Source organism: Ambystoma mexicanum, chromosome 2p (genome assembly GCF_040938575.1).
Source record: "Ambystoma mexicanum isolate Mex_15411 chromosome 2p, UKY_AmexF1_1, whole genome shotgun sequence".
NCBI classification, from domain to species: domain Eukaryota; kingdom Metazoa; phylum Chordata; class Amphibia; order Caudata; family Ambystomatidae; genus Ambystoma; species Ambystoma mexicanum.
Window position 1 is genome coordinate 1,404,126,886 of NC_090923.1, and position 288,358 is coordinate 1,404,415,243.

Consider the following 288,358-nt stretch of genomic DNA (forward strand, 5'->3'; position numbering starts at 1 on the left):
CGGGTTCTCGTATTTCCTTTTCCCTGAACCAGAGCGTTGGCTCGTGGTTGATGGTGCCGGGGAAGGCGCGCCCTGCCTGGCAGCCGAAGAGCCCGACCGTTCGGCGCTCCCAGATCCCGCAGACTCGCGGTGCTTTGCCTTCTGTTGGGCCCCCGTCGCCGGGGCGCCCTCAGAGGACTTAGAAGACTGCTCGGACTTCTTCTCACCCGGCGGGCACTTTCCTTCCAGCCAGTTGGAGAGACGAAGGTGTCGGTCCCTGATGGTCCGTTCCGACATGTTCCTGCAAAATGCACAGTCCTTCTCCACGTGCGTTTTGTCCTCATGAAGGCAGTAGAGACATTTCGAGTGCTCGCCCTCCTTGAACACATTCTGCAGCTGGCATCCAGGGCAAACCCTGAACAGCTTTCCGGGCGTCGAGCTTCCTTTCTCCTGGGCCATGTTTGGGTAGGCCGCAGAAACTTCTAGAATCCTCCAAGAAGCGTAACTCCATGAAATCTTCACCCTTGAGGGGCGTAGAAAAATCCGACACGGATCCCCGTTAATCAGATGTAGAGACGGTGGAGCTGGAGGCTCTATTTGACCGAAAAATTAGAAATTCTCTTTGAAAAAGCGCGAAAACGCAGCAAAAGCTCGAGAGCTAAACACAAGGACTTCCAACACTTGAGCGTGCGGTAAAAATCTGAAGATGGCTGCCAGAGGCAGGGCTTAGGGAGAGGGCAGTCATTGGCTGGGGGCAGTACGACCCAGAGACCAGTGATTGGTTACTACTGAGAAAGACAGATCAGAAACGAAACTGATACTGATACTGATTTTTTTTCTTTACCGAGGATTCCCGGCCTGATGACGGGGAATGAGCATGTGAATCCATGCCAGACCCCATGCTGGAGAATGAGAGTTATCCCAGTGTACAGTCGACAATTCTACACGTTTTGCTTCTATGACCAAAACAAACATTGCATAGAAAACTTCTTGCTCACTCATTCATGTAAAACATTTTGTAACTATGAGTACTTTTTTTTTTTTTTTTACAGATTTTTCAAGAATGCCTGCTTGTATGGTTTTCGGTTGCCGTTCTAAGAGCGATGACAAACCTAAGGGCACAATAATGAATACATTCCCGAGGAAGATTAATTTAATAAGGGAATGGGTTTGATACTGTGGATTTCCACTGGATGAGCTTGAAAGTAGATCCCAGGATGTCTTGGGAGACTTCAGGTCCAATCGATTCCGCATCTGCAGCCTGCACTTTGCCCCAGATATGTACAACCAATCGCAGTACACAAAAGAGCATCGACTCTGAACGTCTCGTAAATTGCTTCCAAATGCAATTCCAACTCTATTGATGCGCACGCTGCCTCAGGTGAGTTCCGAATGATGAATTAGCTGTAGGCGGTATGGTACTAAACAGGCAACTACATGAACGGATTGGTGCTTTTGGTGTAAATGTGTCTTACCAAAATTGCCATATTTACCAGATAGCGTTACTTTTTAACTATACCACATTTTACTACACATCTGTCCCTGGTTTATGGAGCATCATAGAAAGTAATTAAGACCATATAAAACAATGCCATAGTGCCCTTTAAAAGAAGCATAATCTTTTCGTAATCGGTAGCTTGACATGTCCATTGTTTAAGAGAGCATACTGATGGAAGCACAGACCCTTGCAAGTGACGACACCATCAACAGGTCCAGTATACCAATGGTGAGCCCTACAGACTTGGCAGAAGATCATATTATCGAGAGTTGCATCTTCCCACATATCTAATGCAAATCTAAATTTCCCTTTTATCACTTTGTGACAATGCACTTAAAATGAAGGAGCAAGGTCTGCATCCATTTCTTTTCCGGATTCAACAACAACTTCGAGTGCCTATCATGCAATTTTATTTCACTTTTCAATTACCAGAATTTATTATGCTTGGAATTAAAAATATGAAATTGTTTCTGTATCCTGTTGGTTGTTTACACTATGTGATATTCTTTTGGATTCTCTTTATATGTACCCTTTTATGCATTCTCTTGTCTGTTCCATTTTGCTGTTTCATTCATACTAAAACAAGTACTGTGTTACAGGGGGATGCTGGTACTTCGACTACAATTACATCGTCCTTTGGAGCTGGTCCAGAGTATGAGGTATGCATACTGACAGTTCCCTTGAATGAAAGAAAGTAAATCCTACATAGGATACTATTAGACAGTGACATTGATATAAATGTGCAGTGTTTTAAACGTTTATCATCAGTTCTAACGTTACAATTTTTACCCAAATGCAGAATACATTGCAAAATGTTTGAGGGCAACATTACAATCAGTATGTTTTGCACGGTCAACTCTGATCGAGTACACATGCGTCATTCAGGTGAAATTCAAAATGTATATTTTGGCTAAATGACGTGCACGGTTTACGAGGGATATGTATGTGAGCGATGTGGGTCATGAAAGATTTTGATTTCTAATACGTTTGACATTTGTTTTTTTTAAAAGAATTTTCTATTCAAGGAATGTATACAAGATATGGAATTAGAAGAGGAGGCACATGGATCAGAGGTGGTGGACCAGCTTGCTGGTGCGGTCGTTAAAGAGAAGACCCCGGTGTCACAGAAAAATCAAGAAAACAAGGGTAACAAACCATGTCATTGTCTAGAAGTGTTTTGGTCTGGTCTTTTGTTCATGACATGTTTCTGTATTTAAAGTGCTGTATGTGTGCTATACATTGAACATTTTATTACAACCCATTTCCTAGAGGCCCAGAAGGAAAAGAAGTATAAAGACCCAGACACCAAACAAAACCAAAGATGCTGCTTGCCAAACAGATTTCACCATGGAGCAACTACTATTTGAGTTGCAACGTGGTCCAGCCAATAAGCACACTAGAGATGCTTATGTCCAATGGCCAGAAAATGAATTGAATATGACCAGTGAAGCCAGCAAAGTGTTGTTGGACCATTGCTGCAATGTGAGAACTCGACAAGATGAAGGTGAAACTGAATATAACGAAGATGCCTTTGAATTGCTCGCTGACCACGTATCACAATCTACACCCGCAAAAAAAGGGCCACCCAATAAACTATCGACGTTGATGGTTTCTCCAATTCGAGTGCCATTAACACAAGCTGAAATAACAGACTGAAGCCGAAACGCAATTGACCAAGGAACTTGCCAAAGATCTCGACTACAGTATGTCTAGTTTGGACGATTTGTCCACCACCACAGCAGAGTCACAAACCACATTCATGCCAGACGATTGGCTAATTAAGGAGCAGAAATACATTGTATTCGACAGCTGCCTGGGAAAATAAGCAGGAGCCATTGGAGAATGTGACTCGTTTATTACAAGGGTAGAACGTCCTTTCATCGCAGGACATTTTTTCGCTGTTTTTGCTGCAAATTTTTTATCGGAAAAATCCCATCAAATTTTTTTGGGGGATTTAAAAATTTATTTATATGGGATGTGGGTTTTTGATAATAGATTTAAAGTAAAATGGAATAGAGGTTCGGGGGAACCCCCCGCCCCCAAAAGAATGGTGTTTTTTCGATAAAAAATTTGCAGTAAAAACCCAGCGAAAAAACATCCTGCAATGAAATGACATGGAACCATTACAAGGCACTAACCTGAAAATCCAAGTCACCTGTGCCCACCTCCAGGATACATTTTCATGGTCCGCTCAACAGATGCTGGGCAAAGTGCCAGATGGAAATCTACTGTGTTCAGCAGCTCTGTTTTTCAGTGGTTCGACTTTTAGTAAGTTGTCCAGTTTCTGTCAATTTGTGGGACTTCAGTTCCTTTGTAAAACGCAGTACTACAAATATCAAAAAATTTGTATTCCCTGTGTTTAATCAAACATTGGAAAATTGAACAAATGTCAATTGTAAGGACAATCTCTGACAAACTGTTTAAGCTAGCTGTCGATGGACAGTGTGCCAACCCAGGATTTTCAGCAAAGTGCTGCACATACCACTTTCAGGACATGGAAACTTAAAAAATGGTGAGTTCGGAGGTCATGCAGATGACCCAATGTAAATCCTCAGGGGCCATGGAGAAACGTGTTACATAAAATCCCTCGAACATCTTCAATCGAAGGGAATGCAAATCGACCTCAAAGCCACTGACAGACATGTTTCAATTGCCAAGGCCATGCGAGAGCAGTTTCCAAACATTTGCCATCAATTTGATGTCTGGCACATTTCCAAATCAATCAACAAAAAAAAATATCACAGCTGCTGGTAAAACAAAAAAAGGGTTCTGGACATATTTTACAGTGGTCCCAGTCTTTCAGCAACCATCTTTGGTGGAGCTCCAAAACCTGTGATGGGTCTATGGAAATTCTACTAGAAAAATGGCGCTTATTGATGCACCATTGTTCCAACGTCCACTCATGGACAGAGAACCAACATTTTCACCAATGTGCACATGGATCTTTATCGGAGGAACAGGAATGCAAGAAGAAGTGATTGGTTCCATCTTCACCTCCACACAAAGCACTGAAGATCGTGTTTGATCAAATTCTTTCAAGAGACCTGAAGGGACTCGGTTCTGTCACACCAGATATTTGGAGGTGTTCCACAATATGTGACTAACGTACAGGCCCCCAAGAGGTTGTATTTCAGCACAGACGCTATGCAATATCGAACATTACTAGTCTTATAAGCGAATAAGGAGAATCTAGGCAGAGAGCAATCGAGAACTGCAGGAAACTTGGGAATGCTTTGCTACACATTGGCCTTTTTAAAACGAAGCAAAAAAAGGATTGCCAAGCCGATATACCTGGAAATGCAATTCGATTTTGTGAAAGATCTCACTTTGACTGTGTTGGCCATGCATACTCACGGAATAGATCCTGATTTTGTTCCTAGGACACATACTTTGCCACAAAACATTGCAAACAAGCCCTGTCCACCAAAAGCGGAACTCGTTGAACAGTCGACTTCCCGGTTTAAATGATTAGCAGCGGTGTGTATGTTCCACAATGTTTGTACATTGTACATGACCAATGGAAATCTATTTAAGTTGAATTTCAAAGCGAATTAAAGTTTAGAGACGTATTAAGCCTCAAAATTGTATTTTCAAATGTACCCTCTTTGGCAATTTTTTTTTGCAAGAAGTGCCGGTTGGAGGATGCCATACAGTGTAACTCTGCGTTTTCCCCCTTCCCGCAAGCTCTTGTGGGTCCTTCACCGATCAGGCATGAATGCAACTGCTGGGTCTTCATGTGCCTTACCATCACGTGTCCAAATAGACACATGTCCAAATAGACCAAATAAATACGTGTCCCACTAGGGAATGAGACCTAAGCTAACTAACAAACTTGGCATGCAAGAACTAATGACTAAGCAACACAGCATGAAAGGGGGCTGTTGGTGTGAAATAGGTGCATTCAAACCTATATTTTTATGGGGGCATGTGTTAGGGGTCATTCCTTTCGGATGCCTCATCAGAAAGGAAGATCTTTGATTTGCGGCCTTTGTAGTCTTATGATTTCAAACAGTGGGGATAGGTGTTCGCGTTAGCGAAATCTATATTAGGTATATAGTCGGTGAATTGGAGGTGGTGCAGGTCTGGTGACCAGATGCGTTCAAAGGGAATAGGGGGCATGGGTGGGGACCACGGCCTGGCAGGTATGGGGTGGAGAGGCCATGAGTGTCAGCAGAGATTGATGGGGCACTAAGGTTCGAGCAGGACTTGCTCTCACATTCTTGGTTAGCACATTTTGTCAGGGCTCGATACTGGCTAAAATGAATAGCTACATCTCCGTGAGAACAGGAGACGCGCTGAGCTGACAGAGGCGTTTATTTTTCAAACATTTTTGAATGCCACGTTGGACGGCAGGGCTAATCGCTCCATTGGAGTGAAGGTCACTCACTGCATTTGATGTTGCTTGTGGGCTGTTGACACCAAGGCATCCTGTACAGTATGTTTTTGATTTGTGGCTTCCCTTCAACAAAAGGAAACTTAGCATGGGCGCTCCTAAGAAGGCTCAATTGTTGTTCGGCCTTGGAAGAAAGGGAGGATTCGCTGTGGATGGAAGGACAGGAGGTGTGCAATACCCGCAAAAACAATAATGTTCCCCATTTTAAAACTGGACAAAGGAACATGTAATTTAATTTCATGAAAACCGTTGATCGGAGCAGACACGCTATGCCAAGAGAATGGGTATACCAAATATAATGCAAGTTTTACTGAAGTTGTGGCATATTGTGATGACACAAACACAACCTGTATATATATTTGTCTTTGTCCCTGGCACATGGGCAGTCCTGCATTGAAATGCATGCAGTCCACGTATGGGTTCCCCCGGTTCCACCAACTCCAAGTTCGATGCTAACATTCCATTATAATGCCGGCTATGCGTTGTTCGAAATTTTCCGTTAGCTTCCGTTTGACCATCCCATTGCGAGCTAAACATACTCCACATCACTAAACCTCTCAAGCACATCGTAGAATCCAACTTTCCACAATGTCTATGTATTTCCATAGTTTCTGGTTTGTGTTCGTTATTAGGTTTTATCCAGTGTAGAATTAAACGGTAAATGGATAAATTAGAATAAAGAACGGCTACTAAAGGGAGTAGTTTCTTACCTGCAACTCCACTTCTCCAGCGTTGGTATCTCATGGATTCACATGCTGTGAATAGTCCCCGTCACACTGGGAACCTCGATCACTTCAACCTGGTGTTTTCTATGGAAAACTTCGACACTTCAGTGTCCTATCAATGTCCTTTTTGGGTGCTTTAGTCCCACCAATAGGACGTAGGGTATAAATATGCCAGCCCCCGCGGGTTCCCTTCAGATTTTAACCTCCAAAGTAGAGGGAACCCGAACCTGGTTTGCCTACAGGGGCGGCTGGCGGGTGCATGTGAATCCATGAAAGATACCAACGCTGGAGAAATGGAGTTACAGGTAAGAAACTACTCCCTTCTCCAGCATTGGATCTTTCTTGGATTAACATGCTCTGAATAGACTACATAGCAGTACCAATAATGCATGGCGAAGTGTAAAAGGCAAACCAATGAACAATACTTAATCACATATACGAGACAAAAAAGCCATCAAGTGACAAAGCTCAAAATAAACACCACAAAGCTGCGGGGCTTACCTTATTGGAACAGGCGCTGCATGACCACATGTCTCACCTGTACATCATCACCATGCTGCTGCCCCAGACAGTAATGCCGGGTAAAGGTATGCAGTACCGCCCAGGAGGCCGCCTGGCAAATGTCCACCAGTGGAATCCCCGACCATAACGCTGCCGACGAAGCCGTAGACCTCGTCGAGTGAGCCTTAAGAGCCATCCTCAAAGGCTTCCCAGCTTTAGAGTGGCACAATGAAATAGTAGAAGACACCCAACAGGAGAGTCCTTGTTTAGAGATAGCCTGTCCCTTGCTGGACGGACCATACACCACAAACAGCTGCCTCCACTTCCTGAAGTCCTGAGTTTGATTCAAATAAAACTTTAACGCCCTCTTAACATCCAGAGAGTGCAGGGCCCGTTCTGGCGGCATGGATGCCGAAGCAAAAAACAAGGGCAAAAACAATAGAAGAGAGTTTGTGGAATGCCGTAGGCACTTTGGCGATAAAGTGCGGGTTAGTGGCCAGAATAACCTTATCTTTCAGAAATCCTAAGTATGGAGGATCAACTACCAATGCCTGCAACTCTGGTATCCGCCTGGTCGATACAATAGCCACCAAAAAAGCCACCTTCCATGACAGAAACTTCAAAGAAGTCGTCGACATCGGCTCAAAAGGTGGTTTCATCAGAACCAAAAGTACCACATTAAGGCTCCATACCGGTGCAAACTTCTTCACAGGAGGAAAAGTTTGAAATAACCCCTTCAAAAAATGCTTTACTAACGGGTCACTAAACAGAGGAGCCGCATGCCGCCCCCCTGCCCCGAGTAAACCTCGATATCACAGCCAAATGCACCTTAATGAGGACAATGCCAGGCCCTCTTTGGCTAATTGCAACAGGTACAGGAGAATCTGCTCCAGGGAAATGTTCACAGGGTCCACCCCAGGCTGGGTCTTACACCACACGCAAAACCTTTTCCATTTCCGTCCTAAGAGATATTCATAGATGGTGCCCTTGCTGCCTCCAAAATTCGTCGACAGTTCTGGGAAATGCCGAACTCAGAGTAGTCAAGAGCCAAGCCGCCAGGCCGAGAGCCCGGACTGTGATGCCACACTCTGCCCTCAACCTGAGACAGGAGATCCAGAGATGCCCCCAACCGAATCGGCTCTTCGACAAATGAAGGAGATCAGAGAACCACGTCTGCCTGTGCCAGAACGGAGCCACCAGAATCACACGGCATTGGTATCTCCGAATCCACTGGAGGGTCAGCCCGAATGAGCGGGAACATGGGAAATGCATACGCGAACCGGCCCGTCCACGAGAACGCATCCCCCCAAAGACTCTGGATGAGCCCTTCTGATGGCGAACCCCTGACACCGCTTGTTTTCAACGGTTGCAAACAGATCCAACGGGGGATTGCCCCATCTCCGGAAGATCATTGAAACCTGCTGCTCCTTCAGCTTCCACTCGTGCAGCTGGCCAGCGTCCATGCTGAGCGCTTCTGCCTGAACATTCAACACTCCCAGCAGATGATAGGCCACAATGCTGACCTCGTGCACCAGTGCCCACTGCCAAACATCTTGCGCCTACTTCGACCGGACCCTGGAATGTGTACTCCCCTGTTTCCTTAGATAAAACATTGTGGTGGAATTGTCCCTCAACAACCTCCCCACCGAACCGCATATGCACGGTAGAAACGACTTGAGGGCCCAGTGTACCACTCTCAATTCGAGCACATTGATGTGGAACAGAGATTCCTCCCAAGACCACAGGCCTTGCACCTGTGAATCACCGAGATGAGGCCCCATCCCGTCAGAGGCATCTGTCACAATCGTACATTGGAACTCTGGCTCCAGCAACGGCATGCCCCGTACCAGGTTGGCCGTGCATGTCCACCAGCAAAGATCTTACACCAGACTTCTGTTGACCACCAATTTGTCGGACAAAGATCCGCGACTCTGTGCCCACCGGTGCGCTAGGAACTCTCGCATCAGCCTCATGAAGAGACAACAGTTTGGTAGCAGCGGAATACACAAAGCCATGGCAACATGTAGCTTCGGACCAACACCCTTGTGCCATGCTTCCATTCTCCTGCCCTTTGCAGCAACTTCTTGACACGGTCGCTGGACGGTTTCACCAGATTGTGATGGGTGAGAAACTCCGCCCCCAGAAACACCAATTCCTTGGACGGCATCAGAAACGAATTCCCGAAGTTAACAGCTACATGGTAGCTCTGAGACTGTCTTGCACCCTCCCTGGTGACAAACCTCTCACCAACCCGTCGTCCAGGTAGGGGTATACATGATGACCTTCTCATCGGAGAAACGCTGTCACTGCTGCCAGACACTTTGTGAACGTCCTGGGAGACGATTTCAAGCCAAACGGGAGGACCCGAAACTGGTAGTGTTTCTCGCCGACTTCAAACCACAGAAACTTTTCGGTGCCGTTAACGCATGGGAATGTGAAAATATGCGTCCTGTAGGTCCAATGACGACAAACTCATCTGGCTGCACCAACCGGATGACCTCCTGAAGAGCGAGCATCTTGAACTTCAGGCATTGCAGAGTCTTGTTCAACACCCGAAGATCCAGAATGGGTCGCCACTTGCCGTTGGCCTTTTTCACCACGAAGTAGCGGGAATAAACCCCTTTGCCACTCTCTGCCACCGGCACCGGTTCTATAGCCCCCTTCTCCAGCATAAGAACCACTTCCTGCTGCAGGATTTGAAGATGTGGTTGCACGACAAACACCAGTGGAATGGGAACCAAGGAACTCGAACTCCAATGAGTGGCCTAGACGTACTGTGTCCAACACCCAACGGTCCAATGTCATTTTCCTCCACTCGTGCATAGCCACCCTGCCCCCCAGTCGATTGCCCTGAAGGCAGTCATTGTTGCGGCTTAGTCTGCCTCCCTTTAGAAGCGGAGGACTGCGAGCCCTGCTTCCGCTGAGCATGGAAGTCCCGACTCTTCTGCGTCGACTGGGCCGACCGTCGATACCCTTGCAAAGAATAACTGGACCGGCTGCAACCACGGTCCCTGGTGGAAGCAAACCGGGCATTACCTGAAGCACCCCGGAACAGGCAAAAGGAGCAAAAGAGCTCCCACTCTGTAAGGCACCCAAGGACTCAGCTGTTTGTGTTCTCCTTCATCCCCTTCATGGACTCATCGATCTTTTCTCCAAACAAGTGCTCCCGTTCACAGGGCATGTCGATGACTTTGTATTGTACTTCCGGTCGAAAGTCAGTGGATTTGAGCCAGGCCTGTCGTCGAAGTACCACCCCATTGTAAATCTGTTTAAACCCAAACTCCGCCAGGTCCACTGCAATATTTATGCTGTGGTTGGAGGCCTCTTCCCCCCTCACGTACCAACAGCATGCCGTCCTTGCGGTGCTGCTCCGGCAGATGTTCCAGAATAGCTGCCAGCCTATGCCACATTTCACGACCATAACGGGCCATGATTGCTAATGAATTTGCTGCCTTAACAGTCATCGCCTCAACAGTCAAAACCTTCCCAAAAGGCAACAGGTCTCCTGGCCTCACTGTCCGAAGGAATAACACACTTGTGCTGACTTCTGGCCTTCCAGCTGGCTGCCACCGACTCAGGCATGGGCTGTGACATCAAGCATTTTGGGGGTAGACCTTGAACAACTTCTCAAGCCGACCTTTGACAGCCAGCTCCGAAATCGTGGCCCTCCTGCCACACATGGTCCAGAATAGGCACAGAGAAGACAGCCTTCCTTCTCTTGCCCATATGATCGAACAGGAAGCAATCCCTCCGCTCCTCTGGTGCCAATCCAAATTCCACACATGCCTTAGACATCATGGCATGGAACACCCCAATATCATCCGGTGGGGATGGTTGCGCCAGACTCCGAGGCTGTCCCACCTCCACGTCCGTATCCCATGCGTCCTTGTCGGCGAAGACAAAACCGTAGACACAGTGTCCCGTGGAACACTCTCAGGCTCAGGTATTTCGCCCTCTTCTGGATAGGACAGCGGACAACCTTCTCTCACTGGCAACGGCACTGGCAACCGTGCCGGAGGAGAATTCCTCAGAGGGTCCCCAGGAACCTCGACCACTGGCACCACCGGGTCCACATTCGGAGGAGGCAACCTCGCATCCAGCTGACCCAACAATGACTGTAGCGTGGACAGTACTTGGAGGGACAAAAGAGACTGGGTTAACCAGCGGATAACCTGCCGGACCAGCGCCCATTCCACTGGACGAAAGACCCACACTTTGAAGGCCCAAAGCAGACGGCCCCAGCACAGGATCCTGGTCATCGTCAACCTCCGAAGACACTGAAAAAGTCGCTGGATCTTGATGCAGAATGTTGTCAAGCAGAAGTGAATCAAAGGCGGACGACTACCATGCCCCACTCGTCGACAAACTGTCCGTTTCCACCCGCATGTCTGAGAACAGCATCGGCCCACTGGTAACCACTGTCGTCGCTGGAGCCGACGACACCACCGTCGACGGAAGAGTAACCTGCAGTCCAACCGTTGACGGGTCAACGTCGACGAGTTCGTTGTCAGCACCACCCCACTCGGCGTGGACTTCACCGGAGACCCGGCCATCTTGGCATCACTGCACCGGTGTTTGGAAGACTCCCGGCTGGAGGACGACCTGTGATGGTCCCTGGAAGATGAGCGCTTCAAAGACAATTCTTTCAGCTTGGACAAGCCCTTCTCCTGCGCCGCTGACTTCTTGGGCCTACTACCAGACCCCCGGGAATAGTTCGACCGACCATGCTTGGACGAAGACGTACCCTTTGACATCTGCTTACTCGAAGACGATCTACTGCTCTTCCCCACCTCCGACACCGGCACAGCAGGACGATGTTTATTGGCCGGAGGTTCAGCCGACGACGCATGGTGATGTTCCGCAGACTTCACAGTGCGCTCCGATGACAGGCTCCGGACCGACCCCACCTCCGAGGCCGGGTACGTGCCCTCATTGAGCCAACAGATAAGCCACCGATTGCGGTCTTTAAGAGTCTTCTGCGAGAACCCTCGACAAATCTCGCAAGTGACTGCTGAGTGATGGGGGTAATGGCAGTAGAGGCAATCCATATGGCCGTCACCTTCATACACCTTCAACGCACAAGTAGCACAGGGCCAGAAAAGCGACTTCTTCAGAGCCCCTGAAGTCATCTCAATTCTCGAGTATCAAGACGCACATGCAGAACACGAGGCAATCCCAACAGTTTGGAGACGGTTGAAATCTGAAGGGAAGCCGCAGGGGCGGGGCTATTTATACCCTACGTCCTATTGGTGGGGACTAAAGCACCCAAAAAGGACGTTGATAGGACACGAAAGTGTCGACGTTTTCCATAGGAAAACGCTAGGTTAAAGTGACTGAGGTTCCCAGCCTGACGGGGAATATTCACAGGATGTGAATCCATGAAAGATCCAATGCTGGAGAAATATATTTCTGTTCGGTTTTCTACACAGCTACATCCTTCCTTTCTGCGAATGTCATTGTTTCCAGATACCAATTGATGGCTTCTTCAACAGACAGTGGCAGATAAACCTAAATGGCTGGATCACAATTACGCTTTTGTGGGACGATCGCCTGGGACCTTTATGCCCTTTGGCAGTACCAGCGACAAGGAGCAACCTGACATCGTTTACAGTGCTTTAGCAAGAAGCCGATGCCGAAACCTTGCGATTCAAGGTGCGTACAATGCGCTTCTTCTACCGAAAGGAACACTGTGTCCCTCCCGAGAAAGATTTGATGTTCGAACATAAGAAATTAAAAATGTGGTTGAAATAGGAAATTGGCAGATGTTCTGAGCATGTATTGTGAAATAAAAGTACATTATAAATTGCAGAGTATTGGTGTTTCCTTTAAAAAATATTGTTTTCTATTCAGATTTGGGACACGCTGTGCTGCGAGAGGAGACGTGTTTTGATATTCTGGGTTCTGCATCAACTAACGTTAAGACATAGGTGCTAACGTCATGAAAATAGGTGGAGAATATCGCTAGGAATAGTGATGTCAGCTTCAGGGGCAGGGGATATGATTTAGTGCCGCAAGGGCAGTTCACTTTAGGGTGATGTGGCAACGGATAAGATTAGCACAAGATGGCCGCGCCCTGATGCTGGATTTCACATTTGTAAAAGTGAGGAAAACTAAGGTAAAGTGCATACCAAATGTTTTTACAATCGATCAACGTATGCTTAAAACCACATGCCCGAACGCTCGGGACAATAACATTTTTGAGCGCACTATTCTGTTAATTAGTGTTCCTGAAGCAAAGACTTACCATGTGGACTACGTTTGTCTATGTTGCTTCAATGATCAGGTGTTCTAATATACTCTGATCACCCTGCTGAGATGCATGAAAGTATATCCACTATGTGAGTAGGTCAATGGGCAGACAGAGCCTTAGTCTGTTCAGGGCTGAGGGGGTTTCGGCCGCAGCACCCTGATCTGGTATATCAAGATCACTTAGTTGCTTTATTATTGCTGGCACTATTTACGTTGTATACAGAGTTGTTGTGTTGGTGAGGTCTGCACGTATCTTTAGGCTAGTGGTGTGGGTTGTTTCTGGCTCTACCGGGGGTAGATACTTGGTTGATGGCCGCATCGGTGTTGCTATATCCAGTCTTGATCAGAGTCCCTCAACATGGGCTGCGAGCCTGCACTGTAGTGCTATTGTGTGCACACTATGTGCAGTCTAGGCTAGTCGGGTGGGACTGCGTAGTTGGGACAAGTCGCGCATTGGTTTGCTGACCTTATCCCTTGCCTGGTGTAGTGGCAATGCCAGTTATAGCTGATCTAGATTGGCGTGGGGCACCGTGTGTGTTTTGGGCCGTTGGCGTGGGTGCAGTTTTACCACGTGTAGGGTTTTATTTGTGCCTTACTGGATCACTCACCAAGTTGTGCACCGAGTGTTCTGTGTCTTGATCTCACACAGCTCACCAACTGCTCTGCTCAGAGCACGAGGTCCACATGTTGGATCCTCAATGCCATTCTGTCTATGGGGATCATGTAGGTGTGCACTGCGGGAGGGGGTATTGTGCCCGGAGGATTGTGGTCGTGGGTAGAAGTGTGGGGTCCGTGCCCACACACCACCGCCTCCTCCGAAGACTCAGTTCAACCAGATCACTTCAAGAGGATGATCCTGGCTCGGGTGGGGGGAGGGAGGACGGTACCACCCACTGCACCGGTCCGGCTAACAGATGAACGTGGGACCACTACCGTAGTGTCAGAATAGGGAGGGTCCGTTTGGCTGTGTGTGTTCGAGGCGTATTAGCCATCTTCCGGTCTGATCTGCAGTGGTTGCGGTCGGGCAGCATGCTCAGACCCAACTCAAACGGGGTTGGTCCCGTTTTATGCCGTTTTACCATAGATTGTTTACAAAGGCGATTCTGGTGCGACTCAGGTGTCGTTGCTAACAAAGTCACATTCCTTTGACCCCCTGCAAGGGCACCGTGTTTGGCGTGTGTCCTAGTGCCAGTTAATTGTTAGCAAACTATTGTGGAGTTTGTAGGGCACAGGTTATGTGTTAACAGAGGAATAAGGGCGATTCTGGTACTCAGAACATTGGGCCATGTTGCATTCATATCTTTTAACCCTCAGCGTCCCCTTCAGTACGGGGGATGGTGGCCCATTAGGAAGGTTCATTCTCGTAGTCGTTTATCTGCAGGGAGGCAGTAAGCGGCTTTATCACCGTAAGTTTCAAAGCTGCGCTTGTGTGGCGCCACTGGCTCTAGAACTCACTGGGGGCAAGGTAGAACGCTTGTCCTATCTTGCCTTTGTTGTTGGAGGATGGTAGATTGTGGGATTCACCGCGTAGGATGCAAGAGTCTCTGCAGTGCCTCCCCTATGTCAGATAGTTCCCAGTCCGACACATGGGTTGTGGTGTAGCTTCGCAGGGTTCGCCCACCCGTATCAGGTCCGTGCAGGACTTTGTTCTTGAGGCTAGCAGGCAGGGAGTTCTTCTCAGCTCCATCACACGTTATCTGCCTCATCCGCGTTCAGTCCATGCATGGGGGCTCCTCTACCTCTGCTTGTTGTCCATACTCAAGGGGCTCACTCTTCCGTGTCGCAGTGCTCTGCTTCGCACGATAAATGCGGAGTGTGGCAGGCCCAAGCCCCACTCCCAGTGACACAGCTCAAACGCCACCGGCGCTGTGAAGGCAACTTCAGATTAAAGTATTTTCGGTCACGTGCCCCGGTTTAGCCCCGTTTTCGGAGGCGGGATAGCATTCAGATGCACGCGCTCTGTCTAGTTTGTTTCAGGCTGGCATATTTGGCAACGGGTATAAATGAAAGGATTAATGGCTGGGTTACGCTCACCTGGTATCCACGGGGACACCACCCAGCCAGTTGGTCGTTGGTGCCCTTCCCAATGATTCCCTGGTGTGGTCTCTGTGTCGATGGGATTCCTCCTGAAAATGAAGACTATTAGGACTGGGTGACCAAGGTAAGTATTCCCCCACCTCCCTTGTGTTTCCAGCCCCTCCAGGTTCTCTTCTCACCTGGTTGTCGGAATTGGTGGGCTCTCCACACCCTTTCCAGTACAACTTGGCTCTAGAGTACTTAGAGTCCGGGATGCCCTGGACTTCGAATTCTGGTTATCCATCTATTAGTATAGGTTGAGGTGGCGTCTTGATTGGTGTACCGGGTTGCAGTGGTTTTAAGAGGGACACATGGAATACCTGATGGATTTGTAGATTAGGTGGCAAGTCCAATTTGACGGCTGCTGGGTTGATAATTGCCTTGATGGTATAGGGTCCCAAATATCGAGGATGGAGGGTCCGGGTCACTTTGATGGGTACGTATTTGGCGGCTAATCAAACCTGGTCTCCTACTTGATAGTCTGGGGCCTTTTTCCGATGCTGGTCGGCGAAGTGCTTTTGTTTTTCTTTAGCATGAATAAGATGTTCCTTCGCCTTTCTGAACACCTGAGTGATGGTTGTATGAAGAGTCTTTACTGCAGGCATTTCCAAGCTGGCAGGAAGGTCAAGTTCTAATGTACGTGGCTGTCTGCCATACAAGGTGTAAAAAGGTGTTTGGCCCGTGCTAGAATGTACAGAGTTTTTATATGCGTACTCAGCTATCCACAGTAAGTCCTTCCAATCTCTCAATTCATGGTGCAGCATGCACCGTAAATACTGCAAGGACCTCTCAGTTTGGCAGTCTGTCTGGGGGGTGGCGACTAGTGGATAGCCAGACGTCAATCTGTGCCATTGCACAACATTTTCTCCAAAAATCGGATACAAATTGGCTGCCTCGATCGGAGACCAGAACTGATGGAAAGCCATGCAGCTTGACAATGTTTTCCAGAAATACTTCTGCTAGGGTGGATGCATCCGGGAGGCCCTTGAGAGGAATAAAATGTGCCATCTTTGATAACAATTCCACGATTACAAGAATGTTGTTAAAGCCTTGACTCGGTGGCAGATCAGTGATAAAGTTGGGGGAAAGAGTGCCATTGAGCGGGAGGGATGTGCAGTGGTTTTAGGAGACCAATGGTCTGATTTATTTTGTGTACAGACGACGCAGGACTGAACATACTGCACAATGTCCTTAGGCCAGGTAGGCCACCAAAAGCTTTTTTACCTTGGCTAATGTTTTAGCGATTCCAGGGTGTCCTTCGATCAGAGAGTCATGATAACCTGAAATGATATGCTGTTGTAACTCCTTCTCGGGTACATATAGCCGGTCCCTAAAATAAGGTAACTGATCCTTGATGCAATATTGTTCTCCTTTAGTTTGCCATGCGAGGAAAGCATCCGGGTTCATTGACGGTCGAATTTTGTTTCCTAATTCGGCTTGTGATTACACTGTTGTGATACCCAAGAGTTTGTCTTCAGGTATGATGGGTACAGGGTCTGGAGTTGTATACACCGTTTCATCGATGCCCCCTCGAAATAAGGAGTCAGCTTTCCCATTCTTGACCCCTGGTCGAAAGGTGATCACGTAGTCATTCGGCAAAGAAGAGGGCCCACCATAACTGGCGTGAAGACTGGGCTTTGGCTGTTTTGAGATATTGCAGGTTCCGGTGGTCTGATCACTGTAATGTGTGTCTAGCTCCCAGAAGATAGCCATCAAGTCCGCTTTCAAGGCGTGGTGACACTAAGAGTTCTTTGTCCGTGATAGCGTAATTTCCGGGGGTGAGAATTATTTTGACCAGAAGGCCATAGGATGCAGCTGGCCAGTTTCTGGGTCCCTCTGTGAAAGGACCGCTCCCATTGCCATACTGGAAGCATCAGTTTCTACGACATAAGGGAGGTCTGGACGCGGGTGCCGCAGGATTAGAGCGGAGGTGAACCTTTATTTCAGTTCCTGAAAGGCTCTTTCTGCTTCCTCAGTCCAAGCAAACTTTTTATTGCTTTTTCGTAGCAGTACTGTGATCAGGTGCACAACCCGAGAGAAGTCTGGGATAAACCGGCAGTAAAGGTTCGCAAAGCCTAGCATGCTCTGTATCCCCTTCAGAGATGTTGGCGATGACCATTTTAGAATAGCGTCAACCTTATGTACGTCCATTCTGATGCCTTTCGGCGAAAGGATGAAACCAAGGAATTCTACTTCGGTGACGTGAAAAAAAAGTCTCCAGCTTTGCATATAAATGATGTTGGCGGAGCTTGGTGAGGACTGAACGAACATGCCTGATATGATCTTGTTTTGAGGCTGAGTAGACCAAGATGTCATCAATGTACACTAAGGCGCAAACGTCAATCAGTTATCTCAAGACATCATTCATGAAATATTGAAACGCTGCAGGAGCATTACATAAACCAAAAGGCATGACTTGATAAACAAGCCATATTTGGTACGGAAAGCGGTTTTCCACTCATCTCCGCATCTGACCCGGACCAGGTGGTATGCGCCCCAAAGGTTTACTTTGGTATAGATCTGGGCATCTTTGACTTGGTCTAGCATTTCTGGGATAAGCGGCAAGGGGGTAGCGGTTCTTCACGGTGATCTGGTTTATTGCGCGGTAATCAATACAGGTCCTCAAGTCCCCTTCCTTTTTCGGTACGAAGAACAAAGGACTGGCTGCTGGGGACTTAGATGGGCGGATAAATCAGTTTGCAAGGTACTGGTCCAAATAGGATTTCAGGTGAAGGTTTTCTGGTTCGGTAAGAGCGTAGATCCTGCCGCAAGGGATTTGTGCCCCAGGAATAAAGTCAATTTGACAATCATAAGGCCTATCCGGCAGAAATGTGTTAGCCTGGTCTTTTTGGAATACGTCCTGAAAGTCACGATATTCATCTGGCAAAGTATTAGTTACTCCCAGAGTAGAGGGTCTAGTACTGGAAGTCTTGGAGACACAGGAGTCGGGTTCCGGGTCAGGAGAGTAGCAAGTCAGGGAGCAGTTGCTGGAGAAGGTTACTTTCCGTGCCCAGGTTGTGAGCAACCAACCATGGCATCCCTAGTATCAATCGGAACTGAAGTGCCTTTATAGGATCAAATGAAATACACTCCCGATGTCCATCCTGGCACAGCAAGGTTACAACTGCTGTGCACTGGGTTACAGGTCCGGAGGCGATTTCTGTCCCATCCTTGGTAGTCTCCTTATCCCTGGTAGACTTAGAACACAAAGGGAGCCCCATCTCTGCTGCTAACTCTTGAGCTATATAGTTCCCAACGGCTCCGCTGTCGATGTACGCTTCATTGCATGCATCTTTGACTTTGTTGGTGATTTATGAAGATCACGGGTATCGCAAAGTGGGAGGTCAGTGGCTCTTTCTCATCACTCGCCAAACTGACCTCTACGGTTGCCGAGCTTGGTAGTTTTCCGATTCATTAACTTCATCCTTTTCTGTGGCCCCGACTGTCCTGCTTGGGGGTTTTATTGGGCAGTCTTTCAGAAAATGTCCTGGCTTTCCTCAATACAAACAAAGTTGCTGTTGCCTTCTTTTATCCCGCTCTCGTTTTGTTAATGGAGGTCGTATCCCTCCGATCTGCATGAGTTCTACAGCGTTGTCTGGCACCCGTGGGACATTGTCTTTAGGCCGAACATAAACTACCCAAGAGTCTGCTTTGGACCGGTCTACTTTTCGGTCCTGCAACCGATGGTCTAGCTGCATGACTAAATTTATGAATTCGGTACAGTCTCTGGGTGGCGGGGGGTGGGAGGGGGGGTAGGGGAGAGGGGGGAAATCAACTACCTGGGCCAAGACATTCTTTAATTCGCCTCGTAAGCCTTGATGGAATAACATGGTTCTTGTGCTTTCTGGCCACCTGGCTTCAGCAACCAGTCTATTGAAAGTCGCAGTGTATGTTAACAAGTCTTGGTTCCCCTGCCAGAGGGATAAAAGTTTGTTATCCACTGCTTGTTCCTGGGTATGGCGAGCAAACAGTTTTTCCATTCCTCTCTGGACCCCCCCCCCCAACCCCCATAGTCCTGTAACAATGGATCATTATGGGTCACCAACGGCACCGACCAATCCGCTGCACTTCCACTCAAGTATGATAGGATGAAAGCTACCCGAGATTGGACATTTGGAAATGCCCCATGGCGACAAAGGAAGTGAAGGCGACACTGATTTATGAATGCTGCATACTTTAGTGGGTCACCCGAAAACCTTTCTGGTGGTGCCAGGGGAACTGTTCCAGGCAGCGTGATCTGTACTGGTGTGGGGGTATAAGATAGTGAGATAGGATTTTGTATCGGTGGATTTCCTCCAGGCAGAGGAGTCTGCCATGCCTGTGATTGCAAGAATTGTCTGCTGATTTCGTCGGTGCGCTCCTTGGTCACTATTAGGTCTCTCCGGAGTGCATTAGTCTCTTGTCGGGCCGGATGAACCTCAGCACGAAGGTCCCCCAACAATTGGGCCAATTGGTTGATTTCTGATGTTTCCATGGCATCTAGGTAGATTATTTATGTGAGGCTTCGCATTCTGTTACGTTCACCTGGCAACCACAGGGACGCTACCCAGCCAGTTGGTCATTGGTGCCCTTCCCAATGATTTGCTGGTGTGGTCTCGGTGTCGATGGGATTCCGCCTGGAAATGAAGACTATATTAGGACTGGGTGACCAAGGTAAGTTTTCCCCCACCTCCCTTGTGTTTCCAGCCCCTCCAAGTTCTCTTCTCACCTGGTTTTTGGAATCAGTGGGCTCTCTGTCCTGCTCTCTGGGCAGGGGCGTGTTGTCTTTTGTGAGCGCGGGTGGTCCAGTTACTTCACTGACTGCTGCCCTTGTAGTGTCTTTCAGGTAGGTCTTATTGGGATTGATGGCATCGTAATTCTTGCATGCCTTTTCTCTGTTCTAAATGTCTATCTCCCTAGGAGTGCAGAGTGGCCGCTTGGAGAACTGGATATGCTGGTTCTCAACGGGAGATGATGGCGCACTATGATGCGGTAAGGAGGCGCTTTGCGTAGCGCAATGTGTTCTTGCCCTCTCGGACCTGTGCTTTTCTCTTTTCGTAGGTCGCGGTGAGTTCCCAGCGCAGATGGATTTCCGGAGCTATGCCGGCCAAAAAGCAACCAACCAGTTGAGTCTTAAAGCACTTTGTGGTTGTAATGTCTCCATTACCTCCTTTAATGAGGTCTTTCTCCTTTTCTCAGGTCCTTCGATCCGGGCGGTGAACTCCACCAACAGAGCTGCCCAGGAGCTGCGAGCAGTGAAGGATGATGAATGCAGGTAAGATTCTGCTGCTAACGAGGTTCTTGGTTTTTCTGCAGGTCCGGAATTCACCAGGCTCGTGAGAAAGCTGGACACGGTGAGCGTCACATTGCTAGAAGCAAAGTAACGCGAAGCGTGTTGTCTTGTTCGGGTGTGGTTTAAATAGCCACTGTAAAGTAGTCCAGGTAAAGTAGTCCCTAGGCCACCACACCCAAAACACTAGACCGCATAGCTTGGTTCTAGGAATCAAGCTATGTGGATGCCTCCATGTTGGCTGAAAGCCTAAATAAAGTAGTTCCTCAAGCAGATGTCTTTCCTTACTGATGAGCCTTGCGCCAACTTGCCAGTGGGGATCAGGGCGGAGGGTCGTGACAGGAACAGAGCTCCACATTCAAGCAGCCATCTTGTTTGGCTGCTCAACAGCACCCCCATTTGCCAGTCCGTTTAAAAAAAAAAAAAGCACTCTTTAAAAAGGGCAAAGAATAACTATAATAATATACTTCCTAACACGGTCTCAGAATCAAGATAAGCAAGTAGACCCCTTTATAGATGCGTCATACATACTTCTTACATCCTGGGGGGACTTCAACTACTAGGACAGTATTGGCATTTATATATCACTTTTGCACCTGGCAAAATTCTTAGACTGTGGAAAGGAAAGGTTTAGGGAAGGAAAAAGGTTAACAGGTTCTCAGAACATGTGAGCACTTTCCAATCTCGCAATGAAGTCCAGATAAAATCATTCCCACCAATAATAGTTTCAAACAAGTTACCACCTATGAGAGACATAAATGGGTCAGAAGAGTCTGCAGGAAGCCAGAACAGTCAGTCAATTTGAACAATGTCTATGGAAGTGAGGCATTTCCGAGATAGCACGCAAGTCTTGCACAAAGTTAGAGAGTTTGTAGAAAATCACTGTTGGGCCACAAGCTGGGAGGCTTGTGAAGGTAGAGGTGAGATCAACTGCAAAAAGCAGCTACTGCAAGTCTCAAGTGAGATAATGCAAGCTACAAAGAGGTAAGTACCCCTTAGTCAGAACAGTACCTTCGGTTAGAAAGTCCAGCTGGCTTCTGTTCTGGTTGCAGGGTTGCAGATCCTCAGTACCAGGGCCTCAGTCATGGGGACAAGAGGGAGGACATCTGGAGGAGCCCTGCACTGTAGTTCCAAGGTCAGCAGCAGCTACAGGCTCTTCATTTCAGCTACCAGCAAATTGCAACACCGCAGATCTTTGACACTTGCACTCCCTTCGCTTCTTGAGACCAGCACTCGGGTGAGGTGACTAGAGCCTGGGTTGTCCTTCTTCAGGAGGGTCCTCAGGCGCTTCCTGGAGCTCTGGTCCGGCTTAAAGACAATGCAGTAGACTACGGATTGCTCAACCCCTGGCACTCAGTTCCAGCAGCAGCAAAGACGTACAGCCAGTGGGGAAGGTCTTCCAGCAAAGTTTGTCTTGGGGCTAGTTGCTCCCACTAACCCAAAGAAAGAAGTTGTCCTCTCCAGAGCTCCTCTAGTCGATTCAGAAAAGCAGGTTCAGCACAGCAGCAGGGCTTCACGGGCAGTTGAACGGTCTAGGAGGATGCAGCAAGCTGCTGTACACAATTCCTTCGTTGATGTTTCGTCCAGTGGGCAACGGTCTTCTGTTGAAGAAGCTGCGCCTTATATGCAGGTTTCTCCCATTCACTCATAGCAGGGTGGCTGTCCTGCAAGGACAGCCAGCCAATCAGCAGTGGGTGCATTCAGGTTACCCAGGAGACTAAGGACAGGGAGTTTCCGGTACTTCACTTGCTTCCTGCCCTGCCAGATACACTGGAGCCAGAGGTGGGTTTCAGCACTAGAGACCACCAAAGGCAACACAAAAGGGTTAAACTTGGTTTGGTGTGCAGAGCAAAACCCAAGAGAGACTTACCTAAAAGGAAATGGTGAAAAGAAAGACCAGGGCCATTTTGACAGTGGTCACCCATGGGTGCTAGACTGCAGCTGAGGGTTCATCCTGCAGTAGAAAAGCACAATGGTAAGAAAATTAAACCACTGCGACCAGCCATTTTAAGTAGTGAAGAAAACATACAAGTTTGTACATGAGTAGGTAGACAAAGGGGCTACTAAGTAACCCCCAGCACTCCACATAGGATGGGTGTGTGCTGGATCTACAGAGAGAAAAGGTAAGAAAAGTCAATTTCCCTTTACTATTTCTTGGGAACAGCAGTCTGCACAACAAAAAGGTATTTAAACCTCAAGAGAAATCCAAGGAATTTCTCTGTGACACTGCACTGAAGGTACTGTGTGTCACCACACAAAAAGTAGATGCCTATGGAGTTTGTCAGACTCCAAATCAAAATAACATGAGTGAAAAAAGGTCACTCACTCCAGGATAAAAAGTAAAAGTCCAGCAAAAGAGCTGGGGGTCTCAGAAAATTAGCACAGAATTGAGAATTCTCCCCAACACTGATAACTTGTCAATGCCACCTAGGTGTCTCTAGATCAGGCTCCCAGATCCTGATGCTTCGGACCAACTATGAAGTCTGTCCATATGAATGTTAACATCTTTAATACATATAAAACCCTTAAACACACCATTACCTTCCTCTCTTAAGGCCGAGTCAATACCGATTCCGGAATATTCCATACATACAAATATTAGACCATCTTGATCTATTTTCCAGATCCTCACATTGCTGCTCAACATATGTAGTTCTCATTAACCGTTTAAGGAGCTCCTCAGACTTCATGGATTCCTGTGCCAGACCTTGTAGCGCCTGCTCATTCGTATCCGTCCTTTCGTCAAGAGGTGATATGTTTACATATATCTAAGAGCAGCTTTGACTTCTGTAGTAAAAATGCAGCTGTAGAGAAGCTGCAAGCTTATCCTGAAAAACTCAGAAGCATCACTCGATATCTTCTTTTGAGGCCTCTATTTTGGTAACCTCACTGTCCTGTTGCACTTAAATTCTCCTGAGTATACTGGATTCTTTTGAGGACCACCCGACCTAAGACAACAGTTACTTATTGGATTCACTTAAGGTGTGGAAGGGAGCAAGGAGGGGCACACTTTTCTTTTGCCCCTGGGTTCGGACAATGACTGGGCGGTCCCCCAAGATGATCTTCCTGATATCATCAGTTCTATATTGCCATTTGCTCCAGAATTATCAACTCTCATGGGTTTTCAGAAAGTGTGCAATATTACCAACATGGCACTTACATTCATCTTAAACCGATGAGCTTTACCTTACCAAGTAACCATGATCACCCACAGACCAAATCCCTCATCTCAGGTGTTACTATCCGCGGTTAATGCTCACAAAGTCCAACAGCCACAGACAGATGGTATAGCAGAGTTCTCCTGTTCACAATCCCTCTACCTACTAGGAGACCAGCAGAGTCTCATAAGTTATGGTATTTATGGTTAGCCCAAAAGAGGTATACAGTGTGTCACATGCCCAGTAAGTTGCTTCTCTGGAGCTGAAGGTCGCGAGAATATCTGCACCCCAAAAACATTCTGCTTTAAAAGATTTGAAGTTAGAAGCCAGGTATCAGGTGGGATAGGTTCTGGCAAGCTCAATGATCAGCCTGTGGGAGGGATTATGCGCTGCTCCGGACAATGCCGCTGATAAAACAGTCGTGCAGTGGTGTGAGGAAAGTGGCTCACTCACCGTGCTTCAAACTCAACGGCCAACATTAGGCCAACAGCTGGGCTCCCCGGATCGTCAACAGCCTGCCAGGTGGATTCTTGAGCTATGTCCCTCTGCGCCACAATCCAAATGCTACAAATCTTCCCCCTTCAGTTTAGGTGACCTCCTTGCCGTCATGGAGGCACAGGAGGAGCTCGATGTCAGTCTTCGCGGAAGAACCAGCGATTCCACATATCATCCCCATGGGTGTGGATCCTCCCACTAAAAGTCACGTTCCGCTAACCGCACAGCAACACAGTATACACTTTCAATCCAGGCTTCAAAATATGGCAGCACTTCTTGCCTGTCAGATGCACTAGGTTTTGAAGCTCTGTTAGCACTATTACAAGGCATTCCACAGAATTCCACTTCAGGTGGAGCACGGAGCTCAGTTAGCCATGGCAGTCATCTTGAAATACCACCCTACTTCCTTAACTGTATTGGAGGCCCATACAACACCACCCAGAGGTTTGCTCCTGAGCGAGTATTCGTCCCCATTTGTACTTGGTTTCCTATACAAATAGTACGTCCAAGTTTGGTTGTCTAAACTCAGTCCGGAGCATCGAGCATTTTTGGGGCGAGTTGTCATTTCACATTCAACAAGCCACACCCAATTACCTCCCCCATCTCTGGGCCAATTTTTACTTCTGGACGCTACAGGTCATCAAGAGTGTGCCATTCCATGTCAAGTGGTTAGTCGATGTTATACATCTTGGTTAGGGAGAATTCTCAGAAATGTGTCAATTCAATTCTACCTTAGAGACCCTGCACTTTTGCTGGACTTTAGGACTTTCTAACCTGGAAAGAGTGAGACCTCCTTCTAACCCCCCCCGCCCCCCCTCACCCCTCATGTGATATGGACTCTTTCTTTTGACTTTGGAGTCTGACAAACTCCATAAGCATCATCTTGACAGTGTGTCACAGAGCACCTCCAGTGCCGTGGACAGGGAATTCTTAGTAGTTTATCCAAGAGAAGGTATTTAAACCTTTGGGAAATCCGTTTCCAAGAAAAGTGAAGTAAAAATTAACTTTACTTACATTTGTAACTTTCTAGACCCAGCCTACACTATCTTACACAAGGGTGCTGGAGGGGTTACTTAGTATCCCTTTGTCGAGTTTCTCATGTAACAAGCAATTGCAGCTGCAGTAAGACACCCATGGGTGCCCATTTTGTCAAAATGGCCTTGGTCTTTTTTCGCCATTTCTTGTTGGAAAGGGCCCTCTTGAGATTTACTCTGCGCGCCAAACCAGGTTTGGGCCCTTTGTTAGTTTGGTCTTTGGCGGGATTCACTAGTGAAGCCCGCCTCTGGCTCCAGTGTGTCTGGCAGGAAGTGAGGGAGGTGCCCTTAACTCTGTGCTTAATCCCCTTGGTTACAGGAACACACCCAAAGGTGATTGACCAGCTGGCGGTTCTTGCAGGACAGCCACCCTGCTGTGTGAGTGACAGCTAGGCTGCAAATGAATGGAGAAACCTACATAAAAGGTGAGGCTTTTTGCTTGGAAGGCAGAGTTGACCACTGGACAAAGTAATCTGAAGAAAAACTTGGAAGAGCCGCTTGCTGCAACACTTGGACCGTTGGTTTGCCCGGGGAAGCCCTGCTGCATTGCTCAAGTATCGCGATGAACAGACCAGATCGCCCCAGCCCAGCAGCAGGAACATTGGGGCACATTAAGGGCCCCAACTGAATCAAGCCTCAAAGGAGGGCCACCTGGACCCAGTCCTGGCACCAGGCTCATGGAGCTAACCTCAAAGAAAACACAGGTATAGTTGGTCTGTGCTAATTGCAGTTAAGGGCGTGGCTCTAAGCCATTAGCTTGTGCATTAGTCTGCAAACATGGGTGTGGCAGAGAGCTCTAGAATTAATTGCGCAAAGGGAATAGCAGGCATGGTTGGCTATATAAGCCCCACCCAAGCCCTAAGGCATGCTTCGCGTTATTCTGCAGTTAGCAGCGCAACACTCTCCGAGGAACTCCTACCAGCAATCTTCTACAAACATGCAAAGAAAAGGCGGATACCATCAGGCCTCGCATACTCACCTGCTCTGACTTACCTGTGCCTCCAGCAACGACCCGGTTGTTCGTCGAGGACTCAGCCTTCATCGGTCGCTGGCACCTGCAGAAGCAAGAGAAGGAAAACAAGGTTAACCGGTGAGCTCATCCCTCGCGCCCTGTCACCGCTGCGCATTACTCACCACTTCTGTAACCATCGACCGGATTCATTCATCACGCCGGCTCACACGTACCTGGAAAAGAGAAAACACGTTAGATCACGCAAACTGCACCCAAGCTCACGCTGGGCCCTAGACACAAGGCAGGCCACCCTGACCCACTGGGTCAGCCGCTCACATGCATTGCACCAAACCAACGCACACCGAGGAGGGCTTCGTGCAACAACAGCAACACGAGTCAACAGTGAAACTAGCATGGACTGCGGCACACAGCAAAGGACAACACAGATAACTGGACACGGACAACATACAATACAATGGATTACACAAACAGAGCAACACGAGTTGCGACCACAGCAGTACTGGGTTGCCACTCTACTTCAAGGGTCAGTTAAGTAACTGGATCCTACAGGACATTGCGCCCCTGCTGACACTAAGCAGGAAGGAGAGCCCACCAATCAAATACCCAAGGCGAGAGCACCCAGAGTGGGGAACAAGTGTGGAAGGAGCAGGGTGGGGAAGGGTCACAGGTGGCAAGCAGTCTCACTCACCACCCTTTCCCCGTCGTAGGAGCTCCAAGGCCAGTCCAGGGAACAAAAGACATGCAACGCCTCTAACCAGGGAAGCAGACACTCCACACATCAGCACCCGACATCCCTGCAGAGACAAGGTGAGCGTAACATGAAGCTCCAAATTCACCTTGACTAGAGAAGCCCTGCTAAAGACAACTTCTTCCCTTGGGTTGGTGGGACCAATCAACCCCAAAGTAAACTTGTCAGGACATCCTCTTAGAGCTGGCTGTACTTCCATTGCTGCTGCAGGAACCAAAGTGCCAGGGAGAGGAACACCACACTGAGTGCATTGCTTTTAAGTCGGACCAGAGCGCCAGGAAGAACCTCCGGACTCCCTTGAAGCAGGACTGACCAAGCCTGAGCCACAACAGAGTGCTGGAGCCCAGATGCAAGTACAGGGTATCGGAGAGACCGCAGTGGTGCCCTTTGCTATAGATGCAAGGAGTTGAAACCGCAAAATGCAGCTGAATTGAAGTTTGCCCATTGCTGCCACCGACCTTCAAATTGTAGTGCAGCAGTCCCCAGGCGTCCTCCCTCTTGTCCCCACGAATGAGGCCCAGGAACAACAGGATCTGCAAAGCTAAACAGGAACAGAAGCCAGCTGGAACCATTTCTTCTAACCACAGGTACTGTAAAGTTAAGAGGACTTACCTCTTGTTATGTAGCCTTACTTGTTCTCAGTTGAGACTGGTCTTGGCTGCTCTTGCAGAGTCGCTTGCAGCTTTGCCCCTTACAAGCTTCCCTGCTTGTGGCCCTTCAGCGATTTCATTGCTACAAACTTTCCTAAAAACATTGTGCAATACTTTACCTGCAAGATGATCTTCAGTTCCCCTAGATCTGCTTAACTAACATTGGCTGTCCTGGCTCCCCGAGAGACTCTTCTGACCTCTGAATTTATGCTTTTGCCTTTCCCCCAGGAAAGAGTTAATTTACTTTGCATTGGAGGGTTAAAAAGTCCTTACCAGTTTGTGAATAATTTGTTATCCGGGGTTTTATTCCCCAATCTAACCTTTTCACCAAACTCCATATTGCTCTAAATGTAACAGTGATAAATCAATGTTCCCAGTGTCCTAGCTATTTAAGTCACCTGAGGGTGTATGATGCATCTGTGTGGCATTCCAAAGGGGCATCATCCGATTTAGAGAAAGTGCGTTTTAAAGTATATTTTAAGTGTTACATGTTTCGCTGCCTTCTGAAGAAGGCTTACATAAAAGACTTAAATTAATAAGTTTAAGCAAGAAACCTTCAGTGTAAGAGTTTAATTGAATATGTCACTGTGAATCTCTAAAAATCTTACTGCTCACATTGACCCCTCTTGAGACAAGCCTGGCTGCTCAGCCACACTATCAACCTGTGTAGTATAGACTTATACTAAAGGTTTGGTTACCTATTGCTAGGAGGACAAGGTTGGTGTAGTCTCCCAAAGGCTACTGCCCACAATTTCGCCTCACAATCATGTTTGCCCAAGTTTCCCATTCCAAAATGTAAGCCCGTTTTACAGTTTTGTGACATGTCCCAAATCCTTTGTACCCTGTTCAACCCATAAAAAGAAAATAATTCAACAGTAACAGATATAAGAACAAAGAAAGATCCGTATAGAAAAACTCGGGCCGATCTCAGGAGTTTCCTTGCCGTCCCAGAAGTATTGGTACCTTAATAGGTTGCAGTGTGTGGGCTTCCCTTAAGTCGATCTCTGGATCCTAACTGGGAAAGTCTGATAGAAAGTCTGTTCAGTGAATGCCTCTGGGTGCATGTCTGCATTAGAGAACATTGTTTTATCCTTAATTACGATTTTTAATGCAAGTGGATCACTGTTCAGTCCTGCGATATTTGAGCCAAGATATTTGTTTCACGGGGGTATTGAACCTATGGTACTTCCTTGGTCCGCTTGCTTTGCCCAGTCTGGTTAAGTGCTTGACAAATGGTCCTACGGGGTCAGTGGACCTTCTATTTTTCACCCCTGGAAGTGCTTCGGTCCTCCCCTGGGAGCCTCTGCAAGACTCCCGTCACTTCCTCGCTGCTCGTGACTCCAATCTTCTCCACTGCTTTCAAAATGCAATTAAAACAGGAACCCCCAACAATATATCTTACGCCTTGGTCTCTTAGCCATGTCAATTGAGCAGACTATGTTGTAGATTAAGGATAGATCTATGTAACTCAGCAGGTTTGATCCTTCAAATGAGATCTCAGCTCCTCACTTTGTCGACAATGTCCACTTTTTGTTTATAGTGATGGCATTTTGCAATTACCGATCTTACCCGTTTGGGGGCTACTACCCTGTGGATCCCGTCGCACTCCAAAGTTATGGTAGGGGGTGCATGGAAGAGGGAATGAACAAGCTTCTTGATCTGCTTTTCCAAGGATTGTGGGGTCTCCCCTGGGGTCTCTTAATCAATTATCCTTATGTTTGTGTCTCTCTCGGTTTTTGAGATAGAACAGAAGGTAGAGGATCTCGCAGTGAAGATCGACTAAGTCCAGGAAGCGGTTTTCAACTTTCATGTCTGCGGAGGCAGAGGATTGCTGGTAATTCTCAACTGCCTCAATCTTGTCTTCCAGGGTGCGGACCCTTGTTTGGACTGGTTATCGATGCAGAGATGCTGGTCTTCATTGATCTAATTTCTTCAAGGAGCAATCAAACATCTACCTTTGTTGACTCATCTTTGTCTTTACCTGCTATTACTACTTTGGCTGATTGGGGTGGCTCCTCCATGTTGTCAGTACTGCAACGGAATGCTTGCAGGGCAGACTTCGTGTTGGAGTCCAGCTTGCAGCTTTTCAGAGGGGTTGGCTGAGTTGGGTTGATGTCAATGTGCTACTGGTAGAGTTCGAGGGAAGCAGCTCTCCTTTGTGTGGTTTACCAATAATTTGTCAAGCGCCCAAAATGACGGTCACAAGGTGATTAATAATGCGTCGCTTGATCCAGCTCAACTTTCATTCAAATGGCAAACAAGGCTTTCTATGTCATCTCCCGGGTTAAGGTGTTGGATATTTGCCGCAAATGTGTTTCAACAAGGTGCAAATGCGTTTCAACAAGGTGCAAATGCAGCACAATGTGTGTGTCCAGGCACATGGTGCTTTCCACTTCCCCTGTGTTCGTGTCTCACAGCCAGCACTAAATTACAGCTCTTAATAGGGGAGCTCATAAATTCTGGTGTTAACATGATGGCCCATGGAGGGCATCGATATGTTGGCCCTGGTCTTAAGCGGTTAATTGCCTAGCAGGTCTACTGACTGGATTCCTGCCATGTCATGGAAGCCAGTGCAATGGTGGAAAGTCACAATCTTACCTTGATGTGTGTCTGGTGAGGCGCTGCCATGCCTTGAGCTCCCTGCGCTTTGTAAATGCTAGTTTGTCCGCTTTTACTTTCTCTCCCGTGCCCGCCAAGACTGCGTGGGCATACTGCTCCGATTTGCCCAGCGGTGCGGTTCCGTCTGAGATCTCAAGGCAGACTTTCTTGAGCACGAGCCCAGAGCAGTTGTGCCGTTGCCGTGGTGTGCTTCACACCACCTGCACTGCGGTTCCTGATGGTCTTACAAGCCCAAAGTTCTTAGACATATGCCCAGTGCTTTCACACATCCTCTGGTGCATCCATACTAGCTGGATGTTAGTGTAGCCGCAGCACACCATTATTTCACGGTCGGTAAGGGAGGTGCGCGTTTAGGTGCCCATGTCACCTGCGCCCCTAGCGGTCTCCTTGAGCGCACTTAGATCTGCGAAACCAGATACGGTGTCTACATTTAAAGTAGTACAGGGCTGCTGAACCTTCTGGACTTAGCAGCCTTTGATTTGCTAGATCATAAACGGCTACTAGACACTTGCTGATACTGGCAAGCATTCTTGAGTCATGCTTATGATTGCTTTGTAATTGAAGGACACCAAATTCCATTTGTAAATACGAAAAACTAGGTACAGAAGCATCCTTGAAAGCAGACGTCCACGTGAATTACGTGTTAAATGTTCTTTTTTTTTTTACTACTTGAAGGTCTTGAGGCAGGTTAGCTCACTGTTCACTCAGAAAAACTGAAACACTAGTTTAGCTATCATGCGGAGACTGATTTTGATTTGAACATTTGTAACGCACATACCCATCAAATAGGGTCCAAGCAGAACTGCATCTAGGCGCAGATGTTAATCAAACCAGTTGTTTGCATCATCATGCTATCCTAAGATTCAGGCAAATTACATATAAAGATATGTTTTTAGTTTCTTCCTGAACACTGATGGGGATTCGATCTGTCGAAGGGCCTTGGGTAAAGACTTCATTATTGTAACTCCCTTTTGGGAGGAACTAGTAAAGAATGTTTAGGGAGGCTGCAGAAAATTCAGAACAATGCTGTTAAAAGTCTGCAATATCTCCAAGAGAGAACCAGTATCTAAAGCTCAGAAAGATCCTAACTGGCTTCCCAGTAGCAGTGAGGGTCAGATTTAAAATCCTATAAAAGGCCTGTTTGGAGATGCTCCCTATTGCGTTCTAGTGATGTTCAACAGCTCACAAAGCCTCGATTCAAAAGAGCAAGAAGGAACGGCAGCTCATTCCCAGTATTGGTTGCACAAGCGTGGAAAGAAAGTCCAATTGAACTACGCATGGAAAAACAACACCTTACCTTGAGGACATGTTTAAAATCCATCCCGTTTGAGTAGAATTACTAGGCAGTTTCTGCTTGCGTTTGGTTCTCTTGTCCTTATGTTTATGTTAGCGCTGTGCTGCCCACGGTCTTTGGCGCTCTACAAATATAACATGACATGGACCAAACATGAGATGTAAGTAACTAAGTGCATTTGAGGACCTCGCATTTGTTTTGAGTTTGTAGTCAGAATGTATTAACTAATATGCGGCCGTTCTCGTTACAGAGACGACTGCTGATCAGATATTCTTTCCGCACGGGAGGACGTGCAGGTTTTTCTTTGAACTTTTACATTCTGAAGGTTAGTGATACCGTATTGGCAGCGTTGATATGCAAATGCTTCATTAATGCTGGTAAATTATGATATTTGTGTTTGATTGTTTAATGCAATGTTGATTTATTCGCAATATGGAACTATGTTAAGACAGTTGAGACCAAGTATTTTAAGAAAAAGTGTAATCACAGGCCCTGAAGAAGGGTTTTTGAACCCGAAATGCATAGGCCGCCGATGTGATGAATTCTGCCATTTGAATTTGTTTTGATCTGAAGCAAGCAAATGAAGTTTGATTTATTAAAAATGTTTTTGAACAAAGGAATCAATTCAAGAATTTCTTCTACGGTTATTTTCGAACTACGCCACTGAGTAGTGGAATAAGGGTGTGCAGCCCGCACCGCTGGCCACACGACTAAGGTCTTTTCTTCATGGACCAAACATGAAGTCAGCCATTTTGTTTATGCTTATTAAAAGGTCAGTCACAAACTTAATCCAATTCAGCTTACCCAAACTATGGTTCCAACTTCAACCTCAAAATGCAGACAAGATTATTCATGGTCTTACTCTTGCGTCCCCTCCACTTTCCTCCATACTGTATGGGCGTCCCTTCCAAGGGTCGGGAGGTGAAACCTTTTTACCAAATAAAACCTTCTTCCCCTTTAAATCTAGAGGCACGTGGGGGCACGGGCCAGGGAGCATGCGCTGCCCTGACTCCGCCCTTCGGCACCACACCTCAGTCCCCTTTTCCACATCAACGAGACCAGGCCGAATTCACCAGCGGGTATGGGAGCCCATGCGCAGCTCGTCATTCAGGTCTTCGGTCCTCACGAAACACGCTCCTCCCCGGCGCATGTCTACTTCTACATGGTTCAAGAGGTGTCCATCCTGCAACGGGCCATTCCCAACTTCAGACCCCTCTGCCTATGTTGCTTGGGCCCAGAACACGGTTGGCAGTCATGTTCAGCGCGTGACTCGCTGTCCTCTAAGAACAGACTCGCCAGGTGGATGGCGCTTTTCCAGAGGTCACCTCCAGAGGATCAAGAGCTTCGTCAAGCATTGAACCAGGCCCAAGGTAGGGGCAATATTTTCCAGGGCACCCCGCAAGGGAGACTCCTTCCCAGGGACGCTCCCACACAAGGGGAACGGCCAGGTCCTTCTACCGGCACGCACCCCGAGGCTGCCACAGCTACCGGCCTTTGGGTCGAGGCGTCCTCGGTTCCTCCCAGGGACAGTGTTGAGGGACCGGAAGGTTCTTGTACCGGTCTACACCCAAGCGGCTAAGCCCTTTTACCAGCACCATGGCCGAGGGGCTACACCTTAATACCGGCAATACGTCCGAGGGGCAGCTAAACGCAGCTCTACCAACCCCCAGGTCGAGGGTATTACACCTACCGGGCCGAGGCACGATGAGCAGGGTAGGCCTCGTGATCCACACACAAGAGTCTTGGACGAGGCCGGGCACAGTGTGCCGAGCAACACGTCGCAGGTACGTGGCAGGCAGCTCGGCAAAATGGCCACCGCGCCACAAAGGGGCACCTGTCCAATACCATTCCATGAATTTGGCGAACAAGTGTCAAGGTGGGACTGGCCTCAACCAGGTACGCGGCCTACAGTCTATCCTTCATTTGCGCAGGGCAACTTTCCTTTGCATCCATATGGACAGGGTATGCAGCGGATCCAGTAGCCCCTGCCTCCCAACCCCCCCCCCCCCCAACCACCCCCCCACTACCCTGTCGGTACCCCCTGCCACCTCTTTGGCCAGTGAGGAGGTGCTCTTCGAGAAGTTTCTCATCCTCATGAGGTCTCCTCAGATGGGGGTGATCATCAAAGACGCAGTCAGGGAAGTCCTCCCCGCCATGCTAGAGGCACCACAGACTCCTTCATCAGGCCCACAGGCAGTCGCCTCTTCGGGCTCCACAGCCGATTTCGGCTCAGCCTATGGCTGCGGTCCCAGTACCCCAGCCTTCGGCACCATCTGCCCCTCCGTAGTATCTACAGGGTACCACCTTCCCATCCCAGCCTCTCCTACCTCCCCCACTCCCATAGGTTGGGACAGCAACTCTTTTGGCAGAGATCCGGTCGCTCAGTGAGCTAACCTGCCTCAAGACCTTCAAGTAGTAAAATAAAAAGAACATTTAACACGCAATTCACGTGGACATCTGCTTTCAAGGATACTTCTGTACCTAGTTTTTCGTATTTACAAATGGAATTTGGTGTCCTTCAATTACAAAGCAATCATAAGCATGACTCAAGAATGCTTGCCAGTATCAGCAAGTGTCTAGTAGCCGTTTATGATCTAGCAAATCAAAGGCTGCTAAGTCCAGAAGGATCAGCAGCCCTGTACTACTTTCAATGTAGACACCGTATCTGGTTTCGCAGATCTAAGTGCGCTCAGGGAGACCGCTAGGGGCGCAGGTGACATGGGCACCTAAACGCGCACCTCCCTTACCGACCGAGAAATAATGGTGTGCTGCGGCTACACTAACATCCAGCTAGTATGGATGCACCAGAGGATGTGTGAAAGCACTGGGCATATGTCTAAGAACTTTGGAAGTTCCAGCCTTCCAGCAAGGCTTTGGCTTCTACTCCAGGATTTGCGCCATTCAGAAGAACCAGGCAAGCCTGAGAGTTGTGCTGGACCTTTCCACCCTCATCTTCTCCTTACCCCTGCAAAAATCCAAGATAGTTACACCAGATTTTATAGCGGAGAAATTGGACAAGGTAGACTGGATGTGCTCCCTAGACCTGAAGCACGCATACCTACACGTCACGATTTGGCAGCCCCATCGTTCTTACGGTTCAGGATCATGGGCTACCATCTCCAATACAAAGTCCTCCCATTTGGCCTCAACTCGGCCCCCAGGGTCTTTACCAGACTCATGAACGCTGTAGTGGCCCTCCTTGGAGCGCAGGGCCTCCACATCTACCCATGCCTTGACAACTGGCTCGTCAGGGCTACATCTTTGGAAGCGGTTCACAACTCTTCCCATGCCCTTATGAACACACTGCACAACCTGGGCTTCTAGCTCAATCTCAAGAAGTCACAGCTGCTCCCTATGCAGACTGACATTCCTGGGACTCATTTGGGACACGTGTGCCGAGAGGGTTTTCCCCATCAGAAGACAAGATCGCGGCCATCAAGAGGGCCACCACCCACTTCCTCAGCAGAGAGGTGACCTCGGCATGGTGGTAGCAACATCTCCTGGGTCTACTAGCAGCGGTTCTGTTAGCCATGCCGCACACAAGACTAAGGATGAGAAGGATTCAGGTGCACTTTGCGGCCTCATGGAGTCAGGAGCGGGCTCACAATCCGAGATGATCCACATTCCTCCATCGCTCAACCCGGACCCAACTTGGTGGTTCACGGACTGCAACCTACGGACAGGCAAGCCAATCCGGCAGCCCCCTCCGCAGGCCACCATCACCACAGATTCATCGCCCAGGGAGCCACCCTGGACGATCTCTGTCCATGGCACCTGGACTCAACAGGAGCAGGAATACCACATCAATTGGTTTCAGCTGAACACCATCTGGCTAGCGCTCAGAGCATTCCTACCATTTATCAAGGGCAAGGTTGTCCTCATCCAGACAGACAACTTGACCAGCATGTACTACGTCAACAAGTAGGGAGGCACCATATCCCCCCCCTCTGCAGACTGGCGATTAGCATGTGGGAATGGGCCTTTGAAAACTACATTTTCCTCGCTGCAGTCCACCTCCCGGGAGAAATCCAACCTGGAAGCGGACAGGCTTAGCAGGCTGGGAGCGGACAATTACGAGTGGCAGCTGAACAACCTTGTTATTCAGGCGATTTTCAACAAGTGGGGTCACCCCCAAGTGGATCACTTCGCCACCTGGCACAACATGTGCCCCCCAGTTCAGATCCTGGCAGGGTCAGGGCCCCAGCTCTCTGGGTGACGCATTTCAACTCCAGTGGACTGGCATGAAGGCCTACGTCTTTCCACCCACTCCCATGATCCACAGGGTAATTTGCAAAAACAAGGAGTCGCGCCAACTCATTCTGGTTGCTCCATGGTGGCTGGCCAGACCATGGTTTTCGGAGCTCCTCTGCCTCTCAGAAGTGGCTCCGATACACCTCCCAGCGGGCCCAGCACATCTTCTGGCACAGCAGGATCATCCATGCCAGGCAAACTAGCCCTCACAGCATGGTACCCGAGCAGGTAATGCTTCGGCAACTTAGCCTCTCACAGGCCAATCTGGAAATCATACAGGGCTCCAGGAGCAAATCCACCAGGGCCCAGTACAAGAGCAAATGGACCAGGTTCTGCCACTGGGAAGACTCCAAGGGAATTGACCCCTTGGCCTGCAATCAGGACGACGTGCTCTCCTTTTCAGTGCACCTCGCTCATTCGGGCATACAGGTCAACACCTGCCGTACAAACCTAGCAGCCATTGGGGCTTACAGGAACTCGGAGGAAGGCATCTTTTCCTCCTCCAACCCCATCGTCAAGAAACACTTGACTGGTCTTGCTAGGCTCTACCCGCCCGTCAAGAGACTGCACCCTGTGTGAGACCTTAATATAGTCTTGGGCACCCTGGTGCACAAGCCATTCAAGCCAATGGCATCCATGGATATTAGGCTGGTCACCATCAAGACGGCCTTACTAGTCTGTCTTACCTCAGCTTCCAGAGTCAGCAAGATTCAGACGCTGTCGCCCCTGAAGCACATACCACCTTTCACAGGGAACAAGTGGTCATAAGGACACTGGCATTTCTGCCCAAGGTTCCATCTGCATTTCACTTGAACGAAGAAATAGTCCTTCCTACGTTATTTCACAATCCCAAGGACGAAGCACAGAGTGCTGCACTGCCTGGATGTCAGGCGTGCCCTAAAATTTCTACTTGGACAGGAGCAAGGGCATCCGCAAGTCGGACGCCCTGTTTGTCACTTTAGGCGGCTCGAGTCCAGGCTATCGGTGTCATGAGCGCTACTCCCGAGGAGCCAAGACTGGCCCAGCGTCCCCGGAAGCAGGCTCATCATCCACACCCCCGGTTCCAGCAGACCCCTACAGGGGCCCTTTGGACCATGTCCTGGCGCCTCTGGCGCCAGGCTCATAAGGAACCACAGTCCCGGCGCAATGGGCGCCGGGGTCATATTCTTAAAGTGTGCAGTAGTGATTGGGTGGACTTACCTGTGGCAGACCATGCTGCATACTGACCTAGAACAATCCAAGCTGGGTGAAGTCCCAGCCACTGGCTGGGAGGGACCAATCCTCTTTTACAGGAACTCTTTTCTTACCTGGGTGAGGCTGGAGGAAGAATACGCACCAAAGCACTTCTTCACTATTTAAACCACGCCCGATAGAATTCACGTGCTTCGCGTTATTCTGCAACAGCAGCAGGACGCTCACCGAGTCGGCTTCTGCATTCCAGGTCCAGACACACCCTCAGCTTCTCGAGCAGCAACCTGTGGATGAAGAAAAGGCACAGGAACATCTACTCACCAGAATTCAGCCACAAGAGTCCAGTCTCCGACAACCTGCAAATAAAGACATAAGGTTAGAAAAACGGGCAACACGCTTGCAGCTGTGCTCGCTTACCTTATCCATCCGTGATCACACCGGAGTTCACCCCGGCCTTCGCTTCGGCAGCATCCCAGCACCTGGAAGACAAAAGACATTGTTAGTGGTGTCCGAGCCGAAGGGTTTGCAACTCAGTTATACTTACGCGCTTCTTCACGCGCAGCAGCGGCAGCATCGCCCTCAGCATTTCAGCACCTGAAAGGAAGGAAAAGACATCATCAGAGGCGCCCATTTGGAAACTGCCTCAATTCAGTTATACTTACGTTCCACCGCACGTGCAACAGCATCGCCCACAGCATCTCGGCACCTGAAAGACAGAAAAGGACATTATAAAAGGGTGCTCCTTCTGAAGCAGCCTCAGATCTTCTATACTCACAAGCCTCTTCTTGCACAGCAGTGGTGGTGTCGCCAACAGTTCCTCGGCACCTGAAGGACTATTACAAGCCACAAAAGGACACTGAGCCTAAACACTGAAATCATCCAATGACGTAACTGGATTCCACGCGCCCCTGCACCAGAAGCAGGATGGAGAGCTCGGCTTTACTAAACCAAAGGTGAGTTCGTGGAGACCAGTCGAGAACCAAGAAGTGGAAAAAGCAGAAGATTGGTGGGAGAACCTATCCAACCAGCTTGTAATTACCCCTTTTTCTTCCACCTGCAGAAAACTCGCCTTACAAGCCAGACAGTCAATATTCGGAGCTCCAGCCCAGAGCGTCTTCCGAGTTCTACGCCTCATCATAGTCATAGAAGCAACTGTAGCAGTCCAGTTTGGGTCAGCGCCTGCGTGGGAATCAGGTGAGCGTTACAATCGGGCCTCTAAGGTTTCCATATCCCGCTATATGTTATTTTGCATTATATAGCGCCTTATACACCATTGGTATGGTCTGAAGGCACTGGTAGGTTCAACGCCCTTGGGAACCGAAGTTCAGATCAGTAGAGAGTCAAAGGTGCATGTGAACACCAGCTATATGTGCAGCTGGTGCGGTATTCGTGTAATAGCTGCTTCTTAGCAGTAGGTGTGGTGGTTGAGAGATCAGGAGTATGTTCGTTCTGGCAGGATTTATCCAGACCGAGTGTGGCTGCGTTAGGCCCAAGGAGAACACCTGGCTGGGGGGGTGTAACCAGCAGTGTTTTACTTCGAATGCTGTGGAGTATGCAGCGGATGTTAGAATGGGAACAGTTATACCGAATGGTGTCATAGTATCTGTGTTCTAGTTGAGTGGTGGTGTAGAGGGGAGAGTAAGCGTGGTGTTGTGATACGATGTGTTATATGCCCTTTCAAAGCTTTCTCTGCATTCCATACTATATACACACACGTCACGCAGTTCTATGCACTCCAGTCCGTTCCTTGCACTCCTATCTACTCCATGTATCCCAATCTCTTCCACACTCCGGTTCACTCGATGCACTCATGTGTTCCAGTCCGCTCCGCGCGCTCCGGTCCGCCCAGCACGCTCTAGTCTGCCCCACACGCTCCATACAACTTGTCCGCTCTAGTAACAGGTCAGTGCCGCTCTAGGCACTCGTCCATTTTAGGCCCTCACACGCACCATGTATTCACCCGACTTGTTCACTCATCGGCTCTACACACTCGCCCCCCTCAATGCGCTCATCCCCACTATGCACTCAGCCTCTCTACGCACTCATCCCCTTCTATGCACCCCTTTTTTTATATGCCCTCTTTCGCTCATATGGACTCGTCTGCTCTATATACTTGTCGGCCCTACACACTAGTCTGTTCTATGCGGCTCTCCATTCAATACGTTCTTCTGCTCTGCCCATCCATCCCGCTCCGCTAATCCATCAGTTCCCCGCACTCATCTGTTCTACACCCTCATCAGCTCTGCATGCATTCTGCAATTATCCGTTCTGCGCACTCACCCGGTCTAAGTAACTCCTCTGCTCTTGGCATTTGTCCGCTTTATCCCTCGTATGCACCATACCTTCATCTGCTCTACGCATTCATCCACCCTGCACAATCATTTGCTCTCTGCACTTACCCGCTCCCGGAACTCACCAGCTCCCCATGCGCACCCGCCCTCCGCACTCACCCGGTCCCCACGCATTCAACAGCAATATGCACTCATCAGCCATATAAAGTCATTTGCTAATACGCAGTAATCCTGTTCCATCTATTCGTCTGATCTTTACACCCAGGCTACCTATACACCCAGGCGCTCTATACACTTATCCCCTCTTCATACCCAACCGCTCAGCCTGATCCATTCTATACACTCATCCAATTTACATATTCATTCGATTTATGCACTCATTCAAATTATATAGTCATCTGTTCTTCTACTCGTGAGTTCTTCCACTCAACGCATTCATCTGGTCCACATGCTTCATCTATTCTATTTCACTCACGCCGTTCTCTCCTCTTGCATTATGTCCATTTCAGGCGTTTAAGTCTATTTACTGTTTCCGTATGATTTGTTCTTATTAACCACTTCATTGTTTTGATCCATTTTAATCGGTTAATTCGGATTGTCATTTTAGTTTATATTAGGGGTTTACTGCTGTCAATTCCTCACATCAGGTAGTTTGTTGGATTGGTGACATTGAGAGGCCGTTAGTCTGTTTGGGTTAGTTTGGTATAGGTTGATTTTAGGGGAAGAACCAGGTTTTCAGCAGTTTGCGGAAAGACTAAATCCTCAGGCAGATGTGCGGTGGAAGTGAGTTCCATAGCGTGGCGGCCAAGGCTGAGAATGATGATCCGCCTAACCTTACTGAGTTTGTCTTAGGTATGACTAGGAGGCTGGCTGAGCTTGATCTTAGGGTGCATGGGGGGCGATAGGGTTTTATTTTGTCTTGAAGATATTGAGGTCTGGTTTTATGCAGTGCTCGATGGGAGATGCATAAGGTTTTGAAGGTCACCCTTTGCGCTACAGGAAGCCAGTGCAGCGTCTTAAGGGCTGGGGAGGTGTGGTCTCTTGGGCGGCCGAGCGCAAGTAGCATTTTGGTTGCCGTGTTTTGTGCCCTTTGGAGGTTATTCAGTTGGTAGGCGTGGATTCCGATGTATAGGGGTTTTGCGTAGTCCAGTCTTGATCTAACGATTGATTGGACCGCGGAGTGTCTGTTGGAAAGGAGAGATATGGAAAGATCCACCTTAAAACCCTTAGGCACTAGTGGCAGGACTTTGAGACGTTGACTTGGCGCGAGAGTGTTAGATCAGAGTCAAGAGTGCATTCAAGATTTTTCACTGAGTTGGTGGGGGGGGGGGGTTGGGGTCGGTGAGTTGCCCATGGCGGGTGGCCAGGGTAGTGGGTGTGGAAGAAGATCGAGTTGCCACAAATCACAATTTCAGTTTTGGAGGGGTTTAACAGGAGGTGGCTTTGGGTCATCCAGAGTTCTATGTCAAGGAGGCAGGAGGCCAGGTCGGGAGTTGGGTTCAGGAGTTTTATAATTAGTTAAGTGTCGTCGGCGTAGTTTTACACAGGATGTTGTGTGAACGAATTATTGGTGGGAGGGTGATCAAGTAGAGATTGAACAGGAGGGCGGATAGGCATGCTCCTTGAGGGACTCCCGTGTCGACAGGTCGGGCTTGGGAGGAATAGGTGAGTATCGTTATTTGGTACCTGTCTTTGAGGAATGAAGCTATCCATTTAAGAGCAGTTCCACAAATTCCTATGGAGTGGAGGCGTTCTAGGAGGATTGAGTGATTCAAAGGCGGCGGATAGGTCAAGAAGGATTAGGGCGGCACAGCCCGCTGTCATTTTAAGCTCATCCCAGATTGAGGTTAGGGTGGTTTCAGTTCCGGGATGGGCTCTAAAAGCTGATTGTGCGGGGTCTAGGAGATTGTTGGCTTCGACAAAGGCCTTTAGTTGGGAGTAGGCGGTTTGGTCAATGAGTTTGGCAAGGAACCTGGTGTTTGAGATGGGGCGGTAGTTTTTGGGCTCGAGGGAAGGTTTTTTAATCAGGGGTTTGACATGCACTGTTTTGAATGCATCGGGAAAGATACCAGAGGAAAGGGAGGCATTTATGATCTTGCGTGTTCTCCTGCGCGGGTGGAAGCGAAGATTTCTTTGAGGGTTGTTGCTGGGCAAGGGTCTAGCGGCAAGCCAGATGGTTTGCGGGCAGATAGAAGTTTGAGAAATTGCTCTGATATTGGACTAATGGATTTGAACATTGGTTGCATAGTGGTTGCAGCTGGTTGGCAGGTCAGTATGGGGGGGGGGGGGGGGGGGGAGGAGAGCAGTATTGCCTGGTGGATGTAAGAGCGTCAGTTTGGTGGCTAGAGTATTTGTTCTTTCGAGAGCTGTGGTGTAAAAGTGGATGGAGAGTGAGTCGCACAGTGATTGTGAGGGGGTCGGGACAGTCGTGGTACAAGCTGGTTTGGTGAATTCAGAGATGATTTTGCTGAGTTCTTTGCTTGGGTTTTTGCAGTTTAGGATTCGGGAGTTGTAGTGGGCTTTTTTTTGCTTTCCGGATTTCGGCCTTGTACTGATAAAGGTGTCGGGCCAGGGTGGCCCACCTCTCTCGGGTTTTGTCTTTCTGCCATTTGCGTTCTAGGTATTTATATAGTTGTTTAGTGGTCTTCAACTCAGGGGTGAGCCATTTGGGGAAGAGGCCACGGCAGGCTGATGGTTTTCAAGAGGGTGTGAGCCGCATCAGAGATGCGTTGAGCCATGAGTCAAAGGCGTCAGGGGTTAGTTGTTTACTGAGTTGGCAAGTAGGTGGCGGAGACTGGAGGAGCGCGTCGGCTAGGTCCGGGACGATAATTCGTTTTTTTCCAGCATTTGCGTAGATTCGGCGGTTCAGAGTCAAGTACGGGAAGGGGGACAGGTGAGTGAATGGCTAACGAGAGAATGAAGTGATCGGACCAGATGCTAGAGGGGGGGGGGGGGGGGGGGAGTGGTTTAGATTAATCCAGGAGTTGGAGCTAAAGATGGCCTCAAGTGTGTGTCCTTTATAGTGAGTCGGGCCATTTATGTGGGGTTGGAGGTTAATGGTGTCTAAACCGTCAGAGTGTCATAGGGTTGGTGGGGATGTCGAGCCATATGTTGAAGTCTCCAAGAAGGGTGAGGTTGGGATGGTTTAGTTGAATAGTGGCAATAGAGTCGCAGAGGTTGTTTACAAATTGTCTATCGTAGCCAAGGGGCCTGTAGATTATTAGGAAGCTGCGAGAGCGAGGCGGAGAGGGATAGTTTAACGAGGAGAGATTCGCAGGAAGGAATGGCAGAAAGACTTGAAGACTGCTACTCCCTTCCTCTGGAGGGACGGTTCAGTGGGATGAGGGAGTAGTCCGGGGGGAAGGCTTCATTAGCGATTGGGGTGAAGTCAGAGAACCAGGTTTCGGTGATGGAAACCAGGTCTGGTTTGTCAGAGGCGAGGAGGTCAAAGATGCAGTGTCTATTTTTTGCTACCGATCGGGCATTAAATAGGATGCAGTTCACATCGGCAGGCGAGGTTGGTCTCGGAGCTGGAGCGGAAGGGGGTGGTGGCGAGAGTGGAAGCTGGAGAGGGGGAGGGGTAGGGTGGGTGGTGATAGATGGGAATAGTGGGCGAGGCAGAAGTATTGCCGGGTTTCGGGCGGGATTGGGTGGCTGCGTGTGTTAGGATGATTCAGACTAGCTCGGGGGATTTCAAGGTGGGGTGTGGGCGGTTAGGAGTTGTAGTTAATGAGCAATCGAGGGATAGGGGTTTCAGGAAGGGTGAGGCCATGGGGGAAGGAGGAGATGGGGAATGAGGTGGTGGGCCAAGACAGGGGAGGCGAAGAGTGCTGAGAGATTGTGGGGGACCAGGTACGTTTCCTCTTTAGTGTCTTTGTTGCGAGTGTGAGGGAGGGTAGGGGGGGGGTCATAGGGGGGAGTGGGATGCGGCTTCGGTTCTTGCTAGGGCTAGGCGTGCAGTTTTTGGGGGAGGGGCAAGGGTGTGGTCAGGGGGTGGGGAAGGTGGCCGGGGTTTGAGAACAAGGCAGCGGGTGGATGCTTGCAGGGCAGGGCGTGCCAGGTATGATAGTGAGGGGAGCAGGCATGGTTAACGTTGGTCAGTGGTGGGGTTCAGGGGAGAAATGGTCTTAGGGTGGTTGGCTCGCCATCGTGCCCCTCTGGCTTGGTGTTTGGAGAGATGAATGGCAGGGTGTGTGAAGGAGGGAGGGGTGGTAAGGCAGATCGGGGAGCGGGGGCGGTCCACGGCAGTCGTTTCTGACAAACTGTAGGTTTGTGGGTGCACTCATGCTTGGTATAAGCTTTTAGGTGGATATAGGAGGGCTTTCTAATTGTAGTTTTAAGTTCAGGCACACTTCCAAGTTCAGTTTGCACAGAGCTGATTAGGCTATTGGGTACTATTAGGTACGCTTGTAGGTTCAACTGTACACAGAGATTTTAGGTCCATCTCTAAATTCACTTTTGTATAGAGGGGATGAGGTATTGTGGGTACAACGCACGTCACTACGTCACTATAGGGATAGTGTTACAGACACGCCTTGTCGACGTCCCCTTTTCGACTACGAAAAACAAAATGCAATACTCCGCAGTGACCACTGGATGTCGGACCTATGCACAGCATGTGATTCTAAGCAGATTAACAAACATCAGAAATTAGATTATTAGGCACACTTCTAGATTCTACGTGACATATACTATTAGGTATACTAATAGGATTAATTAGGATATTTAGGCACGCTTCTTAACCTCAATGCTGTCGTGTACACTTCTAATTTGAACTAGGCGCAGAGAGACTGTTCTGGACACTAGTCAGTTCAATTAGGGCACGCTAATAGGCACACCTCTCAATTCAGCTTTATACAGGGAGGGTATTAGGCATTAATCCAAGTCAACTTTGCACAGAGGTTATTGGGTAGATTAGTCGGTTCAACCCGGCACTGTATTAGACTATTATGCTATTGGGCACCCTTCTAAATTCACAGAGGCACCATTAGGCACCCTTCTAAATTCACAGAGGCTCTATTAGGCACCCTTTTAAATTCACAGAGAGGCTATTAGGCACCCATCTAAATTCACAGAGAGGCTATTAGGCACCCATCTAAATTCACAGAGGTTATTGGCCACACTTCTAAATTCACAGAGAGGCCATTGGGAACAATTCTAAATGCAACTTTTACAGAGAGGCTATTGGGCACACTTCTAAATTGAGCTTTCACACAGAGGCCATTAGGCACATTTTTAAATATAGCTTCTAAATGTACTTGTAAATTCAGCTTTCGGTGAGCGACTATTGGGCACACATCTAAATGCACTTTCAGAGAAGGGCTATTGGGTACAGTTCTAAATGCGCTTTCACAGAGGCCATTGGGAACAATTCTAAAGACAACTCTCACAGAGAGGCTATTGGGAACAATTCCAAATTCAGAGGGGCTATTGGGCACACTTCTAAATGCACTTTCAGAGAGGGGCTATTGGGTACACTTCTAAATGCGCTTTCACAGAGGTTATTGGGAACAATTCTAAATGCAACTCTTACATGTATATGACAGATTCCAAATGCAAATATGTTAGATATAACGAGTTTACAGTGGTGATGCTTTGTTAGGTGTGTGGTGCTTGCTTCTGGCCCTGCGCTTCCCACACTTACTTATTGTTGGCTTCTTGCTTCTCCTGCGGATACCTGCAGATACGACCTGGAGCGGTCTTTGTAGGAGCTGTGCTTTGCCTCAGGTCCTTAGCCGATGGGCTGCTAGGCAGGGGGCTGCCCCAAGGGAACTGGTAATGGAGGCGAATCCTCTCAGCGGACCAATCAAGGCGGGATGGTAGGCGGGCTGGGAGGAGAAGGCAACGAGGAAGTGGAAGGGTACGCAGAGGGTGCACAGAGGGCCTGGGGGCACACAAAAAGGGCCACAAAAGTGGTAAAGGCCTGAGAGGGTCTGGCCCACAGGATCTGACTCACCTGCTCAGCTCTGCTCGAAAGAAGCGAGCACAGTGCACTGCAGGTCATTAGGCTCAGACCAATCAGGGATGGGGCAGGCTGGGAGGCGGGGGGGGGCAACAAGAAAGTGGAAGGGGACGGAGAGGGTGCACAGAGGGCCTGGGGGCACACAAAAAGGTCCACAAAAGTAGTAAAGGCCTGAGAGGGTCTGGCCCACGGGATCTGACTCACCTGCTAAGCTCTGCTCGAAAGAAGCGAGCACAGTGCACTGCAGGTCGTTTGGTCTCTGTGCCGTAGCTGCTGGGCTTATCAGGGATGGGGGGCAGGCTGGGAGGCGGGAGAAGGCAATGAGGAAGTGGAAGGGGATGGAGAGGGTTACACAGAGGGCCTGGGGGCACACAAAAAGGGCCACAAAAGTAGTAAAGGCCTGAGAGGGTCTGGCCCACAGGATCTGACTCACCAGCTCAGCTCAGGTCTCTGTCATCAAAGCATATGAGGGCCAGCACAAGCCACTCCTGGCCAACATGCATGCCCACACAGTTGGGACCAAGGCAACGGCCATCGCATTCCAGCGCCATGTCCCTTGGCAAGTCATAAGCAGGGCGGCCACTTGGGCCTCTCCCTCGACTTTCTACAAGCATTACTGTTTGGATGCTGGCTCTAGATCTGATGCCGCTTTTGGACAGGCGGTTCTCAGGAACCTAATTGCTTACGGAGGGTCTCCTCTCCACCCTGGGGCTACAATCAGTTGTAATCGGCCATACAATATGGAGGAAAGGTGACAGTAAAAGTAATTCAAAGTTACTTTACTCATAGTCCCCTTTCCTCCATACGTCCCACCAACCTCCCCCCAATACTGGTGTCATTAGGCAATGTAAATCCACTGTCGACAAGTCAATCGGGACTGAGGTGTGGCGGCAGAGTCAAGGCAGTGCATGCTCCCTGGGCCGGGCCTCTAAATTTAAAGGCGAAGAAGTATTTCTGGTGAAAAAGGTTCCGTCTACAGTCCCTTGGAAGGGATACCCATACAGTGGAGGAACAGTGAGTAACTTCTAATTTCTTTTTATCAGTCTAAGCCATCCCTAGATGCTCCTTTGCAAAGGTACGACTTACTCCGTGGGCGAGTCCCTGTACTCTAACCTTCACTGCTGCTTCTTGTGGGAGCCAGCCCTTAGAGTTTTTCCGAGCGCAACTGCTCTGAGTAATATCTAGGAGACTGCAATCTCTTGAAAAAAAAAAGTTGCAAAAAGAACAAACAGATGGCATTGCATACAGGACCCAGTCTCATTAGGCTTTGGGACCTAAAGAGAATCAAAGGCTTTTTATACTGACAAGAATGAGACATGGCTGCTTGTCCACCGTCACTTCTCCCAGACCTACATGGATAGATTTCAGAAAATTGCATGCCCAGAGGAAGACTCACCAAGCACCTGAAAGGTATTAAGGGCCTTAGTCTAGAAGCCCCCAGGGATTGGAACGAAAAGTAAAAGGAACAGAAAGGAAAGTGGGAAGGACACTCAACATCACAGTTGGACATTCAATGGGCAGGCACCATTAGCCCCCCCCTTGCGGTGAGAAGACTAGGGGCTACAAAAAGGTGCCACTTCAAGGCATTAAAACCAGTTACAGGAAGACAATTTGGCAGACACTAATCCAAGTCTATTAAGTTCACACACATGAATGGAACAGGGGTACTATGTGTGCGCAGCGTGGTTTGAAAGCGTGAGACACAAGGTTAAACAAGTGCACCCCACCTATCATGGCAATAGCACCATCAAGAAGTAAAAACCTTAAGGTTAAATGTAACAGGTGAATGCGTGCACACAGGAATGTGAAGAGACATGCAATAGAGGGATAATATGAAGATGAGCGGCTGGGGAGGAAGTATCGAGGGGCCATACTCGGTTAATGCGCGATAGGCAATCAGGTTTGAGGTGGTAAGCGCTTCATTAGTGATCCTGTGCCGAACAGTTTGGAAGAATAACACTAACAAAACAGTAACAATTCAAGAGCTGCAGGATAGGCTAGAGCAACATTAAAATAAAATCGGGCAAACTGTTGAATTGAGAGATCATTGAACTGCAGCAAACTGGGGGTCAAAGGGGAAGTCAGCACTGAAAGCAACCCGGTTCAATTTAATGATGGCAGGACCAGTGTAGGAAAAGTACTGCGCAGAGATTATTATTTAGGGGGCACATACATGCTCCAGGTCTGTATGCAAATATTAACTTCAAGCACAGTCAAAAATAAACCAGGCAGAGGCTAAAGGATACGGGACCGACATTAACAAGGTACACATTTCACAGGGAACACTGATAACGACTTGCAACGGAATGTAACCAGCTAAATAAGTCAGCAAGGCAATTCATGATTATTCCTTCCATCTCAGGGAGTAAAAGGCAGAAGGTACAGTATTCAGGCGCTAACAGAAATGAGGTTTGAGGGGAAATTGAAGTGCACTGCCTGCATGCAAATATTTGCAAGGAAGAAATTAAAAGCATGAAGGATTCAATAGTGCTCAGAAGTGTGCACATAAGGGGTAGAGGTTTTAGCTGGGTTAGCAGGTGCTGGCCAAGGAAGATTAGTCAACACAAAAGACTAACAGGCACAGACGAGAGCGAGACACCATCAATGGGGCTAGTTGGCCAAGTAGTCAGGGAGGGGATGACAGTTGGGAGGGCCGCAAATGTGTCCCCTTACCATGTGCCAGTTTGTTCATTTGCAGTACCAAACTGCATCATCTAGGATGCCATGCTGGCAGCCTTGTTTAAGAACATGATTGTCAAAGGCAGGGACGCCCAAGAACCAGCAGTGCCCCCACGAGAACTTCTAAACAGAGCAGCAAAGGCAAGCTAATGGAGGGACATGCCTCGTTCTCCCCCCCCCCCCCCCCACACCCCCATTAGCAAGCCCATGCGAGTTGTATGCAAACAGTGCTGTAGGCAGGGAAACCAAAGCTGTAGGCTCCAAAGCTGTGCACCACATGCCAGTCACAGACATCCAGGAGGGCAGGTTGTAGAGCTCCTAGACTACCATGGACTAACGAGCAGCCAACGCTCCAACAGATAGCACTTATGAGAAAACTACACCTCAATCCATGAGCGCTACAGTGCAGGCCCGCCATTCCTGCAGCACTGATTGGGGAAACTGGTAAGGGCTCAACTTGCATTTTGAGACATTCAGTAACTGATCCTCATGGGTGGGGAAGACTGGGCCATTAGCCTTCTGACCCTGGCCAAATAGTTGGCAGGGGTTCATTGAGGTAGAAAACAGGAAGGGGTGGGTTGTTCGTGTTAAGTCAGAGGACGCAGGAGTACAAGTGGCATGGAGAGTCAAAAGTGGAGGTAGGGCTTAGGAGTGAAAGGAAGACATAGTAAGTAAGCAGTGCAAGAGCAGAGGGGTGGAGTTGAAGGGATGAGAGCAGTATAGTGGGAGTGCAGAAGGGCGAATAGGAGGGGGGGCCAGGGTGCAAACGGCACAGCCAGAGGGCCGGAAAAGCACAATCCAAGAAACTATTTAGTATACCAAGAGTCTAGGAAGTCCCTGGAGAGGATATACATTAAGAGTTTCCATTTAGGTTTTTACCCATAGTACAGGTTAGAACCTAGACAGTAGAGGCAAATTAACAAAATATTCTAGCCTGGGTTGGGGATGCATGGATTAGGCAGGAGGTGCTTTTTCTAGACTAGAGAATGTGACTGCTGTGCCCTGTGAAACCTTAAGAACCCTTGAACCATCTCTGGGACAGATTTGAGCCATCTACAAAATAAGTTGGGTGCAACCATTCCCCATTCATGGCCTTACATTACCTTCCCTGTGGCCAGAATCACCATCCCAGCCCCCACACACTCAGGGCGTCTTCTGAAAACCCAAGTATAGATCCTGAATCCTTCCTGAATTTTTCTCTGTTAATTTATCTTTGCACCCAACCCTCATTCATATTAAGAGTATGAACCTACCTACACTACCAAACAAAGTGGTCAATCAATCCCCCTCAATCCCACAGCCATCCCTTAATTAAAAAAAACAAAAATACTGTATATGCCCCATACACTTCTCTTTCTGCATTAACTCCCTCATTTGATAACAGGCCCTGCCGAGATTGGAGACCTGGTCAACGAACCAGTTAGGGAGAAATTGATTAGGTCATCTGAGCAGCCAGAGGTGGTTTTCTGGGCAATGGCAAGAACAGCAAAGACTAAAGGAATAGATGGGCCCCAAGGATGCGCAGCATGGAGGACAAACAAGTGGGGCCATTTGGGTTGCCTGTGCCTGTTTGAGGTGCAAGAAGAGGGCAACAACAAGGGAAAAGCTTTTGTACACAAAAGGGAATACATACACAAAGTAAGCAATAACAAGAATCTTAAGGAATTGGGGAACTAAGTGAAGACGCATTGACTTAACTGACAAGTAGCTATGAAGAGCATCAAAAGCCCAAGGGAAAATGCACCATAAATAGCTTTTTGAGTAAGGCACCACCACACTTAAACACTAGACATTGGCAGAAGTGTGGGGGAATCACCATATGAGAGGGAAAGGGTAATGAACAAGTTACTTACATGTAACTGTTCTCCAGCATGGATTCACATGCTCATGAATATTCCCAGTCAGGCTGGAAATCCTTGGTAAAGAAAAGCAACAAAAAAAACAGTATCCGTTTCGTTTCTGATCTGTCTTTCAGAGTAGTAACCAATCACTGATCTCTGGGTCATACTGCCCCCAGCCAATGACTGCCCTCTCCCTAAACCCCTCCCTTGGCAGCCATCCTCAGATTTGGTATCACGTAAAGTGGCAGTATGACCAAGTGAAGAGCCACGGAGGGAGGGTTCACATGTGAATCCATGCCAGACCCATGCTGGAGAACAGTTACAGGTAAGTAACCTGTTCCTTCTCCAGCATGGGGTCTGGCACGGATTCACATGCTCATGAATATAAGAATACATATCAGTACACACATGCACAACCACAGGAGGTGGCAAAAGGCTCAACATTAGCATTACATAAGCTCAACATTAAGCAACTCTTACCTCCTCACCAGGCCCACCTTCAGGCGAACAGGTTGCGAAGCACTGCTTGGCCGACCCTGGAATCCTGGTCGACGCAGTAGAATCTCGTGAAGCTGTGCGTCGACATCCAAGTAGCAGGTCCAAGGACCCCCCCCCCCCCAGAGCCTGGTCAGCACCATGTTGACCTCCCACGCTGGGGCTGGAGCCTTCACCAGCGGGAACGATCAGAACAGTCCCTTCATAAATTCCTTAACCAGTCAATGAGACCACAAGGCCGGCGTCCTGTAGTCCTGGTGTATTGGGAAATTGCTGCCAGATGTATCTTGATGGAAGCATGAGCTAGTCCAGCCTTGGCCAGCGACAGTAGGTATGGTAGCACTTGAGGTTCGGTAATCCGTAGAGGGTTGATCTGTGCGCAGCGCCAGACAGAGAACCTCTTCCACTTGTCCGTAGCACTGGAGGATGCCCTGGCCTTTGCAAGAACCTCTCTGCAGTCAGCCGGGATATCGTACCCTCCAAACTCTAGTGCTGCAGGAGCCAGGCATGCAAGTTCAGCGACTCCAGGTCGTGATGAAGAATGGCGCCTCCTTCTCGGGAGAGAAGATCTGCGTCCGTCGACAGCTTGACTGGTGGGGACGCCGAGAGATCCAGAAGGTCTGAGAACCAGATCTGTCTCAGCCACACTGGTGCAACGAGGATCATCCTACACCGGGACCTCTTGAGCTGGCGGATGAGTCGAAGCAGCAGCTGCAACGGAGGAAGCGCATACAGGAACAGGCCGTCCCAGGGGAACAAGAAAGTATCGCCCATGGCCCTCGGCTGGGGAAACCTGCTGGCGGACCTCTGGCACTTTGAGTTTGTCGCCGTCGCGAACAGGTCGATCTGGGGTTTGACCCATCATCGGAAGAGCCGATCTACTTGATCCTGGCGTAGTGCCCACTCGTGGCACGAGCATAGCTCCTTGCTGAGTCGGCGATGGTGTTTTTTTTATTCCTGCCAGATGGAAGGGAACCAGAAACATACTTTGGGTGACGTCCAGTGCCACAGATGCTGGGCCTCCTTGGATAGGGCTGGGGATCTGGTGCCTCCCTGCTTCCGGATGTAAAACATTGTGGTGGTGTTGTCGGTGAAGATCCTCACGACCTTGCCCTTGAGGGATGGGAGCAACGACTTGAGAGCCCAGATCACGGCTCGGAGCTCCAAGATGTTGATGTGGAGAGACCTCTCCTCCGGGAGCCAAAGGCATCTTGCGTGGAGATCGCCGGTGTGCGCACCCCACCCCTCCAGGGAGGCGTCCGTCGTCACCGTCTCCTGATGTGCCAGGGTCTGAAAGGCTGTGCCCGCTGTGAGGTGCGCACGGGTGCCCCACCATAAGATCGCCTGACGGAAAGCCTTGTTGAGCGGGATTTTGTCTTCGAAGCTGCCCGCCGCTTGCATCCAGCGGGAGTCGAGGAACTGCTGTAGAGGACGCGTCCGTAGTCTGCACAGGCGCACTAGGTAGATGCCCGAGGACATTATTCCGAGGAGGGTCTTGATGGATCTCACCCTGGCCACATCCGTGGCTAGCAGGCGCTGCACCTTGCCCAAGATGGCCTTCGTCCTTTCCTCTGGGGACGCCAATCGCTCCACTGTCGAACTTTGTTCCCAGAAACAGTGCCACCTGCGACGGAACCAAATGGGATTTCGGATAGATGGAGAATCCCAGCTCTGTGAGTAAGCGGACTGTCTCCACTGTGTGCTCAACAGCAAGTTCTCTTGTCCTTGCACGGATGAGCCAGTCCAGGTAGGGGTAGACGTGGATCCCCTGCATGTGCAGCCACGCCGGCACTGGTGCTAGGCACTTGGTGGTGAACACCCTGGGTGCCGACTTCAATCCGAATGGCAGAGCTCTGAATCGGTAGTGGCGTCCTTGAACTACAAATCTGAGGAACTTTCAGTGTCCTTTCAGGATAGTGATGTGGAGGTAAGCATCCTCCAAATCCAACGACAGAAAGTGGCCCTCCTCCAGCTGTCCCAGCACGTGCTGGAGGGTGACCATCCTGAACTTCTGTGCCTTGATGTATTTGTTCAACCGATGTAGGTCCAGGATGGGGCGACAACTGCCCGTCTTCTTTCTGACGAGGAAGTACCTAGAGTATACTGCGGAGCACTGGAGCCTCTTGGGGACGAGCTTGATGGCACCTTTCTTGAGCATCGCATTTACCTCCAACAGCAGTTGAGGGACGCGATTTTCCTTCCAGGCCGCGGGAGGAATGCAGGGACACTTCCTCTGGAATTAGAGATTGTGCCCGTGGGACAGAGCATCCAGCACCCAACCGTCGGTGGAGATTGACTCCCACATGCTGATTAACTTCGCCAGCCGGCCTCCCACCGGGGTGCATCGGTGGGGGACCGACGCTACAGCCAGTTCAATCTTGCTTGGAGGCGGCCTTGGCCTCCTGCAGAATCTCCACGGCCTCCACCCTCTTGTCGTCTGGTAGGAAGTCCAGTAGGGGAGCCATCTTGTACCATAGCTCCCCGTCGTAACTGGCCACAATCGTTGGCCGCCTTAATTGTCGTCGACGAGAAGACCCGTCACCCCATGGCATCCGATTTCTTTCCCTCGCCGTCAGGGGGGGAAGTAGAGGTTGAAGCTGTCGCCCCTGCCTTCTTGGCTGCCGCTGAGACGACCGAATCCGGCGTCGGCTGAGCCCTTGGGCACAACTGGGCGGTGTCGGGGACCCGGTACTTCTCGTACCGGTCCCTCTTTGCAGGCATCGTGGACGGGTTCTTCAGGACTGCAAGTACCTCGTCCCAAATATCGCCGAGTAACGGTACCGCGAGGACCGTCTTTCTCTTGGCCTCTCACCGTTGATAGAGGAAACCCTCCTTCTGTTCCTTGAGGCAGAGCTGGAAGAGCTCGGATGCCCTGGCGATCAGGGCGTGAACAGAGCCAATTTCATTGGGTGGGGAAGCCCGAGGGGGTGGCAATGGATGGTCCATCCCACCACCACCGTCATCTGTCCCAGTTGTCGTATCCGTCGCTGTGTCATCCCTGGGAGAGGGGGGGGGGGGATGAAGGCTCCACGGGCCCTGAGGGCATGAACCCTCCTCCGCTAGTTCGGAGGGCTTCCCGACGGGCCCGGTTCTGGATCGTCCGCCGGGGTTCGTGGTAATCGTCCTCATCTCCGTGCATAAGGTTTGGATTGCCACCAAAATGGCAGCCGAGTTGTCCTGAGGCTCGGGCAATGGCTGCGACGGGAGGGATGGCCGCTCCTCCGCTGGGGCCTCATCGGCGCCCCCGTTGCTTTCTTCGACCACCTCTTTCAAATCTCTCCCGTGGGATCGCACCTTCTCAAACCTCTCGTTGAGGTTCTTCACAGCTTCCACCAGCTCCTCCGAGGCTGAATCCGTGTGCGTAATGGCCACCGCCCCCCCTTTTTTCCCCACTGGTGTCTTCACGGGGGTCTTGTCGATGGGCTGGAAAGAGGATTCCCTCCGCAGTGGCAGGGAAACTCTGGGCCCCGAGGTCGCCTCCACTGGTGTAGCCTCAGTGCTTCGCCAGGGCCGCCGCGACTCCCTCGATAGAGGCCTTAGCCAGGTGAATCGAGGCCTTCACCACCTTGGGGGCGCTTTAGTCCTTCACCTGGGGGGGGGGGGGGGAGGGGATCACCACCTCACTCCCCCTCCGCTGAATCCTTCGAGACCGACTGGTGCCTCTGCAGAGGCTTACCCAGGCTCTTGAATTTCCTCTTCCCCGAACCAGAGCATTGGCTCATGGTTGATGGTGCTGGGGGAAGGCGCACCCTACCTGGCAGCCGAAGAGCCCGACTGTTCGGTGCTCCCGGTGCCCACAGACTCGCGGTGCTTAGCCTCCCGTTGGGCCCCTGTCGTGCCCTCACAGGACTTAGAAGACCGCTCGGACCTTTTCTTCTCACTTGCTGGGCCCTTCTCCAGCCAGCTGGCGAGGCGGGAACGATGATCCCTCTTGGTCCGTTCCAATAGGTTCTTGCAGAACGCAGTCTTTCTCCGTGCGTCTTCTCCTCATGAAGGCAGTAGACACATCTCAAATGCTCATCATCCATTCTGCAACCCACATCCAAGGCAGTTCCTGAACAGCTTGGATCCGGGCGTCGAGCTTCCCTTGTCCTGGGCCGTGTCCATGGTAGGCCTCAGATCTTCTGGAATCCTCCAAGAAGCGTAACTCGATGAAAACTTCACCCTTGAGGGGCGTAGAAAATTCCGAAACGGGTCCCTGTTGATCGGAAGTAGAAACTGTGGAGCTTGAGGCTCGAATTAACCGAAAAATGAGAACATCTCTGAAAAAAAGCGCGAAACGCAGTAAAAGCTCGAGAGCTATAGCACAAGGACTCCCAACACTTGAACATGCGGTAAAAATCTGAGGATGGCTGCCAGGGGAGGGGCTTAGGGAGAGGGCAGTCATTGGCTGGGGCAGTAGGACCCAAGAGATCAGTGATTGGTTACTAAGAAAGATCAGAAACGAACCTGATAGAGTTTTTTTTTTAACCGAGGATTCCCAGCCTGACGGGGAATATTCATGAGCATGTGAATCCATGCCAGACTCCATGCTGGAGAACAATGGTTTCAGAGAAGGGGGCCATGTGGACGATAGATTGGCAGACATATTGAATTTGGCTAAAGAGCGAGGACCTACTATGCGAGAAAATAAAGAATTTAGCCAAATGGTCCCACAAATAAACTGATATTAAGGATAGAGCCAGACACCAGGAACAGGGCATATGGGTGGCCAGAGCAGCCCTTTGGACAGAAATTAATGCTGTGAACTGAACACTGGGTAAATTGCATGGGGTAATGTTTCTGGCTGCAAAATTAAAGGCATTTGCAAGAAGACTGGCATAAGCAGTAGCTGACATGACAAAGCATCACTTCACCCAAGATCAGTTATCGACGAGGCCCAGTGGATGTGGCTAGGATTCCAATGGGACTGATGTGAACAACTCCAGACTGATGCAGTAGGGATGGGGGAGGTTTTAGGGGCAATTTTGGGTCTGCAGCCAAGATTGATTTAGCACATGGGCCCTAGGGTATCTGGCTTTAATGTCTGGGCAATTCAGAGACTGAATACATTGACAGCATCAGTGTACAGCCCAGTCGTATGGCTTTTCATTAATGGAATCATGAATGGCAGTCCCTCCTCACCTAAGGAACATTGCAGTGATTGTGCCAGTTCACTGAAATAAGGGTGCAGGAATTCTAGACCCATCTTACTTAAAAGATGCTAATAATTTCCTTACAATCCATCTGCTGATATTCCAGTCCAAATTTCACCCCGATGGATTTCCAATACTTCCACACCTTCACTTGCAGTTTTTAAATGCCCTTTCTAACCCGAGCTTGTGTTTCACCCTTTAACTCTGTTGTACTCACCCCTCGCACAGCAGGTCGCCCTGGAGGGCCTGTCCAGATCCGCTTGTCGGTAAATCACAGGGCATTCCTCCAACCACATTTAGCTACATCCTCTTATTTAACCAAATGGCATGCTGCACCAGACCCAATTAGGGCCAGGCATGTGCGAAACCTACTGTTGCATATTTAATGAATATATATTAAAGCGACAATGCAACGGTTTAAAACAAATCAGGTGGTATCTAGCATTTAAAAAGTGACATCTGCGCTGGTTCCCCCACTCTCCCAACCCCCCTTAGAACCTACCAGGAAGAGTTTTTTTTAGAGGGGCCCAGTAAATTAGCAAATTGTGGAGCACAGCAATTCAGTCCTGCAGAGTGCTTTTTTCCAGATTCACCAAAGGAGTCTAAAGTGCTATGAAGAGATGGATTTTTTAATGTTCCTGCCCGATTCCGACACCAGAAATGTATATCCAAGCAGCCTGCTGTAGATTTCAATTTAAAAACAATTAGTTGATGCCACATTCACTGCAGAAGATAATACAGCAGATATATTCACCCCTTAGAAAGTGGAATTCAACACCTTGCAAAGTAAGAGAAATGTTACGCGCATCACCATTTACAAAAGAAACAAAATGGGGGGTTTAAAGTTGTTTATTTTCCTGTGCCAGCAAAATGTTTTCACAAACATACCCAGGACTTGCAACATTAGAAAACCTTTCCACTCTGAATCCAGCTTGACACTTTCTGCCCCCAACCCCCTCAGAGTCCAGATATCTGCTGTGCAAGAAGTACACCAACCTAGGATTGGGTTGAATTCTGTGGCCCATGTTAATTTACCCAAATTAGAGCAAAAAGGGGGGACCCACTGTGGGGAACATACCAACCTTAAACCCTCCCCCTCCCTTGTCCAAAGCAGCAAAACATACAAGAACCCATATGTTTGAATCCAGTAACTACAATGTCAAAACACATTGCAACCAGTTTCAATATGTGTTGAGTTCCTGTACCATTTTGTTCCAGAAACCGTCAGATCTTTATGACTGCAGTGGTAGAGGGGACAGTTTCTGGCAAAACCGGGAAATCATTCCCAAGCGAAGGTTGCTAAATTAAAAAAAAGAAGCAATCCCTCAATATGATCATTTCTTAGCACTAGCTTTACAGGTGTGGGAACATGAGTTTCCAAACGCTGACACTAGACTACCATCATAACATGGTTTACAAAGCTGTCCCTTCATGGTTACAGAGTAACCTGCCAACCACCACGTCACGCCTTGCTATAATTACCAAAACGAATGACTAGACGTGAAATAAGTAGGGGTCCACTATGGCCGCTTCCAAAAAGCTCAATGTAAAACTTAACATACGCTTTCAAAAGTATTACATGAATCAATGATTCAAAACCAAAATCTCTCAGCGACGAGAAATTATAGAACATTTTGCTAGGGGTTGACAGCATAGTCAAAATAGCATGAGGGGGAACATGTGCAACACGACTTTAACATACGTAATTTCATAAAAGATGGTGTACAACTGAGCCATCACATAACAGGCAGTTAACCACCAAGGTTAAAAGTACAAGTTTAAGATTTACTTCGGAAATTGCGTAGAAGAGCTCTAATAGGTTTAGTGGATTGAGCAGTTTTAAAATCCTTAAAAAAAACAGTAAACGTTTGTAGCAGTATAAAAGAATAAAATAAAGTCAACGAGCCTTCTGTCATGTGCAGACAGCTAGAAACGTTATGTCAAGTGCTTTGCCAACTGGAATTCCAGGCCATATATGGAGACCATCTGCCCATTACATCCTGATATGGAGGGAAATTGTGCAACCTAGCCTTCAATAGACCCAGCTAAAGAGGACAAGTATTTAGAAACCGGAGTAGATGGGCAGTTTGAGGTGCAAAGTTGATTGGTCACGCCAATGAGCAATTCATTCCAAGCAAATTCACCATAGCAGGTAATTGAGAACAAATTATCTTGAAGTAAAAACAGCCAACAGAGGCCTTTAAGCAGAGACCCAAAACTGCTTTCTTCTGAATGACTAAGGCCACCTTCTACAGAAGGCAAACTGTCAATGCAGGTTATAAACGCTTCACAGCCAAGACTTGGCTTCAAGCATTTTGCGACTCTAGAACAAGCAGCTCACAAAAACTGCGATCAGAGCTGGCATCCAATGGGCAATTATTTCAAAAGTTCCATTAAAAACCAAACCTTCAGACACTGCAGGTATTCGATAAGATGCAAATCTTATCAAGTTGATGGAAAATACATTTGTGAATGCCTGAGACATCTGTACATCTAAAAAGGTTTAACATGGTTTCTCTTGCCGCTTAAATTCAAAGTTTCCATAAACTTGATCATTTCACTTGGCAAAAATGAAACTTCTCGCAGCAGTCACACTTATGTGCAATGTCCTCAGTTTGTCACGGGTTACAGTTTTTTGAGACGACTGTACAGTTCACGTTTGCTTTTCTCTCCTGCCCATGTTCTGCTCCTTGTGCGAAATCTTCGGAGGTCCTCTTTGAAATCCTCATGATGCATGGGCCGGTAACTTTGTGGCTCACAGGAGGTCTGGAGGATAGATTTAAAAATGGAAAAATTAAGTCAAAGGGCATTTTTAAATATCTTCTGTTTCCCAATTGCTTTTAATTAATTTTAAACAGGGCAAGGAGCAGGACAAATCTGGAAACATATCAGACCAATGCATCAGTATGGTACATTCTCAACACCCTGCATTGCATCACTGATTCAGAAGGCTGTGCCCACCCAAAATAAAAACGTTGCATGCCAGATTAAGCACCATGAACATTGCTCAAGTAAAGATGTTCAAGTTAATCGCATGATCCGACTACCCTCTTACCTACAGCGACCTCTTCACTGCAAAAACATTGTAATACAAGTGGCGGTCAAATTCTGGAGCTTTGGCTACTGCTTTACCATGCAAGGCCCACGTTAAGGCATGTGAATGGACAGGCCTAAAACCGTTTAATTTTGCATCGTAATAAATGGAAATTCGAACATCCATGGAAAGTGCCACCACAGTTTAGCGGGGCTGGAATTACTTTGCCAGGGGTAAGTTCTTCACTTATGTTCTTTGATACATGATCCTCCCATGGAGTCCTCATATTACATATATTTTTCTGCTTAGCAGCTCTCTTGTAAGACGTTTCCTCAGCATGGGGCACCGTGTCAGGGATCTTCAAGCTGTCTTTACTGACGGCAGTCACAAACGATGCAAATAGTGCACTCCGCGTCCCATGACCTCTGCTCTTTCCCCCAGCACAGCTGCATTAGAGATAAAAGAGTGGATGCACAAGTGTTCAAGGATTCATAGTAAAATGAGGAGGAAGTACCTGAACCGTGGGGTAGGCTAGGAAGGCATTGGGGAATCCGTGGGAGGAACAACCATCAGAAAGAAGATTACCAGGGGAAATTCATTTGTTCTTCTAATGGACTTTGTCCTCCCAGTTATCATGAAGGAGCACACTCAAAGGCAATCAGAACATCACCAGTTGAGGACAACGCTGCCAAAATTGCAAATCCTGTGTTCAGGCAATAGTGTTTAGCGAATGTATGTATAGACCATGTTGCAGCCCGATGGATCCTTTGAAGGTACTCCCCCCTCCGCCCCCCCCTCTGAAGAGCTGAAATAGTTGCCACACATCTGGTTGGGTGTGCACTGAAGCCCCCAGGAATCAGCTTACCCACCTTAGCTAAGCATTCACAAAGCACTATCCTATCAAGAAATGGTTTGCTTTATGCCCTTGCCAGTCTTCAAGCTGGTAGAACCAACAGTTGATCTTCCATCAAGGACCAACCCATTTAGAGCCCTTTTGGGGTCGCGTCTATGCAGCCTCTTCCTCAGATGGAAGAGGTGGATTTAAAGCTTGCACACATTTTCTGTGTTTAAAAAACTGGTTAGAAATCCAAAGTAAACAATCCATGATTAACAGTCAAACACTCATAGGTGGCACAAAAGGTCTTGTGATAGTTTCTGTAAATGCTTTTTTGATGGAGGGAACAGGAAGTTTCTTCAAGCAAAATGCTTAATATGGAACAAGTTACTTACCTGCTCATGAATATTCAGTCAGGCTGGGAATCCTCGGTAAAGAAAAAAAAAAAAATCAGTTTCACTTCCACTTCTGAACTGTCTTTCTCCTAACAACCAATCACTGGTCTCTGGGTCATACTGCCCCAGGCAATGACTGCCCTCTACCTAAGCCCCTCCTCTGGCCCCTCCTCTGGCAGCCATCTTCAGATTTGGTAGCACGTAAAGTGGCAGTAGGACCAAGAGAACAGCCGCAGAGGGGTAGGCGGGAGGGTTAACATGTGAATCTGTTAGGTAAGATTTCCACAGAGCTGGTAAATCTTCCTTTCCTGGTTCAACCCCAGAACTTTTTGCTTTTCTAGTGGGATATTTTTCAATACCTCAGTGAGTGGGAACCTTTAAAAAGATACTATGGAGAGTTTTAAAAATGACACCCATAAAGAGTTAAAGTTATGTTTAATAACTTATTGGCAATAAGTGCCTGTTGCTGGGTTGCCCCAGGAGCTCCCCATTTAACTTTCTTGTGCTAACCTTGAATTAACTACAGTTCAAGGGTAGAAAGGATCTTTGGCTCCTTTTACATTTTGTTAGGTGAAACCAGCACACCCCACCTTAAGTGGAGTGCTGGGGAGATAGTTTATGTGAAAGGCGATACATTGTAACAAGTCTGTTACAGTGACAAGCTTACCTTTAATGGCTGGTGCAGTGAAACCTTTTACTATGTTGGTGCACCTTTACCGTGGGCTGTGAACACAGCTGCAGAAAAGGCACCCAAGGGTGCTCATTTGACCAAAATGGCCAAGGTTATCTTTTTCTGCCATTTTAGTGTTTTTCATTTCTTTCCTTCCCCTGACATCCAGGGGGCAATTCCTTTGTGTGATTTTTGTCTTCGGCGGGAGTCCTCTGGACACCCGGCCCAGGCTCCAGTCAGTCTGTAAGCACAGAAAGTGGGGGAGGAGTCCAAAACTTCCCCATCCTTTGTCTTACACCCTGCTTCACCTGGGACAAATCCCAGTGGGGGTCTGGCTGTCCTGATTGGTTGTCCAGACGCCCCTTTTTGTAAAATGCGGGGAGAGAATGAAGAGGTTGTGCTGTAGTTCCTGATAAATACTGGAAACTGAAGTCATGTCGACCACTGGAACAGAAAACCGAAGAGGATGACTAAAGAAAAGCGGCAGAGATTTCCAGCAACCGGAGAGCCTGCTGTGTAACCGGAGCCTGCTGTAGCCCTTTCTTCCAATCAACCTGGGGTCTCCGAAAACGACGACCCGGAGCCTAGCGAGACCCACTGGACTGAAGACCTGCATTCCGAGCCATCCCACGGGTTGCTGCGACCTTGCAATACCCTGGCACCTCCAGCCACTGTGTGGTGCACGGTCTTCTGAATTCCGAATGTTGCTGAAACTTCGTGGGCATACTGGACCTTTGTAATGAGAATTCAACCGCAATATTCTGTCTTCTTCTGTGCTCCTTGAAAAGGGGCCAAATCCGCAGAAATGCATTCAGCCGCGAGGGAAATCTCACCTTAAGCCTTCTTCACCGATCCCTGCTGCAAAGTCCCTTATGAGGTCTTGTGTTCAGTCTCTAGGACAAGGAATTCACTGACCGGGTATTTGGCTGCTGTCCCTGAAGTTCTCCTGCCGAAATCTCTTCTTCATTGCCGAGGTACTGTGTTGGCTTGGGTATATACTTACCTTAAGCCTTTTGGGATTTGTGTAGTCCTGGGGTGTTTGTGATTGGGAGGTCCCGCATCCAGTGCGCCCAGCCCCACTGCTAGAATCCTGCTGGGGTGTCTTCTGTGAAGCCTCTGGACCCTCTTCTAACTCTAGAGGTAAAGTACTCACCCGTTTGTCCAGTTTTCCTAAGAAACTGACTTTTGCTACTAAAGAACTTGTTCCAACACTGCCTGTTGGCCACTAGTCCTAGTGGACCCCCCGCCCCCTTTCTGCCACTGTTAACACTCATGCTCCAAGAATAAGGGAAAGACTTTGAAGGTATTGGGAATTATTAAAAAATCAAGTGTTTCAGTTGTAAAGAGTTGGTTGGTAACTAATTCGAAGGGTGAACAGTTACAAAAGTTTACTGATCTTGGATGTGTGAAGCACTATTCAAAAGAATGGTTAACATTTTCTTCCTTAGCCACTGTTTTGCCAGTCTAATAGAAAGTAGATGTGAAGGTATTTTACTTCCTGTGATTAGGTTTACAAAAGTAATGTGTTGGTTTCACCAGATTATTCCTGTAGGGTAATTGTATGAGTGTCCAACTGTTGGTATATTCCTATTAAGATAACGCTACGAGTGTCCCCCAAAATGGGTCTTGCTTCCCCTGACTTGCTGCTAGCCTGTCCTTAATAAGTCTACATTAGGTTGTTGCCTAATGGGTCTTGCTTCCCTTGACTTGCTGCTAGCCTGTCCTTAAGTCTACGTTAGGTTGTTGCCTACCTAGAATAACTATTCAGTAAAGTGACATTGGGTTTTACTTTCCCCTTAACTGTGAAGTTAAAGTATGTGGGGTGTACTCAACTTATTGTGGATGGCACACAGCTAACACAAGCTAACAGTTACTGCGTACCTCAATCTGGGGTTCCAGATTTCAAGAGCATCTGTAATGGTACATTACATCCTTGGGTTTTACTCCCCTAGTATAACTTATGACAAAAGTAGTTCTAGGTTTTTACTGCACCTAGGATAAGTGTTTCACTATTCACCAAAAGTATTGTCCAGTTGACTATGTGATTTGTTCCAAGAGTCACTGTACAACTGGAAGTGCCTACCTCCCCTGTATTACTGAATGCAATCTGAAAATAACCATTGTCTTCTACTCCCCAAGAATAGGTTTGACCTATACTAAATGTATATGACAAGGTTTTGGCTTCCCTGGAACTACGGTTAGGTGTTCCAAATAAAGTCTATACTTGGGTCTGGATTTCAAGTATAGTGTTGTGTCTTTATACTGTGATTTCACATAATGTATTAGTACTTACCCCTAGATTTATCTGGGCCTACCTGTATTTAAATAAATCCTTTATTTTTTTACAATACATAGTGTTTGTTTTTTTGAATTTGTATTACAATTTCACTTGTACTGCGTCTACTGCCCTCTCTCCTTCCTAAGATAAGCCTGGCTGCTCTGTCTACGCTACCCTATACTCAGGTGGTACAGCCTTATACTAAGAGTGGAGTCTTGTACTGCCTCGGTTGAATGGTTTTACTAAGCCCTTAGTTGGACTTCAGAAAAACTGTCCTAACAGAATCCATGCCAGACCCATGCTGGAGAACAACAGTTACAAGTAACTTGCATGGATTCACACGCTCATGAATAAATACATACATAGCAGTACACATGCACAACCACAGGAGGTGGCAAGGCTCAACATTAAGCATCTCTTACCGCCTCACCTTCAAGCGAACAGGTTGCGCAGCACTGCTTGGCCGACTCTGGACTCCTCCCTGACATCCCGGTCACCACAGTAGAATCTTGTGAAGGTGTGCGTCTACCTCCACGTGGCAGCCCTGCATATGTTCAGCAGGGGCACATCAGACAGGAATGCCGTAGTTGCAGCGATCGCTCTGGTCGAATGGGCTCGCGGACGGCCAGGCAACAGTCGGTTTGCCAACCGACGACAATGGGTGATGTAGCAGGAGCGCCATCTGGAAATGGAAGCCTTGGAGAGGGCATTCCCTTGGTGCACAGGGCCAAAGTTCAAACAGCTGCGATGTCTTCCGAAACTTTGTGCGGTCTACATAGAACTTCAGCGCTCTAGCCACATCCAGCGAGTGCAAAGTCCTCTCAGCCAGCGACGGGAAGAAAACCGGCAACACCAAGGGGTCGTTGAGATGGAAGTCCAACAGCACCTTGGGCATGAAGGAGGGGTGCGTCCTCAGCACAACCCTCATTTCGTGGAATGTCAAGTACGGAGGCTTACAGGAGAGGGCCTGGATCTCTCCCACTCGTCGTGCGGAGGTGATGGCCACAAGAAACAGTCTTCCACGACAGGAACTTCAACTGTGCCGAATGCAGAGGCTCAAACGGAGGACCCATGAGCCTTGTCAGCACCACATTGAGCACCAGGGTCGGAGACTTCACCGGCGGGAACGAGCAGAAAAGTCCTTTCATGAACTCCTTAACCAGGCGATGAGACCACAGCGACGACCGCCCCGGAGATCTGGTATAGCGGGAGATGGCCGCCAGATGAATTTTGATGGAGGTGTGCGCCAGCCCCGCTTTGGCCAGCAACAGCAAGTACGGCAACACTTGAGGGGCTGTAATCCATAGAGGGTTTATCTTCTGTGCACAGCACCAGACGGTGAACCTCTTCCATTTAGGTCATTAGCACTTAAGTCGAAGCAGCCTTGGCAAGTACCTCCTTGCAGTCTGCTGGGATCTCATACCCTCCGAACTCTAGTGCTGCAGGAGCCAGGCATGCAGGTTCAGCGACCCTGGGTCGTGATGCAGAATCGCGCCTCTTTCCGTGGTTAGAAGAACTGCGTTCACCAGAAGCTTGACTGAAGGGGATGCTACCAAGTCCAGAAGGTCCGGGAACCACATCTGCCTCGGCCACTCTGGTGCAACGAGGATCATCCTGCACCGGGACCGTCTGAGTTGACTGATGAGTCGCAGAAGCAACGGCAGAAATGCATAGAGGAACAGCCCATCCCAGGTGAACGCATCCCCGCCATGCTCCCCGGCTGGGGAAACCTGCTGGTGAATCTCTGGCACTTGCCGCAGCTCCCACTCGTGGCAAGAGCACAGCTCCCTGCCGAGTGAGTCGGCAACAGTGTTCTTCACTCCTGCCAGATGAAAGGGTACCAGGAACATCGCCTGGGCGACAGCCCAGTGCCATGGATCCTCCGTTTCCTTGGAGGGCCGGGGATCTGGTGCCCCCTGCTTCTGAATGTAGAACATTGTGGTGGTGTTGTCGGTGAAGACCCGCACCACATTGCCCTTGAGGGACAGAAGGAATTATTTGACAGCCCAGAGTTACAAAACGCTGATGTACAACGACTTTTCCTGCGGTAGCCAAAGGCCTCTTGCGTGGAGATCTCCGGTGTGCGCGCCCAGCTTTCCAGTGAGGCGTATGTCATCACTGTCTCCTGATGTCCCGGGGTCTGAAAGTCTGGGCCCGCCGCTAGATGCGCCTCGACGCCCCACCACCGAATCGCTCGACGGAATGTCTCGAGTGCGATCTTGTCCTCGAAGCTTCCAGACACTGTATCCAACGGGCGTTGAGGAACTCCTGCAGCAGTCGCATCTGAAGCCTGCACTGCCGAACAAGTTAGATGCATGACAAGCCGAGCAGGTAAAGGCCATCCTGGGCAAGGTACAACGGCTGTTGACCATGGAAGTTGCCAGGGTGAGGTCCATCATGTCCTCATACGGTGAGGCCAGGCGCGCCACTGTTGAGCCTGGACCCCAGGACCCGTGTCCTGCAATGGCACCAAGCAGGACCATAGTTTATCGAGAACCCCAGTTCCGTGAGCAGGCGGTCAGCCCTCGCTGTGTGTTCAACAACAAGCTCCCTTGACTTCGCTCAGATGAGCCAATCATCCAGATAGAGGGTAGACGTGGACCCCTTGCAGGCGCAGCTGCGCCGCCACCGTGTTAGGCACTTGGTGAAGACCCTTGAATTGATAGTTTCTGCGCTTCGTGATACAAGGACAACACTTTCGATGCCCTTTGTGGATGGGGATGTGGAAATAAGCATCCTCCAAGTCCAGCAACGACAGGAAATCTTCCTCCAGCTGTCCCAGCACGTGCTGAAGGGCGACCATCCAGAACTAGATTTGTTGAGGCAGTGGCGATCTAGAATGGGTCGCCAACCGCTTGTCTTCTTTCGGACGAGAAAGTACTGCGAGTATACTTGGAGCCCCGGAGCCTCTATCGCGCCCTTTTTCAGGATCGCTCGGACCTCTATAAGCAGTTGCAGAACGTGGTTCTCTTTCCTGGCCACAGGTGGAAACCGGGGACACTTCCTTTGGAACTCCAGGGGGTGTACGTGGGCCAGGGCATCCAGCACACAGCGGTCAGTGGAGATGACCGCCACATGCTGATGAAGTTCGTCAGCCGACCTCCCACCTGGGTGCTCGTGTGGGGGTCCGAAGTCACGGCTAGTTCAGTCCTGTTTCGCTAAGGCCGTACCACCCAGGCCCCTTGGCAACTACGATTTCCTCCAACCTTGCTGCGGCACCTGTAAGGCTTCCTGGGATGAAGAACGGGCCGCTTGACGGTACGAAGAAAAGCTGGAGGCACCCTGTGATTTGCCTCCGGAAGCCCGAAAGGACTGGCATCGCTGATGGTGTGCCCAGGGCACGGCCCATCTTGGTGTCTGCCTTGATGGCCTGCAGCAACTTGTCCACGTTCTTGCCAAAAAAGTTGTCCCTGAAGGGCATATCCAATACCCTTGTCTGGACGTCCTGACGGAAGTTGGTGGCCTTGAGTGAACCACGCTGACGAAGACAAAAGCTGTTGCCCATCTGGCAGAACCCAGTGTCGGCGAGATCTGTGGCCACCATGGCATGTCCGATGCCACTGCCTTCTTGCAGGATTTCAAGGGCCTCCGCTCTCTTGTCTGGGAGGAAATCCATGAGAGCAGCGATTTTAAACCACAGCTCCCTGTCGTAGCGGACCACGATGGAGAGAGTGCTGGCTGCCTTAATGGTTGTCGTCGCTGACGAGAGGACTTGTCCCATGGAGTCTAGCTTCTTTCCCTCGCCGTCGGGGAAGTGGTCGATGCCACCAACCCTGCAGATTTTCTTCTGGCCGCTGCGACCACAGAGTCCAGGGACGGCTGCGCTCTGAGACTTTGGTGCAGTCTCTGGAACCCAGTATTTCTTCTTGGTACCGGTCTCTTTGCCGAGGACAGGTTCTTCAGGAGGGACAGCCCTTTGTCCCAAATGTCGTCCAACAGCGGGATCAAGAGCACAGTCTTCCTCTTGGCCTCTCGTTGCTAAAGGAATCCCACCTTCCCGTTTTCCTCAGGGTTGAGCTGCAACAGCTCCTTGGCCCTAGAGATCATGGCGTTGAAGGAGCCGATCTCGTCGGGGGGGGGGGGGGGTCGATTCGGGGGGGCGGGGGGAGAAGCCCTGGGTAGCAGCAACAGGAGATCTGTTCCATCATCACCGGCTCCGTCTCGTCATGCAGTGGAGGGGATGAAGTGAGGGATGGTACGGCAGAGGATGGACTAGTCTCACCTTAGCTGGTGGATCCTCTGAAGGTCCAGGCGCTGGATCGCTCGTCGGAGGCATGGGCAACCTTGGACGTATCTCAGTGTACAGAGCTTGTAGGAGGTCCTCCGACCAGTCGGTGGTGGGGCGGCTGCGACGGGAGCGTTGGAAGTGGCATGGTATCTGGTTCCTCACCGCCCTGCCGTTGCTAGTCTGTTCCCTAGTCGCTCTCCACATCTGGGTCCTTCCCGTAGGACCTGGCCTCGACAACCTTCTCAGGCACTGTTGTCAGGCTTGAAAGCTCCTCCTCGGAAGAGATCTGCAAGTCCAGCTGGACCACTGCACGCCCCGCCCACCCCCTCTTCTCAGCCAGGGGCAACTGTCTTGGGGAGATCGGCATCATGGGAGTCTTATCAATGGGCAGAAAGGACGATTCCCTCCGGGCAAGCAGGGAAACTCGTCTTGGTGGATGTCTCCTGGGAACCTGCATCCGCGGCTTCGCTAGGGATGCCACCACTCCCTCAGATGTTTTTGCCTGGTGAACCCGGGCCTTCACAACCTTGGGTGAGTCTGAGGCCTTCACCGTCGGGTCAGCACATCACCCCCCCGCACCCTCTGGCTTTCTCCGGAGTCGATCGGGCCTTGTCCAGAAGCTTACCTGGGTGCTCAGACTTCCATTTTCTTCGCTGAGCCAGAGCATTGGCTCGTGGTGGACGGCGTCAGCGATGCTGCGCCCAGCCTGGCTGCCTCAGAGCTCGTACCAACGGCACTCTAGGTGCCTGCAGACTTGCAGTGATTTGCCTTCTGTTGGGCCCTTGTCGCCGGAGCGCCCTTCAAGGTCTTAGAAAACTGCTAAGATTTCCTCTTGGGAGAAGTATGTTGCCGGGGCTCACCTGCCGCCGGGTTCTTAGTCTCCAGCCACTCGGCGAGCCACTTGCAACGGTCCTTCATGGTGCAGGAGGACGTCCTTGTAGAAAGCACAGACCTCCTCCACGTACAATTTGTCTGAGTGTAGGCAGTAAAGGCACCAGGAGTGCCCATCCTCCAGGAAAATGTTTAGTCCACTTCCTGGGCAGATCCTGAACAGAGGTGTCGAGTCTCCCTCATCTTTGGCCATGTCCATGCGGCCTCAGGAATCTTCCAAGAAGCAAAGTTTGATGAAGTCACCCTTGAGGGGCATAGAAGCTTCCAAAAACAGGTGCCCAAACGGATGATGGATCGGGGGAGCTTAACCAAAAATTGAGAGAATTTTGAAAATATGCAGTAAAAGCTCGAGAGCTATAGCACGAGGACTCCCAACACTTGAACATGTGGTAAAAATCTGAATATGGCTGCAGAGGGGCTTAGTTAGAGGGCAGTCATTGGATGGGGCAGTATGACCCAGAGACCAGTGATTGGTTGTTAGGAAAAAGACAGTTCAGAAATGAAAAACTGATTTTTCTCTTTACTGAGGATTCCCAGCCTGACGGGGAATATTCATGAGCATGTGAATCCATGCCAGACCCCATGCTGGAGAACCTGCAGGTCTCACTGTTCCTGTGCCTCAGTTGGTGGGACCAAAGTGAGGACGTCGGGGTTTCCTGCACTGGGACTGGTCAAAAAGCTCACAACTGGCAAGTCTTCGAGTACAGTAGCTGTAAGTCAAGCATACAAACTGGTGTCCCTCTCCCATGTTATTCGGTTTCCTGCAGCACTGAGGAAAATATAACCAGCTCCAAGATAAGGTGTCCAGGTGGCTTATGGTCTAGTTGATTGGTCCCACCAACTCAAAGGGAGAAGTCGCCTTTGCAGGGGCTTCTCCGTCAAGATTAACTTGGCAAACCGGAGTTTCAGGAGTCCTCTTCCAGCTAGTCTTCAGTTATTTTCGTTCCAGTGGTTGACTATGCCTTCCAAGCCAAGAGACTCCCTTTTATTCAGTTCTCCCCCATTCGTTCCAGCCTAGCTGTCACTCACCCAGCAGGGTGGCTGTCCTTGTCGGACTGTCAGCCAACCAATCACCACAGAGTGCATTTGGGTCTCCTAGGAGACCAAGCACAGGGCGTTTCGGGCACCTCTCTCACTTCCTGTCCACCCCAGACACTCGTGCGCCAGAGGCGGTCTTCACTCCTGAAACCCGGCAAAGGAATAAAGGGACCAAACCTGGTTTGGCACGCGAGAAACTCTAGGACCTTTCCAAAAAGAAATGGCGAAAAAAGACCAGGACCCGTTTGAACAAAGTGGGCTCAGACACCATCTTGAAAAACATGGCTCCCGCAATTTAACACTACCGGAGCTACAAATAGTTCGGGGTCAGGAAAATATGGTAGTTTGTTGTAAAACCACTGCCAGCAGCCATTCTGAGAGGAAAGGGTAGCATTTGACTGCAACATGAGTATCTAGACACAGGGGATACTAAGTAACCCCTCCAGCACTATTGTAAGAGGGTGTGCTGGGTTTAGGAATTTAAGAGACTAGTAAACTGTTTCCCAAAGTAAAGTGAAATTGACTTTATCTTAGAGAAGGTATTTAAACCTTGGGAAAGCCTGAAAGGCTTCCCTGTGCCACTGCACCGAGGGTGCTGTGTGACAAATGAAAATATGCCTATGTAATGGTTTAAACTCCATAACCAAAAAGGAACGAACAGAAAACAAACTGAATTAAAAGGTTCAAAGTACCAAAGTTTAGCAAAAGAGCTGGAGGGCTCCAAGGTGGGAGGAATTGGCACATGAGAATTCTTCCCAACAAGCCCCGCAAGACGTTCGTGGAAGGCCTTGGCTGATGATGGTCCTCCTGGCATGACAGACTGGTGACTGGCTATTTTGTTGTGCTGCCTGCCACGTGTTGCTCGGCTCGCTGGGCCTAGCCTCCTCCAAGACTGGATCGCGAGGCCTACCCTGCTCTTTGGGCATAGACCCAGTAGGTGCGACACCCACAGCCCAGGGGCTGGTGAAGCTAGGTTTAGGTGCCCCCCCTCGGACGTATTGCTGGTACTAAGAACCTTCCTGTCCAACACCACTGGGAGGATCCAGGGATCCCTCGGCCTGTAGCTGGAGCAGCCTCAGTGCACGTGCTGGTACAAGGACATGAGCGGTCCCCTCCCGTGCTGGCAGATCCTTGGGAAGGAGTCTCCCCTGCAGGGTGCAATGAAAATAGAACCTACCTTCGGCCTGGATCGATGTTTCTCAAAGTTCTTGAGGTCCCCTAGAGGAGACTCCAAGAGCTCACTCCACCTGGCTAGTCTGTTCTTCAGCGATCTTGCCAAACGTGGTCTGGACCAAGGCAACTTGGACAGAGGGCATGGGGGTCTGAAGTTGGGAAGAGCCCAACACAGGATGGACACCTGTTGAACCCTGTGGAAGTCGACATGCACTGGGGAGGAGCGTGATGCCCAAGAACAGTACCTGAATAATAAAGAAAAGTATCCGCGCGTGGAATTACATGGCTGAAGCCAAATCCAGGAGCGCTGGTGAATTCGGCCCGTTCCTGTTGACAAGGGGACAGAGGTGTGTTGCTGGAGGGCGGAGTCAGGGCAGTGCATGCTCCCAGGGCCGCACCCTGCGCACCTCTTAAAGGGGGAAGGTTTTTTCTGGTGAAAAAGGTTCTGTCTCCCGTCCCTTGGAAGGGACGCCCAAACACCAATATGGAGGAAAGGGGATGGGACATAAGAGTAGGGACAGTATGATGGGAATGTGTTTTTAAAATGTTTATAATATAGCAGAATGATAAACAGGAGCTACAGTGTAGTATACAAGGCTCCTGCTTGGCACCAGTCTGCAGGAGCTGGGAACAATGAGGGTCAGAATGCCGTTCAGCAGCAGAGTTCATTGGTCCCTCATTCTCTGTAAAGATTAAATTTTTTATCCTTGCAAGATAAAGACTTCTGGCCTTAATTCCCTAGAGAGGTGAACTTTAATCTAGTGTGAACGTGATTGGGGTACTTGTATAATAAAGGGTACCCCTTTAAATTGGGCTACCTTTCACCAGACTGTTGGCCCACGTTAGCCTCGGGTGCCTGCAGCAGTCATCACGGCCGGTTCATTCTAGCTTTGAGGTAGACGAGCCGCCTTGGTGTCCTTGGCAATGACGGCGCCCTCTGAAGGTCTTGGAGCAGCCCCCCTTTGGTACTCTGGACCGAGGATCAGGAGGGTTGGCAGTAATAAGGAGACCCTGCCGTAACCCTTCGAACAGGGATACTTTCCTCCTGACCAATAGGTCCGTTGCTGTTGGAACGTGCCCAGGGCCGATTGCCTGTAGAGACTCACCTACCTTCCCGAAAAGCTTGTCTGCGTCAAAGGGCATGTCCAAAGCCCTTGTCTGGGCCTCACGTCTAAAGTTTGTAGGCTTGAGCCAGCCACAGCGACAAAGGCAAGCACTGTTGCCAATCTGGCAGAAACCTGCGTCAGCGATGTCTGGTAAACGTGATGCATGGTCCAACGTCACTTTGCCCTCTTGCAAAATCTCCAACGCTTCTGACCTCTTGTCGCCAGGGAGGATGTTCAGCAGAGGTGTGAGCTTGAACCACAGCTCCCGGTCGTAGCGAACCACAATGGCAAGGGCGTTGGCAGCCTTGATGGTCGTCGCAGCAGAGTAGATAACTCGCCATCCCATTGCATCCAACTTCTTCCCCTCGTTGTCAGGAGTGGATGCTGCCGAAGTTGACGCGCCCAACTATTTCTTGGCCACTGCCGAGATCAGAGTCCAGTGAGAACTGGGCCCGCAAGCACTTGTGTGAAGAGTCCAGCACCCTGTATTTCTGCCAGGTCCAGCCTCTGAGTTCCTGCAGGAGTGACGACAGCCCACCAGAGCCCCTTAGCCTGCCAATCCAGCAGTCCTTGATTCAAAACTACCAACCTCGCAAACTCAAGAGGAAAGGGGAAGTGGAGAAAAAAACAAATGCAGGTTTCTACAAGGTCTAGAGTTCTGAACCTGATCACCTCTGGACTGGGTAGTGCAGAAGATACATAGCAAACTATTACACACATTGCTTTAGCCTCTTACTTCCCTCCAGTGACTAACTTCACCTCCAAATCCTCACTCCATAACTGCTGCCTATGCCGATAGGCCTCTTATGTTTTGAAGATTTGAAAGAATGTCAGCTTGTAAACCTTTAATATGTTCCTGCTTGGCTCGCAGAGTCTCTTCCAGCCACTGAAATGTCCACTTTTAAATATGCTCTATCCTTTTACTTCAGGAATATATATATTATGTTATGTTCCCAGGCTGGATTCAAACACGAGACACTAAGAGTTAAGTCCCGTCTCCTGATAACTTGTTAGTGGAGTCTTTGCTTCTCAGAACTGGGTCTCAAATTACAGCGCTGCACTAAGATGGAACGGAGAGTTGCCCTTTTATTATTACGGCTTGTTGAATAGTTCCTCCTATGCAGATAAAAGTTATAGCACAAGCCTAACTCGCCGCACTGAACGTGACACGGGTCACAGGATCGTGCGCCGCCTGAGTAACTGAAGCGGGTCACAGCGCTCTGCGCATGCGTGCATGGCAACTCAATGGGTCCTTTCCTCACTTGGCCCCCACGGGAACTCCTCGCATAAAACATGAAAAAACAAAACTTAATTACTTTTGACATGAGCGCTGCTGGATTCGAAGTTAATATTAGTTTATAGTTAGCAACACTTTCTAGTTACCCACATGCAAATGTTAGTATTTACATTGGTGAGCTGCCTTAAACAGTCTTTCCTTGTCAAAATGTCATTAAGTACAAGCATAGACGCTAAAAATGCAGCCTGAATTTACCGCTTCTAATTCAATAAGTTAAAATATTCATAATGTTTCTTCTGTACTAATAGAAAACTGGAGTTCACTTAGCCTTCTGATTGTTTCTCTTGGACCTCCACTACTCTCCAGTTATTTAAGGAATTACTCCCAAGACCCACTAGCTTCACAGGAGATTTGTCCTACAGTCTCTTCAGATGCAAGGTTTATCATAAATCTCTGGATTTATGTCTCTGGTTACTGGAGCTACTAAAGCTGCAACCTGCTCTGTTAACTAGGATGAAAGGCAGTCAAGAACTCCTTCAAGAATTCTAAACTACCTCACTCCCTGCCCCAGCCAATCAATGCTTCAGTTCTGAGCCCCCCCCCCCATCTTGCCCTGTGCAAACAAAGGCTTCCTGAGAATTGCATTAAGGAAAAATCTCAATCACTGCCTGAGCCATTTCCACCACCAATCACTCCCTTTAGTTAGCAGCCAAATATCTATACAAACCACCCCTCCAGGGAAGAGTGTCTGAAGCGTGAATGTCTTAAGCATGAATAGTATGGGACCCTGACAATTTCTTCGAGGCGGTCCTCTTTGTTGGGGTCGTGGAAGGATTCTTCATGAGAGACAGGCCTTCGTTCCAAATGTCATCCAGAGTTGGACTGAAAGGATGGTCTCTCTCTTCACCTCGCTGGTATAAGAAGCCCTCTGGTGCGAGCTGAAACTCTGAAGCCCTGGAGAACGCATGGAACAAGCCCATCTCATCTGGTGGGGAGGATCTGTGAGGCGGCGACTGGAGGTCTCCCATCCCCACTGTCGTCCGTGCCCGTCATCGCCGTGTCAGGATCCATATCATCCCTCAGCGGAGGAGAGGGCAGAGAAGGGTGGCAAGGAGGCAGTGGGTGACTTCCTCTTAGTCGGCGGTTCTCCTGTCACCAGACTGTCGGCCGGCATAGGAGCTGCAGGAGGGGCCGTCGGCGTAACCAGCATCCTCCTCTGTATCTCGGATACCAGTGTATGCAGAGTAGAGAGAATGTCCACTGAGGTCTTTCTGGGGCAGCTGGGGAGTCAGGCAAATAGGAAGCTGTGGGGCAGGAGGAGAGCCAAGGCCCAAGTCGTCCTGCTGTCCTCAGTCGCCTTCCTCGACAGTGTCATCATAGTGCACAGCTCCGACATTCCCTTGTCGCCATCGCCCTCATGGATGGTCAGATGGTAGCCGATCTCTTCCTTGGAGGAGTGCAACGCTCACCTGGTATCCACAGGGACGTCACTCAGCCTGTTCTGACCTCTTACAACCTCGAACCCTTCCCTGGAGTCTACTCGACTGGAGACTAGGCCTGAAGCACAGGATTGGTAGAGTTTAACTCCTATTGTCTGTGTGCTTGAACCCCTTCCCCGAGGTCCAACTCTTCCCTTTGATCCACAGCTCACCTTGTTTTCTTGGAAAGTGTGCTCTCCGTCCTGCTTTCAGCGCAGGGGGCGCGTTGATTGATGCAGGCTCGTTGCTGCCTAGTTACTTCACTGGCCAGAGTCCGACAGGTAAGTATAATGAGTCTTTTGAACAGTTCTCTAACTTTGTTCCTTTCCTTTCTTAGATGATGGCCAGCGTCCGGGGATGGCGACGTGCTGCTGAGATGAGTAGCGCTAAAGGTGAGTGAGCGTGATGTGCGATGCAACCCTTTCGTATTTGTATTGAACAGAGTTCTTTTTCCTCTGTCTTTTAGTTGCAGCAACGTTTTCAGCGTGGATGCCGGTTATGAAGAAGAAATGCGGTGAGCAAGCACGGTATGCGGCGCCTCTAGATGTTTCCACGCTAACCTGGAGTGTCTTTTCCCTCTTGCAGATGGATGAGAAGTTCCGGAGACCGAGTTCCCCCAGACCAGTTGTGATTCAGGTAAGCGTTTGAAGCTCGTACATTCTTTAAAAATAAGCGAAGATTTGCTGAATGCTTACGAATGCCTTTTTTTCTGTTCTTATCCCTTAGGAAGCGGCGTGCCAGGAATGACACCGCCGAAGAAGCCCGCAGAACAGAAGGAGCGATGAATGAAGAGCAGGAGCGCCGCAAGGTAAGGCTGTTCCCAACAGTGTTCTTGCAGGAGCTGAGCGCAGAAGAAAGATGCAGGCCTACTGGTGACCGATCAGAATATGGCGAGTGTCACGCTGCAGGTGCAGAAAACGCAAAGCATGTTTCTCAGCCTGGGCGTGGCTTAAATGGTCTCTGGGGATCCCAGGTGTCTCTGGGCCGAACCACACCCAAAAGACTAGACCGCACATGCAGTTCTGGGAATCAAAACATGTGGGGGCATCCATCTTGTCCCCATCAATTCACTACAAGTCAAATCCCCAATGTTATCCTACAGGAGTGAGTCTGGTGCCACAAGCGCCAAGTCTGACTCCAAGTGGGTCTTTGGAGGGATGGAGAGGCCCTCGAGGGCCATGTAGGTGACCGTGGCCTGGCTCCAGCCTGACATCTTGGAGGGCTAGGGACATGAGGGGCAGGAATCATGACAAGGAGATATCTGTGCCCTGGAGGACCTCACCTTTTTTTAAACTTTATTGGCAAGAGATAGCAACAGGCAGACAATTCAGCACGACAGCAGTTGGCATTACACAAGCTGATTAAGTAGCGCATTTGAGGGTTTTACGCTGGGAGAAAATGAAGTATAACAGTTCCACACAACCAATATCATAAATCAGGCCCTACATCCTATATTGGAGAAGAGAGCAATTCCAAATCATTATTTTTAAGGTAGCTACAAGAGTCCGTCCAAACATTTTCCGGGCACGAGTTAGTGGGAAGAGAGTTGTAATCTTGCTCGCATCTGAAAGAGCTTGAGTCACAGCTCCCCAGAACGGGGCCAGCACTCTGCAGGACCAGACCATAGGTGTGATCCGCCTCTGTCACTGCATCTTGGGCATGCGTGGGACCGGGCCCGTGCGAACCTCCCCACTCCGTTAGGTGTATAATGGAGATGGTTAAGTAGCTTGTATTGCATGCATCTGAATCTAGAGTTAAGGGAGACCCTGTGTGTGGCAAAATGTGTGGCAAAATGTGTGGCAAAATGTGTGGCAAAATGTGTTCAATCCCAGCTCAGAGCCCCAGGCGCCGCGCGGCTTCTGCGGTGCAAGTGTCGACTTTGACTGCGGGGTGAATAATTCACAATCGGGGTATAAATCTGACAACGGCAGGTATCCCAGAGCGACCCAGTGTCGCACAAGGAGCCCGTCGCGTGTGGGAGCAAGGCCCGGAAAGTACCTGATGAGTAACCACTTCTAGTATGGGTGGCGTTCAGACTGAGATGCAGTAATCGCCTCAATGCCATGACCGTAGTAGCCATGGGATACGCTGGGGCATCAGGGCGGTAGGTACGATAAAGGATTAAAAGCATGATATTCACTTCCTCACTTGCAAGTTTCTCAAGTTTCACGTGGGGGGGGGGGGGGGGGGGAAAATCAGAAGGTTTATACCAATGTGTGGCATCTTGGGCCTGTGTGGCATGTTGGGCCTGTGCAGCAGTCCAGTAGCGAGTGAGGTCAGGCACACCGAAGCGCCCCCCCCCTCCCAACCCCCCCTGTAAGGCAAGGTCATGTGTAGCTACTTCTTACAGACCGCTCCGGAATGCCATAGTAATTGGGCGCATGTAGAATGCAACTTGGTGAAGTAGTGTTTCCCCGGCCATATCGGGACATTTGCAAAGATGTAAAGAAGCTTGGGGACTATTATTTTGATAAGGGCCAGCCTGCCCGATAGAGCGGGAGATTGCGCCACTATGCCATTTTGGTCTCCACTAATTGCGCCGTGGAAGTATAATTGTCAGCGAGTAGTGAGAAACGAGACGGATACCTGAACCCCCGAGGAATCCGATGCCCTCCGGGGACCATCACAGCATGTCGGTTGGTGAGGGGGGAAATCTCAGATTTAGAATAGTTTATAATAAATCCTGAGAATGTGCCAATCTTAGTTATATTGAGGACGATCGGGTCTAGGTGTACAAAGGGATCTCCAACAGAGGAGGACGTCATCCACATATAGCGATATTATTTATGGTGCGTCGCGCAAACTAATACCCTTGCGGGTCAGCCATGGGCACAATAGCTAGCGCGAACAGAATCTGAGAAAACGGACATCCCTGGCGTGTCCCCCTGTGGAGCGAGAAGGGGGCTGATGTAGAGTTGACCAGAACTTTAGCCGTAGGGTTTGTATATAGCAGCTTAATGTAGGATATCATGCATGGGCCGATTCCACTCTTCATCAAAACAGCCCACATTTTGCCAGGACACCATGTCAAATGCCTTTTGGGCATCCAGGGTGACCACAACCGCATTAGCTGCAGGGTCAATTCTGGACAAGACATTGAAGAGCCGACGTATATTCAGGGCTGTGGATCGCCCGGGAACAAACCCGCTTTGGTCCGGGTGGACCAAGTATGACATTATGGGGAGGAACCTGTTTGCTATTACCGTGGCAAATATTTTGGTATCTGTATTTATTAGCGATAGGGGCCTATAGGATCCAGTCGTCCAGGGGCTTACCCTGCTTGGGGAGCACCGTAATAAGAGACTCTCGCAGGGATTGGGGAGAGAATCCAGATGAAGCGATTCAGACCAGACTTTTTCGGGGCCAGAAGCGCAACGTGCTCTTGATAAAATTCTGAGGTGAGCCCATCAGGGCCAGGAGCCATACCCTTCGGAAAGTTGGAAATAGCCTCCGTAATCTCCGAGGGAATAGGAGGAGGTCCAGATCTCGAGCACTATGTTATCGTTGGGGGCAGTAGAGGGCTGCATAGAATTTTGCAAATGTTTCAAGGATATGTTGGTCCGACCAGTGTCATACACCCTCCGGGTCTAGGATGCTATCAATACGGGATCTGTCCCCGCCCAATCGGACTAACCTGGCCAGGGTCCACCCTGGTCTGTCCCCCTCTCCGTACTTACGCACAGCTCGAGGTCGAGCATAGTACCTTTCGAAGGGCATGGGACTCAAAGGCCTCAAGCTCCGATCTAATCTGCGCTAGATTGGCTGGGGTAGGTGAAGAGATTTAGAGCTGCTCAAGTTCTTTGAGTTTAGTTTCGGAGTGCTGCAGGCTGTTTATATCCTTTAGGGCTCCGGATTCCTGGAGATGCACATACCTCTGATAAAACTTTGAATGCCTCCCAGCGGGTTCCATCAGTTGCGTCATGACGTTTGTTAGTCAAAAAAGGTGTTAATGTCAGAAAGGACCTCAGCATTGAAGACTATATCCCGCAAAGCCTCTGACTTGAAGCGCCAGGCAGAATGGGTCGGCATGTCCCGGCCCAGTCTGATGTGCAACGTCACCGGGGAGTGGTCTGAGAGTGTGCGTGCCAGCAGCTGTACACCTGTAATACCTCCCAAAATCCCAGTCGAAGCGAGGAATAGGTCGATCCTGGAAAAGCCATGGTGCACAGAAGAGTAGAAAGTATAGCCTCTCGTGTTCGTGTAGAGACCTCTCCACACATCACAAAGCCCCAGTGTGTCCATGTGCGTGCGCAATTGAGTAGCAGCCCGGGAAGCAGCCCAGCAAGCCACACCAGATCCGTCAAGGACATTGTCTAAGATTAGGTTCATGCCCCCAACCCCCCATATAATTGGGATGTCAATGTATTTCGTAAGCAGGGCAGCTATTTCATCAAAGAACTCAGGTGCATCAATGTTCACCAGTTAACATTCAGTATTGGCCACAAGACAATGTAGGATCACATATCTGCCCCCCACATCTATATAACTAGTGCGCAACGAAATTTCAAGCGACTTGTGGACTAGGGTGAGCACTCCCCTGGATTGGGTGGAGAATTTGGTGTAGAACCTATTGGAACCCCAGGAAGCCGCCAAACACGTTGCAAGACATACCAGAGTGTTTCTTGGAGGAGTATTTTGATACTGTGTCTTTGGGCATATGCGGTTATCCTCCAGGCTTTGGTAAAATTGCTCAGCCCCCAGACGTTCCATGTCATCAATGTAATAGACATGGCATACCATTATGGGACATACCAAACATGGAAATCAACACCCCTCAGCGCCACCCACACCGCCGTGCCATCTCGCAGCCAAAGCCGCCCCTCTCCTGCCATTTTCATAACCCTCAACTCTACCACCCCCACCCTCACTGCCCTCCCCCAATCAGCAGTGTAGTAACACCCACCCAAACTAAGGGCACCTGTGTGGCTGTTTCGACTAGGCCACAAAAGCCCTCCCGCCCAACAGGGGCAACACAAATACCAGAACGCCACTTTGGCCATTGCAGCTACAATGGAGGGGTGGGGGGTCACTGCTGCAGTGTATCCAGCCTAGCTTGTAACTTGGTGCAAGCAGCACCAGAATGTAGCGGTCAGTTCTATCCCAATTGCAGTAGTGACATTATCATGCATTTCAACCAAAGAGGAAAGTAACAATGAGTACAACATGAATAGCAATGGGAAGCCTGCGGCGAGGCGAGAACCCCGGTTATTCCATCCAGCAGTGCAGTGATGATAGTAGGGAGCAGGGCAGTAGCCGCCACAGCTAGGATGATCACAATCTATAGAGCTTTGGGCTTGATGAGAAAACATGCTAACGGACCAGGGGGTAGTGATGATCTGTAGGCAATGAGCATGGTTCCGGCCGGTTGGCTAGGTCATTGATTTGATTAATAAAGCGCAAAAAAACAGGCCCAGGGGCAACCGGGCGCATACTCTTAAACATGTTACAAAAGCAGTAGACAGTGAGTTACAAAAATATACAGCATATATACATGCACCGAAGGGTACCATCAACAGTGTATAATACAGGGACAGAGCAGAGAGAAAATGTATGTACAGTCCTGTACCCCACATGGAGTCTGGACTGTGTCAAGGTCTCATGAGTCTTGGGAGAGCAGCCATGTTTTATCATTGTTCTTGGAGTGGAATGATGGTTCAATTCTGATAGGTGTGGGCAGGGTGTTCCAGAGTTTGGAGGCCAGGACGGGGAAGCTCACCCCACCAGCTTTTTGGAGTTTGCATCTAGGCACGATGAGGCTGTGAGTTTGGGCTGCTCCGGTAGGTCGAGTGGAGGTGTGGCATGAGAAGCGAGCAGACAGGTAGGGTGGGGCGTTGTTGCTCAGACATTTGGGTCAAAGCTAGGGTTTTCAGGGCAATTCTTTGTTTTACCGGGAGCCAGCCTAAGTCCGATCTGACGGAGGATATGAGCGCGTCTCGGGATGGCCCGTATCAAACACTTAGTCGTTGTCCATTTGGTCATTCCCGCGGGCCACGAAGTGGGATCTGCGCTTCTATGAATTTCACAGCTTCATCTGGGACCGTAAAGAAGTAGAGTTTATTACAGAAGGTGAACTTCAAGCGTGCCGGGAAGAGCATTGCATATTCAATATTCCTTTCTTTTAGCAACTTTTTCACACCATTGAACTGCCTGCGCTCCATCTGGACCGCCACTGAAGTCCGGTTAGACCCTGATCTGCAAACCTAGTCTCGGCTCTTTCTCTCGAGCCAGCCGCAGTATGCGATATCTGTCCCTGTAGCCGAGGATCCTGGCAATTATCGGTCTGGGGAAATCGCCAGGCTTGGGGCGGGAAGCCAGGGCCCTGTGAGCATGCTCGACCACGAAGAATGGGGAGAAATGAGAGGTATCCAAGATGTCCTTGAGGCGATTTGATGGCCAGTTCCATTTTGCCCTGAAGGGCGGATGCCGGAACTCCCACGATGCAGATATTGTTCCTGCGAGACCTTTATTCCAAGTCGTCACATTTGGCCTTCACTTGTTTCATATCGCACTTTGGTTCCACAACAGTGGTCTGTAGGGCATGCACCTCGTCCCCATTGGTCCCAATCCTGGTCTCCACCTCAGTTATCCTGGCGCCGTGGTGATCCAACTTGGTACACAGAGAGGCCACATTGGCGTTTAGGTCAAGTTTCTCGTTAAATGAGGTGAAATTCTTTGCCATAGATTCCATCATCAGCACAAGGTCGGGCTGAGGGGGGCTGCAGTAGGATCCATGTCGTCCTGATTTAAGGATGAGCCCCCACCCTAATCTGACCTGGGCAGACCATGATGCAGGTTCATGGGGAGGGGGTGGGGGTGGGACGTTATGCTGCAGGCTATTAATTCAGGCGACGGGGGCCCAGACAAGTGGGGAGTGCCAGTTAGCTCAGGGGCTGGGATCATGGGGTGCATGTCCTGGGCAGTTGGTTGATTATGAACTGAGGCGGGTGAGACACAGGACCCCCTGGTGCAAGGTAAAAATATGCAGCCACACAAAGTACAGTATGTATGCAGAGGCAATCCTGGTAGAGGGCTTCAATGACTGGTGGTGACAGTCCGGCGCCGACCAGCCAGACAGTAAAAGCGTCCTAGCGACCTGGGGGCTGAGCCAGATGTAGGTGCAGATACGTCACAGGGGTCCAGGCAGTGCTTTTACAGAAGTTGGGGACCCAGAGATATAGCTAGTACATGAGGTTAATTGTCTTGGAAGGCAGCATCCTAACAATCTTGATACCGGCAAAAGTGTAAGGGAGCCGAGGCCAAGGCGCCCAGAGGGAGTGCCAACGATGGAAACGGCGCCCTCAGGGCAGGGGCTCCACAAAGCTCAGGCCAGCCTCCGAGGGGACATGGGCTCCCCAACGGCCAGGAAGGGTCCAGGGAGCAGGCAGGTTGAGCAACCAGCGCTCCCCAGGTGAGCAGCGAAGTCCAGGCAGCCGGAGGGGGCGAGGTGCGCCCGCACAGCGTATGAGGCCAGCACAGATCCACACTAGAGGACCGTAAGGTGAGATGATAGGGGGGAGGGAGGGCGAAGAGTCTCGGATGGGCGTTACCCCACCCCCACCAACTCCTTACTCGCAACAGGAACAGTCCATATTCTGATGCTAGATGCAGACAGAGCCGCGGGGGTGCCCCTGCCGGCAGCAGGCCAACCCTCCGCCTGGGTCGGGAGGATAGGCACAGGGGCCGCGGAGCCAGGAGTCGGCCCGCACCAGATGGCGCAGCCCCCAACGCTGCAACAGCACCCACAGAAAGATGAGCCTCACGGGGCTAAATCATGCAGCTCGGATGGTCCCCGCTCTGCGCCGTGATTGTCTCCAGCCGCAGATGACGGGCCCAGGAACCACCACACGGCTCGGCAGGAGGAAAACCTGTCACAGGGCAGCCAGAGGACTCAGATTTTCCTCGCAATTTCGCAGACGTAGCCCAGGGCATTAGCTGCAGAAGGAGTGTGAAGCAGGTAACAGACAATGCTGACCACCGCGGATGAAGGCGGATTAATGACAGCTGGGCACAGAGCTCAGGAACTAAGCCATTTTGCCGGCTGCTCCACAGCGCCCCAACCTCCCCCTTTCTTCACATCTGGGGGAACAGGACATCTCAGGTAGATGACCGGCATCTTCTCCATGGGCTGGAATGAAGACTGCCTCCTGCGCATTCGGAAGGGTGCCCTGTGGGACCGGCCCCCCCACTGCCTTCGAAAGGGATGCCACCACCTCGACAGAAGGCAGAACCTTAGTCTAGTGTACCTGGTCCTTCATGGTCAGGACCGGTCCCTTGTCCTGCCTTCGTGGAAGTCCTGGACGCCTTGTCCTGCTTGGCCTTCCAGGGGACGGAGAGGGGGGGTAGGGGGACTAGGGTCAGAGCCTCTATCCCCTCGAGACTTCTCCTTGGCTGTCTCTGGGCCACCTTGCGCTTGCCCGGATGGTCCAGCTTCCTCTTGGGTGAAGATCCTGAGCATTGACTGGCGACTGACCGTCGATGGAGATGTTGGACGCACCCTGGGCACAGATGAGCCCGCCACAATGGCGCTCCCGACGGTAGTGGACTCGTGGTGCTTGGCCTTTTGAGGGCACCCCTCCTACGGGGGTCCAACAAAGGATTTGCTTTCCCAGACCCGAGAGGCATGCCCTGGGACGCACCCGGGGCAAAGGCCTTGGCTTGCAGCCATTCTTCCAGTCGCTTACGCAGATCCTTCAACATGCGCTTAGAAAGCTTGTAACAAAACACAATCCTCTTGTGCATTGGGTGCAAGCAGTAGGCGCACTGGCAATGCTTATTGTCCATATAAACATTCTGCAAAATGCAGTTGGCACAAAGCTTGGAGAGGGGGGGAATCATCCTTCTCGTCCGCCATGATCCACGCAGTGTAGGCCTTGAAGAAAACGAAACTCTCCCTTGAGGGAGACTGAAGAATCTGAAAAACGGGTCCCCGTTAATCTGAAGGTTGATCGATGGAACACAGGGGCTCGATTGACCGAAAATAGAGTAAACTCTTCCAAAAAGCAAAAATGCAGTAAACGCTCGACAGCTAAGCACTAGAACTTCCAACACTTGAGCGTGCAGTAAAAATCTGAAGATGCCTGCCAGAGGAGGGGCTTTGGTAGAGGGCAGTCATTGGCTGCGGCAGTATGACCCAGAGCTCAGCAATTGGTTGTTAGGAGAAAGACAGTTCAGAAATTAAACCGATTTCCTCTTTTACTGAGGATTCCCAGCCTGACAGGGAATATTCATGAGCATGCAAATCTATGCCAGACCCCATGCTGGAGAACATAATGTAACATAACATTGTGCCTTTGTCGAGGATGTATGTGAGGTCACATTCTTTCATCTCCTTTTCTGGTGGGCTTGGTGAAATCTGTCTCAGGGGAGGCATCTGGTAGTTTCTGCTCTCCTCAGCCTGAAACTGCTCAGATTGTATAGGGACCCATTGGTTCGAACTTGAAGGGAACCGGGTCCTCAGATTATTTCAAGGAAGATATAAAATCCCTTGTTGACAGGTGCAGACTGAAGTCCAACATATTGTCGACCACTCGTTTGATATGGGTGCAGTCGGCTAGATGTCTTCCTGGAGGCGAGCGTTGGCGGGCCCACCTTCCAAAAGACCTGCATCATCTGCAATTGAAACTCTTCCCAATTGGCCACTGAAGCAGTTAGAGACAACGTACCCGTTCTGGTAAACCGTCAGGATGAGTGCATCCTTCTCTTCTTGGATGAAGATTAATGTTGAGTCCTTAGAGGGAGCAACATTTTTTTAAACCATTTTCTTAGCTGTGGAGATCAGGGCATCGCCAGGTCTCCACTTTGACGAGCCAAACTGAGACCGAGGTAGATGAGCCCAAAGGTAATTTGTAGGCTTGAGGGGTTGGCATCATGGTTTGACATGACCTGCATGCCACCAAAATGTGGTAGGTGGAGAGGCACCACAGTAATTCAGGGGGTGGGCGGCGGTTAGTCAACATTTTAGCATCACTGAAGGTTTAGGAGTCTACCTAATCAAGTATTTATGAAGCAATGCAAAGATTTGTTTTTAAGTGGGTTAGAATTTTTAGGCGCTTTCTCAAAGTAGCATGCTGGGCATGCAGAAGTTAACTGAGGGCACGGAGCATGCGATTTGTGCTGACCTAGAAGTCGCATCCAGCCCAGATGCAGACAAGGATCCGATGCCAAGACGCACAGAGCTCCCCGGGTGGGGAAAACTAATTTCCGAGAGTGCTGCAAAGGAGAATATAGCCAAGATGGAGTAAGTAGGAGGACAATACATTAGAAATTATATTTGTTTTATTTAGCGCCCATACAGAGGTGTTTTAAAGTGCTCAAGGGGAGGGTGGGGGGCAGTCATTCAGAGCTCTTGGCTTATGAATGAGACAGGCCTGCACAGAGAAGGGCAAGTGCAAGAATAAGTGCAAAAAAGTACATAGAAAAGTGAAGAACTCATGTCGGACGACAATCCTTAGTTTTTGAAAGTGCCTTACACAAACTGGGTAAAGGTGGGTCAGGGCAGGTAGCAACAGACAGGCTACTATACAATGCTAAATTGAGGTGGATCATACAGTTTTATAGCGGCACGAACAGAAAAACAATGGAGGGGTGGGAGGGTGAGAAAGGAAGAGGAGTGCGGGAATGGTAGACTACTGGGCATTACTACACTGAGTAGTTAAGCAGTTAAGGAAATTGGCAGGTGGAGGGGAAAGGAGGATGGGGTTGAGAACAGAAAGGGGACAATTCACAAATACGAGGAGGATAGAAGAGGCGAGTGCGCAAGGAAAGAATGTGGGGTAGGCAGGAGAACGAGGAGGAGAAACAGGGGCAGGAAGGAGGCTGCAGATGGCACAGCTAAATTTGATTTTAGGCTGGGCAAGATGAAAACAGCAAGTGGGCACAGCTGAAATTAGTGGGAGTCCAAATGAAATGGATTGAGTCCAGGTGTGAAGGAAGAGGAGCGATGAAGTTATTGAAAGACTGACCTTCAGAGAAATGTAGATGCTCCAATCAATTCGGTGTGTCCGGAACATGTGGTGTGCGCCACAGCCTCTGGGTGCACATTGAAGGGGAGAGGGGGTAGGAGAGGACCCACAGACCCAGCAAGGCAATGGACAGGGTCCTTAAGTCGGCATGGTGGCAGCCATGATGGAGGGTATCAGGGATCACAGCACCTTTGTGGATGGCATAAAAGGCCTCAATGCGGCCCAGCTCTGTTTGCAAAGGGAAGCACTGCATGTGTAAAGGTAACGCCCAGCAGGGCAGGTGGAATCTGAGCACTTAGTCGCACTCTGTGCACAAGATGGAAGAATTGTGCTGGGCCCAACAGGACTTAGCTTGGGAGTCCATGATGTAGTGCAGGTCACCAGCTCCACACGAGGGAGCCGACAGAGTGGCCTCTGATCTTCCGGAAGGGCGGTGGCTTAACGTGTATGTTCACTACATGATAGGTCGTATGAGATCAATGCAGAGCAAGTAGGGTGGATGGTTACCTAGCTTACGTGTGCTGCAGCACACTGCAATACTATAAATGGACACTGCCTACTGCAGTAACTTGCTCCACAAACAGAAAACCGTGCTCATGGCAGCTAAATTGTGGCAACCATTGCAATAACCAATTAACTAAACAACAAATTTGCCAACTCATACGTGCTCCCAAGTGAACAGCCCAATTTTAAAGTAAGGTCTCACCTGACATTTGAGGAAGAACTCCTTATAGCCGCCTTTCAAGATGTAGAGCTCTGGATAGCTTAGCGCCGGGTACTCATTGTTTTCTCTGTCTTTTTCCCTTACAAACCGACACCTTGAGGGGGGAAACAAGAATGGCTTGAACATTTGAGTTTAACGGTTGTTCCAAATAAATGATGTATGTAGAAAATAGTGTAAGTTTTACCCTCTCCATCAACAGGGTATTCTCCAAGGATAACCTGGAGAACAGATGATACAGAGTACGTGCACAATGGCACGACTCCTAGTATACATATAGCACCTACATACAGGGCCAAATGGGTGTGGGGCCAGGACAGGTTTCTGGAGGGTGAGGGTGTATAAAGCCCTTTCTCTGGCCAATACAAATGGAGCTCAAGTTGGGCCTTGAAATGTTTGACAGAATAGCTTGTGTGTCAGAGGGGAACGTTAGAAGCAGCGGCTGAACAGGGGGCAGGACAAAGTTTAGGAGGGAGGACTAACAGTTTGACAGGGTGATCAGCAGGAGCCAAGACCATAGATAGATTTGTAGACAAATGGAAATGGATTTCAGCATTGAGCGCCATCAGTATTGTTCTACTGTAGTAGTGGGGATTTAAAGTGGCCAGTTTAAGATGGAGTGCCAGAAAGAGGACTTTAAGGAGAGTGTAAATGGGAGACCACTAGGAGAATGCTACAACAATAAAACAAGTTTGCGGAAAAAGTAGATATTAGCATCTAGGACAATTCGTTGGGCAAGGGAGGGCATAGTTCACCAATATTGAGAAGGTTACCTTTTGCAACCATGCCCATAGCTATAACTGTTGGAAGTCTAAGGTCACTAAAAGGACTTCAAAGCCACGAGCATTAAGCAAATTATCATTGTTATGGAGAATGATATTTCTGTGTCGATTCCCTTCCATCGTAGAGACCCCCAGCTCTTGATGTACTTAAGTACATAATTTTTATCCTGAGCGAGTGAGACTCCCCCCCCCCTCCCTCCCCTCTCACGTATCTTTGATTTGAACCCTGCGTTTGTGGTTTTGGAGTCACAAACTCAATAGGCATCTTTTTTATTGGGACAGCACCTTCAGTACAGTGTTGGAAATCCTTTGGATTTCTGTTAAGGTGTAAATACCTCAGGAATTGGTCAAAGGAAAAAAGGTATTCGAACAAACAAGAGACGATAAATATTCTTAAGCAGGCAAATACTTTTCCATCTCCTAAGCAGTCATTCAGTATAACAGGTTAAGCCAAAGTCAATGGGCAAACGTCTATATGAGCTGAAGCACTTCTGGTAGTAAAGTAGAGAAATTCTTTGCACAATGTTTTAGAAGTCTTTGAAGAAAAGAATCAATGTAGGGCCACAAGCTGGTTAGTCTTGTGAATAGTAGAATATGCAAGCAACTTTACAATAAGAGGCAAGTTCAGACGTTTACAGTACCTTTGGATTTAAGAAAAAGTGCAGCAGATACTTCTGTTCCTGTGCAGCTCTGCAGATCTCACTGTTCCTGGGCCTCAGTCGTGGGGATAAGAGGAAGGACTTCTGTGGACTCCTGCACTACAATGGGATGTCATCATGCAACCGGCAATCTTCAAACAAGTGGCAATTCAGTGTTTCAGCTCCGAGACTACTGCAAATAGCAACACCGCGGTTTCTGGCTGTCGAGATGAGCTTTCCTTGCTTCTGGGGTCCCGCAACCCCATTGAGGCGGCTCAGGCTCGGTCAGTCTTGCTTCCTGGGAGTCTGGAGGATCTTCCTGGAGCTCTTGGCCAAATCTGGTGTTCCTCTCCCTGGCCTTTCGGTTTCCAGCAGCAACTCTGGAAATGCAACCAGCTCCGGGAGAATGTCCCACCAACTCAAGGGGAGAAGTCGTCCTTGTAGGGGCTTCTGTCAAAGCAAATTTGGAGGTTTAGCAGGGCTTCATCGGGCAAACCAACGGTCCAGGAGTTGCAGCAGGCATCCTCTTCAAGTTCTTCTTCGGTTCCTTCGTCCAGCGTTCGACTGCCTTCAAGCCAAAAGCCTTGCCTTTTATTCAGGTCTCATTCATTCCAGCCTAGCTGTCAGTCACCCAGCAGGGTGGCTGTCCTTGTCGGACAGCCAGGCGGCCAATCACAGAGTGCATTTGGGTCTCCTAGGAGACTATGCACAGGGAATCGGGCATCTCCTTCCCTTCCTGCCCCCACCAGACACCCTGGAGCCAAATGCAGCCTTCACTTGTGAATCCCGCCAAAGGCAAAGTGAACAAAGGGACCAAACCAGATTTGGCGTGCAGAGTAAATCTGAGGGCCCTTTCCAAAAAGAAATGGCGAAAAAAGAAAAACTGGCCCTTGACAAAAAAATGGCACCCATGGGTGCTTTATTGCAGCTGCAAACGCAGCCAGCGGTAATTACATCCCACAGAACTTAAACCACTGCCACCAGCCATTTGAGGAAATGGTAACATTGTTGTTACATGAGAAGCTAGACAAAGGGGATACTAAGTAACCCTTCCAGCACCCAATTATAAGATAGTGTGCTGGGTCCAAAAGTAAAGCCAATTTAACGTCACTGCTCATGGAAACAGTTTATCCAAGAGAAGGTATATAAACCTTTGGGAAATCTGAAAGACTTCCCTGTGCCACTGCACTGAAGGGGCTGTGTGACAATGTAAAAGATGCCTATGGAGTTTGTCAGACTCCACAACCAAACGTAAGTGTTCAAAATCACCTTGAAATACATGAGTGGGGAAAAAGGGTCTCTCCAGGTTAAAAAAAAAATAATCAAGTCCTCAAAATCTAGCAAAAGTTGCTGGGTGTCTCCAAGCAACTTTGAGAATTCTCCCTAATACCATCTCTTGGATAAACTACTGTTTCCAAAATTAGTAAAGTGGAATTGACTTAAATTACCATTTTCTCTTTGTAGACCCAACACACCATGTTACATAGAGTACTGGAGGGGTTACTTAGTATCCCCTTAGTCTACCTTCTCATGTAACATTTTTATGTTAACCCTTCCTACAATTAACGGCTGGTGGCAATGGTTTCTTTTTCCTACCACTGTGCATTTTCACTGCAGCTGTAGCATTGCACCCATGGGTGCCCATTTTGTCAAAATAGCCCCAGTCTTTTTGCCATTTCATGTTGGAAAGGTCCTTCTTGAGATTCGCTCTGCATGCCAAACCAGGTTTGGCCTCAGTTTTGTCTTTGGTGGGATTCACTGGTGAAGCCCGCCTCTGTCTCCAGCGTGTCTGGCAGGGCAGGAAAGTTACATGAATGCACCTCTAAGGAATTGGCTGGCTGCCCTCAGGACAGGTCAACAAATGTTGTGAGCACACAAGATTACTCAATTTTTTGTAAAGGGGGCTTTGGTATATGAGGAAGGATACATCAAACAAGCGAGTACATTAACCACTAGCTACCCACCTCTAACACACCCAAGTGGAAGGCTACTTAGAAATTATCCTCAGTGGAATTTCCATACAATTCTGTCTACCACCACGGTCAAAAGGTTCTTAAACATAATTTAATCCATTTACTCCAAACATAACAGTAACATAAAAAGCCATATACAGTGTTCATCATTTATGAAAGCCGTAATGGACAAGATTGAGAAAAACACTTCACACTTATGGCTATAGTTCACATCACAATGTTTACAATCTATCAACATTGGTTATTTAGCGTGATGTTAGTAATAGTGTGACTGATTCACATAACTATTATACACAAATATGGTATAATGGCGTCTACAATCTGATGTGTTTCTGGGGCAAAGGGCAGCACTGTTGCAGTCAAAGGCTCGTCAGTAGTGTCCCAGGACCAGTCTTCAGGACGCAGTGAGTTAAGAGGGCGGTTACACTGTCACCATGACGCATTTGTAGGGGTAGTCACCTATACAGTGAATAAAAAATTGAAGCAAATATAAGATTTACTCGATACCAGTAAAAACCTTTGTATTCGTGGTGTGAGTGTAATACACAGAAGTAGCCAATTCGCTAACCTTATGGCGATTTCTTTTGGTGTGATGAGTGAGGCGATTGCACTTATCAATCTTATAATGGCGGCCGACAAGTCCGTCCAAATAGTAACAGCTGTAGATCAATACATGTTTTTAGTCAATGAAACAATTTTCAAGGGATACTAATCAAGATACGGTGTATCAAAGTTGAACGAGTTACTTTCTCACCTGGTAACGTTCTTTCGATGGGATGGTCCGACGACGTATTCCATATCTATGACAGGTAATGTCCACAGCTGTGCTGCTTCGGAAAATCTTTGGCGTCTGCGTCGATGCGCCGTCCCCGAGGTCGTCCTCCGACGATGTGATAAGTAGGACGCATGACGCCCATAGCCTCAGTTATAGTTTTTTCCCCCAGAACGTGTGCCACCAGTTTTATGCCAGTCAGACACACAAGGCCTTGCGGAACGCAAGCTACAATCGCAAAAGAAATTCTTCAGCGGGGAAGGCACGGAGGGAGCGATATGGAATACGTCGTCGGACCATCCCATCAAAAGAACGTTACCAGGTAAGAAAGTAACTTGTTCTTCGAGGGGATTTTATATCTATGACAGACTCCCAAAGCAGTACCAAGCAAGGAGGTGGGAAAAAAATTTAGAATACAAATTTAGCATGCCCAATCAAATTGCGGAATAGAGAACTGCCTTGCCAAAGGCCAGATCTTGCCCTCTGATGGAATCGAGGGAGTAGTGACGTACAAAAGTATGTACTGAAGCCCAGGGGGCTGCATCACAGATGTGACTAATAGTAACTCCCCTCTGCAGGGCAGTAGACGCAACCACTCCCCTGGTAGAAGGGGCCCGCAAGCCAGCCGGAGGGTCCTTACCCGCCAAGCGGTAACACTCGGAGATAGCTAAAATAATCCAACGAGACAAAGTCTGTTTCGTCACAGCTTGTCCCAAACGCTTTCCAGCGTAACCAATGAAAAGTTGATCGTCCACTCTGACCCGGGACATGCACGAAATATAAAAGCTCAGCGCTCTCCTAGGATCAAGCCTATGGAGCCACTCCTCTTCCTTACCAGGATGTGGTGGATAGAACGCCGGAAGAACAACCTTCTGGCTCAAATGAAAGTCCGAAACCACCTTCGGAAGAAAAGAAGGATGAACTCTAAGGACAACCCTGTCCCTCTGAAACAGTGAAGGGTGGTTTAACTGAAAGTGCCTGTAACTCATTCACTCTGCGAGAGGATGTAACCGCAACCAAAAACAGTTTTCAGAGTCAACAGCCTCAAAGGGCAAGAATGCAAAGGCTCAAACGGAGCACCCATAAGAAACTTAACAAGGTTCAGATCCCAACCGGGCACCAGAAAAGGTGACAGAGGGAACACATTAGTGAACCCTTTCAGAAACTGAGAAATTAAAGGAATTTTAAAATAGGAACACTTCAGACGAGCGTTTAAATATGGACAGCGCCGCCAGATAACCTTTAATGGTCCCCACTTGCAAGCCCCTGTGGGCCAAAGAAAGCAAAAAAGACAGAACCATGGGAATGTCACATTCAAAAGGATCCACATTCTGAACTCTGCACCAGTCGCAGAACTTTCTCCAACGGCAACGGTACAGAAACTTAGTTGCCGGCCGCCTGGCCGAGAGCAACACCTCCATCACGTCTTCAGGGAGGTCCCAATCCTTATACCTCAACCTTTCAGAAACCAAGCGTGAAGATTGAGGGATCCGACCTCTTGATGGAGAACCTGACCCCGCCCCCCTCCTGTGAGAGCAGATCGTCTCGGGAGGGAAGACGACATGGAGGGCAGATGGACAAGTCTAGAAGATCCGGGTACCACGTCCTCCGGGCCCACGCCGGAGCAATGAGGATCATCCGGGAACCGAAACTCCGTAACATCCGCAGCACTTGCGGGATGACGGGGATTGGAGGAAACACGTACAGCAGTGGGAATGACCACTCCACCACGAACGCGTCTCCTAAGGCTCCTTTTAGAGGAAATTCCCACAAGCAAAACCTTCGCAGAGATCCACTTGAGGGGTCCCCCAAAGGGCGAAGATCTCCAGGAGAATCTCCTGAGCCAGCTCCCACTCGTGAGAGATCGCGCTCTGCCTGCTCAGAGCGTCTGCCGTCTCGTTGTAGTCTCCGGCCAGATGAACAGCCGAGATCGAAACTTCCTGCTGGATGGTCCAGAACTTGAGCTGCATCGCCTCCCTGCACAACGGAAGTGACCCTGCCCCCCCCCCCATTCCCCCTTTTTGTTGAGGTAGTGCATGGCCACTGTGTTGTCCGTTAGAATCAGGACACTTTCCGTGCACAGTCGACAGAAAAGCCTTCAGGGCTAGCCTGACGGCCCTCAGCTCCAACAGATTGATATGGAGGGACGCTCCAACGGAGACCAACGACCGCTGACTCAACTCGTTGGCATGAGCTCCCCATCCCGTGAGGGATGCGTCCGTTACGATAGTCACCTCCGGCCAGGGCAGCCAAAATGGGGCCCCCCCTTTATCAGATTGCCCTCGACAGCCCACCACAGAAGGTCCCGGGCTACCGAGGGGGGCACCTGAACAGGGTCCGACATCCTGCCGGAGGACTGAGACCACTGGAGCTTGAGTGCCCACTGCAAAGATCTCATCCGCAGACGAGCCTCTGGCACCAGAAGAATGCAGGATGCCATGAGGCCGAGCAGTCTCAAGAACTCGGACGTCGGGAGATTCTGGGCAAGCTGAAACTTGTGCACCATCTGCTGAATGTGAAGAGCCCTCACCTGGGGAGAAAAACACTGCCCCAGGGACGTGTCGAGCACTGCTCCGATGTACTGGAGCCGCTGCGTTGGTGTAAAATGGTACTTTAAATTGAGGGAGAAGCCCAGCCTGTGAAGGGCGTGGCAGGTGACAGATGATCCAGGACTTGCTCGGGAGAGCTCCCCCTGATCAACCAAATCGTCCAGGTAGGGGTAGACGTGAATCCCCTTTCCCGAGATGCGCTGCCACCACCATGAGCTTGGTGAAAACCCTCAGGCGGAGGTCAATCCGAACGGCAGGACCCGAAACTGAAAGTGCGAGTCGCCAACCGCAAACCTCAGGTACTTCTTGTGCTTGGGATGGATCGGCACATGGAAGTAAGCATCCTTGAGGTCGAGTGACACCAACCAGTCCTGAAGTTGAAGGGCCTGGAGGACTTGAGAAAGTCACCATCTTGAACTTGTCCTTCCTGGGGAGCTTGTTCAAACCGCGCAAGTCCATGATGGGTCTCAATCCTCCGTCTTTCTTCGAAATCAAAAAATAAGGGGAATACCATCCCTTGTTCCTCTCCGCTACAGGCACCAGTTCTATGGCGCCTTTCTCCAGCAGGGCTTGAATTTCCTGCGCAAGGAGCGGATCCAGACACTTCAAAGAGAGGTTCCCTGGTGGATTGTCGTGAGGCCTCTGCCGAAAAGGAAGACAGTAGCCATGGGTTATGATCTCCAGAACCCACACATCCGAAGTAATGGCTTGCCACTCTACAAGATGCTGCGCCAGCCTTCCCCCCCCAACCGGTGAACCATGAGACCTGGCCTCATGACCGAGTGGTAGCGGCTGCGGCGTTGCCCGAGAGCAACGAGGCAACTGCCCGAGCGGCCTTTGCACCTCGAGTACCTTTAGTTCCACCTCTGGCACTCTTACGATAGCCTCTGACTGCTAGCGCCCCTCGCTTTACAGAAGGACGAGTAATAGCGAAAGGAACCTCCCCTCCATTGCTGTCCGCTAGGACGAAAAGGCGGAGGTTGGCGAACTGCATCGCCCAACGACTTTTGCTGCAGCTTTGGAGGTCTGCAACCTCTCAAGGCTCTCGTCAGCCTTGCTGCCAAAAAGGTGTTCACCGTCAAAGGGCATGTTGAGGAGCCGGGACTGCACATCAGGAGCAAACCCAGACTTCTGCAACCACGCGAACCTGCGCATTACGGTGCTCGCCGCCATGGACCGGCTGACACAATCCGCCTAGTCCAAACCCAACTGAACGGCCTCACACACAGCATCCTTGCCATCCTGAACCATAGCAAGCAAGCCATCCCGTTCGTCCCCTTCGGGAATATGTTCAGTCGCCAATGCAACACAGTTTCACAGAGTGAGTGAAACAAGACAAGGCACATATGGAGTTGGCCGCCTGAAGCGCCATACCCCCTGAAGAAAACACTTTCTTCGCCCAGCCATCAAAACGTTGGTCGTCCCTATCCAGAGGGATGATAGGATACAACGCCTGCTTTCCCGGGGCCGTAGCCGCCTGCACCACCAAACTCTCCGGAGTGGGGTGCCTAGACAAGTAGCAGGGGTCGCTACTGGCTGGACGGTATTTTCGTGACAAAGACTTGCCCACTGCCGGGAGACTCCAGGGCAGTCCAAGCCGCCGCCACCCTTCTCTGCAGAGCCATATGAAAAGGCAAAACCGGGTCAGTGGGTGGACCGAGATCAAGGATGTCCGTGAGATCATCCTGAACGAACTCCCCTGGGGGAGCTGACCAACCCAAGTACTCGGTAACCCAAGACATAAGTCGCCGATATGAAGAATCGGCATAAGAGCCAGGCTCTGGCCTGCAAAATTACACCTCTGGAGAGGTATCCAGTCCACTGGCATGCAGCAACTGCCGCAGGTCATATTGGCTATGACCCGAGATAAGGTCATCTGGAACCGTAACTGCACCAGGCCATCAGAGCCTTCATCACCCTCTGAAATGTACTCCAGGCAGGGAGAGGAAGACCTCTGTGGACCAAAGCAGTGCCGGACCTTAGCCATAGCCTTTCTAGGAGCAAACCCCGTGCCACGGGGCCCCTCAGACACCACCGCCTCGAAAGGCGCTGACAGAAAAGGCGTCGACATCAGCGCCGCCAGCATCGGCGGCGACAGTCCTCGAAGCCGGAGCTCTGAGCGTGTCGACAACCTAGGCGTCGACGACCCCCTCGAGAGAAATCGGCGACGACCTCGGCGCCACAGGCGTCGTCTTCGAAGACGGCACAGGATCACACGGTCTCGAGCGCGTCGAGGACCGGGACCTGGCACGGCGAGAACAGCTACCCTTGTCCGAGCGGGACCTCTCCCACGAGGCGTGCCGACCACTCGAGCCCGAAGGCGTACGAGCGGTGTCTCGACCGGTGCCGACCGACCCCACTCGGAGGCGCGGACGGACCGGTGCCCTGCGATTCAAGAATCGCTATCATCTGCTTCCCGAAGGAAGCCCATTCCTCCCGTGTCGATTGCATGGAGGGGTAAGCGACCCGCCGACGGGCCGAGTCCTCGGAAGAGGACAGGGAAGGCAACATATGCCGCCGCTTCCGGGAATGCCTCGAAGAGGCGGAGGAGTGGCGAGACCGACTCCTGGAAGGAGACCCACCGGACTTCTGACGATGACGCGGAGAGTCGCCCCTCGAGACACCCGGCCTACAGACAGCTTCTCCTTGCGTTCCCGCAAGGCATTTACCGTGAGCGACTGGCAGTCGACACAGTCGTCCGTTTCATGGGCCTCCCCGAGGCACCAGAGGCAGGCGTCACAGTCCCCGCAGTTCTTGAAGCCCGGACGCAGAGTTGAAGATGAGCAAGACATCGCCACAAGCAGGTCTTCACAACAAACCGAACAGGTTCAACGAACTGAGAATTGAAAACAGCAAACTCCAAAGAGTCGAGGCATACCGAGATTCACGAAGCGAACATGTTCGCGGAAAAAAACGGAACTGAGGCTATGGGTGTTGTGCGTCCTACTTATCACATCGGATGACGTCGGCAGTCCTCGGGGACGGCGCAGACGCCAAAGATTTTACGAAGCAGCACAGCTGTGGACATTACCTGTCATAGATATGGAATACGTCGGAGGACCCAATCCCCTCGAAAAATATTTACCGTTTGGCGTGGACCTCAATTCAATTATAAGTTCCTGCACGGCGTGTTGATCGTGAGCATAGGCTATGTAATCATTTGGGCACTACATGTCCCATAATGCATCATGGAATCTATAAAGGATAAGGAATATATCAGTTCTGTGCTGGTTTAATTTAAAAAGTGTGGAGGTTACATACACTCAGCACTTACTTGACAAAGCATGTCCCAAACGCCAGCTTGCTTTTTTTCTCCTATTTGTTATTTTTAAGTGTCAGCTCGCATTGTCAACCAGACCAGTGAATCAAGTCCTGCATGGGGGCAGAAAGAGCCAAAGGAGACGGTCAGCCCTCTAGTTATTTGTCGGGTAGCCGTGTGTCATAAAATCAAAAGAAGCTTACCTTGTGTCAGTTCACGCGGTGAAAAACTACCGCTGCAGGGCACAGCTTCAACATCATGTACCTCAAGGAGGGACTGCCTGCACACTTCTATCAGAGCCCAGTGGTGTTGAAATAGAAAGTGCACTAACCCGATAGTCTGAGGTTATAAACCTTAAAGAAGGACTGCCAGTATAGTTCTATAGGCCCCTGTGGTCAAGAGGGGGGGAGGGGGGGGGCATCTTGGAGGGAATACATGTGTTGATTGCAAACACAAGGCTGCAATGTGATCCCTGTGAGTGCAAGAAAGCCCTCAAATGATTGCTTATACGGCTACCACTGTGTGGTGTCTGTATTGTAATTATCAAATGTCATTAATTGTTCTTAGTAACCTCGATTATAAAGAAACAACGCCCATATAAAAATTACGCAACCCGAAGTCTGTACAAAGCTTTTATATGGACGATGAGCATTACCAGTCCCTCTACCGCTTGCACCCAACGCACAAGGAGGATTGTGCGCTTTGCCACGAGACCTCCAAGCGCCCGTTGAAGGATAGTGGCTATAGGGCAAGGTCTCATCGTGGTAACCGTCTCCTGGTGCAGGTCTCTGGAAATCGTGCCCCAGGCGATGTTGAGTGCACACCCCACCACCTTATAGCTCGACGGAACTCCTTTGAGAACCATCTTGTCTGAAGCTTACGGAAGCCTTGATGCATCCAGCATCCAGGAATTACTGAATGGGTTGCATCCGCAAACTGCAGAGTCAGATCAGGTAAATGCAAGCTGACATGCCGAGCAGCGACTTGATGGTCTGCACCACGTCGGTCTTCAGTGCCAACAGCTGCTGCACCTAGCCCAGCATGGCTGCTATTCTCCCTATCCCAGGGGGCGGCCAGGCAGGAGATTGTTGAGCCTGGCTCCCAGGAATAGCGTGTTCTGCGATGGTATCCAGCAGGATTTTGGAAAGTTGACAGAATGCCAGACGGTCCTCCGTGTGCTCGACAGCTAATTCCCTTGACTTGGCACGGATGATCCAGTCGTTGTGGTACTGGTACACATGCATCTCTTGTAGATGGGCCGCCACTGGCACCAGGCACTTCATGAACACCCTGGGCACCGACTTCAGTCCTAAGGGAAGGGCCTTGAACTGGTAGTGCCTTCCATGTACTACGAAGCACAGGAACTGCCAATAAAGTAAGTGTCCACCAGATCCAGCAACGTCAAGACGTATCCTACCTCCAGTTGGCAGAGCATGTGCTCAAACGTGACCATCCTGATTTTTTGGGGACTTGGAAGTCTTTGTTGAGACGCTGCCATTCTAGAATGGGCCTCCAGACCCTAGTCTTCTTTACCAAGGAGTGTCTGCAGTAGACTCCAGAGCCCCAGTCTCGCTTTGGAACGAGCTCCATCACCCTTTTCTTATCATGGCCCTTACTTCCTGCAGCAGCTGAGGGACGTGCTGCTCCTGCTGGGCCACCAGTGGCATCTGCAGACACTTCTGCTGGAACTCTGGGTGAGAGCGTCCAGCACCCATAGGTCAGTGGAGACCTTCTCCCACTGACTAAGCCTGCTAGGCGGCCTCCGACCGGAGCCCCACATAATGGCCGGTTCAATCCCATTTAGGGGATTACGTGCCGCCTTGGGACAGATGACGGCCACCTCCACCGAAAGCCTTGAACTGCTTCTCTAGGCATCCTGGGACATGGATCGGGCAGGTTAACTGTATGAAGAGGACCCTCTGCCCGAAGCCTCGATCTGCCAGTTTTTCCGCTGGAGGCACACAAGGACAGGCGATGCTGCCAATGAGTGCCCAGGGGATCTTAATGGAATGCAGGGATTATCAATGGTTTTTCCAAAGGGGTGGTCCCCGAAGGGCAGGTCCAGCACCCTTGTCTGGACCTCCCGACGAAGTTGGTGGCCTTTAAACAGCCACGGAGGCAGACACCCCCGTTTCTGCGATGTCCAGGGCCACAGTGATGGCATGGTCCGATGCCACCTCGCCTTCGTGGAGTATGTTAATGTTTAAGGATATTTGTACTGTGCACCATCACCACGGAGTGGTCCCCTGGCGGCTCGGAAACAGGAAGGGGGTGAGTTAGTGGGAGTAAGCAGGAAAAGTGCAAGAGCAGTGATGTGCTGTTGGCAGCCACAACCCGGTTAACACACTGGGCTTGGGGTGTTTTCCGTTCGGTAGACGTGTGTTGTGCGAGTCTATGTGAGGTTTCTTTTGTTGTTGTAGCGAAGTGTGTGGTTTGTTGTGGTATAGGGTTGTGGCTGGTTAGAGTTTAGGTGTAGGCGGTGGGGTGAAATTGTTCGTAGATAGGTTAAAGGCACTGATAAGCAATGGGCTGAATTGCCAAGTTTTTCTAGGTGTGGCGCGCAAACATTACTGCATGTCAATCTAGCTCCGGCATCAGCTGCAGGTCAATCTCCTCGACCAGTTGTTGGGCCGAAATTCCAGCAGTGGGGCCATCTTATACCCCAGCTCCCCGTCGGATCTGGCCAGGATCGCAAGTGTGTTTGCAGCCTTGACTTGTTGCCACTGAGTAGATTACTTTCCTACCCATGTCCAGCTTCTTTCCCTCACTTTTCGGGGGAACGGAGGCTGAAGATGAGGGATTAGAAGACTTCTTCGCTCCCGTTGAGACCACAGAGTCCAGGAAGGGCTGTGACGGTAGGCACTTGTGGCAGACTCCAGCACCCAGTACTACTTCTGCCCATCCCTCTTTGTCAGGACTGAGGCTGGGTTTCTCATCAGCGCCAGGCCCTCATCCCAAAAGCCATCCAGGAGAGGCACCGCCAGAACGGTCTTTTTTTGGCCTCACACCTTTGGTAAAGAACCCTTCCTTCTTGGTCTCTTCTGGTGCCAGCTGAAGAGCTCAGAAGCACGGGTGACCGTGGCATGGCATGACCACACTTCGTCCGGGGAGAAGCCCTTGGCGGCGGAGAAAGGCCAGTCCTCCCGCATCCCTAGGGGGTAGAGGGCATGTGTAGTTTTCTCTTCGCCGGCGGTGCCGTGGGCTTCCTCTTCTGGATCTCCGACACAAGGGTGTGGAGAGTTGAAAGAATATCCAGCGATATGTCCCTGGGAGGAGTTTATTTGCATTTTTTCTTTTTAAAAGCGCTCACATAGCCTGGGAGCATCGATGCGCCGTTACATGAAAATGTCTTAGTTGCATATGTAACGCGCTTAATACCTGCCGGTTTCTAAGCGCAGACCCAGGGATCGAACCTGTGTTGCTTTGTGTGGTCTTGTTTCCAAGGCGAGCACGTTGCCGCCGAGCTATCCTCCCGGGTGTTGGCTGGACGGTAGGTTTGCTGGTCCCAGCGTCGGCAGCATTCCAGTAGTCACCCCCCCCCCCACAGCGTCTCATCATTCCCCATGTCCTGCGGGACCATGTATACTAGGTCCTCCTCCTCCGAGGAAGAAATATCCATGTCCTGGAGCACAGTTGAGGCCTCCCACTCCCCTTTCTGCATCCTGAGAGTTCGGTCTCAGGCTTAGGGATGGCATCCTCTTCTCTGGCCTCTCCATTGGCACTGTGTTCCCCTTGACAGGGTCAGCCCCTTTCACCTTCGAGAATGCGGCTGCAACCGGCTTGATCGGCAAGGATGACTGCCTGAACCACCTGGGCATTCAGGGGCAGGTTGACACCTTTCCCTGTGCCTTGGTCATATCCAGCTTCTCCTGCAGTTTCCTTGGGTTAGCCAATTTCCTCTTCGATGAGGAGCTGGAGCGATGACTGGAGATGGAGGCAGACAGCGAAGATGATGTGCCCTGCTCGTCGCAGGACCCCGCTTACGCAGCAACCCCAATGGAAACAATGCTTGGCCTGGTCTTGGGCCCCCACGGATGGAGCGCCCTCAAAGGACAAAGCCCGCTCCTCGTACCGGCTGCTCCTGGGCGAGTCATGCCCCCGCTAGCCATACAGGGTAGAGGCTTTGGCCTTCAGCCATGCTGCTAACCTACTGTGACGATCCTGGACGGTGAACTTTGAGAATCCAATAAAGATCTCACAATCTGCTTCCCTGTGGTCTGGATGGAGACAGTTCGCCCTCCACAAACATTTTCCACAATACGGAGCTGGAGCAGAGCTTCGAGAGGAAACCTCCCTCCCTCCTCCAACATGGTCCGGTGTGCAGTGTAGGCTCAATTGCCTTCTGGAGTCCGATAAAACGTACGATTCTTACCGTTGAGAAGGGGAGGCGGGTGGGTTTAAAGACACCGACAAACGGAATCCTCCTTGGGTCCTGCACTCCGGTGAGGGCACGAGCTCAGATCGTCTTGCTTCTGGATGGTTCTTAGGCGTCTCCTGGAGCTTCGGGACGGATTTCAGACATTGCACTAAACTACAGATTTCTCAACCCTTGGCACTCTGTTCCTGCAGCAGCAAAGTAGTACAGCTAGTCGGGAAAGATGGTCCAGTGGAGTTATGGGGTTAGTTGGTCCCACTAACCCAAGGGAAGTTGTCCCTTCCGGGCTTCAGCACAGCAGCAGGGCTTCACCGGGCAATTCAAAGGTCCAGGAGGATGCAGCAAGCATCGTTCTGGGTTTTGTCAGGCGTTTCTCCCAGTGGTCGACTGCCTCTAGTCCCAAAGCCCTTGCTTTTAAGCAGGTTTCTCCCATTCACGCACACAGCAGAGTGGCGTTCCTGAAAAACAGCCAGCCAATCAGGACTGGTTGCATTCAGGCATTCCTAGAGACAAAGGACAGGGGTGTTCAGGAACCTCCCTCACATCCTGCCTTTCCACACTGGAGGCAGAGGCGGGCTTCAGGGTTGAAGCCCGCCAAAGGCAAAACAAAAGGCTCAAACCTGGCTTAACATGCAGAGTAAAACCCAAGAAAGCCCTCACAAACAGAAAATGAAAAAAAGACTTGGGCATTGTGACAAAATGGTCATCCATGAGTGCTATACTGCAGCTGAGGATTCAGTCTGCGGTAGAAAAGCACACTGGTAGGAAAATTAAACCACTGTTACCAGCCATTTAAAGTAGTGAGGGTAACATTTTTTATATAAGCGTAGAAGGGTGTAACCTCCCCACCCCAGCACTCCACATAAGATGGTGTGTGCTGGCTACTAAGAGAAATGGTAAGTAAAGTCAATTTCACCATTCTTGGGAACAGTCGTTCACACAAGAAGTTATTTAAACCTTGAGAATCTAAAGGATTGGTCTGTGACACTGCACTAAAGGTGCAGTGAGTCACCATACAGAAAGTAGATGCCTATGGAGTTTGACTCCAAAAACAGTGGAAACGATGCAAATCCGGTTGAAACACGAGTGAGAAAAAGGTAACTCAGTCCAGGTTGAAAATTAAAGTCCTAAATTCCAGCAAGAGAGCTAGGGGTTGAAGGGAATTGGTACAGAAATGAGAATTCTCCTTAACATACACTAAAAGGCCTCACCTAGAATAACTTTTCCTGAATAATTACAGTTGTATTCCAGGTCAGTTGAACACAGACTATGGTAAGCAATGACTTTAGGATGGGCCAAGGCAGACCAAGATGAGTAAAAACCATATACCTTTGAAAGGAGCCATTAGTAAGGAACAAGTTACTTACCTGTAACTGTTGTTCTCCAGCATGGGTCTGGCATGGATTCACATGCTCATGAATATTCCCCGTCGTCAGGCTGGGAATCCTCGGTAAAGAAAAAACCAGTATCAGTTTCGTTTCTGATCTGTCTTTCGTAGTAATAACCAATCACTGGTCTCTGCGTCATACTGACCACAGCCAATGACTGCCCTCTACCTAAGCACCGCCTCTGGCAGCCATCTTCAGATTTGGAAGCACGTGAAGTGGCAGTATGACCAAGTGAAGAGCCGCAGAGGGGTAGGCGGGAGGGTTCGCATGTGAATCCATGCCAGACCCATGCTGGAGAACAACAGTTACAGGTAAGTAACTTGTTCCTTCTCCAGCATGGGGTCTGGCATGGATTCACATGCTCATGAATAAAGAATACATAGCAGTACACACATGCACAACCACGGGAGGTGGCAAAGGCTCAACATTAAGCATCACATCAACTCAACATTAAGCATCTTACCTCCTCACCAGGCTCACCTCAGGCGAACAGGTTGCGCAGCACTGCTTGGCCGACCCTGGACTCCTCCCTGGAATCCCGGTCGACGCAGTAGAATTTCGTGAAGGTGTGCGTCGACCTCCACGTAGCAGCCCTGCATATGTCCAGCAGGGGCACACCAGATAGGAACGCCGTGGTAGCTGCGATCGCTCTGGTGGAATGGGCTCTCGGACGGCCAGGCAGCGGTCGGTTTGCCAACCGGTGACAGTACATGATACAGCCGGAGAGCCATCTGGAGATGGAAGCCTTCGAGAGAGCCTTCCCCTGATTGACAGGTCCAAAGTTCACAAAGAGTTGTGACGTCTTCCGAAAACCTTTCGTGCGGTCCACGTAGAACTTCAGCGCTCTAGCTACATCCAGCGAGTGCAAAGTCCTCTCAGCCGGCGACGAAGGCGACGGGAAGAACACAGGTAACACCAAGGGTTCGTTGAGATGAAAGTCCGACGGTACCTTGGGCATGAAGGAGGGGTGCGTCCTGAGCACTACCCTCGTGTCGTGGAAAGTCAAGTACGGGGCCTTGCAGGAAAGGGCCTGGATCTCTCCCACTCGTCGTGCGGAGGTGATGGCCACGAGAAAAGCTGTTTTCCACGATAGAAACTTCAACGGGGCCGAGTGCAGAGGCTCGAACGGAGGTCCCATGAGTTTGGTCAGCACCACGTTGAGCTCCCACGCCGGGGCCGGAGCCTTCACCGGCGGGAACGATCTGAACAGTCCCTTCATGAACTCTTTCACCAGACGATGAGACCACAAGGACGTCCGGCCCGTGGTTCTGGTGTATCGGGAGATCGCAGCAAGATGAATCTTGATGGACGCGTGTGCCAGACCAGCTTTGGCCAGCGTCAGCAGGTACGGCAGCACTTGGGGAGCCGTAATCCGTAGAGGGTTAATCTTCTGTGCGTGGCACCAGACAGAGAACCTCTTCCATTTGTGTCCGTAGCATTTAAGAGTCGAGGACGCCCTGGCCTTTGCAAGAACCTCTCTGCAATCGGCCGGTATGTCGTATCCTCCAAACTCTAGCGCTGCAGGAGCCAGGCCTGCAAGTTCAGCGACTTCGGGTCGTGGTGGAGGATGGCGCCTCCTTCCCTGGAGAGTAGATCCGCGTCCGCCGGCAGCTTGATTGGCGGGGACGCCGACAAGTCCAGAAGGTCCGGGAACCATATCTGCCTCGGCCACGCAGGTGCGACGAGGATCATCCTGCACCGTGACCTCTTGAGCTGGTTGACGAGCCGGATTAGCAGAGGCAAGGGAGGGAACGCGTAGAGGAACAGGCCCTCCCAGGGGAACGAGAAAGCATCGCCCATGCTCCTCGTCTGGGGAAACCTGCTGGCGAACCTCCGGCACTTGGTGTTCGTCGCCGTCGCGAACAGGTCGATCTGGGGTGTGCCCCACCGTCGGAAGAGGCGATCCACCAGATCCTGCCGTAGTTCCCACTCGTGGCACGAGCGCAGCTCCCTGCTGAGTGAGTCGGCGATGGTGTTTTTTATCCCTGCCAGATGAAACGGCACCAGAAGAATCCCTTGGGCGACGGCCCAATGCCACAGGTCCTGCGCCTCCTTGGACAGCGCTGGGGACCTGGTTCCGCCCTGTTTCCTGATGTAAAACATGGTGGTGGTGTTGTCGGTGAAGATCCTCACCACCTTGCCCTTGAGGGACGGAAGGAAGGACCTGAGGGCCCAAAACACTGCACGGAGCTCCAGGACGTTGATATGCAGGGACTTCTCCGTCGGGAGCCAGAGTCCCCTTGCGTGCAGATTTTCGGTGTGCGCTCCCCACCCTTCTAGGGAGGCATCCGTGGTCACAGTCACCTGGTGGGCTGGGGTCTGGAAGTCCATGCCCGCCGTCAGATGCGCGCGGGTGCCCCACCACCGTATCGCTCGTCGGAAACTCTCGTCGAGCTTGATCCTTTCCTCGAAGCTGCCCGTCGTCTGGATCCAGCGCGCATCCAGGAACTCTTGCAACGGGCGCATCCGGAGCCTGCACATGGGAATGAGGTAGATGCAGGAAGACATCATCCCGAGGAGGGACTTGATGGACCTCACCTTGGCCGCGTCGGCCACCAACATCCGTTGCACCTTGCCCAAGATGGTCCTGGTCCTCTCCTCCGACGGGGAGGCCAGAAGGGACACTGTCGAGCCTCGCTCCCAGAAACAGTGCGACTTGCGCGGGCACCAGGTGGGATTTGGCGTAGTTCACGGAGAATCCCAGGTCCGTGAGGAGTTGGACGGTCCTTGCCGTGTGGACCACGGCGAGCTCCCTCGTCTTGGCGCGGATGAGCCAGTCGTCCAGGTAGGGGTAGACGTGAATCCCCTCGCGGCGCAGCTGCGCCGCCACCGGTGCGAGGCACTTGGTGAAAACCCTGGGTGCCGACCGCAGTCCGAAGGGAAGGGCTTTGAACTGGTAATGACGCCCTTGGACCACGAATCTGAGGAATTTTCGGTGCCCCTTTAGGATGGGAATGTGGAAGTAGGCATCCTCCAAATCCAACGACGATAGGAAGTCTCCTTCCTCCAGCTGACCCAGGACGTGCTGGAGGGTGACCATCCGGAACTTCTGCGCCTTGATGAACTTGTTCAGGCGTCGCAGGTCCAGGATGGGGCGCCATCCTCCCGTCTTCTTCTTCACGAGGAAGTAACGCGAGTAGACTCCGGAGCCCCGAAGCCTCTTTGGGACGAGTTCGATGGCGCCCTTTCTGAGCATCGCCTTTACCTCCAGGAGAAGTTGAGGGACGTGAAGTTCTTTCCTGGCCACGGGGGGGACGCGCGGGCACCTTCTTTGAAACTCGAGCGCGTGGCCCCGGGCCAGGGCGTCCAGCACCCAACGGTCGGTGGAGATGGACTCCCACACGCTGACGAAGTCCGCCAGCCGGCCTCCCACCGGGGTGCTTCGGTGGGGGCCCGACCCCACGGCCGGTTCAATCCTGCTTGGACGCGGCCTTGCCGTCTTGGCCTCCTTGGCGACGGCGGGGTCCGCCAGACTTGCCTCGTCCTCTGTAGGCCTCTTGCGACGACGAGCGGGCCGCTTGACGGTAGGAAGCGAAACCGCCGCCGGAACCTTTGGAGGCGCCCTTGCCTCCGCCGCTCCGAAAGGGCGTCCGCCGTTGCTGCAGTACTCCAAGGGCCCGGGCCGTCTCAGTATCCGCCTTGATGGCCTGAAGGGAATCGTCCACTGTCTTCCCAAACAGGTTGTTCCCGTCGAAGGGCATGTCCAGGACCCTGGTCTGGACGTCCTGCCGAAAGTCCGTAGCCTTGAGCCATCCGCGACGTCGAAGGCAAACGCCGTTGCCCATCTGGCGGAACCCAGTGTCGGCGATGTCCGTCGCCACGGTGATGGCGTGGTCCGAGGCCACCTCACCTTCCTGCAGGATCTCAAGGGCCTCCGCCCTCTTGTCGTCCGGCAGAAAATCCAGCAGGGGAGCTATCTTGTACCAGAGTTCCCCGTCGTAGCGGGCCACGATAGCCAAGGCGTTGGCCGCTTTAATCGTCGTCGCCGCCGACGAGATGACTCTGCGCCCCATGGCATCCAATTTCTTTCCCTCGCCGTCCGGCGGGGAAGTCGACGTGGAGGCCGCACCCCCCCCCGCTTTCTTCCTGGCTGCCGCGGAGACGACGGAGTCCGGGGTAGGCTGCGCCCGGAGGCATAGGGGGGCCGAGTCCGGGACCCGGTACTTTTTCTCGTACCGGTCTCTTTTCGCTGGCGTCGTGGAAGGGTTCTTGAGGAGGGAAAGGCCCTCATCCCAAATGTCGTCCAACAGAGGCACTGCGAGGACCGTCTTCCTCTTGGTCTCGCGCCGTTGGTAAAGGAAGCCTTCCTTTTTCTTCTCCTCAGGGCAGAGTTGGAAAAGCTCGGATGCCCTGGCGATCATTGAGTGGAACGATCCAATCTCGTCGGGCGGAGAAGCCCTGGTGGGAGGCGACGACGGAAAATCCTCGTCGTATGCCTCGTCGTCCGTACCCGTCGCTGCCGTGTCAGTCCCCGTATCATCCCCTCGGGTGGACGGGGAGGAGGGCTGGACGGGGCGCGACGGTTGAAAAGGAGGCGGTGGATGGATCCTTCTTTTCTTGGTAGGGGGAACACCAGAAGGTCCCGGTTCTGGATCCCCCGACGGGAGAGGTTCCTCCGTCGGTAACGGTAGTCTCGTCCTTATCTCGGAGCATAAGGACTGTATAGCCAACAAAATGGCCGCTGAGTTGTCTTGCGGCGCTGGCAGAGGGGAATCCGACGGGCGAGCAGGGGCCCCGTCGGTATCCTCGACGATGTCGTCGTCGTCACCTGCGTCGGGGCCCATTCCGACGGGCTGGTCTTGTTCCACGCCTAGGCCGTGGCTTAAGACCTCGATCAGTTCCTCTTCTGAGGTTGAGGCCGAATCTACGACGACGCCCTGCCCCCCCTTCTTCCCCACGGAGGGTTTCACGGGGGTCCCATCGATGGGCACGAAAGAAGACTCCCTCCGAGGAGGCAGGGAGATTCTGGGCCCCGAGGCCACCACCACTGGTGCAGCCTCCACAGGCTGGGCCAGGGCCGCCGCGACCGTTTCAATAGAGGGCTTGGTCGAATGGATCAAGGCCTTCACCACCTTAGGTGCGCTCACCGCCTTATCCTTGAGGGAGGGGGCACTGCCACGCTCCTCCTCTGCCTTGGAGCTCGACCGGGGTCTCTCCAGGAGCTTCGCCGGGTGCTCGGCCTTCCTCTTACCCGACCCAGAGCGTTGGCTCGTGGTTGATGGTGCCGGGGAGGGTGCGCCCTGCCTGGCGCCCGTAGAGCCCGACCGTTCGGCGCTCCCGGTGCCAGCGGACTCGCGGTGCTTGGCCTTATGTTGGGCCCCCGTCGCCGGGGCGCCCTCAAAGGTCTTAGAAGACCGCTCACATTTCTTCTTCTTCTCGCCAGACGGGCTCTTACCCTCCAGCCAGCTGGCGAGACGTTGATGGCGGTCCTTCATGGTCCGTTCCGACATGTTGCCGCAAAACGCACAGTCCTTCTCCACGTGCGTCTTGTCCCCATGAAGGCAGTAAAGGCAGAAAGAGTGTTCGTCCTCCTTGAAGACGTTCTGCAGCTGGCATCCAGGGCAGGCCCTGAACAGCTTTCCGGGCGTCGAGCTTCCCTTCTCCTGGGCCATCTCCGAGACCGGGCCTGAGAAGCTTCTGGAGTCCTCCGAAGTGTAGCTCGACGAAATCTTCACCCTTGAGGGGCACAGATGAATCCGACACGGGTCCCCGTTGATCGGATGTAGGATCGGTGGAGCTTGAGGCTCTTTTGACCGAAAGAATCGAAGTTTTTGTGAAAAAGCGCGAAAAAATAGCACTAACGCTCGAGAGCAATAGCACGAGGATCCCAACACATGAACGTGCGGTAAAAATCTGAAGATGGCTGCCAGAGGCGGTGCTTAGGTAGAGGGCAGTCATTGGCTGTGGTCAGTATGACGCAGAGACCAGTGATTGGTTATTACTACGAAAGACAGATCAGAAACGAAACTGATACTGGTTTTTTCTTTACCGAGGATTCCCAGCCGGACGACGGGGAATATTCATGAGCATGTGAATCCATGCCAGACCCCATGCTGGAGAACTTAAAGGTATACATCTGAGAGTTTTGGAATCTGTACATAACAGCAGGGAAAGCAAAAGCCAGTTGGTGAACTTAACCATTTCTTTCAGAATATTGTGTAAATGAAGCCAACATTACTTTTGTGAAGAGGACAACCAATTCCCAGGTGAGTAAAATAACCTTACATATACTTCAGAATTGCAGTACACATTCAAGGCAAGTAAGAACGTTTGTAACTGCTCACTCTACCAACTAATTTACAAGCAAGTACTTTAAATACTTGTTCTTCAAGACAGAACCCTTTACTCATCCAGTCCTAGTCTTGCATGAAGGCTCAGAGGAGGCAGAATACGGACACTAGTGGCAAAACCAAATGTTCCAATATAAACAACTCGGTATCTCGTCGTTGACAGTGCACACGCAGTGCCAAGGACGAGATAGCTCGTCCTTTTCAGCACCTTGTTTTGAGCGATCCCTGCAAAGCAGGGATCGCGATGCCAGTGGATCAATAAAGCAATGCCAGTGGATCAATGCAGATCCATTTGTGACGCAGGGGGGGGGGGGGGGGGGGGCTGCTTACTAGGTAAGCGGCCCCCCTCCCCCAGTGGCCCCAAGGCATGGGGCCACAGCGCCAGAGACCCCTGGGGGCAGATAATCACTGCCCCCAGGGGTGAAAAAAATAAATAAAAGCAAAAATAAAACCGAGGGGAGGTGGGAGGGGGTTTGGGGCCCTGGGGCCCACTGGACCACCAGGGATTGATCAAAAAGTGGTGTCCCTGGAAAGGGGACTTTCTCCCCTTTCCAAGGACACCACATGAGGCATTGCTGGTCACGGATCGGGCGCAGGCCGCGCGATCCTAGGAAGGGGCATCTGACCCCAGGGAGGGATCCAAGAGGTGGGGCCCCCCTATCTGCCGCCAGGAAGGGGGGGCCCCCAGGGAGGGTTGCATGAGGTGGGGCCCTCCATTTGGGGTGGGGGGCCGAGGGCCACCCTCCGTTGCAGTACATCATTCACTGCCAATTTAGGGTGCCCCTCAGCCCCCCCTATAAAGCAGGCTATGAATTTGTATTTTTTTTTGTTTACCCAACTTCGCTTGGTGCAGATGGCCACCCCAAAAGGTGGGGCAGGACCCCCCAATAGATGGGGCAGTAGGGTTTGGGCACCCTGGGGGCAGATAGCCACATTAATGTGGCCATCTGCACCAAGCGAAGTTGGGTAAACAAAACAAAAATATACAAAATCACAGGCTGCTTTTTAGGGGGGCTAATGGCCACCCTAAATTGGCAGCAAATGATGTTCCTCAAAGGGGGTGGCCCTCAACCCCCCCCACCCCAAATGGAGGGCCCCACCTCATGCAACCCTCCCTGGGGGCAGATATCAACAGAGGTCCAACGCTCAATCTGACTACTGCAGGACAGGTGCGACATCAAGGAATACAAGCACGAAGACCTCGAAAATAGGGCCCGACGCAACAACCTCCGCATTCGGGGGGGTTCCCACCGCGATCCCAGACAAGAGGTTAGCTGAATATGTGGGCCTCTTTTTCCAATCTCTTCTCCCAGACATCGAAGATTCACTGCTTCTCCTGGACCGCACTCACAGGCTGAACCCCCGACGGAGTGGAATCGGATCGCCCCCCCCCCCCCCAATCTCCCTCCCCAACGTCATTACTAGGGTGCACTTCTTTACTACGAAGGAAGCCATCTCGGCAATAAGCCGCTCCAAAGACGAAATTACATTTCAAGGGACTTCTCTCCAGATCTTCCAGGACCTTTCTCCGCTTACTCTTCAAAAGAGGCGAGCCCTTCCCCCTTTAACCGCCCTTCTTCAAGCTCAAAAAATCCGCTACAGATGGCTATTTCGCACAGCTTTGCAATTTTCCTACAAGGGCTCGCCCAGGAAAATTAGCCACCTCGAAGATGCCACCGACATCCAGATGCTTCCAACCCCTCATCTCTCCCGCCCTCCGAAGCAACGGCTGATTCAATCCTGGTGGCCTCCCCTAATCCCACACAACTCTCTTGGTCGAGTGTTCCCAGATTCCGGAAGAGGAAAAAGCCAGATGTGACTCCATGGTGGAGCTTCCACCTCGATCCCAGCTCACAATCCAGCACCATGATCCGATCTACACCCTCAGGAACACAGAAGCTTTATTGTTCAAGCAGCGGGCATTATTCCACGGCCCATGCCCGGTTCCAAGGCACAATCCATCTACGAGTCCTTGGAACAAACCACTACGATTACTCCTAAACTTAGCCATGTTGGCTACACTGTTCGAGGGCCCCGTTGGCCAAGGGAGGCATTAGACCCGCAAAATGTCAGCCACCCTCAGTTAAAACTCGGCCCCCCCGTTGGCGGCCCGAGGAAAAAACCCACAGGCAGGTTGGAGAATGGCTACACACTTTGCGACATGATGGCTGATTCCACTATATCTCCCCCAAGACTCGTCAACCTCCCCGGTCCTGTCCCCGGAACATAGTCTCCCTGAATGTCAAGGGATTAAATTCACCCGCCAAACGCAAGTCTATCCTACAGAAGCTTCAGAACGATGGTGCAGCTGTGGCTATGCTACAAGAAACCCACCTGCTGCCGGCAGACCACAGCCGCCTGCGCTCCTGAGACTTTCCGAAGCAACTTTTCGCATCTGGAAACTCCAAGAGGGGTGGCACAGCAATCCTATTCGGGAGGGGCCTGAACCTCAGATTCTGGACTCTATAAGCTGCCTGGAGGGGCGATACATGGCGGTGAAATACCTATTACTACGACAACTCTACCTCTGTATATGCACCCAACTCAGGCCAGGTGCCGTTCTATGAATCCCTGTGTACAACTCTCTCCCCGTTTTTGGAAGGCCAGATAGTGATCGGCGGGGACTTCAATGGGGTCCCGGACCCCTCGAAAGACAAGTCAGACCCACCCAGCGCTGGAGACCTCACCATAGCCCTGGCTCTCTTACAACTGTTTAGAACCTTGGGGTTGTGGATTCATGGAGAGTTCTCCACCCATCCGAAAGACTTTTCCTTTTATTCCCATGTCCACCGGACCTTCTCCAGGATAGATCTTCTCCTAGTGTCCCCACAAATCTTTACGTTTACAAACGATGTGACGATTGGCTCCAGAATCTTGTCTGATCATGCTCCGGTGACCCTGGAGATCCGAGTGCGGGAACCAGCTAACCCCAACAGCGCAGATGAATCCTATATGATCCGATTCTCAACGAGATGCCACTCAGGGACGCAATCGCAACCACGATCTCCAACTTCCTTAAGGAAAACCCCAGTGAGGACACCGCTACCGCCAACACTTGAGACACAATGAAGGCAGTAGTGCAGGGTGAACTGATTGCGCAAGGAGCAGCATACCATAAACACAACCGTCAAACTAGCCAGAACCTTGAGGAAGTTCTTAAAAATGCAGAAAGGACCCATAAGGAGAAGGGCTGGACCCCTAAAACCCAGCGAGCCATCCGGACAGCACAGAAAAAAAGATTGAGGCCCACTATGCTGAACACACTGCCCACCAAATGGCAAAAGCAAAACAGTTTTATTATGCTAAAAACAACAAAGCAAATAAGCTACTAGTGGCTAAACTTGCCAAAGCGAAGAGGAACAATACAATTGTGGGCCTGCGGGACCAACGAGGCAAGGTCCATTACGTTGATCAGGACAAACGGCGGCTCGCTGCGGCCCACCCAACTCAGGTGATGACCGCTTCAGCATGGGACATGGAGGAACATTAGGAATACTTGCGGGGTGCGGCACTTCCCCAGCTAAAAAGAACAGCCCGTGACTCTCTGGAGGCACCGATCACTGACGAAGTGGACAAGGCAATAAAAGCTCTCAAATCCCAAGCCCCTGGCCCCGATGGCTATACAACCAGGTTCTACAAGATTTTTAAACCCCAGCTATTAGCTCCTTTGGTACAGTTTAACTCGTTCAGGACCACGGGCACTGTAACACCGTCCATGCAGGAGTCAATTACAGTCTTATTACCTAAACCGGGGGGCAATCCGAAGAACCCTGCATCATATAGACCCATTGCCCTGCTCAATATAGATGCCAACATTTACTCTAAAATCCTGGCGCCTCGTCCGTCTCGATTCTTGCCGGAGATAATCAGTGCGGATCAGAGTGGCTTCCTCAGACACCGCTCCACGGCCGACAACATTCGCAGAGCCTTGGATCCGGTGGAACTCGCTTCCCGAGAGTTGGTGCTCCTGGCTCTGGACGCGACCAAGGCGTTTGACAAAGTGGATTGGACTTTCATGAGGCTTACCTCGGATTTGGCCCGAAGTTCTGCACCATGACGCTGGCAAATTACAAAGCCCCCAAAACCCTTAGAGTTAACGGCACCCTCTCCTCCCCCCATCAACCTAACTTGCGGAACCCGACAGGGATGCCCGCTGTCGCCACTTCTCTTTAATTATGGACCCGTTTGCCCAGCGGATCAGGTTGAATCTTGCAGTCGAAAGATTTCAATCAGGCTCGGCGCACCACAAGCTGGCCCTTTATGCAGATGTCCTATCACAAAACCCCACTCCTCCCTTCAAGCCCTGGCTGAGATAACGAGCTATGGCATGGTCACAGGCTTCACAGTTAACTACTGGAAATCAGTCACCACGGGAGTGGGCTTGACCCGACAAGCCATGGTTCCGCTGTGCCCAATACACTGGTCGACCAAAGAATTTAGCTACTTGGTAGTTCAGATTCCAGCCAGTCCAAGCGAAACTTACTGGGCTAATTTTCCCCCACGGTTTACGAACTTGGAGGCAGATTTGAGACGCTGGGCAACAGAGGAGATATCGCTGACGGGCCGTATTACAGCCTGTAAAATGAACTTACTGCCAGATTTCTGTATGCATGCTCCACGCTCCCGGTGCCAGTCCCGGCGCCAGTCAATGCTTACAGAAGAAAATGCTGCAGTTTATTTGGAGGGGGGAAAAAACCCAGGATCCCTAAATCCATGATGCTGGGCAAACTGGGTGGCCTCGGGGTCCCTGACTTGCAGAAATACCAAATGGCAGCTCACCTGTCTTGTATCTAATCATGGCAAGTCCTTACCAACCGCCCTAGATGGTTAGACCTCGAACAAGCGCAGCTGCCCCCCCCTCCCCCACTATGCTTTCTCCCACATGTCCCCCCCTCCGGAACGGCGACAGTGGCAGAATCTCCTGGCATCCACCAAACACCATTTCGATGTGGGACAAGGCGTTGAAACAGAAGACCCCGACGGGGCTCAGCCCCCTTTCCCCGTGTTCATGAACCCGACCTTCTCTCCTGGTCTGTCTCCCCAGAATTTTAAGGCCTGGATTGCAGGAGGCCTAGAGACCCTGGGTCAACTTTTTGAAGGGGGCCAACCCTGCACCTTTAAGCGATGCAAAGAATTTGGGATCCAGGAACGAGAGTTTCACATACCCAGCTACGCCACTGGTGCACCCAGCCTCAGACTCACCAGGCGGCTACTCGTCCCCCCCCAGCCATCGAATTGACCCTTAAGGAGCTTCCGCCCAGAGGACAAATCGCCACTCTACAGGCGCCTCCAAATGGACTTCCTAACCTCCAAGACCCGGTATATGGCCCTATGGGAGGCAGACTTGGGCCATCCGATTGAAGACCAACAGTGGGTCGACATCTGGTCCCGGGCTCACACCTCCTCAGCATGCATCACGAACAGAGTGCGCCTACAAGATCCTCCTCCGGGGGTACTACCCTCCCCTAAGACTCCACCACATGAACTCCACGATCAACCCTTTGGAAACAATGGTAGCGACGATAGCGGACATCACTCAGGTGCAACTGCCCTTGGCCCCCCAAGCCTATCCTCCTTGGAGCACCGGCCCCCGGGATCTACCCCACGTCTGGCCTCAAGGCCAAACTACTGTCACAATGCCTACCTGCAGGTAGGAACGAGATAGCCCGCACCTGAAAACGACGGAAGGCCCTCATGCATTTCTGGTGGATGAAGGTCTGGGACATCCTGATCGCCGAGAAGGTGACGGCTGCCGGAGCAGGCACCTTGCATCGCTTTCACAACATCTGGGGTCCGGTATTGGAGTTTGGCCAAATGTTCCCAGCCCTGACTTTCAAGCCCCATCTGGCCAGGAGAACTATTCGGGATGGAGACCCCCACAGGGAAGTGAGGAAGGAACTTGAGCCCAAGGAGTCGGGTGGGAGGAGCGTCAAATGGGGATTACTGTATGCTACATGTCGCAAGTGATTAAGCTTTGTATTGCCATAGCCTGCCTGTTTAAAATAAACATTTAAAAAAATATAAACAACTCCTTTAAAAACCTAGATTCTAAACAGGCTACATAGCAAGTTCTGGGACGCAAGGCGCAGTTGGGGGAACTTGTACACCCATTCTCTGAAAGAATAGATTAGTGAAGCCAACAGCATTACTTTTGGGTAAGGGGGCGCAACCAATTCACAAGTACTATATATATATATATATATATATATATATATATATATATATATATATATATATATATATATATATATATATATATATATATATATATATATATATATATATATATATATACATACATACATACACACACACACACTTTTCAGAATGACAACACTTTTGTAACTTCACTCAGTTACCAACCAACTCTTTCACAAGTACTTTTTAACACCTGTTATACAAGACAGAATCTTTACTTCTCAATTCCTTCCCTATTCTATGTCAGGAGTTCACTTAGGGGCAGAAGAGGAACCCCAGTGGTCTAGGAGCCAGCTGTAGGCAAGGTGACAAAGGGATCTGTGGGAGGCAAAAAAAAATCAGTTCCTGTGGAAGACTGTTCAAACAAGTAGTTCACTTTAAAGTTAGGGTCCAGGAACTTAAGAGAAGACACCCTAGGAGGATTCCAACAGTGAGCCTGGGTAAACGGGATGAGAGGACTCCCATAACAAGTACACCCCAAAGCTTTAGAGAAATCACAAAGGCTTAAGGTAAGTAATACCCCGGCCAACACAGTGCCCTAGCACAGAAGAGTTGCAGCAGGAAGACTTCAGGATCTGCAGCCAAAAACCATTGGATTCCTTTGTCGAGAAGACAGAAGATGGGACTTGGAAGGACTTTTGCAGCAAGGAATCACAGGAGAAAGCTCCAGGCAAGAAGGCAAGAGTTTCCGCACAGCTGGATGCAGCTCTGGTTTTGGCGCCCTTTTCAGGAGCCAGAAATAATAGACAGAATATCGCCAGTCGTATTCTCGTAGCTTTCAAGGTCCAGCACTCTGATGAGGGAACTTTTAGGACTCATATCGTGTCTCAGGTGTTCCAGCAGGATGCCAAAGTTACAGCTTGATACGGAACACACTGCACCGCACAATGGCTCAAGGTCTGAGGGTATTGGGATATTGCAGCCCCACCAGGTCACAGCACGACATGGCTCAAACTGCAGGTGTTCCGAGTCTAGTGGATCTCACCAGACTGGGTTATGGTTGCCAGTTTAGGGATTCCCAGGTCATTGGAAGGGTTACAGCAGTCAGTTTACACAGCAGGCTCTCCGGTCACTGGCCATCACTACGGCCTTAGTTTCTTCATCTTCGGTTCCAGTGGTCGACTTGCCAGCAGCATCCAGGTTCAGAGTTATCAGGATCTACAGCACAACCTCTGCATTGCTCTCCCTGCATTGCACAGTAAGGAGCAGTCTGACAACCAGCCACCCCCACCCCCAAAATGGGAGTTGCTCCCAAGCAAGGTGGTAGCCAAAGGGATGTGGCGTTATGACTCATCCCTCGCATCCTGCCTTTCTAGACAGTCTGAAGCCTGGGTGGGGAATCTAAAGGATTCCCACTGAAGACAAAAACAGCTACTGAGGTCGTTCCTGCCTACAATGGCAGGGCAAAACCTCAGAAAGCGCAAGCACAAATGGCTAAACAAGGAGCCTACAATTTTAGAAAAGTGGTGGCCTTTCTGTGCATTTCCCGAGGCTGAATTAAGAGCCTGCAAGTTATAAAGACCAAAAGTCATAAAGGTAAACACTGTCAGCAGCCCTTCATGTAAAACTTGCAATTGTAGCAAAAGTTTACAAGTGTTGGAAAGGAACCAGGGTCCTCCAAAACACCCCCCCACCGGACCCCCAAGTAATTAAGAGTTAGGCAAGACATCTTCAAGGCACTATAATGGACTAGGGGGGACGGGGAAAGCTCTCATGCAAGCATAATCACAGACATGGCTAAGGACTAAAGAAGGTAGTTATGGTCTACAGAAGGATACACAGGCACAATTAATTAGTTGGATGGATTTGTAATGTCAGATCCCAGGCATTGTAAAAGCTTAGTGCTGTAGGAGTCAAACCTCCTCCCCCCCTCCCCAAAAGGAAGACGTCCTTTAGCATCTAAATAGACCACAGGCCCTTAGTTTGCGGTGTCCTTCACTATGGCCGAAAACTGTCACCAGATGTCCACGGTCCGTCAAGGGTCCATGCGGGTTAATAGGACTTGCATGTGTTGTGCGGCAAAGTGCAGAATGGGATCAAATACAAGTCTAAATTGGGGAGGAAACTACGGACACAGATAACTTGAGCAGAGTGGAATATCAATTGATCATGTTTCCACATGGATAACCAGGTTTAGTTTTCCTTGTGCTAGGTTTGTAAACGTTTGCAGAGCTGCACTGTGTTTATGCATAGCTAGCAAAATGATGCGGACACAAAACCGCCGACAACGGAGAAAGGCGGCTTTGAAACATCCCCATTAAGGAAAAAGGACGGATTGGGTTGAAATTATGATCCAGCTCCAGTGACCTCACCATTGCAAGCTGGACCTCTAAACATGTGCTTGAAACCACAAGGAACAGGCAGGAAAAGGGGCAAACAGTCCTTTGCTTCCATCCACATTTGTAACATTAAACTGGTTCTTTACATGATCACCTTTGGCCCCATTTCCCTAGCAGGGTGTATTGATTCTGGTGAGTGTTTAGGGACACCCTTTCACCAGGTAAGTAAGAAAAGGGATGCATTGTATCTCCAGCATTCCACATAATGTGGGTGTGCTGCTCACGATATAACATTTAAATGGGGATGAAAATCCCCTTTCCTACTTGGAAACTGTAGTTCACCAAAGTACATGAAAGAGAAATGAACAGGGGAGCCTAAAGGGGCAACCCAGTCAAAGCCCAAAAATTGTAGGAAGCTATGGCGACATAACAAGGTCACTCAAAGAGTAAAAGACTAGGTGAGATGAAAGAGATTCCCTTTGGCTAGGGACAAGGTAAAATTGTTACCTAGTCAAAACAAAATGTTCTGGGTTGACAGGTCAGGCAGATTCATCATTGATATGAAAACCTTACCCAACAGGGTTGTATCCTTTAAGTAGGGAGTTTTTTTTAATGGTACTTATTTACCAAAGATTAATCTTGGCCTAATGTAAACATTTTACAATATTTGGACCATATGTGCTACAGTTTTTGTACCAAGATGCAGCCGAAGCCTGGCTGCTCAGTCCCAGCTACCTCATTCTCAGGTGGTGCATCTGAGGCAATACATAAGGCTGTATGATTTTATGAAGTCCTGGAGTTGAGAAAAACTGTCCCAACACTATGCCATGTGCAAGATTTGTATTGTCGCATTTCAAGTTCTCAACTTTCCACAAGCCAGGTTATGTTATGCCTCATTGAAACTGCCCACCTATGACAAGGTACCCAGAAATGTGAATGCTCTGCAGGTGTTCAACCCTTTAGTGTTAAAACACTTTCCCCCACTCAAATAGACGTAACATTTGTTTAACTTCTAGGTTTCTTAGAAAGCAAACTGCAAAAATGGAAGGCTAAAAATGGACGGCCATCGGCCAGGTTGTGTGAAACCCCCTCTAGCTATACCCTACCACTTAGGACAAGCAAGGTCAAAGAAAGTGCAATTGGCAGGTATCTGGCATCATATGTTGGTTATTGGCAAAGTGTAACCACTGCCCCCCAGTCTTTACTGGTGCAGCAAAGATTGGAAAACATAATAAAAGAGTGGGGAAAAAACTTACATTCTGGGTCCTCGCTCTGAAGAGAACTCACAGTGGAACACGATTATCACTCTCTTTCCTTCAAAGGGTATAATGGGCTTCTTTAGCAGCAAGGATTCCACATCTTGCTCCGTGTGAAGGTTGACTGCACCCTTAGAAAGAAAAAGTTTAAACATTACAACTTAAATGACTGGGTAAATTGTTATGCTTAAAGGAATTGCAAAGGGAGGGGCTTAGTCTACTGGATATAACAATTAGCTTTCACATGTTTCCATTACTGGCTACTCCCTGCACCATTTCCTAAAAGAATTGTGACAATGAAATTACACTTACTTGAAGGCAAACACAACCGTTTACAATCCTAAAACCTGCTGCATTCTGGTGTGTTAAGCAGATGGAACTTTCCACAAGTTGTCTGTGCCCCTAGCACCAGTCCTCAATCTTTGCAACTTCGAGAGCTTAACAATTGTGTATTGTACATTAAATGTCAGTATTTTTGCTAGTTTCACTACCTAAAAATATTAAACTGTTAGTATTTTGCACACATCCTCATTTTCTAACAGTTAATATTCAATCAAATCTTGGCTGGACTCCACATTCTCCTTAAATCCTAGAAATATTCCAGCACATCTTCAATATGGCTCTGAAAGCTCACTTGTGCCATCAACTGCCAATTCTTTACTTGGGGTGTAAAGCCAAGCTCACAGCATATGGTTGATTGTATGCCAATTTAGGATTTTCTTAGCCCAGCTATGTGCATGCCACGTAATCTGCTGTCCTCCCATACACTTCTATTGGACATCCGTCTGCTTTTTGACTTGCTGTTAAAGCCTTCTGCTTTGCTTGCTTTGTGCCGATTTGTATGGGGAGACTGCTCTTATGTACTGACCAGTCTAGCTCCTTATGGATCATTTGTATTTCTACAACCGACACCACCAATTTAAGGGTTACAAATGCAAAGTGTGAGGTATGGGCTGGTGGCAGCAGGTATTTTCCTACTGTTTAAACTTTTTACCAATGCACATGTGCAATTACCACAAATGGCTACTAAGAGTGGTTAGCACTCCAAGATGGCAGTGCCACAAGATTGAGAGTCATTTGGCCATATTGTTCTTTGCCCTTCTGCCCACTCGGGCCACTCGGGCCGGGAGTTGCCTTATATGGATGTTGGGGAAATTTTTATGCCTCATCCCTCTCCTAGCGAGACCCTCCCCCCCAGCACTTTACGCTGGATTTCTGGACCCTTCTCCAGATAGCTTGAAAGTGTGGAGCCCTTTCCCACTCATTCATTCTGATGGGCTCCGTCTTTTGGAACTTGCGTCGTACCAATCCTATGGTGTTTACTTTCCTGCATAGCTCTTTCAAGGCACCTGTATTTTACTTTTGCAGCACACAGCTCCTTGTGGGCAGTGTTGCTGGGACCCTTTGGGGTTCTTTGCAATTCTTTATCCTTATTCTCTACTGTTCTTAAGGATCAAGATACTTCGTATCACCTAAAAAACAATATTGCAAGAGATGGCACACCACCTTATGTTGAGTGCCAATGGGATACTTGACATGTTCTACCAATGCATATTTTTTACTGCAAACTTCAGTCTTGGTTGCAGACAATAGGGCTACCTAAGTTCTAACTTGGTGGGTCCTTTCTTTTTCTGACATTTCTAGTGTGGTTGTTCTTGGTTAGCCCTTTTACCATTCTGAGAAGGGGAATTGTGTGCATTTTGCCTTTGGCGGGAACCCTTAGGTGTTCAGTCCTAGGCAGGCTGTTAGGCAAGACTTGATGTAGTAACCCTGTGGGAGACTAGACAGCACTTGTCCTCTTGATAACCCACCTTTTGGTATACGCCTGTACAACCAAAGTTGATAGTGTGACTGAGCAGCCAGGCTTATCTCAAGGAGGGGTAAATGAGCTGTAGCAATGACATTAAAAGTAACCAAGTAACACTTCCACTCAAGGTTTGGTACAAATATTTATCCAACATCAGTTTTTAAGGAACAAGTTACTTATCTGTAACTATTTTTCTCCAGCATGGGCCTGGCATCGATTCACATGCTCATGAATATTCCCGTCGTCAGGCTGGGGAATCCTCGGTAAAGAATTAAAACGGTTTCACTTCTAAACTATCTTTCTCCTAACAACCAATCACTGGTCTCTGGGTCATACTCCCCCCCCCCCCCCCAAGCCAATGACTGCCCTCTACCTAAGCCCCTCTGGCAGCCATCTTCAGATTTGGTAGCACGTAAAGTGGCAGTAGGACCAAGAGAAGAGCCGCAGAGGGGTAGGCGGGAGGGTTTGCATGTAAATCTATGCTAGACCCATAGAACAGTTAATTGTTCCTTCTCCAGAATGGGTCTGGCATGGATTCACATGCTCATAAAGAATACATAGCAGTACACAAGTATCTCATACCTCCTCACCCGGCTTACCTTCAAACCAACAGGTTGCGCAGCACTGTATGGCAGACTCTGGACTCCTCCCTGGAATACCCGTCTATACAGTAGAACTTCGTGAAGGTGTTTTCCACATAGCAGCCCTGCAGCAGGGGCACACCCGGGGTCGGTCTGCCAACCGGAGACAGTGTGTGATACAGCCGGAGAGCCACCTGGAAATGGAAGCCTTGGACAGGGCCTTCCCATGGTTCCCAGGACCAAAGTTCACAAAGAGCTGAGAGGTTTTCCGAAAACTCTTCATGCAGGCTACATAAAACTTCAGCGCTCTAGCCACATCCAGCAAAAAGTCCTTTCAGCCGGCGGCAAAGGGCTTGTTTAGATTAAAGTCCGACAGCACCTTAGGCATGAATGAGGGGTGCGCCCGCAGCACCACTGTCATCTCGTGGAAAATCAGGTAGGGTGGTTTACAGGAAAGGGCCCGAATCACCCCCACTCATCAGGGAGAGGTGATGGCCACTAGAAAAGCTGTTTGACAAGAACTTGATACATAATGCATAGGCTCGAACAGAGGTCCCATGAGCCTAGTAAGCACCACATTGAGCTCCCACGGCAAGCCTTCACTGGCGGGAACGAGTGGAATAGTCCCTTGACTAATTCCTTGACCAATCGGTGGGACCCCAAAGATGGTCGTCCTGGGGATCTGGTGTAGAGGGAGATCGCGGCCAGATGAACCTGGAGGCGTGGCCCAGCCTGATATGGCCAACAGCAAATATGGAAGCACCCGAGGGGACTTCACCCGCAGTGGGTCGATCTTCCCATAATGGCACCAAATAGAAAATCTCTTCCACTTAATTCCGTAGCATTTTAATGTAGACGATGCTCTAGCCTTCGCAAGAACTTCCTTGCAGTCCGCCGGGAGATCGTAGCCCCCGTATTCTAGCGCTGCAGGAGCCAAGCCTTCAGGTTCAGAGACCCTAGATCGGGGTGAAGAATGGCAGGTGAAGAATGGCACCTCCTTCCCAGAAGATCGATGACCACTAGCAGCTTGACTGGTGGTGACGCGGACATACTGAGAAGGTCCGGGAACCAGATCTGCTTTGGCCATGCCAGTGCAAGGAGACCGTCTGAGTCGACAGCCTAAGTAACAACGGCACAGAGGGAAACTCATACAGCAAGGCCTTTCCAAGGGAATGAGAATGTGTCCATGTTACCCTGCTGGGGAAACCGGTTAGCAAACCTCTGGCACTTGGCACTCGTCGTCACAAACAAATCGATCTGGGAATTGCCCCATTTGAGGAACATGTTCACCAATAGGTCCTGCCGAATTTCCTACTCGTGGCAAGAGCAATGCTCCCGGCTCAGAAAGTTGGCAACCATGTTCTTTACTCCTGCCAGATTAAAATGGGATGAGGAACAACTCGTGGGCGATGGCCCAATGCCATAAATCCTGCGCCTTCCTGGAGAACGCCGGGGACCTGGTGCCAAACATTATGGTGGTATGGTCTGAAGACCTGCACCACCTTGCCCTTGAGGGATGGCAGGAACGATTTGAAGGCTCAAAACACTGCCCATAGCTCCAGAACGTTGATGTGCAATGTCTTCTCCGGCAGCCACAGGCCACTGGCGTGAAGACTTCTGGTATGGGCTCCCCACCCCTCCAGGGAAGCGCGGTCCTAACCGTCTCCTGGTGCAGTGGGGCCTAGAATTCAGTACCTCTGGTTAGATGAGTGCACGCCCCACCACTGTATTGCCCGACTGAACCCCTTGACAAGAGAATGTCCTGGAAGCTTGAATCCAACGGGCACCGAGTACCTCCTGCAGCAGGCACATCCAAAGCTTGCAGAGTCGGACAAGGTAAATACATGAGCAGAGACTTGAAGACCATCACCATGGCGATCTTCAGAGCGATCAGATGTTGCACTTTGCCCAGGATGGCTGCTACTTTCCGCTGAGTGATGCTAGGCAAGACTGTTGAGCCGGGAACCCAGGAATATTGTGTCCTGCGAGGGAGTCAAGCAGGACTTTGCATAGTTCACAGAGAACCCCCAGATCCGTCAGGAGGCGGACAGTCTTCACTGTGTGGTCGGCGGCGATGCTCTGCGAGCTGGCCCTTATAAGCCAGTCGTCCAAGTAAGGGTAGACGTGGATCCCTTGCAGTCGCAGATTAGCCGGCACCAGGCACTTGAAGACTCTTGGTGCTGACTTCAGTCCGAAGGCAAGGGCCTTGAATGGGTAGTGCTTTCCCTGGACAACTAAGCTCAGAAACGTGCAGTGTCCCTTGTGAATGGGGATGTGAAAGTATGCATCCTCCAGGTCAAAGGAAGACTGGAAGTCACCTTCTTCCAGCTGTCCCAGCACGTTTTGAAGCGTGACCATGCAGAACTTTTGAGACTTGATGAATTTGTTTAGCCATCGTAGGTCGAGAATGGGCCTCCAGCCCCCGGACTTTTGCACTAGAAAGCATCGTGAGTGAACTCTGGAGCCCCGGAGTAGTTTTGGAACCAGCTCCATCGCTCCTTTCTTTAGCATGGACCGGACCTCCAACAGCAGCTGAGGGACGTTTTCCTGCTGGGCCACTGGTGGTTGAGGACTCTTCTGTTGAAACTCTTGTGTGTCAGTGGGAGAGAGCATCCAGCACCCAACTGTCAGGGGAGATGGTCTTTCACACGCTGACAAAGTTCACCAGCAGGCCTCCCACCAGCGTGCAAGGGTGGTGCCCCGACATCACAGCCGGTTCATTTTTGCTTGGAGTTAAACGAGCCGCCTTGGGGTCCTTGGCGACGACAGCATCTTCCACACAAGTCTTGGAGCGCCCCCTGTTTCCTGAGGCGAGGATCAGGAGGGTTGGCCCTGCTGTAGCCCTTTAAAGAACAGTGACTTTCCTCATGACCAAAAGGACGGCTGTCGCTGCAGGAGCGTGCCAAGGGCATGTGCCGTGTCTGCCCGGATGGCCTGCAGAGACTAGTCTACAGACTTCCCGAAAAGGTGGTCTTTGTCGAAGGGCATGTCTAAGACCCTTGTCTGGCCTTACTGTTGAAAATTGGTGGCCTTGAGCCAGCCGCGACTAAGGCAAATGCTGTCATAAGGGAGAAGTCAAGCAGGTGTGATCTTGAACCACAGTTTCCGGTTGTAGCGTGCAGCGAGGGCAGCTTTGATGGTTGTCGCGCCCGAGTAGATAACTCGTCACCCCATCTCATCCAACTTCTTTCCCTCGTTGTCTGGAGGGGTGGACACTGCCAAAGTTTATGCGCCCGACTTCTTGGCCGCTGCCGATACAGCACTTGGGCGCAGAGTCCGGCACCCTGCATTTCTTAAAGCGGTTCCTCTTCACTGGGGCCATAGGATTCTTCATGAGACAAACCTGCGTCTGTTGGGCAGAATTGCATGCAGTACCCTCTGGGACCACCACATGCAATTGAGACTACAGGTGTAAGCAAAACCAACCTTTTGGATAAGTCTGTACTTCAGTTGTGTTAACGAGCTGAGCAGCCAGACTTCTCTCAAGAGGGAATATGAGCAGTAAAAGCAGTTACACAAAGGTCTTACAATCACAGTGGTTCAAGTAGACACTTAAATGTTTACCAAGAAACATTGAGTTTATTACAATCATTTAGAACATTCACTAGGAGGCAACTTAATATACACAAATCCACTTCAGTAGCAAACCAATAAGTTTAAGTTAATTGGGCTCCCCTGAAATGGGAGCAAAATGGCATTTCAGTCACAAGGCACAAGTTAAAATAGATCAAATACATTCTTAGGCAGTGCAAATAGTTTGTTCACGAGGACTCGATTCAGTTCAATAGGCCTAGGCCAAAGAGGCTCAGTACCTTAATATGAAGAACAAGATGCAGCAGAATACGTTGGTTCCTGGCAGTTCCTGCAGGTCTTGCTGTTCCCGTGCCTCAGTCGTGGGGAGAAGAGGGAGGACGGGATCTTCGTAAAAACAGACAAAATTGAGTCACTTCAGTTCCAGTAGCTGTAATTCAAGCACACAAGCTGGTGTCCCTCTCCCTGGTTAATCCTAACCAGCTTCGAGAATGGCATCCAGGTGGCTTACGAGGAGTCCTTGAAGGGGCTGCTCTGTCGAAATGAACTTGGCAATTCAGACCTGCAGCAGGGCTTTACTGGGCAAACCAACAGTCCAGGAGTTGCAGGAGCCGTCCTCTTCTAGCTAGTCTTCGGTTCTTTCGTTCCAGTGGTCCACTCTACTTTCCAGTCCACGAGACTCCTTTTAAAAACAGTTTTCTCCCTTTCATTCCAACCTAGCTGCCACTCACCCAGCAGGGTGGCTGTCCTTGCTGGACAGCCATCCAATCACGCCAGAGTGCATGTCAGTCTCATAGTAGACCAAGCACAGGGCGTTTCAGGCATCTCCCTCACTTCCTGCCCACCCCCAGACACTCAGACGCCAGAGGCGGTCTTCAGTCCTGAAGCCCGCCAAAAGGCATAGAAACAAAGGGACCAAACCTAGTTTGGTGTGCAGAGACAAACACTAGGACCTTCCCAAAAAGAAATGGTGAAAAGAGACCACCAGGACCCGTTTAAACAAAGGGGCTTAAGGTGCCATCTTGAAAAACATGGCTCCCGTGATTTTTCGCTACCGGGGTTCGCGAAAAATCAAGGTAGTTTTAAACCACTGCCACCAGCCATTTTGATAGGGAAGCACTTGACTGCTACATGAGTTTCTAGAGGGGGATACTAGGAAGCCCCTCCAGTGAGAGAGTGAGAGACTGTTTTTTCTAGGAATTTACAGACTAGCAAGTCAATTTAACCTTACATTCTTTGGGAAACAGTACTTTATCCCAAAGAAGGTAGTCTAAAAAGACAACCCTGTGTCACTGCACAGAGGGTGCAGTGAAACATGAAGATGCTATAGAATCATCTTAAACTCCATAAAGTTTAAATTAAAAATTTCAGGTCCCAAAGTTCAGCAAAAGAGTTGGGGGTCTCCAAGGTAGAAGGAATTAGCACATTTATGGGAATTCTCCCTAACAAGAGTCCCAAATGCCATCCTGAGTGGGACTGAAAGGATGGTCTCTTTGCCTTGCGGCGCTCGTATAAGACATCCTTCTCTGGAACAAGCTGGGAGAGCTCTGAAGCCCTGGAGATCGCATGGAACGGGCCCATCTCATCCAGTGGGGCGGTCGCCCATGCCACTGTCATCGTCCGTGCCCATCATGTCAGGATCTGTATCATCCTGCAGCAGAGGAGAGGGCAGGGTGCCTCTTCACCAGCAGTACACCCGTCGCAGGGGGTAAGGGGTGGTTGGCTAGCACAGGAACCGTGGTAGGGGCCCGTCAGGACAACCGGCATTCTCTTGGATACCAGCATATGTAGAGTAGAGAGAATGTCCACTGCGAGGCATCTCTGGGGCGGTAGAAGCGCTGGGTCTGTAGGAGGCAGCTGGGGAGCCGGTAGTGCCAAGGCCCCATTCGTCCAGCTGTCGTCTACTCCATCACCACCCTCGGTGTAGGGCGCTGCTCCGATGTTCCCCTAGTCACCATCACCCTCATGGATGGTCGGAAGGTAGCAGAGCTCCTCTTCGGAGGAGATATCTATGCCTTGAAGAACCTCCTCACCTCTACCCCCTTTCTGCGCGTCCAGTGGGGATGTTCTCAGTCAGTGAGATGACTGGCATCTTCTCCAGGGTCTTCTCAATGGGCTGGAATGAAGACTCCCTCTTGCCAGGGGGACGAGGGGGGTGGGAGAGGAGGGAAGCATCCTGCGGATCTGCCCCTGCATCCTTTGAAAGAAGGCAGAGCCTTCAACCGGTGTACCTGAGCCTTCAATCGGTGTACCTGAGCCTTCACGGTTAGAACCGGCCCATTGTCCTGCTTGGCCTTCGTGGAAGTCCTGGGTGCCTTCTCCCGATGGGCCTATTCCTTAAAAGGAGGGTCAGGGCCCCAGTCCACCTTGGACTTTCCTTTGGCCGTCTCTGGGGCTACCTTGAGCTTGCCTGGATGGTCCAACTTCCTCTTGGACGAAGATCTGGAGCATTGACTGGTGACTGAAGTAGCAGGAGATTGATGCGCCCTGGCTGCTGAGGAGCCTGCCGCAACAGCACTCCCAACGGATTTAGAAGCATGCTCCGCTTTCCCGGACCTGGGAGAGGCATGCTCCTGGGACAAACCCAAGGCGGAGGCCTTGGCCTGAAGCTATTCTTCCAGAAGAGAGCTTGTGGCAAAACGCACAATCCTCCTTGTGTCACCACCGTGTGAGGCACTGGAAATGCTAATCATCCATATAAACATTCTGCAAACTGCAGTCAATACAAAGATTGAATCCTTCTCGTACGCCATTATCCACGCAGCATAGGCCTTGAAGAATCTTCAAGAAGACTCCACGAAGAAACGACATTTGGCCTTGAGGAGCACTTAAGAAACCAAAAAACAGATTCCCATAATGATGGAGCACAAAGCTCGATTGACTTAAATAGATAAAACTCTTCCAAAAAGCAGGAAAAGCTTGAGAGCCAAGCACAAGGACTCCCAACACTTGAACGTACAGTAAAAACCTGAAGACTGCCAGAGGAGGGGTGGGGCACTTAGAGTGCAGTAATTGGCTGGGTGCAGTATGATCTAGAGCTCAATGATTGGTTTAGAGAAACCAAGTTTGTAAGTTAAACTATTCTTTTACAGAGGTTTCCTGGCCTTACAGGGAATATTCATGAGCATGTGAATCCATGCTGGAGTAAATCAAGACTCAAAGGAGAACCCAAAGGGTTCCAAGAAACACTGCCCCCAACGAGCAGTGTCCTGCAAAAGTAAAATACAGATGCCTTAAACGGAGGAACGTAGACTCCATAGGAAAGAGTTCCAAAAGACAGAGCCCATAAGAATGACTGGAAAAAGGCTCCACTCATTCAGGATACATATGAAAAGGTCCAGAAGTCCAGCAAAAAGTGCTGGGGGTTTCACTAAGAGGGGATGAAGCATAAAAATGACCACCCCCCCCCCCCCACACTGCCAGTGGTCAAACATTCTGTCCAGCAACAGACTGGCAAATATGGACTGGGAGCAGACAGGACCATCCTCCACATTAAGCACCGCACAGCCAGCCTGGGAAAGCAGATGCTTTGCATATATAGCAAGGACAGGCCAAAAGACAGGCAACAATCTTGCTGCACAGCCATTTTATATTATATAGTACTCTATGGCATTATGCACAAAATACATAATTGCAGGAGAAAAAAAAACAGGCAAAAATAGACTGCCACCAGCCCAAACTGGATGCATTGCGCATTTGTAACAAAGCCACAAAAGTCAATAAAGTATCCCAACACTGAGGTGCAGTGTGCAGCTTTAAAAAACAAGAAATCCACTAGGGGAGACATTCTTCTGGTTTGGATAGTCTTAGGCATGGTCAAGTTATCCATGAAACCAGAGCATAAAGCTAGTGAAGTAGAAGGCTCTACTGCTCCCAAAAAGTAATGCCACCAAGCAAAAATAAAATTGAAATCTATTTGAGGAAGGCCCCAAAAATAAAATCTTTGCCCCAACACTCCCCATTAGGTTAAATGTTACACTGCCCTCAGAAGGTTGGCCAAAAATCACCCCAACTCTGCCATGGTTGTAGTCTTTCCTTCGTACAGCAAAACCACAAGACAGGCTTAGAAGGGCAGTTGTCAGAACATGGTTTCCCTCCGAGCCTTTCTGCACCCTCAGGATTAGTGTGGGTATCTTTAGACTGGTGCCCACCATTAAACATTCTCCCTGTAAGTGAGAATCTGAATGTTAGGCAATTTTGGGGCCACCAGGACTGGCTGCCAAAACCAAGGTCCAACTGATAGTTTGGGTAGGTCTTGAGACCCTAGCCCTGGCAACACTGCTGATTTTCTGCCCGTTTACTTGCCTACAGAAGGCTTTTGCCACAAAACTGCTGCAATTTTAGGTCCAGGTCTGGGCGTACTGGCTGGGTCCAATGTCTTTTCCCTGAGCTCCAAGTTACTCTTGACGGATGGGCATCCTTGTCTGCTCTCTGGTTTTCCATATCAGTGTTGGCATTTTTTACCTCTGGTAGTACGCCTGTGGGTAGAAGGCTGCACTTATCAAGGTAGGTAATGGGACCCATATTGAGCCCCCCCGTTGCTTGGGAAGACCTTCATAAACATTTATACCGGTACTACGACTTTCCCGTTGGGCAGCTTCACTTGGTTCCTCAAACTTCGACTCCTCTTCACAGTTGGCGGCGGGATCATACTCCTGTGAAAGTAGTCCTAGTCATTATTGGTCCAACATTCAATACTGTAGGGGAGCAGATTATGTAAACCGTCCTGCAAGAGACTTACTCACTGGATGGGGACCCAGTGGGCAAAGGGGACATTGAACTGAAGAGGGCACACTCTTCACCCTAACATGTAGGAAGCAAGAGTTGCAAGAAGTCACTATACCAAATAAGACCTGCATAGTATTGAAGAGGACTTGCAAACAAACTTGAATGACTCAATTCACAGATCCACTCACCTTGATATGGCCTCCTTCATACTCGTATGGATATCTGCAGTCAATTATAAGACACCTGTCAATGGAAGCTTGAAACTTGCCATTCAGAACCGATTCCACCTAAAAAAAAAAAAAAGTTTAAATGGCATCAATACCTCAACATGAAACACTTGCATGATCACTTGAAGGTGGCATTACAGCTCTAGCAAAAGTGCCAACATTAAGGTCTCAGATGTAGTCTTTAGTACAGTGAGGAGCAGCTCAATGTTAATAATGGACAAATTGGGAACCACGTTAAAGTACACGTTTAATAACTGGGCTCTTCTACAGGTACTACACCGAAAAAAATGGCAAACCTGAATAACACTGATTGGAGGGTTTGACGGCCAACTGGCGAGTGGTTTAACATGACCCACCATTATTGAAGCAACAGGGTCTACCAAGTTGGTCCATTTCATTAGCTTTATTCCGACCACAAGTCATTAAAGTGCACGTACCTTCACATCATAAAATACATAAGACACATGGATCATAATGAAATAGTCAAATTTCAGCATTGGCTATTTATGCATTCCATGCAGTTCTCATGTGTATTCTCAAGACCCACTTCAAATATTGACTAATTGCAAACACTAGAGAAAATAAAGATGAGCAAGAAAGATTCCTCTTATATAGAGGGCTTTGTGGGTGAGGAAATCAAGTAAACCAAAAGGAATTCCTTACAAAGCTACCCTACTTTTGATTCCAAGATGGCCGCCACCCTGTGACGATGCACATCCCTGCTCCTCTGCCCAAACGGGGAAATATAAAGGAGAAACATCGCAGAAAACCACCACATACTCATGACAGCAGCAATAGCCAGATACCTCACTCGCCAAAACACACCAAAAGTACAAATCCGGATGCATCCGTCCTCCATAACTCACCAGACTATAAACGCTGTAAAACCCCAAGCAGAGCCGAGACCCCATTACAACAGACGGCATTGAAGGATCCGGCAGCGTACGCCAGTTTGGCATAACTGCTTCGAACAGTGGGGGGACACATATCAGGCCCACAACCCCCAACGGAGGGTACAAGCCCCCTCTGGAGAACCCCCCCCCATCCCCCCCCCCTCGCTGAACGTGGAAAAGTGCGGATAAGGAGAAGAACCGGACCGAGGTCTGGAAGCACTCCAGCAACGGGGAACTGGAGAAAGCCGCGGGGACAGCTGGACAGGGGAAACAGCGTGGTCCCCCTCTGCTACACCATATTGGAACCTGGCCCACACCCTCATGAAAGAGCTGACCGTTAGGGACTGCCGTCAGAGGCTGTCTTGCGGCGCCTGCACACAAGAGCGAAGAGAAAAGCGGAGATTCGCGTGGACAGACCCGGGGGGGAATCCAGCGCCCTGCAAAGGAGTTGGACACCAACACGGGCGGCACAGCCAAAGCCCATATCACACGGAAGGCAGACACACACTGTACCCGGAACACCCCGAGGCAGAAACTGAACTACCTAGCTGAACCTCCGCGCTGACCAATACACCTGGGGAGAGGAGATCGATCCCGGATTTCCAAATGGAGACCCACCCCCAGGGGAGGTGGATGAAACCCAGGCCCAGCAGAAGCAGAGGAACCCTTCTCGCCCCCCCCCCCGCCATCACTGAGACCCGAGCCTGGGAGGGGGAGAGGCCCCACCAACACGATTGGGACCACTGCGGGTGTGGGCGAAGGGAACAAAGACAAGAGCCCTGGAAAGGTCTGAAAGCAGGATCCGAACGTACCTGAGACCAAACTGATAACGTCCCATGGAAGGGATAACCTGTGAAGTGTGACTCCCTGGGACGCCATAAAGTCAAGACCACACACTGGCCACAGACACCAGGTGACAAGGAGCCATACTACCACCCACACAAGACGCACAACAGATGTCCGGCAACAAATCAGAAACACCCCAGCAAGAATCAGAACCACAGCGAAAGGGCGAAACGGACAGCTGGAACTATACTGGAAGCATCCCCAGGAGGGGAAACACATGAGTAAGACAGAAGACTCAAACACTGAAACTGACATAGCGGATACCGACACCATGGCGCTAAAAAAAGGCTACAATCTAAAATCAACGGGAAAAAAATGTATGCTACTCTCTGACCCTGACTACAAACAATATCCTAGCAAGACTCCTACCGTTAAGCCCACGTGCAAACCATCTAATTTCTCCCCCATGGCAATATGGGAAGTGGAGAATATCATTAGAAAACTCAAACCTTCTAACTGCCAAGGTGACGCTTGCCCTGCTCCGACCATCAAGTCAGCTGCACATGATCTAGCGCAGTTTATCACTAACCTTATCAATGCCTCCTTCAAAACTGGAGTAATGCCTGATAACAAAAGACGCCTGGGTCATTCCGCTAATCAAAAAACCGACCCTCGACCCTGCCAATCCATCAAACTATAGGCCCATTACTACGGTAGCCTTTTTATTAAAAATACTGGATAGAGCAGCTTACCTGCAAATACAGGCTTACTTAGAATCTAACTACCTGTTGAGACTGAGGCAATCTGGTTTCCGTCCAAGACACGGCACAGAAACTGCCTTGATAGATCTCACCACACAAATTCAAGTGCTAAAAGATAATGGTAAACTAGCACCACTCCTACTGCTTGATCTATTAGCAGCTTTTGATTTGGTCGATCACCAAACGCTCTGCCACCATTTGAAATCTGCAGCCCATTTTTCCGACTGCCACTTCCTGGATCAGCTCCTTCCTGGCGAACAGAACTATGAGGGTCTTCTCCCCTACTGATTCTGCTGAACCATCCCCAGTACCCTGTGGGGTTCCGCAAGGCTCTTGCGTGTCCCCTACGCTCTACAATGTCTTTACTACTAAGTCCCCGTTTGACATCCTTGACTCTCTGGGTGTTGACGACACCCAGATACTCATTCCCATCTATGGAGACTATGCAACTGACAGCAACTTAACGACATCTACTCAGTAATACAAGCATGGATGGTGCAACACAGTCTTTGTCTTGACGATAAAACTAATCCTCGGCACACATGCTAAATTGAAGAAACTAAACTCTGCCTTCAAATCATTCACTATAGATGGTAACGCTATCACAGTCTTGAACACAAACTCTTGGCATTTACCTTATGCCACATTATCCTTCTCCAGACAAACCAACGCGGTAGCAGCATCATCCGCATACACATGTAAACTAATCACCGCCTGCAGGCTGTTCATTACCACACCTAATAAAATCACACTTGCCAGAACTTTAGTGTCCAAAATGGATTACTGTAACGCTCTATTTAGATACTAGCCATAAAAATATTAACAAACTTCAAGTAATTCAGAATAATGCCATCAGGGCAGCCCTCAGCATCCCTAAAAAGTTGCATATTTGAGACTAGACGCGACCTGCGTTGGCTTCCGGTAGAGCACAGAATATCACTCAAATCTCTTCCTCTAACACAAAGCTAGGGCCAACCTTGCTCCTGCCTACCTTACGAATCAATTCACCTCACATACGTCCTCAAGACCACTCAGAGCGGCACAAGCACAAACAATGACCATACCGAGATTCAAACTCCAGAACTCGGGAGGTGCTAGCTTCCCCGTATTTGCTTCTAAGTTATGGAACACACTCTGCTTCTCTCAGATCAGAACCCTCCTTCCATGTATTCAAGCGCAATACTGAACACTGGCTCCAGGACATGGACACCATGACAGTCTACCCTCCTCCGCCCACTTGCCTATCTTCTGCCTTACTGTTTGGCGTACCTGTCTTATTTATTTATATCGCTATTATCTTTTGTAAAGATTGTGAATGCGATTTTCCTGCCTGCCCTACTGTACTTATACTGATCACTTGTATGTAACTGTGACGTAACGACTAACCTGTAAGTAAGTTGATGCGCCTGTATGCCCTGGGGCTGGTTGCGCTTTACAATTAAAACAAATACAAATAAATAAGGAGGACCTACAGGAATGTGAGGCATGGAGAACAGAATGATGGAATCCCTCCAGAGCCAACTGGGCACTATCCGAGAAGAACTAAAATCCTCCCTGCAGGTGGTGAGGAGACATCGTGGAGCTGGGGGACAGAGTGGACACCACGGAGAAGGGCCTCTCAGACAACAGAAGATGTAAGACAGAACAGCACCCTCCTAGAACAGATCTCCAGAGCCACACACAAAACTGCAAGCGGAGGACCTAGAGACCCGCTCACGAAGGTCCAACATACGAGTCAAAGGCCTGGACGAACGATTGGGGACAAAGACCTTAAAGAGACAATCCAGCTATGCTTCAGCAGCATGCTCAACGACACTCCACCAGAAAACGTATCCATTGAGAGAATACAGAGTGGGCCCAAGCGAAACGACCCAGCAACCGAGACATGCTCATGGCAATGACCTCATTTAATGGAGGAAATATTACGAGCAGCCCGCACGCAACTGACAGTCACCATCAACGGCAGCCAGATCCAACTCTTCAGGACTTCACCCTATCCATGCTGCATAGAAGACTGATGCACCCAGTCACGAGAGCACTGAAAGCCAAAAACATAGATGGGCATATCCCTTTGGACTACAATTTATGTGGGAAGGCAAACCATATCGGATCTCTACATGCGAAGGGATAACTTTTCTGCAGCTGGTAGAGGAACCACAGAAAAATATGGAAACACGCCAATTGAGAAAGGGAAGACCCAGACGATGGGAATGGTCCCCAGACACCAGGCGACACCAAGAAAGAACCCGTACCAAAGGGTTCCAAACCACGATAAACTTTAAGGGAACAGGTTCTGCATAACAATAAGCAAAGGACCCGGAGACGGAATGGAAGAGAGGCCGACGACCGCAAAAAGGACACAACGAAAGGTAAATCAGAGAGGAGATTGAATTAAGCCTGGGCAGCGGGGGTGGGGGGGGAATCTTGGAACCCACGACCAAGCCCAGATACGCCCTGGTGAATGGGATGCTGGGGAAATCAAGGGACCCAACGCGCCGGGGGGAAACCGGAAGAGGCGCAAAGACTCCTTGGTCCCACCACCATGAGGGTGAAACAAGTTTGAAGTTTATAATGGTTTGGTTATGTTGGGATTTGTTCGAGGATTGGTCCGCAACTACACAGTGTACACCACTTCTAGCTGAAAGAGGGCACCGAGATGAAGAATCCCCCACACAAGGCTCATGCCCGAGTTAACGGTCATGACCCTGAATGTACAGGGCCTAAACTCACCAATGAAACGACGCGGTATACGGAACTCCAAGCCGCAATAGTATTCCTACAAGAAACCCCTGCTCACGATAGACGAGAAACGGATGACCCATAAGGCCTTCCCCAAACAATACTTTGCCTCCAGAGAGCCGGGGGGGAACAGAAGTCGCAATCCTACTAAACGCCAACTTACCATTCAAGAAAAAGGCTGTATATAGAGGGTAGGTTCCTGTTACCTAAGGGCACCCTGCACGAACAAACATACCCTAATAGCACTATATGCCCCGAATGATAGACCAGACATCTTCCTGGGCGAAATCCTGCGGAACCTGGGTAGCCGCTGCGAGGGACAAATTATAATGGAGGCAGATTTTAACTGCATAATGGACCCCACTCTAGATAAGACCCTCCCCCACCGTGGCAGACAGCGGGAACAGACAAGCACTAAGCAAATTGTTCAGGGACCTAGGGGTAATAGACGTGGAGATTATTTCATGGTACAGAAAAGGAATTCACCCAATACTCGCCTGTACACGGGGGCTATTTGAGGATAGACATGCTCCTGACCTCATCCACCCTCATCCCACTAATCGAAGACATACAAATAGGAGTACAATACCTCAAAGACCATGCCCCAGTCATACTAAAATTGATCCCCATCAAAGACACCCCCCGCACAAACAGAACCTGGAAACTGAACGATATCATACTCAGATGTCACCCTTGGAGCCCACATGGAAACAGCGTTGAACAATTACTTTCAGGATAACGCCAACAGAGACACAAACTGGGGGTAATACGGGAAGCAGGGAAAGCAGTAATGCAGGGGGAATTTACATAAACCACAGCATACACACAGGAGAGAAAGCTACTCAAACAGAAACTTGAGCTGGAACTGAAGGAAGCAGAGACATAACATAAGGCTAAACAAACACCCAAAACAGTAAGAAACCTTCAAAAAGTGAGAGCCCAACTAGAAACCCACATTGCAGATCACACCGCACAATCCCTACTACACACTAAACAGTCCTACTAAGCACACAGAGGTAAAGCTAACACATTCCTAGCAGCTAAACAAACAAAAACCTGCAACTACATAGTGAGTCTTAAGAACCCAAAGGAGGGAGGGGGGGAATAAGTATATCGGAGGATGAAAAATTAGACATTATGGAAAAGTTCCACCTAGACCTCGAGAGGAACTATCCCCACAACTCTAGCTAGATTACATGGCCAAAATAGCTCTCCCCCAGATAACGGAAGACAACCTGAACCTTCAAGCCCCCATAACGACCCAAGAAATAAGCGATGCCATAACACCTCCCACATAAGACACCTGGGCCAGATGGGAACAGGTACTACAAAACCTTCAGGAACCAGCTACTGGGCCCACTAAGGAATCTTTTCAATCAGAGAAACCGGGGCAGTCACGCCAGACATGGGGAAATCGACCACAGTCCTAATCCTTAAACCAGGGAAAGACCCCACAGAGTGCGCAGGTTACAGGCCAATATTACTTAACAGCGGCGCCAAGTTATATGCAAAGATCCTGGCAAACAGATTGACGATGGTCTTACCCCAAATAATCCACTAAGGTAAAGCAGGATTTATCATAGGGAGACACAGGACAACATCAGGCGGGCAGTATACATAGATAGGGAACAAAACAAATTCTCCATAGTGGCCTTGGACGCACACAGCGCTTTCGATGCTTAGACTGGTCGTACCTGAAGCTAACCCTGAAGAAATACACCTGGGACCCCACCTTAAGGATGGTCTGGGGAATTACAAACTCCTCAACATTCATAGTTAATGGCAGACCCACTACAACAATACAAATTCGAAGAGGCACGCGGCAGGGCTGCCCGCTATCCCCACTTATATTTGCAATGGAACCAGTGGCACAAACCATAAGACAGAACCTAGAGATAAAAAGGGGTATTAGCAGAAGGGATAGAGCACAGAATCGCACTATAAGTGGACGACATCCTACTGTTCCTGAGACACTGCCAAATCACTACCCAAAACCCTAGAAAGATTACAGGAATTTGTTTGGGTATCAGGGTTCACCATTAACTATGCAAAATCAAAAGCCCTAAACATAACCGAAGAGAAGATTCCCTAAAAAAAAAAGGGCAGCACAATGTACACCTAGGTCGTCTATGGCCTGGGGTTCCCAGGTTGGTGTATAACTGACAGAGGAATATAGACACCTCTACCGGGAGAACAGTGCCGCTGTGGAAACAATTAAAGGAGGACCTCTTGAGATGGGATGCCCAGGAACTCATGGTTCGCATGTACAACCGCACTAAAGATGACCCTTTTACCCCGCCTCCTATTTGTAATTAGCTTCCCCCCCCCCCCCCCCCCCCCCGAGATCCCCCCAAAATGTGCAGAAAACTACAAAAAGGATTTGATATCCTTTGTATGGAATGGGAAGAAACCCAGAATCCAAAAAGGAATCTTAACCAGGCCACCCTTATTGGGGGACTGGGACTCCCCCGACATGGAAAGATACACACTGGCAGATAGTCCCCATGCCGAAACAGATGGGACGAAATCTACATAAGGGATGGCTGGGAATAGAACACGGAAAAACCAGAATTCCACTAGGGACTTTGCATGCCCTACCGGCAGGGGCCAGAGGGGTGGAGGGACAGCTACTAGAATCCACCCGCACTTCACTAAAAGCATGGGACACAGCACTTAGAAAACATCATAGCCCCTGGACCGGGCCCCTTTACACCAATGGCACACAAACAGGACTTCACCCTGGGTAACCGGGACAGATTTTGGGCAAACTGGGGGCGACCACACCAGATCCCCCTGAAAGAATTCTACCTCGAAGGAACCCCACTACAAAGCGAGGAATGCAAACAAATTCGGTATAGGGGGAAAGGAGAGGTACAAGTATATACAAATCTGGCACTGGATTTCCCAGGAAGGGGTTAAAAAAGGTGGTCACCAGGGTTCCCATAGGATTGGAACTCACCCTACAGGAAGACCAGACCCACAAAGCAATAAGAATATACAAGCTGCTAGACAACGCACAATTGAGGATCAAATCTCATAGAAACAATGATCTGGGAGCCCCCATCACGGAGGAGGAATGGGGACAAATTTTGAAGAGTGCCAAGGCATCCAAACACACCACAATTAAAGAGACCTCAAACTATACACAAGATGGTACCTAACCCCACACAGATGAAACAAAATGAACCTACCCACCCCCCACCCCCAAACTGCTGGAGACTGCTGGAGACAATGTGGCATCAGGGGACCTATACCACATGTGGTGGACCTGCCCTAAAGCTGAAATATACTGGAAAGAAATATATTGGGACATATAAGAAATCACAGGGAGACAACTCCCACACGACCCAAAGGTAATACTGTTGGGAACTGCAGTTGAAGGGGTCTACGCAGAGACGGGCAATAACGCAACCCTGATCACACAGCTACTAAACGCAGCAAAACACTCTGGCCCAAAGATGGAAAAACCCTGAAAGCACAGTGGTTGCATGCTGGTGGGTTAAAATAATGGCACATACTGGCAATGGAAAAGGTAGGGGCCATAAAAGACAAATACTTGAAGTTCAGGGAAGTGTGGGACCCATTCATAGACTTTGTTGCAGATGGGGAAACCTACTTCCACAGACCAAACTTGATGAGAACGATTCTGAACTAAAGCTCCCTGGAAAGACAGAAGCCCGAATGGGCCCACAACAATCGCTAACATAGGCGAACTGCATTTGCACTGGCTAATGGTGTAGCAAGAGGAACCATCCCAGTTGGGGGGCGGGAGAGATGAAAGGGGATAATTGTTACTTGCTCTACTGTAGACAAAGGAGGGGGGGGGGGGAGTTGAGTTATAAAAAACGAATGACTTATTGTAGACTTGAAGAGAACTGAAAAGAAGAATAAGATTTCTGTATACTGTTTCTCACATGTATGCTTGTAACGAGTCCATGAGCAGAAAATAAAGTTGGTAAAAAAGGAAAAAAACTACCCTACTGGTTTGCTGTGCTGAGTTCCCCAATTTCTTGGCTTTCAAGAACAGGTTGAGTGGAAACGAAAAAAAGATATTTTGATGTGGTTATCAAATGCGTTTGAGAGGTAGGCGATTTTGGCCATTTTTGCCAATTGGACATGCATGGACGGAAAGGAAGAAAAGGGTAGGAAAGCCGAATTGGAGGATAGAAAGGCATATTTCTGAAAAGTAGACAAAATTCCAAGTTAAGAAGGGGTGATTTGCGTAGGTCAGGCAACAACTAGGTAGGGGGTAAAAATGCCATAGATTGGGGGAAAAGCAGGAAAATGACCGAAAAAAAGGGTATGTGTTGGACATGGTTGGCTTGGTACAGCAATGGCTTCTATGAATTTTGAGAAAAGCAATGCTCCGCTACATCCGACTCTTGCAGTTAGGAAAGCACATTTTTTGTAGTGTTTTATAAAACAAGCAATACCACAAGCCAAACACTGAGCCATGGTACACAGGCGTTTCACGCTCATGGCCTGAGCAGACGCACTTGGCATGTGTAAATCGGGAAAACCAATGTGGTGAGGAACAGCAAGCATCAATTTTTTTGAAAGAACACAGGCAGACCTTTACAAGGGTAGGCGACTTTTGCAGGTTACAAAAGTGTATGGTGCCTAAAGCAGCGACTAAATGTAGGTCACATTTGGGAAATGAAAGGGTTGTGCGACAAAGGGCACCAGCAAATGGGTCAAAACGTTATAAAAACCACACAAACACAAATGTTATACCTTCCTGCGTTCCCACAGGTGTCCTGATGAACTCTACCTCACATGTGTGGGTGCACCTACCTGGGCGCCAAGGAGAAAGCCTAAAACACAGGTAACCCAAAGTCTGTTTCGACACCTGAATTTGACACTTTCTCCAGACAAGCACAACATACAGATATGGGCCTCGGGTGTCCAAGCCACCAAGGAAAACAGGGAACCCCATGCATTTCCAAAAAGAGGACACCCGTGGGAATCCACACATGGCCAAATTGGAGGGGCGGCCCACCTCATGGGGATCAACGTCCCATCCCATTAGAAATGTCTAGACCCTTTGGGATGCCCCACAGCCCCCCTAAAAAGCGTTGCACCATTTTCACTTTTTCCCTTTGGTAACCAAACTCCCCTTGGTGAAGAGAGGCACATTGATGTGCCAATCTGGCCCCGGGGTGTCCAAACCTTACTGCCCCACCCACTGGGGGGCCTGTCCCACAATCTTTGGTGGCCCTCGACCCACCCCAAATGGGTGGCGGGGTCACCTCATGCAGGGTTCCTGCAAAGGGCTGGATGAGGTACACCCCCCCCTCCATTTGGGGTGGGGAGAGGGCCCCAAAAGATTGTGGGGCAGTAAGGTTTGGGCACCCCGGGCCAGATTGGCACACCAATGTGCCCCTCTGCGCCACGGCAAGTTTAGTAAACAAAGAAAATAATTCAAAATGGCAGGCTGCCCTTTAGCAGGGGCAGAGGGGCCCCATACACCGCCAGGTAATTTTCTATTGTGAAGGGGTGTGCACCTCTCCACCTCCACCCCAATTGGAGGGGTGGTGCATCTCATGTAGCCCTACTCAGGGGCAGATAAGTGGGGGGGATGTCCTGCACTCCTCCCTGGGCTCCGGCGTCCCTTCCTGTGAGCAGATATCTTGTCCCAGGGAGGGCTGCATGACATGGCACCCACTCCATTGCGGGTGGAGACGGGGTCACCACCCCGTCCCATTAGAAAATTCCCCGTCCCTTTGGGGTGGACCCACAGACCCCCTAAAATGCGTTCCACCATTTTTTTTTGTTTACGAAACTTGGCTTGGCGCAGAGGGCAAATTGGTGTGCTAATCTGCACCCTGGGGTGCCCAACCCTTAATGCCCCACCCACTGGGGGGCCTGTCCCACCATTATGGGGGCCCTCTCCTCCTCACCCCAAATGGATGGCGAGGGCACCTCATGCAATGGGTGGCGTATGTGAATAGAATGGCCGAGTGCGCAGAACGGATGGAGCGGGCAAAGTATTTGGATGAATGGGGACATGTGGATTGAACGGATGAAGTGAAAGGTACTGATGTAACATGTGAAAGGTACGGGTGAAATCTGAAGGAGGTACAGATTAAAAATGTGGGCTGGTGCATAAAACTTAGAATTCACAGAAATGATCGGAGTGCGTGGATCGGACTACACACTTTCCAACTATACCCGCCTCGATCTCCGGCTTGAAATACAGCCGGAGATCGAGGCTGACAGAGGGCACTCACCTTTCTTCACTGCAGCCGAAAATGGCTGCTGCAGGGATTTTACTTTGTTTCACGCCGATGTGCTTTACGCACACCGACGTGAAACTGAAGGTAATCCAGCCCCCTGGCAGTGAGGGGGACCTCCCCCTTACATAGCCCGGGAGGGCGGGGGGTGAGGTGGGGTTCATAGTCATAAAATCGAATGACATTGTCGAAAGTCAGATCGTTAAAAAAAGTTGAATTTTTTAAAAATTTGTTCGAAATGGGGGTTACCCCCAAACCCTTTTATTGTGTTTTACCCTTTTTTTTACTCCCAGAACCCAAAATAAACATACAATTAAAAAAATAAAACATTCGAAAAGAATCGGGGATCGCTCAAAACAAAGTGCCAAAAAAGGACAAGCTATCTCGTCCTTGGCACTGCACATGCAATTACAATGACAAGCTATCTCGTCCTTGGCACTGCACATGCAATTCAAATGACGAGATCTCGTCCTTGACACTTAAGGGGTTAAGCAACAAGCAAATTAGTAGCATCAAATTAATATTGCTTCAAATACTTTAGTGAGGTTAGTAACAAGAGAGAAGAGTTTAGCATATATCTACAGATTGGTCTACTCTGTTGAACGTATAAGTGTTTCTGGAAATAAAGAAACGCCATCATAAACTGATCTGCTTTGTGTGTCTTCAAACCAGTTTTCAGGACCATTGTTAGAGGGCACATGGACTGAACAGGTTTTCATGCACATGGCCTTGTGCAGGAGATACATTTGTCTTTTCGTTGTGTGTTAATTATCACAGATTTCCCCTTTATCCGGAAAGTTTGTGTCATTCACAACTGCAAGTAGATTTTCTTTTTGTATGGAATCTTGATGTAGCGTCTATAGTAAACTTCTGCATTTGTGTTAACGTGATGGATCCCATTTAAAAGTGGAGGGTGTCTTTGCAACTATGTTCTTTTAACGTATTGGTCAGAAGGAAATGCCGTGCACGGCCACTTTTCAGAGTTTGGGTTTGTGCCGTCGCTTCAAATAATGTAGCCCACTCACTTTCGCGTGCGTTGTTCGTTCGACTGTCGCCATAATCCCTTACAAATTTCTGACTACCTATGTGTGTAAAAGCAGGGTAGCTTTGTGTGGCTTTCCTTTTGGTGTACTTAAGCGAACACTGCCAGTGTTAGAGGGGGTGATGGCCATTAAATTCAGCTGTCGATCTGCACCCACGCACCTGAAAAAATAGTTTTAAAAGCACCTCCACTGGGGCAATGTCACTGGGCAAAACATCAGATGCTTCAGGTCCTCCAAGCCATTCCACATAACATAAGTAGGCGAAGGAACGAGTTACTGTAACTATTGTTGTCTGGCATGGATTCACATGCTCATGAATAACAAATACATAGCAGTACAACATTACACAACAATGGGAGGTGGCAAGGTTCAACAGAAGCAATTACTCTTACCTCCGGAACAGGCGCACCTTCAAGCGAACAGGTTGTGTAGCACTGCTTGGCAGACTCTGGACTCCTCTCTGGAATTCCCGTTGACGCAGTAAAATCTTGTGAAGGAGTGCATGGACCTCAACGTAGCAACTCTGCATATGTCTAGCAGGGTTACACCAGGCAGGAATGCCTTCATCGCAGCGATTGCTCTGGTGGGCGGCCAGGCAGCGTTCGTTTGCCAACCGGTGAGTGATGCAGCAGGAGAGCCACCTGGAGATGGAAGCCTTGGACAAGGCCTTCCCATGTTTCACAGGAACCAAGTTCACGAATAGTTGGGACTTCTTCCAGAAACTTTGTGCGTGCCACGTATAAGTTCAGATCACAAGCTACATCCAGCGAGCGTAAAGAGAACAGCCGGTGACAAAGGTTTTGGAAAGAACACAACACCAAAGGCTTGTTGAGGTGGAATTCCAACAGAACCTTTGGCATGAAAGAGTGAGAATTCTCATAATTCCCTTCACCTTAGAGACCCACAGCAACTTTGCTGGGTTTTGAGGACTATGGTTTACCTGGAAAAAGTGAGCCTTTTTCCTTCACTCTTAATGTATTTTGATGTTTTACTCTTGTGTTCTTGGGTTATGGAGTTAAGATAACTCCATAGGCATCTTTTCATGTGTGTTACACAGCCCCTGCAGTGTAGTGGCACACGGATGTCGTTTTAGACTTCCCATAGGTTTAAATACCTTCTCAGGAATAAACTACCGTTTCCCAGAGAATTAATGACTTTACTAGTCTTTTTGAACTCCTAGACCCAGCACACACGAGTGCTGGAGGGGTTACCTAGTATCCCCTGTGTCTAGTAAAATGCTACCCCTTTCTCTCGAAATGGCTCATGGCAGTGGTTTTACAACACACTACCATGATTTTTACTGACCGAACACAGGTAGCCCTCACTGCGAAAGTGCGGCAACTTGCAGGCCTAGTCAGCTTGTGACCAGACATATTTACCTTTCTTCCGTGAACTACTTCCGAGAACCGTGGCAAAGACTTTTCAGTTTAAATACCAGAACCGTTTTTACCTGTACAAGACACTAGCCCATTGACTTTGGCCTACCTATTGCATTGAATCAACTCCTATGGTGAACTCAACTATCTGCACCGTTCAAGAGTAACTCTTGAGTTTTATTAACGTATGCCTTTTTGTTCCTTCAACTACTCTGAATGCCTTTTTGCTCTTCCTTCAAAGTAGTGTAAATGTTTCAGAACCGGTTAGTGTGAAGTACCTCTGTAACATCCTTACAAGTTCACATTCCCTCTTTAGATGAGGCTGGCTGCTCAGCTTGCTACCAAAAACTGGTACAGACATACCACAGGTTGGTTTTGCTTTCACCAGTTGTCCTAGTTGTGTGTAGTGGTCCCAAAGGGTACTGCATACAAACTTTGCCTAACAAGGGTATCGGGTAATAAAATCGCGGCAAAAATGCTGTGGTTTGACACGGTACAAGTGTACCGCATTATGCCATTTAAGGTGAGTGGGGGTGTCCCCTGCATCCTTTACATGATTGTGGTGGTAAAAACACAGCATTTCTGCCACAATATTTTGTATACACAGCAGTGATTTTAAGACATGTAACCCTTACAAAGCAGTGGTTGAGAATGGAGTCTTGAGCTTGGTTCTGGTTGCTAGCTTACTGTTTAAGGGCGAGTAGACAGGGTGACTGAGGCTAGGGGTAGTAGGTATGATTACTGTTTTACGTTTGTCGAACTAGTTGATCATCCTATTACTGGATTAGGGTGGCTTGTGAGGTGAAGTGAGGCGGCAAGATGGAGCTATGGTCAGAAGGGTGGAGAGGCGTGCATAGGGATCGCGTTAGTCTGATCCTAGTCAGAGTCACTGCGAAGCCTGCATGATTGTGGTTTAAGTAAAGGAGACGGACATGTTAGCCAATTTAACTGCCATGCTTCTTAGTGGGGGGCACTAATAGTCTGGCGTCAAAGGTTGCTTGGGACAGCCTTTAGCTAGATTATTCTTCTCTTGGGGCAGCGTTAACTTGCAGTGTTCTAGATGTCAGTCCTGTTTGGCATATACAGGTGTCTAAGAGTTGCTTTAGTTAAATGTCGCCTAGGTAGTGTACCATTAACAAAATATGATGCTGTGTAACCGTTTAAGCGTCTATGGGTCACATATGGCTTAGGCGGAAAGTAAGATACAACATTGGCAAGCTACTATAATTGGGGACGAGTGGGATCAAGCAGTATATCAATTGCACACAGGCAATGGTTTAAGTAACTAATGGTCACATTCAACATGCACAGGCTGCTAGATGCAGCACTGGAACCTACACAGTATTTCAGTTGCGAGATAAGGCCAGTGCAGACAGACCGTGATTTGAATACCTGCTGTTCACATTCAACATTCACAGAGGCTAGATTCAGGCATACAAAATGGCATTCTGAGCCATTGAGATGCAGTTTCATTTGGGCAATAGATGGTATACGATTAGGGAGCAGTGTGTGGATGGTAGAGGTTTTAGTCTCTAAAAAGCCTCTTACGTGGTGATGGTAAAGCACTCAGGGTTGAATGTGCAATAGTTCATACACGTGAAGATGTGTTAAGCAGTTCCAAATGGTTTACCCTATGTTACTAGCGTTTCTCCTGTTCCTCTGCACCGACAGGCTTCGGACAGGGGCCTTGTGTGGGCTGGCATTCACCTGCCGGCTCCCCAATTGGGCAGCTGGCCAATCAATGCAGCAGCATGCTGCATTGTTAACGAAGGCACTATGGTGCTGGATGGCGAGGTGGCCATTTTGAGAGGGACACTCGCTGACTACTTTGGCACAATGAATAAACGAATCCCTGGGTTGATCTTCTGCGACCAGCACCATGTAGTAAAAAGCTTCTTCATGTGCCCGTAGCACCTAAAGCTCTGGCCTTGGCAAGGACCTCCCTGCAGTATGCTGGCAACTCTTATCCTCGACCTCTAGGGCTGCAGGAGCCAAGCACTGTGGTTCATCGATCCTGGGTCGTGATGCAGGATTTGCCTACTTCTCTGGTGAGAAGATCCACGACCACTGGCAACCTGACCTGAGGCAACACCGATAGGCTGAGAAGGTCCAGGTACCAAATATTCCTCACCCACGCCAGGGTGAGTACCATCATCCTGCATCGGCAGTTTGAGTTGACTCGCAGCAGTGGAGGGAACGCGTATAGGAAGAGGCCTTCCCACAGGAAGGAGAACGCATCACCCATGCTCTTCGGATGGTGGAACCTGCTACGGAGTTTCTGCCATTTGGAGCTCGCCCCCATCGCAACAGATCGATTTGGGGTCTGCCACACTGAGGAAGACGCAGTTCACTTGATCCTGCTGGAGTCCCCACTCGTGGCAGGAGCGCAACTCTCTGCTGAGCGAGACAGCGATTGTGTTCTTGACTCCACTCCAGGTGAAAGGAAATGAGGAATATCTCTTGGTCGATGGCCCAGCGCAATCAAGTCCTGCGACTCTCTGGAGAGCGCTGGGGATCGTGTGCCCTCCTGATGTAGAACATTGTGGTGGTGTTGTCCATGAAGATCCTCACCACTTTGCACTTCAGGGACAGAAGGAATGACTTTAGGGCCCAGAACACAGCCCGTAGCTAGAGGACATTGATGTGGAGGTTATGTTACACTTATTTAGCGCCAAAGCCTCAAGGCATCCAGGCGCTAGCTTACAGACAGGAAGGAGACAGACTGGTGGGCAGATGCTTTACCTGAACAGTGTTGTTTTCAGGGACTTTCTAAAGACCAAGTGATTCTTTTCCTCCGAGTAGTTGGGGCAATTTGTTCCATGCATATGCCACCAAGACTGGTAAAGAAGGTCCATTTCCATGCACTCTTGACCCGAACCACACTTATTAGCAGTGGTGGATCGAAGATATGATAAGGCATTTGTAACGCGCCTATACACAAGCGTTTCAAGTGTTTCAAGGCGCGACGAGGCAGGGAGGGGGAAACGGGGGAAGACAGGCAACGATCCTACTAGGCCAGGTGTCATTCAGATCGCGCAAGTGCAGGGGTAGGGGGAAGGGACAAAGCGCAAGGGGAGGGGGCAGGGGCAAGTGCAGTACAAGGTAAGTATATATAATAAAATGAATAGGGCCAGCTGATGGCAAGTGCAAGGTAAGTGCAGACAAGTGCTGGGAACGGGGGCTGTAGGGATACAGAGACAGTCCCGCAGAGCAGGGGTTGCCAGCGAGGCAGTGCAAGTGCAGAGTGGCTGGGCCCAGGACCGAGGTCGGCAAGAGTGGCCCAGTTGCAGATTCGGCAAAGAATTAGCAGGGGAGAGGGAGAGAAAGCAGAAGCAAAGAGGAAGGTTTTGAGGTGCTTCTGGAACCGTAGATGGTTCTCAAGTTTCAGGGAGGCAGGAAGGCTGTTCCAGAGGGAGGCCTGAGCCGCGGAGAGAGATCTACCCCCAGCTCGTTGCTTCGAGAAGCGGCTGACCCAGAGGGAGTTGGAGACGATGAGCGAAGGGCTCGGGAAGGAAGATATTTAGGAAGAGAGAGTTGAAGGTATTTAGGCCCCAGGCAGCAGAAGGCCTTGTGGACAATGCAGAGGGTTGCCAAAAGACCTGTATATGGAGACCTTTTCCTTAAGATAACTAGGTGCAGATCCGTGGATGCACTTGTGACAGATCCTAGCAGATATAGGCAGCCAATGCAATTCCTTCCTGGCAGAGGTGGTAGGTTCATTTCGTTCATACCATAGACAATACAGACGGACGCATTCTGGATTTTGCTGCAGTTTGTCTCCTTTGCTGCCAAGGCATTGCAATCCATGTGTGGAAGAACAACGGCCCGGACCAACTTCGATTTGATTTTTAAAAAATTAAATCAAAACATTTTTTTAAAGAAATACACGTCTTAGTACTCATATAGTATCAAATAGTATTGGGTACTTATAGCATCTACTTGGGCACCTGCATTCAAGATGGCTTCCACATACATGCCTAAGGTTTTTACCTTATTGGCTACTGCTATCTGGCTGCCCTCAACCAGAAAACTGGAAAAGGTGGGGGCCATGTTCTCTAGACATCTTAGACCCGTATGTCATTAGTTCCATCTTTCCAGCATTAAGACAACCAATTTGAGGTCATCCAGTTTTTTTTATAACGATCGATCGCACTAAGCTTGTCCCGATTCTCCTGGTAGTTTCCCCGACAGCGCAAGGGACAACTGAAAGTAGTCCACATAATTTGTGAAAAAGAATCCCAGTAACTCCAACTCTACATAGGGGCAATATATAGCTGTTGAAAAATAGGGGGATAGACACACCCCCTGGGGACACCACACAATAGTATCCACCTCAGATGAGTCCCCCAGTTCATCCTTACCCAGTTTATCGCCTCATCAGCAAGCCCATCCGTATCTAGCAGCAGTTTCAGTTTGATCCATGGTATAGCAGATCAAAGGCTGCTGACAGATCCAGTAATATCAGCAGCCCCGATCTACTTTGCTCCACTATGGGTCTGGAGATCAACCAAGGCACTCCCCTTGCCGTGAAAGCAGCAGAAACCACCGACCAGAGTTCCCCCCCAAACCCCCCCCCATGTAGAGTTGCAGGTGGTTTGTAGCCACCTGCACAGTTTTAAGAAGAACTGTGTGTTCGTAAGAGGGAAGGACAGGAAATGTATAATGTGTTGATCTGACATCGATTATGTATGTCCAAAGTTGTAATGTTGGGTGTGATGTTTTTAAAAAATGAAAAATTATATTAAAAAAACAAGGTGTTCGTAATAGGTCGAAAATTTGTTGGATCTTGGGGTCCAGACCGACTTTCTTCAATAGAGGCGTCACTGCCAGCTTTAATAGCATGTGGGACAGTGCAATGAACGAACAATGTGTTAACAAATCTACATAGGAAAGGTGTGAAGATCCTGCTGACCCAAAATGATCTTATAGGGGATGAGATCCTGGGCAGCTTGTAGGGTTCATAGCTTTCATAATATTAATGGTTTCGGTGACTGATCTCTCAGGGAATATTCATGAGCATGTGAAATGCCAGAACCCATGCTGGAGAAATTGAATATTTCGTCTTTAATATCTGCTTTTGATACAAAACACAAAACTAGGTCTCAGAATAATCGATGGCGACTTGATTCACAATTCCCAAAAACGTTATAATACTGTTGACCAGTTTGCGTTAATTGGTGGTGTGTAAAACAAATATTTTAAAAGAAATGTAAATTACCATTTCTGGAGTGATGTATTTTAAGTCCTGATGTCTTCCATCTGTAGTAGGCAGCAGGTAAACCTAAGGAATAGAGGCAGTCACACTATAAATGTTGCAAATGGGACATTTGCAGATTTCGGGGACATAGGTTTGTAGCATGAAAACCGCATAGGATGTTCTGGCACTTAATTCCAACTACAGCAAAATGCTCTTCTCTGACATTAACTTCTCATCTGAACACGGGACAAGGTACATTTGGTTACTTGAAATCGCCAGGCACCAACTTAAGTGCATTATTTATATGTACACCATAGGTCAAGGAAATTCATGTGTGCCAAATCCCAAATTCAAAATATAATTCTAGGTATTCGGGAAAGACATGCATTACTTACCTTAATACCATTTGAAGATGCATTTGCTTAGATTCACATGCTGTGCACATAGTCTGACATCTAGTGGTAATCGCAGTCACATGGGCGTGCTTGTAAGACTATCCCTAATGTGTAGTGTACCCAAAATCCCTCACTTGAGGTCCCTCAGATTGTATATTTTCTGCTGTGAGGGAGCATTAGGACTATCGTGAGCGAGTACACAAGAGCGAGGTAGTAAGAGGTCTACGTTCCTTCCATCTGAGCGGGGTGGGAACATGTGAATCCAAGCAGATCCAATCAGAAATGCTATTACGGCAAGTAATGCAGGTCTTCTGACGCTTGTGAATCCGCTTAGAATCACATGCTCGGCATAGACTACCGAGCAGTACACTGAGTTGGTGGTGGGATGTGAGCAGGAACAGTAGTGAAAAGATGTCCTAGTACCGCTTGTCCCACCTGAGAATCAGACCTAGAATGAGTGTCTAGGCAATAGTGTTTCATAAAATGTGTGTACAGAACTCCAGGTTATCGCTTTGCAAATGGACTCGAGAACAACATTTGCAATGAATGCTATGTAAGCACCAGTCCCTCAAGGGGGGGTACTCTAGGATCTTGAAGGGCAGATCAGAGTGAGGCAATTGCCAAACAACCTAGAGATGGCCAATTTAGAGACAGGATCCCTTCTCTACCAACCGCCACTGAAACGAAAAACTGGTTAGGCTTCCTTAGTGGTTTAATTCTTTCCAGATAGTACATGACTGCCCTGTGCACATCTAGTGTTTAAGTTTCTCAGCAACGTGAGTGGGGTTATGGAAGAATGTTAGTAGTTCTGACTGGTTCACATGGAACTTGGGCACAAACCAAGGGGAGTGCGCAGAACTACCGTCTCTCAGAATTGTGACAAAAGGGTCTAGAATTGAAAGGGCCTGTAGGTAGACTGCTTATTGAAGTGAATGCCATGAGGAATGCAGTCGTGAGTGCTTTGAGACTTGCCTTGTGCATAGGTCCAAAGGGAGATCCATAAGTCTGGTCAATACCACATTTAGGTCCCATCCGGGAGCCGGGTTAAAAATGGGGGATGAATTCTTTTAACCCCTTCCATGAAAGCTTTAATAACTGGGATCTTCCACCACACCACCTTCTGTTGGGACATTGTATAGGCTGAGAGTGCAGCTAAATGAACCTTCAGGGAATTAAAAACTAGACCAGAGTCTAGTAGGCGAGTCAGGTACACTACGAGTAGGAGAGCAGTCAATGGGATCGATGCTCTTGGAATTGCACCAGATGAAGCATTTATTAGAGTATCAATGTCTGGTGTTACGCTTTCTTGCTTCTCTAATTATATCCATGCATCCGAGGAAGTTGAGATGCCCGAACTCTATGACCTCAGGAGCCAGGCAGCAAAGTTGAGTTTGCTGGCATGGATGCACCGTTTCTCAAATACACCACCCCTCAAAAGTCCCGAGATAGCATGTTTTACGGACAAGGTAATTTCACTGGAGGAGAGAGTGACCTCTCCATCAGCTGGGAGAAGCAGGGTTGGCAGGCCCACACCGGGGCCACCAACAGCATGGCGACTAGTTCCTGGTGCAACATCTTGTTGCATAGGGGAGTCGGGGGTAGCGAGCATAAACAAATTTCCCCGACCTTGTAATCCACAGACTGTTCCCCTTGGATCGGTTCCGAGGGTACCCTGGAGGCATAATCTGGGCACTGAGTTCCAGAGTTTCCAACAAGTCAATCTCTGGGAAGTCTGGGTCATAGGCGAAAGGCCATTTTGTCATTTTTTTTCCTCAAATGGTTTTTTAACATTTTATTTTTGAAATGGGGTCCCCCCACCCTGTTTTTTGATTGACACTTTTACTAATGAAATGAAAATAAAACAAATAAGAAAGTGAAAAAATAGCCATTTTTTTCGGCAAAATGGCATTTCGAAAATGTTTTCAAAAATCTAACTGATACTGGGAAGTCCCATTCTGCGAAAACATCGACGATGTCTTCGTGTAGTCGCCATTCGTACTCCAAGGGGAGTGGGAAGTCTCTGCTGAGCATGTCTGACAGAAGATTAAAGTTCCCCTGGAACGTGTTGAGACAATAACATCTTGTGTTGAGAGCCCATTTCCAAATGTTCTGAGAGAAGTTGAGACAGCCACAGCCCTGGAGAGCGAGTGCCTCCTTGCTTGTTCAACATGGCTGTGGTGCCGTCAGTGATGATAGTACTGCATTTCTCTACAACTGTCTGAAAGGGCTTCAGTGCTTTGAACACGGCTGACAGCGCCAACAAGATTATGTGGTTGGAAGCTGCTGGTCGGGGACCAAACGATGTGCGCCATCTGTTGGAGGTGAGCACCCCCCACCCTGTGAGATGCGTCTTGTCGTGAGAGTGGCTTCTACTGCTGGGGTGGTGAAGGATTTCCCCTTCAAGAGGTTTTCCCTCAACCACCAATGCAGAGAGAACGAGGGCTGCCGAGACAACTAAATCGTCCCATTGTCAGCTGGCCTGACACCACTGCTGTTGAGCCACTCTTGCATGGGGCAAACGCAAGTAAATGCAGGATGCCATCATCCCCAGTCGCATGGCCTTGCATAGTCACCTCTCAACTGGCTACATACTGAGGGATCTGAAACATGTTTTGAACCCTTTTGTTGGCGGGGAAGACGAGGCAGTCTTCTGTCTGAATTAGAGCCCCAAGAAACTGCTCTTCTTGGTTGGGATCAAGGCTGGATTTCTTTTTTTAATGGAGAATCCCAGACTGAAGGTCTATTTTGAGTGTCGACAGGCATGTTCTGTAGGAGTCCCCCGTTATGAGCCAGTCGTCGAGGTAAGGATAAACTGGGATGATTGCCTGAGCAGGTGTGCTGCTGCAACTGCCAGTACCTTTGTAAACACCCTTGGGGCTGAAGCAATGCCGAAGGGAAGGACCTTGAACTGATACAGCTTGTCCTCTATCATGGACCATAGGCATTTGTGTGCCGGCAACATTGAAATATAAAATTATGCATCTTTCATGTCCAAAGTTGCCATGTAATCCTTGCGTCAGTAGGGGAATTACCTCTTGACGTGTTGCCATACAAACCTTTTGGGGTTTGAAATGTGTTCGCTGGGCACAAGTCTAATACAGGACGCATGGTGAGATCCTTTTTTGGGTACAAGTACACTGAATAAAAACTCTCATTAACATGTAGAACAGGGACGACTTAGACTGCGTTAAGACGCCTGGACTTCGGAGGTCTGAATCCATGTGGCCAGCTGAACTGAAATAACTGCGGGTGACGTTCTTGAGCACCAACTGGTCTGTGGTAATCCCCTCCCTAACCAGGTGGAATATGCTGCCACAGTGATTATCTTGCCAAAAAAAAAACTTACATTCTTTGTCCGGCAGTGCCTGGTCTGTGGTCAACCGGACCCCCTGCCCTTTTCCTTGTGACCACAAGAGAATCTGGGGTGGCATGACCCCTAATATAGAGGGGGCCGGACGGGGGCAGGGCGAAAATTTAACCACCTGTGGATTCACAGCCTTGGTTTACGAAGGTGTTAAGGAAGGTCTGATGCGTCTTTTGACGGAATTAAGTAAAGTGATAGCCTGGCTGGCAGGAGGCTTCTCCTTTAAAATGTCCTCCACAAAATCTGAATCTAGCATCGCCTCTTGTGTGGCTATTTGCTTTTTTCAGAATGGCGTTAAGACGCCATCTGGTAATCTACAGGTGATGCCTGACGCAGAGGTGGGGGTCCATACATATGGCATCAGGGTCCAGGATATGGGTAGGGGGACAGTCGGCGGGTTATCCGCAGGCTGGTCTTCCCCACAGTCATGGGTCTGATCAGTGGGATCCTCAAAGGGATCATCCTGTAAACAAGTGTCAAAGGAATCTCATCTTGATCTGTAAGGTCAAAGACCTCATGAAGTCGGCAAGATTTCTTTTGGAATTTGGCCACTGCAGGAACAAGTTACTTACCTGTAAATGTTCTCCAGCATGGGTCTGGCATGGATTCACATGCTCATGAATATTCCCAGTCAGGCTGGGAATCCTTGGTAAAGAAAAAAATCAGTTTGACTTCTGAACTGTCTTTCTCCTAACAACCAATCACTGGTCTCTGGGTCATACTGCCCCCAGCCAATGACTGCCCTCTACCTAAGCCCCTCTGGCAACCATCTTCAGATTTTCTAGCACATGTGAATCCGTGCCAGACCCATGCTGGAGAACAGTTACAGGTAAGTAACTGGTTCCTTCTCCAGTATGGGGTCTGGCATGGATTCACATGCTCATGAAGAATACATAGCAGTACACATTCACAACCATGGGAGGTGGCAAGGCTCAACATTAAGCATAACCTTCAAGCGAACTTGTTGCACAGCACTGCTTGGCCAACTGTACTCCCTGGAATCACAGTCGACAATCTCATGAAGGTGCGAGTCGACCTCCACGTAGCCGCCTTGCAGATGTCCAGCAGGGGCACACCAGACAGGACCACTGTAGTTGCAGCGATCGCTCTGGTCGAAAGGGCTCCGAGGACCAGGCAACGGTCAGTTTGCCAACGGGTGACAATGGTGATGCAGCCGGAGAGACACCTGGAAATGGAAGCCTTTGAGAGGGCCTTACCTCGATTCACAGGGCCAAACAGCTGCAACGTCTTCTGAAAACTTTTCGTGCGGTCCACGTAGAACTTCAGTGCTCCAGCCACATCCAGCGAGTGCAAAGTCTTCTCGGCCGGCGACAGGAAGAAAACTGGTAACACCCATTCCGACGGCACCTTGGGCATGAAGGAGGGATGCGTCCGCAGCACTACCCTTGTCTCGTGAAATGTTAAGTACGGTGGGCCTGGATATCTCCCACTTGTTGTGCAGAGGCGATGGCCACAAGACACGCTGTCTTCCACAATAAGAATTTCAGTGCTGCCGAATGCACAGGTTCAAACAGTGGCCTCATGAGCCTAGTCAGTACCGAGCTCCCACACAGGGGCCGGAGCCTTCACAGGCGGGAACTACCGGAAAAGAAGTTTGATGAACTCGTTGACCAGGCGGTGACCACAGCGACAACCGTCCTGGAGTTCTGGTGTAGCGGGAGATAGCCGCCAGATAAACCTTGGACTCATGCACCAGCCCTGCTTTGGCCAGCGACAGCAAATACAGCAGAACGTGGAGCCTTAATCCGTAGAGGGCCGATCATCTGCACGGCACCAGACTGCAAACCTCTTCCACTTACCTAGCATTTCAGTGTAGAGGAAGCCCTGGCCTTGGTAAGCACCTCCTTGCAGTCCACCGGGATATCGTATCCTCCAAATTCTAGCGCTGCAGGAGCCAGGCCTGCAAATTCAACGACCCTGGGTCATAATACAGGAACCCACCTCCTTCTGGCGAGAAGATCTGCGACCACCGGAAACTTGACTGGAGGGGACCCTGACAAGGCCAGATGGTCCGAGTACCATATCTCTCGCCCATGCCAGTTCGACGAGGACCATCCTGCACCGGGACCGTCAGAGTTGATTGAGGAGTCGGTGTTCATCGCCAACAGATCAATGTGGGGGATCGCCCCATTGTCGGAACAGAAGATCCACTTGGTCCTGCCCAAGCTCCAACTCGTGGCACGAGTGCAGCTCCCTACTGAGTGAATTGGCGAGGACTCCTGCCAGATGAAACCCGACAAGGAACATCCCCTGAGCAAAGGCCCAGTGCCATAGGTCCTGCACATCTCTGGAGAGTGCTGGGATCTGGTGCCCTCTTGCTTCTGGATGTAAAACACCACAGTGGTGTTGTCTTTAAAGATCCAGATCACCTTGCCCTTGGACGGAAGGAAACATGAGAGCCCAAAACACTGCCAGTAGCTCCAGTATGTGGATATTCAATGACTTCTCTTGCATGGAAACTTCCGGTGTGCACGCCCCATCCTCCCAGGGAGGCATCCATAGTGACTGTCTCCTGATGAGGTGGGGTCTGGAAGTCCGAGCCCACCCACAGATGCGGACACCACACCACCATATTGCTCGACGGAAACTCTCATTGAGAGATCTTGTCCTCGAAGCTTCCCGATACCTGGATCCAACGGGCGTTGAGGAACTCTTGAAGTGGTCGCATGCGCAGCTTGCACATTCGAATGAGGTATATGCATGACGACATGCCGCGACGCGACTTGACAGACCTCACCCATGCGATCTTCAGGGTCAACGGCCATTCCACCTTGCCCAGGATAGCTGCTATCCTCTCCAGGAGACGCCAGGCATGACAGTGTCGAGTCGAGACCAAAGGCTCCAAGCAAGATTTCATAGTTCACCGAGAACCCCAGCTCCGTCAGCAGCTGGACGGTTTCGCCGTGTGTGACCGCGATTTCGCTTGGATGAGCTAGTCGTCCAGGTAAACGCATACCCCTTGTAGATGCAGCTGTGCCAGGCACTTGGTGAAAACCCTTGGCGCCAACTTCAAGCCGAAGGGAAAGGCTTTGAACTGATAAAGGTTGCCCTTGAACCATGAAGCGCAGAAACTTGCAGTGTCCCTTGTGAATGGGGATGTGAAAGTAGGCATCCTTAAAGTCCAGCAACAGGCAATCCTTCCAGCTATCCTAGCACGTGCTGAAGGGTGACCATCCGAAACTTCTGGTATCTCAGACGGCAGAGGTCCAGGATGGGCCTCCAACCGCCAGTCTTCTTGAAGAGGAAGTACCGAGAGTACACTCGAGCCCCGCACCTCCAGCAGGTGGTGAGGGATGTGGTTTTCCTGCCTGGCCACAGGCGGTATGGGAGGACACTGAATTCCAGGTTGTGTCCGTGGGCCAGAGCATCCAGCACCCAACGGTCAGTGGAGATGGACTTCCACATGCTGATGAAGTTCGCCAGCCGGCCTCCTACCAGGGGGTGCGGGTGTGGGGGCGTCACAGCCGGTTCAATCTTGCATCGCTGCCGCCTTGGGGACCTTGGCGACGACAAACCTCCTCCGGGCTTGCTGCGGCCCCTGTAGGCCTCCTGGGACGAAGAGCAGGACGGTAAGACGATGAGCTTCCAGCAAAGCCCTTGAAGGAACCATGGGAGGTCTGAAAGGACAGCCGTCGCAAGGTGCCCAAGGCATGAGCCATCTTGGTATCTGCCTTGATGCCCTGAAGGGACTTGTCCACGGTCTTTCTGAACAAATTGTCCCCATCAAAGGCCATGTCCAAATAACCTCAACTGCACCTCCTGGTTAAAGTTGGTGGCCTTCAACCATCCCTGCTGACAAAGGCAAATGACATTGCCCATTTGGTGGAATCCTGTATCGGCAATGTCCGAGGCCACTGAAATGGCATGGTCCGATGCCACTTCACCCTAATGCAGAATCTCCAAAGCTCCCGCTCTCTTGTCCTTGGGAAGTCCAGGAGGGGAGCGATCTTAAACTAACGCTCTGTCGTAGCGTGCCATGATGGCGAGGGCCACCTTGATGGTCGTCACTGCCGATGTGATGAATCTGCGTCAGATGGCGTCCAAATTCTTCCCCTCACTGTCTTGGGGAAAGGGGGGGGGGGGGGGAGAAGAGGTCATTGACAGTGTAGAGCAAGATTTCTTCCTTGCCGCCAAGACTACTGAATCCCTGTACTTTTCGTACCGGTCCCTCTTCGCCGGGGCAGAGGACTGGTTCTTCATAAGGGACAGCCCCTCGTCCCAAATGTCATCCAACAGAGGAATCAACAGCACGGTCTTCTTCTGCCTGGCGGCGTTGGTACAGGAAAAACTTTTCCTTGGGGGTCAGCTGAAAAAAGTGAGGCCCTAGAGATTATGGCATGGAACAAGCCTATCTTGTCGGGTGGGGAGGCTCTGGGCATCGAAGATGGGAGGTCTGCTAACCCGCCGTCGTAGTTTGTGCCTGTTCCTGTCATCACTGTCTATATCCTCCCTTTGTGGTGGCGGGGTGGGCAACAGGTGAAAAGGTGGCGGTGGGTGAACTCCTCTTGGTAGGGGGTGCACCCGATGGCCCTGGTGCCAAAGAATCTTCCGTCTGTGGAAGCGGCATCCTCGTCCGAATCTACCGAACACAAGGTGTTGAGTGCCTGGAGAATTTTGACCAAAATGTCAGCTGAGGGTTGAGATGGTCTGCAACTCCTCCACGGCCTGCTCCGCCTAGTCGGTCTCATCGCCATTTTGATGTCTCCCTCATCAGGGTCCCTCCCGTAGCCCTTGGCCTTAACGAAAGTCTCATCTAAAGTGGTCTGGACAGTAGAAAGCTCCTTAGAGGAGATGTCCGTGCCCTGCAGCCCTACCGTGCCCCCCACCCCTCAGAGTAGGTGAGATGGTTTTGGGGAGATAGGCATCACCTTTTCCAGCATCTTCTCTAGGGCAGAGACGATTCCCTCCTGGCAGGTGGGGAAACTCTCGCCTTGGGGACTGTACCCTGCAAACCCACATCCGCGCTAGGGACACCACCACGCCGTCAATGGAAGGCTTTGCCGGGTGAATCTGTCTGCACGCCCTTGGTCGAGCTAGGGGCCTTCACCTTGGGGGGGGGGATCCAAGAGGGGGATAGTCCATCCGGGGCTTCTCCAGAAGCTTACCTGGGTAGTCCAACTTCCTCTTTCCTGAACCGGAGCGTTGGCTTGTAGTCAAAGGTGCTGGGAACGCTGTGCCCACCCTGGCTGCCCGTCACTCCCGGTGCCCCTGGACTCGTGGTGCTTTGCCTTATGTTGGGCCCCTGTTGCCGGGGCACCCTTAAAGGTCTTAGAAGATCGCTCAGATTGCTTGTTGTGGCTGGGGGGGGGGGGGGGGTGGAGGCATGCTGCAGCGACTCACCTGCACCTAACCTTCATGATGCGGGGACCATCTCCTTGCAAAATGCAGTCATACTGCACGTGCGTTTGAACGGAATGCAAGCAGTAGAGGCACACGGAATGCTCATCGTCCAAGTAGATGTTCCGCAGGCTGCATCCTGGACAAATCCTGAACAGAGCGGTCGATCTATCCTTCTCTGCCAGCTCCACGCAGGCTAGGCAGAGAAGCAGCTTCTGGAATCCTCCAAGAAGCTTTGATTTTCTTTTTTTTATAAGCCTTTGAGGGGCGTTGAAGAATCTGAAATTGGAAGGAACTTGGGTTGGTCACCCCGAGTTACCTGGGGGCAACCAGATGTGGACTCCCTGCGCTCAGAGAGGCACAGCTTCACCTCACTGATGAGGCCCAACAAGGCTGAAACACGTGTATGGGGTTGCTGGTGGTACTGTTCAGAGAGGAATTGCCATAGCATTTCAGTGCTGGACTGCCCATGTGGGCGGGACAAAGACTGATATGCAAATGGATATTTCCCATCTGTGAAAGGTACAGTGAGCAAAAAGCGTGTGCTGCAAACTCATCTCAGAACAGGTTATCATGCCATTCTGGAGAGGAGCGTTTGCTACCTTTTTTAGAATCCGAAATTGAGTCACTGTTAATCAGAAGATGGATCAATGGAGATTGAGACTCGATTCAGAAAAACAGAACTCTTGAAAACTCAGTAATAGCTTGAGAGCTTTAGCACGAGGACTCCCAACACTTGGAACGTGTGGTAGAAATCTGAAGAGGGCTGCCAGAGGAGGTGCTTAGGTAGCAGGCAGTCAATTGCTGGGGGCAGTATGACCCCCAGAGACCAGCGATTGGTTAGGAGAAAGACAGTTCGGAAGTGAAACAGGTTTTCTTCTTTACCGAGGATTCCCAGCCCGACTAAATTCATGAGCATGTTAGTCCATGCCAGACCCCATGCTGGAGAAAGGTAGTCTTCACAAGGCCCTTTTGGAGTGAATCTCAGAAAAATCCACAAATTTAGCCAGCCTGTCCATACACCCTTCAAATGTGTCCCTGGTCAAAGGGGGGTGGGGGGGGGGGGGAAGGTTAGAGCCCCTCCTGTGGATTTTCCTGCTTAAGACTCGAGATTTGTCAAGGAGAGACCTAGAGAAGGACTGGGGCCCTCTCCGAATAACCCTTCCGGCATTTAGAGGCACCTCTCGACCGGTTCCTTTGTTTACATCTGCAGAAACGATCTTAGCAAGACTCTGCTGATGTTCGGCATCACCAGGAGGGGTTTAGGAAGCGCCATAGACTGCGACACAACCAGAGCTTTATGCGTCGGTGCGCTCTTAGGAGGCATCTCGACATCCTTGTGAAATTTGGTGCTGGCGCCCTTACTTGTAGAATGCCCAGACGCATGACGTCAAGGCAGTAGTGGGGAGGGCGGCCGATCAGCAGATGCCGAAGAACTCAACTGACCCTTTAGCGCCATGGACTGCTTCAACTGATGCACCAAGGCTGAACCGTGGGTTGAGTGCTTGTCCCTAAGGGAATAGTGTGCGTCCCCGTCGCCAGGGTGTACACTCCCCATAGCAGGACTATCATCTTGCCTGGTGGGGACGGGTATCGTTGAGTGCGAGCACTCAAATGAGGTCAATGGCATCCATTTTGGAACCATGGCCGTCGCTTAGATCCTCATCACATTCGGCAGTGAAGAGCTACCCTCAGGCTGCGACATTCTGTAGGCTGTCCACTGTTCCCCTTGATAGTCTTAGGACGCAGGAGCTGGCAGTTCCGACCGGACACCTCGTCGCGATTAAGAGAGACACTTATTGCACAGGCGGTGCTAGTCTTTCCAAGGGTATTTTCCCTTACAGGATGGCCAAAATTTTAATTGTCCTGTCCATAGCGCAGTTGTGCTAAAGCAACAGCAAAACCAAAAGGGTAAAGAGGGAAGAAGGAGGGCATTCTTGAACAATAGAAAACCCACTCGCCCTACTGTATAGGCCGGCAGCACCGACCAGAGCACCAGCTGTCACTGTACTTTCGCTGTCTTCGGTGGGGGTCAGAAAGTCAAAGAGGGAACGAATAATACAGAAATGAGCGGTTTTGAATTATAACAACTTCTTGCAAAAAAAGACCTCTGCATAAGGCGACCAATTAGCTGGGCAGGGGAAAAAACAATGAGGGACCTCGACGTGTGAGGGATTTTGGGTACAATACACGTCAAATTAAGGATAGTGCTACAGGTACGCCCATGTTGACGTCCTTTCAATCCTCAAAATACAAGATGCAATACTCTGCGGTTACCACTAGATGTCGGACTATATGCACAGCATGTGATTCTAAGCAATTTCACAAACATCAGAAGCTAGTTTAACCTATATGAACTGCAATAATTTAGTGATGCAAGCATTTATAGTACTGGATCATACATTTAAGTTGCACTCACATTTCAATTCACTAAAACTGATCAGGACATTTTTTAACAGCACCATTATATGACTAGGCAGGCTTCAACATGCTTGCTGAGCTATAATGGTCACTCAAACGCATACAACCAATGGTTTGATGTTCAACTAAATCAAGCCTCTTCATCCATGGCAAGGGTGCGATACAAATGGTCCATACCTGTGAGAAATCACCTACAAGATCCCTTTGATCACAGTCCAGAACATTCTCTATTTCGCTGTGAGAGAAAGATTTGGAGCAGAGCAGTCTTTGATTCTAAAAGGAACAAAAAGGGCTTTCAATACACTTGAAGAAACCCAGTAAACCTACACCCCCACCTAAAGGTGGTTTGCCACCCTCCCCAACTTGCCAGGACCAAGAAAGTTGAGAATTTATCAAACGTCCGACTACCCACAATTTAGAGGCATGGGAAGACATTGTTTCAAATAGTAGAGCCATGTCCAACAGCTTAAGTTCACCCCTCACCTTACAAGCAGTGGTGCCGTAAACTATTAAAATGGGGTGTAGCCAAGTTATACTGAAGGCTGATCACAAAGTTTGGAACAGTACAAACCTAAAATTAGACCTTCCATTAATTCAGACCATAGCCTGACGGAGGCTACCATCAGTAACTCATATGCTTACTCTGGTCAGAAAGACGATTGCTACTTAAAACCATAGCACTTTATGGTAGAAAAAAACTATGAATTTAAAAACTGGAACGTAGTCAAATTTAAGTGGTTGTTCTACACTAAAGCTCCACCGATTAGTCCCCTTCTACAAGCAGGCAGAGGTAAACCTTTGTGATGTATTGTAACTAAGTTGAGACTGGCGTCAAATACACAGCAGACTCCTCTGGACTCCTATACCAACCTTTTCTTCAGGCTCAGTTTCTTCTTGGAGTGTGAGCTCAAACATGCTTCTCCGCCTTTTACTTTTTGCAGGTGGGTCTTCTTGCGACCTTTCTGCTCGCTTTAGCACAGGCTTGTGACCCAAGGTCTTTGCAGACTGACTGCACAGCTCATTCTGGGGGGGAAAATACAATTAGGATAACCTTGCCCCTAGTCACAACCAAACAATTATTTGTAATTCATGTGGTCATAATGGGAACGAGAACAAGAAAGGGAATTTAAACACCAAAGACTCACCAGCCCCAAAGTTATTTTCGAAACATGTGTGCAGTCCATTTTCTGAGCAGCACAGATGCATACTAAAGTTTGGATTCTGCTAGTAGTCACATCAACTACGCCACTACTGTTAGTACAATTAATGCCAACATTACTACCATTATCAGTAGCACCAGGTAGGCTAGGCACCTTTTACTTGGGGGCTTCTGGCAACCAAGCATTTTGTGGAAACTGATTACAAAAGATTTTTCCGAGTCGTGTGAGGTAGGATTGCAGTCAAGCTAGGGTCATACACAATCCCAGCTGAGCAAAGAGTGTTTACAAAGCAGCAAACCTGAATTAAGGCAGCCGGGGGTAATGTGTAGTACAGTACATCCAGATGCAAGGGTGCACCACATCCTGGCGCTCTCTAGAGGCGCTCAGGAGTTGCGGCACTCGGCCGTTGCCCAGAGGATGTTCATTTCTTTCCACCTGGCAGGAGTCAAGAAACTGTTGCTGACTCCCTCAGCATGGAGCTGCGCTCTTGCCACAAGTGGTAGCTTCGGCAGGATCAAGTGGACAACCTCTTCCTCAAGTGGGGCAGTCCCCAGATCTGTTTGCGACGGCGACTAACACCAAGTGCTGCTGAAGGTTCGCCAACAGGTTCCCAACCTGTTATTTGGAGTAAAACCACTGTGGTTGATGGTAGTTATTTTTCAAAAGGGTGCGATACTACTGTAGGTTTTAACGCCTACAGTGACAAGGCTGTGTGAGAGGACAGAAAAGGATAGAAGTGAATTCTAAATATCCCTTCCTTTGAGCCTAATCTGTCCCTATGTAGCGCTAATGCATCGCCTACACAAAGGCAGGATAAGAAGGAACACTTTAACTTCTAGATGTTAAAAAACATTCAGCCTCATCTAAATGATGCCCTTCAACCACTCTTCCCCTATGTGTATGCATAGGAAGAGAAATAGCAGAATAAAAACAGTGCTTTTGGACTGAGGTGTACAGACTTCCACTGGGTTGTGTATAAGTTTTATTGACCCAGTGATTGTTTACACTATTCCTTCCTTTAAAAAAATGAGTGCATGGGGTTTTACAAAGTCAGGTACAAAGCACACTGAAATTGTGTTTTAGACACAAAGACAAGACACGCTCCACCTTGCATTCTTCTGGGTCTTACTTCTACTACAGCAAGTGGAGGGTGGTAAAAATTGCTCATGTATAGAAAAGTTATTTGATATCTATAGAATGTAGCAATTGCTGTCTACTGGTTTCAGCGGCTCATGTTCATAATGGCCGCTTTCGTCAGGACAGTCTTTTTGTATTGTCAACAAGAAGGTCGATATACTAATTTCTATACCAACATGTTGAATTTCTGGCAAGGAGAATGGGTGATTAACCTTCTTGGGATGGCAGGGCTGAAACAGATGGGTGACCTGGATATAGGTAGTTTGTTGGCCTCATTGTCTTCCCAAGGTACAGACATCTGATGTCCCCGTAGTGCAGGTTAAATGTCCTGCACAGGGAGTCGAACACCTCCCTCACTTCCTGCCACTGCCAGACAGGCTGGAGCCAAGGGCGGGCTTAACCAGTGAATCCCGCAAAAGACAAAACAAAGGGACCAGACCTGGTTTGGCACGCAGACTAAGTCTCAAGGACCTTTCCAACAAAATAAAAGGCCAAAAAAAAAAAAAAACACCTGGGGCCATTTTGACAAAATGGGCACCCATGGGTGCTTTACTGCAGCTACCGGTAGAAACACAAATGGTAGGAAAAAGTAAACTACTGCCACCAGCCACTCATTGTAGAAAGGGTAACATAAGAATGTTGATAAACAAAGTGGATACAAAGTAACCCCAACAGCACCCTATCGTAAGTGTGCTGGGTCTAGAAAGTTACAAATGTAACTAAAGTCAATTTAACTTCACTGCTTTTGGAAACAGTTTAACGAAGAAAGGATATTTAGACCTTTGGGAAATCTGGAATACCTCTGTGTCACTGCACTGAAGGTGCAGTGTGAATGTAAAAAGATGCTTATGGAGTTTGTCAGACTCCAAAGACAAGAAACACAAAACAGAATTAAAAGTACAAAGTCCAAACGTTCAGCAAAAAGAGCTGGGGAGTCTAAGGTGGGAGGAATTTAGTACTAAACTGAACCATCGAAGAGGCCTTCGGTGTGGTGTGCTTAAGTTCACGTAGTGCATGGGTGCCTTTGTCGTTGGGGTGCGACTTCCCTTAACTGTGCCAACAGCCTGCCTATCTGAGACTGCGTAGGCTTTGCAGAAAGGGTGATGGCTTCCAAAACTGAGCCATGTCTGCCAACAAATTGCTTGTCTGAAGAGACGGCAGGGGAAGGGTTTTCGGCCTTCATAGCATACGCCTCCCAATGCTTAGTCTGCCTGTCTTTCAGCATCTTAGACCGAAAGTTTACAGCCTTACACAAGCAGTCAAGCGGAAGACACATTGCATTGGCGAATGGTGCATTTCCAGGGAAATTAGTTAGACGTGCAGAATTTAAAGGGGGTCCTCTCCATAGCAGAGGTTAGCAGCAGCCAGACGAGAAAGAGGGGTGAAGGCAATGCATTCTCAGAAGAAAAACAGGGCCCCACTGTAAACGTCAGGCCTGACGGCTGAAAACACATGGTCAACAGTCGCTGAGCAGATGTAGATGGTGGCGGGAAACCCACGATACAGCTGTCAAGAAGGTTGGCTAAGTTCACTAAACGACAATAGGCCGTGGGAATAGATATAGCAACTCTTAACAAGCTCCACATAAGAGACCAACTAGGTTGGCAAAAAAAGCTAGTCTGGTGGGACCTCGACGCATGAGGGATTTTGGTAACACTACAGGTCACGTAAGGGAATAGTGTTAGTCACGCCCATGCCAACATCACTTGTGATCTGAGAATAAAGATGCAATACTCGGATTAGTTTATTTATAGAGCGCGACCGAACCCTCGGGTAGCTGGGCGCATAATCATATGGACAACATTGTTACATATCGTTGCGCACAGCGGGAAAAGTACATACATTCAATTGTGCAAATGGTGAAGTAAAAAATAAGCAAAGAATACAATAGAACATAGCGGATCGGGTTACATGGTGATCCGTTTCACGGTGTAGTTAAAACCTAGGGTGCGTGAGTAAGTAGAACCTTGTTTAGGCAGAGAGCCATGATTTCACCATGGCTCTGAATGGCCAAAAGGATGCTTCCGATCTGATTGCAAGAGGGAGGGTATACAGCGGACTATATGCACAGCATGTGATTCTAAGCAGATCCACAAGCATCAGAAACTAGGTATGCCCTTAGCACTCCACATAAGGTGGTGTGTGCTAATCAATTACAAGTTAAAATTTTAGGAAGCAGACAAAGTATACTTAACATTAGTTTAAGGCTATTCAAAGATCAAAAGGAGAACCAAAGAATATCAAAAGGAGAACCCAAAGGGTTCCAGCACACAGCACAGAGGGTGCTGTGTACTGCAAATATTTAACAGATGCCTTCAAGAGAAGAAGGAACTAAGGCTCCATAGAAGAAAGTAAACAGAACGAACAGTCAGAGCAAATAAAAATGAAGGGGTATCCCCTCATTCAGGATAGAAAGAAAAGATCCAGAAGTCCAGCAAAAAGTACTGGGGGGTCTCACTAGAAGGGGTATTAAGCATAAAAATGATACATCTCCCAACAGTGGGCACCCAGAGACCAATCGGTCTTCACAGGGGGCAGGGAGGGCAGAGGGGCAAGCCGAGGAGCAGTGGAAGGCTTGCAGGGGCACAGGAGCGCTCTGCTCCTCAATGAAAAGGCAAATTGGCCACATGGAGGGGCTTAGTTATGGCAATGCAGTCTTACTGGTGCAAATTCTGGACGATGCCTGCTCTCAGGATCTTGTGCGACAAGCGTTTCCAGGAGGGGCCTTGAGAAATGTAGTATATAATAGAGTAGTGACATGTAATCTACAAAAACATTTTCCACTGTGTGCTTGATCCATTAAAGTGCATAAAACAGTTCAGGAAACCAAGGCAAAACTATCATAGTATTGGATTCCTGCTTTGAAGGGAAGGTATTACTCCATTCTATGGTCCCTAGAACTGCTGACACCAATTGTACAGCAACCCTGCTAAGATATGCAATCATGGTCCAATCAAACAGGGTCTGCAGTGTCTGAAGAGATGTCACAGTATTAATGCGTTGTGCCAATAGGACATTTTACCCAGCAACACCAGTCCGTACAGTTTGCCAACTTACCATGTGGGTGGATGCTATGCTAACTTTGTACGTAATAAGTTAATGACTAAATGCACCACAACCCTGATTGTTATATAGTATCTGCCAACTAATTGTGCCTCAATACAAGACATCAATCAATTCTGATACATATCTGAACTGGATTGCCAACAAGCGTCCCATAGGTCTTCCTCAGGGCATTTTTCTAGAACGTGTTTGTTGATATTTGTTGGATATCAGCCAAATCACTTTCACTACTATTCAGACAACCTGCAAGGGTCCAAATTTACTTGAACCCCTCGAAGTTTCAAGGGATAATGCAGCTGTATCACTAGTGGCAGTCGAATTACAGGTGCTGCTGCCACACAGATGCCTCAAAGCTCCCATACGGTGGATAGGCCTAAGAAACATTAAAATGATTTCGGGAATTGCAGAGTGGGATTGGCTGGAAATGTATTGCGGGGACAGTGCCTCCCTGTCCTTGTTCTGTAGTCCTTTTTCATGTATGTTCTATATTGTTTTCTGTGCATTCCATGTGAGACTCCTGGCAGTACAGCTCTTCCTCTTTGTTTGGTGTACAGACCCATGCAATACCCTTAAGGCACCCATGGGTGGGGAGTTACAACCCTGTTCCCCTAGTGTATGTTTTTGGGCACCTGTGTGTGGCCCAGAGAGCAGGGTATGGTCTGGTGGCAGCTCCATGTTGAATTTGACAGATGCTCCGAGTAACCTCCATTTTGGGATACCCAGGCCCTGCCATTGGAATCAGTTGATTACCAATAGGAGATAAGATGGCCCCTGTGGCCTCTTGCTTTCGATTGCCAGTTACCTTGTTTCCAAAGGTCCTGGGAAGCTCCAACTCTATCCCTTCCACCCCTGAATGGTGGAAGTTCCATATATGGTATTGTGAGGAAGTCCAGGCCAGACTGGCTGGAGCCTTCCCAGTGACCATGTTGTGGGTACGCCCATGGGTGGGACCTGGGTGAATGGTGTGCGACACGAATACACATTTCATGTGATGGGTGTCTAGTATCAGGTTTGACAATGCCCGAGACAGCGGAGCCCGAAACTGGTATGAGTGGATTGCTAATGGCTGGGTGCTTGTCCGAAGCCAAATTCCGTGTGGAGTCTGGATGAAGAATAATAGCCTGCATGCACTGTGAGCCTGATTGGCTGCCTGCATGAATGCCCTTCTGAATGATTGGCAGAGTGACCCAGCAGAGTGAATGAGAGACCAAACAGTACATCTGGGGACCTGTGACTGATGGAAATCTTTCAGAAGCTGAAGTCAATACTTGCTCACTACCGAATCCAAGCCGGAAGACGAAGGCGAACCGCCGTTTCCTTCTGCATAATCTGAAAGCTGCTGTGTCTTCAAGAAACTAATCCAAGAGGACCTGGCTAGGAGAACTCTTCCCGAGCTACAAGGGACAATGGTGCACCAGCTGATCTTTGCCAAAGCTCCCTGGAAGCCAGACCCTCGAAAGGCTGTCGACTGGAGAAGGGGACAGCCGCAGAATCCGAAGTGAAGCAAACGGACATCCGTCCATTGTCGTTGACCAGGGTTCGCAGGTTTGCTATAACCGCTGGAAGCCCAAAGTGGGTTGCACAGAAGCAGGAACAACTTGACGTTGTGCTGCTCAACAACCAGAGCCGGTGCCATGTGCTTCTACTCTACCATATAGAGAGTAGGAGTACAGATACCCATGGAGAAGTGTTGAACAAACCTTTTAGAGGGGAATCTGAGTTGGGAACAAGGATAAATAAACTTGAAAAAAGCCCACAATCTACAGAAAAAGCAGGATCAACAAAACATTTTAAAAACCAACACCCAACACTCACTTCATTTTTGACATCTCTCATAACCAAGGGAGCAGTCCAGAGACTTGACATTCCAGACGATGCAGTGTCATTCTGAGGCAGAAAAAAAAAAATGTAAGTTACTAGCAGTTGCAAAGGTAGACTGATTTGAAGACAGGCTAGCAGACAATGCAATTTAGTGCATCAAGCCTTCATTCAGATATTCAGAGTATCCCCCACACCCCCAATCAGGAAGCCGGGCTCATGGGAAATTTCCCTTGGAACCCTGGAAAGGAGTAAACGTCCCCCATCACAGTAATTACCCTTTTCAACACATGGATTACCTAGTTCTAGTAAGCATAGGCCTCCCAGGAGGTGGAGGGAAAAAAAAATCTGTGCAATTGACGATACATAACAGGCAATCTAGCACCAGATTCAATGGTGTGATACCTCTGCACAAGTCTGCTTCAGTGCCTAGAGAGTGATTGCCACCAAAGGTTTTTGCAGCCTTCTAATAGTGTTCTAAATAGAAAAGGAGGTCACGGCCTAGGATATTAAAAACAGAGTTAGAGAAGCTGATGCACATCAAAAATCAGAAACGTGGCACTTCACGACATGCATCAGATTTCATTGCCATTTGTCAGATATAAATGTGAAGCAGATAGGTAAAACAATTTGGTGATCACACAATCCTGCATTATGGCACCATCTGGGTAGTGTCTCCCCCTCCCTCCACCCCAAGCAGCCTTAAAAACCTAAACTTAGTTTGTGAGCTCATATTTAAGTGGGAAATCCTGCACATAGGTCCCCAGTTTGTTTTAATTTGACAATGTTTTGCAGGGCTGCCTTCAGCATACACCCTAACTGCAAGCCGCAATGACTGTACTATAGCACCTACAATTCACTATCATTCAGGCACAAAGGACATTCTAAAAGTAAATCAAGGTGATGAGAGCCAAGATGTGCAAATGATCAACTGTGCGAGCAGGATTTAGCGGTTGGAGCTGGAAAAATATGCAATGTCATGAAACTTGGTGAATAGGTGTTTAGTGCTAATCTCCCCCTCTTGAGCCCACCCCAGAACTTTTTGGACTGGTGGATTTTCCTCCGAGTGCGAACCTTTTTCCACGCATTCTTCTAAACTTTATTTTGAAATATACATTTCTACTTTAAAAAACAGATACTATGTATTAAAATGGAGTGAAAGGCGTAAAAAAATACAAATAAACCGCCACCAACTTTAACAAATTGGAGCTCAAGAGCAAACTGAACAGGTGGCACAGTGCTTGAGCCAAGAACATATGCACGATTGGAAAATAAATGTACCTCAAAATCCCCGCAATCCAGGAGCTCTAAAAATCCATCATCCTCGTCATCATTCATTGCGGACATCAAAGAGGGCTTGGGCATGAGAACGCGACCACATTTCTCAATTTCAGCTTCATCTCTCTCCACACTAGGGAACTACAAAGAAACACAGATCACCATTTCACAATGCTCCACATTTGTAGAATACCGTCATAAAGAAACCAATGCATCTTAACTGTAAGCAAAACGGGTAGTTTTTGCTTGGATATTACATTTGGGACCTTAAAAGTTTTTTAAAAAACTGGTTAGAAATCCAAAGTAAACAATCCATGATTAACAGTCAGTTTCTGTAAATGCTTTTTTGATGGAGGGAACAGGAAGTTAGCAAAATGCTAAATATGCAACAAGTTACTTACCTGTAACTGTTCTCCAGCATGGGTCTGGCATGGATTCACATGCTCATGAATAAAGACTACATAGCAGTACACACATGCACAACCACGGGAGGTGGCAAGGCTCAACATTATGCATCTCTTACCTCCTCACCAGGCTCACCTTCAAGCGAACAGGTTGCGCAGCACTGCTTGGCCGACTCTGGACTCCTCCCTGGAATCCCCGTCAACGCAGTAGAATCTCATGAAGGTGAGAGTCGACCTCTACCTTGGGATTGAGCTGATACAGCGCCAAAGCCCTAGAGATCATGGCATGGAAGGATTTTGATCTCATCAGGGGAGAAGCCCTGGGTACCAGCGACGGGAGATCCGTTCCGTCGTCCGTACCAGTCACCACCCTATACAGCTCCGTCTCGCCCCTCGGCGGAAGGAATGGAGGGGAGGGACGGTACAGAGGAGGGTGGAGTTGTCTCCTCTTAGTTGGTGGATCCTCTGACGGCCGAGTCGCCGGTGGGCGTGGGCAGCCTTGTCCCTATCTGCATGCATTGGATGTGCAGAGCTTGTAGGATGTCATCCGATCTGTCTGTCGGAGGATGCCGTTACGACAGGAGTAACGAGGTTCCTCCCCGCCTTGCCGTTAGTCGGTTCCCCGTCACTCTTCCCCATCTGCCTCATCCGGGTCCTTCCCGTAGGGCCCGGCCTCAACGCTTCTCAGGCACTGCCAGGCCTGAAAGTTCCTCCTCGGAAGAGATCTCAAGAGTCTAGCTGGAACACTGTGACCCCCCCCCCTCTCCTCGGCCAGGGGCAATGGTCTCGGGGTGATCTGCATCATGCATCTTCACGGGATGGGCACGAATGACGATTTCCCTCTGGGCGGGCAGGGAAGCTCGTCTTGGTGGATGCCTCTTGGGAACCCACATCTGCGGCCTTCGCCAGGGACATCACTCCCTCAATAAATGCTTGGGTTTCACGACCTTGGGTGCACCTCGCTCTCCCTCGTCTTTCTCCGTCGGAGTCGACCGGGCCTTCTCCCGAAGCTTAGCCGGGTGCTCAGACTTCCTTTTCTTCGCTGAGCCGGAGCTTTGGCTCGTGGTTGACAGCGTCAGTGAAGCTGCACCCAGCCTGGCTGCCATGGAGCCTGTACCACCGGTGCTCCTGGTGCCTGCAGAGACTGCTCAGACTCTTTGGAGATGAACGTTGCCGGGACGGGGTGGGGGTCACCTGCCACCGGGTTCTTAGTCTCCAGCCACTCAGCAAGCCGCTTGCGACGGTCCTTCATAGTGCGGGCGGTCATGTCCTTGCAGGACGCACAGGCATCCTCCACGTGCAAGCTGTCCGAGTGCAGGCAATAAAGGCACAAGGAGTTCCGTAGTCCGCATCCTGGGTAGATCCAGAACAGAGGTAGAGTTTTTTTTATGTTCAGCTATGTCCACACGGTGTAGGCCTCAAAGAGTCTTCTGGAATCCTCCAAGAAGTGAACTTGTCGAAAAATCGCCCTTGAGGGATGCGATGCTGGAAATGCATTGGGGACTGGCCTCCCTGTCCTTGTCCTTTTCATTTGTGCTCTATCGTTTTCTGCCCAGGAGTCCATGTGTTACTCCTGGCAGTGCATCTCTTCCAGTTTTTGGTTTTGGCACCCATGGGTTAGGGGGTACAACCCTGTGCCCCTAGTGTATGTTTCTGGGCACCTGTGTGTGGCCCACAGAGCAGGGTATGGGCTGGTTGCAGCTCCATTTAACAGGTGCTCCGAGTATTCTCCATTTTGGGATACCCAGGCCCTGGCATTTGATTGGAAACAAGATGCCCCCGTGGCCTCTTGCTTTCTATTGCCCGTTACCTTGTTTTCCCAAAGTCCTGGGAAGCCCCGACTGTCCCTCCACCCCCCCCCCCCCCCGACTGGCTGTTGGGTGAAGTTCCAAATATGGTGTTGTGAAGTCCAGGCCAGACTGGCTGGAGCGTTCCCAGTGACTGTATGTTGTGGGTACAACCTGTGGGTGGGAACTGGGTGAATGGAGTGTGTGACCAATATGCACTTCTTGTTGTGGAGGTCTGGTATTTGACACAATGACTGAGACAGCCCTGCCCGAAACTGGTATGAATGCAGTGTGTAGTGTTGAATGGCTGAGTACTTGTCCCAATACACATTTCTTGTTGCGAGTGTCGGGAGGAAAATGGCCTGAATGCACTGTCTGCCTTATTGGCAGACTGCCCAAGTGAGTAATTGGTTGCCCGAGTGTGACCCAGCAGAATGAATGGGAGATCAACTAGTATATCTGGGGATCTCTCACTGCTAGAATTCGTTCAGAAGCTGGAGTTGATCCCCAACATTGAAACTGAAGCAGAGTCTCGAAGCGGAGCCTGAATAAGGTCGACTGCTGTCTCCCTTCCGAAATCCGCCAAGCCCGACTCGAGATAACCTGGTTAGGCGCCCTCTTCCCGTGCTCAGAGGGACCTTCGCCGAAGCTCCCCGAAGTCAGACCCTCAACAGGCTGCCGGCCCGAGCTGGGGACCACAGAGGAGAACGCAAATAAGCACCGGACATCAGTCCACCGCCATTGACCAAGGTTCACATAATCGCTGGAGGCCCGCCGAAGTAGTGTTGCCAGAAGAGGGGACCGCTTGACAACCCGGAGCCGCACGATCCTTTGCCTAAGACTTGATTCACGGATGCGCTCCTCTGCACCGGCGCATGCCTTATCCCGTCGAGAAGGACAGGCCGTTGACGTGCCGTGGAGTTCCCCTGCCACCCAAAGACCGCAGAGACGCCAGACAACGACGTCCTTGCTGGGCCACAGTTCTTCAAACTTTTTCCGGTCCTGAACTATCGACATCGAGGTGCCCCGCACGCCTCCTCGACGAGCACCACTGGGACTGAAGCCGCCGCCTCAATGCAGAGTTCACTTTCTGCAAGTGATAGACGATCCGTGGCTCCTGTTTAAAGGGAGCCGCTCAAGAAGGATCCGTCGACGACTCAAACTCTGCTATTCCAGGTACATTGGGGTGATAGAAACATTATAGAAGGAAATAAGACATAGAATATCTGGACTGGGCTTGTAGTATATCCTTATTTTACAGGTTGCCCAGGTGGGAAGGGGTTGGGGGGGGGGGGGGGGATCTCCACACAAAACTGTCCAACGGTAGGGGCCAGTGTCCTGCCAATTGTTCTATCCAACTGCTTTCCTCCTATGTCTATTGTTAACTTTATTAAATGACTCGTGACATTTGACCAGAGTACAGTTGATGCACTTTAAGGAAATCTTGTGGTACCACTTAGAACTGTATATATTTGCCATTGTAGATTTACTAAGCACAAAGGGAGTTATTGTGATTGTGTACATAACCTTGAACTTAAAGACTGTTTTAACTGCGTGGACATTCCTTTGTGGGTGCTTGGGGACAACACTACTTAAAAACCAGCTTGCATCACCTGAGAAGCTAGGCCTTGACTGCTCATCCATTGCTAGCGACAATAGAGAAACTTGTCTGGGGTCCTCTGTGCCTCTCCTCTGCCATATATATAGCAGAAGTTCAGACACCCCTCCAGTCTTTACAAGGGGCGTAGAAAGATCCAAATAACGGGTCCTCAGTCGCTTGGTGGATCAATGAGCTTGAGGCTAGATTGACCAAAAAATAAGAGCAAAACTCTTAAGGAAACAATACCATTGCAAAACGCAGTAAAAGCTAGAGAGCTATAGCACGAGGACTCCCTACACTTGAACGTGCGGTAAGAATCTGAAGATGGCTGGTAGAGGGCATTCATTGACTGGGGGCAGTATGACCCAGGGTCCAGTGATTGGTTGTTAGGAGAAAGACAGTTCAGAAATAAACTGATTCTTTACAGAGTATTCACAGCCCGATGCCGGGGAATATTCACAAGCCTGTCAATCCATGCCAGACCCCATGCTGGAGAAGCCATGTTTGTTCCATTAAAGGGATAGTCCAGTAACAAATTTTATTTTAAAAATAGATAGGCAACATTAAAAAAATGCTAGCACTTAAACTTCCTATGTAAAATTTTGAGCTATTCAAATGGAGGCCCTCCTGTGCTGGCTTTTGCGGCACTAATGAAGGAAAAGCCAGCCAGCTGTAGTAAACAAAAGCTACTGCTGGGTGGCTTTTCCTTCATTGGTGCTGTACGCGGAAGACAGGGACCGGAGACCAGAGTAGGAAAGCTGCAGCTGAATCTCAGTAAAAAAAAAAAAAAAAAAAAAAAAAAAAAAAAAAAAAAAAAAAAAATTTAAAAAAGCGCACTAGCTGCGTTTTTTTTCCCTAAGTTTTCCGGGCTGGAGGATCCCGGAAAACTTAGAAAACTGCAGCTTTAAAAACGTATTTATGTTTGCGGTCGCTTTTGAAGCGACCGCAAACATAAATACAACGTTTTGTTTGAAAACGCTGCGGTTTTTCTTTCCAAGTTTCTCAGGCTCCTCCGGCTCGGAGGAGCCTGAGAAACTCAGAAAGAAAAACCGCAGCATTTTCAAACACAACCGCGTTGTGTTTCTGCCTAAATCTGCTTTCCCATTTGGGGCTCTCATGCCCCCCCGTGGGGAGCCCGAGAGCCCCAAATGGGAAATCAGCTGTAGGCAGAAACACTGCGGAATGTAAACACAACCGTTTTGTGTTTCTGCCTGCCTTGGCTTTCACTTTGGGTCTCCGGTGCTCCCCAAAGTGATAGCCACAGCAGGCAGAAACAACGCGGTTGTGTTTGAAAACGCTGCGGTTTTTCTTTCCAAGTTTCTCAGGCTCCTCCGAGCCAGAGGAGCCTGAGAAACTTGGAAAGAAAAACCGCAGCGTTTTCAAACAACTTTGTATTTATGTTTGCGGTTGCTTCAAAAGCGACCGCAATCATAACTACGTTTTTAAAGCTGCGGTTTTATATCTAAGTTTTCCGGGCTCCTCCAGCCCGGAAAATGTAGAAAAAAACGCAGCTAGTGCTTATTTTTTACAAAAAATAAATAGCACTTACCGAGATTCAGCTGCAGCTTTCCTGCTCTGGTCTCCGGTCCCCATCCTGCGCGTACAGCACCAATGAAGGAAAAGCCACCCAGCGGTAGCTTTTGTTTACTACAGCTGGCTTTTCCTTCATTAGTGCCGCAAAAGCCAGCACAGGCGGGCATCCATTTCACAAAATGGATGCGCCCATGTGCTTGCTTTTGCGAATTTTGAGCTTGAATAGCTCAAAATTTTACATAGGAAGTTTTAAAAAAAGTGCTAGTATTTTTTTAATGTTGCCTATTTTTAAACTAAAAGTTTTTACTGGACTATCCCTTTAAGCTGTAAACTTTGACCAAAACTATATGAAGCTAAAATTATACAATTTCCCCAGTAATATGCATACTTTGGCAAACCAGAAGGAGGACAGACACAATCAACTGATCTTTAGGTAAAAGTATTCCTTCTTGCCCCATGATGGAAGTTCCTTACCTAGATGCAAACTAATGGTGCTCGTCAAAGTAAAGTCCCTATACAACTAATCTGGCTCTACCACTTGGAAACACAGAACTAATAAAGGTCAAGAGCAATGACCATTTTTGGCTTCTGCCAGGCTTAATCACTTGGATGGTCTGTCAATAGTTCAAAGTTCATGAGTTCAAAGTTCAAGTGGCAGAGATCCATGATGGGCCGCCAACCGCCAGTCTTCTTCCTGACGAGGAACCACCAAGAGTACTCTCCGAGCCTCTTCAGGACGCGCTCCATCATGCTCTTTCAGCATTGCCCGTACTTCCAGAAGCAGTTGAGGGATGTGTTTTTATTGCCTGGCTACTGGTGGAATGCAGGTACATATCCTCTGAACTCCAGGGTGTGCCCGTGGTCCAGGGCGTCCAGCACCCAACGGTCAGTGGAGATGGACTTCCACACAACGAAGTTCGCCAGCCAGCCTCCACCGGGGTGCTCGCGAGGGGTCCCGACATCACGGCAGGTTCAGTCCTGCTTCGTCGCGGGAGACCAACTTTGGGAGCCTTGACGACCATTTCCTCCGGCTTTGCTGCAGCCTCTGTAGGCTTCCTGGGCCGAGAGATGGTAGACGGTACGACGAGAATTTGCCACCGAATCCTCTGGAGGCACCATGGGACTTGTCTCCGGAGGCCCAGAAGGACAGCCGTCGCTGTTTTCCATCTTGCCGAACAAGTTGTCCCTGTCAAAGGAAATGTCAATACCCTTGTCTGGACGTCCCGACGGAAATTGGTGGCCTTCAGCCAACAGAGGCAAACGCTGTTACCGATCTGGCAAAAGCCGGCGAGGTCCGTGGCCACCGTGATGGCATGGTCAGATGCCACCTCGCCTACCTGTAGAACAGCCTAGCTGCCTCTCTGAAACTTGCAGTACCATCTCTGGTTCCAGAAGGACCTCAAGGCCTTCCTCTGCTTCTGCCTTCTCTTCTCTTCCGTTCCCCTGCTGATCTCCTGTCTTGATATATGCACTGGTCACCAGGCAACCCTCTGAATTCGGGCCCAGGTCCTGGCCTGTCCAGCACCACCTCTTGACACCTGCACTTGTGGTCTGTATCTGAAACATACAGTCCCCTCTCCTGACACTCGCTGGCTGAATTAGATGTTTCCCGATTCTGTGTCCTGCACTTGTCCATCCTCTCATCCCCACCACACTCCCCCGCAATCTGAATGCCACTAGGTCCAGTTAGATAATTTACCTTGCCGTGTCACACCTTGAAACATGTGTGTATAGCCGCATTAGCCATATCCGAGAAGTGTCTGACATGGAAACAGCCAATATCCTAAAAAAGCTCAAACCATCCAAATGCAAAGGTGGCATATGCCCCACCAACAATAAAAACTGTTCAGAAGACCTAGTCCCATTCATCACAAGTTTTATCAATGCCTCAAGTCCCAGCTAGCCTGAAATAATCTGGGGTTCTCCCCTTCTTTAGAAACCTTCACTTGTCCTGGCAGTTCAACAACTACTGCGCCATCACTACAATACCATTACTTTTAAAAATCCTTTACAGAGCACCCTATTCCCAAAACCAGTTATTCCTTGAAGCGAATGAATCCTGTGATTGCGCCAGTCAGGTTTCCGACCAGGTCACGGTACAGAATCAGCCTTACTAGACCTGAAAAACAAGCTTTATGCCTTCAAAGACAAAGGTAAACCAGCCCCCCTCCTCCTCCTGGCTCTCCCTGCCGCCTTCAATCTAGTAAATCACAACTCTTTGCAACCATCCAACCAAATGTCTTCACCCACTTCTCCCGGGTAGCATCCTCCTTGGTATGGAGTCTTCTCAGAGATAACCTCACCACCACCGCCCCCCCCCCCCACCCCCAATCCATATGGAGCTCTGCAAGTCTCCTGCATTTCCCTCTCCCTCTACAACATTTTCACTAAAGTCCTCGGCATAGCAAAACATGAACTATGCGGATGACACCCAAATCCTCTTACTGGCCCATAAGTCACTGACTCCATCATAAACTATCCAAGCTTGGATGGCCACAAACCACATGCCTCCACAAAGAAAAGAAATCGTGTTAGTTGGCTCTCCAGCCATGCTAATAAAAAACACAATACGTAGCCTTCAAAATAGATGGCACCCAAAGTCCGGTGTCAACCTTGGATATCTACTTGGATGCCTCTCAGCCTCTTCAGACAAAGTAATGGGATCGAGTCTTGCGCTGCATAGACTACAAAACTCATCAAGGCAGCCAGACAATTGCTCATGTTGTCCAGCTGTCTCACCATCATCGGAGCGAGACTAGCTATTGCAATGCGCTCTTTGCAGGCACTTAAAAGCAAGCCATAAACTTAAAGTAATTGCAAGGAACTTAAACAAAAAGAAAAAACATAGCAGCAAGAAAAGAGGTACAACACTGGCTGCCAATCCAAGAGAATCATCTTTGAAACACTTATCACACAAATATAGTGGCCCTTGAATACTTGTCTGAAATTCGTGTAATCCAAATCCTCCACACCCGTGAGATCACTCCACACTCACAAGTCAAAGGAGGCTCTAGCTTCCCGGCAATGGCAGTGCTCCCACTGGCCTTTACGCAAGACTTGCTGATTCACCTAAAACTGTTTGATCACGACTGTTACAGATCTGTCCATTAACGTGAGGTAAGCCTTCTGCACCTCTCACGGCAGCCGACTACGTCTCTGCATGTAACTTGTTTGTCAACAGCGCCTTCATGCCCTAGGTGCTTAAATGTAATGTGGTAGCTCACTGGATTAGCATGCGTTTTTAACAGTGACCTAACATAGCTGTTTTGAAGGCCTGCAGGAAGACGGTTGGTTCGGTTGGAGTTATTGAAAGAGGGGAGCCAGTGTAGATCATGGTGGTTTGTGCTTCTGGGGTGTACGCAAGGGTCTTCCATGTGATTGGATTGCAGGGTGTTCACCACACATGCTTTTCATCAATGCATCCTGAAAAGCCCCCCAGTTGCTCATGTTCATTTTGTGGAGTTTTATTTGGGGGCGCAGGGGGGTTATTTTTGTCCAGGAGATCTGGGATTGAAGAGATTGGTCACTAGAATGTGCAGCTATTGAGGTGACTTATGAGAAAGTTGTGGTCTCAGATGATTTTCTTCTGGTCACATTGTGCCGATGATGGTGGATGTGTAATGGGCCTCCTTTGGCCCTTTACATCCAGAGCCACTGAAGCAAGCAATAGTTACCACAAATGTTCTTAATCCAGATTTGCACCAGCATGCCATTTGTGATCAAACAAGGTGACAAAATAATTTAATCCACAGTTGATACTAGGTGGTTTTACGTAGTACAGACTTAAGCATCTTTTCCTGTCAATAGATACTACGGAAGTATACAACATCTGTAGACCCAAAAAACCTGCACACTGGAACATAAACAAGTTTGTAAAAGCAGCAACAAGCTCATCAATGCAAAAAATAAAAAAAAAAGACAAGTCATGTAGTCTCCGAAAAATATCAGAGCAGCCACTCACATACCATTCTTGCGGGTGCAGAGTTCTGCCTTATTACAAAGGGGTCCTTTACATCACCCAAGAGTCTGATGCGGAGGTTGCTCCGTGAAGCCGGTCTGCTTGGCATCTTAAATTGGAAGGACTCCTGCATAAAGATCAAAGAAATGTGAAATGGGAACCACCCCGGGGGCACATTCAGAAACCAGTGGTTTAACAGGCAATTGTACCAACCAAGAAATTGCACAGCTACAACTATGGCCTTTAAAGCAAGAAGTCTGCACACAGGCAAACTACCCCTCCCCCCACCAACTCCAAATGAAGGAATGCCTCACAAAACCACTGGCTACACAATGCAGTAAATGGACTGATCTACATCGGCTTACAGAATAGAGTACCACCTACATTTTCCTTGTTTTCATCGTCCTGATTAGAAAAGAAGACATCACAGTCCTCAGAATGGGTCCTCTTAAGAGCTGGACTGGAGCCTAGTAGTGTCTGCTGCAAAAACAACCTTGCATTAGTGGACCTAAAAGCAACTGGCCATAATCTCAAACATTATTCAGGCACCACAGTTTAGTATGCGAGCCGCAATGACGTTACTCATTTAATAAGTTTGCAACAACATAGTGAGTCCCCGAGCATCATTCAATTGCAGAACACCCAGATATGACAGCACTTCGATCCTAGAAGAATGCAGCCGAAAAGGCTCTAGAAGAACCCACAGCACACTATAAACCTTTCCCACGCCAGCAAGGCCGGGATCGGAGTTCTTGGGAACATTACATGTACACTATTGCATACACACTTCAAAAAAAAAAATAATAAATCACAAAGACTGTTTTGTTACTTACTGGCAGAGAGTTTATTCTTCTCATTGGCAATTTCATGCTGAAAAAACAACGTATGCACTCATTGGCCAAAGTCAGATCATCGAGTTTCCCCCCCCAAAATCTAGATTGCCAAAAACATTCTTGTGCACAAACTTTTCATATTTGCCTCCATGTGTGCCTTCAAGAAAATTCAGGTCATCTTATCTGTAGGGCTGTTTAGACATCAGCCACTTTTACACGATATATAGGCAAGTACTCCCTCCCCAACCCGCCCCCCAAAACTACCAATAAAACTACCAATAAAAAAAATAAAAGGGGGAAGTGGACACAGCAGCTTGTGCCGCTTTCACCCACACAGATCATTGGATGTGTTTGCACTAGTAGTTCATGTAGTCAAGGGTGTTCGGTCTGGAATAAGATCAGGTGCTACGCTAATGTCAGGACTGCTAGCCAGCCTTTTGGTTGTAGCCCCTCATCTTATATCCGGGGCTACAACCAAGACAAGGGGCTATAGCCTCCCTCAGCACCCCCCGACCCTCCCACATAAACGCCTCTGACTTAGTACCACAGGAGGGAAGAAAGGTCAAATGCATCTGTGCATGAATAACTTGGCGCAAAGTAGTTCTCACAAAATAATTTCATTTTTGCAGTTGAACACATGTTTATTAGTTTAGAAAATGCTCCTTTGGTGACAGGACTTTTACTCCCAACTTTCAAAAATAGGGCGTAAACTACTCCCACTTCAAACACGTATCTGAAGCACTGTCTAGGAATGGAAACCCGACTAGATGAGCATTCGCGAGACCCGTGAAAGAGGCTTGTCCTGCGAGTAGAATGGCTGCTTTGAGTGGTACCTCTGAAGATATTTGGATCAGTGTTGAAACAGTATTGACAACAGGCCCGAAACCAGAGTGTCAAGAACCAATGACTTCTAGCCCTCATACACAGGTCGGGATTAGCTAGGTTAAAGATGCTCACTGCAGGGGCGGTTTTGAAAAGTGGGTAGATAACACGTAACTCTTTAGCCCGTAACTCTTTAGCCCTTTTCACATGTTACCCGTTACAAATAACCGAGACTGGCCCTCACTTGGATGTGCCTAAGGTCACTGGTGAAAACCACCTCTCCAAGCTCTTTAGATGCCATGCAGCAGGGATGATTGATTGTACATAAAACTGCCACCAACCCCCCTTCGCCCCCCCCCATAAACACAAAACTCACTTCAGAACTTTTCCTGACTCCTGTAGTGCTTTTTCAAACCTACAAAAGAAAAGCAGGTGCAAGTCAACACTGAATAGTTAACATTCAATGAAGGAATGTTGCATGCAAGGTGAAAATACTCCATACTTTTCCTCCATGTCCTTCATGTCAAGCGGACTATCAAGGCCAAGACCTACAAAAGAGATGTTAAAAAAACAAAATGTTGAACAGGTTACAAAAAAGTGGGGTGGTGAGGCGGCGGTTGATGTGTAATATGCACAGCTGTAAACCACTATTCTAGTCTTCTAAACAATCTCAGACAACAGCTGCTAAAATGAGGCTGAAATGCTGAGACACAAAAGTATGCAAGCAAAGTCCCAGGTTAATATGGTGTGTCCAACATGACCTACCAAGCACGATTGGACATCTGTGCAGCTCGCTAATAAAGTATAACAGAAAAAAAACTGGATACATTCATAATATACAACCACACATCCATAGAGCCCATGTGCTTTGTGAGCGGCGACAGATGTTGCCATTTCAGAGACAACTGTGGCCAAAAGGTAAGTCCACATTAACAGATAACCACGGCAACAGTCACTAGACCGGAGGTGCCATCCAAATGCAAACTACAACCAAAACACCAACCAAAACTGAGTGTTTTGAATGAATGATCTAAATTGGCAATTCTCTGGGCAACCTTCCACACCACCGTTTTTAGCCTGTTTGCGCCATAACAAAAGGGGACCAGCGATATGCAAATCAGTCAGGTACTGCCACCAATGGTAGCAGCCCAGCCAAAACTGCCAAGTCCCCTGTGCACAGAAACACAAGCCACCCCAGACATGTTTCAGCCTTGTTGGGCCTCTGAGGTGCAGCGTGGTTCCTAGGGCGCAGCGAGCAAGGGACCCATGTCTGGGCCTACCCCCTCACATCGGGAAAGTAACCAAAAAAAGAGATTGAAGGTTTTGAATACATCTGAACCACTGGCAATGCTCTGGGCAACCTTCCACAGTTTCTTTGCCCTTCTGCGCCACTTCAAAAGGGGTCCAGCCGGTAGAGACTCCCAGGACCCCCACCCTTGTTTGTGCATATTAAGTAGCTTGGGGAGGCCCAACCAGGCCGAAACACGTGTCTGGGGTTGCTGTTCAGAAGAGAACATTTTGGTGCCGACTGCCCTTGGACAGGACAAATTATACTATTTAGTGGAATTTCCTCTGTAAAGGATGGTGAGCTAAAGACTCTGATCGAGACTCTAACCCGGTATATAGGCCGGTAGAGACAATCCCAGACCCCCCCCATCCACCTTGTTTGTGCATCCTTGTAAGCAAACCACAACTGAAACGCATACCGTCTCATTTCACAACAAAAATCACCTTATCATAAGCAAAGGCTTTGTGCTGTAAATCTCATAAGTACAGAGACAGCTACTTTATTTAAAAAAATAAAAAACAGTCTACGGGAAGATTAGCTAGAATGATTAGTTGAAAAGCAGCATAATTCATGCAGGGTTAAGATGAAGACAATCCCGGTAGAACACTTTCTGCCAAGTCTCTAATTTTGTAACAGGTGTTCTTGTATTGATGGAAAGATAATCTGACCCAGACTATAGGCATGGCAAAAACATTAATAGCAAATAATGCTACCACATAAAACAGATACATGTAACACCAGTCACATTCTCTTTTCAGATTCAACGCTGGCTACAAGCCTTAAAGATGTTCCAACTTACCCCCATCAGAAGAATCGGAAGATACAGTCCTCTGCCAACCACCAATCTGCACAGACAGCCTCTTCTTAGGAGTGTCACACGGGCTAAGAGTAAAACTGTAGGTTATCCTCAGTGGATGAATGTTCAAGTGTGCATGTGTTGCAATACCACATTTAGCCATCCCAATATATTTTTACCCTCCTAGAGTCAGGTATGTAATCAACTAACACCTCCTTTTAGCTTTTGCGATGGGTCAGTGCACAGGACAGCTTGCCCAATGAGAAATTAAGAATGCTAGTTGCCATTAGTGTGCCCTGATCAGTATGAACGCCAGTATCCCATTGGGCTTACTGATGGTAGTTCACTAAGACAAAGGTACCAACACATACTCGATCCAGGGGGTTCCCACAATTGGTCTGCGCAGTACACATTTTTATGAAACCAAAAAAAACAGTTAATACACCAATTCTAACACGATCTTGATGGTACTTTTTATTTATAATTTTTTTGTGGGGGGGAAGAGTGCCGACCCTGAACCAGTGAGGTAGGGCTATGGTAGCCAGTCAACAAAAAATGCTTTCAAATAAAGCAGCTTTCACACTATAGGTTTAGACCTTCTGAAAAGGGGTTCTCTTTGTGGAGTGGGATGCCTTGGGTCACCCTTAAGGTGCCCAGTACCAGGGGTATCGCAAGCTCCCCATTTCACCCTTGCGATTCCATCACCATACACAGGTTTTGGTTGACAGCTATATTTGACTTTGCAAGGGGTACATGCAATTTGACCAAATAGTCCACATTTTGTATGCCATTGAATGCCAATGGATTTTTTTTAATCCTGCCCTCAGCCATTTTGCGTTTAAGGGTTTTACTTTAGCTAGACCAATAGTTAGGCTTAAAATACCTCTGAGCATGTGGGCTCAGATCCCATCATGGGTGCCAGTATAGATTGGTCCCAACTGGTTTAGGCCTGTATAGGTCCCTGGGATACCCTTCCTATGGGGGTGGTGAAGGCAAAGTGGCAATCCTACAGACCAACCAGTATGATCATTGGACCCTCAGCCTCTTATTGATGGCTGGATGGCCATGGGCTAGGCACTGTGTGGAAGGGTAGTTCAGATTTGTCCTGCCCGCTGGTGTGTACTCGTGGTTTCTTTTTCTGTAATGTGGTGGAAGTAGATCAGTTAAGTTTTCAGCCAATGGGTAATGTTTATTTTTTTCCACAAACATTGCACATTCTTAGGGGCCTGTAAAATGTTGTGAATATCAAATACAGTCTTTGCGCCGTACTAAAGTCCCGACCCCCCCCACACCCCATTACTCAGACTAATGGAAACAGGGGTTTTGGGGGGCACCCCCCCTGCTCCAGTTAGGGAAGTAATTGGGGTTGTGGGTGCCATGAATGCAGGAGTGCCAGTTCAGACCCACGTTCGTGGACTGAACGTTGCAGGGATATAGTTGTGACTGAAGAAGGGGGATGGGGGGGTGGGTAGGTGGTGTGGGGCACAGTGATGCATGTGATCACTGCGCCACGCCATACTGAAGTCAGCTTTATAGGAAGCTGAGTGATCATAGATCCATAAAATTAAAGTTGTATGATGGAAAGCTAGCCTTAAAGCGATGGTCACTTTATCCATAAAGCGCGTGCGCCTCATAGCAATGCATGGTTATTACGGATCACCACTTTTTTTCCATGCCAGAACACAGCAACCAAGCCTTGTTTGGCAGTCTTCACAGGCGGGCACATTACATCTACCCTGGAGGCAAAGATCGGAAATGCTCCCTACTGTTGATGTGCACGGCTGCCGGAAGAAGTTGGCATAGAGCAAACAGTTTGGTCACCTGGTGAAGCCACCCAGATCTGGCTCACCAGCCTTGACACGCCACGGCTGAACCAGGATTGCCCCAAGACTTGAGTGGGAAATTTGTGTTAGTTGGAAATTGTGATTTGGGTCAACCCCAGAAGTTTCCGCTTCAACTGGGGATTATTTCTCATTGTCCCTATGTGAGTGGGAATCTTTTCTGGTCTTTTACTCTTTATGGGTGACTATGTCTCTCCAGTGTATGGTTAGTTTCCTATAAACTTTTGGGTTTAGGCTGGGTTGCCCCTTTGGGCTTCCCTGGTAATTTCTCTTTACATTTTATAGTGAGCCAGCACACCCCCACCGTCTGTGGAGTGCTGGGGGAAATACCATGTATCCGCTTGCTTAATTACCTGTAGCATTGTTACAATGGCAAGTTTACTTGAATGGCTGGCGGTGGTGATTTCTTAGTGACTGTCTTCTTACTAGCACCCTGTTAAATCAGCCCCCGTAATGCACAATATTACTGTAAAGCGCTGTTAGAATGATGGTTTCTTTTTCGCCAATTTAAATATTTGTTATTGAGGTCTTCCCCTGGATTCTAGGCGGGATCGAAAAGTTGTCTTGGCGGGAATCCATTGTATTCCTGCCAAGGCTCCAGGTTCTGAGAAGGCAGGAATCACGGCAGTACAAAAATCTGCAGCCCTGTCTTTTACCTTGCCTGAAAAGGAATCAACTCCCAGTAGTGGGGGGGGCTGGCTGTCCCACTTGGACAGCCAGCCCACTGTTGGGAAGGAGCTAGTGTCTTCCCACCCACCCAGGCGCCTTAGAATTAGGCAAGACTTCTTTTAGGCACTTCAAGGAACCAGAGAGAAGGAGGCACTTAGAAAACTCCCATGGGCAGGCACTAAAAGAAGGCAATTTAAAAATAAGGTGCAATTAATTAATAGCTGAATTAATTTGTAAATGTCAAATCATATGCATTTCTAAAATCTTAAAGCATGTTAGAATCAAGCTCTCTGCTGGAAATAATGCAGCCTGTGCTAAAATCGACTACAGGCGCCCGTCGTTCGTGCTAGCACTGCCAACACAAAGGGACCCACCAGCTGTTTGCTGTCCGTCAAAAGCCCACGCAGGTTAAGGCTCGATGAACATGCAGAATTATGAAAACAAGGTTTCAAGGAAATAGGACCACATAAAAACTTGAGTAGAATGAATGAAATATGGCGAGAGACAAAAATGTTTATATACACACAATGTTCATAGGGAACAAAATTAAGGAAAGCATGAGCTACAGCATATTCTTGCATCAGATACTACTTTACATATTGCTATGTCCTGACAGAAATCGCTGATAATGAAGAAAGGAAGACTGGAGCATCCCTCATCCAATGACAACTGCAGCAAGCCACAAGTATATTAACCCTTGCCTGGCTCCAGTTTGGGAGGAGAAAGGAACAAGTCAGGGACAGAAGACTGTTTTGGGAGCAGAGTTATTTGCCCTCATCCTATTTCTGTAAAGGTTATCCTAGCAAGATAGTCTCTTAGCCTTACTTCCCTAGAGGGGTGTCATTTACTCGGGTGTGAGCATAATTAAGGGCCACCCTTACACTGCCCCCTTCTGTAAACTGCAGAGAGAGATGGCAGACGTTGTGCTGTAGTTCCTGATGAATACTCTGAACCTAGCAACTCACAAGTTGAAACCAAAGAGGAAGATGACGTCTGTAGCTTTTTCCAGCGACCGAGAGCCTGCTACGCAAACAGAGCCTGATGCAATCCTTCCTTCCAATTGACCTGGTGGTCCTGAATGAGACTACTACCCAGAGGCTGATTCACTAATGTCAAGACGACCTGCATTTTGAGCCATTCCGCTGCGTGCTGCGACAACCCAATACCCTAGGACCTTAAGCCATTGTGCGGTGCATGGTCTTCCAGAAACTGAATCCAGCAGAAACTTGGACTCCTCCTGGACATCCAGAGACACGATTCGAATCCCTGAAGTTGAGTGCAAGCCCGAGAGAGTGAAGAGAATCTAGCGATACTAGCTCTTCATCTGGCTGCTGTATAAAAAATAAAAAGCCAAATCAGAGCCACGAGACTGAAGAAACATTTGCTCGATTCCTCCTCCGACTACTTCTGCTGTAAATTCCCATGCAGTGTCCAGTTCTTTCCTTTCCAGACCAAGGAACCAGGGATTGGGTCCTGTGCTGCTGCATCCACTCAGATGCTCTTTTATCCTAAATTACTGCGTGGCCGAATCTCCTTTGGAACTTTTGACTTTCCTGCAACTCATCTCAACCTGCCCACAGCTGGCACATAGACTAGAGAAGGACTAGACGAGAAGTATTCTGCCTTGAAACTATAACAAGTGTAAATGTACTTGCTAGAAACACTTGTGTACAGGCGTGTTATAAATCATAAAACAAGTTAGTGTTGTAGTATCTGTGAAAGAAGAAAGTTAAACTTGGATGAACAGGGTTTACACCTCTTTGGATCAGTCTAAACTACCCACGATTTGGAAATGTGGTTGAGCAGGCATACTTCGTCTGAGGTAGGAGGGCTGTAGACAGGAAGGCCTCACAAGAAGTTATCTAAGAAATAGGCAATTATATACACTAAGGTACACTAAATTCAACGATTGGGTAGACCAAGGTCCATGTTTTAATTTTAAAAAAGTACCATGAAACAAACCGTATAAGAACACTTGCAATACCACATGTGTACAGTACAATAGCTTTTTCAGTAACAAATCAGTTGATAAACTGGAAACATATGCAAACTTTTCCAAACTTAGCAACGTTAACCCAATTCGGTCTTCACAGTCCAACCCTCCCTAGTGAGTCGTTCAGAGGTGCTAGCAGTAGCTGTAGGCCGACAGGAAAAAGTGGGAATAGCCAAATACAGTGCTCAGAGTACATGGGTCCAGCAGGGATACCTCAAAATTTGAGGTGAGCAAAAACGGTTATAAGTACTGTCTGACAGCACACATGAAAACCCATCTTGGGTAAACAAGGTTACACTACTCCGGTTTTCCCGAATGATGAGCAGCCAGGTATAGTCTAAAGAGGGAAGGCTGTAGTGAGGTACAAGAACCGGTCATACGCCTAGCCCAAGAAACTGACTTAGTTACATAATTTAATGTACACAAAAAGGCACACTGTTGCAACTTCCAAGTCAATGAGTACCATTACAGTAAACCAACAAAAACGTGCAATATTCTTTGGAGAATAAACCACACGTAGTCAAATCAACACAGAAACTTTACCGTTCCAGCCAAGTCCAAGTCCAAGTCCATTTTATGAGAGTCTCACAAAGTTGGGGGGCCGCTGGGTCAGAAAAGGTAGGAAGCCGGAGCTGGTCAGAAAAGGTAGTAAAACAGTACCAGGTTCAGAGTGGCAGAGTCCAATAGGATCTCTACTTGGTTTTGAAGCCAAGTAAAGAGTTAGGGTTCACAAGTCGAGAAAGTGAATGTTTCCTTGAAAGATTGATCCAAGGACCAATGCCATAAGGAAGGATTAGAGTATAATGGGTTGCCCACCCAAATGTAACTATAGCGACCTGGAGGTTTTAAAGATGCAAGCTATCTGCAGCCCCCAGGATCAAACAAGCAGACTTCAAGTACGTTTAACCAGGAATAGCACAGCACCATGCTGCAGAACAGTTCCAGCGATGAGAACAGCAGACGTGGTCACTGGTTGCTCAGTCTTGGCGACAGAAGGGGCTGGATCTGGTGACAACTCTCGTGCAGACGGACATCCAGCAAAGGATGTTAGCTGTTCTGGCTTGTTGGTGCCTTTTTAAAGCTTGAATGAAGGACTGGTGTTGTGGCAGTCTTCACTGTCCACATCTCTGGTGAGATGACTGGGGAGCGGGCTTGAGTCATGGCAGGCTTAGAAGGATGCCCACAAAGTTCCAGGCAAAACTGTGCTTCAGGTGACTATGCACAGCGATGCAGTACATGTCCATGGGTATTAGTGACTTGCAGGACGTGGAGGGCGCAGCTCTAGCAGGGATGGTGCAAATTGTAGTTAGTCATGAGACTGGTTAGGCCCACCAGTCTTCGGATCTGTTATGTCATTTAGAGACAGAAGCAGTTGCTCAGCATGCCCTGGTAGTTGCTGAAGTTGCTGGCAGCGTGCTTCAGAATCCTCTGTTCCAGTGGTCAGCTGAGTTACAGCTCAAGGGGCTCAAAGTATCTGAAACAGTACACCAATCACGACCCATGCACCTTTGTTCAATGATGGCCAGCAGCCAGCCTTCCAGTTTTCAGCCATCCACCCTGAAGGACAGGGGAGTTTTGGTCACCTTCCCCATTTCCTGTCCTGCCAGTCACCCAGACGCTGTGCAGGCTTTTCATCGTTGGTGGTCAGGTCCCAGCTCTTATTCCTGCTGGAGTGCACATTGCCTACCAGACACCCCGCCCCCATCACCCCGCAAGCTTGAGCGCCAAACAATTCTGAACACAATTTGTTAGGGCTGGGCTGTACAGAACCTTCAAACCGAACCCTTGCCTCATTACCCCAGGCAACCCTGGCTGTTTTGAACCCAGAGGGCTCCTTCCCACAATTCACACCCTGATCCAAGCATAGAGGATTTCACCATAGGCAACCATCTCTGTAAAAGCGCACAGCATGGTAGCAGCTATCCCTCCTGTGAAAAAGCCCTTACCAGCGACCAGCTTAGAACCACTGTACAGTACTGGTTGTACCCCTCAGAAAGTTTACCCGTTTACCAGCCTTCCCACCTTGGTACTCATAAAGGACCTCACCCAGGTGCACATGGCAAAAAATTATTAAAAAACCACAGACTGAAATGGCCCCCTGCAGTGACCTTAAAAGCTGGTGTATCATAAACAAGTCTGCCTGCATGCACAGACATTATCTGGCAAGCACTTGGCAGTATGGGCTAAGCCTTCCCTTTTGTTGTGAGGCCGCTCAGCTTCTTGTCGTGGGGCGACAGTGGCAGAGTCTTTGAAAGTGCAGGGGCTCTGTACTGTCACAGGTATGTCACATACCACCCGCTCCTTGAATGCTCTGGCAGCGCCGATAGGCACCTGGGAGGAAGCTCATCTTGTGTCTCTGGTGGCCTCACGTATCAGAGGGGTGGACAATGTTCAAGCAGATCTTCTCAGATGGCGTTTTTCACTCTTCTGCGGGACTGGTCCTGTTGGCCCAGGTCTTTGCAGTGACCTGCGTCAGATTAGGGTCCCTGGTTCTAGACCCGTTTGCATCCCCAGCAGAAGTTCCCCTCTTCTGCTCTCGGTTTCAGGCGCAGGGGATTGGGGGTGGACGCCCTCTCTGTACAGTGGCCTTGGGGTTTTCCTTTATGCCTTTCCGCCGCTTCTGCCCCAGGTGGTTTGGCGCATCAGTGTCCAGGGTGACTGTTAGCTCAGTTCTGGTCCCGCCGGAGTTGGCTCCCCTCTCTGTTGGAGCTTCGGTCCTAACCTTGGCTGGTTCCGAGGTGGCCGTGTCCCCTTCAAGGGGATCTGCGGTTGGAAGTCCACCGGATGCAATGGGCAGTGTGGTTATTGCTCAATCTAGGTCGATATCTCAGGGGTTCTCAGATCCTGTAGTCTAGTCCATAATGAATGCTCTTAGACCCTCCACTCTGAAGGTGTTCGGAAAGGGCCCCAATGTCTGCCGAGACTGGTATGGGCGGTCTGGGATCCCTCCTCTGCGTTCTGGCCTCTCTCTCTATCCTTCGATTCCTCCAGGAGGGGTTTGACAAGGGCCTGGCAGTTTTTTTTCCAGGCTTCTTTGTCAGTAGGCCTCCATGAAATTCCTTTTGGGGGACTCCGGTTGTCACTTGGATGGGGAGGTGTTGGTGAGGAAGTTGCTCCAGGGTTTTTCTTCTTCCCGTCCTTGTGCTGATAAAGGGCTTCCCCCTTGGGATCTCCCTCTTGTATTACGGTTCCTTCAAGGGCCTCCTTTTGAGCCCTTTCCTGAGATTGATATCAAACATCTTACACTGAAATCTGCTTTTCTTATTGCCCTCGCTTCTGCCCGTAGGCTTGGGGAGACTGGGGCTCTCCGTCACTCTCCTTTCCTGAGGGTGCTGCCAGACTTGGTGGTGCTGAGGTGTGGTCCGAAGTTCCTCACTTAAGTTGTTTCTCGGTTTTCACACCTCTCAGGATCTGGTTCTCCCCGACTTCTTTCATGATGCGAGAATGCCTGAGGAGGTAGCTTGGCTTAACATTATGTCCGGCGGGACGTGTTGGAGCATTTGGCTAGGTTTGCTGGTCTTCTGATTGCTTGTGGTCCGGTTGGGGTGGGCATAACGCATCTGTGGTTTCCATTTTCCGGTGGTTCCGGGTTATGATCTCCAGGGCCTATGTGGCTTCTGGCCCGCCTGTGCACGATCAGGGGCGGTCCGCCAGGGGTTTGGCGGCTTCCTGGGCCGATGCAAGGAGGGTTTCCTCTGCAAGAGATTTGTATGGCTGCCGCCTTGGCTGGTCTAGGCATTTTCATCAACTGCTATGGGTTGAGTTTCTCCCACTCGAGGGTTGGTTCCTTCGTGGGGATGTGAATTAAGAGTTATTGTGGGTGTGCTTTGCGGCACTGTTTTGGCTCTGTCTCGTTGGGGCCTTTTCCCTGTTGCTGCTTTGGTATACCTCATGAGGCAAGTACTGGGACGAGGAAGAGTGGACTTGAAGGTAATGCTCTGATTACTTACCAGTAATCTTCATTACTCCTATTCCTACTCTTCCTCATCACCGTTTTGACGAGGGTCACCCTCCCTGCGGGGAAGGACCCAAGCCCCAGCTTGGTAATATGAAAATGAGTGACGTGGATGTGGGGGAGGAGTTATAGGGATTTAAAGAAATAGAAGGTCCTGTGTCGGAGGCAAGGGCCTCATGAGGTAAGTACTGTGACGAGGAAGGGTAGGACTATGAGTAATGAAGATTACCGTTGAGTAATCAGAGCATTAAACGCAAGCCTTGAAAATACAAAACTTCCCCTGGATCAAGCCGTCCCATTTTCCATACAGTGTTCTACTCCATACAACCCATCCCTCCCCGCCCAACTTTAAATGTTTAGTCCCCAAGAGTACAGCAGTAATAAATGTCAATGACTTCAACTGTGCAATCATGCTGACGTATAGTGCTCGGTTACCCTCTGATGAGAGCAAGACATATACATTTGGCATCTTTCTGCTAAGAGGTTAGTTGATCAATGACATTGAAAAATATATATCAATAGCAACAATCTGCAAACGTGCATACATTTGATGAAACTGGTCTTACTGGACAAACCTTCATGAGGACAGCAAAACATGCAGTGTGGAAGAAGGGGTAGGAGTTTGATTGCAATTCACATTAATTGCATTAGGAATCTTAGTTTGCTGACATTTAAATTAAATGTCGGGTTTCATTTGCAGCTCTATACTTCTGTGGCAATTAGTAAGATTTTTGTTTTAGGTCATCCAAACAGTAGTTCATTCTGCCAACGTAGCTTTACAATAGTCTAGAGTAAACGTAGCAAAGAATTTGGTTGCTAGTGGACCACTAAAACTAAACAGTTACTCAGGGGTGTAGATCTGCCAATAAAACATGGCACTTTAATCACAAATCAATATTCTCAAATCAATGTGAAATTCAATGCAACTACAAAGTGAAGCCTTGGGAAAGTGGGCGAGCAATGAACAACAAGGACAAAAACAAACTGTTGGGTCGTTTCCTAGTGCTGTGTGACAGCGCAATACTTTATCTCATAGTGGCAGGATAGAAAGTTTACATACCCATTGCAAGTCAGCATTCTCTATATGAATTCACTCATAGCACGAACACAGCTTTGGGTTAAGCAAAAGGAAAATAGTTTTGGGACCAAGGAAAAATACTAGCTGACTTTAGTTCCTTATGATAATAAGAAATTAATTTTTGCACAGATACCATGAAATTGCAACAGGATTACTTTAGCTGGGAAGACTATATATGGATGACAGGGCTGCTGCATTAGTGGGTTGAGTGGCCCAATGCAGAGCGTATGCTCGTTACATGTGTTTACTGGCAACTTATTTTTAGTTATCACAGAAGTTATTGATATCCAATGTTTGCCTTCGATGGGATATGATATGGCATTTATAACGCACCTATACAAAAGTGTTTCAAGGCGCGACGAGGCAAGGGAGGGTGGACAGAGGGAAGACAGACCACGATCTTACTAGGCCAGGTGTCATTCAGATTGCGCATGGGAAGGGGGAGGGAGGAGAAGTGCATGGGGGAAGGGGGAGAGGACAGTGCAGTACTAACAATAAGTAAAAGTACGGCCAGCCGGTGGCAAGTGCAGGTTAAGTGCAGACATCAGGTGTCGAGAGCTGGTAGTGGTACTGTAGGGATACAGAAACAGCCCCCACGTGCTGGGGTTGCCAGGAAGGCAGTGCAGGAGTGCTACTGAAGCGGGATTGGAGGGGGGGGGGGGGAGGGGGTTACCTGGGCCCGAGATCAGAGGGTGGCCAGGTAACCAGTGCAATTTCAATGTCAGTCAGGAAGTCAGTAAGGGAGAGGAGAAAAATCAGAAGCAAAGAAAGGTTTTGAGGTGCTTCCGGAACCGAAGATTATTCTCAAGTTTGAGGGGGGCAGGGAGGCTGTTCCAGAGGGAGGCCACAGCCGAAGAAAGATCTACCACCAACTCGTTGCTTGGAGAAGCAACTAACCCCGAGGGAGTTTGAGGCAGATGAGCGAAGAGCTTGAGAAGGAATGTATTTAGGAAGAGAGAGATGAAGGTATTGAGGCCCCAGAAGGCCTTGTGGACGATGCAGAGTGTTTCGAACTTAATCCTCGCAGCCACTAAGAGCCAGTGCAGAGATTTCAGTCCTGGAGAGATATGATCCCTGGGCTCGCAGTCCTGTTCTGGATAAGTTGCAGGGGGGCAGAGGGTAGAAGCAGGATAAGTTGCAGGGGGGGTGGAGGGTATAAGCAGGGAGATTTAGAAAGAGGCTGTTGCAGTAGTCCAGCATAGAGAGGACTAGAGCTCTGGAGACAGTGAGCTTCTGGTGGAAGGAGAGGAAAAATACCTGAGGTGCAGCTGGGAGTGTGACTTCTTAGAGACGTCAGAGATGTGAGGAGAGAAGGAGTGTAGAGTCGAAGAAAACCCTGAGGTTTTTTAGCCTTGCAGGTGGGAACATGGAGAGCGAAGGGAGGCCAGCCAGAGAGCTGCAGGGAGCCTACCTATTTTGTAGAAGTCTTGGTTTTACACTCCCACCTCATACCAGGCGACATGACCAAGCAAGGAGGCACATTAATCAGTGCCCATGCATGTAAGCCTGCAGAGCATCATTCATTTTGACAGTCACTGGTTAAGGAACATGACGTAAAGGATCGGTAAAGAAGATGAACCGGATACATAAACTACAGGGATTATGAGACATACAACCCACTAACCAAAACCTCAAATTTCTGCATACTTTCACGCAAACCCACACAACCACCTCTCACAGCAAACCGCAACAATGAACAAACGCAGATCACAACAAGCGAGAACCCGCTTCGATCCTACATGCACACCCAAGTTCAGCGGACATTGAAAACCGAACTGAAGCTGCCAACAGTACACCACCTCACTTACCTACGCCCTCTTCACCCACTAACCCAACCCCAACTTTTCTTTGCAGATCCACCTGAGCGCCTGGAGACCAACTCCACTGGTGACTGTGCGCAATATAAATACCTTTAACATTACCATTACATTTAGATCCCAAAGAGTGTAGAACGGAGATCTGCAAGTAGTGGTTTAAGCTAATTGGGCAGAGAAGCTAGTGCCAATATCAGAAAGGGAATGAAATACGTGGGCACTTGAAATGTTACTATAGTTATTCCCCATTTCTATACACATTAGAATATCACAGAACGGGGAAAACATTAAAATATTTTCAAGGCTGTGTTTTTGTTACAAATCTACTCAATTGCTTCACTTAAAACACCATTTCACACGATTCAAGGGTACAAATATTGCAAAATAAAAGTATGCCAGTAACTCTCGAGGAGAAAGGGTTAATGTTCAAAGTGAAGGCAATGAAACTGCATTTATTCTGGAGTGGAGTCTTGAAAGAGAAAAAGTAGTTAGTAAACCTGCATTTCACATTGTAAACTTGCACGTTTCAACTGTTTGAAACGTGCTGCAAGTTTAGAGCCAGTATCAAAAATAATGCACCGTGAAGAGCGAAAAACAGAGCTACAAGCAGTACTCCCATTGGTCAGAACCCTAGCTGACTGAAAGCCTAGTTTTCCCCATTCCTCATATGCTGCATGAATAACCACTCATATCTTCCCATTGGATAGTGCCTGGGAACGCATGGACACCAGTCTGCTGGGAAGCAGTAGCAATAATCGTCCGCTTACCTGCCTAGCCCCTGTAGCTGGTCCATGGTCAGGGCCAAGTTAGTCACCGGGGACAACACAGACGGAGCAGCCTCAGAGTTGAAGAGGGCCTTTGCCACTGGTAAAGACAGGCCCGGGGAACAGGAAGCGGGCAGCGAGAGGCGGCGGGGCGCCCAGGCCGGGGCAGCCTGGTGGGAGTCCATGATGTTACGAGAGCCGCGTGGTCGGGCTCGGTATCCCTAAAACAAAGTAATTACACATCAAGTCGATTCCCTGGTTCAGGGTTGCATGGGAGGGTGTCAAAAAAAAAAACACACCAATACGCGGAAGAAACGCATAAGACAATTCTGCAGTTCACGTGGAAATGTTTCGTGGTGACACAAGCAGGTAAGGTACAATACAGCAGGTATCCAGAACATGCGAGAAGACAACGTGAGGCAAATTTATCACAAGAACAACCGTATCATCAGTGCAACACCAATTTTTATAACGGATACGTGACACTGCGAGGACATACAGCCTAAACTAATGCAAGTAAGCGCCCCACGTGGTGGTAGCGGTACTTTTAGAAAACGCATCATTGAAGTAAAGCCAGAGCAAGTTGGGAAGGAACCACGAGAATAAAAGTAGTTCACAGGCAACGGGTAATGAAAGAAGCCTCAAGCGGGCGGGTATTAATCAAAAGAGCGCCACCCCTTTAAAAATCGCCTTTCCGCGAAAGGGGTGAAGATGCACGTGTGGGAAGGCTTCAGGGGGACGTGGGTCAGGAGAACGAGTAATACATTTGGCGCGAGCTCTGCCCGCGTACCTAGAAAGCAGGAAAAGCTAAAAACGAAGATTAAAAACAAACAATGCACTGCGACCGATAACAAAAAAAGGCAAACACGCTTTCAGACTAACACAGTGAACACTTAACAGTACCTAGGCCTGAGCAGCCCGCCCCTACTTCCGGCTACTCGGCTGCCAGGTCCCTTAGCCTGACGGCTTGGCGCCTTATTCCTCCCCCAAACAACTAAAACTGGCGCCAACCTTGTTAGCCAATCGGCGCGTGAGTTGGAATGACTTGTTGGGTGGATGACCAATCGGCGAGCAGCATCCAACCCCTTTTCTTAGATGTATTCCAAGCCCTTGCGTCGGGGAATACGAAGTAATTGACAGCTTTGCTAGCCAACCTTTACAGGTTTCTTTTTTCTTGGTCTCTGAAATGACCAATAAAAACGGTAGTGGAAGAACTCCCTGAAACCGGGATCAATATCTTTAAAAAAAACCGCGAAAAGAGCTCGAGGGAGTATCCGATTTCTTAGCTGTCAATGCCGAGTGTCTATTTATAATGACGACACATTTATGTGTCGCTCAATTTTGAGCTCAGAATTAAACAAATTTTGGTAAACATTTCGAAAACGATGGTAAAAAATATACTAAAATATGCCCGTGTTCATGTTGTATAATGTGAACATATACAATAGATAGGTCAAGTTATGAACACGTTGCATATGTTTAATATTATTTATTATTTTTTATTTTAGTGTTTAGTTAATTGTTTTAATTATTAAAATGTTTTATTGGTTTATCAAAACCTTTAATATTATTAAATCATTAAAAGAGAAACATAAAAAGAAAAGAAGGAAATATCAACATACAATTACACACGTATTATTTAATTCAATTCCTTCTTTGTCATTAACACCCTATCAGCACATTTCAACACTGCAATTTTTAAACCTAGCTTTTCTCCAATTATCACCCATTTCCACCACTCGCTTGGACTCAATGTACTTTCACCCATAAGACATAGCTCCCAACCATTTGTATTGCAAAGGCGGGTGAAAACACCCGATTTTATTTTTGGCGGGTGAGAGGCCCATTGAAACGAATGGGCGTGCAGGAGTCTTGGTGGGTGAGTCAGCTGTTTATAAGGCTGGTGACACCCGCCAAAAGCGTGTGAGTTGAGAGCTATCCCATAAGATATTCTCCTAAATAAGTTTGTCTCATTTCTTTTAGTGAGTCGCAAACTGTTACTCAATGGCTTAATGTCTCTATCATATCTTTCTTCTAACAAAACGTACATGCCTCATCTTCAATCCCTGGCATCATCCATGCCCATAAAGCTTCTCTCGTTGGCAAGCAATTGAGCCTACACCTAAGCAGCATATTGCAATAATACCGTGATGGGAATTTCTGCAGGTAACTTGGGAGGGAGTTCATGTCCTTTCTTTCTAGTGAACTTGAACAGCTCAATTCCACTCCCTCACTATTCTCCAATGTATTTATCCAGTCCCTGTCTTGCAACTTTTGCTTAACTTTGATCAAATTGGCTTTTAACGCTTCTGGACTGGTATCATTATGTTGCAGAATCTTTTCAATCTTTGCATATCACGGGATCAAATATTTGTCTGATTTATTTTCGGTAGAATTAAAGATTGCAAAGGGGCAATATCCTTTTCATACCTGCACTTCCTATAGAAGGCCACTGATTTCCATAGGACTAAAGATTCCAGTGATTGTAACTTTAATTCTTGTCTAATGACACATACTGGTACTGCATTCGGGAGTCGCAACAATGCACGCCAAAACTGGCCCTCTAATTTCTCACATACATCCCGGGGTAGATGAAATAAGGCTTCCGAGCAATAGGTTAATACTTGGCAATCTTTTGTTTAAAGAAAGACAGGATCGGAATCATCGTAAATGGACCATATTTCCTATGGAAGATTCTTCCCTGGTTTATTAGAGTGGCCAGTTTAAGTTTCAATTGAATATATTGTCTCTGGTCTCTAATACTTCTATTTATCACTACTCCTAAATAGGTTATTGTTTCCAACACTTCCATTGGCTAATTTGCACTCTCCAAGTGAACTTTTCAACCTTCTTTTTATAAGCAGATTTCATTACCAGTATCTTTGACTTTATCACATTCATCTTCATGCCATTTTCCCTTAGATATATATCAAATGCATTAATTCTATGCTGCAGATCTATGGGTGTAAGGTCCAAAAGGACCATATCATCTGCAAAAAGTATCCATGGCACTATTGTGCCATTCATCTTTGGAGGGAAAGCAATTACCTCTCTCTGTGCTGCCGCCAGATCAGCGATATACAGACAGAATAAAAAGGAGCCAAGGCGCATCCTTGCTTCAACCCTCAGAAGCCAGGTATTTTTTGTGTCATATGGCCTTTACCCGAGAGTCTAATCTGCACTGAAGTGTTTGTATACAGCACCTCTGTAGCCTCTACCAAATCTTCTAGGCAATTCCATGCTCTTAGCTTAGCCGAAAGCTTCTCCCTTAAGACTCCGTCAAACGCTTGTTCGCGATCAAGAAATGCCATGTACAGGCAAGAATTTGTTTCCAGGGCTTTCTCTTTTAAGATATTAATCATAATGAGATGTAAAGGGGTACCCATACCCCTTACAAAGCCAGTTTGTCTTGGATCCAAAATGCTGCTTTTTTTGGCCCAACTTCTTAACTCTCTCAGCAAGACCATTGCAAACAATTTTCCAAAAAAATCAACAAGGGCGATAGGACGGTAGGTTTTCGGAACCGCCCTATCACCCTTCTTGAAAATTGACACAATGTTCGCTTCCCTCCATGTTGATGGTACCCTCTTATGTGACATCATCTGGGAAAAGAGAACTGGCAGGAATCTACTCCATCGGTTTAGATTTATCTTTAGTTCCTGGTTGGACATACCATCTGGCCCCTCCGCTCTAGATGAGCTCAGATTTTTTATCATTATTTCTGCATCTAGATTATCAAATGCAAATCTCCAATTTTGAAGATATTGCTTTTCTAATTTCCCTTCACTCCAACCGGGATCTGCAAATAAGTTTGTATAATGAGCTACCCACTCAGACTCTGAGATCACGCCACTAGTCAGGCTCGATCTAAGAGCACCATCGTTATTAAGTCCCATAGATTTCTGGTGTTCTTCGTACAGACCACCCTTAGCATGCTCTCAGAGTCATTCTGGGCCCTCATACTCCTCGTCCCAATGCACCAGTTCCTATATTTTTGTTTGGCCATCCTTATTCCCTCTTCTCTATGGGTCCCATCAGCCTCTTTATTTATTCTTCGGACGGACGCCCTCAACAATGTCCTCCTCTACACCAGGTATTGGTCGTACCAATGTTTCAAACTGCCTCTTCTATAGCCCTTTCCATCTCCCTGTATACCCACTTCTTGGAGAAACCCTTGATATTCCACCAGGGAGGGATCAGCTAGAGCAGAGTCCCTGTAACGACTTAGCAACCGAGTTACATCATGTTGTTTTAATTTAAGGTGGTTACAACCCATTTCTAATTCCACTTCTCCCATTTTTACCCTTTCCACCTCTCCCTCATTATTTCTAATGGAAATCGCCAACTTGTCATGGTCGCTCCATTGTTGTGGTATGATCTTAAGCGTCTCCAATTTGTCTCTAAGATTTCCGGAGACAAAACAAAAGTCGATACATGAGCTCTGCTCACCACGTTTCCAAGTACACTTCCCTGGTATGTCCCCCTCCATTTGCCCATTTAACATAAACATATTCCTAACTTCCATTGCACTCATCCATTCGTTTTCCTTTACATTCCATTCATTCTTATGCAGGGGACGGCCCTTTTTACTTAGTAATTTGATATTTAAGTCTCCACAAATGAGAAATTTAACATCTTCCCTCTCACACATAATTTTTTATGTATTTCCTTTCCAATACTTTCCACAAGCTTAATTTCCTAACTCATATTCGCCTGCCAATATACATTAACCAAAATCATCGGGCTAAGCCAAGACCTTTGTTTTTGTTCTAGTAGCATAATTTGCACATATGGATTAGGATATTTAACATTCGTAACAGTCCAACCTGAATCGACTTTCACTAAGGTCAGAAGGCCTGAAAAAGATCACAGGTTTTCCCCTTTAGTGCTGGATTAAAAAATACGGCATAAACATCGTACACAGGCGTTATCCTCAACCAGGTTTCCTGAAAACATAGTATGTTAAAGTCTTCTAGTTCTGGGATTCTTTCTATGAACAGAGACCGAAAGCCCAGTGTATTCCATGAAGCGATCTTCATTAAATGCCCCACCCCACTTTGGGGGATCTAATTTCCCTGATCACCAGACAATGCACTAGATGACTGTAAAGTAGTGAGCCAGAGACAAGAAGGTAAGTTACTCAATAGTATTTATTTCTTACAGCTCACCAGAGGTTAAACGGTTGTGCACCCGGACTTCTCTTTATCCAATTAACTTCACTTAGCGTTCATAGCATCAAAAACCAAAATAAAGGGGGCTTCCAGGTTGCCCAAAAGACAAAACTCAAAGATTGCGTTGGGACTCAGGCCTCTTCATCTGCTGTGCAGTCGGATTTGACTACAGGTCCGGGACGGTACACTCCGGTGAGTTTTCCTTTTCTGTCTAATACGCCCACCGATATGGGGTACTGTCCTCGGACCATTCTGAGTCCACTCTGTCAGCCTCCTTCCACTCCTGCAAAACGAGAGACAAGTTGAGCTGTTTTCTGATGCTTTTAACCCCGGTGAGTCTCCTCCCCAGTAATTGGCGTTAGGCGTTCCCAGCCCTGGGCTCCTTACACCTGAGGCTAATTCACTTCTTCCCAGCTTCAACTTCACGGAGTTAGCTTTGCATTTAACCCCCGCCTGCCCGGAGCCCCCATTATATGGAAACGTGGTTTTTCGTCTTCCTTGTCTGATTTCTATTCCCATTTTCTGGCTTTTGTTTTGTTTATGTATCCATTGGGGCATTCTGGGATATGTAGTTTGTGTCTTTTCTCTTGTGTCTCTTATATTTGTATTGTCCAGTGTGATAGTTGATTGGTGGGGCATTCTGGGACATGTAGTCTGGGCTTTTACTTGTTCCCGCGTGTCTCTTAAACTTGTCATTATATGGTCTGGTGTGATCATAGACTCATCCCCCTCCCTCTTGTTTTGTTCCGTATTGGCCGCTATTGGTTCCTCATTACATACTCCCCCCAAAGACTTATGCCATTCGGGCATGTCAATGGCTCTGGATAGATAGTCTGCCACCAATTGATATCTTCCAGGTTTGTGAACTGTTATGAAGTGGTATGGTTGTAAAGTCAAAAACCAGTGTAGGACTCTATGGTTGGAGTCTTTCTGTGTGGCCAACCACTTCAGTGGAGCATGATCAGTAAAGAGGGTGAACCGCCTTCCCAGTAGGTAATACCTTAGCGTCTCTACTGCCCACTTTATTGCTAGGCATTCCTTTTCCAGAGTAGAGTACGAGATCTCATGTGGAAGTAGTTTCCTGCTGATGAAAGCTATAGGACATAGGTCTTGTTGGGTACCCTGTGAGAGTACTGCTCCCAATCCACATCCTGAGGCATCTGTTTGCAAATAGAACTCTTTGGCAAAGTTAGGACAATGTAGAACGGGTTTGGAGGAAATAATTTGTATTACTGTTTGAAAAGCCTGTTTTGCCTCAATTGAAATTTGTAGAGGACGGTTTGTTTTCAGAGCGTCCGTAAGGGGGGCTGCTATGGTTGAGAAATGAGGCAGGAACCTCCTGTAGTACCCCACGAACCCTAGAAAGGCTCGAATTTCTTTTCTTGTTTCTGGCATTCTCAACTTTTGGATGGCTTGAATTTTGTCTATCAATGGGGTTACGATACCACCTCCAACCTCATACCCCAGATATTTCGTGGTTTGGGCAGCCAGTTTTGATTTTTTTGGGTTAATATGTAAACCTGCCTCTTTTAACGCCTGTATTACTTGGGTTAAATGTAATAAATGTTCATTCCACGTTTTACTGAAAATTATAATGTCGTCTAGATATGCAGCTGCATATCGTTCATGTGGTCTCAGTATTTTATCCATTAGTGCCTGGAAAGTAGCTGGAGCCCCATGTAGCCCAAAGGGCAAAACCGTGAATTGGAACAGGCCCTGGGGTGTGGCAAACACTGTTTTCTCCTGGTCAGCCGGTTCGAGGGGAATCTGCCAATAACCTTTTGTCAAGTCTAGGGTACTCAGGTATGTGGCTGAACCCAGTCTTTCTATGAGCTCATCAATTCTGGGCATTGGATACGCTTCATTCCTCGAAATGGCATTTAGCTGCCTAAAGTCCATACAGAACCTGGTGGAGCCGTCTGGTTTTGACACTAAGACGACTGGAGAACACCAGGTGCTTTTTGAGGGTACAATGGTTCCTAGAGCCAGCATCTCTTCTATTTCTTTGGCGATCTCTCCTCGTTTTGCCTCCGGAATTCTGTACGGTCTAAGGCGTACCGTTTTTCCTTCCTCCGTTGGTATGGCATGGGTTGCCAAATGGGTCCGCCCTGGTATACCCAAAAAGGTTTCGGCTACTGGGTTCAATGTATCAAACAACTCTGTTCTTTGGTTCTCATTCAATTGTTCCCCCAATTGCACATCCTGTATGCTATTAGTTTGGTTTGGAACCAATTGTTCTGGGACGGACATACCTGATAAGGTTGAACACAGCACACTTTGGGTTCCTTCTTTCCACAGCTTGAGTAGGTTGATGTGGTAATTTTGATATTTGTTTTTCCGTTCGGGTTGTTTCACCTCATAGTTTACTGGTCCCAGGATTTTGGTTACCTGATAAGGCCCGTGCCATTGGGCCAGCATTTTGTTAGTGTGGGTAGGCAGTAGTACCAGTACCTTGTCACCTATCTTCAAGGACCTGGGTCTGCTTCCTTGGTCATAATACTTTTCTTGCCTTTCTTGGGCTCTACCCAGGTTTTCTTGAGCGTAGTCCCTCAGTTTCCCCAATTGCTCTCTCAGATCGTGAACATAGTCCGTGAGGGATGTTTCTTCTTGTTGTTCCCAATTGTTCTTCAGTAATCCCAGCACCGACTTGGGTTGTCTTCCGAATAACAGCTCAAAGGGGGAATACCCTCTGGACGATTGGGGTGTATCCCTTAGAACCATTAGCACCCATGGTAAAACCTGTTCCCACCCCAGTCCGTTAGGGCTGGTGGCTCTCCTTATCATCTGTTTAATGGTCTTATTATATCTTTCCACCAAACCATCTGTCTGTGGGTGGTACACTGAGGATTTTAGGTGATGTATACCTAGGGTTTTGCACACTTCCTTCATTACAACTGACATGAAATTGCTCCCTTGGTCTGTCACGATCTCAAGGGGTATTCCCACCCTAGCAAAAAAGGGTAATAGTACATCGCACACCTGTTTAGCTGAGGTTCCTCTTAAGGGGAACGCCTCAGGGTATCTAGTGGCGTAATCCACTATTACTAGGAGGAACCTAAATCCTCGACTAGAGGGTTCTAATGGCCCTACTATGTCCATTCCTATCCTCTGGAATGGCTCCTTGATCAGGGGCATTCGTTGCATGGGTACTCGGGCTGGTGTGTGGTTGTTCGTTTTCTGACATATGACACACTCCTGGCAATATTTTGCTATATCTGCGTATATCCCAGGCCAGTAGAAGTTCTGTAACACCCGCTTCCGTGTCATGTTTTCTGCTAAGTGACCTCCTGTGGAATGATCATGTGCTAGCTGAATCAGCATCTTCCTATATGACTGGGGAACCAACAGTTGTTCCTTTTCTTCGTTATTTGTTCCTCGTGTCACCCTATAATATAATCCTTGTTTCTCCTTGAAGTATGGAGTGGTAGCTGGGTTTTCCTCTTTCCTTAAGGCTTGTTCCCGGGCTCGTTTGAGGGTTTCGTCTAGACCTGATTCCGTCCAGAAGGATGGCAGATGATCCCCCACTCGCCAGTCTATGAGGGCAATATCCTCTTCTTTTTCCCCACTCTGTTTATTCTTCGTTTTCTGGTTCTTTGTGAGTTTTCCCCTTATATCCCTTCCTCTTATCTCTGTTTGGGAAAAAGGGGCTTCCTTTAACCATTGATCAAACTCAGGAATGTCTGTTCCTATTAGGACGGGAGCGGGTAGGGTAGGGATAATGGCCACTTTAACCGGTAGTTCCTTCCCCTGTAACCCTAATACCACTTCTTTTGTTGGGTACCCTTTAATATCCCCATGTACACATTTAATGTCAATAGATCTCACCTGTCTTGGATCAGGTTCGCTCACATGTGGTTGTATGGCAGTCTGTCGACTTCCGCTATCCATCGTAGCTTGTTGTAGATGTCCATCCACTGTTACCTCTATCACAAAGGGCAGCTTCTTCCGACTTCCATACTGTTGGAAGGTCCCTATTTCCATGGGTTCAGTGTTGTTTCTCTTGGCACAAAACCGGGCAATGTGCCTCCATTCCCCACATTCAAAGCATTGGGGCGTCTGTCCTTTCATTAGGTTGGAGCCGTTATTAGTTTTCTGTTCAGGTCTTGTTCTCGGCTCCGGGGCGCCTCCTCGGTTTTTACCGCGCAAGGAAGGTATATCATGGTGGTGTCTTACTGGTATCGTTGTAACACTGCAAGGGATTCCAGCTTTTTGGTAGGCCGTGGCTACATTAATAGCTTCCGACAGGGTCAAGTGGTGATGTTGCTTAACCCACCTCTGGATGGGCCCTGGTAAGGCTTCAATAAACTGCTCAAGCATTATCTTCTCTTTTATTTGCCCCATTGTGGCTGTATTGGTCTGTAACCATTTCTCCGTTAGGTCTTGTACTCGATAAAACAGCTGCCTTGGGCTTTCGCCGGTTTTTAGTCGGGTTTCACAGAATTGGAGCCTATATGATTCATCGTCCATTCCTAGCCTCTCCAGTACGGACTTCTTGATGTCGGCATATGGGGTGTACCCATTAGGATTGGCCGCCTGATAGGCTCCTTGCATCACTCCCGTAAGAAGGGGCGCCAGAAAGAAAGACCATCGGTCCTGGGGCCATTGTGCTGCTCGAGCTATTCTTTCAAAATGTACAAAGAAGAAACTGGGATCGTCTCCCGCCTGGTATTTTTGAAGCACAGTCGGCAGAATGGCTGGATGTGACCTCTGTGCCGCTACCGATTCCCCCAGGATCCTCAGGGCTTCCCTGCCCTGCTCTTGGGCTGAAGTTTGTACCTGTAGAACCTGTTGCAGGGCTTGTCGGTCTGCTTGGGCCTGATGACCTTGCACTTGCACTAGTTGTTGTAACTGTTGTTGCCCCTCAGCCAATGCCTTTATGACTGCCTCCATGGTAGACGTGTCTCTGTGAATCTCACCGCTGCCACCACTGTAAAGTAGTGAGCCAGAGACAAGAAGGTAAGTTACTCAATAGTATTTATTTCTTACAGCTCACCAGAGGTTAAACGGTTGTGCACCCGGACTCCTTTATACAATTAACTTCACTTAGCGTTCATAGCATCAAAAACCAAAATAAAGGGGGCTTCCAGGTTGCCCAAAAGACAAAACTCAAGGATTGCAATATTGCTTGTCCACAAATGAATGCAGTTCAAATTACGGAGAACCCAGGAATGGCAGCCTTTCTTTGTTCAAAGCAGCAATATTCAGCCCCGAGCGTTTACTCAACACTTCCGAATGGTTCAGAGCCTTTCTGTTCAAGCTCTGCGGCCGGTGCTCAGAGCCAGACGTTCCACACTGGCCTTGGCTGTACTTCAGTAAATAACCAAACTTTCCTTTTTCCGCCGTTGGGACTCAGGCCTTTTCATCTGCTGTGCAGTCGGATTTGACTACAGGTCCGGTACGGTACACTCCGGTGAGTTTTCCTTTTCTCTGTAATACGCCCACCGATATGGGGTACTGTCCTCGTACCATTCCGAGTCCACTCTGTCAGCCTCCTTATACTCCTGAAAAACGAGAGACAAGTTGAGCTGTTTTCTGATGCTTTTAACCCCAGTGAGTCTCCTCCCCAGTAATTAGCGTTAGGCGTTCCCAGCCCTGGGCTCCTTACACCTGAGGCTAATTCACTTCTTCCCAGCTTCAACTTCACGGAGTTAGCTTTGCATTTAACCCTCGCCTGCCCGGAGCCCCCATTATATGGAAACGTGGTTTTTCGTCTTCCTTGTCTGATTTCTATTCCCATTTTCTGGCTTTTGTTTTGTTTATGTATCCGCTGGGGCATTCTGGGATATGTAGTATGTGTCTTTTCTCTTGTGTCTCTTATATTTGTATTGTCCGGTGTGATAGTTGATTGGTGGGGCATTCTGGGACATGGAGTCTGGGCTTTTACTTGTTCCCGCGTGTCTCTTAAACTTGTCATTATATGGTCTGGTGTGATCATAGACTCATCCCCCTCCCTCTTGTTTTGTTCCGTATTGGCCGCTATTGGTTCCTCATTACAATGCCCAACACCAAGAATCATTTACCCCCATTTCCCCCTTTTTTCCTGCTCTTTTAACATCATCTTTGCTATTCTGATTATCTATTGTGAATTTCAAGGATTTCAGATCTTCCCTCCTGGGTATAACAGTTAATATCTCAACAGTATTTTGATTATTTTGTGGGATTTTCTCTTTGGATTTCTGACTGGCTTCCTGGTTTTCTCTCCTGGGCAGAGCAGTTGTTATCTTGGCAACACTGTAATTATTTTGGGGCGTTTTCTCTTTGGGTTTCTGATTGACTTCCCTCTGCGTCGTTATTTCCCTCCAATTCTCTCATATCCGCTCCTGGAAGTCACTCACTTCATAGCCCAATGGGAGAATTTTATCTTTCAAGGATAAGATTAAGTTCCTCTTGGCTTGTTCCCACAAGAGCCTTGTGGTACACCGCAGGTGACCGGGCTGGGCTGCGCTGCTGCAGTAGGGGAGAAAACTCTCATCGTTCTGTCCGTCAGGAATGATTGCATCCATTGAATGGCCTTCAGTGAGAAGTGTGCTGCTGAGGTTAGATCTTTACAAAGTATGTTATGACCGACCAGATCAAAAGCTGTAGAAAGGTCAAGTAAGAGGAGCACGCCTAATTTGCCTTTATCCTTAAACTCATCCATTTGAATGTTCAAGTCCAGTAGTGCTGTTTCCATCCCATGTCTGAGGTGGAAGTCAAATTGTCATAGGCCTAGGAGGTTGTTTGCTTCCAGATAATTTTGGATCTGGACATAAGCTGCTCTATCTAGTATTTTGAGTAAAAACTGCACTGTCGTGATGGTGCAATAGTTTGTGGGGATGTTTGGGTCTAGCATAGGCTTTTTTAGAAGAGGGAGTACCCATGCATTTTTCAAATTGGTTGGGACAGAACTATTTTTGAAAAAGGCGTTGATGAGACTCGTGATGAAGGGAGTAAGGTCTGTCGTGCAGTCTTTGATGACTGCTGCCGAGCAAGGTTCACCTTAGCAACGCAAGGGTCTAAGACTAGTGATAATCTGTAGGAACTCCAAGTGGTGACTTTAATTTAAATTGAGGGCCCGGGCTATAGTCCGGGGTGGTCTGAGTCTGTTGAGAAGTTGATGTAGGTTGTATCAAGACTTTTTTAAGTTCGATTTTGGATTGTAGGAGCGATATTTTGTTAGATAGCGCTAGTTGGATACTAGTGCACCAGTTGGCATCTTTGTTACAGATTTCAGAAGGAGGTACTGGGGATTCCAATTCTTTCAGGATGGCGAAAGTTCCTTCGTTCCTGATTTCGCATTTGTAATTCTCTTGTTGTAAGTCGAGCGTTTCGTCTGGATGACCGCCTGTTTGTAGTTTTTGGACGTCTCTGCGAATTTTACTTTGTTTAAATCATTAGGTGATTTTTTTCCATATGGTCTCAGCAGTTCTCTTTGGGTTGCTCAGAGTTTTTAGTGTCGCGTGAACAGTGAAATTGTGTGGGCTACTGGCTTCGCTTTGCGCATGGAGAGTCGATGGCTGCAGGGGCTGTCTGGTCTGGTTGTAAAGCTCTAGCATGGTGGAAGGATTGTTAGTTTCTAAGTCGGTGTGTGCCAGGATAGGGTGTAGTTGTGGTAGGATATTTGTTGCTGTGATGTTACATTTGTTTCTAGATAAGGTGGCTGGTGTAACTGATGGGGGATTGATGGGCCTTGAATTTTGGATGATACTGAAGGTGATGATATGGTGGTCGGAGTACAGACATTGGGCGTTAGAAGTTATGGCAATGTTACAGTTGAGGTCAGCTATCCAGTCAATGATCCGAACTTTGTTGTGTGTAGGGTTCTTGATTCAGTGCATGAAGCCTAGTGCAGAGATGGAATTGGACAGGGCTGTGGCATTGTTATCTTTGGGGGTCATTGAAACCTACGTTACGGTCACCCAAAAGGAGGGTTTGGGAGTTAGGTTTAGTGTTTATCAACAGCAGTTGCGCTACGTCATCCTCAAAAGAGTGCATAGGGCCTGGCGGTCTGTAGATCACGTGAATGTTAAGAGTGGCTGTGGGTGATAGGGCCATTTTCACTGAGTGGAGTTCTCCAGAAGAGAACGAGAAATTTGAACTTTCTCTAATATTAATTGTATTTTTGGCGATGATGGCAACCCCCCCTCCTTTGGCGGTAGGTCTATCTGTTCTGAAGATTGAGTAATTATCTGGGATAGCTAGCGCAAGGGCAGGGTCTGACGCAGCGTGGAGCCATGATTCGTGATTGCAATGAAGTCAATATTAGTTGTTTTGATGAGATCCGCAATGTCAAGGGCATGTACCCTGAGAGACCTGTCATTAATAAGTGCCCCCTGAATTCCAAGCCTATTTTTGCTATTATTGTTATTAGGCTATTGGGCGCCGGCCGATGGGCTGTGTGGCAATGGGCTGGAGTCAGATAGCATGGGTTTCGAATGGGAGTCATTTCCTGAGGAGGTAAGTATGTCCCTGACTACCCCTTAAGTAGTTTGGCCATCCTGGCTTTGAGGTTAGTAGTACTGTAGGTAAGAAGGGTGTTCCTTCTATGTAAGGAAGGGGGTGGGTTGTGGCTGAGACCCTACTGGTCCTCGTGCACCTGGCCAGACTGGTGTTTCTGTAGCTATGTTGGTCAGTCTGACTGGGGAGCGAGTGGAGCCTTGCCATCAGGTTGGGAGAGAGGTCTGTCTTTATGGGGTAGAGGTTGGTTGGCGTGCTCTTTAGCAGTGGAGATTTTGTGAGAGATAAGTAAACTGGAGGAAGGAAATGAGTGGGAGGGATAGAGATAGAGTCAAGGAGTGTGGTCGGCATGGATGGTAGGGTTACGCTGATGTTGCAGGAGTGATGATCGGTAGGCAAATCTATAGGGTGGGGTGGAGGTCAGTGAATGTGCATGTTGCCATCCCAGAAGGCGCTAGGCATTCTAGCTGGTGGTCTAGTAGGTAAGTCGGTGGGGTGGCTGTGGTTAGAAATATCAGGGTTGTGATGATGGGCGGGTGACTGTATCATAGGCAGAGTAGCTATGATGGGCAAAAGTGGGTCAATGAAGTGATGCAATTTGCTGGTAGTGATGGACAGTATAATCATACGTTATAAGTCATAGATTAGCAATTAGGCTAAGTCAAATTAGCATTAGGCTAAGCTAAAAATGTGAGATACCTCACCCAATAAGTACTTTTAGATAAAGTGAGTCAATGATATGATGCCGTTGCTAGGTTTAAACAGTGTAAACATGCAGCATAAATCGCAAATTAGGTTAGTTTTGGTAGGCTCTGCTACAACAGTAAGGTACATCACACATTGGAAACTTCTAGCAATAGGCCGCCAAGGCTAGTACCCTGGCAGCAAGGATGGACGTGCGCATAAGGCAAAAGGCTAAAATGGCATTGTTGAACAGTGGTGGCAGCTAGGTAGGCATTAGAGTATGAGAGCAGTCGCTATACTCTGTCCATAATTGTAATAGCCATACGCAGGTGACAGAGACACCGGCAAGGCGACAAGTTAGCAGATTCGTATGGTTGTGGGTGGACGGATCAACAGGTGGAAGGGCACTGCAAACACATGGTCGACAGTAAACTAGCACATAAGTGATGATACACTCAATGCGATACTGCATAAGGCTAGAGGTACAAACACAATGCAGTGTCACGCATAGACGGTAATCATAGTTACAAAGCAATTAGGCAAATGTTAGTGTAAAAAGTTCAGTGCAATGGGGCTAGCCCGTCAGAATCGGACCGTTGGTGTTATACTTGGGGGTGGGATGAGATAGTTAGCCAGGTGTCTCACCTTGGTGAGTCGGTGAAGATGGCACGCGCACACTCGCTCGGGCCTCCTAGATGCAGCGTGCGAGAGCCGCATTGGTGCAGTCAAGCAGGCCTGACACAGTTTGCTTGAGGGCAGAGCTGCAAGCTGAGGTAAAGGGTCGGGCACAGACCGTCTCAGAGATAAAAAAAAGGTACTTAGAGCACGGCTACTATGTTTCTAGAAATCTAGGGGGACAATGAGGAATATTATTGTGCAGTCATGGGTATAATTGGGAAGAAATGCTAAAATAATGCGATACACATGCAGAGGCAGATGTGAGCCAGAATGGTAGGCAAACGATGTTGGGTAATGCACTAAGGATGCAGGCCCACAATTTCAGTTGAGGGTTGAAGTGTTTGGTGTTCTGACGGGAGTCGAAGGACCAGAGGATAGTTGAAGGAATTGAATGAAATTGTTCGCTTGTTGTCGATGTAGATAGCTGAGTGGAAGGGGGAACCACAGGTGTGGAGGGTTTGCAGGCTGGGGTATGGTACTTAAGTCGGCGAAGCTGGAAACGCTCGAACAGGCAAACGACGTGACCGGAGGGAAGTGGTCTGGCTCCTCTGCGCTCCGACAGGCTCAGACAGGAGTCTCAGTGTATGGGCCTTAGGTGGGAGGGCCGGCTTGCATGTCTTGTTAAGTCATTTTTGTTTGTTGTTTTCCCCCGACAAGATGTTAGGGAGACGCCATTGGACGGGTGTGGGCTAGCTGGCAAGGGGGCATTATGGGGCTCAATAGTGGGTTTTGCCAGAGGCAGACGTTCCGCCCAGGGCAATATAGCATTGTCACTCTCTTCTGTAACCGAGTGACAATATCAGATCTTCATATTGAGTATATTATTTTGCTTTGAACTGTACTTTAATTGTCTGTGATGTAAAACTGCAATAATAACTGAGATGCAAAATAAAAGTCCCTACATAATTGCCTCCTAAGTGGGTCTTATATTACCTCATCAGACGTTTGACGTTATTTCAGTGTCATGTCTCCTGTTGGTTATCCTATTTGATCAAAATGTCTCTACATTAATTGGAACCATGTCCTACCCTTACCTATCTAGATCCTCATCAAATGCTCCATCTTGCTTGGCATCATTGGTCCATGAGATCAGAGAAGGGGCTTGTCCAAACTTGGTATTTCCTGACTGTGCACCCACAAAATTACGAAATAACCTTTTGGGCTTTTCAATTACTGAAAGTAAAGAAAATGGCTTTTATTTGCTTGTTAGATAGAAAGCACTACAGAACACCTTAACTAGAAGACTAATGATATATGTATCTAACTAATACTCTCACTAAGCAACCTTTGTCTATACATGTGTACATTGAATGCATAGCTTCTTGAGGCCTTGTGTTGGCACTATAGCAATGATATATGTATCTAGTGAATGCATAAGCTATTTGAGGGTTAGTTGGTGCTGTAGTAAAGATACATGAATCTATAGTGAATGGATGAGCTTAGTACATTACTATGTATATAAACTCTATTTTCTAAACTGGCTCTTGCCAACGTACACGTGAGAGTGTCCATACCAGGTGTCACATGTATGCTGTGCACACCTGTAATCACCCAATTGCCCTTATACACTCCTGCTTCTGGTCAAAATGATGAATGTTGAGGTTTCAATGTTTATGTCTACCCCAGATAAAGCTGAATTCCATACACTTGGTTACAGTGGAATTGCCTATCCATAGCTAAGAGATAGAAAGGGACAGTCCTTAGAGCCCATTCCCATCAATGTAAAAAGTTAAAACCCTGCAATTATCTCTGCCAGTTGGTGTGTTCTTGAGGCCATCTGTGACATGTGGTGTCATTGTGAGATCCATCAAGCCCTGACACAGAGGCTACCCACATGAGACAATGACAAGAAAACAGAGGCATAATATTCCTGGGTAACTGCGAGTACTGAGCTACTCGTCCGAGAACTCTGAGAAATAGGGTTTGAACTGGAATGTCTTAAGCTTAACCCCCTAGCAAAGGAATCAGAAGACTCCCTGGAGTCAGCTTGGTCGGACAGTCCTCCAGCCAGAACCAGCCTCTGGGAGGAACTCATCGGGAAGAACTTTCCAACCTTACAGAAGATTTGAAGAAAAAAATGTTAGAAAAAATACAAGAGTCACATGAGCGGACTTGTCAGTTGAGACAAGGTCAAGCTAGTGGCAGCTCCACATTCCAGCAGTGGAAAGGGCATAGAGAGTCCAATGGAGGAGAGCAGAAATTACAACAACTTCACGCAACATAAATGCCAATCAAAGGGAATAAGGTGCTGTGCCTAAGGCCAAGGAGCATCTATTGCAAGCCTTGGTGGATGGCCAGCCGGCCATCAGTCGTCAGAATAAGGAGGCTCGTAAGACCATACAGCAGGCTATCTTATAAAAGTTGTACAACGGGGAGGAACAGGTGACCTTCTTTGTGAATTTTGAAATGGTAGCCAAAACCGCAGGTTGGCATCGAGAGCCTGAATCTGGCACATTGCCACACTACTAGCAAGGGAGGCACAGCAGGGCTTTCAAGCCCTCAATCTGGACAAAAGAACGCCTTGTGAAGAATTAAAACAAGGCATCGTAGGGTACTAGGAAAGGATAGGGAACCATACTGTATCTAGCTGAGGCATTTTCCACAGCAATAGGGAGACACTCCAAGCCAGATTTTATACAGAGTTTGGGACCTCTTGAACAAATGGTTAGCCAACTGAACTTACAATGAAATCAAAGAGATGCTGGTCCTAGAGCCCTTCATCAACTCCCTGCCCCTATATTTACAAAATGTCATCTTCAACTTCATGAACACAGTTTGGAATAAGTAATTGAAACTACTAATGCTCACCATAGGGCCATGTACTCACAGGAGTCGATCCTGGGGCCTAAGAAAGTTAGCAAACTGAAAACTGGTACCCCACGAAGAGAAGAGGAATCCCAGCCTGGCTCCAACAGCTTCTTTAACAAGGATTAGATCTCCTCTCCTGACCGACGTAAGATAACCCTGGGCATGTCCATGCCCGGAAATCATAAAATTCTATGTCTGCGGAAAACCCAGACACTTTGCCAGATTCTACCCGGAGAAACAAAAGGAAGAGCAGATGGAAATCGGGCTCTTGACACCTGAGTCCCAATCCCTGTGGGGAAATCACACCTGGCAGGGCAGAGGAAAATGGCTATCCTGAACATGTCACCAACCTGTTTCCCGGTGACGAAGAGGATCCAGAATCAACCCCATGGACAGTATATACTATAGGGGAGGCCAACAGAAAGTTCCATGTATCAGTGAGTCCAGGGAGACACAGCGAGCGCTCTGATGGATTCTGATAGTAGAAGGACTGGCATTCGCAACATACTTGATTTGTCCCGAAGAACCTCATCCAGAGTCCCTCTCGCAGATCATTTGTGTCCAAAGAGATGTTGACTTGTACCCTCAGGCCACCATAGCTATCAAGGTCTTGAACAGACAAGTAACAATGCCCACTTTTCCACCATTTCCTTAGGGCCCTACAAGGGGAAGGGAAGTTAACATATCTATCAGCGCATCCCCAGGTAGACAGCTGTCCCAGGGTGGAGGAGTACTTAGAAGAAACAGTGAAGGTGGGTGGCAGGGTCTGTAACCCGACCCTGTCAAGATGGGATAGAGACTGCACTCAGTGTGGGGTGGGAGGCATACAAGGGTGGAAGCCAGAGCCGGTCCTACCCCAGAGCAGCAAGGTGGCAGTTGGGTGGGCCCCAGACCCTATCCTTTCTTTAGTTGGTAGTGTGCTTGTCAATAGTACCACTGTTGATCACCCCATACCTATGATCCAGGATGCTGGCCAATTTCTCGGTTTTTCTTAGAGAACCACAACTACCAGCATTCCTTATGGTGGACCAACAAGAGAGCCACCCACATGAGCCTCCAGAGATGTGCTCCATACCAGCGCACCCCATCCAGTAGCACAAGGGACAGAAAACGCTATGCAGTGCTGCTCAGCCAGCCACAGCAAATGTCAGTGCGTATGCGTAATGCTGCAATCTGCTCCATGACAACGAATCACTCACCTGTACCCAAGTCACAGAGCGGCTTCCAGATAGAGGTTGCAATTTCACAGCCACGAGGAACTCTCACACGAAACTGGAACATGTACCATAGGAGGATGCCATTGACAGACTTTAGAAGACCCACACGTGAGAAAGGGGTGAGGCTTAAACCCTGCATATCTATTTTGCCGACTGAAACACCTACCAGGAGGGGAAGACAGGAAATGATTGCTCGGGGAACCAGCAGGGGAGAACCATTGGAGGAAGGAGGGGGTGGATAAAAGGGATCACAGGAAAAACAGGAAGGAGTGGGTTGTTCAGGTGAGATTAGGAGAAGGTAGAGGTGGACCAAGAGACCAGAAGGATGAATGACGGTGTTGAGGAGCTTGTAGGAGGTTTATAGAAAATGTGAGGTATTGGCTGGTGAGAGAAAGTGGTACTGTGGTGTAAGTGTGCAAGGCTTGTGAGTGAAACTGGTAGGAGTGAGTGAAAGGTTGATGAGGGAGTGAAAGGAGGGAGAGGGTGTGGAAATAGTAGTAGTGTCAAGTGTGGAGAGTAGTAGTGGTGTGGAAAGGTGAGTAGTAGTGAGGAGTGGGGGAGTAGTAGTGAGAAAAGGAGAGCAATAGGTTGGAGAGGGGAGATTAGTGATAAGATCGGAGGGTGGAGGTGAGCAGTAAAGAGAGAGAGAGAGGAACATTAAAGGGACAGTAAAGAGATTTTAAGGGAGGGAGAGGAGAGATGGTAGATGGAGACAGAGGGAAGAAAGTAGGAGGAGATAAGGGATAAGGATAGAGAGAATGTCAGAATGTGGAAGGAGCTGAGCGACTGAAGATCTGAGTGTCTGGAAGGCACAACCTTTGCATCATACCTCTGGGGATGTTGTTGGGTGGGGACCTTTAGATTATTCCCTAAAGAAGCCTTTATAGAAAGTCCATCACAGATTATGCCATCACAAGAATGCAGACAGCTTATGGATAGTAGGTGTTACTGATCTCTAAGCCAGCCTGGGTTTGAGGGACGGCTGGGTCAGGGCGTGACAGCCCATCCCAAGTTAGAGAGAGGGATGGCCCTTATAGCCCATTTCCATCAGTATAAACATACAACTCTTTGAACTGTCTCTGGGAGTTGGTGGTGGTTGGAGGCCATCTCTGACAGCTGTGAAGGCCTCATGAAGCCAGACAACAGACCCAAAGTTCAAACAAAACAATATTTATTTATTAACTTAATGTCAGGATGGTGTTGTCATGTGTGGTAGGACGGATCGACTAGCCACCGCCTAGAAGACCTCAAAACCCTGGAAGTGTATGAGGTCTTGCGTTACAGACGAAAGAAAGACTTTCTCCACAAGAGCGCAGTCTGCAGGATAGTAATGTACCTGTCAGACCAGGGACTTGGGTGAAAAGGCAGCAGCAGAGCTAAGGAGAGAAAACACAACGGATGCAGTGAATACCACGTCAAGGAAGTTTCGATCTCCCAGCTATAACACCCCCAACTGTTCCCACTCTTACCTGTTGTTCCTTGAAGGGACACTGGAAACCTACGTGCTGACCCAGCAAGCAGCCAGAGGCTGGAGAGTTGTAGAAGGATTCAGATGTTCCAGTGAAATACCAGATAAGGATAAGGGAACCCTGACCCATATGGCACGAGGACGTAGCTCAGGCGAGAAAGGACTGTCAGCAGAACGTCCCAAAACACAATCCAGGGCATAGATGCAGCAAAACGTCCCAAGTTAATCCAGGGCAAACATGCGACAGAGCGTCCCAAACATAATCCAGGGCAATGGTGCAGCAAAGCTTCCCGAATTAATCCAGGGCAGAAATGCAGCAAAGCATCCAAAAGTAATCTGGGGTAAAGATGTAGCGAGCGTTCCGCTCTACGGCTAGTGGTGATGTACAGCAGAGAGTTCGTACTAGCCAGTAGTGTATAGCAGAGTGTGCACAAGCAAGGGGTAGAGGAGCATTATAATTGGGCAGGGGTGTAAAGGAGAGAGAGGTACTACCTTGCGTTGAGAGAGAAAGTACGCGGGTAAAGGGACATGCAGAGACGGGGTAGAAGGAAGCAAGACTGCACTAGGAGCGTACAACCTGGGGAGGAGGCACCAGAGTGGTTGTGCACGCAAGAAAGGTCTGATGTGCCAGAGACAAGAGGGAATACCTGAAGAAAGGTCAGTGTTCGTAGCCACAGAGTCGGAGGTACCGGGTAAGCAGTCCTAGGGTATACAACGTCAGAAACAAAGGGGGCTGAAACGAGGCAAAATCCAGGTGAATAATCAGGTCAAGATGGTGTGAAGTCAGGATAGCTGACACAAAATGATACACAACCGGGCCGTGCAAAAGAAGCAACTGTTTAGGAGCGCTGTATCTATCCCTCTGCGGGGAGTAAATAGATGTTTCGGGTGACGTGGAATGCACGTTGTGTCGTGCTCCATGTGATCGGGGCCACGAGGTTGATGGGAATGGTAGTTCGTTATGACCCGCGGTGGAATCGCTGTTGTGTGAGACGCCAGGGCAGCCTCCAGGATCCAGGGGAAAGGTTTCGAGGGACACGACAGGGAACCCGGGGCCTGACAGGTGTAAAGCCTAACTTGCCCTATGTTAATGTGGGATATTCCTACCTGAATGAAACTAATGAAAGTCTGAGTCAGAGTCTCTTTGTGTTCAAAACCTATCCTTGCCCTCACAACTAAAGCTAAACAATGTGTACGGATGTGAATCATAAAATAAATGGTGATCAACACAAAGTGTTGAGACTCTCCCAGCTCTTAGCTTGCTCTTCAGCTCCCCTTCCCCAAGTTCAAGAAAGTTCCCCAAAAGTGTCAAGATTACTTTTTCCCAATTCAAGACAACACCGTTCCACACAATCCTTGGGGTTCCCTTCCCCAAGTTCATTGCAACACAGTTCACACAAAAGAGGGGTCTTGAGGCTCCGTCCTCAAGACAGAATTTGTAGTTCTTCAAATCTCAGGGATCCCTTCACCAAGATTTCAAAGTAGCAGCTTGCATGGGTTTTAATCAGTTTCAAAGTTCATCACAAAACTAGATCCACTTGACCCTCCTTCTAGTTTGCTTTCTCAGTTCACTCACATTGCTCCTTCTTGGTCTATTTTACAATGGCTTTAACTTTCACCATTTAGGGCTCACTGGTCTAGGTGCAGTTGTCAGACCACACGGTCCACCCATCACAGGTTTGTTAAGGATTCTAATCGGGCGTCACACATCGAACCAGGACTCTTGCCCTTAGCCTAGGATGTAGCGCTCAATTAGAATACTTTTTCTTTATTTCCTAGAATTCAAATTGAGCTGGCACCCAACTCGTCTCATAACCCCTTTTACAAATAACCCGGGTCACAATGGACCATGAACCAGGCTGGTTGGTGGGAATACAATATTTATTTATTTTAAATTCAAAGAAAATCACACAATTTTTATATTGGGCAGCAATCCCCAATGTGGTGATAATTACAATGTAAACTGATGACATAACTTGGTTGACCTTCTAATAGAACATATCCAAAGCACAGATGAATAGGAGTAATTTTACTGTTCAGGTACATGGCACCCAATTTAAGATTTCCCCCTGCAATGCTCCCTCAAACCCGAAATAATCGAATTTTTAGTGGATAGAAAAGAGCAGCAAACGGAATTAAAATCGACCTTGCCTCGCGAAATGGGAGGCAAAATCGGGGTTGAAAACCTTTGCAATTGCGTAAATGACACTCGGAATTGGTGAATAATTAATCTAAATCTGTGGTTGAATAAATGAGGTAAATATGAGTTATTACAGTATCAGGGATGTAATAACACTAGCAACTACAAAGCAAGGTACCAACAAAGGGCATACAATTCAAAAATCAACTTTGAAGTGACAAAACAGTGCTGCCAGAATCACATGCACAGAATTTGCATTTGCTAAATTACACGGGTTCAAAATGTCCAAAACGGTTTGAAAAATGGGTGAAATAGACAGATTCGGAATGCGTTTTTTAAGCTGGTTGATAGATTCACATCACAGGGATAGTAGGAAAGTGAAAGAGTGACTCTAGCTGAATAACTGGATGAGGTTTTCAAGTGCAAGGAAATTTGGTTTGAAAAATAAAAGCAGTTAAAAGAGAAAAGCGGTTTAAAAAGGAAAGGACAAGTTTCACTTAAACTAGATTTAGTGGCTAGATTGTTAAAGAAAGGCACGGTACGCTCCAAGGTTAATTTGCAAGGTTAACTTTTTCACCCCGCGTTCGGCTCTATATGTGAATTAATTACATTTATCAAAATATGACTACGGATTTGTTACGCTCACCTGACTCCCACGGAAGCGCTGGCCTGGTTCGCGCTGCTGTGACCTCTTCTAAGGTGATGCGCAGGGTTCGGAAGACGGACTGGACCGGGCCCCCAAATCTGGCTTGTCTGGCTCGCAGAAGTATCCTTCTGTAGGCAAAAATAGGGGATTAACTGTCTGCGGAGTAATGCAATCGGCCTCCCACTTTCCCCTCTCACCCTCCTCGAAACCCTTCAGTGATTCCTCGTAGCATCTCACCTTAGGGTCTGGAAGGACGAGCTCTCCATCCTGCTTCTGATGCAGGGGCGCGTTGGTATCCAGTTACTTCACTGGATTTTCGGATTGGTGAGAACCAAACTTGCTTGGCTTCCAGGTAAGTTTTTTCATAAGAGGTTCCCCTTGTGTCCATGCATTAATGTACTAATGCTAGTGTCTTTTTCCCCATAGGGGCCGGGGTACGGAATGCCGGGGAACAGGCACTGACCCGACATGAGAGGTGAAATCCTTGTAGAAATCAGGTAAGTCTTTAATGAGCGTTTTTTGGTAATGGGCCTCATTACGACTCAGGCGGTAAGGGTTTTACGGCGGCGTAAACAGCGCCGACCCTTACCGCCTGAGTACGAGGTCCCTTAGCGCCATGGAGGTTTTAACACCTGCTTTTAGCAGGTGTTAAAATCCATGGCGCTAAGGGACCATGGAGTTAATTACGCCACCGTAATTTACGGTGGCGTAATTAACGCCTTCCCCACTCCCATTATGCCCTAGGGGCAAAATGGGAATTGGGAAGGGAAAATGGGAAAATGGGGATTTACCGCCCCGCCAAGGTTGGAATGGGGCGGTAAATCCGCCAACCACCATGGCGTAAACGTAGTTTACGCCATGGTGATAAAGTCACGGCCCAGGCGGTAACTTACCGCCTGGGTCGTAATGAGGCCCAATGTCTTTTCATTCGCTCATTAACGCTGATGTCTCTTTTTCCCCTTAGGGGCCGGGGTTCGGAAATGCCAGGATGCGGCACGGACCCGAAATGAAGAGGGAATGAATCAACAGGTAAGTCTTAACATGGAGATTTAGCTTTCCTTATTCCCTTCTCTCTCTCACCTTTTGTTCTGGTCTTTTTCTCCCTAGGCGCTGGGGCGTGACTGCGAATCCGGATGATCGCTACTGAACATGGAGGCGCCCTGTAAAGGTGGGTGGAATGTGGCGCTGCAGCGATCGACGCGATGAGCTTTTAAATAAAAGTTTTCCTTTTCAGGATTGTCGGCGAGATGTCTCCGGGATGCGGATTTAGCAGGTAAGGACTTTTCCTTCTTCTGTTCTCTTCTTCTCTTCCTTTGCAGGTGATCCAGGATGCTGGCAGGCGTGGCAGAAGTCAGGATGCAGGAGCAGACACGGTGAGCGTCCAGCTGCTAGATGCAGAACAACGCGAAGCACGTGTGGCCGTTCGGGTGGGGTTTAAATAGCCTTGGAAGAAGTTCCAGGTATGTATCCTTCCTCCAATCAGGTATGTATCCTTCCCTGACCACGCCCGGATGGTAAATTAGTCCCACAGGTAAAGTAGTTCCTTTCAGGCCTCAAGGAGGCCGGGATCCTGCAGCATGGTCTGCATCAGGTAAGTGCACCCAAACACTCCCATAACGAGCCTGGCGCCTATGGCGCCAGGACTGATGTCTTTTATGAGCCTGGCGCCATAGGCGCCAGGACACTGTCCAAAGGGCCCCTATATGGGGTTGCTGGGTCCTTCCTTGGGGACTGGATGTCCGCTTTCGGGGACGCAGGGCTTGAACCGGCTCCCCGGGAGCAGGCATCATGACAGCACTCCCCCCCCAAGGCCCCTCCCAAGGTTGTTCCCTCCGGGGGTTTTGGTTTGTCTGGGAAGAGTCGGTGGAATTTCCTGACTAATCGAGGTGCATGCACATGGTCGCTGGGTTCCCACGACCTCTCCTGAGGTCCGTACCCCTTCCAATCAATTAGGTAGAACAGTTTTGACCTAAACAGTTTTGAGTCTAAAATGTTCTTCACTTCGAATTCGGGCTCCCCATCTATTAGAATAGGTTCTGGAGGTTTGAGTAGTCGGGATCCGGGTATCACTGGTTTCAGAAGTGACACATGAAAAACAGGGTGAATTTGCATACTAGCTGGTAAATCAAGTTTAACAGCCACTGGGTTAATTATTGCCGTAATAGAATAAGGTCCCAGATATTTTGGGTTAAAAGTTCGAGGCCCTTTGAGTGGTAAATGTCTGGTAGCTAACCACACTTGATCCCCAATCTGATACGGAGGTGCTTCACTCCGATGTAGATCAGCATTCTCCTTGTATTTTCTCTTGGCTTGTTGTAAATGCGTAGTAGCCTCTTTGAAGGCTTGGGTAATTGTAGAATGCAGATGTTCTACTGCAGGCATTCCGAGGTTCTGAGGTGAGTCAAGGTTTGAGGTTCGAGGGTGATGCCCAAATAAAGTATAAAAAGGACTGTGGCCAGTTCCAGAGTGTACCGAATTATTATATGCGTATTCGGCTATCCAAAGAATGTCTTTCCAGCTGCTTTCAGATTGCTGTAACATACACCGTCAGTACTGCTCAAGGGTCTGATTTGTCCTCTCGGTCTGACCATCGGTCTGAGGGTGGTGACTGGTTGATAATCTTACGTCGATCTGCGCCATTTGACAACATTTGCGCCAGAAGTGGGAAATGAATTGGCTTCCCCGGTCAGAGATTAGTATAGATGGGAATCCATGTAGCCGAACAATATTTTCGAGGAATTCTTTGGCTAGGACAGAAGCTGAAGATAAACCTTTCAAAGGAATAAAGTGGGCCATTTTGGAAAACAAATCCACAATTACCAGAATAGTATTGTACCCCGAACAAGGAGGCAGGTCCGTAATAAAATCCATTGATAGGGTGTGCCAGGGTGCTGGCGGTATGTCTAGAGGTTGAAGGAGACCGGCTGGTCTTTTCTTTTGACTTTTATTTTGGGCGCAAACACCACAGGACATCACAAAAGATTTAACATCTTTTTGACAAGAGGGCCACCAAAATTGTCGTTTCACCTTTTCCTCTGTCTTGGCAATACCGGGGTGTCCCTCTATTAATGTATCATGATTACCGGAAATAACTAGTTCGTGTAATTCCTTATGTGGCAGGAATAAGCGTCCTTGGAAATAAGGTAAACCACTATCTATGGTAAAGTCTGATCCCTTTTGTATCCATTCCTGTAAGGTTGTAGGGTCCAGGAGTTGTTTCACTCTGGCTTGAATGTCTTCAAGCGTCTGTAACAAAGTCATGCCTAGAATCCTCTGTTCAGGAATTATTGGTACTGGTTCTGAGTTTGTATCAGATTCTCCCATTCCAATTCGGGATAAGGCGTCTGCTTTGCCATTCTTGCAGCCAGGTTGATAGGTAATCACGAAATCAAATTCAGCGAAAAACAAAGCCCATCGGAGCTGCCGTGATGACTGAGCCTTGGCGGTTTTCAAATACTGTAAATTCCGGTGATCAGTGATCATTGTGATGGTATGTCGAGCACCAAGCAGATAATGCCGCCAGCCTTTAAAAGCGGACTTAATGGCTAACAGTTCTTTGTCCGTGATTGCATAATTAACCTCGGGTGCCGAGAATTTTCTGGACCAAAATGCTACGGGATGCAGTTGGTTGGTTTCGGGATCTCTTTTGGACAGGATAGCTCCCATGGCTAGGCTGGATGCGTCAGTCTCGACGACTGAAGGGAGATCTGGACGCGGGTGTTTCAATATAGGTGCAGAGGTAAACTTAGCTTTTAAATCCTGAAAGGCCTGCTCGGCTTCTTCAGACCATTCAAAACGTTTATTTTTCCTTAAGAGTGCAGTAATGGGTTGTACCACGCGTGAAAATTCCGGGATAAACCTGCGATAGAAATTGGCAAAGCCGAGCATGCTTTGAACCCCTTTTACAGAGCTAGGTGATGGCCATTTGAGGATGGCATCCACTTTTCTTGAGTCCATTCGGACTCCTTTGGGGGTCAGGATGAAACCTAGAAACTCGACTTCTGTGGTATGGAAAACACATTTCTCCAATTTAGCAAATAGTTTGTGTTGGCGCAGTTTTTCAAGTACTGCCCTGACGTGTTTTCTGTGATCAGATTCCGAAGAGGAGTACACCAGAATGTCATCGATATATACGACAACACAAACATCGATGAGTTCCCGAAGGACATCATTCATGAAGTATTGGAAGGCAGCCGGCGCGTCACACAATCCGAAAGGCATCACCTGGTACTCGAATAATCCGTATTTAGTACGGAAGGCAGTTTTCCATTCGTCGCCTTCTTTAACTCGTACCAGATGATAAGCCCCCCGGAGATCTAACTTGGTGTATATGCAAGCGTCCTTCACCTGGTCAAGGAGTTCAGGGATCAGAGGCAGAGGATAACGGTTTTTAACCGTTATCTGGTTCAATGCGCGGTAATCGATACAAGTTCTAAGGTCGCCTTCTTTTTTGGGCATGAAGAACAAAGCCGAGGATGCCGGGGACTTTGACGGGCGAATAAAACCATTAGCTAGGTATTGATCCAAATATTGTCTCAAATGCAGATTCTCAGGTTCGGTAAGGGCATAAATCCTGCCACAAGGGGGTTGTGCACCGGGCACCAGATCGATTTGGCAATCGTACGATCTGTGAGGAGGTAACGTGTTGGCCTGTTCCTTTCGGAAGACGTCCTGAAAGTCTTGGTATTCCGGAGGTAGTTGCATGGAGGCAGAGGTTACAGATGCTAGATTAATCTTCAGGTTTTCTGGGTAGCAGGTTTGTGTACAATCCGGGAAGGTTATTCTCTTAGCTCGCCAATCAATTTGAGGATTATGTGTCTCTAACCAAGGGATTCCAAGAATAACCTGAAACTGTGGAGCCTTGATTACATCAAACACAACACCCTCCCGATGGCCGTCGGGACCAATAAGAGTCACCTCAGTAGAGGAATGTGTTACCGGTCCAGAGGCAATTTCAGTTCCATCGACTGTGGTGATGACATCTTTGCTGGTTTTAGGACGGAGAGGGAGGTTAATCCTAGAGACCAGTTCACGATCCACATAGTTTCCAATAGCCCCACTATCGATGTATGCCTTTATTGCATGCAACCGCTTAGGCTGTTCTGGATCTACGAGAACCATTGGCACAATGAAATGCGAGGTCTGAGAGTTAGTTTTCAAGCTCGGCAAGCGGACCCCTACACTTGTCGGGCGGAGTCGTTTCCCGAAACAGAGTCTTCATGGTTTTTATCAGCGGCTCCTACCGCCTTTCGGGGCGGTTATGCCGGGCAATCTCGTAGAAAGTGTCCAGAATTCCCACAATAAAGACATAATTTTAACTGCCGCCTCCTTTCACGTTCTTTTTGAGTTAAGGGTCCTTTAACCCCTCCAATTTGCATAGGCTCAGAGACATCAACTCCCTTGGGATTAGCATGGGTCTTGACCAACACCCGGGTCTCAAACCTGGACCGATCTGCTTTTCTGTTTTGAAGTCTGTGATCCAATTGGACCACTAAGTCTATATAATCTGTGCATTCTTGGGGCGGATTTACAACTTGGGCCGAGACATCTTTAAGTTCTCCGCGTAGGCCTCGATAAAACAACGTGACTCTTTTATCCTCTGGCCATCCCGTTTCCACAATTAGTCTATTAAAGTTTGCATTATAGGATAGGGGGTCCTGATTGCCCTGTCGCAGGGATAGAAGTTCATCATCCAGAGCCTGCCCCTGAGAGTGTCGAGCAAATAACCTTTCCATGCTTGCTTGAAACCTTTGAAAATCACGGAGAATCGGGTCATCTTGAGTAACCAGTGGAACTGACCAATCGGCAGCGCAGCCGCTGAGATATGACAATACAAAGGCTACCTTGGTCTGCTCATTAGGGAAGGCCCCAGGTCTGCATAGGAAGTGCAAACGACACTGATTCATGAATATGGCGAATCGTTTGGGGTCTCCAGCAAAGCATTCGGGTGGGGCCAGCGGCATGTTTCCAGGTAGATTAATCTGCACAGGGTTACTGGAAACCACAGGAGCGGGGTTCCCTTCGGAACCAGGTAGAGGAGTTTGCCCAGCTTGACCTTGCAAAAGCTGTCTGGCCAGGTCATCAGTTCTTTCCTTTGATATTATTAATTCCCTTCAGAGGGCATTAGTTTCTTGACGAGCGGCATGTACTTCGGCCCGTAATTCCCCCAGTAATTGGGCCAACTGATCAGTCTCAGAACTTTCCATAGCGCCTGGGTGGGAATTTGTAGGAAGACTTCGCGTTCTGTTACGCTCACCTGACTCCCACGGAGGCGCTGGCCTGGTTTGCGCTGCTGTGACCTCTTCTAATGTGATGCGCAGGGTTCGGAAGACGGACTGGACCGGGCCCCCAAATCTGGCTTGTCTGGCTCGCAGAAGTATCCTTCTGTAGGCGAAAATAGGGGATTAACTGTCTGCGGGGTAATGCAATCGGCCTCCCACTTTCCCCTCTCACCCTCCTCGAAACCCTTCTGTGATTTCTCGTAGCATCTCACCTTAGGGTCTGGAAGGACGAGCTCTCCATCCTGCTTCTGATGCAGGGGCGCGTTGGTATCCAGTTACTTCACTCGATTTTCGGATTGGTGAGAACCAAACTTGCTTGGCTTCCAGGTAAGTTTTTTGATAAGAGGTTCCCCTTGTGTCCATGCATTAATGTACTAATGCTAGTGTCTTTTTCCCCATAGGGGCCGGGGTACGGAATGCCGGGGAACAGGCACCGACCCGAGATGAGAGGTGAAATCCTTGTAGAAATCAGGTAAGTCTTTACTGAGCGTTTTTTGGTAATGTCTTTTCATTCGCTCATTAACGCTGATGTCTCTTTTTCCCCTTAGGGGCCGGGGTCCGGAAATGCCAGGATGCGGCGCGGACCCGAAATGAAGAGGGAATGAATCAACAGGTAAGTCTTAACATGGAGATTTGGTCTTTTTCTCCCTAGGCGCTGGGGCGTGACTGCGAATCCGGATGATCGCTGCTGAACATGGAAGCGCCCTGTAAAGGTGAGTGGAATGCGGCGCTGCAGCGATCGACGCGATGAGCTTTTAAATAAAGGTTTTCCTTTTCAGGATTGTCGGCGAGAGTACTCCGGGATGCGGATTTAGCAGGTAAGGACTTTTCCTTCTTCTGTTCTCTTCTTTTCTTCCTTTGCAGGTGATCCAGGATGCTGGCAGGCGTGGCAGAAGTCAGGATGCAGGAGCAGACACAGTGAGCGTCCAGCTGCTAGATGCAGAACAACGCGAAACACGTGTGGCTGTTCGGGTGGGGTTTAAATAGCCTTGGAAGAAGTTCCAGGTATGTATCCTTCCTCCAATCAGGTATGTATCCTTCCCCGACTACGCCCGGATGGTAAATTAGTCCCACAGGTAAAGTAGTTCCTTTCAGGCCTCAAGGAGGCCGGGATCCTGCGGCATGGTCTGCATCAGGTAAGTGCACCCAAGCACTCCCATAATGAGACTGGCGCCTATGGCGCCAGGACTGATGTCTTTTATGAGCCTGGCGCCATAGGCGCCAGGACACTGTCCAAAGGGCCCCTATATGGGGTTGCTGGGTCCTTCCTTGGGGACTGGATGTGCGCTTTCGGGGACGCAGGGCTTGAACCGTCTCCCCGGGAGCAGGCATCATGACAGGATTTATGCAAGACAGAAATTAATGGAAGAATTGCGCTAACACTAGAAAATTAAGGAACAGAATACACAGAGGATTCAGACTACCTTCAACAAGTTATCAGGGTATGGATGGGATTACTTAGAAGATGGAACAAAGACAAGATATCAAGTTGGGGAATACTATGTGTTGCTATGGGATGGGGTAATACTCACAATCAGCGCTTGAGTTTGGGATTTTGGGACAGCCAACCAGGTTTCTGGACTCAAGGGATCTGGTTACTGCACCATGGCGGGACTCTCCTAGCAGAAAACAGCTGGGACTGTCTCGCCACAGCACAGCGGCATGCAAGCAGAGGGGCAAAAAGCTGGTCTGGTCATAGGATACTCTCCAAAAAGGATACCACAGCTTTTCCCCCTTCTCCCTGTGTTAGTGGGACTTTGTTATGGGGTTTAGTTCTGAAGGGTGGTTCTGCCTGGATAGGAGGGCCTGGATCAACTATCTCTTTTCTGACAGTGGAGTCTGGTACCTGCAGGATGAATATAAAATGTCTGGATACGCAGGCGCTGGAAAATTCAGAAGAGAGTGTCCTTTGTCTCTGTGAGTTCCCACTTTTTATAAGGCAGATGACATCACAGGATTATACAGTGGGGCAGGCTTAGGCTGGACATGCCTCTAACATCTGGATTGGTCAGGGGTGATTGTTACCGCCTTGCTGTCAGCCGGTTGGGTTTCAGGGGCATGACATCAGATTTATGATGTGTGCTTTACAATGCTTAGGATCCTCCCACACTTACTTTTGCTAAAACCAGTTATGGCACAAACATGGACCTTTTTACAGTTGTGGCACTTTTGAAACATACATAGGCAGATTACATATTTCACACAGAGCATAGCAGTCCAACTCCCAAGTTTGTAGGACTTTGTTTTTCCTTCTAATAATTTTTCGTGATTTTCAGTGGGAAATATTTTACCTTAAATTCTATAACTTTATACATGTGTGCATATTATCAAGGCATGTTAGTATTGAATTTCAAAGTGGCGCCATATACACTTTCTTCAGAATATAGAATTTTCCAACATTTCCATCCCCAATATGCTAGTGAAGGCTACCACGTCTTAATTTAAAGCCACACAAATTGCATTTATACTGTAAAACCCTTGTATTACTGCCTTGTCCAATTGCAGAAATAACAGTCTTAAAGTGTATTAATTAAAATAGTCTTTTGAGCCAGATGGCCAGCAGTGTCTCCCAAATAAGGGCATAACTTCCAAGGCTGCTCTGGAGTTGGCTTTGAAGCCTCCCCAGTTGAAGTTGAGGGGAGGTGTTATTTGCAATTTCACACTTACGTTTCCTGGAATCTAATGTGGCAGACCCAAGCACAGACACAAAGTCTGACGAGCGTGTGATATGCTTCCTCTTGGTACATTCAGAGTTTCCAAGGGGGTGGCACCTTTTGGGGGAAGGCAACTCCTGTTCCAAGCAAACAAACGTCCTTTGAAGCCAAGCAGAAAAACAAAACCTGTTTTGCTGGTTCCCAGTACAGCAAATGCATATTTTTTCCAGGGCCAAAAAGCAAGGCTGTTGGAATAAAACATTATATTAGATTTCAAACAAAACCCCTCTAACATTTCTAGGCAAGGACAGGGCCTTATTCAACATTACACTTTTAAACAGACATTTTTCTTGTTTGCAAAAGCAACCATTTTTACACATGGTTAATTCTGCTGTGATGTCACTTTTAAATCTGGCCTTCTTACAACCATTTTCTGAAATATTCCAAAGCCCCAGTCATGTTTGCAATGCACAAACATCTGTAAAAGTAAAGATCCCTTGAAACTGACATATGCATAGAGAGATAGGGTATGTTTTGAAGTTTATCTGGGAAATTTTGTAGCAAAAAGTCAAGCGTTTTTCCCTACGGCTGGGAGTAAAGTTGTTTGTGATTTTACAGATTTTTCCTGACACAGCCTGTCATTCAGTGAGAAATGCTTTATTTTGCTAGTGCACAACTTGAATATGGCTGGGCATAGCTGGGTCTTACTGGATCAGAACTGTATATTGTTGAACAGATGAAAAAGAGCATCAGGGCGGCATCATTTTAAATATAAAATATTTCCTTTTTCAATTGGAAATTCTGAGCTTGCAGCAAAGCAGCACTGCTTTTCAACTCTCTTCTTTGGCGCACCTCAGGAAACACACTGGCAGCCTTTCTTGGTGTGTTCCCGGTTCCATCTTGCCCCATGTGTGCTTGGCAAAGACGGAGCAACCATTATTTGGTGACTGCAAAACGCAGTTTTAAGGCAAGGCGATAGTGCTCAACAGTGCCAGCCAGCCATTTTTTGAAGTGTAGTTTGGTGATGGAGGGGAATTCTGCTGGGTGGGTTAATTTACCCACAGGTTGCGAAACCAGGACCCCACTTGTTTCTCTTTGTTGGCCTCTCGGTTCCGTGTGCACTTTCACACCCTCATAGTTTCTCCGGGTTAGCCTCTTGGCTTTGCCACAACGTGTTACACACTTCGCAAACATTAGCCTGAGTCGATTCTAGATAGAAATGCCCATCATAGCCGGTTCTTGATGAAAGTACGAATGTTAGCATGTCCCACACTTGGGTTGAGTTGTGAACATTAACCTGAATCGCATCTAGATAGAAATGTAAATGTTATCACTCCCCACATGTGCATCACTGTGTACCCTGCTTTCCTGTTCCCCATTCGGTTGCTATATATCCTGTGGCCGTAAACCCAGCCCCCTGTCTCTGTGCCCGTGTGTCGCTGTGTTCCCTGCCATCCTGTTCACATGCCTGGCCTCCGGCATTTTAAAATGACCATCATATCACATCACTACGCTTACTCTCTACTATACACCATCATACAACTAGAACACAGCTATACCCCTGACTAATTCGGCCTAGCTGTTCACATACGAATATGACCCCATGAACACCTCATCACCCTAATAAAATGCCGCTAGCTGAGCACATTCCGGCCTAGTTGCTCACATATGCGTCCTTCAGGCCTAACGCAGCCAGAACCCAATCTGGGTGTCCATCCGCCAGACTGCACACATCCAACTGATATCTTCAGCACCACACCTAACACTAGGATGCAGCTACCACCCGGCAATTACATCAGCTGCACACATATCTGGTGCACCCACGCACCCTATGACACTATCTCTCGCTCTACTGACTAGAACTACGGTTCCCGAGGGTGTTCAATCTACCAGCACTTTGAGGTCATACCAATGATATATAGAGCGCTATATAAATGCCAAGTAACATAACATAACATCTTGTCAGTCTTTGGCCTTGTTGCACTGTTTTCATTCATAGAATACACTTTGTGGTGGTCTTTCTCACGCCCCACCTTTCTATTGCATTTCTTTCACACTTGTGCTCTTTTCAGTAAGTTGCTTACAAATAGGCACTTTCCCCTTTGGTTGTCATCAATTGTAAGCATTGCCCATAAAGTTTTATTCAGCTCTGCATGCATTAAGCTTACTTTAAGCACAGTTTCAAGGTTTTCCTACAGTTCGACATTCAATATACATGATTCATCTTTGTTTCAAAGTTTCACTCAGTTTGACATTCGATAAATGTCAATATTCATAATTCAGTTTTGTTTTCAAAGTTTCATTCAGTTCGGTATTCAATGACCGTAATTTAGCCTTGGTTCAAAGTTTCATTCAGTTTGGTATGCAATAGATGCAGGCAGCACTTGATTGCCTATGCGTAGCCTGCTAGGAGCGCTCCACTGCTGAGTGACGTTTCCTGACACTCACTGGTTCTGGCATTCCTCTCTGGGGCTCCGTTTCTCCTCTTCTGCTTCTCTGGATGGCGGACCGGCCTCAGCGAGCCCTGCTCTTATTCCGGAGGCTGTCTTCCACACGCCTGTGGCTCTGCTGCTCCTGCACAGACGCGGGTGGCGTCCTTTCTTCTTCCTTCGTTGGTCGCAGCTTCAGCTGCTCTCTCTCTTCAAAGCGGAGGCTCCCACCGGTGGCAGCTCAACAACCCAACTTGCCCTTGCTTCCACAATTTTCTGGGACACTGGCCGACATCCTGGCTTACTTTCAGGTCCCACTATGGCTTCCCTTCTTACGACACGGGTGCCCTGCTGGTCTCTGCCATACAGGCCTACCTGTTGCTCTCGCTGCTCCACTTTTGGTCTCCCTTTATACATCTACAATCCTTTGGCAGGTTGCAGGTGTGGACTTTAAATTGGGTTTGCCTGACTGTCCTTAAAGGGACATGCCTGACCTTGCAAGTACTCTGCAGGCATCTTCCTCCCCCCAGTGCCAAAGGGGTGAAATTAGGTCTTAGTGCTCATTACTCTTAGTCGCCTCTTCCTCGTCTCAGTACTGTCAAAGGTACAATGTGGTGAAATGAGGGGCGAGGTCCCACAATAGCCCAAAAAGGCTGGGGGGAAGTTAGGTTCGTCTTCAATAGGAAAAGGAGGGTATTATGTCTCGCCTGCGGGCACCCCACTCCCAATCCCTGAGGACCCTCCACCCAGGCGATCCTCCCTCACTTCTCCACGCCCAGGGTCAGAATCCAAGAGCGATGGCTTTTGCCTGGCCACCTGAGAAGAGGATTCAGGGGGAGTAGGAGTGAGAATACCCTAATGTTTCTCACGCAGCATGCAGTCATAGGGAAACTCTGACTTGAGCTTTGCGCATGCACAGTATGGCATATTTCCCCACGTTACCATGGAGCCTCTGAGTCAATGCCTTGTGCTGATGTCTCCTTTGCATTACAGAAACACAAGTCAGGTTTCTTTGCGTCACAACTCTTCTTGTGTGTGCATTCCACCTTTTCCTTCCAGATTTCTGCCTGATTCTACAGTCTTTCATGCTGTGGAGTTCTGTTCTTATTCTGCACAGTTAACTTCCTTATGTTCTTGACATGCCTTTGCCCTCTATTTGACTGCCTGCCTGCTTCCCGCATTGTCTGCTTACTTGCTTCTTACACTATTTGCCTGCCAGATTCTGGCACTGTTCACCTGCTTGCTTCCAGTGCTGTCCAACTAACCTTTTGCCAACTTGTTTTTAGTCTTGGTGCTTCCCCATACCATCCTCCTTTCAGCTCACTCTGGTCTTATAAGGAAAGAACTACAGCATTATGTATAGTGCTCTGCAATGTCCCTGCATCGCTGTGTTTTGGGATGCTGCAATGTGGTGTGGGGAGCTGGCGTTTGGAAGGTCTGTGCGTTACCATCCTGTGACAGGCGAGTTTCCATTACGGGCACCTTGGAGAATCCAATATGGTCTGCAACCAGGAACATAGGCCCGAATGGACCATTTGAATTGCATTTGAACACATTGCGGTATGCAGGAAAGGTTCCACAAGAGAATAAGAGATTGAAGACGAATGCAAGGTAGGAGCAGGTAATTGGTGAAAGCTATTTGATGGTTTGTGGGGCAAAGGAGTCAACTGAAGCATGCTAGAGCGGCAGTCCTGAGGATGGGAGTCAATTCAGAAGGTGAGGTGAAGGGAAACAGTGACGGCAATAGGAGGTATCAGGGATAGGGAGAGAAGGAGGAAGGAGGAAAAGGAGTATATGTTTCAGATTTTAGTTATCTTAGGGGATAGGTATAGTGTAAAGTCATAAGCTGGGATAGAGGTGGATATTGTTTGAGGACGGGTGGGGGAGGGCAGCATGGCCTGGAGGGTATTGGAGAGTTTGCGAGGGTGAGAACAATGATAGGCAATAAGTTAAGTAACGTATGTAGATTTAGCAGTGTTTAACGTAGCCCAAGAAGGGCCTTTTTGTATGTCATAAGAAGTGTGTTTGTTGTGAGATTTACGCCATTGGCAGCTGTGAAGCCTCATAATGGTTTGGAGTTGACATATCTCAGAGGGAATCCATGGCTAGGGATGAGGAGTGGAGGGTGAGACAGTACAGGAAAGGTAGTGTTGTTTGAAAGGAATGTTCAGAGCTAAATTGAAGGCACTAAATCCTTGCTCAATAGATGATGCCAGGGAAGGAGAGATCGGTAGGAGTGAGGATCTTACCTTAGCTAAATAAACGGTGAGCTTAAGCTTGACTTGAGAAATAGTAGAGGTAGGTGGAGGGAGGTTGGCGGCAGGACTGACACATTGATGTGTATAAGGAGAGGCCAGATGGAGAAGGGTCGATAGGTTTGATGGGGTGAGGGAGGAGAAGACAAGAGAGCCACTTTGGTTGTAAGTTGGAAATTATGAAGGGAGGTCATGGAGTCCTCAGAAACACGAGAATAAAGTTGAAGTTGGTGGGGTGAGGAGATTGTGGGGAGGTTTAAGTCAGCCATGAGATCTATGTTGGTTTAATAAGGAAGGATATTAAGGAAGTGGTCAAGATCAGGAAATATGGAGGATGGTGACTAGGTATGGGAGAAGAGCGTGAGGCGGTAAACTCAAAGGGTAGAGTAAATTGTTGTACGCCTCTGCCCCTTTAAGAGCGAAGCGCAAGGTTAGTGGGAGGAGAAGAACGTAGGGGGAAGGGGAGGAGTTACAGAGCAAGAAGGTAGTTCGTAGTTGTTAATTAACCAAGGAAGACGTTGTTAGATGATCTCCGATGCTGCGTCCTTTGTTCCTCAATACCCATTCGGGTAACAACTGGCGACGAGGCTGTATAGGGTGGACCGGTGCTTCTACCCCCGGTGGGTGATCCCACCGCGCCATCCTCCAGTGATAGGCGGGTGATCCCACTGCACCCATCCAGACGGCATACGCACTGCACTGCACGTAGTTCCCCAAGTCCTGGCAATCCTGCACTGAAGAACACCACGCCCGATCCCGGGCGGGCAAACTACATTACTCCTGGCATTCTTCCCACAGCGTTTCCACAAGGGGAGCGAGACACAGTCGTTTCCCGTGCTGGCCGCGCAGCAATCCGCCAGCTGTCTTTCCTCCTCTGCAGGCCCATGTGAGGGGGACAGCACGCACGTCAGGACTGTGGCCTCCATGCCATTTTTGTTTGTCTCCCTTTTCCTTCAGTTGTATGCAACGCCACCGCTCCACTGCCCATCAAGCCCCTCCACGTGCTGGTTGCTCCCAGCAAGGACCTGTCACAACACTGAGTGTGAGGAGACAACTGAGCTCCCATCACCCAATTCTGGGAAAAAGGCATCTGAAAAAAAAGGGAAACATATATATATATATATCCATCAGAGAGGGGCAGAGAAAGTGACAATCCAGGGCATGTCAATCCATGTAGGGTCTGTGCACACCGACCAGCAGCAAGGAGCAGGTGCACCATTCACTGAGGCTGCACAGACAGCAACCACCCCACACCCCCTCCTACATCGAGAGAAGGGCCCCAGGCAGCTACGCAGCATTTACCACAACAGAGGTTCAGAACGAAGGCGCGCCTTGTACCTCAACTACCACACCTGCCACCATGAGCAACCCGGTGACACCGCCCCCTACACCCACATCCAAGACAGTTTTGCTGTACATGCCATTCCCGTTCACCATGACCCCTCAGGTAAAGGCCCGAGGTAGATTGAGTGGATGAGAGACTTTAAAGGAATGGTGCGGTCAGAAATATTATTGTCCCTATGGTTCGGCCATGTGTTTTTAACCATAAGTCGCTCGATCGTACAAAAATTTCCTATGCACCTTACCGGAGTTTTCTTCTCTTGAACACAAGTGAAATCAGGCAGCAGGGCGTGGCCAACTTGTGATAATCTTATCACTTGCAGCATCGCCCCGGGAGACCTGCCTTTGCGGCACTAAATCATATTCCCCGCCCCTGAGCCAGACAACACTAGACGCGTACCGCCCATTTCACAACGCCAAAGCATGTCTCGTGCCAACATTCTCTGCGCCTCAGCTAATGACGTGTCGCCATGGAAATGGCAAGATGCCTCTTTCCTCAATAAGTATAAACAGACCGTTTCACAACACACAACAGCAGATTTTCTATTCCATTCCGCTCACTGTATTTCTTTGATTATTCTGTGACTCGTTTCTGTGCTCTGTTCAGCTACCCTCGTTGCTTGTAGCCCGTATGAACAGATACCAGTACCATCGCTATACATTATTTTCGTTTGTTTACCACACAATAGCAACAATAATGCCATACCAGTACGAGCCTGAGTATTCCGAGGAGGAATTACTGGAAAGAGAAAGATGCGGAAACGATGGGGCTTCGGACGACAGTTGGGAGGACGATTCAACAGATGAAGAGCCTGGGGCTAGTCGCATGGACGGTGTTTCCACCTAGTGTACCTGCAATCGGTGCGCGCTAATGCCAAGCGAGGAGGAGAACTGCTGCTGCCGAGAAAACTCTGGATGCTTGTCCTACATATCGCAAGGCGAGCCACGGCCGCAATGCGTTACCGAGCTGCCAGACTTCAGGGCAGTCTGCCTCACACGGTCCGTGTTGAGGATTTTGATGGTGCTTATGCACGAACTTCGCGCAACAGTTTGCCCTCGTAATCCAAGTAACGGGTAAGTATACTCTGGTTGTGATGTCAGGTAGGCCACTACAATTTCATGGTTGTCTCCTATATTCTCGTAACTTCAATATATCATTGTCATATCAGTTTAGTCTTGCAATTCTCTAGTAATAGTTGCATAAAAGTCGTTCAATATTGTGCAGTGTCTAGTTAGCATTTGTCCTGGCAAAAATGCCATTGGATACAAGAATTGTCATTGACAACTAAGGTTTAATACACTTATCTTGGTCATTTAAAAACAGTTTCTATCTTTCTTTTTCACAGGTGGTACAGGCTGGTGGCCTATCATTCGTTTACATGGTGGCTTCATGGGAGGCTTGGACACCGCATTCGACGAGTAATACCCGCCTGTGTCGTTGGTGCCATTAGAGAAACTTTCCCCAGTGACAGCGGTCAGTACAGGGGATTTTCCCTTGCTGTGCTGCAACCAGACCTTTACAATGTGTAGTAGTTTTGTGCCATCAAAATAAGAAACAAAATAAAACACAACATATTTTTTATCAATGGTTGTTTCAGTTTGTAAGTGAATCAAGTGTGTTTCCATTCAGCAGTGTTCCGGTGCCTTGTCTGCATGCCCCAGGCCCATCCATCCCACCTCCGCTATCAAAGGCAGTTCGCACCAGTGGATATGTGCTGCCAAGGGGTGCTGTCAGGGGCGCGAACGGCCAAGGTGCCAAACATCATGTACACTTCAAAGCTATCTTTCGCGCAGGGGTCATTGTTCACGAGGCCTCCTCAGTGCCCGTGTCTCCAGGCAGGCTCCCCTTCAAGCAGGCCGTGCCCCTGCAATCCACATAAGTGTGTCTCCATTCAGCATTGTTCCGGTGCTTTGTCTGCACGCCCCAGGCCCATCCATCCCCCCTCTACTATCAAAGGCAGTTTGCACCAGTGGATGTGCGCTGCCAAGGGGTGCTGTCAGGGGCGCGAACGGCCAGGGTGCCAAACAGCATGTACAATTCAAAGCGATCTTTCGCGCAGGGGTCATTGTTCACATGGCTTCCTCAGACCCTGTGTCTACAGGCAGGCTCCCCTTCAAGCAGGCCACGCCCCTGCAATCCACATAAGTGTGTCTCCGTTCAGCAGTGTTCCGGTGCCTTGTCTGCACGCCCCAGGCCCATCCATCCCCCCTCCACTATCAAAGGCAGTTTGCACCAGTCAGGGGCGCGAACGGCCAAGGTGCCAAACACCATGTACACTTCAAAGCTATCTTTCTCACAGGGGTCATTGTTCACAAGGCCTCCTCAGACTCCGTGTTCCCAGGCAGGCTCCCCTTGAAGCAGGCCGCGCCACTGCAATCCTCATAATACCACGACATATACACGTCACTCATTCACAAACACACCCCTTTTTGTAATTCTTTATAAACCACTTGATATTTATCATGAGAACATCTTTGAGCACTGCAAGTCAACTCGTGAACGTGCTACCTGCAAAGCCCGGTGACCGATGCTAATCTGCACTTCGTTGTGTTATCTGTGAACTTCTGTGACCGCTTCGAGTGAACTCGCCAGTGTGCTACCTGTGAACATCTCCCTGTTCTCCTGCCACTAACTACTCTGCTTGCTGAATCTAACTGTTTGTTGGTCAAGGTAAGGGCATGTATCCTAATCATATCTCCTTCATTTGTAAATTTCTATCTATTTCGAAGTAACATACTCAGTAGTGCTATGTTCATTTGTCTCATTGCTATTGACATGAGTTTAATTTGTTATGTTATCGATATATCAATTTTTATCAGTGTCAATTGGCATCGAATTGCATCTTTCGCGGACCGTGCCTATAAAATGAGCATGTTTCCTTTTCATGCAAGATTGTACATTCAAGGGATGAGTAACATGTTCTGATTTTCAACACATCAATGAATTGTTTGTAAAAGTTATCCTATAATACAGCCGCCCTTACTGCACTGGGTTTGCTGTGGTGCCCAAAAGAAAGCGTGCATTGAACAATGTATGGTCTAATTCCTTCTTTCCCACATTTTTATGCAAAATAAATTTTGAATAATGTTGACCTTTATTTTTCAGAATTTACAACAATGCCTGCATGTTCTATTTTCGGTTGCCCTTCGAAGACCCATGACAAATCTGAAGGCATTACAATGCATGTATTCCCTAAGACTGTTGATCGAATAAGAGAATGGGTCAGATATTGTGGATATCCACCAAAAGAGCTTGAAAGTAGAGTCAAAAAAGTCTTGGAGGACAAGAGGGGTGATCAATACCGCATCTGCAGCCTGCACTTTACCCCGAATATGTACCACACATCCATGTACACAAAGAAGAATCAACTGAGAACAACTCGAAAATTGCTCCCAAACGCTTTTCCGCCTTTATTCGTTCACATGCCGCCACAGGTGAGTCACGCTTCCGGATTTAGCTTTAGGCCTTGCGGTAGTGTGCAGGTAACCAAATGGATGGATTGGTATTTTAGGTGTAAATGTCACTTATAATACTTTTGATATTTATATGATTGAATAGCTTTTATATAATGACCATTTTGCTAAACATCAGTCCTTGTTTTTAGAACCCTCATAGAAAATTGATTTATGGGCACAGATAACTATGCTATATTATGCATTTACATAAGCATAAGTTTCTCGTATTCAGTCTCCTTACATGCCACTTTTTAATGTTAGTATTTCTAAATCAAATAATACTTTCCCTTTACAACACCATGGCTATCCACCGAATATGAAGCAACAAGATTCAACATCCATGTTTTGCCTGGAGTCATCAACCACTTTGAGCGCATATCAGGTAATCTTACTTAGCTATTCTGTTCCAGACTTGTTTTATGCATGGAATTTGAGATAATGTGATCATATTTTCGTATCATGTCATTGCTTTAAACAATGTTTTTCGTGGTTTGCTATTGATATGTACCTTTGTCCGCGTCCCAATGTGTGTGTTCAATTTCCAATATTTTCATCCTTATTAATGCAAGTACTGTGTTTCAGGGAGATTCTGAAGCGTCCACTACAATTACAACATCCCTCGTAGTAGATCCGGAGCCAGAGGTATGGGTCTTGACAGTTCCATCGAACGAAATAATCTGATCATATTTACATATCGTGTAATTGTTTTACACAATGTTTCATTCGTAGTTTGCTATTGATATGTACCTTTGTCGTCTTTCCAAAGTGTGTGTCCAGTTTCCAATATTTTAATCCATACTAATGCAAGTACTGTGTTTTAGGGAGATGCTGGAGCGTCCTCTATAATTACAACATCCCTCGTAGTTGATCCAGATGTATGGGTCTTGACAGTTCCATCGAACGAGATAATCTGATCATATTTACATATCCTGTAATTGTTTTAAACAATGTTTAATTCTTAGTTTGCTATTGATATGTACCTTTGTCGTCTTTCCAAAGTGTGTGTCCAGTTTCCAATATTTGAATTCATACTAATGCAAGTACTGTGTTTCAGGGAGATGCTGGAGCGTCCTCTACAATTACATTATCCCTTGTAGTTGTTCCGGAACCAGACCTTGTAGTTGATCTGGAACCAGACCTTGTAGTTGATCCGGAGCCAGAGATATGCGTACTAACAGTACCCTCTAGTGAAAGAAAGTCGGTCTAATTTTATGTGTAATGCAAATTACTTATTTTATATGGATACTCTTTTCTAGGTATGTATACAAGATCCGTATATTGAACAGGAGGCACGTGGATCTGAGTCGGTGCACCAGCTTGCTGATGGTGATGTTAGAGTAAAGAAGGTTTCAAAGAAAAGAAAGAAAAATAAGGTTAGTTAAAAACTGTTTATATTTTTAGCAATTGTTTTGTGCTCAGGCCTTCATTATATGCTTTTATTCAATGTAAATTGTACAGTACTGTATGTTGGATTTACACTGAACACCCCTTTTCCTATCTGTCCTGTAGTTGCCTGATGGAGTACGGACTATGCAGACACAGACAGCGACACAAATGAGAGATGCTGCTTGCCAAACTGTTTTCACCATGGAGGAACTATTAATTGAGGCGCAGCGGGTTCACACTCGAGATGCCTTTGTCCAATGGCCAGAAAATTAATTTAATGTGACCGGCGAATCCAGCAAAGTGTTTTTGGTCCATTGCTACAATGTGACTGCTCTGCCAGATGAAGATGAAACTGAATGTATAGAAGATAGTTTTACATTATTCACAGAGCACTTGACATAATCGACACCCGCCAAAAGAATGCCCCCCAAAAAACAGTCAACATTGATGTTTTCTCCTATTCATGGTCAAGTAACAGATGTTGAAATGACAGAGACTGAAGCATCAACACTATTGACCGACGAACTAGACAAAGATATCAACTACAGTATGTCCAGTTCGGCTGATATTTCCACAACGGTTCAGTCCGAAACAACAGTAATGCAGGATGACAGTCTAATAAAAGAGGCCAAATACCTAGTATTCGACAGCAGCTTGATGGAGATTATAAAGATGCTGAAATGTGTGCATTCAGTGAGAGGGGAAGTATGTGGGAAGCCATTGGTGAATGTGACTCGTCTAACATAAGGTAGTAACCTCAAAATACACGCCACCTGTGAAAAGTTACATAAAACATTTTCATGGTCCGTTCAACCGATGCTGGGGAAGCTGCCAGCTGGCAATCTACCTTTCAGTGGCTCTAGTTTCACGAAGTTATCCAGTTTCTTTCAATTTGTGGGATTCCATTTCATTTCTAAAACGCAGTACTACAAATACCAACGTGATTATCTATCCCTGCCATTAGTGAAGCTTGGAACATTGAACAATTGTCTATTCATAGGACATTCTCCGACAAACGGTTCAGGCTAGCCAGTGATGGACTGTGTGACAGCCCCAGATTTTCTGCTAAGTACTGCACATGCAATTTTCAGGACATGGAAAGTAAGAAAATTGTGAGTTCAGTGGTCGTGCAGGTGTCCCAATGTAAATCCTCAGTGGCCATGGAGAAACTTGCAGCCCGAGTGCGCTGAAAATTCCTGCGCAAGCGTGCAAAACCGTGCGAATCGCAGTGCAAGTGCGAAAATCGCAGCAAAACCCACGCACATCGATTCATGGAAATCCGTGCGCGAGTAAAATGTGGGATGTGCGCTGAAATCTGCATGGCGCACGCCGGCGCACAGGTCATCTAAAGGCGTGCGCTACGGCCACAGCGAAAGCGCACATAGCACGGTGCACATAACAAAAGTAGGCGTAACACGAAGGCAGGCGGTAGCGTCCCTGCGCATGAAAAAAATGTGCGCCAAAATGTGCGCTAACAAAAAGCACGTATATACAGCTCTGATGATTGTCCCATACTGTGGCCCTCTAGGACAAATGACGTGTAAAGCTGTACGCGACAAACACGAACACCCGCTGTGTCAAAAATAGCGTGTGTGTGTATTTCGGGGGTGCGCGGGAAGTTTCACACGCGATTGGCCTTGGGCGAGCGGGGTGTGTGTAAATCTGGTGTTGCGGGAAGTTTCACACACGATAGGCCCTGTGCGAGTGGGGTGCGTGTATTCCTGGGGTTCGCGTGAAGTTTCACACGCGATTGGCCTGGGTACGTGTAAATCTGGGGTGCGCGGGAAGTTTCACACGCGATTGGCCTTGGGCGAGCGGGGTACGTGTATTTCGGGGGTGTGTGGGAAGTTTCACACCCGACAGGCCCTGTGCGAGTGGGGTACGTGTATATCTGGGGTGCAGGGCAGTCCTACACGTGAATTGGCAGTGTGGGTCCTCCTAGGTGTTCCCTCTACACCCTCCACGACCCCTGCAGGCAGCCCCCACCACAGGGGACTACCCGGCACCCCTGGTCATGTCCCGCAGGCAGCCCCTCCACCATGGGCATGCCCCCCAGCCAAGCCACATGTCCCCTTGCACTACTGATCACCAACGCATGACCCCCTCCACCTCCACCCCCCAGCAGTGCAGTGCACCTGCCAACAGGCCTCCACTCATGTCCCCTTGCACCCCCACCCCCCAGCAGTGCAGGGCACCTGCCAACAGGCCCCCACTCATGTCCCACTCATGTCCCCTTGCACCCCCACCCCCCAGCACTGAGGGGCACCTGCCAGCAGGCCCCGACTCATGTCCCCTTGCACCCCCACCCCCCAGCAGTGCAGGGCACCTGCCAGCAGGCCGGCACTCATGTCCCCTTGCACCCTCACCCCCCAGCAGTGCAGGGCACCTGCCAACAGGCCCCCACTCATGTCCCACTCATGTCCCATTGCACCCCCACATCCCAGCAGTGCAGGGCACCTGCCAACAGGCCCCCACTCATGTCCCACTCATGTCCCCTTGCACCCCCACCCCCCAACACTGAGGGGCACCTGCCAGCAGGCCCCCACTCATGTCCCCTTGCACCCCCACCCCCAGCAGTGCAGGGCACCTGCCAACAGGCACCCACTCATGTCCCACTCATGTCCCCTTGCACCCCCACCCCCCAGCACTGAGGGGCACCTGCCAGCAGGCCCCCACTCATGTCCCCTTGCACCCACACCCCCCAGCACTGAGGGGCACCTGTCAGCAGGCCCCCACTCATGCCCCCTTGCACCCCCACCCCCCAGCAGTGCAGGGCACCTGCCAGCAGGCCCCGACCCATGTCCCCTTGCACCCCCACCCCCCAGCAGTGCAGGGTACCTGCCAGCAGGCCCCCACTCATGTCCCCTTGCACCCCCACCCCCAGCACTGAGGGGCACCTGCCAGCAGGCCCCCACTCATGTCCCCTTGCACCCCACCCACCAGCAGTGCAGGGCACCTGCCAGCAGGCCCCCACTCATGTCCCATTGCACCCCCAGCCCCCAGCACTGAGGGGCACCTGCCAGCAGGCCCCCACTCATGACCCACTCATGTCCCCTTGCACACCCACCCCCAGTAGTGCAGGGCACCTGCCAGCAGGCCCCCACTCATGTCCCCTTGTACCCCCACCCCCCAGCAGTGCAGGGCACCTACCAGCAGGCCCCCACTCATGTCCCCTTGCACCCCCACCCCCCAGCAGTGCAGGGCACCTGCCAACAGGCCCCCACTCATGTCCCACTCATGTCCCCTCGCACCCCCACCCCCCAGCACTGAGGGGCACCTGCCAGCAGGCCCCCACTCATGTCCCCTTGCACCCCCAAGCCCCAGCACTGAGTGGCACCTGTCAGCAGGCCCCCACTCATGTCCCCTTGCACCCCCACCCCAGCCCCCAGCACTGAGGGGCACCTGCCAGCAGGCCCCTACTCATGTCCCATTCCACCCCCAGCCCCCAGCACTGAGGAGCACCTGCCAACAGGCCCCCACTCATGTCCCCTTGCACCCCCACCACCCAGCACTGAGGGGCACTTGCCATTAGGCCCCCACTCGTGTCCCCTTGCACCCCCACCCCCAGCAGTGCAGGGCACCTGCCAGCAGGCCTCCACTCATGTCCCCTTGCACCCCCACCCCCCAGCACTGAGGGGCACCTGCCAGCAGGCCCCCACTCATGTCCCCTTGCACCCCCACCCCCCAGCAGTGCAGGGCACCTGCCAGCAGGCCCCCACTCATGTCCCCTTGCACCCCCACCCCCCAGCACTGAGGGGCACCTGCCAGCAGGCCCCCACTCATGTCCCCTTGAACCCCCACCCCCCAGCAGTGCAGGGCACCTGCCAGCAGGCCCCCACTCATGTCCCATTGCACCCCCAGCCCCCAGCACTGAGGAGCACCTTCCAGCAGGCCCCCACTCATGTCCCACTCATGTCCCCTTGCACACCCACCCCCCAGCAGTGCAGGGCACCTGCCAGCAGGCCCCCACTCATGTCCCATTGCACCCCCAGCACTGAAGGGCACCTGCCAGCAGGCCCCCACTCATGTCCCACTCATGTCCCTTTGCACCCCCACCCCACAGCAGTGCAGGGCACCTGCCAGCAGGCCCCCACTCATGTCCCATTGCACCCCCAGCCCCCAGCACTGAGGAGCACCTGCCAGCAAGCCCCCACTCATGTCCCATTGCACCCCAGCCCCCAGCACTGAGGGGCAACTGCCAACAGGCCCCCACTCATGTCCCACTCATGTCCCCTTGCACCCCCACCCCCCAGCACTGAGGGGCACCTGCCAGCAGGCCCCCACTCATGTCCCCTTGCACCCCCAAGCCCCAGCACTGAGTGGCACCTGTCAGCAGGCCCCCACTCATGTCCCCTTGCACCCCCACCCCAGCCCCCAGCACTGAGGGGCACCTGCCAGCAGGCCCCTACTCATGTCCCATTCCACCCCCAGCCCCCAGCACTGAGGAGCACCTGCCAACAGGCCCCCACTCATGTCCCCTTGCACCCCCACCACCCAGCACTGAGGGGCACTTGCCATTAGGCCCCCACTCGTGTCCCCTTGCACCCCCACCCCCACCAGTGCAGGGCACCTGCCAGCAGGCCTCCACTCATGTCCCCTTGCACCCCCACCCCCCAGCACTGAGGGGCACCTGCCAGCAGGCCCCCACTCATGTCCCCTTGCACCCCCACCCCCCAGCAGTGCAGGGCACCTGCCAGCAGGCCCCCACTCATGTCCCCTTGAACCCCCACCCCCCAGCACTGAGGGGCACCTGCCAGCAGGCCCCCACTCATGTCCCCTTGAACCCCCACCCCCCAGCAGTGCAGGGCACCTGCCAGCAGGCCCCCACTCATGTCCCATTGCACCCCCAGCCCCCAGCACTGAGGAGCACCTGCCAGCAGGCCCCCACTCATGTCCCACTCATGTCCCCTTGCACACCCACCCCCCAGCAGTGCAGGGCACCTGCCAGCAGGCCCCCACTCATGTCCCATTGCACCCCCAGCACTGAAGGGCACCTGCCAGCAGGCCCCCACTCATGTCCCACTCATGTCCCTTTGCACCCCCACCCCACAGCAGTGCAGGGCACCTGCCAGCAGGCCCCCACTCATGTCCCATTGCACCCCCAGCCCCCAGCACTGAGGAGCACCTGCCAGCAAGCCCCCACTCATGTCCCATTGCACCCCAGCCCCCAGCACTGAGGGGCAACTGCCAACAGGCCCCCACTCATGTCCCCTTGCACCCCCACCCCCCAGCACCGAGGGGCACCTGCCATTAGGCCCCCACTCGTGTCCCCTTGCACCCTCACCCCCAGCAGTGCAGGACACCTGTCAGCAGGCTTCCACTCATGTCCCCTTGCACCCTCACCCCCCAGCACTGAGGGGCATCTGCCAGCAGGCCCCCACTCATGTCCCCTTGCACCCCCACCCCCCAGCAGTGCAAGGCACCTGCCAACGGGCCCCCACTCATGTCCCACTCATGTCCCCTTGCACCCCCACCCCCCAGTACTGAGGGGCACCTGCCAGCAGGCCCCCACTCATGTCCCATTGCACCCCCAGCCCACAGCACTGAGGGGCACCTGCCAGCAGGCCCCCACTCATGTCCCACTCATGTCCCATTGCACCCCAGCACTGAGGGGCACATGCCAACAGGCCCCCACTCATGTCCCCTTGCACCCCCACCCCCCAGCAGTGCAGGGCACCTGCCAGCAGGCCCCCACTCATGTCCCATTGCACCCCCAGCCCCCAGCACTGAGGGGCACCTGCCAGCAGGCCCCCACTCATGTCCCATTGCACCCCAGCACTGAGGGGCACCTGCCAACAGGCCCCCACTCATGTCCCCTTGCACCCCCACCCCCCAGCACTGAGGGGCACCTGCCAGCAGGCCCCCACTCATGTCCCCTTGCACCCCCACCCCCCAGCAGTGCAGGGCACCTGCCAGCAGGCCCCCACTCATGTCCCCTTGCACCCCCACCCCCCAGCAATGCAGGGCACCTGCTAGCAGGCCCCCACTCATGTCCCATTGCACCCCCAGCCCCCAGCACTGAGGGGCACCTGCCAGCAGGCCCCCACTCATGTCCCACTCATGTCCCATTGCACCCCCAGTCCCCAGCACTGACGGGCACCTGCCAACAGGCCCCCACTCATGTCCCCTTGCACCCCCACCCCCAGCACTGAGGGGCACCTGCTAGCAGGCCCCCACTCATGTCCCCTTGCACCCCCACCCCCAGCAGTGCAGGGCACCTGCCAGCAGGCCCCCACTCATGTCCCCTTGCACCCCCAGCCCACAGCACTGAGGGGCACCTGCCAGCAGGCCCCCACTCATGTCCCACTCATGTCCCATTGCACCCCAGCACTGAGGGGCACATGCCAACAGGCCCCCACTCATGTCCCCTTGCACCCCCACCCCCCAGCAGTGCAGGGCACCTGCCAGCAGGCCCCCACTCATGTCCCATTGCACCCCCAGCCCCCAGCACTGAGGGGCACCTGCCAGCAGGCCCCCACTCATGTCCCATTGCACCCCAGCACTGAGGGGCACCTGCCAACAGGCCCCCACTCATGTCCCCTTGCACCCCCACCCCCCAGCACTGAGGGGCACCTGCCAGCAGGCCCCCACTCATGTCCCCTTGCACCCCCACCCCCCAGCAGTGCAGGGCACCTGCCAGCAGGCCCCCACTCATGTCCCCTTGCACCCCCACCCCCCAGCAATGCAGGGCACCTGCTAGCAGGCCCCCACTCATGTCCCATTGCACCCCCAGCCCCCAGCACTGAGGGGCACCTGCCAGCAGGCCCCCACTCATGTCCCACTCATGTCCCATTGCACCCCCAGCCCCCAGCACTGACGGGCACCTGCCAACAGGCCCACACTCATGTCCCCTTGCACCCCCACCCCCAGCACTGAGGGGCACCTGCTAGCAGGCCCCCACTCATGTCCCCTTGCACCCCCACCCCCAGCAGTGCAGGGCACCTGCCAGCAGGCCCCCACTCATGTCCCCTTGCACCCCCACCCCCCAGCACTGAGGGGCACCTGCCAGCAGGCCCCCACTCATGTCCCATTGCACCCCCAGCCCCCAGCACTGAGGGGCACCTGCCAGCAGGCCCCCACTCATGTCCCATTCCACCCCCAGCCCCCAGCACTGAGGGGCACCTGCCAACAGGCCCCCACTCATGTCCCCTTGCACCCCCACCCCCACCAGTGCAGGGCACCTGCCAGCAGGCCTCCACTCATGTCCCCTTGCACCCCCACCCCCCAGCACTGAGGGGCACCTGCCAGCAGGCCCCCACTCATGTCCCATTGAACCCCCAGCCCCCAGCACTGAGGGGTACCTGCCAGCAGGCCCCCACTCATGTCCCATTCCACCCCCAGCCCCCAGCACTGAGGGGCACCTGCCATTAGGCCCCCACTCGTGTCCCCTTGCACCCCCACCCCCACCAGTGCAGGGCACCTGCCAGCAGGCCTCCACTCATGTCCCCTTGCACCCCCACCCCCCAGCACTGAGGGGCACCTTCCAGCAGGCCCCCACTCATGTCCCCTTGCACCCCCACCCCCCAGCAGTGCAGGGCACCTGCCAACAGGCCCCCACTCATGTCCCACTCATGTCCCCTTGCACCCCCACCCCCCAGCACTGAGGGGCACCTGCCAGCAGGCCCCCACCCATGTCCCCTTGCACCCCCACCCCGCAGCAGTGCAGGGCACCTGCCAACAGGCCCCCACTCATGTCCCCTTGCACCCCCACCCCCCAGCAGTGCAGAGCACCTGCCAGCATACCCCCACTCATGTCCCACTCATGTCCCCTTGCACCCCCACGCCCCAGCAGTGCAGGGCACCTACCAGCAGGCCGCCACTCATGCAGGGCACGGAGAATATCAATGATTTGGTCATGTCAGGCTCAGGAGCGGGGGATATGATTTAGTGCCGCAAAGGCAGGTCATCCAGGGCGATGCGGCAAGTGATAAGATTATCACAAGATGGCCGCATCCTGCTGCCTGATTTCGCTTGTGTTCAAAAGACGAAAACTCTGGTAAGGTGCATAGGAACTTTTTGTACGATCGATCAACGTATGGTTAAAAACACATGGCCGAACCATAGGGACAATAATATTTCTGACCGAACCATAATTTTGTGAAAGTGTCGGGGGAGAAAATCGCCCAACCTACACGATATGTTCATCAATTTGGTAGGCAGTGAGATAAAGACCATCATTAAGACTATTCCCCAAGAACACCAACCAGATTTTCCCTCACTGATCACCGCCCTAAACAATAAACTCATAATTGAACCAAACCGAGACTATGAGAGATACATGTTCAATCAATGCACGCATGCATGAGGGTGGAAGAGACTGTCCACAAATTCATCACCCGCCTTCGGATAAAGGGTGCCCATTGTCAATTCCATGCATTCTCCTTGGACGAAGCAATACGACTACGAGTAAAAGAAGGATGCCTGTCACCAGCCCTCAAGAAACAATTGCTGAAGAAGCCCCTCTCGATTGACGAATTGAGTGCGCTGGTGAGAACTTTTCGAGAGGGTTGACGCACAAGCAGCCTCCATGACATGCACCCTCGTCACGAAGCAGGACAAAACTGAACTCATTGCCGCTGTCCAGCCAGCCACCCAGCGTCCAGGAGACAGAGGGACCATACCGTACAAGACAACCAACCACCCTGGACCCAGACCACAAAGGCAATGCTACCGCTGTGGAATTGCTTTCACACACTCAGGGACCTGCCCCACACTCTTGCAAAGAGGTGCCAACTGTGGGAGAGAAGGCCATTTCCAATCCGTCTGCAGGGAAGGCAGACCATTCCCTACCCCGAGAATGAACCCTCAACCACAGAGCAGGCTGTATGGACGGCCACCGCAACCCCCTGTTACCAGAACAGGTTCTACCATCCAGGACAACAGCGATACGTCAGAGCAGTAGAGGAATACCACCCACCTGACTACGCCCAAGACTACAGATACTACGATCAGCCCCACCCGATTGGAGGACGAGTATGATGAGCCCCCACACACCTATCAGGACTACGATGACCAGCAACAGTTTGCACCCTCTCATGGAAGCATCAACTATGACCAAACATACCCGGATGAATATGTCAACCTCATCCAGGATGGCCGGGAAGCGAGAGAGGCGCAGAGGATAGCAGTCAAGATTGGGAACAAGCAATTTTGTTTCCTAGTCGATTCTGGCACCACAGTCATCATCATGGGGAAGCAAGAATGTATGCAGATCCCTGAGAGGGCTTGAGAAAACATACTCAAGAATCTTCCAATGGGGGGCAACGTCATTCTTCACGCCATTTGACACTTCAAGCGACAACTCATAATACATAATGGGTCGACGGTAGAAACCACTATCCATGTCATCAGGAGCCTGAAAAAAGAGCGGTGCCTCCTCAGTTACCACACGGTGTCATGCCTAGGCCTCATCGACATTCACTTTCGCGAAGGGGAAGTAATCCACTCGACCGCACTGGGAAGCGACAGGACAAGTATAGTTTTCACAATCAACGCCGCCTCCACAGGGCCAGACCTCATCACCAAGGAGGAGATCCTGACAAGGGTCCCCCAGCTATGCACAGGACTTGGGAAGCTCGGAGGACCTCCTGTTTAATTGCATATAGGTGAATCCGTCAGACCTGTTCCCCAGCACCCCAGAAGGGTGGGATTTCATCTACAAGAGGCCGTCTCCAGAGAACTGGACCAACTTCTTAATGACGGTATCATCGAGCCAGCAACGGGCCCCACCCCATGGGTGTCCCCTCTGGTTATTGTGCCCAAGGAAGGCGGACGGCTATGCTTGTGTGTGGACATGAGGATGGCAAATACTGCCATACATAGAGAGCGCCACCCTGGGCGGTGCATAGAAGACATGATAGTCCAGCTCAACAAGTCTGTGATATTCTCAAAACTTGATTTAATTCAAGGGTACCACCAGCTGGAACTACACCCAAATTCAAGAGGCATCACCACATTCGCCACCCATGAAGGCCTATTTCGATACAGATGCCTCAATTTCAGCATTTCCTCGGCGGACAAATTCTTCCAGAAGGCCATAAAACAGGAGATCAGACCCATCAAGGGTGCGCTGAATTACAGTGATGATATACTCACGTTTGGAACATCACATGAGGACCACGATGCAGCCCTGCTAGCGACATGCACAGCGATACAGAATGCCGGCCTAACACTCAACATCGAGAAGTGTTGTTTCAGCAAGAGGAAACTGAAGTTTTTCAGTCACATTTTCTCGGCCGGTAGCATTACACCTAACCCGATAAAGTCAGTACCATCACCAACCTACGAGAACCAACACAAGTAGCGCATGTCTGATCATTCCTGGGGATGGCCGTTTACTGTGCATGCTATATCCCTCACTACCCGTCCATCACAGAACCGATACGAAGACTACTGCAAAAAGAATCGACATTCGTCTGGTCCACAGCTTGCCAGGAAGTGTTCAATTCTATCAAGAAGTCCCTAGTGTAGGCACGTCGCCTGGCTTACTTTGACCCCAACTGGCACATAGAGATTATGGTGGACGCTAGCCCTGTAGGACTCAGGGCCATCCTGGCGCAGACAAGCGGAGCTAATACACATCCCAGGCACTTCATCGCCTAAGTGATCAGAGCCTTGTCAGCCCCTGAATCTGCATACTTGCAGGCCGAGACGGAGAGCCTGTCAGCTGTCTGGACCGGCGAACACTTCCATAACTTCATAATTGGAAAGAAATTCACGCTAATCACAGACTACCAGGCGTTGTTGCCCCTTTTTGGAAATACGCGCACGAAGATGCCGGCTAGGATAGAAAGATGGGGCATCAGACTGCAGGAATATGACTATGACTTCATACACAGGCCGGGGGGGATCTAAATTCATCTAACTACCTCTCTCGCCATCCAGCAGGTATGCCGACCACCCAAGCAGGCGACACTGAATACATCAACTACGTGGCCGCAAACGCACTTCCTCCACCACTGTCACTTGAGACGGTCATGGCTGCATCTGCAACCGACCCATTTATGGCGCTGGCCATCAGTTTGATGAGCAAAAACAAGTGGAAAGACTACTGGTGTGCAGTTCTGAGTCACCCGGGGGTGTGCAAAGAAGAGCTAGAGAGGTTGGCAAGAATACACACCGAACTGCCAGTCAAGGACCACGTCATCCTACTGAGAGGATGTCGGTTAATCATCCCAGCGACACTCAGACCAGAGGTTATTAAAACAGCGCATGAAAGACACTGAGGATCAGACAACACAAAAACGCAGCTGCGGTGCCATGTATGGTTTCCCTTCATGGACTCACTGGTCGACAGCTGGGTCAAGAATGCCTGGCATGCCAGTGTACAGCAAGAGCGGAAACCCCTATCCCACTGCAGCCGACGCATATTCCAGACCGGTCTTCGGACAGAGTAGCAGTCGTCTTCTACGGACCGATGGAGTCGGGAGAATATCTTCTCCTGTTCATTGACTAATCCTCAAGATTTCCCATTGTCAAGAAAATGACAACAACTGTTTTATCAATGTTTCAATAAAAAGATTTTGACAAAAAAAATAAGAAAATGACAACAACTGCATACTCCCATGTAGCAGCAACTTTCGACGAAGTGCTTAGTGAGTGGGGCATCCCAAGGTCCATCAAATCGATAACAGACCCCCATTCAACAAGCACAAATTTGCAGCCTTCGCAAAACATATGGGGTACACGCACCAAAAGATTACCCCTAGTTGGCCACAGGCCAACGGAATGGCCGAACGTTTCATAGCGTCCATCAAGAAGACAATTCAAAGAGCCTGCATAGAAGGCACCAACCCACACCAAGCGCTATGTAGACTGTTACGAGATTTTCGCAACATGCCACATGAAGCCACCAATAAGACACTAGCAGAACTAATGGTACGGTGCGAGGTACACACCCGCATCGTGAGACATCTCAATGCTCTGGAAGAAGGGGACACCGAAATCATAAGAAGAGATACTGAGAGGAAAGAACGGGCAAAGTCGGACTCAGACATGAGACGAAGAGCTGTGCCCAAAGATTTCCACGTGCGTGATGAGGTCCTCGTCCAACAAGCCATGACAGGGAAAACAGATGACAGATATGCACAGAAACCCTTGAACATAGTCGCCATCAAAGGAACCATGGTGACCGCTCAAAGCGCGGACCGTGAAATCACAAGAAACAGTTTTCAGTTCAAGCAACTCATCAATGGAGAGGATTGTGAATCACTCCCTCCTGAGCCTGACCCGGAACCAAGGGAACAGCAAGATGATCTATGGACCCCTCCAGAAGAGGCCCGCCATCGGGTGCCAGAACAATCGTGGCATCAGTGTTGAAAGGGCTGGGCAAGAGAAGCGCACAACCCCATCGCCTGATCAGGAGACCCACTCGCCTGGTTGAAGAATGTCAAGCCGGACGTATGAACTTTTGTCCGGGGGTGATGTTGTATGCCTCTAACCCTTTAATGGCGAGACGCATGGTTGGTGGGAGGAGAATAATGTAGGGGGAAGGGGAAGAGTTATAGAGCAAGAAGTTAGTTCGTAGTTGTTAATTTATAAAGGAAGACATTGTTAGATGATCTCCGGTGCTGCGTCCTTTATTCCTCAATACCCATCCTGGTAACAGAAATAAGTCCGATGGAGGGGGAGGGCAGGGGTTAGGCCTGTGATAAGCAGGCCATCTCCTCCACCTCTCTTTGACAAGCAAGCGCAGTATGTAAATGTAGGGAAGTCAGATTGAAGAGTGGCAGTGGTGGCAATGTCATGGGAGGTAACCCAAGTTTTGGTAATGCCAATGACTTAGATCTGTGGATAATGGGAGTCAAAGGGGTCAAAAAGGAACAAGGTTGTATTGCATTCTCACTGGACAATCCAAAGTCTGAGAGTAACATAGTTGAGACAAGGTTGAGGGGGAAGAGTGAGTAGTGACGATCTGATTATTTCCAAAGGCTGACGCTTAGGATGGGACAGATGGAGAGAGTGAAGGATGTTGTAAAGAGGGGATGATTTAAAGGGGGTCCCAGGATGCACTGAGATATCAGTAGAGTGAGGGTGGAGATCAGTCGCGATCAGTCACAGGGATAGTCGAGGAAGCATGGCCCTTGTGACATAACAGGGAGCAGTAAGTGAATTTAGAGCATATAGCCCTGTAGCAATCAACAGAAAAAAAAGATGTATGCAATTAGCCCGGTAGCGACCAACACAAACGTTTTTATTAAATAATGCCAATAGCGACCATTAGGCGGCTGAAAATTGATTGATCAAGGATTCAAACTGGTGCAGTGGCATGCAGGTTACACAAACATCTCTGAATCAGTCGCTCAACCTGCTGGACCTTTCTTGATGCCTCTTGATTCATCATTCAACTTTGGGGCTGGAGCCCCTGTTAGTGACCAATATCACCGCTTTAACAACAGTGCAGTCCCTGTAAAAGACTTAAAATTAAATTGGTGTTTAAAGTCCAGTAACATTCACTCTGCCTCTAGGTTGTACAGTCGGAAGCCAAAATATGCAGACCTCTCTAGGGGAAAAGTGAACACCTGCCTTCTTCAATACAGAACAGGGCAGTTGCGCCCTATACTCCTGTATGCTTAATGCATAGAGAGCAACATTCCTCATTCTCAGTGGGTCAGCAGTCCTGTGCAGAAAGCCTTTTACATTCAGTCAGTGTTCAGGTTTTCTGCCGCGGGCTTGTTGCCTTGGTGAGCTGAGTTCTTTGATGTATTTGCTGTTCATGCTTTTTCTGCCTCCCAGGATGCCTCTCTCCTCCATGTCTGTATTTGAAGGTCATTGCGATAAGCAGCCCTGTGTTTCTGTGAGCTCCCGTCAAATGTCCTTCTCAGCCTTGAATCCTATTTTACTTGTAAGCAGCATACAGAAGAGAAACGCGCAGCTCTTTTGTTCGAGGGCTTGCTTTAATGGAATAGGTCTGAGCTTACAATACATTGCATTCACATAGTTCATTTGCTGAGCAAAACTAGCCTAACAGTTACCTCTGCATTCCTCATCGACAACAAAGCATGTCCTTGGGCACAGTAGCGGAGGCAGCTTCTGGTGCGGGGGGGGGGCAGATAATAGGGTACAAGCGGGAAGATGGGGGGCACACTGGGCTCCTGGAGGGTCGGGGAGGGTGTGGGGGGGTTTGGGGGGGGGGGGGGCACCCTGCCACTGCTCACTGGCTTTGCCACTTCTTGGGCCTACCAGCCCCCATTCCCAAAAGCGTAGCCAGGTCAGCCTGCAGATTATACACATTGTATTACAATTTATGTTGCAATGTATCATAGATGTGACTGACAAGGGTGTATGTTGATTTTGTGTTGTCATTGTGCTTGTGGTCACACTAGAATTGCACTAGCCCGTGTTCAGGCACACAGGACTCCTCTGGGCAGGATAAAGGATATTCAGGGACTGGGGTGGGGCAGCGAGGGTTTTTTATTTAGAACACCAGAAGTCCCGGAGATTGTTGACGTCATGGAGGGCGAAGCAGTATTTTTCTCTACAGATACCTATGTATTGCCGCCATCAGGAATGTGTTGAACTTAAAACATGTGTACTGCAATAACCAGATGTTACGGACAAGAGGACATGCGTTGAATGTATCTTTGACATATCTGACAATTGTGCACGTAATTTGCATGTGACTTGATGTAATTCAGTGTGCATGGGTTCTGCATGTAAAGTATAGGAGAGCCCTCAACTGTAAAAGTTGCCCTGGGGTTCATAGACTATTTACAACACCCATTGCCCCTTTTGTACTGAAATCCATAGAATACAGCTGGGTCCCACAAGAAATGTCACATACTCATTGACATAGAAGTCATCTCTGTGCCTGAACACAATGCTGTGCATGATTTTTATAATGGCTTACAGTAGTCATCTCTGCTAGTAATTGACTACTCACCTAATTTGAAATACTATTTGTATGCAATGAAATGCGCTTTTTATTTTCTTGTTTGCACAGACTATGGTCTTCCAACGGGCCTTTCACCCCACAGTGCTTCGAAGGCATAACAATGGCAGTAGGGGCTATACAAATATCAAATAACATAACCTCAAATAACATAACACGTGGGCCCATTATAGGGGCTTCAGCAACTAAAGGCGATATATTTCTTTTAACAGGGTGTTTTCTTTAGCATATCACTGCATACCAAGCCAAAGTTTGTACAATTAAAGGCTATTGAATATTTTGAACTAGTTAAAAAAAAATTCAAACAAATGTTCAATTCCATTTGACCAGATCACAAAGTGATGTGAGCCCAGAATAAATCTCAGAATTTTACTGCAGTGCTTTCAATACACAAAACAATAGAAATGTGTGAGAAGGGCAACTGATTGTGCAATTCTTTCACAAGGGTGTGCAGCTACTTTCTGTGTGTGATGTAATTAAATATTTAAAAACAAAAGAGGTGATGGCTGGAAGGCTTAGAATTATTCTTAACCTCTGGCATTGCTCTGGGCAACCCTCCAGACCATTGTTCCTTTCCTGTAAGCTCATTACAAAAGGGGAAAGACCATATTCAAATCCGGCTTCGTCGCACCCCAAAAGGAGCAGTCCAACCCAAACGGCTTCATCACATCCCTTCTGCACGAGATGACAAGCCTCCCCAAATATGTTTTGGCCACCCAGAGCAGTGCCAGTGGGTCAGATTTATTCAAAACATTACACCCATCACTTTTTTGGTTATAGTTTGTCTCCCTGTGTGAGAGAGGGTATGCCCAGAAGGGGGTCCCTTGCTCGCTGCGCCATAGGAAACCAAACTGCATCTCACGGAAGAGGCAGAACCAGGCTGAAATATGTCTGGGGTTGCTTGTGTTTCCGTGCAGACAGGACCTGATCTAGCAGTTCGGGCTGGGCTGATCCCATTGGTAGCAGTGCCTGACTGATTTGCATATGGCTGGACCCCTTTGCAATGACGGGGACGCTTCAAAAAACACTAGCGTGGAAGGCTGCCCAGATAAGTGCCAGTGTTTCAGATTTATTCAAACCCTTCCACCCATCACTTTTTTGGTTACAGTGATGACATATTTGACATGTTATAAAAAAATTAAATCATTTATATATGTCTAGCACAAAGGCAAAATGAAAATAAACTACATAGTTTAAAAGAATAGGGGTTTACTTTGTGATTCAATTTTCTGTGTCAGAAGATTACATTGCCCACCAGGGCAGGGCGTATGTAGGCTTTGAGGCCCAATACACAACTCATAGTGGGAATCACTAAAACAATCACACTTACTGTAAATGCCTGTCGTAGGCAAATTAGTAACAGCACCTTTTTAATGTCTTAAATAATCCCTGTTAATATTACCCAACTAGATGCATTTCATTTGATCTAATGCGTAAAGATAAGAGTCGGCCCCGCCAGAATTTTATATTATGTTTGTTTTCCCTTTTGCTGCACAACAGTAAAATGCATACAAAATAGTCTAATTCTAAAGCCTGCTAAAGTTAGTAATGTGGAAAAACCACTTTTCTCACCTATCATCCCTTCATGCACAATCCTGTATATTAAACATATACCGAAACAGAGCTGTCAAATCATGTTGTATAAGCCCTGGTGTAATTATCACATAACATTTTGTATGCCTTTTACATTTAAGAAAGGCCTACCAGGGTGTTTGCCAAAGCCATTCCTGCCCCACAGGCGGAGTGAGGGAGTTTGTCAGGGCCCCAGTCTCTGTCCCTTCTCCATGTGCATAATGTGACAAATCCACTCATGTCGTCACTTCTCCCCTAGGGGGAGCCCCTTCCCATGAGGCCAGGGAGGTGAGGCCGCTATCTGATAGTCCCCCTGGGGATGGCACTCAGCGAGTGGATCTCATGGGGAGGGAAGCCCCCTATGGGATTTGTGACGACCTGGGGAGAACATGGTATCCCCATAGCCCAACTAACCCTAACACACCTTCCTACTCACCTTCCACCAACACTTTCCCTAGTGTTCCTATATGTTTTTGTCATGCCACTAATATAGGAAGTACTGTAATGAGCGAGAGTGTGAACTCCTCACAGAGTATGTATACATTAAGTACTGAGATGAGGGAGAGACCAATGTACTCACTGGAAGACCTAAAGATCAGCACTGGAGAAAATAAGTAGTGAAGACGCATAGACAGCACTCATGAGAATCTAAATGAACAGTCTGTTTTTTCCCTAAGGCTAATTGGGGAAAACTCATTCACAGCTGAAGCAGGAAACCACAAAGGAGAGAGGGGCCCTCCTTGGAGGAACCGCAAGCGTGGGGAACGCTCGGCTCGGCAGAGAACCGAAGCAGCTACAGGAAAGGAAAGAATAGCAGGGAGTCAGAGAGGTTATTACTTGGTCCGCGGACGACACGCCTGCCGAGAATCTGCAAGTACTGCACAGACGCTGCAGCATGCCGGAAGAGTGAATAGAGGGTGGAGAACCCTCGAGACCGACCAGGCCGAGACGGTTAGGACCTCAAAAGTACCAGGGCTACCAGGGCGGTTGGAAGGGGTACAATAGGGAACTGGTAAACGCTGGAGCCCCGATACTAGGGTCTAAGGGAAGCGCCTGGGGTAAGAGCTCAGACCCCTAGTGAAAAGGAACTGCAATACCAATAGGAGAGAATCCCACAGGTCTGGGACCCACGCCCTTCTATGAAGAGTAACCTAAAACCTCTTTGTAGTTACAGTACCTGGCAGGAGAGTGAATGAGGTCTCTTCAACCAAAAACAAAGGGTCTGTCCCGAGTCAAGATGTCCAAAGTAAAATGCCCTGTGTCCAAAATCCTATCTTAGCCCTCACACTCTACAAGTAACTCTAATGTGATAAGGTTAATGTCTTTGGGTTTGAAAGGGCACAAATGTTCAAGATCAAATGAAAAATGTAACTACAACACAAAAGTTCACTGTTCCAGGTGATGCTGCCTTCCTCAGGTTTCTCTACACCAACTGTTTTGCTTTTCCAAAAAGTGCACAGATATATAGTTTATCTTTCTCCCCAGTGCACCGAATGAAAAAACGTTGGACGCATGAAAGGCAATTACTCACACATACACACTCAGCTAGATTATAAAATGGCTCTATGATTAGATAGAATACTTCACTGTTGGACCAGCTGTAAGGCACATCATCATCTTTGCCAAGACTTCACTAGAAAGCTCTGCGCCTGGCTGGCAGAGAGATCTTCACAACAGGATGGAAAGTGATATATCTACCCTCTCCAAAGAAGCTTTCTCTGTCAGCCTAATCCAGTGCTCTCCGTTTTAAAACATCACACAAATGCGTAATGGCATTTTCCAGACCGCCCTGTTTCTCAACGTTCACCTGTTGGCAATTCCCATGGATTATTAGCCGAATAGCCCTTGGTCATCTGAAGAGGTAATTTATTCCCTTTCTCATGGGAGCGCGAAAAACAGCATCAGTGCTACCACGTTATCAAACAGCTGCTGGCTTCTCTATTCAAAACAGTCATTAAAGCAATGCGGACTAGCATAGGTGAGCAAAACATGTTTTTCTAATGAAAAAGTACAAACCATGCTCTTTCACTGAAGCAAAAAGAAAAACGTGCAGATTTCACAGAGGAAGAAACTGTCCTTTGCTGCCCTGCACTCACCCAGAATGCATTTCACATAGACTCCATGTTTTAGTCAAACATATTACATTTCAAAAGCATTACTCCAACACAATGAATCAATTACACAACCAAAGTTCGTTATAGCCCAAAAGGTTATCCAAATTACTTCCTCCTCTTGGTGTCACAGTTCATTCCTCGGGAGCAGTCTCCCTTCCCCAGATTTCTTTAAAACACTTAGAAACTCGAAAGGGTATGAGTCTTCCTTGAGGAGGTTCTCTGGTCAACAAAATAACTTAGGCTTGGCTTTGCCTGGTGCACTCCCTTGCCAGGACTTTCTCATGTGGCTTCTTTACACACTTGCAAACTTGACTTTGCCTGGTATGCTCCCCTGGCAGGGCTTTTCTCATGTGTTACTTACTTCACACACTTGAAAACTTCACTTTGGGCCTCATCGCAAATCTGGCGATATTCCAGCGCAATTTCCGCCGAGCGAAAATAGAGTCATCGTCAGGTCGTGAGGCGGTATTAGCACTGCATCACAACCTGGCTTGAACTCGCACCTGACTCTGGCGCTAACGCTATTAGCGCCCACTGTTACATCTAGGAGACCCCGGGCTACCCGCGCCGGTAGACATGCTTTTCTTGCATCCTGTCGCCTGGCTGTGCCTTTTTTGCAGCGTTGGCGTTTGTCATGGCGACGGGCTATGGCGTCTGTCTCCATGATGAGATTGCAAACGCTGTGTCACGTGGCAGGTCAGCTGGTTTCGCCCGTGACGCAGCCTCACAGGCCACGCCTGCTGAATGACGCCTAAATACTGCATTTCCCTGTCAAACGCTGCTTCTATTCGTATCGTTTGACTCACCTGCACCTTGTCTTTTGGTGCGACTTCTGCGTGTTACACAGGCTCCTTTTTGCCTAACGTCCTGCATCCTGTTGATCAGCTGTTGCCGACTCGGTCTGGTTACCGGACTCCTTTTGCCATACGTTTTGTCTCCTCTACGAAGCACTGTTACTGACTTCGTATTGCTTTCCAGACAGACTGCATATCTTCCGGATACCGGGTAAGCCATTAACGGGCAGTCCTATTGCTTTTACAGAGCTCCTGACTTCTGTGCCACCTTGGGGTTCACGTACTCCTCGCTTCCTGGGAAACCATTCCGCACAGCTCCTACAGTTCTGTTCCGCATTAGGGGTTCATAAACTCCTTGCTTCCCTTTTGCCATCTAGTATTAAGTTACAAATACCATTTGCTTCCTGGCAAAACTATTCCGCACAGCTCCTACAGTTTGCTCAGCATTGGGGGTTTACATACTCCTTATTATCTGCATTCACTGCCATCCAGTTTCAGACCACAAAACACATTCTACACATTGTGACATCACTGTACTTGGACTCCACGAAGGACTTAACCAGAAACATTTCCCACCGGACCACAACAAACCATCACATGCACTCAGGACGCTCTGCAGAGCCAGTGCACCAACCCGGACCTAGTGTGACCCTCGTGCTCCTCGGGGTACTCACCCATACTAACTTTCCTATTTGTTGTTTTCTCCCAGCCATTGTTGTTGGATTCAAAAGCCATCCAACTACTTATCTCTATCCCTGCAGTGGTGAGCTAGCCTAGTTTCCTTACCTTGTCACAGCTCTCCTCTCCTAGTGTATAGGGGGTAATTCTAATTCTGGTATTTCCTTAGGTCTATTTTCCATTCTGCCAATCTCTATTAACCAATAATTAAGGTAGTACCAGGGAGAATGCGGAAATAGAGGTTCCTTTTTTCTTTGTACGCCATAATTAACTTGTTGTTCGCTCCTTCCTTACAGCATTGGTTTTGGCGGTGCACGTGTTCCCTGCTCTTTTATTTGATTTGCTCCCCTGTCTGTCTAATACGTCCAGCAGAGGGGCGTATCATAGAAAAGTGCTCCCTCGAGTTGAGGAATGCCAGGTTCAAGGAAAATCCCGGGGTCGCTGTTCGAGTCCTAAGGGATTGCTACCTGTCATCGTTCTCTCCGGCTTTCTTGAGGTACCGTTACCAACGCCCCGGCCACTGTGGTGGTGAGTAACACCCAGTGGTAACTGCGCCAAAATAAGGGTTACTGCCGAAATATCTTAGCTAATAGCGCTAACGCTGCATTCCCATGCGCTATTAACACCGGCGGAAATTGCATCATTGCTAGAACGGGAAGCATTGCAGCAGCCATTTTGAAAAACACAATCCATCAAATATCTCCACTTCCTGCAGCCATCCGGAACTGGAAACACGCCAGAAAGTCTCAGGAGAGGATCAGAGGCAAGGAGTTCAAACATCATCTCAGGAAACCCATGTATAGTGAGGGGGAGCTGGTGGTACTCACCAATAAGTTTGCTCACAGTGATGAGATATATGGCATCCGGCAATGCAAAACCTCAACACATCGTAGGACATCCATCTGGCATTCCATCAGCCAGAAAGGGACAGCTGCAGCCAGTGAACCCTGTGATGGGAAGGACTGATGTAAACAATGGAACGCCCTCAGGGTCAGGGTGCGTGGACTGCTGTCCCAACATTGCCAGGAGTCCCTGGCGACTGGAGGAGGAACTGTGGAGCCATTGGTCCTTATTGCCTGGGTGTTACGTAATGATGTGTAGAAACCACTAACCTTGTTAGATGTACAGTCCTTGAGGACAGGAGAAACCCCCTGGAGGCCTTGTCACCCCCGCCTGACTATAACAGGATCGAGAAAAGACAACCCCCCCAGGGAAACCCTCTGGAGTCGAAAACCCTGAGCTGGATAGAGAGCGCTGATCTGCGATATAGAGAGCGCTGGTCTGCAATAGGTCCCAGACCCTGATTCCCAAATATGGCTTATCCGGCTGCGTCACTTCTGAGGGTGAGGTCTTCGCAAAGTACTTATAAGAGTATTGACAAAACTTCTGGTGTTATGGAGGAACGTCCAAATGGAGTGAATGCCACGAGTCTTAAGAGCGCAGCTCTGTGAAGCGGGGATGATGTAACCTTGCTAGGTAAGTCCGGAGCCGCCAAGCCTGCAGGGTCGTATACACTTATCTCTGTGGGACGGGAATCGCGGAATCGCTATATGTATTTCCCGATAGGATCGGCATAGTATTGCTGTAACCCTTGAGTAAGAAAGTTCGATGCCGTGACAGGGCGGGCGTGACCGCTAAGGATCGAATCCTGAAATAACAGAGAGAGTGTAAGATAAAAGGTGGTAAAGGTAAGAAAGTAAGTCCCTAGAGAGCGTACTTACGAAGCGTCTACAACAGGAGTAGTGACGCGCTGGAGAAAGGCCGCGGCTGGTTTAAATCCTGTTACATGATCGGGAGAAAGAGAGTCCACAGTAGATGCTGGAACAGGCAGGCCAGTAATACAGGTGCAGACAAAACAGGCGGCCATTTTAGGTGGGAAAAAGGGGATCGTATATCTATGCCTACCACGGCGCCACCATGACCATCGCCCATAATGGGATGCAACACTGGGAGGAAAAGTACAGCACGGTACTGGATTTGGAGGGAAGTCGGAAGTGCGGAGGCGGTAGCCAGCAGCAAGGAGGTGAGTCAACCCCCCACGCCATGTCACTGGGTTCGGTGATATCTTCGTCCGACAATGTCGATTCCGAGATCTCCCCCTCCCCGACTCCTCACCTTCTTCTTCCTTCCAAGAGCCCTTCTTTTCCATTCTTCGTGATCGCACCTTTTTTTTTATGTAGATAGGGACGACCCCGGGAGGAAGCCACAGTGCCCCCCAAAAGGGAGACCAAGGGGCCCCTCCCCGGGAACGACCAGGAGGGGAAAAAGCCGTAGGCACAAAAAACCCCTGTGCTATCACAGTGATCTTCAGAGGAGTGGAACCAGGAATCCTTGCAGGGTGTTGGCTGGTCGATAGGGTCTGGAGGTATCACGTGGAATTGTACCCCGCAGAAAACAGGCAGTCCAGTAAGCGGTCCAGGGAAATGGTACACAGAGGATCAATAAGGCAGAGGTATCCAAACAGCAGACGAGAAGCAATCCGGAATACAGGCTGAGGACTGGTACACGGGAAGACTACAGCACAGTGTCCAAAACGGTTGGCGAGAGCAATCCAATGGACAAACAGGGGTCAGGTACACGGGAGAAGTAGCGCAGAGCAAGAAGAAAGAAGGAAGCAGAAAGGCTGTTTAACGAACGAGCAGAAACACAGCCGAGAGGAAGGAAAGCGGTAAGAGCGAAGATGGGAAGGGGGAGGGTAAGCACAAGTTGGAAGGAGGGCAAAGAAGGCGGGGAACAGAGTTAGCAATGAAGCGAGAAAAGCATAGCAAGCAGCGGAAGAGCGGGGAAACAAGGAAAGGGGGCGTGGCTGTTCGCAGCTGGGCGAACGGGACTAAGATCCTTGTCGCCAGGCGGCTCCACAGACGCCAGGAACTCAGCGGCATGACACGCCAGCACAAGATCATGCACAAATGACAGTCTAACATAAGATGCCCCAGTGGACAGGGACACATGTCAGCAGACCCAGAAGCAGGGCAGGCCAATCAGGCTGTAGTGACGGGGTGGCATATCCATCCTCCACAGCAGCCACGTGGCAGAGCACCAAGGGCACCCCTGTGCCCTACAGCCAGTGGGATTGTGGTGCATGAGCAAACCAAAATCACGTTATTTTTTGATTTTTTCTTGAAATGACTTGTGGGATCTGCGGTAGATGCTTTTCTTCAACCTGGTTGCGGTCGGGTGTTTCAGAAGTACGTTGTTCTTGGCAAAACCAAGGTAAGGAGTTTCTCGAGTGTTGCCTAGTATACGCAGAGGCCGCATGAAATGTACCGTTTGTTTCCATGTAAATATGAAGCTTCTGATAATGTACTCATTGGTTTTTAGGGTATGTTGGCAATTGAAAGCTACAATACAGTGATTTCCAATATGTTTGGGATGACGGCTACATAATTTTGAGCTGTTGGAAGACTAATGAAATTTGGAAGTACTTTTTGGTCCGGTATAGACAGACTTTCCCTTGAAGAAAATATACCAGTTCTGTTAAGGTGAGGGATTTTTTGGAGTGTGCTTTCTCTCTTTGTGAGTGTTTATTTGGTTTATGGTTATTTTTACCTACAATTTTTGTGGTTCAATAACATGACGCGTTTTGCCTCCACGTGTGTTTGCTTTTTTCTGTACAGCTTGACCTATTGGAATCTGCTTGATGTGATGACCAGTGTTTTTTCAACTAAGAATTACAATCGTAATACGGCCTAAGTGATTCATACCCTTTGGATATTCGATACAGGTATAGATACATTTATCTTTTTACTTGGTTTACCCTTTTTGGTATTGAGGGTTAGGGCGAGGTGAAGTTTGTCGAACCTTTGACGCCTACATATTGATATGTATGTCTATATTTGTGTACCTACAGATACTGGAATACCGCTTTGAAATCAGAATTTAACATCAGCTGCCTCAGCATAGACACCCTGCCTCCCCCTCCCACACACAGGCCAAAGACCAACTGGCCATCTGTCACACACTCATTGCTGCAACCATCCCCATGATGCTGGGCCCACATGCAATTTCGCCTGACCAACCATGCCCATCTGCACAAATGTGTGGGGTCCCACTCTGTACCATAGTAAATGTGTCTTGCTGTCATGCGACGCATTCCTACCTGGCGTCTGTGGCCCCGATTCTGATTACGCACTTCCTAATTCCTGTCACGTCTTTCGCGTCACGTCCACTTAGCGGTCTATTCTTTTTCTGCTCAAGCGAACGTGGTGTTATTTAAGCACACCCTATTTTCCTTCTGTGCGTTGCATCCCCTTTCACGATCAGCTGTGCTTTCTTTTGCTGCTGCGGTTTGCTATACGCTGTTTTTCTGTTCCGCTGAGCTTTTCCTCTCTCTTCACCTCCTCGTCCTCTCGGGTCCCTAATTCTCGGGACCCTCCTTCTCTCTATAATTTCTTCTTTTTCTTCTGTTATTTCTGTCCTGTTGCCTGCAGTTTTTCCGGTTTCCTGGAGTAGGAGCTATTTTTATTTCCTACCATTCCTGTTTCTTGGTTATTCTTTCTCCGCTTACCATATCTGTGATTCGCTGATTTCTGCTGAGATCTGCTAATACAACCTCCATCAGGATAACCACCTGCCGTTGTGATTCACCGGGGTTTTTGCCTACTCTTGGCTTTTTTCCCCTTTCCGGTCCCTCCCGGGAGGGGGTCACGGTCAGGGCGTTTCTATCGCTCTCACTGTGGCTTCTTCTTGTGGGAGACATCCGCAACAAAGAAAAAAAGAAAAGGACTACAGAGCACATCGAACTCTCAGCTCTATTGAAGAAGACTCTGATTCAACAGGTGAGGAGGTGGAGGAGGGAAGTGGGGATATCGACGTCCTATCAGTGGAGACTGCTGACAGTTTGCAACGCCACCAAACCTCAAGAATGGCTACCTCTGAGCAAGTGCAAGAGTTAATAGCTGCTGTTCAAAATCTTTCTCTCAAAATGCAAAACATGAAATCAGAAAATAACCTTTTGAAACAAATGGTGACGGCACGCGAACCACCCACAACAGATCTACCTCCCATGTCTTTGTCCTCTGGGAAGTACGATGGGTCTCCTAAGACCTTAAAAGAATTCCTTGATGCTTGCAGGGTGTATTTTTCATTTAGAACTCGCACCTATGCATCCGATCATGCCAAAGTCGGGTTTCTAATATCTAACATGACAGGGAATGCTCTTGCTTGGGCCACCCCTTTAGTTACAGGAACCGACCCAGTTCTCCAAAACTTTGATGCCTTTATGGACCTAGTAAAACGCATTTTCGAGAGACCTGCAGTATCTATGGCAGCAGGGGAAGACCTGATGGACATTTGCCAGGGCCAAGCCGATGTGTTGTCTTACATTTCCTCCTTCAAAAGACTGGCATTGGAGACTGGTTGGTCGGAGCAATCTTAATTCATATTATTCCGCCGAGGCCTCAGAGAGGAACTTAAAGACGAATTGGCTCATTTTCCTCATCCTGCCTCACTACAGGATCTGATGACTGCTGCGCTTCAGATGGAATTCAGGATGCAAGAAAGGCGACAGGAGAGACGCAAGACACGCCCCTCCATTACAAGAACCTCCTCACCTCCGTCAGCTACACTCAAACATAATGACGAACCCATGCAAATTGGAGCTACTCGTCGGTCCCTGACCCCTGAAGAAAGGAAAAGCAGAAGGGAACTTGGCCTATGTGCTTATTGTGCTTCGGATCATCATTCAGTACATAATTGTACAGAACTGCCTCATAAACCGGTGGAAAACGCGAACCCTCGTACCTAAAAGGGACGGGTTATCGAGGGCAATCTTCCAGTCCCTATGTGACTATGTCAATTGATTCTTCAGATCCCTCAGAAGACTCGCGTCTTATGGTATTAACAGTAAAAGTTACCATTCATGGTAATCAAGTGGAGACCCTGGCACTTTTAGATTGTGGTGCGGCAGGGAATTTTGCTGATACACTCTGGGTGGACAAAGTTGGAGCAAAGCGTATTGATCGCAGACACGGCCAAAAGGTTGAGGGGGTGGATGGTACGCCTTTGAGTTCTGGACTCACTGTATAGATAACTGAACCTCTGCCACTCACCATTTTCCAGCATTCAGAAGTCATCACATTCGGCATTATCAGGGCAGCTCATGTTCCTCTGATCTTGGGGATCTCCTGGTTGCGTCAACACAATCCCAACATAGACTGGAAATCAAACAGTTCTTGCATTTCAATTCCAATTATTGCCAAACCCATTGTTTTCAAGACACACCTTACCAGGAGGTAAAGATCCTTCCCACCACTCTTCACACAACTATTGGAGTTCACTCTCTTGACAAAGTCTTGAAGGAATGTCAATCAGTATTTGCAGAAGCTGCTCCCATGGCGTTACCTCCTCATAGACCTGAGGACTGTGCCATTGATTTGGCTGCAAATGCACTAGTACCCTTTGGCAGGATGTTTGCCTTATCAAAAACTGAAAAGGAAGTACTACGGAAATACTTGGATGATAACCTGTGTAATGGTCTCATTAGACCTTCAAAATCCCTGGCAGGTGCTCGTTTGTTTTTCATCCCCAAACGGGATTCCAAAGACCTCCGGCCATGCATTGATTATAGGGGACTTAACAAAGTAACCCTTAAAGATAGATACCCCATGCCGCTGATCCCAGACATCTTGGAATCCGTACAAGGGGCAACAGTTTTCTCAAAGCTGGATCTGCGTAACGCTTATCATTTACTCAGAGTAGGTTCCGGAGATGAATGGAAAACTGCGTTCAGAACACCATTTGGCCTATACGAATACTACGTGATGCCCTTCGGACTAGTGAACGCTCCCGCCATTTTTCAAAGGTTTATCGACTGTATCTTCTCAGATTTGTTATTTGTGTCTGTTGTCGTTTACCTTGATGATATACTGGTTTTTTCTCAGACCATGCCAGAACATCTAATACATCTCAAAGAAGTACTGGAGCGACTCAAAAGGCATCAACTATTGGACAAAAGGGAAAAGTGTGTTTTTGGAGTTTCTTCTGTACCCTACTTGGGATTTATTCTTTCATCTCAAGGGATTCACATGGACCAAATGAAGGTCGATGCCATTCTCCAATGGCCGGCTCCTTCATCTGTTAAGGAAATACAGCGATTCCTGGGCTTGGCAAATGTTTCTAGGCGATATGTACCAGGGTTCTCAGACATTGTTCTACCCATCACCAGTTTACTAAAGAAGTCATCCGCGCCTTTTGCCTGGAGCACTCAGGCTGAAGACAGCTTTCAACTCTTGAAGAAAAGTTTCTGTAGTGCTCCCATCCTACGTCAGCCAGATCAAAGGAAACCTTTTATCCTCGAGACTGATGCTTCAGCTGCAGCCATAGGAGCAGTTTTACTACAAGAATATGACAACACAGAACATCCGATAGCCTATCTGTCCAAAACCTTTACAACAAGTCAGCGGAATTATTCCGTCATCGAAAGAGAACTCCTAGCCATGAAAAAGGCTTGCGAAGTTTGGAGGCATCTGCTACAGGGGAGTTGCCACCCCTTCATAATTCGAACTGATCACAAAAATGCACAGGTGTTACAGTCAATGGATTGCATAAATTCCAGACAAACAAGATGGGCACATTTTTTTTCACAATACGGTTTCCGGATTACTTACATCCCTGGAAGTCAGAATACCTTGGCTGATGCTCTATCCAGAAAGACACTTACCTCCCACACAGCCTCTTCCTACCCTGAAAGACTTTTTCCCAAGGAATCGAATAGTGGCTACCATCACTTCATTTTTTCAACAGATCAGAGAAGCTGCCTCCTCTCAACCGGAGCCCCATGGCATGACTGAACGAGATGGCCTGTTTTTCAAGGTAAAAAAATATGGGTACCATCCAAGACCCTCCAGGAAAACATCTTGTCTTGGTGCCATGATCACAAGACAGCAGGTCATAGAGGGCAAGCCAGTACCCTGGACTTGATAAGAAGAGCCTTCTATTGGCAGGGATTGCTTGAGGATGTTAAACGGTATGTAAGGACCTGCAAAGTCTGTTGTCAGAGCAAAAACAGTACTAAGAGGCCCATTGGATTGTTGCAACAAGACATCATTCTTGATCGCCCGTGGAGTCATATATCCACAGATTTCATTGTGGAATTACCACCCTCACAGGGACACACATGTATAATGGTGACTATCGATTCTTCCACTAAAATGGCCCGTTTTTCTCCGCTCCCAGGTCTCCCGACTGCTGACAGCATGGAATTGGTTTTCATAAAAGACGTTTTTAGACTCCATGGTCTCCCAGACAAAATCATATCTGACCGAGGGAGTCAATATGTCTCTAAATTTTGGAAATCAGTTTGCGCTGCCCTTAACATCCAACGTGCTTTATCTTCTGGATATCATCCCCACACAAATGTCCAGACGGAACGCTTGAATGCCACCTTGGAGCAGTACTTACGCAGCTACACGAACCTGGAACAAGATAACTGGGTGGACCTGTTGCCAACGGCGGAATTTGCATACAACAATGCTAGCCATTCAGCAAGTGGGATGTCTCCCTTCTACTGTTCATATGGCTTTCATCCCCGAGCCATTGTTCCTCTCTCTCCCTTTCAACCTACCCTTCCGGCGGTAGCTGAAACACTGTCCAGGATAAAAGATACTCAAGAAAAAGCAAAGGTAAACCTGAACAACAGTTTAGAAGTTTATAAGAGACAGGCCGACTGTCACCGGCAGGTGGTACCTGATTGGAAAGTGGGCTCTAAAGTGTGGTTATCCACCAAATACTTCCAAGATGGTCTCGACCGTCTAAACTCTCCCCTCGGTTCATTGGTGCCTATCCTATCACTGAGAAAATCAATCCAGTGGCTTTCCGCCTAAAACTGCCACATGCACTGAGGCGGATTCACCCAGTGTTTCATGCTTCACTTCTTAAGAGTGCCGACCAGTCTCACAAGGCTCGACCTTTCCCTATTCTTTTTCACTCCCCTGATTCAGCTGAATATGAGGTTTCCCAGTTGTTGGATTGTAGGTACAGCAAAGGGCGACTGGAATACCTGGTGCATTGGAAGGGTTTTTCTCATACAGAGGACTCTTGGGAACCCCGTTCACATATCCATGCCCCACTACTTCTCAGAAAGTTTCACCGACTACATCCCAGTAAACCGGGGTGTCTGTGTCTTGGAAGGGGGCATACTGTCATGCGACACATTCCTACCTGGCGTCTGTGGCCCCGATTCCGATTCCGCACTTCCTAATTCCTGTCACGTCTTTCGCGTCACGTCTACTTAGCGGTCTAGTCTTTTTCCGCTCAAGCGAACGTGGCGTTATTTAAGCCACACCCTATTTTCCTTCTGTGCGTTGCATCCCCTTTCACGTCAGCTGTGTTTTCTTTTGCTGCCGGGGTTTGCTATACGCTGTTTTTCTGCTCCGCTGAGCTTTTCCTCTCTCTGCACCTCCTTGTCCTCTCGGGTCCCGAATTCTTGGCACCCTCCTTCTCTCTCTAATTTCTTCTTTTTCTTCTGTTATTCCCCTCCTGTAGCCTGCAGTTTTTCCGGTTTCCTGGAGTAGGAGCTATTTTTATTTCCTACCATTCCTGTTTCTTGGTTATTCTTTCCTCGCTTTCCATATTGTGATTCGCTGATTTCTGCTGAGATCTGCTAGTACAACCTCCATCAGGATAACCACCTGCCGTTGTGATTCACCGGGGTTTTTGCCTACTCTTGGCTTTTTTCCCCTTTTCGGTCCCTCCCAGGAGTGGGTCACGGTCAGGGCGTTTCTACCGCTCTCACTGTGGCTTCTTCTTGTGGGAGACATCCGCAACAAAGAAAAAAAGAAAAGGACTACAGAGCACATCGAACTCTCAGCTCTATTGAAGAAGACTCTGATTCAACAGGTGAGGAGGTGGAGGAGGGAAGTGGGGATATCGACGTCCTATCAGTGGAGACTGCTGACACTTGCATGCCAACACACGTGGAGGAACCATAACTGACAACATTTCCTATGTCCCCCACAGGCACACGCGCATCACCAGGAGGACCATGGGGTAGGCCCATCTGGAAGTGGCACATACAGACCCTCAAGGTCCGCCACCACCACCATGCAAAGGCGAGGACAGGCTATGCCAAGGCAGATGTCCTGCCATGAGACACTGCAACCCAGCAGGGCCAGGCCGAAGTCGACTCCACAGCCCACCAGAACCACAGGAAGGCCCACTGCACCCACTCCCACAGCTTGAGGGTCTGACATAGAGGCCACACATCCAGGCACATACAGAAGGGCCACAAACCCCTGGGCGCACTTGCTGCCGCCAGTGTTCACCAACACCAGAAAGCCCTCACCTCCCCAGCGTGCTCAGTCCCCAGAAAGCCCTCAATGCCGCCAGCATACTAAGTCCCCAGAAAGCCCTCACTGCCGCCAGCATGCTCAGTCCCCAGGAGACCCTCGCCGCCACTGGCATGCTCAAACACCTGGGTCGGACATTGACACACCTTCATATGGCTCCCTGACAACAGCCCAGAGGCACTGCACATCTGTCACGCACTCAGCAAACCACTCAGCTAATCAGGGCACCTCTGACAGGAACATAGTACACAATCCCTTTCATAGGATTCAGGCACGGCCTACCCAGCTGTGGCATGGTGTTCCATTGGAACTTCGTCATAGTTCCTCATCGATCCAGGATGCTCCTTTAACTCGGAGGCAGATTCCGTGGCGGCTCTGGCCGCGTTGCCTGTTGTCACGGAGATTGAGAAACACACGTCTTGCGCGGGGGCAAACTCACGCGACGCTGACCTGCTCACGTGATTACTCATCTCTGATACAGACCCGCTCACGTAACCATGCTTCCATAGCAACGGTATAATTGAACGCCAGTAGTTCTAAACAGCGCTTCTCAGCTGTGTTTACTGCCAGCGAAGTGGCGTTTCTCGGATCTGGCTTTTATGGACCTCGACCTGGTTTCGTTTTCTTGGAATTTCTTGTGCTCAAACCCTGGCTACGGCACTTTCTACTGTTGGATTACTCGAACTGCTCTATTTTTCTGCACAGCCTCACGGACTGCCTCTGTATTCACGTATGCTTGCTACAGCGGATATTGGTATCCTGGACTTCCTTGATCCCCGCCTTTGTATCCTGATCTTGTTTGGACCCGTTCTTCTTGTACCATGTCGGCCCCTTTTCACCACCCTTTTCACCACCCTTTGGGGCCTCCCTCCTTGAACTGTGGACTAAGGTGGCAAACCCATCAAGTGCCTTTTGGGACCCAATGCCAGCCAGTCCTTCCTTGTTAATTGCACTACACCATCTTGGGGCACAAGCCTTGCACCGACTTGGGGTGGACACGCCTGCCGGCCTCTCCACTTACACATCTTCCCAGCAGCTCACTGGTAGGTGCCCTGTTTCCTGTACACTTCTAGTAAGATCTGTTTGTGTTGCACCTACGATATCTAACACCTAACTGCCTGTTTTCATTGCAGCTACCTAGGAACCCGGTGCTCTTGTTCCAGCCACCTGTGGCCCCAATAATCGGTTAGCGAGTTATTTCTTATCTCCCTGACTGGTGCTTGGGGACGGAGGTATACATAGTGTACGTGGACCCAGATTCTTGACAACAGCACCCCTCCCATACGGCACACACCAACAAGCAGCACAGTGCTGCAGAGGCTGGAGGAGATTGAGCGTAGACAAAGGGAGACAGAGGCAATAGGGCACATGCACTTGGAACACCTGCAGGCCATACCTGACAGCATACAAGGGGCCACCCGCAGGATTGTGCGGGCCATTGCGAAGAACCGGACCGAGACAAATGCCAGTACGGCCCCCCTGACACTATACACCCAGAGGGTCAGGGGGATGACCGAAGGTGTCTCTGCACTGGCAGAGGCCACTCGCCAGAGCAACAAGTTGACACGCCAAGAGATCCGGGGGACATGCTCTATCCCTTCCAGTTCTATGACTCCCACAGAGGAGTCTCAGCAGAGCACCCTGAGGCATCAGTCCCAGCACCATCTGTGCCCAAGATCACCAGGGGCTGGCAGCGGGGGGGGGGGAGGGAGAGGCCACGGATGTAAACACATCAAGACACTAATTGAATTGCACTGAGTGGCCATGCTGGGGAGTTGGTGGTGGGAGGAGGAAGTGGGGATAGTGTAGTGGGGAGTTGGTGGTGGGAGGAAAGATGGTTTCTGAATGAAACAGGGTGTGTAATGGATTCACCAGAAGACCAGTGGATGGTGGATTCTTAAAAAGGAAGTTTATCGGATGAAAGGGAGGTCGAGTTGATAGAGCCCATAAAAGCCTAGGGGACCTCGTCTTCCTCATTCCTTTCTCTGGTATAGTACCTGGGGCATTCCCCAGAGCACAACCCTGGGCTCCCTTACCCAGGTGAACCTCCCTCGCTCGTCCATCCCTAGGGTTGGGATCTGAGAGCGCCAGCCCTCCCCTGGTCACCTGAATAAGGGCTTCCCGAGGTTTACTTGGGAGAATACCCTCAGGTTTCTCACAGTATCTGGAGTCACCTGCATGGGGGTAGGCACAGGCATTAGTCAAAGTGTAAGGTGTGGGGTGTGAGGCAACTACGAACGGCTGGAGATGGTGCAAGACCCTAGCCGTTGAAGAAAACGAGGTACAGCCCGAGACAGAGGAGTGAAAAATTGCAATCGAGGCACCCGGAAGGAGTGGGGCAGAAATAAATAAAAAAAGACAAAGCTAAATAGAAGTTGAGCAGATGAGTTCAAAGAAGTATCGGATGATACAGTGCCGGTAGATCACCAGGCGGAAAGAGCTTAGAAGCTGCCACCACACTGCCTTTGTTGGGAATCAGATAAATACCTTTTTAAAAAAACAGTGGAAGAGCACGTAGGTGTATCCCAGACGGTACCCGGTAGCCAGCCACCAAGGTTGACATAGCAGAAGTACCTAGTGTATTTGAAAAAAAGTGATAAACCAAGAAGATAGAAAAAGAAAAAAACGAACATGGATAAGTTATCCGTTTGATGGTTGGACCTCAGTGAATTACAAATAGAACCTCATTAATAGTGGATCTTTAGAACGAACTCTAAAAGAAGACAAACAGATTTGCACATCCTAATAAAATGTGGTATAAAGACGTTTTTACCCCTGAAGAATTTCCTTGTTAGTGGTATGAAAGTGTGAAAGGACTGAAACATGTCGGGTATGGTTTGAATGCAGTATGAGAGTAAGCATGGGTGAGATTGACATAGAGTGAAATATTTTATGGACTCGGATGCACTTCTCTATGAGAGAGGAGAGCAAATAACAGATCTCGATGACATTTTTATCTTGAATAAAATTGTTAAAGAATGCATTACTACAGATTATGTGATGAGCTTAATGAAATTTAAAATCATCGATATATTTGTTTGTCAATTAATTGTATTGGGCTACCTTACAATTGCAGATAAGAAAAAAAAAAGAAAATTGTTAAAAAGTGTGGTTTATACGAGGTGTATAAAGAAAGAATAATAAATGACTGGTGTGATTGATGACAATATAATGATCAGAAAGCATATCTAAGAGGGATAACCAAGAAGGGATAGTGGGGAAGCTAGTGACCCTTTAAACATAATGTTTTGTTCAAACCAAAGCCTAATGGAGGGCTGTTTATAAGTGGACGGTAAAAAAGTACCTCCAGTCTCTTGAAGTTGTAGTGTGGGGTGGCCTTACACAATATCAGGGCAATGGACACCTTGTGCATGCAAATGTGTCTTCATTTCATGTTATGGTTCTGTTCAATGTCTGTGCATGCTATGTCACTCGTGTCACGCATTGTTTCTGCTTCACATGAACCCTGTTCCCTTGCAGCATATGTTACGTGAGGTGTCTGTCGGTGACATGTGCAGCTGACATGGTAGCTGTCATGTGACAGTGTATTTCCATCATGAATGTGGCATGCTGCGTTCCCCATGGGCCCTCTCTGTGCATCTAGTGCCAATGGGTGAGCATTGTGGGCTGGCTGCACATGGGTGAATGGGTGTGGTACTGGCAGGGTTGTTGTGTGAGGTGATTGTGGCCATTTGTCAGCATTGCTTTGGTTAGTGCATGTTGCATTATGGTATCTGTAGTCATGTTGATGTTTATAGTTGCTGCTGTATGTGTATGTCAGCTTCTCCATCCACGTACGTCCTACATGTGCATGCTTCCTGGCCTGTACTGTGACGTTGGTGTGGGAGGTGGTCAAGTACGGATTTAGCATTCGTTTGTCATTCCATGCTTTGTGTAGTTATGCGCATCCCTCCCCCATCTGGACATATACTTCGCAGCGCATGCCTGCTGGCATTTCTCCTCACCCACTATCCAGGTCTGTTGTCCTCTGTGCATCTCCATGAATCCTGGCAGTGTGCTATTCCGTAGGACGATAGCATCATGGGTGGAACCAGGTTAGTGGGCACAGCAGTGGGTGATGTACAGGTTGGGGTCGCAGGTCACATGCACATTCAGGGAGTGGTAGAGCCTGCGGGTACAGTGCACTGCTTCGTGGGGATTGGGGGACTCAAATGCAGCATGGGTACAGTGCAGGGCAGCGATCACTTTTTGGCATTTGGGCATCAGCATAGAACTGTGCCTTCATGGTATTGTCCTGGGCTGGGGTGGTAGGCAGAAGAGCAGAGAAGCCTAGAGAAGTCTGAAACAGAGGACAGAGAACCCCGAGACCGACCAGGCTGAGATGGTAGAGACCCTAAAAGTACCAGGGCTACCAGGGCGATTGGAAGGGATACCAGAGGGCACTGGCAAGTGCTGAAGCCATGATACTGGGGCCTGAGGGAAGCCCCTGGGGGAAGAGCTAAGTCCCCTAGTGAAAAGGAACTAACGATCTATGCCTGAATGCCAGTAAGACAGAGATCATCCTCATTGGGACCCCTGGTCCCACTTTTCCCACTTTCTCACTGGCCTGCCTCCCTTTGCCCTGCCCCCACACCTACCAATGAGGCAAACAATCTTGGGGCCATCTTCGACTCCACTCTCTCCTTCTCTTCTCACATCTCAGGCATCTCCAAAAAGTCCAACTACCAACTGCACCCCCTCAGAGGTATTCTACCTTTTCTCACCTTCCCCCACAGGCTCATCACCTCGAGAGCTCTGGTTCTCACTAGGCTGAACTATTGCAACAGCCTCTTTCTCAATCTTCCTACTTCTACTCTCTGTCCCCTACAACTCTCCAGAACAGAACCGCAAAACTTATCCTTGGCCTCAAGCCCTGGGACCACATCTCCCCAGCGCTGAAATCCCTCTACTGGCTCTGTGTGCTGCAAGGATGAAATTCTAGACCCTCTGCATAATCTCCAAGGCTTTCTCGGGCCAGGGCCTGCACTAAATCTAAAACGCTCTCTCCCTAAATACTATCCCTAGTCCTCCACTCGTCCTCCTCCAACACACTGCAGGTGACCCGCTTTCACAAACAGAGATTTGGGAGTAGATCTTTATCCTCTGCAGGTGCTTCTGGAACAGCCTCCCTGCCTCTCTCTGTCTTGAGCCGGAGCACCTTAAGTTCCGGAAACTCCTCAAGATCTTCCTTTTCTCTTTCTCCTTCTCTCTCCCTCTGCCCTGCTAACCTCTTTTCTTTTCTCTCCACCCTTCTTCTCCTCCCTACCTCTGTTCAGTTTTTGCTGACTGGTTGCCTGGTTCACCTCCAGAGCCTACAGGTCCCAGGCTCCCCCGCCAGCCTTTTGCACTTGCCTCCGGGCCACTGCACTTTGTTCAACGTTACTGCACTTCTGCTTATGCTCCTTGAGCGGGGCAACCTCTCTGCACTTAACCAAGGGCCCTGATGGACCAGACTCTTTGTTCTCCACCCGCCCCCCGTCTCTGCACCTCAGTCTGTACGTATGAAAGACCTAAATGTACTAGAACCAGTTAGTTTGTCTGTCCTATCCTCCCCACCGTTTTTTCCGGCCCCCTTTCCCGAGCTTGATCTCAACCGTACCACTTCATACACTTGCACTAGGAGAAATGTCGTCAGGCGTAGTATGCTAGTTTTTTTCTATTTAGATCATTCAGAATTTTCAAGGCCTAAGAATGATTTCTGTATTCCTCTGTTATCTTCCGGCTTTGAAGCACTTCACCTGTATATAAGCGCTATATAAATAAAGAATAAATAAAATAAATAAATAACTGCAATACCAAGAGCAGAGGATCCCACAGATCTGGGACCTGCGCCCTTCTATGAAGAGTAACCTAAATCATCTTCATAATCACAGTAACTGGCAGGATAGTGAACCAGGTCTCCTCAACCAAAAAGAAGGGTCTGTCCCGAGTCAAGATGTCCAAAGCAAAATGTCCTGTGTCCAAAGTCCCATCCTAGCCCTCACACTCTACAAGTAACTCTAATGTGATAAGGATAATGGACCTCCTTACGAGTCAGCCAGTCCGGAAAGAATGGTGGTGGTAAATCTGCCACCACCGTTCATTCCGGACCGGCTGATTCCGAGTCCTGCAGGCGGGAGGTGTCACTCCCGCCAGGTCTGACCTTGCGGGTTTAACACCACTCGCCTGTAGGCAGACGTGGAAACACTGGCCCTATTACAGCATGGTGCCAGTGTTTCCACTTCCCCGTTCCCATGGAGTTCTATGGGACTCCATGGGAATGGGGATTTATCGAATTCCGCCTCCGGAATTACCGGGTCACCCGGGTTGTAATGCCCCGATGATTCCGGGAATCACAGAGGCGGAATGGTAATATGAGTCCGGTGGTACCCTGCCTGTTTTTCCGGCTCAGTTGACGCCAAACTCGTAATGAGGCCCAATGTCTTTGGGCTTAAAAGTGCACAAATGTTCAAGATCAAATGAAAAATGTAACTACAACACAAAAGTTCACAGTTCCCGGTGATGGCTCCCTTCCTCAGGTTTCTCTTCACCAACTATTTCGCTTTTCCAAAAAGTGCACAGATATATTGTTTATCTTTCTCACCAGTGCAGTGAATGAAAAAAGCTTGGATGCATGAAAGGCAATTACTCACACATACACACTCAGCTAGATTATTCACCCATAACAAGATGTCCAAAGCAAAATGTCCTGTGTCTAAAATCCTAGCACGCCGGAACAGCAAAGAAGCCTAGAGAAACCTGAAAAAGAGGGTGGAGCACCCTGAGACTAACCAGGCCGAGATGGTTGAGACCCTAACGGTACCAGAGGTAGCTGGGCGGTTTGAAAGTGTACCAGAGGGCACTGGCAAACACTTGAACAATGATATAGGGGCCTAAGGGAAGCACCTGGGGGAAGAGCTAGGACCCCCAGTGAAAAGGAACAGCGAAACCAAGAGGAGAGAATCCCATGGGTCTGGTTCCCGCACCCTTCTATGAAGAGTAACCTAAGTTATCTTCACAGTCACAGTACCTGGGAGAATAGTGAACCAGGTCTGCAGCACCAAAAGGAAAGAATCCCACAGGTCCGCTACTCATACCCGTTTATGAAGAGTAACACAAGTCATCTTCATAGACATAGTTTGATGTTCTTACATCTCCAGGTATTTGTTCTGGGAGAAAACTCATTGCATATAAAACATATATATTTGGGCGGGTTCATCACCCAATTGCCCCCTACCCTTTACATCCCCTTACCCTCACCCCATATTTTTCAATGACTTTTTTGCACCTGAAAAATGTCAGCAAAAATCTGAGCGAAAAAATACCTGGAAATGTAACAACGTCGTGCCCATAGTCACAGCACCTGGCAGGATAGTGAACCAGGACTACTGCACCAAGTTCAGAGGAACACACAGGTTTGGAGCCCACACCCATATGATTTGGAGATTATGTGAATTGTGAACTTTTGAAGTGCAAAGCCAGGAGAAGGTAGGCATTCCCCTCCTGGTCTCTTATCTGAAGATTATGTATCATGAAACCAACCAGAAGAAGGCCAGTGGAAGGGAGTAATTCCCCTGACACTGTTAGAGCATTGAGTACCAAATATATGGAGAAGGAGCCATTCTCCAAAAACCCAATAAAGAAGCCAAACAATGGTCAATAAGGAATGATGTTGGAACTTTTTTGTTTGCATTGGAACTGAAACCTTACAGCACAACAAGCTGGAACTTTGTTTGTTTTCTCAGAAAGGAACCGAGACCTGGAGAAGGGAGTCATTCTCACAGGCGAAATTCCCCCTACGATTGGAATTGTGGCTCATTGTCCAGAGGAAGGGAGTCATTCTTCTGGACCAGGAAGATCCACTACCCTTTTATTATTAGTTGCAAATGTGAGGCATAGAAGTAGGCATTTTGACACGATGGCGGACTCTTTTTATTTACTTGGACATTCTGACTAATCCCTTAGTTCCTTTTTAGAGGCAGGGAAACCCATCTTAGAGTTATAGAGAGATAGGTTTCCTCTTTATGTTTGCCTGAATAAATGTCTTTGCCAATCACCATGCCATCTGTTGTGTCTTGACTGTCGTGTAGTCGAAGAGTCCTCTGTCCACAAGTACCGCACAGAGAGAATCTAAGCCACTCTCTGTACAACCTTTGAGGCCACAGGTGGGAGATGTTCTTCCGGAACTGCGAAACTCGTGGAACCCCGAACCACTGTAAGGGAAACACCGGTTAAGTATTAAGCCAAAACAGCATCAACAACCAATCAACAAATAAGTGAAACGGTTTTACCAGGAGGTGTCTGTGGAGAATCAGTTGTACCTATAGGGGAGGTTCTGAGACCCAACAAGGCTGTTCCTTTAGCAGTGTAGAGATCCCAGCAGTGTTTTGCGAGAGCCGGGCCCACCGGGTACCAGAATCCGCACAATGAAGGCGGAACGTAGTGGATAGGAATCCGAGAGGCAGTCCGTGGTCGTAGCAATGAATCCAAGAAGTAGAAACTAGAGCCAGGGGTAATCCAATAGCAGTCCGTAGTGAAATCCAAGTCCAAAATCCAGAAGTGACAAAAGACAAGAATAGCCCCGTACAGAAGTCCAAGAGAACAGCTGTGAAGCACCGTAGCCCTACGATGCAGCCGTTTAAATACTAGCGCTGCTATTTCTTCCCGGTCACATGAGCCTTGACCGCATCACGTGAGCGTAGGTTAGAAACACGCGAGCGGGAGGCAGTGGTCATGTGACGCGGAAGAAGCCGGTCTCGGAAGCGCCAGGGAAGACGCCAATGGAGCGGGCATCTCCATGACCAAGCAGCATGCCGAACTTTGCACTGTGGCACTTGGCGCCGTGGCACCTGAGGATTTGAGGTAAGCACATGTGAGTCCCGGAACCGGGCCAGAGGACGGGGGGAACTGGAGGTACAGGGGCGGGAAATGGGAGCCCTAGAAGTACTAGGGGGAGAGTGAGTGGAGTGCGTGACAGAGCCCCCCCCCAAAGGCCCACGACCCCGTGGGCACGAAGGATTGTCCCTATGGAAGCGCGCCACCAGACGGGGAGCCTGGACATCAGCAGCAGGGACCCAGGACCTCTCCTCAGGGCCATAGCCCGACCAATCCACGAGGTACTGGAGGCAACCCCTAGAGACACAGGAACCCAGAATGGCAGAGACCTCAAACACATCCAGGGAGGACAGAGACACCGGAGCCACAGGGGAGCGAAGCCGTGTGGAAGCGTGACAGGGCTTGAGCAGTGAAACATGGAAGACGGGGTGAAGCCGCCAGGACCCCGGAAGTGCAAGACAATAGGACACATGGTTGATAACACGGGTGACAAAATAGGGAACCACAAAACGAGGCAGTAGCTTGCGGCAACCCACCAACCGCAGGTGACGGGTGGACAACCAAACACGGAACCCCACAGAATACAACGGGGCCATCACCCGTTTCCTATCCGCCTGTGCCTTCATGGACGCCTGAGCCTCGACAAGATGAGTCGACACCTGGGCGTGGATGGAGGTCAGGTCCCTAACACACGCAAGGGCAGCCGGATTGACTGAGGGAGGCAGATCCATGAAAGGTAAAACACGAGGATGTTGACCATTGAGCACATAGAACGGGGAGAAACCAGTCTAGGAATGCATGGCGTTGTTGTACGCAAATTCCGCAAGATGCAACACGTTTAACCAAGAACACTGCATCTGTAAGGTCAGACAACGCAGGTACTGCTCCAGCGTCTGGTTAAGCCTTTCGGTCTGGCCGTCCGTCTCAGGATGGTATGCGGAGGAGAAGCAGACGTCCATATCGAGTAGCTTGGTCAGGGCCCGCCAAAAGCGTGACGTAAACTGGGAACCTCTATCCGAGATGAGAACCGAGGGAAGCCCAAAAAGACAGAAGACATTCTCGAAGAACAGTCGGGCCAGTGTAGGTGCAGAGGGGATGCCCTTACAAGGGATAAAGCGAGCCATCTTAGAAAAAGAGTCGATGACTACCCACAAGGTATCAAAGCCCCGGATCCAGGGTAAGTCAGTAACGAAGTCCATGGTCAAAGTGTGCCATGGTTTGGGAGGGACAGGTAAAGGAAGCAGAAGACCCACAGGGCGACCCCTACGATGCTTACTCTGTGCGCAAACAGCACATGCGTTGACGTATGACTCAACATCTCTCTTCATGAACGGCCACCAGCACCACCTTCTCAACAACTCCAAAGTGCGTTTCTGACCGGGATGTCCATGAACCGGAGCGTCGTGGACCACTCCAAGGCCATGTTGCAGGTGTCTACCGTGGGCAGGAATAGTCGATCAGAAACAAAGGGAAGACCATCGTGAACCACTAAATCCCAATCGGACAACTGATCTGGGTGTAAGGTAACCCAGTTCCGTATTTTGTCAAGCAAGGGCAAAGTCGGAGTACACAAACAAACCACCTTACCGACATCTAGAAGAGTATCTGGAAACGACGGCAAGGCCACCCTCCCAGGGGAACGCGACAAGGCATCGGCTTTGCCATGGATAGGACCCGGGCGATGTTTGATAACAAAATCAAAGGCCGCAAAGAAGAGATGCCACCTGACCTGTCTGCTGTTGATACATTTCAGGGACGCTAGGTCTTGTAGGTTCTGGTGATCAGAATAAACCGTGATACAGTGCTTAGCCCCCAAGAGATGGTGTCACCAAATGCGGAATGCGTCCATGACCGCCAGTAGTTCTTTTTCGGTCACGGTATAGTGGGACTCAGCGTCTGTGAACTTACGAGAATGGAAGGCCACGTGGTGCTGACGACCAGAGGTAGGGCAAGTCTGTGATAATACAGCACCTAGGGCAAAGGATGAGGCATCAGCCTCCACTATGAACGGCTGTAGAATAGGGGCGGTAGTGAACGCCGTCTTTAAGGCCTCAAATGCTCCTTGATATGTCTCTGTCCACAAGAAAGGAGAGCGAGGGCTAGTTAGAGAGGTAAGAGGAGCCACCAGAGATGAGAATCCAGAGATAAACCGCCTGTAAAAGTTAGCAAAACCAAGGAAAGACTGGAGAGCCTTCAGGGAATCGGGGACCGGCCAGTCCAACACCGCTCGAACTTTGGAGGTATTCATGGCTAACCCTCCAGACGAGATGTGAAAACCAAGGAACTCTACGGAGTCGGCATGGAACTGACACTTCTCGGGTTTGGCAAACAAGGGGTGGCTTCGTAGGCGGGAAAGCACTTCCCTAACGTGTTGTACGTGCTCTTTCATGGTCTGGGAGAATATCAAGATGTCATCTAAATAGACCACAACGAACACGTCCAGGATATCAGAGAAGATGTCATTCATGAACCTCTGGAACGTGGCCGGAGCGTTGCACAAACCAAACGGCATGACCGTATATTCGTACAAGCCATAGCGAGTACAAAAAGCGGTCTTCCATTCGTCTCCGGGATGCACACGGACTAGATTGTAGGCACCGCAGAGGTCCAATTTAGTGAAAACAGTGGCGTGTGTGAGGCGGTCCAACAGGGGCGTGATTAGTGGGATGGGGTAGCGGTCTTTCTTCGTGATGGCGTTGAGCCAACGATAGTCCACGCAAGGCCGTAAGTCACCTTCCTTCTTGGGGACAAAGAAAATGGGGCTAGCCGCGGGGGAAGTGGAAGGACGTATCTGGCCCAAACGGAGGGACTTCTGAATGTACTCTTTGAGGGCCAGGTCTTCAGTAGGGGAAAGGGAATAGATAAGGCCTGTGGGAATCGCACTGTCCGGAACCAGATCTATCGGGCAGTCGTACGGACGATGCAGCGGTAGGACTTCCGATGAACCATGGTCAAACACTCCCATGAAATCTTGGTATTGAGCTGGAATGAGTGTGGAGACCAATCCAACTGTGTGGTGTTCTGTAGAGGGAATAGTGGCCTCTTCTAGGGTTAACTGAGCTATGACTTCCAACGCTTGAGCGGGTGTATCGATGCAAGTGGTTGCTGCTAGACAATAGTGTTGACAGAGATCGGATTCAAAATGCACCAAACCCACTTTCCAATTAATTAAGGGATTGTGCTCGCGTAGCCAGGGTATCCCCAATATTACACCGAACTGAGGCATCGAGATGAGATCGAAACTCAAGGTTTCCTTATGTATGGCTTGTATGGTCAGGAGCATTGGGGCAGTCTGTTGTTTGATGGGCCCAGATACTAGAGACGTACCATCGACTGCCTGCACTGGTTCCGGCCTGGTTTTGGCTAGAAAAGCCCACGCGAGATGAGACAAAGAGGGACGTCCCTTAGTGAACCCCTACTCAAACCTTCTAATAAATACCCTTGGATCATCTTCGAGAGTTGGTGTGTTCTTGAATCCATCTGTGACACATGGTGTCATCATTCGATTGTTCAGTCCACGATATAGATGTCACCCAATCCCAAGAAGATGTTAAGGATAGATCTTACTACAGCAACCCCAAGGACCGCAGGAGATGACCTGTATGGATATGGGGAGGTAATAGTTCCACCCCAGGGAAAGGCCCTAGTAAAGATGGGACTACGAGTAACAAAAGGGCATTTGGGCGGATTTGCTCCCAAATCAGGATTGCCCAAAAAAATTCCCTAGCTATGGGGGATGGAGTCATTGACAAGGACTACAGAGGGGAGGTGACGTAGTCCTCTTTAACCTGGGAAACCCTGCAAGGTCATATAACCAGGCCATCCTATAGCCAGACTGATCAGTGAAAGAATATTGATTCCAGAGATCAAAGAAGTGGAAGATCTTGATGATACTGTGGGGACCTAAGTCAGGTTTGGAAAATGAACAAGGCCCATAGAGAAGACCCCTGTTCCCTAAGTGACCCTGGCCACGAATCAGTGGAGTTCAGAGAAGCCCAGAGAACAGAGACCTGTCTGAAACAAGATTGTAAGAACTTGGTCTCTGAAGCCGAGAGCCAAAGCCTGAAGACCCCCATTTTATTGATAGGAAAGGACATGTGTATCGAGTAGAAGTAAATCCCAGGGGGGAAGGCACCAATTATTACCGGTTTATGGTCATAATGTCGAAATAAAATGTCGACAAACAATAATGTCGACATCCTATGCATATAATGGAGAAAGACCCCCATTTTATTGATAGGAAAGGACATGTGTATCGAGTAGAAGTAAATCCCAGGGGGGAAGGCACCAATTATTACCATCTCCTGGTACTGAAGCATTCTAGCACCATCAAATGGTCGATTAATGTATTACATGTTCAAATGAAATTTAGACTTAGTATACAGTTATTTATTTATTTAAGTAGATACATGCATCTAAAAGTTTTTATTTAAAAACAATAATTACATGAACTAATAAGCTATAGTGATATGTTAACTATTTAAATATTATATTGTATTAATAAAAAATGAAAATAACTTACTTTACTTACCTATGATTAATACTTTATTTAATACTGTAGTAATTGTTGAATGCTTCTTATTTCAGTAATTTCGAAAAATTAATGTCGAAAAACAATAATGTCGACATTTTTGTTTGTCGACATTATTGTTTTCGACATTAATTTTTCGAACTTTTGACTGCCGACATTATTGGTGTCGAAATTATGACTGCCCACCATTATTACCATCTCCTGGTACTGAAGCATTCTGGAAGGCGGTGATAGAATTAGTGCAGGCCAATCTGAATGCTGGACACCTGGGCCTAGAGAAGACACCGAAGAATGTGCTCAGCCAATTCTACTGGCATGGAGTGAATGCTCAAATCAAACAGTTCTGCGCTGTATACCCAATGTGCCAGAAATCTTCACTGAATCACATTCCCAGACCCCACCTCCATGCATTGCCTATCATAGAGGTTCAATTTTACTAAATTCAGCATAGATATGACGGTATCAACCCATTACTGCGCATCACAAAATTCTGCACACGAAAATGTTGAAGTTTTTATTGCACATTTCCCTGCAATTATATATGCAGGGGTGGGTTAGGTTAATAAAAAATGTGAGGGGAGTATGGGGGGGAAACACGGGGGGAGTCTCCCCCTGCATATAATGCCTTGAAAAGAAAAAGAAATTCACCATTTTCATCTACAGAATTATTTATCTGCAGTATTCACATAGATCTGATATGACAACCATTCACCTGCCTCAGCCTCCTTTAATATGGGATATAAAGATGCTTGTTGCTTTAGTAGTTCAATATTGGTAGCTATTGTGTCCCTTTCCTCAACTTCCACACAGCAAGAGGAATTGATTACCACACATACCCCTACTTCTTTTGCCAGCAAGAGCGCCAATGCTATACTATTATGAATGCCTGTCAGTACTACTGAGTGTAATTCTCTTCGCAATGCTTCTAGGGTATTTGTTGTTGCATTCGCAAATAATTCTGATGATGCGTACAGGTTTATTAGAGTTCTCTCATTTGATCTCTGGATACACACCTAACCATGGCAGGACGGCTCTTACTACTGTATGGTACATGGTGTTATATCTAATGAGAGATTGTCATCTCTCTTCTGTCTGGTATGTTCCTTTTGTTTCTTTCCAAGTTGTACGCCTCCGGTGGTTCTTATACTGCTAATTTATTTTATTTAAGACTTCTGATTTTATTAGTTTTCCACATTATCTGTTCTTTTTAGGCAGCAGGTTATTATACAGACCATGGCATGTGATTGGGCGCCGCCTACCCCATGGAGATTTGTAACTCTTTTTTTTGTTTTCATTATTTATTTTAATTTTATATAGCCCTCTGTGGTGGCCCCAATGAGCACAGGACACTGGATGGGGTAGAGATGTTTATTTGGACACCTTGCATAAACAAAGGGAAAACAGGTGCTCTCAGATCATGGAGTGGTACTCACAGTTCAGTCCTATTGTAGCAGTGCAGTCAGTGTCACTGCACCTCTACGTGCTAAAACTCCAGCGAGGCTTATTATCAGCCATGGAATTACACTCTCCAAGTAGACGAACCTGCTTGTGCTGAAGGCTGCAGTTTAGAAGCTGATTCCCAGCTTCCAAGGAGGAGCAGTGAGGCACGACCGTCCTTGTGGTCCCTCGCTCCGGGTCTGCCCAGTTTCTGGGTAGTTGCGTGATTCCCGCGCTTAGGCTCACAGGATCTGGCATGTTAGGTCCTCACACACCTCCTTTCGTTGGAAAAGCTTAGTCCTAGGCCATGATAAAGTCTGTGAATTTGGTTGGCTTTCTTCTTTCACATTGGGGTTGATTCTGATCAGTGGCTGCCTTGAGAGAATGAGTGTTCATGCAAGATGTGTCGCTTGGGGTTTGGTCTGCTGGGGTCGCTTCTCAGTGTGGGTCTCTTGCCAAGGGTGTGGGGCTTATAGGAATGCTCTCACTTTGGTTTTCTTCTTCCCTGACCTCCATCTCTTGCTGTTGAGGGCTGTCTGTCAATCCCCACGTGTCATTTCCATCTCCCATTCCCATAGAGGGGCGGGCTGTAGACGCCCTTTTCTTTCACACAGCCACCCTTTGAAGGTTCCACCTTTTCCCGTAACTGGTATAGACGTAGTTGGTGCCTTTCTGTGTGACTTCTATGGCTTGGCTGTACTTGTAGCCCGTTAGGGTGTCTTTGTGGGGCAGGCGTATCTTTACCAGGTCCCCTTCAGTTTTTCTCTGAAGTTGACAGTGCTCTGGACGCAAAGGCAACTATATTTTCGGTATCCCCCTTTTTTGGGTGAGGGTGGCGCCCAAGCCATATGCATTGGCATCCGTTGTTATGTACGTTTCCCATTCAGGGTTGAACGGTTTCAAACACGGGGCATGTAGGATTCTCTTCTTGATTTCGGTGAAGGCCGCAAGTTGCTGTTAGTCTCACGTGTACTCCGCTCCTTTCCTCAGGAGCTCTCTGAAGGGAGATGTGATTTCTGAAAATCTGGGACTGAACTTTGCGTAATGCTCCGCGAGCCCCAAGAACGACAGGAGTTTATCCTTTGAGGTCGGGGCTGAGGCGTCAACTATGGCTTGAAGTAGGTTTTTCTTAGGGCTCACCCCTTCTTTTGAGATCCATTAACCCAGGTACTCTACTTCACATGCTCCAAATATACATTTCCCGTGGCGTAGGTGGACTCCTGATCTCTGTAGCTTGCAGAGGACTTCTCTCAGCACTATGTCATGGGTTTCTGCGTCCTTAGCATACACCAGTGTCAAGAACCAAGGAGGAGGGTGTATCGACAATCTCCCCCAAACCACAGAAGTAGAATAGATCAACCCTCCCACTGTGGTTGGCACGGGCACCTGATGTTAGAAATAACAGGTAGCCACACAGCAGACAATGGGGGAAGAGGGATTAGGGAGAGGTTATGGCTAGGGAAGGGGAAGTAAGCGAGACCGGAAAGAGGATAAGGGTAGCGTAATTGGATAGGTTTGGGGGAGTTTAGGGAAACAAGACACACATATATCAAGCAATTCTGACCTACTCTTACCACTAGGCCTGCCTGTCTCCTGAAACTCAACATAAAACCTGGGCACTCCTACATAGGCCTACAACACTCCTACTGTGGCTGTTAAACACATAACATGAAACAGAATGCAACAATGAAAGCACATATTGACACTGTAGCAAGCAGCATGGCACATACAAGGGCTTGTCCCTCTATGAATATACAAACACATGGCCGTTGGGCAAGCAGAGCAAACATTAGGTAACAGAACATTCAAGGGTCGCCCATAATGCAACCTAGGAGTCCCGGGACCCCCTTCTCATGGAATGACTGTGTATTTCTAATAGCACACACGTTCCCACTCAGATGGGCATTCCGCTCATTTCTGCAGATATACATGGTACGGCTCACGCTTCTGGTGGTTCTCATACCGTTAATGTCTTTGATTTACGACTTCTCATGTTATTATTGTTGCACATTATCTGTTCCTTTTAGGCAGCAGGTTATTACCCGGGCCGTGGCGGGTGACTGGGCGCTTCCTTCCCCAAGCAGATTTTTAACTCTTTGGTTTTTTTTATTATTCATTTTAATTTGATATAACCCTTCTTCTATTGCTTTCCTTGTACATCTGTTGCTGGCTGAGGATGACTGGCCTCCTGGCAACTGAGGCTCGGCTTGGTTTTTGCTGCAAATGTATTTCTTATTTCTTTTCCAACCGGCATTCACGGAGTCCCAGCAGTCAGGGACGTCATTTCGCCAAAATGCCAGGGGTAGCGGAAGTGACATCATACGACCCTTGACCCCCGATGACATCACAGGATATCACCCAACCTGTGTTGGTACTCATTCACTCCAGAAGTAAAGAGCCACATGGTGCTGGCCACAGCCCAGGAGCTTGCATTACCCCAAAAAAAAAAACATTGTTTTATTTTTTTCGTTTTTTTTTAAGACAGAGGTCGCAAGGGAGACCACAGAGGTCACAGGGGAGACCTCAGAGGTCGCAGTTGCGACCTCTGGCGACCCCTAAATGACGTCCCTGCCAGCAGTCTGCCTTTTCCTTACATTGTTGCTATGAGCGGATTGGCTACGGTTATATTATGGCCTCTATATACACACACAATGCAGACCGCTCATCGGTCATGCACAGTGGACACCCTTAAAGCGCGCTAAGGTTGCAGCAAAGTTTAGCCCCCCTGGGCCCGTCTAGGGAGGCAGCACTTAATCTTAAGAATATTTTGGATTTGGCTCCACCTGATACATTATTCCCCCCTAACTGGAATCACATTATGGCCAGCCGGCCGACCTTCAGGGAACAGGTGGGTCCTTCTCTTAAAGTTATTCTATCCAATGTGCGCTCCCTTGTAGCTCATGCAGCATTTTCCCACGAGGTACTATATGACCAATCCCCCGATTTCATGTGCCTAACCAAGGCTTATCTTGGGGAGGCTTATACACCTGTGTTAGTCCAGGCTCTTCCAGATGATTATAAAATAATTAATCTGGATCGGATTTCGCCCCCCACCCCCACTGTGAGGTGGTGTAGCGATTATATTTAGATCCAGATCCAAAGTGTCACCGAGTAGGTTGGTCAGGGCCCGCCAAAAGCGTGACGTAAACTGGGAACCTCTATCCGAGATGAGAACCGAAGGAAGCCCAAAAAGACAGAAGACATTCTCGAAGAACAGTCGGGCCAGTGTAGGTGCAGAGGGGATGCCCTTACCAGGGATAAAGCGAGCCATCTTAGAAAAAGAATCGATGACTACCCACAAGGTATCAAAGCCCAGGATCCGGGGTAAGTCAGTAACGAAGTCCATGGTCAAAGTGTGCCATGGTTTGGGAGGGACAGGTAAAGGAAGCAGAAGACCCACAGGGCGACCCCTACGATGCTTACTCTGTGCGCAAACAGCACATGCGTTGACGTATGACTCAACATCTCTCTTCATGAACGGCCACCAGCACCACCTTCTCAACAACTCCAAAGTGCGTTTCTGACCGGGATGTCCATGAACCGGAGCGTCGTGGGACCACTGCAAGGCCATGTTGCGGGTGTCTACCGTGGGCAGGAATAGTCAATCAGAAACAAAGGGAAGGCCATCGTGAACCACTAAATCCCAATAGGACAACTGATCTGGGTGTAAGGTAACCCAGTTCTGTATTGTGTCAAACAAGGGCAAAGTCGGAGTACACAAACAAACCACCTTACCGACATCTAGAAGAGTATCTGGAAACGTCGGCAAGGCCACCCCCCCAGGGGAACGCAACAAGGTATCGGCTTTGCCATGGATAGGACCCGGGCGATGTTTGATAACAAAATCAAAGGCCGCAAAGAAGAGATGCCACCTGACCTGTCTGCTGTTGATACATTTCAGGGACGCTAGGTCTTGTAGGTTCTGGTGATCGGAATAAACCGTGATACGGTGCTTAGCCCCCAAGAGATGGTGTCGCCAAACGCGGAATGCGTCCATGACCGCCAGTAGTTCTTTTTCGGTCACGGTAGGGTGGGACTCAGCGTCTGTGAACTTACGAGAATGGAAGGCCACGTGGTGCTGACGACCAGAGGTAGGGCAAGTCTGTGATAATACAGCACCTAGGGCAAAGGATGAGGCATCAGCCTCCACTATGAACGGCAGTTCAGGGTCTGGGTGCTGTAGAATAGGGGCGGTAGTAAACGCCGTCTTTAAGGCCTCAAATGCTCGTTGATGTGTCTCTGTCCACAAGAAAGGAGAGCGAGGACTAGTTAGAGAGGTAAGAGGAGCCACCAGAGATGAGAATCCAGAGATAAACCACCTGTAAAAGTTAGCAAAACCAAGGAAAGACTGGAGAGCCTTCAGGGAAGCGGGGACCGGCCAGTCCAACACCGCTCGAACTTTGGAGGTATTCATGGCTAACCCTCCAGACGAGATGTGAAAACCAAGGAACTCTACGGAGTCGGAATGGAACTGACACTTCTCGGGTTTGGCAAACAAGGAGTGGCTTCGAAGGCGGGAAAGCACTTCCCTAACGTGTTGTACGTGCTCTTTCATGGTCTGGGAGAATATCAAGATGTCATCTAAATAGACCACAATGAACACGTCCAGGATATCAGAGAAGATGTCATTCATGAACCTCTGGAACGTGGCCGGAGCGTTGCACAAACCGAACGGCATGACCGTATATTCGTACAAGCCATAGTGAGTACAAAAAGCGGTCTTCCATTCGTCTCCGGGACGCACATGGACTAGATTGTAGGCACCGCAGAGGTCCAATTTAGTGAAAACAGTGGCGTGTGTGAGGCGGTCCAACAGGGGCGTGATTAGTGGGATGGGGTAGCGGTCTTTCTTCGTGATGGCGTTGAGCCAACGATAGTCCACGCAAGGCCGTAAGTCACCTTCCTTCTTGGGGACAAAGAAAATGGGGCTAGCCGCCGGGGAAGTGGAAAGACATAGCTGGCCCAAACGGAGGGACTTCTGAATGTACTCTTTGAGGGCCAGGTCTTCAGTAGGGGAAAGGGAATAGATACGGCCTGTGGGAATCGCACTGTCCGGAACCAGATCTATCGGGCAGTCGTACGGACGATGCGGCGGTAGGACTTCCGATGAACCATGGTCAAACACTCCCATGAAATCTTGGTATTGAGCTGGAATGAGTGTGGAGACCAATCCAACTGTGTGGTGTTCTGTAGAGGGAATAGTGGCCTCTTCTAGGGTTAACTGAGCTATGACTCCCAACGCTTGAGCGGGTGTATCGATGCAAGTGGTTGCTGCTAGACAATAGTGTTGACAGAGATCGGATTCAAAATGCACCAAACCCACTTTCCAATTAATTAAGGGATTGTGCTCACGTAGCCAGGGTATCCCCAATATTACACCGAACTGAGGCCTCGAGATGAGATCGAAACTCAAGGTTTCCTTATGTATGGCTTGTATGGTCAGGAGCATTGGGGCGGTCTGTTGTTTGATGGGCCCAGATACTAGAGACTTACCATCGACTGCATGCACTGGTTCCGGCCTGGTTTTGGCTAGAAGAGGTAGGTTTAGGGTTTGAGCAAGCGTGATATCCATGTAGTTGCCTGTGGCCCCGGAATCTATGATAATAGTGAGTGGGTGAGAGACATCAGGCGTGGGTTGCAGAACGGCCTGTACATAAACGGGCCTGATGTGACCAAAGGCAAACACAGGGTTCGGGGTATGACAAGGAGCGCTCGATCCAGTCCCCGAGTCTAGGGTCGAGCACTCCGAAAACCCGAAGGTTTAAGCTTTGGGGCGACGGGGACACTCCTTCACATAATGGCCAGTTAGGCCGCAATAATAGCACGCGTTGTCTACCCTCCCACGTTCCCTTTCTATAGGTGTGATCGGACTCCTGATGCCCCAATCTGCATGGGTTCAGGACTGGTGCCAGAGGAGGCAGAGGTGGAAGGAGGTGGGGCATTTGTGTGTACAAAACCAGCCTCAGCCCTGCGTTCAGAACGTCTGGCATCCAATTGCAGGGTTAGGTCTACTAGAACTTGGTAAGAGGTCGGTAACGAGGGAACAAGCGAAAGGGGGGCCTTCATAGCGTTGTTTAGGCCTCGATAATATACAACAGCCTGTTTGGCTTCGGGCCAGGATGTTTCGGCAGCAAGCTGGTTGAACTTAGTGATGTATTCGATTAGGGATCCCCTACCCTGCCCCAGATCCAGAAGCTCCAGATCTCGGGACTGAACTTTATGGCGGGTGTCGAACACTCGGGACATTTCCGTAACCAGTAAATCAAAGTCACAAAGGGCTGGATTGTTGTTTTCTAGGAGTGGGTTAGCCCAGACAGCGGCCGTACCTGCTAGATGCGAGAGAGTAAAGGCTGCCTTGGTGGTGGAGTCCGGAAAGGCCAGGGGCCTGCACAAAAAATGCAACTTGCCATGGTTCAGGAAAGTTCTAAACTTGCTGGGATCCCCATGATACCTCTCGGGGGCGGCCAAGGGAAAAGGAGAGGGGAGTACCACAGGGATGGGGTTAGGAGTGGGTGGAACAGGAGGCTGGACAGGCGGAGGGGTTGGTGTCAAATCCCCAAATTCAGCTTCCGGGGGTAAGGGGTGTCTAGAACTCTGAATGTTATCTAAACGTTGGTGAATGGCAGTATTTGCTGCGGCCATGTCTGCACGTAACACGGTTATGGCCTGAACCATAGTGGTCAAGGGGTCATCCACAGCTCCCTCCATAGGCTACACGACAGGATGGCTTCACAGTCTGTTGTGTCTTGACTGTCGTGTAGTCGAAGAGTCCTCTGTCCACAAGTGCCGCACAGAGAGAATCTAAGCCACTCTCTGTACAACCTTTGAGGCCACAGGTGGGAGATGTTTTTCCAGAACTGCGGAACTCGTGGAACCCCGAACCACTGTAAGGGAAACACCGGTTAAGTATTAAGCCAAAACAGCATCAACAACCAATCAACAAATAAGTGAAACGGTCTTACCAGGAGGTGTCTGTGGAGAATCAGTTGTACCTATAGGGGAGGTTCCGAGACCCAACAAGCCTGTTCCTTTAGCAGTGTAGCGATCCCAGCAGCGTTGCGAGAGCCGGGCCCACCGGGTACCAGAATCCGCACAATGAAGGCGGAACGTAGTGGATAGGAATCCGAGAGGCAGTCCGTGGTTGTAGCAATGAATCCAAGAAGTAGAAACCAGAGCCAGGGGTAATCCGATAGCAGTCCGTAGTGAAATCCGAGTCCAAAATCCAGAAGTGACAAAAGACAAGAATAGCGCCGTACAGAGATCCAAGAGAACAGCTGTGAAGCACCGAAGCCCTACGATGCAGCCGTTTAAATACTAGCGCTGCTATTTCCTCCCGGTCACATGAGTCTTGACCGCATCACGTGAGCGTAGGTTAGAAACACGCGAGCGGGAGGCAGTGGTCATGTGACGCGGAAGAAGCCGGTCTCGCAAGCGCCAGGGAAGACGCCAATGGAGCGGGCGTCTCCGTGAGCAAGCAGCATGCCGAACTTTGCGCTGTGGCACTTGGCGCCGTGGCACCTGAGGATTTGAGGAAAGCACATGTGAGTCCCGGAACCGGGCCAGATGACGGGGGGAACTGGAGGTATAGGGGCGGGAAATGGGAGCCCTAGAAGAACTGGGGGGAGAGTGAGTGGAGTGTGTGACACCATCATTGTGCCGCACTCGTACGTATGCACCCTTACAATAGCTACAAGTGTCAATCATACCATATCTACCTGCAAGAATTCGGCCTAGTGTTCGCTCTCCCTTCTTTTATAGGCTTCACACATCCAAAAATCCTGTGGTGGGGAGTGGTGAAGTCAACCCACCAGCAATAGTGGCCGAAGCGAATGGGCATGAGTGAAATAATGC

The 288,358-nt window shown here is 49.0% G+C and overlaps 1 protein-coding gene across 7 annotated transcripts; it reads right to left on the reverse strand.

Annotated features, from left to right (window-relative positions):
• Window positions 1-56,339: 56,339 nt before the first annotated feature.
• CDC25A (cell division cycle 25A) lies at window positions 56,340-193,343 on the reverse strand. Of its 7 annotated transcripts, none has more exons than XM_069645882.1 (17): window positions 193,245-193,343; window positions 192,345-192,562; window positions 180,231-180,313; window positions 178,646-178,691; window positions 178,520-178,558; window positions 177,322-177,358; window positions 176,873-176,968; window positions 176,496-176,615; window positions 167,210-167,347; window positions 165,926-165,997; window positions 159,621-159,773; window positions 158,928-159,023; window positions 147,234-147,296; window positions 128,146-128,244; window positions 117,311-117,441; window positions 85,537-85,648; window positions 56,340-58,272 (listed from the first exon to the last, which is right to left on the reverse strand). In XM_069645882.1, exons 2-17 carry the CDS (start codon window positions 192,524-192,526, stop codon window positions 58,132-58,134), a joined length of 1,608 nt encoding a protein of 535 aa, XP_069501983.1. In that variant the 5' UTR covers window positions 192,527-192,562; window positions 193,245-193,343; the 3' UTR covers window positions 56,340-58,131. The 7 variants fall into 7 exon arrangements, with proteins under 7 accessions (XP_069501983.1, XP_069501982.1, XP_069501980.1 ...); XM_069645881.1 differs by having other exon boundaries at window positions 176,873-176,965; window positions 180,231-180,325; window positions 193,245-193,329; XM_069645879.1 differs by having other exon boundaries at window positions 180,231-180,325; window positions 193,245-193,329.
• Between the last annotated feature and the right edge of the window lie 95,015 nt (window positions 193,344-288,358).

What these genes read in the sequence shown, in the direction of transcription:
- CDC25A (XM_069645879.1), bottom strand. Translation starts at nt 192,526, where the DNA reads ATGGACTCCCACCAGGCTGCCCCGGCCTGGGCGCCCCGCCGCCTCTCG. An exon ending in TGGATTGCGGGGATTTTGAG is followed by an intron (nt 165,998 to 167,209) that starts GTACATTTATTT and finishes TTTCTGCCTCAG; the next exon opens with AATGACACTGCATCGTCTGG. An exon ending in AATACATCACTCCAGAAATG is followed by an intron (nt 128,245 to 147,233) that starts GTAATTTACATT and finishes TTTTTTTTTTAG; the next exon opens with GTGGAATCGGTTCTGAATGG.